Source organism: Equus przewalskii, chromosome 29 (genome assembly GCF_037783145.1).
Source record: "Equus przewalskii isolate Varuska chromosome 29, EquPr2, whole genome shotgun sequence".
NCBI classification, from domain to species: Eukaryota; Metazoa; Chordata; class Mammalia; order Perissodactyla; family Equidae; genus Equus; species Equus przewalskii.
The window spans coordinates 19,599,773-19,843,565 of NC_091859.1; the positions used below are offsets into that span (position 1 = coordinate 19,599,773).

At 41.7% G+C, this 243,793-nt stretch overlaps 1 protein-coding gene and 1 long non-coding RNA gene across 3 annotated transcripts; one reads left to right on the forward strand and one right to left on the reverse strand.

Moving 5' to 3' along the window:
* Positions 1–19,582: 19,582 nt before the first annotated feature.
* Positions 19,583–29,575, reverse strand: LOC139080227 (uncharacterized). Its single transcript, XR_011534552.1, has 2 exons — positions 29,069–29,575; positions 19,583–19,978 (listed from the first exon to the last, which is right to left on the reverse strand). It is a non-coding gene; the product is annotated as an uncharacterized lncRNA (long non-coding RNA).
* CRADD (CASP2 and RIPK1 domain containing adaptor with death domain) lies at positions 28,133–218,869 on the forward strand. 2 transcript variants are annotated; one of them, XM_070599494.1, is made up of 3 exons: positions 28,133–28,285; positions 29,574–29,877; positions 216,704–218,869. In XM_070599494.1, the coding sequence occupies exons 2-3, from the start codon at positions 29,580–29,582 to the stop codon at positions 217,003–217,005; spliced, it is 600 nt and encodes a 199-aa protein (XP_070455595.1). In that variant the 5' UTR covers positions 28,133–28,285; positions 29,574–29,579; the 3' UTR covers positions 217,006–218,869. The 2 variants fall into 2 exon arrangements, with proteins under 2 accessions (XP_070455595.1, XP_070455594.1); XM_070599493.1 differs by having other exon boundaries at positions 28,280–29,018.
* The last annotated feature ends 24,924 nt before the right edge of the window (positions 218,870–243,793 follow it).

Below are 243,793 nucleotides of genomic sequence, written 5' to 3' on the forward strand. Positions count from 1 at the left end.
CCATATGTTGTAGTCCCAAAAATACAATTATATACATAATGTTTTATACAATTGTTTTTTAAATAAATTAAGAGAAGAAATATGCGTTTATCCTCTCTCTTATAATTACCTACATAATTACCTTTCCTGGTGCTCTCTGTTTTTTTTGTGTGTGGAATCAAATTATTCTCTAAGGTCACTTGCTTTCAGCTTGAACAACTTTCTTTAACGTTTCTCGTAAGGTGAGCCTATATTTTTGCATTGAATCTTTGTTGCTGTTGTTTTTACCTGGTAAAGTACCATGTCATTTCCTGTCAACTCCTCTTCAAAAACATGTCTTATTATGTCTCCATGATATTCCATGGTCAACATGTATCTAACTATTCTCTTAAGGGGATATTTTCAAATTTTCATTGTTATAAAGGATGCTATCAAAAACATCTTTGCATATACATCTTTTTTAAAGTATGCAGTTAATTTGAGAATATATTTATATCTAAAATCATTTGGACAATAGAAAGTCCCCCTTCGGAGGCCATCGCCATGCCCTTCTCAAGAACAATCACTCTTATTGGCTTGGTGTGTATACTTTTTCATATATTTGTCTGTGCATTTACACACACAGGGAGGGAGAGGGAGAGAGAGAGAGAAATATGTTTTTTGTTTGTTTTGGTGCTGATTTTAGTTTTTCATCATGGGATTATCATGTACGTCCTGTTTTTCACCTTGTTTTCTTCACTTAACAATATATCCAGGGGGCCTTTCATACCATGATTTGAACTCATTCCTTTTATAACTGCCACGTCGAATTCCAGGCTCATATAACAAAGGTGTGTTGAGTCCCTACTGTGTGGCAGGCCATGGGAATTTAGAGACGATGTTCTCATGGACCTTTACTGTCACAGCATGGAGGTACCAAATTTAGTATTCCCATTTTGAGCAATGTGTAGGTTTTTTCCCAAAGACCAGATGCTCAGAAGAGGAATTACTGAGTCAAAAGATAGAAAATTTAAAAGTCTCTTGACATGTAATGTGAAATTGCTGTCTATTCCCAAGAGGAGTGTATGAGAGTGATAGCTTGCTAATTTGGTAGATGGAAAATTCCAGTTTTTATTTGCATTTTTTTATATTACTACTGAGATTGAATATATTTTTATGTTTATTAGCCAATTGTATTTTCTTCATGGATTGTTAAAAAATTTTTTGCCCAACTTTTAATAAGCTTTATTTTTGTGTTTTCTTATTTATTTGCATGAACATTTAATATATTGGGGATATTTTTCTTTTATACTTTTTGTTGCAAATATTCTTTCCTATTTGCTTTCAGTATCTAATTTTTTTAATGTCTCTCTGATTGACAAAAAGATTTTATTTTTCAAAGTTTTTATTTAAATGAAGTCAAAGCATCCATTTTTTCCCTTTTGTTGTTTCTTTTGCTGTGTTTATGCTTATAATATCCTTCCCAAAATCAAGATAAGATAAATAATCATACGTTTATTTAGTTACTGGTTTCATTTTGAACATCAAACGTTTTGATCCACCTGAAAAAAATTACTTTAGGGGGTGAAGAAGGATTTAACTTTATTATTTTTCCCTCCAAATTGTCCTCAGACAAATTACTGAATGACTCTGCCTTTGCCCATTGTATCTGATGCCACGAGATTCTATCTCCACTTACCCATGCAAAACCCTTCTCTTTATTTATATTTTTTACTTTCATCGCTCAATTCCACTCCCTTTTTTTATGCTCCATAGACACTCACCTTAATATGTTTGATATAGGTCCTTGAAGAGTATATGCATCCTTATAAAATATGTTTTGTTTGTTGTGTGTGTTTAAAACATACAGTCAGTGTAAAATCCCACAGATCATTCTGCTTTTTACTTGACCATTCTTGTTAGAGTTGTCTATTTTCTTCATCTTTTCAAATCATCCGTTGTTGGTTTATCAGTCTTCTCTATTTTATTTCTGTTCCTACATTTTATTTCTTTCCCTTATATTCATTTTTAAAACCACAAACTCTCTTCTTGGTACTACTTTGTATTTCACAATTTTTTTGACATAGTGCTTCCAATGCTATTCAATTCCAAGCATTTTTTAAGGCTCCTTATAATTTCTGCTTTAACCCAAGAATTACGTTAGTAGAACACATTTTAGTTTTCACTTATAAAGAATAATTCTTAATATCCTTTTGTTATTGATTTCTAATTTTACTAGAACATGATGGGTAAGATGTTAACAGTACTTTTTTAAGGTTGCCTTTGTGATAAAGTTTCATGAGTGTTCTGCCTGGAAAGAATATGTTTTCTCTATTTGTTCCATGTTTAAGTTTATTAATTGTTTCTTCAGATGATCCATACATTTGTGTGTGTGTGTGTGTGTGGTTTTTTGGTCTGCTTGACTTAGCAGTTTCTGATGAAGATGTGTGAAATATCCAAAGACAATCGTACCTTCTGTTTCTCCCCCCAGTTCTGCCAGCTGTTGTTTAATTCAGTAGAGAGACGTTTACAGTCATGTTTCATTGAACTCAGTCCCTTTATCTAATGCATAATGTCCCTCTTTGTCCTTTGTGCTTTTTGGTCTTGAATTCCGATTTGTCTGACAACAAATATGTCTAACCAATTTACTTTCCTTTATTTTGCAGCTCCTTCTATATTTCTCTTTTTTCAACAGTTTTTTCAAAAAAAAGATCTTTGTATGATCAACGTTTTTTTTTTTTAAAGATTTTATTTTTCCTTTTTCTCCCTAAAGTCCCCTGGTACATAGTTGTATATTTTTAGTTATGGGTCCTTCTGGTTGTGGCATATGGGATGCCGCCTCAACATGGCCTGACGAGTGGTGCCGTGTCCGCGCCCAGGATCTGAACCAGCGAAACCTTGGGCCGCCGAAGCGGAGCACAGGAACTTAACCACTCGTCCATGGGGCTGGCCCCTGTATGATCAACTTTCTGAATCTTTTTTCCTTTTTATTGTACACTCATATAGAAGAGATACTTTGGCTGTTTATAAATTTCAACATAATGCATCTAGGCGTTGTTTTCCCTTAATCTTGCCTGGCATTCTCTAAGAACTTTCAAACTGAGAAAAATTTCCTTAATCTGGTAAATTCTGTCATCCCTTCAAACATTTCCTGCCTTCTATTCTTTGTTCTCCTTCTGGGATTCCTTTTATAATGCACGTTGACATTTCGATGTCTACCCTCCTTATCTCTTAACTTTTCTTACATATTTTCCATCACTTTATCCCTTCTGGGTATTGACACAGCAGAGTTCTTTAAAATTGATCTCCCAGCTCAGCAATTTGTTCTTCAGGTGTATTTCCTGAATGATTTTGTTTCAACTATCACATTTTTTGTAACCAGGTTTTTCACTTGGTTCCTTATTCTGTTAGTTCTGATGTGTTACCAATATTGTCTCTTATTTTTTGAAGATTTTTATGCTTATTTGGCGTTAGTTATTTATCTACTCCATTAATTCTGTTTCTTTTCTTCTCGTTGTCTTTCTTTTATAGTGAAGCTCTTTCCTCTGGGTTTTCATTCCCCTGGGAGCATCCGTTTCAGTACCTGGCAATATGTATTAGGGAGCTGTCAGGCCTGGGGTTGTGGTGGGGTCAGGTCCTGGGAGGGGGTGGGGCTCCTCCCCCAGCGTGGAGAGCTCCTCCCAACCACCCCCAGTCCTGCAATGTGGGCTTCAGCAACCTTTGCTGTCTCCTGCCCATCATGCACAGAGCAGGTCACCTGTCCCTCCATTACTTCAGCCCTACACTCTAGGCTTCTCCAAGAGTTTTTCTCTCCTGGGGGTGGACAGGAGATCAGGAGGCAGTACCTGGTGCTCGGCCAGTCCACCTGTGCGTGTGGTTTTCTCCTCCTCACCCTGCCAGCTCCACGACCTCCCACCAGCGTGTTACCCTGCCAATCCTGGCACTGTGGGGCTGGTGCCGCTGTTTTTCTGTTTCTCTAGAGGCATTGGGCAGGCAAAAACCTACCTAAGGTATTGTGGAGAGAAAGAACACAACTCTTTAACAATCCCTGGCCAGGAGTCCAGGCCTCCTAGATTGTCTTCTCTTCCCCCAACTGGCCTCAGCCCCCAGGAGTCTCTCACAGTGGTCACGTGGGTTTCACAGAGCTGCAAACACCTCTTGTGTTGGGGCCCAAGACTGCTCGGAGCTCACCCTCTGCTGCTCATGGCCCGGGCCCCTTCCTGTTCCTCAAGGCATCAGACATGCTCCCTCCCAGGGTCTTTGCACTTTTTACTGTTGCTCCTCCGCCTGAAGGACTCTCCCACCTTCAGGGCTCCCTTCCTTGCTTCCTTCATATCTTGCTCAGTGAGGCCTTCCCTGAGCAGGTCCCTGCAGCACAGGCCTGGTAGTGTATCATCCTGCCAGGGCATAACACTCTCCAGATAACATGTAGAGTCATTTTGTTTGTTTGCTGCCTCCCCCAAACCCATTGAGATTTTGATTAGGATAGGGTGGGAGTATTAGGTATTTGATTAGAGTTGCATTAAACATGAATTGGGACATAATTAGCCATTTTACAATAGTGGTCAAGACTCTCTCATTGAATGAACATGCTGGTGTGTTAGTTTCCTGGGGCTGCCAGAGCAAAACACCACAAATCAAGGTGTTGGCAGGGCCATGCTCCCCTTGAAGGCTCTAGGAAAGGATCCTTCTTGCCTCTTCTAGCTTCAGGAGGTTGCCTATAATCCTTAGTGTTCCTTGACTTGTAGCTGCATCACTCCAATCTCTGCCTCCATCATCACATGGCCTTCTGAGCTCTGTGGGTGTCTGTATACAAATTTTCTGCTTACAAAGACACTCATCATGGGGTCAGGGCCCACCTAATCCAGTATGATTTCATTTTAGCAAAGGCCCTAGTTCCAAAGAAAATTACATTCATAGGTTTTGGGTGGACATGAATTTTGGGTGAAAGGCGACACTGTTCAACCCAGGACAGTAAGTCTCTCCCTTTTCATGTCTTTGCGGGCGTTGGGAAGGGCATATATCCATGTTTTTCTTAACCATCATATTTTCGAACTGGTAATTACTATGAAAGGAATGCTTTCTGGATAGTGGAGGTGGAAGACCCCACCAGACTTCTGATGAGCTCTCCTGTTAGTGGCCTTGAAATTCCCACCAGTGGAATCGGTAATAGGTTTTTACTAAAGACGGGGCCATTATCTCTATGTGGCAGGGGAATTGTCCTCTTCTGTTAGTAGATAACTATGTATTATTTGATTGGATAAATTGTCCTCTAGCTTGGCGCACAGAAGTGACTTTCTGGGCTTACCAGAAAGGACAAGGAAATTAGTTTTAATGTGAGCTAATAGGAGAGTTCAGCAGGAGGTAGGGCAGACCCAGGTGTATGGAATCAACATGTTAGGTGGTGAAGCTGGCAAGAGGGAGGAGAGATTCTGGGAGAAGGGACTGTCTTTATTTCAGTTTCTGTAGCCATTCATTCTGCCTCCAGGTAGAGAGGATAATGGGATGTTGAAAGTAGAGGCGAAAACAACTCTGATACTTGGCTATCAAGATCTGGGTAAGCATCATTTGTCATTGAGCCTCAGTGTTCTCATCTGGAAAATGGGAATATTACAGAATACCATAATATCAACCTCAGAATGTTGCTGTAAGAAGTTTATGAGATAATATATAGAGAGAGAGTTTCAAGGACTGTGCCTGGTCAACACAGGTGTTTTATAAATGTTAGCTCCTTCGTCCTGGATCATTTCCCTTTCCATTGGACAGTTAACATAGGGGAAGAGCACGAATGCTGTAATTTTCAGGGCATGTGAATGTCTTGACGTTTCGTTTACAATTCTTTTTCTGCTTATATCGCAACAATGTCTCTTTAAGTTATTGCAAGTCAGGAACACTATTTGCGATTAAATTGGTGCATGGGTATCTGAGATTCAAGGAAAGCCGGCCAAGGAAAATATGTGTCACTCTTTCACTCCCATTCCTCTGCACTTTAGCCCAAGCCTTTTCCTTTCCCAAACTGTCTCATTTGTCACGTGCCCTGGTCCTGGAGTGTACGCAAGTGGCCGGTAGAGGTAGCTCCCTTTGTAGAGAAACGTTTATAGCTTCTATTCCAAGAGTCACATGGTGAATTTTCATTATTTGTTCCTCTTGCTCTTTCATCCTTCTTTTGTACTTTTGCAAAACAGCTGCTCTTGTTAACTTTTCTCAGTACCCTGTGAACATTGGGAACTGTGCTGTTGTCAAAATCTTTGCAGCTGGCTCCTGGCTGGTATTTTGTAATCCATTCTGAAAAATTTAGTAGCCCCTAGTTTTTCATGTCAGTTGTGTTTCCCGTCTTAGAGATGATTGTGAGCGATGGTGGGGGCTTGGCTGGGCCATCTACTCCTTTTTTCACATGTCTTTATGAGGCATGGAATTCAGATGCTAAAGCTGATAGAAACCAACTATTTAATTCTTTTTAATTTGGTGTCATGACTTTCCTCAAAGACGCTATTATTTATTCCACTTCTAAGCATTGATTTGTCCTTGAAATTTGTGTGGTTTCTTCTTCTGATGTGTGTGGGTGTTTTCTAGGTTTTCTTTTTTTTTCTATTTCTTTGTGAATGATTCTTAAAGAGTTTGGACTTTTGAATGGGTACCAGACTTTTCAATTTCATGGACCAATAAAAAAGAAAACCAAAAAGTTGAGAGCTGAAATCACATTGCCAACATTTTATTTTGCCAGGAGTATATATTAAAAAAAATAATGATAATACCACTTTCTCTCATTATCATTTCATGAAAGGACATTTTAGCATCAAAGCAAGCAAGGAGGTAATCTCTCAATAAAGTACAGTCCTTTAAGTGGAATGCATTTAAAAAGAAAAACTTGCAACATTGTCCTTTTTCTCCTTTTGCCTGGGACCTGTGAAAATCTCTATAAAGACACGTGAGAAGCGCGCCCTTGGGGCACTATCCACACCGTCTTGCCAGTTCGCTTTGAGTGCTTTCTGTTATCTTCATTTTGTCCATGTGTTCCTACCTGGCACTTTCCTCTCCTCTAGCTGCATTCAAAAACCTTTCCCTCCCTCAAAGGCTTTACTGCCACACTGGAGAGCCTTGATCATCAATTCTGTTAGGCTGGATGTCAAAGAAGCTGGTGGTAGAGAAAGGCCAGCAGAGGCGGCAGCTGTTGGCTCTGAGGAAACCGAGCAGCTGTTCGCTGTCATTCCAGAGTCATCTCGTCATTTATTGTGCTCCAAAGTGGCTTTACATTTCTCCTCCATCCTGCTCTTCTCACCCACGTTAGGGGAACCCAAAGCCTTTCATCCTGGCGCCATGATTCAAAGTCTTTGCCATTTGTCTTCTTTCCTTCAGGGCTTTCTATAAGATTTTTCTATCATAGTCTGGAGTGTGTCCCAATGTCAAACACAAAATGTAGGCCTCCATAGAGCAAGGATTCCTACCCTTTTGGCTTTGATCTGATTTTCTTTCTGAATTCCGAGCACAGCCTCTGCAAAATTGGGAAGAAGATGAAGTGTCTGGCGTGCCTGGACTTTCCTCTCTGCACCCTTCACTTCATTTCCATCTCCCCTTCCTCCTGAGAGCTGGTGGCTTCCTGCTATCACTCCCTCTTCCTCCAGAGTACAAATAATCTGACAAAACCTCTCAAGTAAGAGGTTAGGAGTGTAATTTTCTCCCTCCCAGAGGTTCTTAGACACAATGAGGTGGAAAGAGAGCTCAGTTTTGGTGTCTGAAGGACATAATTCCAGCCCTAGCTGTACTTGTTGCTATGAGACTTGGGCAATTGATATAATATTTCTGAGACTCTGTTTCTTTATCAGCAAAATGAGAATGATGATCATGTCTATTCTACAGGCTTGATGTAAAAATTAAATGAGATTGTAAGGGGTCAAAATGCTTTGTAATCTGAAAAGTGTTTTGATCATTTATTAGTCTTTTCTTTGGGTTGTAAAAGGTGGAAACCTACGTGAGCTAGCTTGGGTAAGGATATTGGATTTGACCAATGAAGTTTCTTATAAGGCAAGACTGAGGGGTGTGGGAAACCAAGAGGTTCTCTCTCTTCATATAAAGCAGATCCTTCTAGGGTTCACCAATATCTGGTTCTATTCTCCTTTATAGACACAAAGTGAAGTAATATTTCCTAGGCCTCCTTGCATCTAGATGGAACTGTGGACTGAGTTCTGGACAATGGATTGTGGGAAGAAGTGATATATGCCTCTTCTAGGCCTGGTTACAAATGTCCCATGTGATTTTTCCTGCTCTCTCTCTTCAATACTGGGATGGGATGGGATGATGGCAGGGGCATCTTGAAACCACAAAATTGTGGGGCCATGAAATGAGATAAAAGAAGCCTGAGTCCCTGAGTCACCACTCAGAAAGAGCTCCATGGGAAAGTCGCCCAACCAGGAACGTTAGTGTTGGACTTTGTGTGAGCAAGAAATAAACTGGTATTGTGTTAAGCCGGCGAGATTTGGGATTGTTTCTTAGAGTAGTTAGTCTACTCTAGCGTGCCATATCTTGAGTCAGCTGCTCCCTCCCCCCTGCATCATTTATCTCTCTTGCTGCACACCAGCTTTCTCTGCCTTCTTATTCACCATGGTGGAAAATGGCCACCAGCAACAGCAGCCCAGTCAACCTCTCTTCCATTCAAGAGAACAGCTTGATTGCAATTTAAAACACTTAGTTCATATTTCAAATTCCTTTGAGAGAACTGGGTTAAGTCCAGCTGGTATTGGCTACCAATCCCTGAACCAATCAATATGTGATATCTATGAGGATAAGTGTGGGGGGACGCAATTTCCAGACAAGCTTGGCAGCCATTTCAAAATGTATTTACCACAGTGCTCTGTACTTGCTGTTAACATTTTTAAAAAAGGAACAAGGGAAGAGTGGAGACATACTTTCTTCTTATATTTCCCGAAAGGGTGAGTCTCCAAGGATGGCTTTGGCTCTTTAGTTGTCAGCTAACTTCTTGGGGTTGGGTAGCCTTTACCAATTGCTCTCAGACTATGTCGGTTTGATGCAACAGTATTGCCCAGCCAGTGTTGGGAGGCACTGGGTGAGGAGCTATATGTCTGGCCGGAGGCCACACCAGACATGATGACCACACTAATATCTGCAGTAGGTGAAGGGTGAGAATCATTATCTTGTGCGTTGGTACTTCATGAGTGATGCAGGGAAGTCCATAAGTGACCTTGGGATGCTGCTGCAATAGATGATAGAGAAGAATAGGAGTTAGAGTCTCCCAAAAGCACAGACTGAATATCACACAACAAAAAAGTAATCACAGAAATGTCTGCTTTTCCATGTAAGCAATTCTCCATATTACTGTCACATCCCACCACCTGAAAGAGAAAAGTCAAGATTTTGAGCCAGGTGTGCAAGGACCTTTGTGAGAGACTCTCCAGCCTGATCTCCCAGTGGGTCCTCTCACACACTGCATCCACGAGCTTCTAACCAGGTTGAACCATGAGCATCTCCCTGGAAGGACCATGTTCTCTACAGCCGTGGTTCTCAGTGTATGCTTCCCCCATCCCCTCAGCAGAAAGTAATCCCAGCTGATTTCAGCACTCGGCGCCAGCCCAGCTTCCAGGACTAGCACACCCACAGTTAGGGTTAGGCCATCTTTCCTTTGTCCTCTCTTATAACACCTAAATCTACTTTGATTTCTTAAATAGTATTTTTTCCCCTCTAATTGCAAAAATCAAAAAATGTTAATGCTACAAACTGGGAATTCCAAATAAGCACAAAAAAGAAAATAAAAATCTCATGTTATCCTGCCATGCAGAAGGAACAGATGTATAATAGGCACACATACACACAAACACACACACAAAACACACAACACACGTGCAGACACATATAATGTCCTAAAATTTTTTATTTCGTACTTGCTTTTCTTTCTTAACAATATGTCACAAAGGATTTCCTACTCATCTACAAGACAGCTTTTAACAAATATGTGATAGCTTGTGGATGTCCTGTAACTTATTTAACCAAACATTTTTGGATGTTTATGATTGTTTCTAATTTTTCATTGTAGTAAATAATTTTGGGATGAATGGCCTTGGATATAAATCTTTGCATACTTCTCTGATTATTTCTTAGGATAAAGACCTACAAGGGGTATGCAAACAAGATCCAAAGGCAGAAAGCAAAGAGAGTTACTGTCTTGGGTCCCTTTCTCCGAAAGAGAAAAAGCTTCCCAGGAACCCCCCTCCCCAGAAGATTTCCCCTCACGTCTCATGGACAGAATTGCATCACACGCATATGCAGAAAACAGGTACTGCAACGGTAGCGAGACTATGTGATTGGCTTAGACCATCCAGATGTATCTTATTGCATCCAAGACCTCAAAAGCAAATAGCTTTCTGTTACCAAGGAAGATTTGGGAGTAGCCATTTTATAGGCACCAAGTTCCTTCCACATTTGCTACAGGATATTAACATGTTTAAAAGCCTTTTCTAATTTGACAGGTGACAAATAGTTCCTCATGGACATCTTTACTTATATTTCTTTGATTACTGATAAGTATGAACATTTGGTCAAATATTTATTGGTCATTTATTTCTTTTGTGATTTGATGAATTATATTATTTCATGTATCACACAAATATGCAAATTTTTAAAAAACGACCGTTTTATTTTCTGAATCCTACAGAGCCCAAGACAGGGTCTGCCCTATACAGTAGCTGGCCCAAAATAAAGGCTTGAATGCCTATCTATATATGTGCCTATGCATGGTTTAGTGTGTGTTTTGTAGTAATAGTAAGAATAGATGGGGAAATGGTTCATGGAGAAATTAACCTCTAGAGACTAGAAGTTGTGAGGTATAGACTTAAGGCAGCCTGGGAACAGAATAAGAGATTTTTCCGGAAAAAGTCAGGTTGTCATGTCCAAAACTCAGCTTTCTTTTCTATTACTTCAATGTATTTTCCGTTGGCTGGCTTTTGAATCAGTTTTACAAGGACCATTACAATGCCATCCTTGTTCGAGCTGAAAGAGATTTGATGGACGATGGAGAAAAAAAATTCATCACCTGGAGAAAAGAAGTAACCCAGATATTAATTATAGAATTGTTCACCTTGACAAGTGATCCTTATGTTAATAAGTCCTTGTGTAATTATCACCCAGTTTTATGAGAGTGAATTTGCAGTTAGGAGAAATTTTCATGGTCTCGCAGGCTAGAATTACAGAACTCTAGAGAGCAATGGCAAGAAATATCCGTCTATTCCTAAAAAGCTAATATGGTGAGTCATCCATTTGAATCCTTGGGTTTCTGGGGACTGAGTAAGTCAGGATAGGGGGACTCCTGAAAGTTTCTTTTTACAATGGGAGGCTTGAAAGTTTGTCTTACAAACCCAAGAGCTTGAAGTTCTAAATGAAGAAAGTACACAATTTTTTATTTCATGATTAAAAATTTAAAAAGGAATTTTTTGGTGTAGAGGCAAAAAAATAAGAGCCATCTTCAGTGGAGCCTTAAATAAGTGAACCAGATCTCCTTTTTTATGTGGTTATCTCTTGTTTATGTGTCCATCGTCCCAGTGTGAATCAGCATCATCTCCAAGATAATGCATAGTTATGCACCTTTTGGTCCATCAATAACCAACACTTGTTTATGTTGACATAACCAACCTTCATGTGGAAACAGTTATTTAGGTTTGTAATTACCGATAATGCTATTAAATTGATTTTCACAACAATTTATCTAAACCTAACTCTAATAGTTTATGGTTATGGTCAGCATTTTTTTTTTTTAACCATAGGGAATGGAATGCATCAAATCACTCTTTCTTCTTTGCTTTATTGGGATTTTGCAGTAATGGAACACTGAAATGACTTTTGCATGAAGGAGACGTGGACCGTTCAAGGGTTCTGTAATTGATTATGAAATTCTATAATTGATTGCAAAATTCTATAATCCTTTGTCATGTGGATATGAGAGCAATCAGTGACAAACTCATGAGAATTGAATGACAAAGTGTTCAATCACTTTATTTCCCCTGGAACTCAGATGCGTGAAGAGACATGGAAATGTGCTTGTAAGAACAAGGCCATACAATTCTGGCACCATTGCCCTCTCCCTGCCTCACCTAGACATGAGTCTCTGAGCATGAGTGGTGGTCCCCAGAGCCCTAGCCCCACCTTCCCACTTTGTAATAATGTTCAGAGGGAGAGCAATAAGCTTGGATTGATCTTATGGACTGAATGTTTGTGTCCCGGCAAATTCATATGTTGAAGCCCTAACTCCCAAGCGTGATGGTATTTGGAGAAGGGGCCTTTGGGAAGTAACTAAGGTTCCATTAGGCCATGAAGGTAGGGCCCTCGTAATGGAATTAGTCCCTTATAAGAAGAGGAGGAGGCATCGGAACTCTGTCTCTGCCACATGAAGAGGCAGCGAGAAGGCGGCCAGGAGACAGAGTTCTCACCAGCAACCAAATGGACCAGCCCCTCAATCTTGGACTTCCCAAACTCCAGAGCTGTGTGAAATAAATGTCTGTTGTTTAAGGCACCCGATCTATGATGTCTTGTTGTCTCAGCACAAGCTGACTGAGACAGCCTGAGATCTAGGCTCCCAAGGATTTGATAAACAAGTAGGATTTCTCAGGTGTATGGTCCCATGACTATACCTCTCTTCCAATTAATTTGTTTCCTCAGTTTTATTAACAACCATATCACACTTCATCAGCAATTATGCAATATGCAATTTGGCTTCATTATTTTATTGAATAAGTATTTATTAAGCATATGCTAACGTAGCCACTGTGGCTTAAGCTTTGAATAGGCTACAAAGACGATTAAGTGCCAGTCACAGCAATTTGAGAATCTAATAGTTTACACCTGAGATATAAATAAATCCCTTACCATAGGGAACTGAACTAGGCACTGTGGGAACCCAGGGAGTGAGACTTCCAGGGGATTCCAGGAAGGTTGCCAAGAGGGGTGACGTTTGCATTTTACTAAGTAATAAAAATGCATGTAAAAATTAATATTAACACTTTACTCTTACAGATTGTAAATTATGAAGCATATTAAACATACACAAAACACAGAAACTACTATAACAGACTTCTGCATATCCACTACACAAATGTAATACAAGTAAGCTTTGTTTTAAATATCTCCCCTCATTCTTTTTTTTAATTTTTGGAACTAAAATGCAAGAGTTACAGCTTAAGTTCCACCCTTCATCCTTTTATTTTTTCCTTATCTGTAAGTAACATCTATCCTGAAATTGATGAGTATCGCCATACATGTGTTGGAATGCTTACTGCATAGGTAAGCATGTATCTATTGAATTGTTATATGTATATTTAAAATGTACATCATAGTATACTTCTAAGATTTGCCATCTTCATGTAATGATGTGTTTTTGAGATTTATTCACATGTAGATAGGTTGTTCTCCATCTTTCTCTGGAGGGGCTATGAATCAGTAATGTAATCGACTTTCTTATATATACCTCGTGTGCACTTGAAAGAGTATTCTCTAGATGTCTAGAAATGGAGCTTTTAAATACCATTTTAAAGATACTCTCAGACTACATTTTAATCATTTCAAGAAAGTGTTGTTCCAACCTAGGAAATTGCTTCATCACTTGAACACGAGCTACATTATGTATCTTGCCAGTAACAAAATAAAATAAAATAACACAATCTTTTATCGGGGCTTCCTATGTGCCAGGCACTGTTATATGTGGTTTCCGTGAATTATTTCTTTCACCATAGAGAGTTTCACCTGTTCTTTGTTCTTTAATTTCAATTTGACTTGTATAACAAAAAGCTTTACCTCCAGTCAAAGGATTTTTAATTTTAATGAAGTCCAACTTATCAATTTTTCTTTCATGGATTGTGCTCTTTAAATTATTATTGCAGTAAAAAATACATAACATAAAATTTACTATCGTAACCATTTTTAAATGTACAGTAGAGTAGTGTTAAGTATATGCATGTTGTTGTACCACAGATCTCTAGAATTTTTTCATCTTGCAAAACTGAAACTCTATACCAATTGAAGAATAACTCCCTATTGCCCCCTCCCCAGCAACCCCTGATACCCACCATTCTACTTTCTGTTTCTATGCCTTTGACTACTTTAGATAACTCATATAAGCGGAATCCATGCAGTATTGTCCTTCTGTGACTGGCTTATTTCGCTTAGCACAATGTCCTCAAAGTTCATCCATGTTGTAGTATATGACAGGATTTCCTTCTTTTTTAAGGTTGAATAATATGACATTGTATGTAAATACCACATTTTGTTTATCCGTTCATCTGTCGGACATTTGGGTTGCTTCCACCTCTTGGCTATTGTGAATAGTGCTGCAATGAACATGGGTGTGCACGTATCTCTTCGAGATCCTGTTTTCTATTCTTTCAGACAAATACCCAGATGTGGAATTGCTGGATCATATGGTAATTCTATTTTTAATTTTCTGAGGAACCTCCATACTGTTTTTTATAGCAGCTGAACTATTTTACATTCTCATCAACAGCGCACAATGGTTCCAATTTCTCCATGTCCTCGTCAACACGTGTTATTTTCTGTTTTTTTTGATTGTTGCCATCCTAATAGGTGTGAGGTGATATCCTATTGTGGTTTTGTTTTGTGTTTTCCTCATGATTACTGACCTTGAGCATTTTTTGTATGCTTGTTGCGAATTTGTATATCTTCTTTGGAGAAATGTCTGTTCAATTCCTTCGCCCATTTCTTAATTGGGCTATGTGTTTATTTTGTTGTTGAGTTTTAGGAGTTCTTTACACATTTTGGACATAAACCCCTTATCAGGTAGATAGTTTGCAAATATTTTCTCCCATTCTGTAGGTTGCCTTTTCACTCTGTTGATTGTTTCCTTTCTGCATAGAAGAAACCCACTGGGTCTGTAGGAGAGTTCTCACGTCATTGTATCCTAGACGGTGCTGGATAGTCAGACTTTCATTCTTGTTGCTCACATTTCATAGACTCTAAAAGCCTTAGGACTTGGGCAAAAACAGTTCTAGAACCCCGGACTTCTCATTCCCAGCCCAGGGCTCAGGAGTTGGTTTAGGTATTAACCATTTATGCCCTTTTACCTGTACTTTCTACAAAATTTTCAGAAATATGTTGACAAAATTGTGGTCCTGGAGTTTGGGGTTTGCCCTGACAATCAACCTCGTCCCTAGTTTGGTAGGGAGGAGATGTAACCCGTCTTCTCTGTCATTTCAAAAACCTCCTGAAAAACATGATTTCTTATCTTGTTTTGTTTTTCCAAGTGAGTACGGGGAATGGGGGCAGAATGTCAGGGGTGAAATTATACACCATTATTTGGAGAGTCTGGCGAACTTTAAGACAGGGCTGGAGATAAAATTCAAGACATATTTGAATCAAAAATGGTTCATCAAAATAGGCCCAGGGTGTTATTAATGCAATCAAGAGGAAAGGTTCTCTGGACAGAGATGCTGAACAATTCAAATCTGGAAGGTCGATGTGATTCTGCTGTTATGAAAACACAGGGTGTGCTTTTGTAGGTCAAAATATTTACTTCTGTGCAAATCATGCATCTTTCTACGGAACTCATTGTTCAAAGATAACATAATCCTCCTTCCTTTATTTTTGTCCCAGAGGACTTCCTGTTGGCTGAAAGGATAGGTATTCACAAAGGCTTAAAGGCATGAATTAAAGCTGAAGCCTTTTCCCTGAGGAACACTAGGCCTGGAATTTAGGTGCTGCATTTATGAATAATGCAGAGAGACGCCAGGGAAAAGGGCAGCATCATGGGTGGGTCTCTATCTTGCTGTATTCCAGGAAGCTCTCCTTTCCTTAACCTACACCTGGGTTTGTTTACTCGTAAGCTAATTAAACTTTAAGTCTTAGAGTCCTCCTCTCAAAATGAGGATAATAATAATTCTGACTTCCCAGGACTATTGTGACAATTAAAAGAGATAATGCATGCGAAGAGTCTAGCATATAGGAAGCACTTGATAAATGCCAGCTCTTCTTCTTATTAGTTTCTACCCTCTCTGAATTCTGAAAAGGCTTTTGGTGGCATGCCTCATAATTTAGTAGCTAATTGCATACTGTCTTATATAGTTTGCTACTATTTCTTCCAAATTAATTGTATCTTTCTTATGCATCATAGATCTTATGAAGCAGACGCTGCCTCAATAATATCTAACGCTGCTCCTTTATAGTGTACGAAATGTGTCCACAGATATTCTTTTACACATCTTTTGAATGTCCCACTTGCCCAGTCCATAGCTGGACATGGACGAGGCACTCTACAATCTATATTAACTGATTGACGGCTCTTTGTCAGAAAGATTAATCCTTTCAGACCGATTCAATGATGGTGAATGATAGAGCTTCACTTTGAAGAAAGAGCACACTGCATTTAAAAACATCCTAAAAGAAAGCTTCTCACCTTGAGACTTAGTCTGCTAGATTGAATACAAAATGATATTAATCCTTTTTCCTGGGAGCACTCTGGTAAAGTTAAAAAAAGCACCTGGGCACACTGTCCCTTCTTTGAAGAGGAAAGCACAATACTGTAATGGAACGTGGAGCGCATTGCTAAGCAACAGAGCCAGGTCTGGACTGCACAGGGGTGAAAATTCTTCTTTGTTTGGTATGATGAAGAATTATTAAATGGAAAATGCTTAATAGAATCTTACCTGCAACAATAACACTCATTATTTTTCAAAGCACTAATCAGCAGGTGATAACTAATTTTCATGGGAGTCTCTGACAACAGCTCACGGTGCTGTTCTCTGAATCAAAGAGTTCAACAAGAAGCTTTCAGATGTTCATTTTGATGGGAGGCATGGATTTGACATCTGGATTAAGTCACCAATCCTGGTGTTCTAGGTGTAATCCAGGATTATAAAAATCCATCTCAAGTAATTTCAATACCCGTTAATCCGGATGGAAATGTAGAATAACATATATGTAGAATAACATAATTTGAAACATAAAATACATGTAGAATAACATAATTTAAAACAATGGTCTCCAGATAGTGTCACCTGGGAACCCGTTAGAAATGCAAATTCCTGAGCCCCGCCCCAAGCCTACTGAATCAGAAACTCTGGGGGCGGGGCCCAATCTTGGGGATTCTGATGCTCTTTAAAGTTTGAGAAGCACTGACTTAAAGGATTGGGGTCACTGTGTGAGACACACAAAAGTAGACAGTGAAGAGTTCAGTTCGGTTTGGTACTGGTGGATCATCCTGAACCGCTGTTGAACTGTTCAACCATTTTGAACTAGGGAAGAAACGGATAGTTGTAATTCTGAAAGTAACCACAGAGGAAAAAGCACGCGTAATGAAGGAAATTCTTCCAGGTAGCCTTCGGTTACTTCCTCCTGAAACTAGAGCCATCCATAATCACTTTCCACCAGCTGCATTTGCGACAATTTTCGAACAGATCATTTATCAAGAATACATAGTAATTTCTTTGTTTTTTTCTTTCCTCCAGAGACATCAAGGTGAAACGATGTCCATTGCTTATTATAAGGGAGATTGATAACATGCAAAGGTTTAAGTAAAATAAAATATGAAGTCTAGAAAATAATATGTGACATCAATAACATAAACTTGGCATCATTTTGAAAGTTTGAAATCATGTATATTAACTCAGCAAAATGACTGAGAAGGCCATTGCTCAGTTACGTATTGAGAATTAAATTTGATAAACGATGTAACTTCACTCTATCAGCTACTAGCCTTGCAGCCATAAGTCAGTCACTTTACCTCTCTTGCCTCCATTTTTACTTTTGTGAAATAGGGAGCCATTTCTTAGTTCCTCTCTATTTCCAGAATTCTGTGATTGTATGATACTGCACATTCTGGAAAATATCTCATATTTTTTTCAAAGGGATACCATATGCAGTAGCTCGCTTGACCTTTGCAAGAACCCAATCCTGCTGTGCAGTAAAAGAAAGTTTAACTTTGGAGACTCGAATCTTAGGAAGCATGTAATAATCATTGTATAGGTTTGGCAGAAAGTTCAGATATCTAATAGTTAACTAACTTGGGAAATGCTGTTTTGAAGAATATCTTGCTATGCTTGCAGGATGTGTATCATAGGAAGAATGTTCTTGGATAGCCAAGCCCTGATCTCCACGTGTTCCCAAAGGGAACATTGTCACTGCTGCCTTCTAGGAGAGATCCATGAGCCCTAAGTTGAGGCTAAGCTGCCCTGACCTTGCTCTTCCTGGGCGAATGTTCCCGGGGAACCTGGCCAATCTGCAGGGAGCGTAGTATCAACAGGGCAGTAACTAGGACTCAGGACTTTGGGATAAGACTGACTTGAATTTGGAACCCGCCTCTGACACTTAGCTAGTTGCACCAACTTCATAAGGCTGTGCAAGGACTGAATAAAACTAAATGAGATGATATGTGTAAAGAACATTCACAGTTCCTGGGATGTAGTAAATGTTCAATAATTTTTAGCTTGAAAAATTAAGATTACAACTGTTGAGGGAAATTGAATAATTTAAATCGGGTCTCAATGAATATGTTACTGTACATAAAACCCTCTGTTATTCTGCATTCTGCTTATTCTTCATATGCAAATGTATCTTAGGCTTATTCGCTAATTGATTCATTGACCTCTTAATTCAAGAACTATTTATTGAGCACCTATTATGTGAAAGACTCTCCTGCAGACATTGGAAATGTAACAGCAAACAAGACAGCAAAGGTCCCTGCTCTGATGGACGTGCATTTTAATAGGGAGAGACAGAAAATACTCCCCTTCCCAATAAACAAACAAACAGATAAGAAAATTAACTAGTAGTGATAAACGCTAAGGAAAAAAAATGAAACAAGATGATATAATAGAGTCTGAGGGGCAATTTTAGATCAGGTGTTCAGGGAAGGCCTCTCTAGGGAGGTGAGATTTAAGATGTCACTTGAATAACAAGATGGAGCAAAGTTCTAAGGAGCCTGAGCAAGAAATGATAGTGATTTAGATGAGGGTAGTGGTGGTTAGAATGGAGAGACGTGATTGGGTCAGGAGATGTAGCCGTAGAATCAAGAGGATTTATAGATGGATTGGATGGAAGGTATGAGGAAAAGAGAGGATTCAAGGATGACTCCTACAGTCTTTGGCTTAACAGAATGGTAGTACCATTTACAGAAGTGGAGCAGGTTGGGGAGGAGTAGGTTGGGGGTATGAAGAATCAGGAGTCTAAATTTGGAAAGATTAAGTCTGAGTTGCCTATCGAATTCCAAGTGGAGATGTCAAGTAGACAACTGGATACATGAGGTCAGAGCTAAACATTTGGGAAATTTTTTGCCTTTAGATAACATTTAATGGAATGGGTTGGATGAGAGCACTTAGGGAAAAGAGTACAGTTAGAAAAGAGAAGAGGTTCTTGGAGTATTCTTAAAGTTTCAGGTACTTCTGACTCATAACAAAACCTTGCAGTAATATACAACCCTTGTAGGATTAGCCACATAAAAATGAATTGACAGGAATTTTTTACTTTCTCACATTCTTTAGTATACATAAATGCGGACCAAAAAGAAGTCTGGTTGTAATACACTGGGCTTATATGCATTCATTGACCCATATTTTTGAGTGCCTCCTGCAAGGCACTGTATTGGGCACTATAGGAAAATGAAATCAATAGGACAGTCATGTTGTTGGTCCAACATTTTTACTGAGCACAAGCTAGGTGCAAAATATTAGACGATTTGAGTAGAAATCACAAAAATGGAAAGTCGATTCTGTGTCCTCAAGAGAAGACAGTCTAAAACTGCTACTCAGAAGGAGAACAGCCACTCAAAAATCGCAAGGCTGGTGTGTTTCCTTTTCCTTCTACACGTCTGATGTTCCAAGGCTATTAGGAGAAATCTACACGGGCCAAAGGCATTTGGTGAGGTAGGCCGCAGTCATAACTCATTTCGTCTTTTCCCCTGCCTTCTTCTTCTGGTCAACGGGAGGGTTTCCCTGGGTGGAAAGAAATTTGTTTCAGCCCATCTCATACTTCAGGTTGACTGGTACTCCAAGCATCTCATCTTTCATATTCTCATTATCTGGGGAGAAGAGACATAAAGAATCCATTAGCACTTTTAATAGCTAATTTCTTTGCCCTGTTAAATCAAATACGGTCTCCCTGAAGAAGCGTTCTACCGCTTCAATACTAATATCCACTATTTGTTCAAAATTCTATACTTCCTCTATAGCTAGGAGATGGACTGGGTGCCTGCCCACTGATCTGTGCAAATGGGAAGGAAGGGAAGTACCTCTTCTGGGCTAATGGCTGGGTTTGCTTTATTAAGCTGCAGCTGAACCTCTCAGTGGATTGTTGTCGCATCAATTATGCTGAAACAAAAATCATTATATTTAGCAGTCATTGTCTAATTTTTAAATGGATTTTATTAAATAAGCCCAGATAAAAGCTTACTTCATTCAACTACTTGGTGCACTTGCTGATAAATCACTCTGGCAGACCCGTGGATGATGTAGTTCTGCTTGGAAAGAAACTCTCAATAAAAGTCCAGGTGAAGTTTTTTTGTGGTTAATGTGGCCAATTATTAATGGAAATACTTAGGGTTTATTTTGGAGAGGGGGTAAAAATAATTTCTTTGGGCTCTATCATGTCAAATTCTACGGTCTTAGCCAAATACTTGGCCATAAGCTTAAGCAGGCTCAAACTTTTTTTGTTGTTCATTGAGAAACATCTTGGCCTTTTTCGCTGAGACCAAGTGGAGCTTGCTTCTATGTCACTCTACTCGAACAAGGATGAAAGGTTAGCTACGAAATTGTTCCTCACAAAACGTTAAGTCAATCCCTTTATGTCTGCTCTCCGAACTGCATGAATTTCTTTTCAATCAATGATACATGATGTCAGCCCAGTGGATATTCAGCAGAGAATTTAGCTATTAAATTTTGCCATTCGCAATACCTAGGTTCAATTGTTAGCGAGTAGCTGAGAGAGTCTAAATGGCATCCATTTACTAGTTTCTTTCAGTCACTGCATTTATATCACCAGAAACTCAGCACCTGGGCTGTATTATCTTGTGCTTTCTATTGGGTTAATACTAGGAATGTACATTTGAAGAACATTTTGGTATCTTATACAAAATAATACAGGAAAATTATAGTTTATTAATCTGATATTCCTTATACAAAGAATCCTATGATAAATTCTTGCTTGAAAGCAGAGTCGGAGAAATATTAGTCTCTTTAGATGACTCCCTATGTTTTCTTTCTTTGAGAGATGGGAACTATACAACACAAATGATTTTCTCTTTTTATCATGAATGCCGGGAAACTAAGAATTCACTTTAGCATGTCCTAATATCTTTAGGTGTCCTAATATCTAAAATTATTAATTGGCTTCTTATCCATCTTTTAAATGTGTGTAGTACAGTTTTATAATGACTGCAAGTCTTTTTGAAGAAATAGGACAGGTCACTTCCCCAAAGAAGTTTTCTCTGAAGACACAACTGAAATCAGTTCCCCTGCCCTAGCCCCTGAATAGTTTTTCTTATCAAAGCACTCTTCCTTCATTTTACCTATAATAATTTGTAATTATTAATTTTTATTTGTTTTGTTGTTTATGTTTGTCTCCTTCTCTAGACTCTAAGTCCATAAAGACAGAGACCATATCTCTCTTTCAGGATGTTAGCCCTAGCTGACCCAGCACATAATAAATTCTCAATAAAAACTTACTGCCTCACTTTGTGAATAAATTGTAATAATTTCAGTACTATCAATCGCTGAAGTCTTATAGCATAATCCTTCAAGCATCTTGCAGTGTTGTTGGGGTATTGAATTAGTACACGATAATTTGCTTAATAATGTATTTGGTTCTTTTAAAAGGTTTGCAATTTAAGTTTTTGTGAACTATCTCAGGATTTTGACAATAAGCGATAATTAACCCAAGATCAAAATGAACTATCAGAGAACTAAAGGAATAATTAGAATTCATAACTTAGGAAAAGAACAATTAATTAGTGTACATGATTCAGGTAATGTTATCTCCAGCATAATACCTTTATCAAGATTTATACAGGAAGAGGAGACAGCACGGCTGCCTGTTTCAAGAGTAGGTTTAGGATTTACAGTTATGGGGATGGGTGCCTGTATTTCCTTTGACAAATTCTGTTTTGTTTTTTTTCAGGGGGCGGAGCAGTACGGCAAAGGGAGGCTACATGGGATTCCTGTTGCATGTCAAGAAAATAGCAGAGATGAAATGGGGGCTAAGAATTTAAGTCCAGTCTTCACGTCTTCACACGACAATGGGCAAGTCCTTCACCATCTTCTTTCTGTACTTCTTTCCTCCTTCACTCCTTTCCTTCCCTTGTTGTCAGGTCTTCTCAGTCTCCTCCAGTCTGTGACAGTCTCTCAGTCTTTCCTGGTCTTTCATGACCTTGACAGTTTTGAACAGTAATTGTCAGATAGTTTGTCGAAAATCTCTCAATTTGGGTTTGTCTGATGTTTTCTCCTGAGAAGACTGAGATTATGAATTTGGGGGAAGAATACCACAGAGGTGATATGCCCCTCTTGTCACATCGTATTGAGCCATGTGATATCAACATGACTTATTTCTGGTGATGTTAATCTTGATCACTTGTTTTGGGCTGTGTCTGCCAGGTTTCTCTGCTATGTAAGTTTTTCTTTCTATACTCTGTTGGTTAGAAGCGTGTGCCTTTTAGTGCCCAGGTGTATTGAGATATAATTGACAATGACAATTGTATACATTTGTGGTGTACAACGTGATATTTTGATATACATATACATTGTGAAATGATTACCACAATCAAGCTTATCCATCACCTCACATAGCTATCATTTGTGTGTGTGTGTGTGTGTGTGTGTGGTGAGAACATTTAAGATCTACTCTTTTAGCAAATTTCAAGTATATGATGCAGTATTATTAACTACAGTTACCATGCTGCACACTGATCTCCAGAACTTATTCACGCCTCATAACTCAAACTTTGTACCCTATGACCAACGTCTCCCCATTTCCCCCACCCTCCCACCCCTGGCAACCACCATTATACTCTCTGCTTCTGAGAGTTTGACTTTTTTAGGTTTCACACGTAAGTGAAATCAGGCAGTACTTGTCTTTCTGTGTCTGGTTTATTTCATTTAGAATAATGTCCTCTATGTTCATCAACGTTGGAGTGTATGACAGGATTTCCTTCATTTTTCATTTTTTTTTCCAGTTAAGACATTTTTAGAGCAGTTTAAGGTTCACAGCAAAATTGGGGGGAAGGTACAGAAATTTCCCATGTACTCCCTGCCCTCATACATGCACAGCCTCTCCCATTACCAACATCCCCCATCAGAGTGGCATATTTGTTACAACTGATGAACCTATGTCGACACACCATAATCACCCGGAGTCCATAGTTTACCTTAGGGTTCACTCTTGGTGTTGTATGTTCTATGGATTTGGACAAATGTATAACGACATGTATCCATCATTATGGTATCATACAGAGTATTTTAACTACCTTAAAAACCCTCTGTGCCCAGCCTATTCATCTCCCCCTGACCCAACCCCCTGGCAACCACTGGTCTTTTTACTATCTCCATAGTTTTGTCTTCTCTAGAATGTCATATGGTCAGGATCATACCATTTGTAGCCACTTCAGATTGACTTCTTTCACTTAGTAATATGCATTTAAGCTTCCTCCATATATTTTCATGCTTGACAGCTTCTTTCTTTTGTTTTCCTCCCCAAAGCCCCAGTACATAGTTGGATATCCTAGTTGCAGGTCATTCTGGTTCTTCTGTGTGGGATGCCACCACAGCATGGCTTGATGAACAGTGCGTAGGTCCACACCCAGGATCTAAACTGGCGAACCCCAGGCCACCGAAGTGGAGCACATAAACTTAACCACTCAGCCACGGGGCCAGCCCTGATAGCTTCTTTCTTTTTAGGGCTGAATGATAGTCCATTGTCCGGATGTATCACAGTGTATTTATCTACTCACCTACTGAAGGACATTTTGGTTGCTTCCAAGATTTGGCAATTATGAATAAAGCTGCTATAAACATCCATGTGCAGGTTTTCGTGTGGATGTAAGTTTTCAACTCCCCTGGGTAAATACCAAGGAGCATAATTGCTGGGTCATATAAGAGTATATTTAGTTTTGTAAGAAACTGCCAAACTGTCTTCCAAAGTGGCTGTACCATTTTGCATTCTCCAGCAATGAATGAGAGTTCCTTTTGCTCAACATCCTCGTCAGGATTTGGCATCGTCAGAGTTCTGGATTTTGGCCATTATAATAGGTGTGACTTCCTCCTTTCTTAAGGCTGAATTTTATACACACACACACACACACACACATCCATATATCGCATTTTCTTTATTCATTTGTTGATGTACACTTCAGTTGATTCCATATCTCAGCTGTTGTATATAATGCTGCAAGGAAAATGGGAGTGCAGATGTCTCTTCAAGATACTGATTTCATTTCCTATGGATATATACCCAGAAGTGGGATTGCTGGATCATATGATGGTTCTATTTTTAAGTTTTTAAGGAATCTCCATACTGTTTTCCTTATGGCTGTACCAATAGAAATGTGTCACTTTTTTTAACTCAAGATTTTAAGAGTTGTTTTATTTCATTTCCAAACTTATGAGATTTATGGAAGCTATCCTTTTGTTTAAATTTCCATTTTTATTGTATACATTGTATGCTATTGATTTTTTGGAATTTATTGAGGTGCCTTCATGACTTAATTCATGACCTATTTCTGTAACCGTTTCGAGTTTGAGAAAAATCTGTTTTCTCCATGGCTTACTTTCTACATCTATAAAACAGGAAGAGCCAAAAATATCCAACTCCTCTGATTTTTGTTTTGAAGTTTGCAAAACCAAAGACAAAACCGAAAGAAAAATACTACACTTGTTCTTTTTCACTCTTTCTTTTGCAGACTCACAATGGTACATCTGGACACAAGTAAACACGATTGTGGAGAGAGAAAAAGGAAAATATTTGTTCTTCCTAAAAATGGATTTGTTACCACTGGGTAACAGGTGCTTAATCCTCTGTGGGGGCACAATTCCAACCTACAGAGAGCGCCTGGACAGAGCGGAGGCGTGACCACCTGTGAGAGTGATTCCGATCTGTGTTTGATTCCTTCGGGCCCGCTGGCCTTAGATATTTATATAAATGAGGCTGGATCTTTGATGTGCTGCTCAGAAGTATCACTGAACGCTAGGATGGGGTGGTGGTCCTCCAGTCTGCCTAGCAGTTGCCCAGTCAGACAGCCAGCCTGGTTGCTTAGAAGGCAGTGTGGACGTTCATCTAAATTTGCCATAAGAAGAATTTCATGGTCAAGAACTTCACACACAGATTTAAGTCAGATCCTTAACAGCCAATCTCTCAGGTTGTTCATCGTTAGAACCCCATGCCTCTCAGCTCCTGCACTAACTCGTCCCATGCTGTCTCTCACTCTCTTTTCTTCTCTTCTGTGACCTGTCATGGAACACACTGTTGGCTACCCACCTCCCCCTGGACATCATCAATGTCTCCTTGTAGTTCCTGGATTTCAAGCCTTTCTAGATACAGCGAGTCATCAAGAAGCGGTTTGAATTAGGTGGTTTTACATGGCTGTTTTTTGGGCTCTTTGTTTCAATTTCACTATACGTTTAAGAATTCTCAAAGTTTACAGTTGGAAAACATACACTTGCTTTTCCTCCCCAAAACTCAGCTATTGGTAGTATCGCAAGAAGTCTGCACTTTATCCGGATGAAGACAGAGAATGCTGTCCACGTACGGAAGGGCAATCTTGCCAGGAGGGGACAGCAGTTCCAGAACAAAAGAAGAGGGAGAGAGTGAAGAGAGTACCTGGAACGCAAGAGTATCAAGAGTGAGAGGCGGCACCAGAATGATTTGCCAATATTTTGGCTGTCATTAGAACCACAGATTACCATACAGGGCTGTGTGGTGTACTGTGTACTGGAAAGAGCATGACATCAGAGGAAGCTGGCTAGAATTCAGGTTTACTGTGTAGTAGCTGTGAGATTTTGGCTAAGGCACTCGAGCACTTTGATTCCCAGTTTTGACATATGTAAAATGCTAATCATCATAATCATCATAATAATCCTTGCCACCCATGTAAAAATATTGTCACTGCTGGTATAGTAAAACGGTATACTGGTATAGTAACACTTTAAACTGGTTACAAAAATTAGAAGGTTGTGATCAGGGAGGTCCAGAATTGCTCTCCATCGATTTGCTAACAAAGATATTTTCATCTTCCGCGAGAGGTGTTGGTTATGAAAACCTCTATAGAAATAATGATATGAGATTTTTTTCTGTTGCTGTCAACCTATTTTTACCAGGTGTACGGCTTTCTGTATGTGTCACCCAGTTGATTTAAAAGTGAATCAGTGAGTGTATTTATAGATTGCCTCATTTCAGAAAGGAATTTGAGGAAGGATCCTCAATTTGACATTCTTTTATCTCTCTATATTTGGATTTTGCATTCGTCTTGCCTTCCAAATTAAAAATGTGGTGAACTCAGCAGACTGGCCTCCAGTATTAGCCACCCCCTCTCTTTTTTTATTTTTTTAAAGATTTTATTTTTTTCCTTTTTCTCCCTAAAGCCCCCCCGGTACATAGTTGTATATTCTTCATTGTGGGTCCTTCTAGTTGTGGCATGTGGGACGCTGCCTCAGCGTGGTTTGATGAGCAGTGCCATGTCCGCGCCCAGGACTCGAACCAACGAAATACTGGGCCGCCTGCAGCGGAGCGCACGAACTTAACCACTCGGCCACAGGGCCAGCCCCAGCCACCCCCTCTCTTTTTATCATGTCTTTCTGTGCTTCAGAAGCTGGAAAACTCCAAACAACACGCCTCATACACCTTTGCTGCTAATGTTCTGTGTGGGAATTCAGTTTCACCAACTGCATGCATTCAAGTAAGATTCACAGGTGCTCTTTTGATGCTGCTGGCAGATACAGCTGCAGAGACCTTGGTTGTCCTGCAGAACTTTGTTAATTCTGTGCAAGCGGTCAAGTGCAACGATAGGTCAACTGCTGTACCAATTGTGTTCTTAATTGTTTTACTTTTTGTTGCGTAACCCCGCTACTGAAAAAAAATGTTCTGAAAAGAGTTTGATTTGCATATGTCTCTGTATACTTTCCACAGTGACAATTACATAAACTCACTTTTTAAATAGTTTTTGTTAATTATTGAATATTTTAAGTAAAATTACAAACTGTAAGTAAAGTATGGAGCGTTCCAAAGGCCAGTCACTTGCTCTGTCAGTGTTGAGAAGAGGCTGGGACTGTGGCATGGTGGCTCCATCTTCCCGATTGTGGCCAGGATCCCGTTTGGCAGTGTTGTTTAGGGAGTCATCCTTGGATGCCCAGACGTTCTCCAGCCTTTCCAAGGATCGTGAATGTCCTCAATTCCCCGTGGCAAATCCCTTTCTGTCTAGACTGGCTAGCTGATTGTTGCAACTGAATCCTGACTGAATCTTGACTTGTAAACTATTTGTGGGCAGGAACCCTGTGATATAAAGAAATTACCTTGCATTTTAGTGGAGAGAAATGGATGATAAACAAATGATTGATAAACAAATGATTAAGTAAAAGTTTTAGTTAGATGGTGATATGTACTATAGATTTTTTAAAAAGCTGGAAAAGGGGATGAGGACTACAGGAAATGAATGTGGGTGTGTTACAATTTTAGAGTGACCCTGGAAAGCTTCACTAATTAAGATTACTTTTTTTTTTTTTTTGCTTAGGAAGATTTGCCCTAAGTAAACATTTGTTGCCAATTTTCCTCTTGTTTTTCTGCTTGAGAAAGATTCGCCCTGAGCTAATATCATGCCAATCTTCCTCTGTTTTATACATGGGTCACTGCCACAGCATGGCCACCCAGGAGTGATGTAGGTCCCTGCCCAAGAATCAGGCGGGCCACAGTAGCAGAGCACCCCCAAATTAACCACTAGGCCACAGACCGGCCCCTTAAGGTGACTTTCAAGACCTTCTTATTTATTATGCTAATTGCGTGCAAGATACTGGTGGAGTTACTGTGTTAAAATGCAATTATCCAATTACTCCTTTGCTTAGATAACCCCTTAAGTGACGTAATTATTTTCCATCTCCAGGCGGCTATATTGTTTACCCACAGCAAACATGGCGGAAAAGGCTTCAGTCTGACACCGGGGGTGGGGGGGCCCCCAATAAAGATGGCTACAGCACTTCCTGCGTTTGCCCTCAACAAAGATGGCGACAGTACTTCCTGTTCAGGGCTCTCGCCTTCAACAAAGATGGTGCTTACGGTACAGGTTCCCTAACACTTGGGATTCCGGTTGCAGTTTTTTTTTTTTTTTTTTTTTTTAAGATTCGTGTTTGCAGACGTAAGTAACAGCAAACCAGAAGCCCCGTATCCATCTTTTCTCGAAGGCCCCGCGCCTGGCGTCTACGGCCTGGGCCCTGCGGGGCTCCCCCGCCCCCTAACTTGCTGGCGGCGTTCTAGAGCCCGGCGGGGCTGGGGTGGCGGTGGGGATGCCGGGGGCCTGCTCTCCCCTCGGTCCGCTCTGGATATCAGTCTCAGCATCCCCCTTTTAGCGGGTCAACTTGCCCCGAAAATCTCTCCTCGTTCTTCCTGTTCGTCACACAGCAGGGCTCCAGCTGGCGAGGCAGGGAATAAAGAGAAGTTCCAGGCGGGCGCTGGCGGCCCAGCGTGCACCCCCTCCTCCTCCCTGCCGCCTCCCGGGCTTCACAGAGAGTGCCAGGAGCAGCGGCGGGGGTCGCCGCCCGTCGTGGTGCTTTGGGGGCGTCTGGAAGGCTCCTGTGTCGCCCCTGCCTCCCCTCGTTTCTCTCTCAACCACCACGCCGCCGCCCCTCAGCTCCCTGGCGCAGTGGTCTTGGAAATACGCCTTCCAATCCCGCGTGGCTACTGACCAGGACTGGCGTGGGGACATTTTTTTTTAAAGAAAAAAAATCCCATTCAGTGTCCCAAGCGTGTGTAGCCACGGCAGTGTTGTGATGGCGACTCTGAGTTCCTAGAGGGAAGGGATGGAGTCTGTGACTACGTCTAAGGTTTACTGCAGACTGGGGACGAACACTTAGTAAATGTTTTTCTTGAAGGTGATGCTGTCTAGGTCTTTTCTCTTAGGGGAAAAGAGCCTTAAACTTACCTGTAGCTGCAGGTTTCTGGCCCCACTCCCATTGCTGGTCAGGTTCTGCAAATGCCCAGGGTCCAAGGGGGCACCTGCATGGGTATTGGCAGTTTCTGTGGTGGTGGGGTATCTCTGATGAAGGCAACGTTGAAATAAAAGCAGTTTCTTCTCAAGCATGTTAAGATGAAATGCTGCTCTGTAATCCTCAGATAGAAGTTGTTTCATAAGCTGGGTCTCTGACCCACTTTTTTCCAAATCTGTTTATTGAACAAGGAATTGAGCTAGGACCCATTGTATGGAAAGCAAACCCAGAAATGATTCATGTTCAGTGTTGTTCATTATGTTTAGAAACGTTCCAAATTAATTTGGCTTGGCTCGGCAGCCATATCTGAAACACCATGGCCTGGCACTCTGCTAAGCTTCAAAGATGTCCATGACCTTAAGGAGGGTACTGCGCAGGACACTATCTTTAGGGGCTCAAGGGCATTGCTGTAATCTGAGCTGCGATTTTGTCTCTTCCCAGGAGGAAATGGATGCTAGAGACAAGCAAGTGCTTCGCTCCCATCGCCTGGAGCTGGGTGCCGAGGTACTGGTGGAGGGACTGGTTCTTCAGTATCTTTACCAGGAAGGGGTCTTGACGGAAAACCATGTTCAAGAAATCAAAGCTCAAGCCACAGGCCTCCGGAAAACAATGCTGTTGCTGGATATCCTACCTTCCAGAGGTCCCAAAGCATTCGATGCATTCCTAGATTCCCTGCAGGAGTTTCCCTGGGTAAGGGAGAAGCTGGAGAAGGCAAGGGAAGAAGCTGTAGTTGAGCTGCCTGCAGGTAGGCCTCAGAAAGAGCGCTTCAAAGCAGCTCTAAAATTGTTGGAAGTATGCCCTTTGGATTTGAAGTTGGGGTTTTAGGCTGGGAGGGGGATGGCGGTTCCTGAGAGTGGGTAAGGAGTTTGGACTGAAAGCACTTGGCATTGGAGGGACAGGATGAGGAGGTGGATTTAGGAAGTTCAGGGAAGGAAGGATGAACCATGATTGAGAGGGTGAAGAGAGCGCTCAGAGAATACATTCAGAAATGCTTCCAGGGAAACTTGGCCAGTTACTTGGGAGGCATGTTCTCATCCAAGAGCCAGGTCATTGGCATCGGTAGCCATTTGGAAAGTACAGATGGGAAAGCAGGCATTAGGCCTCCTGATAGCTGGTTCGTGGGGTGCCAGAGCTGCGGGCAGGAAAAGGTCAGCTTCATGGAGGAGGAGGCAGCTTCTAGGAAGGCACACCTTCCACCTGTTCCCTGGGCTGTCCTCCATGGCCATTTGGAAGCCTGGCTTAGTTTGCTTTTAAAGGTTGTAATTTCAAGTCGTCCTTCTTAGTTTGGCTGTCTTCAGACACCTGGAGTATTTAATTTTGTAAGGATAGTAGTTTGGCGAGGGTCTCATTTGATTTTAAGGAAAATTGGAAGCTACAGAAAAGAGAAACACTTCTGATGCTGTTAGCCTGGCTTGTAGCTGGAAGAAGATGTAATATGAGACACTTGTTCCCTCTTAACACCTCCCGCGGCATCTACTTTTTACAAAGATTAAGGAGCAGAGACCTAAATTGGCAGGAAAAAAAATTGAAAATTGACTTGCAAATTTTTAACAGATTTAGGAAATCGACTTTCTCTGGAGTTTTTTATAGCAGTGGTCGAACTACTCCAAGTCAGTGGTGTCCAGACTTGGCTGTTGCTGTTTTTGAAATACCAATGTAACTGGTTAAAAAACAAATACCAGTAATCAGAGACCCCTTTTATTGTTTTTGCCCCATGGACCTCATATTTTGAATGATTTTGCAGACCACATGTATTAGGTAATCAGGGTTAAGTCTTCTGCTTTTGTTAATGACAGGTCTGAATCTCTGATCAGCGTGAGATAACTAGTTAATGTAGGAAGGCCTGGTAAAATCCCGGTGGAAAAAGCAAAAATGTTTTCATTTCCTAGCATGGCCAAGTTACAGGGAAATGTATATTTTAGGCTTTTTTTGGAGTACTGAAAATAGCTGGCCTTTGAGGACCACAGGAATGCTCAGGTGGGATTGTCCTTACAGAATTAAATACTCCACATGCGTGAATAAAGCCAAGCTAGAGTATCTAAGACTTGCCCGCCAGTTTATTGAAAGTGGAATAGATAGCATCGAATTGGGGAGCTGTTAAAAGAAATATTAGGATGTCCAGTGTCTTTTCCTGGTATTTGACTTAGAGGGTCCTCTTGGCAGCACACAGTTGGAAACAACACAACAGGCAAACTGAAAACCTGTTTCTACCAAAATATTTAATGTAATTTTATAATCATTTGGGGTGATGTAAATAGTACTGTTGTATGCTGTTCATAGAGGCGTGACCCCATTTTCATTTTTTCAGCTTCATTTAGAGAACAAGAAAAAAATTAAGATGTTTTTCACCAATGGTGAAAGTGACAGAGAAATTGAGGGAGAAATATTTTTTTTTTAAAGCAAGCAGAACGAAACAGTATAGAGTGGGGAAAAAATTGAGCGTATTTGTGTTGAAGTTTAGAAAAATAACGTTTGTTAATTCTGTGCAAGTGGTCAAGTGGAACGATGGGTCAACTGGAACGATGGGTCAACTGCTGTACAAATTAAGTGTTCTTAATTGTTTTACTTTGTGTTGTGTGTAACCCTGCTACTGGAAACAATGTTCTGAAGAGAGAGCTTGATTTACATATGTCTCTATATACTTTCTACAGTGACAATTGCATAAACTCACTTTTTAAATAGTTTTTGTTAATTATTGAATATTTTAAGTAAGATTACAAAGTGTAAGTAAAGTATGGAGAATAATGGTGCAATGAATACCTGTCTCCCCATCGCTCAGTTGAAAAACATATTACCATTGTGTTTGAGGACCCTGGTGCTCCTCCCCAGCTCTCGCTCATGCCCCGCCCCACTCACTGATAAACCCTGAATTTGGAGTCTGTCACTCACTTCTTCACTTCGTGGTTTTCCGTCTCAAAAAAATCACTTGTAAAATTCACATATTTTGCAGAAAATCCAATATCCCATAATTTTTATCGATATATATATATATATATATATGGGGGTAAGAGATGGAGGAAATGATATATTTTAAAGTTGTTGGTAGTTAACAGCCTTCTCTTTTTTGAGACCTTAAACTTTATTTAGGTGTTTAAATTAATTAATTTGATGGCAGTATTTTAATTCTAAAATTGAATTGGGACTTAATTAATTGGAAGCCTAATTTTCTTTTTGGGAAAGCCTGGAAAGAGTATCAAAATTGAAATGCCTTCAGTTTAATGTCCCTGTAAAAAATGAGAACAGACCCAGAGGCGTATTTCCCGGGACCCCAGGGCTTCTCCAGAGTTGTAATAGAGTAATTTTAATAAGCTTTTAAATAGTCCATTTAAATTTTTGTGAAGGCATTTTCGAATTTTGAGGAACTGGCCTGTGGGAAAATGTGGTGCTTATATATGTCTATGTATATGTTAACCTCTTCTGACCTTTTCCTCCTTTTGGTTGTAATTATTAAATAATTTCTCTAGATTTGGTGGTCTCCTCTTGGGAGGCCTTGAGAACGAATGGAGAGGGATGGCTTTCCCTTTGGCCAAGAAGTCGATGCTTCTCCAAGAATGAACTGCTTTTATTTTATTACAAAGTTTTCTTGTTTTGGTTGTCTCGGAGGTTCTTGATTTCCCTTTTGTTTGCTTGTTTAATTTTTGTGTTTCACTTGTAAATTTTGAGCTTCCTCAAAGGCCTTATTTAGTGACTGATCCTACTTAGTTGCTTTTTATTTGTCTTCTGGATGTAATTTTTAGAGAAGAATCGAGTTATCTGTTGATCCCCTCTACTCTTCTAAACTCCACCCCCAGCCAATCCTCAAACACAGAAACCACCTTAAACCTTTGATTCTCTCAGAATCTGCCTAGATGACTTGTCTCCCTATCACTATGAAAAAATAAAAGTCTAAGATGTTTAATGGATAAGAGATTTTCTGTTCTTCTCACCCTATAAGAACTCATGTTTTGAAAGAGGAATTCTGGCGATAAAATGACTTAATCCTGCTTGGCACTGTGGAAGGAACACTTCTTGGTGTGTCCCTTACTGGCCAAGGTCACATAGTAGACAGTAGGTGAGCTGGAGATCCTCTCTGGGCTCTGGCAGGTCATTTAGGAGATGAGGACAGTGCTGAATCTGGGAGAAGGCAGCATGTGCCTGCCCGCTGGCTTCCCACTGCTCGTGGGCCCTGTCAGCACTGACGGGCTCACTCACAGCTGGTAGGACTTAGCCTAAGTCATGCTGGGAGTGACTCCTGCACCCCAGGACTCCCTGTTCCACTGTGTTGGCCATGGCTGTGGAACTGGATCTCTGCCATGACTCTCACTTAGCAGTCAGCCTGGTGACCCTGCCTTTGACACCAGTCTTCCTTTAGCCTGGGGGTTGTTTTTTGCCTTTTGTTTTTCCTCCTTTCTAAGCTAGCTTCCTGCTTTCTGTTCTTTTTGCCACCGGTAGGGATGAAGGATAGATATCTTGGGACACAGCTCACTGCCTCATATGTTAGCATCAGATGCCTCAATTCTTTAGCCTGCTGGAGTGGCTGTCCTGGAGCTGGCATTTGCTTCAGCCTTGCCTGAGCTTGCACTGGGCCTCATCATGGACTCTGTGCCCTGGACTCCATGGCTGCCCTCACTGGAGCAGGATGCAGGCTGGCCTGTTTTCCCTCTACCCATCGGCCTCAGAGCTCAGCCTGTCCCTTTTGGAGCTGGCTTTTCCTGACCATGCCAAGCCACATTTGTCACTATCTCAAGATACACTCGGACTCTCAGATGTAAACTTGGATGCACCTGAAGTTACTGGGCAATTTGTGGTTGTCAGTGCTGACTCCTAGCGCCCCTGTGGACAGTAGAGCAGAAGCCTGCCCGGTCTTTTTGCACCATCCTCTCACCTTCTGGTGCTCTATCAGACAATGCTGCAGTGCTATTCATAGGGTTTTCATGGCCAGTTTTTTGGAAGTGGGTGCCCAGGTCTTTCTTCTTAGTCTGTCTTAGTCTGGAAGCTCTGCTGCAACCTGTCCACCACGGGTGACCCTGCTGGTATTTGAAATACTGGTGGCATAGCTTTCAGCGTCACAGCAGCATACAGTGGCCACAGTATGACAACTGACAGAGGGGTGGCGTGGTTCCCTGACCAGGAAATGAATCCAGGCCGGGCAGTGAGAGTGCCAAATCTTAACCACTAGACCACCAGGGCTGGCCTACTGACCAATAATGGCAAAAATTTTAGGTATTGTAACAGGTTTATTAGAGAGATTTCTAGGCTGGGATTTCCCAGTCATACCTTGTAATTGACCCTCCTCTGCATATGATGAGTTCAGTGTTGATCTCAGTTTATCTAGCTTCTGGTCTGTCCAGGCACTTCCACTGTGGCTGAGTAGAGTTCACTTCGTGGCATCCTGTGTACTAGAAAGGGAATGGTGGGTCCGCATCCACAGCCAGACCCCTCCTTGTGGTAAGGGCAGAGTGTACGGAGAGCCCAGATTTCTGTGGATCCCCAGCATGATTATCATATACTTCCTGAGGACCAACTAGAGGCCAGGCACTAGGTAATAAAGACATACGAAGGTCCTCCAGACCAACTGAGGAGGTTCATTCGTTCATTCAACAAATATTGAGTATTGACCATGTGCCAGGCATCAGGTGCTAGGGATATTATAGTAAACGAAGCCCCTGCTCTTCTGAGCTCACTGTATTCTGTATCTGGTGGGGACAGGCAGCAAGCGAATGAATAAACAGGACATTGGGTGGTGATAGTGCTGTGAAGACAAACAGTGCATGCGGTGGTAAGGAAGGGCTTACATGTTACGCAGGGCGGTCAGAGAAGGCTGCTCGGATGAGGGCACGCTGAGCAGATACCTGAGTTCTGCAACAGGGTTGATCATGGAGGAAGAGCGTTTCAGGTAGAGGGGACCACACTGCAAAGGAATGCAAGTGGAGCCCCCAGTGACAGTGGCCAGAGGTCAGGCCCGTCTAGGAAAGGAACCTTCCTCACAGAGAGCTGAGTCTCAGTGCACGCGAGCACAGGCACAATTGTGACCATTTGTTGTCGCTACAGCTGTGACCTTGGGTGGTGCTTCACATGATTTTTGATGACGTGCAGACGGAGGATTGAATCACATGATGAGGGAGTTATTTCCTTTTTCTTTCTGTTTCAGTCCTGATAACATCTAGGTGAAAGCTTCTGTTTGGTACAAGTATTTCTGTAACATCTCTTTGGCACTTGCCAATTTTTTCTTTTTAACAGACAGAAAAAGATCCTCACGCTTAAAGCCTTCTGTGGACAGCAGTGTTTAGCTAGAGTTTAGCTGTTTTGCTTTTTTTCCCCTTGAATCAATTTAACAGTTTCCTTCTATTTATGCAAGTAAAATTGTTTTTTATTTATGAAGTTCCTTTAAAAGACACAGTGCTTTTATTTAAGTAAAAATGAGTCAACATAAAGATAAATGTGAAGAAGATAATGGTATGAGGATATGGCAAAAAGTCTGAGGATGCTTTTTCTAAGTTTTCTCATTTAAAAAGAGTGGCAGGAGTCTGGGGGCAGGAACCATCGCCTGGCTGGCGTAGCTGGCGACGGAGGGCTCCAGCTGTGGTTCAGATAGAAGATGGGGCCATAGTCAAGGTAATTTACTGGTTTCCTCATTCAGCTTACGCACAGTGGCTGGGAACTGGTTAAATTTATTAGTAGAGTTGACAGAATGACTTAATTTTAAATTGTCTAAATCGTAAATACATTCATTTGCTAATGTAACAAAGTCAGCAAGATGGAGACATAGCCTGGTATTCCAGACTTCTGGACTGGGAGGGACTCACAGATCCTCTAATTTTTCTCTGAGAAAACCGAGTCCTGGGGAGATTAAGTCAACTTGCTCATGATCGCACAGCTAGTTAATGTAATTTATTGCCGGGACTGAAATCCAGGCCTCCCAACCCGTGATTTAGGACTTTCTCTGCTGTGCAATCTTGGCTCCCCAGTGGGTTTGAAATGGAATTGTATTATGTTGTAGTGTTAATAATTGAAAAATTATACTAATGTGCCTTTTTTTTTTCATTTTAAGGGAAAATATTCAGGGGCTTTTAGAGGTATACTGGGATGAGATTTTACTAAAATATTTTATTTTTATTAATGCTAATTTTAATCATTTAAAAGAGTTTAATAGTTCTGTACTGCATTTTGTCAGAAGTTCCCACCCTGCACCCCCCACTTGTGCAAGGCTGACATAAAGGAAGAGTGGAAGACTTTTATCGAGTATTTATGGGACTGATGAAATAATGCATCTGTTGGCAGCTAATTGCAGCTCTTTCTAGGAATGGGAAGCCATGTGACAGGTCTCTCCCCACAGGGATGCCTCCATTTCACTTTAAAAAATGGATTTAATGTTCTTTTCCCTTAGAAATTCTTACTGTGATTTTTTTCTCGCTCCGGTGAATGTGCGGGTCACTTTGCTACATCAGTCACCCAATTGGCTGTCAGGGCTGATTTAACTCAGTGTTTCTCAACTCTGGCTTTTAAAAAAATTACTGATCCCCAGGCTTTGCCCCAGGCCAATTTGTGCGAAAATCTGTGGAGATGGGGTCTGGGCAGTGATATTAAAAACACAGATACACACACACACACTCACACACAGCCCCACAGATGTATGCACATGCACACACACCCATGCACATGCGCAAACGCCTTACTAGGTTATTTTAGGTGTAGCCAGGGTTGAGAACCTTGAGATCTAACCAGCTGATTAGGTGCATGGCACATTTCTCATGTTTGCTCCCCAAGTATGGGCCTCCCAAAGCTGTGCACTTGCTTGAAGATTTGTTCTTGTTTTTGGGTGGGTGGAAATGGAAGGGTGATAGGAATGGAGGTGTAGAAGGGTATATAGTTTTGTTTTAAATCTGCAGTCACAAATTTTTTTAATCTTTTTTTTTTTTTTTAATTTCTTCTTCCCAAAGCCCCTCAGTACATAGTTGTATATTCTAGTTGTGAGTGCCTCTGGTTGTGCTATGTGGGATGCCGCCTCAGCATGGCCTGATGAACAGTGCCATGTGTGCGCACAGGATCCGAACCAGCAAAACCCTGGGCCGCCGAAGCGGAGCGTGCAAACTTAACCACTCTGCCACGGGGCTGGCCCCACGCAAATGTTTTTAATTCTTTGAATTTCTTGAACATTGTTGCCTAAGAATGTTCCAGAATCTCAGCCCCTATACAGTTATGACTCTACCACCAACACTAAAATCCATTAGAGCTCTACGGGGACACAAAGGCTAGTGTACATAGAATAAAATTGTGTGGATGGTTCTGAACTAGCTGACGATTGGGGTTTGGGGCAATTTTTGCCTGTTCACATTGTTGGGTCATTACAAGCCATCCGCAGTAACTTTGTGCTCTGTAGGTCAAGCTATGTCCAAATGCAGACAGAACCTGCCAGTGAAGAATGAGTCGTAGTATGCTGCCCTGAGATATGAAGTAAGCTGAAGATGGCTTTAGGATGGACAAACCTGGAACTGGCTTAGACTGTCTGTCAGTGGGTTGGTCAGACAAATCTGTCTGTTTGCCTATAGTTTTTGTTTGTCATTAAAAATGAATTTTAGTCTTTTCTGTATTTCACAAAGAGCCTCAAGTCGTGTCAGTGAAATGATAGTCATAATATTTATTGGGGGCTTACTGTGTGCCAGGCTCTGTTCCAGGTCCTTTGTGCTTATTAATTCATTTAATCCTGACAATAACTTGAGAAGGCAAGTGGTATGATGACCCTCACTATACAGATGGGAAAATGGAGGCACAGAGATGTTCAGTCACTTGCTCCAGGTCATACACTGTAGTAGAGCCAAATTTGGCATCCAGTCTCTTTGCCTTCAAAGCCTCCTCATTCATGTCCTATAAAAACATTTTCTCAGAATTTGCTTTTCTCCCTAATTCTGATAACCTGTGATGGCTCCAGTGCCCATCATTTACCAGCCTCCATTCTTCTTCCCACCTCCTACTCCGGTCTCTCCCAGACGTGCAGCCCCAGGGGCTTTTCTGTCTGTCCCTCTCCTGCCTGTCGTCAGAAGACTAATTCCTGGTTGGTGTCTCTCTCTCCCCCATCTCCCATTTTATCCTTTTTTTGGAAGGTAAGGTCTAATGTGAGGTCATGGGGTCAAGAACAGAGCCCCTGGGTTGCTCCCATCCCAACTTGCTACCTTGAGAGTAAAAAAAGACTCAGTCTTCTTGGCTGTGATCAGGAGATGGTCAGTGTGTTGGCTCTCCTGATGCTGAAATCAGGTCCCACTTTTGCAGCTCTTAAATCATGCTATCTAAAGCCCTCAGGCCAGATAACCAGCTGCTCTGGTGCCGCGGCCTCAGAGTTTAACCATACTCTTAGCAAGGTAGCTTTCTCTTTTTATGGGAATAGTTCAGACTTGTAGGCTGCTGTTGTAGCTAGCTGCAGGAATGTTTGCCTTTACTTAATTTTAATAGGCAGCTGTGTTTATACTTGTTCCTCAGTTTGAGCAGTAAGGAGTGTATGTCTCTAATTCTTTGGAGGACTTTTCCCCCAGAGAAAAAAAGGGGTACATGTGCTTTTCCAAACAATAAATTTTAGTTGAGAAGGAAATGTAATCTCTAGAAGAAGTTTGGGGCAGGTTTTAGTCCCAGGCTTTATTTTTGTTAATGTTATAAAGGAAATCTTAACTCCTTGTAAGAAGTGCCAAGTTGACAATTCCTGGAAATGTTCGTGTTCTATTTATGCTCAGCACCATAGCAGGGAGAGTGGCGACGCTGTTACCAAAATAATACTGCTGAGATGTTGTAAGTGGCAAACGAGAGGCTTGTGGTTTTATAACCTAAATATAAGACTTTTAAAGCATCTCTCAGTTCTACCATTTGTATGTGAGGCATATGGGTGCTGGGTGGTAATGATGAAGTTGTTATGGAGAATTACAGAGCAAGCAGAGCCCATCTGCTAGGACTCATCCTGCTGTTAGAACTGTGGAAGGTTAGAGCTCAAGGGACCTCAGAGACCCCCACTTTACAGCGGTGGAAACTAAGGGGTGTCAGGCAGTCTAACAGCGTGTATGTGGGCTCTTTGGCTCTGGTAGTAGACTTGCTAACATAAGCAAAAATAGGAATTTCTCTAACATATTCTGGGTAGTTCACAACTTTGAAAGATTTGCTAAAATTCCAGGGCTCAGTAAGGGCAGGAATGAGGCAACCCTGGGATCTCTGGCCGTTGATGACCGTCTCCAGCTGAGTTCCTCCACGTTGCCTTCTCTCAAGATTCGGTGTCTGACTGGCGTAGGTTGAGTCGGAGCCCTTCCCTTAGGACATCAGAGTCACTGGGAATGGGGAAGGGATAGTTCCATTAGGAAGAGGTGAAAGCTGGTTAAGAGATGTCCGCTAGACTGTATCACTCCCGTTCGTTTTATATTGAACAGGTTCCATACTTGTGGGCCTGGAAGGAAGTGATAGCCCTTTAAGGAAAGAGAATATTCTCCATCTTAATATAGCAAGGCCCAAGTTGAAGGCCAGAGGTGGTAGGAAAAGTACAGGAGAGCAGTTTTTGGAGCAAGATAGATCTTCTCAGACCTTTTAAAAATCAGAATATATCGTGGTGGGGGGAGGACGAGGGAAGTGGATTGAGAATGTTGAAGTAGAGAGGAGATTAGAAAGAGAATTTGCGTTGGGTTCTGGCCTGAGGGCTTTCCATGTATAAACTCACTTTATCCTCATAGACCTTTGTGGTAGGTGCTGTTATTATTTACATTTTACAAATGAAGGTATTGGATAAATTACCCGAGTCACACGGCTCAGTAATAGCCGAGTGAGACTCGAGCACCAAGGACAGGCTGGTCCTCCAGTCCGTGCTGTTAATTGCTAGGTTGCTCTCTCTCTCGTACCATTTTTGGTTCTGTTGGAGCCCCATGTCGTAGATTACCTGACCTGAGCCAGCTACAGCTTCTTCATTTTCTGGCTCTTTCTTGTCTTGGGTCTCACAAGTAGCCAACATTTTCATCGTGTTTTTTAACCAAATGGGAGGTTAAAGAAAAAAATGCCAAAGAAGATAAAAAATGTTTTCTAAGAAATGTGATTAGGCAAAATAAAGATTTTGAATGAGATTGACATGGCAATTTTGGTTCGTTGGGTCTTTAAACTTATCTCTTCCCTTTCAATTTCTTTTTATTCTTAATCAGTCATTTGATGGTGCTCTGGGCACATGTGCTTTCTCAGGCGTCTCATGTCTGTTCCAGCCCTTTTATTCCTTCACATGCCAGTCAGGATCCGTTCAGGAGACAAAAACTGCACAGTAATTTGAACAAGGAAAATTTAATATGAAGAGTTATTAACAAGTAAAAAGTTAACTATGGTTAACGACTAAATGAGTAAAAGAGGTCTCTAAGGAATACAGAAATAGCAAATGGAAGAAGCTGCTTTTTCTAGAGCTGAAGGAGAGTACAGGATGCGCCACCAAGAGCTTGCAGGAGGCCGCTCCCGACCCCCAGGGCTGAGAGTCAGACCTCATTGGACATGGGTGACGGCCACATGAATATACAGCCTACTGGTGGCCAGTGAACTACCCTGAGGGTACGGGCTGGAGCTGGTCTGTAAGAGCAGCCCACCAGGTTGAGAAACTTGGTAGAGAATGTGAGTGGACCACAGTGAATCCTCAGAAAGCAGTTTGCTGAGTGGCAGAGAAATTCCCTGGAGAGTGAGCTTCACTGGGTTTCCCAGATGCCACGGGCAGTACACTTGAGAGGTGTTAAAGCATCCCAAACCAGAATGAAAAGCCCCTTCCTCCACTATGACCTTGCAGTGTCTGTCCGGTGCCCTCTGTTGATGAGAACTAGCACTGCGCATCCAGTAAAGGAGAAATGTTTCCAGGGTCCAGCCCCAGCATCCCAAAGCAGGGCAAAGAGGGTGAGGTTAGAGCCAAGAAGTAATACATTGCTCATTGGCGCACCTCATCTGTAAGACGATGATTGTACATAATTCTCGCAGTAGTTCTGAGAACCTGACTTATTCATTCATTCATTTAGCCGCATTTATTATCTACCATTGCTGGCTATTCTGCTAAGGTTCTGAGGTTATGGTTGACCTTGTCCATTCTTTTGTTTGTCTCTGCACACTGACGGTCATTTTCTCTAAGGCAGAGACTGTTTTTATCTCTGTAGCTGCAGAACCTATCTACAGTAGCGCTAGATATACGTTAGTCCTCACATGTTTGCTGGATAACTGAAGGAGTGACCATAAAGATGACCGTAAAGACAGAGTCATACCCTCAGAGAGTTTCCGTTGTAACTGGGGAAAGGTAGAGGCAAATAAATAAAATATAATATGGTATCTTTTGTTGTATAACAAGCTACTCCAAAACTTAGTGGCTTAAAATAACAGTCATTTATTTTACTCATGAATGCGTAATTTGGGCAGGGCTCAGAAGGGACACCTCATTTTTGTTCCACATGGTGTCCGTGGGGGTGGCTCCACTGGGGCTGGAGTGTCCGTTTCCCAGATGAGTCACTCACATTTCTGGTAAACTGGTGCTGCTTGTTGGTTCCTCTCCACACTGGCCTTTCTACACGTGGCTGGGATTTCCTCACAGTATGGTGGTTGAGTGTCAAGAGGCAGGAAGTGGAAGCTGCCAGTTTCTTAAGGCTGGGCCTGGGCGCTGGCGTAGTTTAACTTTCACTGTGTTCTTTCGGTGAGGCTGTCCCAAAGCCCGGATTCAAAGAGAGGAGACAGACCTCACGTTTCTTGGAAGGTGTGTCAGATCAGTATGGGGCCTCACAGCACTTATCAGATGCAGTGGTTTAAAATGTCTTTATTTGTTATCATATTGGGAAATTAGCTGTCATACATGAAAGTGACTCGTAAATTAATAACAAATGTTTGTTATTAGTTTAACAAAAAATACGTTTTTTTAAAGGGAAAATAGCTTTTTTTCCTGAATATAAAAGCAACACATATTTGTTGTTTAAAAAAAAGGTTCTAGAAAGGTATCGAGAAAATGGAAATCACCCATAATCTTATTGCCCAGAGATAACCATGGTTTATAATAAATGAGTAGTGAAATGCAATATTTGGCTTCTTATCATAGGAAATTCTGTTTTAGAAGTTCTCTCTTTTCTGAACTCTGCTCATTTCCAGAAAGTTATTATTTACTTGATAGTAACACTTAAATCGAGAGTTTCTTGTGTGATGCCAAGCCAAGAGTAAAACTCAGAAGATTATACATGTGTGTGTAAATACATATTCGAATTTTTTTTTCTTCAGAGAATAAAACTTTCTGAATCAACTTAAAGTAGTCTTTTCACATTATTAGTAAGGCTAGTTGCCATTTCAGTTAGCAGAGGTTGGGGGTGGGGCGCACTGGACTTAAATGACCTTCTCCAGTGACTCTTAAGGAACTGCGACGAAAAGTTTTCACTCTGCTATTTAAAGTATTTTTCTGTTTATCTTTCTATGAGTATTGTATTTCAAAGTGTTTCACTAGATTATTATATAACCTGATTTTTTCAAAGCCTCCTGTTTGTATGCTTTTAAATATTATGTTTCTAAACCTTTTCTCTTCATCGTTTTTCCCAAACTATTAGACTATAGGTGATTAAGTCTTTGCCGGTGTCGTTTTAAGATATGTTTGAGTCCTTCAGATTGCCTAGATTTGTAAATATGTGAGTGTTCTGGATAGTAGGTTAGATTTTTTTCCTTCTTGCACTGGGAAAGGCATTCCTAATGGCTTTTTTCACTAAATCATAGAGTGTATTTCAAAGTCACTGTTAAAACCTTTGCAGAATAATCACATCCCATCCCCCTCCTCATCACCAGGGTAAACACCATAAACTGTTGTTGGAGGGAGCGTATAAGTCCGGAGGGTGCGAGAAACTCCAAAACTTGGCTTCCTGCATTATCTCAGCAAGCATTTATTGAATGCCTACTGTGGGCCAGCAGTTAAACAGGTACAGAAATTAATAAGGTATAATCCTTGTCCTCGAGCACGCCAAATAAATGAGATGATACCTGTAAAGTGCTTAGAGCAGATCCTGGCCCATGTTAAACTTGCAGTGAATGTTAGTTGTTATTACTCTCATTAGAGGTAACTGAAGAGTTGTGACACAGAGATGTGAAAGGGACAGTGACGGCTCCAGTTAGTCTGTGGTAGGACAGAATTGGGGAAGGCTTTAAAAAGCATGTGTTGGGGCTGGCCCAGTGGTGTAGTAGTTGTTTGTGCACTTTGGTGGCCCAGGGTTCATGGGTTCAGTTCCTGGGTGTGGATGTACACACTGCTCATCAAGCCATGCTGTGGCAGCATCCCACATACAAAATGGAGGAAGATTGCCACAGATGTTAGGTCAGGGCCAATCTTCCTCACCAAAATAAATAAATAAATAAATTAGTGTGTTTACCTTATGTGGAGTGTTGAAGGGTAAGAAGAAATTCACTAGGAAGGTAAAGGGGAAGAGTATTGTAGGCAGAGGGAGGAGAAAGTGCCGAGGCATGGAGGTGATGGTGCCTGGTGGAGTGAGGTGTGTGGGGGCAGCTAAGGCTCGGGGTTCAGGCCCAGGACTCCTCAGCAGGGGTCTCGAGTCCCATGTAAAATTCCAATAGCTGATGGAGCACAAGTGACAAATTTTGAGAAAGGGAGGACGTGAACAGACTTGCATTTGGAACGCTAACACTGGTGACATATGGATAGAAAGCTGGCTGAAATGGGCGCAAAGAGCCCAGTTAGGAAGCTGTTGGAATAACACAGATGAAACGTTGTGAGGACAAGGCACTGGCATTGAGGATAGGGAAAAGGGGAATGGACTTGAGAGAGCTGTGGGAGGAGGGTTAGCACCTGTGTTCTCAGTGGGAGGTGTGGCCCCAAGGGGCGAAAATTCGTTCTGGTGGAGGTGGTGTAGAAAAAATATTTGAAATAAAATGGTTTGTGGCCTTCCAAAGGGCCACGGTACATAAACAGATATGCAGATATCCATGGTTTAAAATTTTATGGGAAGAAGTACAATTAGGGCAAAAACGTCTAAAAAGTCTTCTTGGGGAGACAGTACTGAAGATAAAGCTGAGCAGCCCTGGATTAGAAGAACTCGTTCCGGGGCTGAGGGAGAAGGAGGGTTCTAGGATGGCACCCTGATTTCTGGTTTGGACAGCTATTCAGTTCACCAAGACAGGATACACAGGGCTTATGGTTGGTCTACAGCTTATGCTCCTTGCATTTAAGCTAACAGGGGCTCCAATTTATTGAGCACTTATTGTGAGCCAGCCCCTTGAAGTGCTTTACATCTGTCAGTAGTGTGAGATAGACACTGTTATTGTTCCCATTTTTCTGATGAGGGAGCTGAGACCCAGCCTAGAGCCATACAGCATTTCCTTCTATGGAAATGCTCAGTAAGCATTTCGAGATATGGGTGTAGGCTCAGGATGAAGCCCTGCTTCTACCTTTCTCTGCTGTGTGACCTCAGGTGGATTACTTGTTTTTTCCTTTCTATATATTCTTTCCTTTTTTTTTTTGAGGAAGATTAGCCCTGAGCTAACATCTGCTGCCAATCCTCCTCTGTTTGCTGAGGAAGACTGGCCCTGAGCTAACTTCTCTGCCCATCTTCCTCTCCTTTATATGTGGGACGCCTACCACAGCATGCCTTGCCAAGCGGTGCCATGTCCACACCTGGGATCTGAACCGGCCAACCCCAGGCGGCCAAAGTGTAGCGTGCGCACGTAACCGCTGCACCACCGGGCCGGCCCCCTTTCTATATTTTAATTTCTTTGTGTGTAAAACAGGGCTGCCACTTAATCGTCTCCAAGAGTAGTTGTTAAGGTTAAGTGAGAGGATATATAAACAACTCTTTTAAAACTTAAAGCGCTGTGTAAATGTAGGTAGTATTTTTAATGTTAGCTGGTACCCCATAGGTAGTCAATAAATGCCATTTTTCTCCCTTGCCTCACCTCTTACTTTTTCCGTCTGTGTTCAGGCAGCTCCAAGAGGATTGGAAGAACAGAATAAGAGCCCCCTGCCTACCCACTGGCCGCCATGTTATCTGACTCTTCACCTCTCTTGAATCCCAAAAGATGACTCAGGCAGCTTTTATTTCCTTGGTTTTTATGAATGTCCTCCCATCCAAACACAATGATTCACTTCTCAAGCTGTGGTCATTTGACTTCTGCCCTTGCAGCTGTTTGTACAGAGGTCATCAGTGACCTTTGTTTAAGTCCATGGGCATTTCTCAGGTCGCCACTTGCTGTGTTGGCAGCATCTGGCACTGGGGGCCACTCTCTTTTGTATTCTTGATGTTGCCTCTTTTGTTGGTCGTCTTTTTCCTCCTACCTTTCCATCTGCTATTTCTCAGCTTTTTCATACTCTGCTGGTCTCTTAAATGCTTGTCTCCTCTCAAGTTCTGTTAAATCCTTCTTGTCCTCTCACTGACCCCATCCCCCCTGGGCAAAGCTCATCGGCGCCCCTGACTTGATGACCACCTTGACGTTCACCACTTCTGGAGCCCCGTCTCCAGTCCAAATAGATAACCGTGCTGTGGGCCTCAGTCCCGTAACTCTGCATGGCCAAAGAAAAACCTCTCATCTCTCACATCACACCTTCTCCTCCTCAGTGAGATTTATTTTCTCCAGTTCAAATAACTTATTTCTGTATATTCTACTCAAATAATCAGAAGAAAGTGGGTTTTTTTTAAAGCACTTAGCCCAGATTGCCTCTTTCTCAAAGCTTTGTGCAACCCCTTCATGGCTGACTGAGAACCTCCTCTTCTGTGTTTGCAAAGCACCTGGGGCATATTTCTGTTACGGCACGTTTATACTGTGTTAGAGTTTTGTCCTCAAATAGACTGTGAGTTCGTTGAGGGCAAGAACTTAGTTTTTCATTGTTATATACTCAGAACCTAGCACGTTGCCAGACACCTGGAGGGGCCAATACATGTTGGTTGAACGAACGAATCTGTGGTGGCCTTATTTCCCCTCACCATCCTCTTAATCTCCAAGCATCTTAACTATGGTACTTTGCTAAGGTTGCTATAATTAAGTACCACCCACTAGGTAGCTTAAACAACAGATATTTATTTTCTCGTAGCTTTGGAGGGCAGAAGTCCACGGTCAAGGTGTCAGCAGGTTTGGTTTCTTCCGAGGCCTCCATGGCTTGCGGATGGCCGCCCTCCTGCTGCCTCTTGACGTGGTCATCCCTCTGTGGGTGCATTCCTGGCGGCTCACCTGCGTCCTGATCTCCTCTTCTCATAAGGACACCAGTTAGATTGGATTAAGGCCACCCTATGTCCTTTGGGCTTAATTACTTCTTTAAAGACTCCAAAGACAGTCACATTCTAAGGTTTTGGGGGTCAGGGCCTCAACATGTGAATTTTGGGGAGGCACAATTCAGCCCATGACACCATGATTGCTATTTTTTAGCTTTCTCTTATTTTGCGGCTTCTCTTGCAGAGCCAGGAGTTAATAATTCTTTAGTTTTAGGCCTTCCCTGAAAGTAATTCTTTGGCATTTCTTCGTGGTTGCTGTTTAGTGTTTTCTGAATGCCAGCTATTAGTCACTCATTTAACCAAACTTAAAACAATTCGTTCTGGTCTCTGTGCAAGGCGATTTCCAACCTGTCTGGTTATTAATCCACTTTATCAGCTTTATTAGTAACTGTTAGAATCATGAAATCTCACAGGGGAGGGCGTGCCTTACCTTCCTTATTTCTGAACATTCCAGCCACGGAGGTTAGGGTTAGGTATAGGGTCTGGTGTAGGATTTGGTTCGAGGGTTCAGAACCTTGAAGTCTGGCTCTGCCTGGGACCATATCATTTTAAAGATGAGGGAAATTCTAAGACTGAAGATTTGAAGCTTTCAGGATTGACCCCTCCCAACTGATTTTCCTGGGAACCCTGCACAAAACAAAATGAAATCACCCCCCAACACGCACATACCCCAACAGACTTTTAACACCTGAACTGCCCTTGCCTGCTAAGAGAATAATTTTGTGCACATGGTGGGCTTGGTTCTTAAATTCTGGCTCCTCCATGAATCTGTATTTTTATGACGGTCACCTTTCGTACAGTTTAATCCACAGCCCATCCCGTGGGCTGGTCATTAGCTGACTTCCCTTGCTTTCCCACAGATGCCCTAGAGATTTGGTCTCCTGTTTCTTTTTCTTTACCCACCACCCCCCAAGCTTTCACCTCTTTTGCTAGGGTTTCTTTCCCTCAGGCTGTAGTTTTCTAATTTCTCATGGGCATCCCTTCTTCCTCTTTTATTCACCTGTTCCTTTCTGCTTTCCTTCCCCAGCAGCCATTTCCTTTTGGAAACAAGCTGAAAAGTTTCTAAGCCAATTTTGACTTTTTGTTGCCACCTTGCCTTTGATGTAAAGCAGGGGTTGGCAAACTATGGCCAAACCCTTGTGGGCCAAGTCCAATCCCCTCCTGTTTTTGTATGGCATGTGAGCTAGGAATGGTTTTTACTTTTTAAAGGGTTGAAATAAAAACAAAACAAAAGAAACATAATATTTCATGGCATATGAAAATTCAATGAAATTCAAATTTCCACGCCTACAAATAAAGTTTTATTGGAACCCAGCTCTGCTTATTGGTTGACATGTTGTCTCTGGCTGCTTTCCCACTTTACCGGCAGAGTTGAGTAGTTGCAATGGAGACCTTATGGCCTACAAAGCCTAAAAAATACGTACTCTGGCCCGTTACAGAGAAAGACTGCCCACTCCTCGTATAAAGAGTGAGAAGGGCGGAAAATAGCTTTGCATGACAGGAGCCAGCGCTGTGTACCTTTCTTTTCTTCGTGCTTCGCGGAGTGCTGGATTAAAGCTAATGCTTGTTCCAAAATTGCTTTGAGAGTCAAAACTGGAGAGGCCTTTCTTCGGGGCAAACTTTTTGTGTGAAAGTATGTCATTATCTTTGCCATTTCTTTTGAATTACACTTTGCCAGAAGAGATTTGTCATACCAGGGCCATTGAACCTTTTCTTTCATTTCTAAGTGTACATAAGAGAGAAAGAATTAGGTAAACCAAACAGATAAAACTCCTTTGTACTCGGCGCATTCACACGAGGATTTAATTTCGGTTTATCCTGTATACTTACTCAGGCTTTAGTCTCCAGATTTTTAAGTACTGGGGCCATGAGATAATGTTAGCATTTGAGTACTAACCACAAAAATAGTTAAGCAAGGTTTGCAGTTGTGAGCATTTGTCTTGTGTTCCCATCCATTAGGTATTTTGTGTATTTTTACACCCCTCCCCCATCTTGTCTTCGTTTTCACCACCTTGAAGGAAGTCACTTATCATTGAAACTCAAACCTTCTGACAAGCGGTGCTAGGCCAGGGTAAGTCCTCCCCATTCCCTCAGGCAGCCACTGTGTTGTTTCAGTCTATTCAGAAGTGTGGTTGTGTTAGGTTTCTCAATCCCTTAAGGCATTTGTTAACAATACATTTTGAGTGTTCCCAGAGTGCTGTGGTCTCTAAAAGGCAACAAAAGGATTACGTGAGAAATGGAAAGGTAGAACCTTGTCATTCAAGGAGTTTGTAATCTATAGGGCAGGAAAGGGGTGACATGCGTGTGAATTTCTGAACTTTTAACCGCAGCCTACAAAGAAATACCAGTGAATGGAGTTCCCCCAGAGCATGCAGCTTGAAGAAGTGATGGGGGAGTGCTTCTAGGGTGGCTGGGCTTTTGAGGAAGGCAGCCATCGATTACTAGGGAGGAGGCGGTCCAGACAGAGTGGATGCTGAGTACCTTCTCCTAGACGTCTTCTCAGGATGCCTTGCTGGAACATTAAACCCACCGTGGAGAATAGAATGAGTCTTTCCCTCTAAATCCAGCTCCCCATCCTGCCTTCTGTATTCTCATCAAAGTCATTTTGTTTTCTGAGTTGTGCACCTGCCTTTTACAAAGTAGGTTCTTGACTGGGGGGTTCTGTGAGGGGAAGGACAGCAAATAGATTGTTTGGCTCAAATGAGAAATTGATGTGTTTAAAAAAGAGAGAGAGAGACAGGTAAGAGAGAGGAGAGTTGATGGAAGATCTTGATGTCTAGTCGTTGGATTTGGGCTCCATAGGGTAGGGGAGTGAGCCTTGAGTGTGAAGAGACTGGCCTAGTGAGAGAGAAAAATATCACTCCAACCCCCGCCTTCCAGGGCTGACTTCATTAACGGCTCTGTAGCTTCCAGATTTCCCCCATGTTTAGTTAGAATGGAGACTGTCATTCCGTTTCTTAAGTAAGCAAATCCATCCTGAGTTGTCTTCAGGTGGGTGCTGCTCTGAGGTCTGACGGTGATAGCCTTTGGGGGGAACTGAGAATCCCGTATCCCAGGTGGGATCTGTCTGTGCCTCCACGTGACATGCTGCTCCACTTGGCAGTTTCCCTGGTGAGAGGGAAATATCTCAGCCTGTTCTTTACTCATTTTCAGGGTCTTCTTCCTTCCAGGCTTCTTAGAACCTTGTTGTTCCTACTGTCCCATCACCCCAAATCTGTATCTCCATTCCTTCCACCCTACAAAACAAACAAGCAAAGAAAAAAGCCACACCTCTTTTCAGGCAAGCACACTTTGTAGGTGCTGTGGGGGGGCCTGTAAGTGGGACCGTGGCTGTGGGTCTTTTGGCGTTATTGCTAGTTCCCGGCAGGGCCCTGAGAGCGGGCCCTGGATAAATGTATAAAATCACCCACCCAAGGCCACTGTGTTTCTGCCCTCTGGGCTGCTCAGATTTGGTGAGCCCCATTCTGAGTCGTTTCAGGGATGGCTTAAATCATTTACATTGTTTGGGTCAGTCCACTCAGGAAATGAAAGCATAGACATTTTAATTGTTTTAGAACAGTGTTTCACACCTGCTACAGACTCCCAGAGCTGGCCAAATGCAGACTGTGGCTGGAGGTTGCTGACTGCCTGCTGATCGTGTTCTTGAGGGCAGGAAAAGTGAATCCAGCCAAGGATTCCTACTACCTTCAAAGGGACAAAAACTCAGACGCTCTTTGTTCACTAAAGAAAACAGGTGCAGATGGGGTGGTGCTTTTTTTTTTAAGGTCCTTTTAATTTGGAGAACATTTGAGTAAAAATTGTGGTATAGTCAAAAGAACTAGAAATCAGTTGACCTAGGCTCACATATTGGCTGTTTCCCACTGGTTGTCTGTCCTTGGGCAAATTTTCTTGTTTTGTTTTTAAATAACTTTTTACTTTGAAATAACTTAAGAAGTTAAAAAAAATAGTACAGGGTTCCCAGGTACCTTCACTCCGCTCCCCCAATGATAATATCTTATATAACCATAGTACCTTGTCAAAACCAGGAAACTGATGTTGTTCTCATACTATTAACTCAAGTACAGACCTTGTTGGGGTATTTTTTACATGTACTCTGCGTATGTGTGTGTAGTTCTTTGAAATTCTATCACGTGTGAATTCACATATACTTTTGATTTTTAATGCACACTTATTTTCAAATTATTTTGAGCCCTTGTGTAAATAATTAGTAATAGCAAAATAGCAAAACTGTGAATTATTTATTCTGGAGATCTGAATTTAATGCTTGTAATTAAAAGACTTCTGGATTAGGAAGTAGAAGGTCAGATTCTAATGCCAGCTCTCGAACTGGAGAAGAAATGAAGGAGCTAAACCAAAGAGAAATCTTGATTTCCTGTTACTCTAGCCCCAAACCTAGGAATCCTTGCTTTCATCTTTTGCCACACCAGCCCTCCTCCCCAGTGTCTAATCCATTAGCAAGCTTCTAAAGTATGCCCCAGATCTGTCTACTTGTCTCCATCCCTTGCCACAATTACTGGAATAGCCTCCCCATCTACTCCCTCTACAATCCATTTTCTTTTTTTCCTTCGTCTCCCTAAAGCCCCCCAGTACATAGTTGTATATTCTAGTTGTAGGTCCTTCTGGCTCTGCTATGTGGGACGCCACCTCAGCATGGCTTGATAAGCGGTGCCATGTCCACACCCAGGACCTGAACTGGTGTAACCCTGGGCCGCTGATGTGGAGTGCATGAACTTAACCACTTGGCCATGGGGCTGGGCCCTATAATCCATTTTCTACAGAGAAGCCAGAACCATTGTTTAAAAATACAAACCAGGTTATGTTATTCCTCTGCTTCACCCCTCCTCCGGTGGCTTCCCATCGCACTGAGAATAAACTCGGAACTCCTCCCGAGAGCCCACGAGGCCCCTGTGATCTGACAGCTCCTGTGGCTGCTCCAGTCACATTTACCATTCTCCCTCCTCCTGGCTTCAGCCACACAGGCCTCCTCTGTCTCTCCGTGGCCAGTGAGTTCCTGCCTGGCCTTTGTTCCAGCTGTTCCCTCTCTCTGGTGTGCCCTCTCAAGTTTTGCTCTGTAATTAGCCCCTTCTGGTAATTTAGGTGTCAGGCCTCTTGAGTGAGGCCTACCCCGTCAGTCCAAGTTAGACACCTCCCAGGTCACTTTCTTTCATGCTCTCCTGGTCTGTTTCCTCTGTAGCATTTCCCAGTTTGAAACTATCCTCTGCGCTTGATTGGGCTTGTTTGTTGCTTGATCAGGGAGTTACCCTCCTTAGACTGGAGAAGTGGGGCTGCCTTAACTGCCCGGTTTGCCCTGTATCCTTGGACAGTGACTGCCCCATAGAAGACATCAGTAATTATTTATTGAGTGGATACATTTACGGAGCAGATAAACACTCTTGAAACTGAAAAAAGTATTTAATTAAATGAAATAATTTGATGTTTAAAATTATTTAATTCTTTTCATATTTGGGGCTCAGAGGAGAACATTATGATTAAATTCCCATATAACAGGTTCCCTTTTATGTAGCCATGTATTAAGAAAAGGCCTTTTTCTGAGGCAGGACCATTTCAAATGGGAAAGGTAAGTCCTCTGTGCCCTGGTAACAGGCTCCTGTCTGTCTGAACATGTCACACAGACCACCTTAGTGGTTTGAAATACATTCATTTCCCCCATTAACTGCTTTTGCATTAGAGAAAACCGCTGAGCAGGGTTTGACTTTCTTGGTCATACAGAAGGTGCAAGAAACTTAGTACCATGTGGTTTGACATTTAGCCAAACTAGCTTTCATTATTATCCTAAACACATTCCTTTTCTTTTGAATTTAACATGTTAAGTAATGGCTCCCAGAGCTGGAAGACAGGGAGCTGCGAATGTTCTCACTTACATGAAAAGAACACGATTTATGTCCTCTGCTTCATTTCTTAAGTTCCCATTAACTTTCATTTTATTGATTGTCAGAGCCACGTAACCAAAATGTCACTATATTTACTTTTAATGGTGTTAGCAGCTACTTGTGCCTTTTAGGCAGTTTTAGAAATGTGACGCAGCATAGGAATATAAATACTTATGTTTTTAGACATGGGTTATGCTGAGTTAATGATTTACTGCCGTTTAAGAAATGCTTTCTGTGTGAACAAATTGTTAGTCTTTCATTAAATGTTATCATCAGAGGTTAATACATTTTCTCTTCTCTAATTAAGTTCTAAAGTTCTCTTTTGAAAAATACATGTACCCGTATAGCTTCCAGCAATGTAAATGTTGACATTTGGTTCCTTTTGTTATGATTTTATTGTCGTTATTACTAATGAATTAATTTTCAAGCAAATAAGTACTTATAAATCTGGAAGATGATATTTTCTCTTAAAAGCATTTTGCCATTTTCACATTGTTATGCCTCTAGCTTTTAAAATGTTTTCTTGAGAAGTTTTCTTTGCTTTTTTTTAAATGGTGTACCAATGGTGTGAATTCATATTATGAAAAATGTGAGGAATGGAATTTGATTAGATAAGCTTCAAGGTAGTAGTTTATGTGAAAAATTGATGCGTTAAAGCATTTACTACCAAAATTTGTTCATTTTGTATTACCCCCTCCCCATGTCCTCTGGTCCACTAAATGGTTCTGTATTTTTTTGAAGAGCCAAACATGACATGAAGAAGGTAGTGGGGGAGGGGGGGTACAACAATGAGCAGACTGCTTTCCCAGAAGCCTCTCACTGGCAGTGTCTGAAATGACTGTTGTTGGGGAGAAGTGATATTAATACTCATGGGGGTAAAAATGCCTGCCCATTTCGGGGAGCTTTGGTTTTCGTAAGGGAACTTCTTTGTACAAGAGGATGTTCTAAAGGAGAGGACTGTTTGCAATTAAGTGGTATCTGACTGAGAATAATTTCAGAAATTCCTAGTATGGCATGCAATCACTGCTTAGCAGTTAGATCTTTTTATCTTTACGATAAAATTGGACATTTCGTTTCTGTTTAAGTCCCACCCGTGTTTTTAAAGTAGTGTAATAAATTGTTTTGTTGCCTGCAGGGTGACTGAGTGAAATATGTGTAATTTACCCAATAGCATAATTCTGTAACCTGTATAATCCAAATGGATGCTGTGGCTTTTGCATTGGATAAATTTCAGGTGACTTTTGTTGGCCTGCAATTTTATCAGTAAGATTGATTCAGGGTACTCATTCAAAGTCACCTGTCTGTCTTCCTCATGTCCTGTGAATCAAATCTCTGGGCAGAGCAGTCACTGGACATGAGACAAACCTTGGACTGTGTGTATCTGTCACTTTTATAAGTGACTGGGGGAGAGGCAGTCTTGTGTGTTGTGATGTTGCTTGATGATTTTTTTTTTTAATTAAAAAAATCTAGTCCTGTATAACAAACTACCCCCAAACTTGGCAGACTAAAACAAATGTTTTATTTTGCTCATGATTTTGTGGGTTAGGAATTCAGGAAGGGCTCAGCTGGGTGGTTTGTCTCTGATCCATGTGGTGTCAACTGAGGCAGTTGGAGCAGGAGGGTCCACCTATAAGATGGCTTCCTCACTCCTGTGTCTGGTTCCTGGGCTGGTTCGGCTGGCAGTTGAAACTGGCTCTTGGCAAGGTGCTCGACTGGGGCTGTTGGTCTGAGCACCGATACGTCGTCTCTGCATGTGCTTTGGCTACTCACAGCATGGCAGCTGGTTTTCCAGAGGAAGTATTCCCAAAAGATGTAGATAGAAACTGTAAGGTTCAAGGCTTCTTATGACATAGCCCCATAAGTCCCAGAACACCACTTCTCAAGTAAGTCACTAAGACTAACCCAGTCTCAAGGGGAGGGGAATTGATCTTTACCTGTCACAAGGAGAAGCAGCAAAGAATTTCAGGGCATATTTAATGCCTGGTGTTGGGGTCACATCTGGATAGCATTTATTTAATAGCAATTTATGCCTCTCCTGAGGTTCAAGTGTCTTAAAGTACGAATACTAATAAGTAGTTCCATGTAAGGAGACCCCATTCCAAGAGTGCAGCCTTCATTTAAACAAAAACTCTGATGTAATTCATCCCAGTCATTTGATGGATAGAAAGCCTGAAAGTGGCATGACTCTAATCTCGAAATATGTAAAAAGATGTCAGTCCTCTGAGTCATCGTGCAAACTAGTTTGTCGGAAGAGTTCAAAGGAATCATAGCTCTTACAGCTGGAAGGGACTCTAAGGGATTACATCATCATTATCACCTTCCAACAAGATTTATTGAGTACCACTAAGGTGCCAGGCCCTGGGTATGCAGAGGAGAATATGACATAATGCTTGCCCTTGAGGCATAGAGGAGGAGATAGGACTGATACATAAGAGATGAACACAAATCCATGGAGTATAGACTAACTGGCAAATAAAAGTACAGGTGGTATGTACAAGAAGAGAAATGATCAGTAGAGGCTGTTGTGACTGGGTTGGGGGCTGGGAAAGGGTGAAAGGAGATAGGCTTTGTCACTCTGAAAACATAAAATCCAAAGTGTTGGCCATTACCTACAACTTCCCGTGTGACCTGGATTCCTGCTTCCTCTCTGATCTCCTCTTCTGCCTCTCTTTCCTCACTCACTGGCCTCCTTTCCTTGAATATGTAGGCATTTCAGGACTTTTGCACTTGCTCATTCCTCTGCCTGGATATTCCCATGGTTTACTTTCTCACATCCCTCAGATCTCTGATCAAATGTGCCCTCCTCAAGCCTTCTCTGACCACCCCTCCTACTTCCTACCCCTCACCACTGTTTATCTCCATGAAGGCAGGGCCATTGTCTGCCTTCTTCATTGTATCCTCAGCACCTAGAACAGTGCCTGGCAAATAGCTGGTGCCCAATAAAAGATGGTTGAATGAATAAATGAGTTACTGAATGTAGAACCTTGAAACAGGGGAAGGATTTAGCAAAGTAGAGAACAGGCTGCCTGCAAGGTAGAGTGAAAGAGAAGTAAAAGTGTATAATTCATAGATCATCTATTTCAACACCCTGATGTCAAGGTCCTTATTTTATAGCCCTGGGTCCTTCAAACCACCCTCTTTGTAGCTCCATGTGATAATGATAAGCACTGTAATAGGGCTTGCACAGGGAGTGAGTCATTTGGACTAGATGGGTCGTGCCTAGGTCATGCTTGATCTCAGCTGTCGGAGAACTTGCCATTCCTGAAAAATTCTCTGTACTATACTACTTATTTGTCTTTGCTCCTCTTCGTATTTCTACCTGGAACATTCTGCTTTTTGTCTTGACCTATTGAAATTCCACACAAATGATCCCTTTCATCCATTGTACTTAATATTTGAATGATTTGATTATCACATAAGCACATTCTGCTTCAACTGGAAGTATTTGTGTACATGTGTTTGTTTTTTTATACCTTTTTTTAATTGCAGTAACATTGGTGTCTAACATCATATAAATTTCAGGTGTACATCGTTATATTTTGATTTCTGTGTAGATTACATCATTCACCACGCAAAGACTAATCACAATCCATCACCACACGCATGTGCCTAATCACCCCTTTTGCCCTCCTGCCTCCCCTCTTCCCCTCTGGTAACCACCAATCCAATCTCTGTCTCTATGTGTTTGTTTGTTTTTAAGATTGGTACCTGAGCTAACAACTGTTGCCAATCTTCTTCTTTTTTTTTCTTCTTCTTCTCCCCAAACCCCCCAGTACATAGTTGTATATTCTAGTTGTAGGTCCTTCTGGTTGTGCTATGTGGGATGCCACCTCAGCATGGCCTGATGAGCAGTGCCATGTCTGTGCCTAGGATCTGAACCAGTGAAACCCTGAGCTGCCAAAGTGGAGCGTGCATACTTCACCACTTGGCCATGGGCCCCCTGCTTGTTGTTGTTTTTATCTTCTGTTTATTAGTGAGATCATACTGTATTTGGCTTTCTCCATCTGACTTATTTCACTTAGCATAATGCCCTCAAGGTCCATCCATGTTGTCACAAATGGCAAAATTTCATAATTTTTTATGGCTGAATAGTATTCCATTGTGTATATATACCACATCTTCTTTATCCATTTGTCCCTTGATGGGCACCTAGGTTGCTTCTAAGACTTGTCTATTGTGAATAATGCTGCAGTGAACATAGGGGTGCATATATCTATATGCATTTGGGTTTTCATGTTCTTTGGATAAATACCCAGCAATGAAATAGCTGGATCATATGGTAGTTCTATTCTTAATTTTTTGAGGAATCTCTGTACTGTTTTCCATAGAAGCTGCACCAGTTTTCATTCCCACCAGCAGTGTATGAGAGTTCCCTTTTCTCCACATCCTCTCCAATACTTATTTCCTGTCTTGTTAATTATAGCCGTTCTAATGGGCATGAAGTGATATCTCATTGTAGTTTTGATTTGCATTTCCCTGGTAATTAGTGATGTTGAAGATTTTTTTCCTGTGCCTATAGGCCATCTATATATCTTCTTTGGAGAAATATCTTTTCATATCTTTTGCTCATTTTTTGATTGGGTTGTTACTTTTTTTTGTCATTGAGATATATGACTTCTCTATATATTTTGATATTAACCCCTTATCAGATATATGGTTTGCAAATATCTTCTCCCAATTGTTAGGTTGTCTTTTTGTTTTGTTGATGGTTTCCTTTGCTGTGCAGAAGCTTTTTAGTTTGATGTAGTCCCATTTGTTTATTCTTTCTATTGTTCCCCTTGCCCTGTCAGACATAGTACTTGAAAATATGCTGCTAAGACTGATGTTGAAGAATGTACTGCCTATGTTTTCTTCTAGAATTTTTGTGGTTTCAGGTCTTACATTCAAGTCTTTAATCCATTTTGAGTTAATTTTTGTGTATGTTATAAGATCATGGTCTACTTTCATTGTTTTGCATGTGGCTGTCCAGTTTTCCTAATGCCATTTATTGAAAAGACTTCCTTTCTCCATTGTATGTTCTTGACTCCGTTCTCAAAAATTAGCTGTCCAGAGATGTGTGGTTTTGTTTCTTGGCTTTCAGTTCTGTCTATTGATTTATGTGTCTGTTTTTGTGACTGTACGATGCTGTTTTGGTTACTATGGCTTTGTAGTATATTTTGAAATCACTGAGTGTGATACCTCTAGCTTTGTTCTTTTTTCTCAGGATTCCTTTGGCTATTCGGGGTCTTTTGTTGTTCCATATAAATTTTAGGATTCTTCGTTCTATATCTGTGAAAAATGTCATTGGAACTTTGACAGGGATTGCATTAAATCTGTAGATTGCTTTAAGAAAGATGGACATTTTAACTATGTTAATTCTTCCACTCCAAGAGCATGGGATATCTTTTTCTTTGTGTCTTCTTCAGTTTCTTTCAACGTTTTATAGTTTTCAGTATACAGGTCTTTCATCTCCTTGGTTAAATTTATTCCTAGGTATTTTATTCTTTTTGTTGCAATTGTAAATGGGATTGTATTCATTTTTCTTCTCCCCAAAGGCCCCTAGTACATAGTTGTGTATTCTCGTTGTAGATCCTTCTAGTTCTGCTATGTGGGACGCTGCCTCAGCACAGCTTGATCTGCAATGCTAGGTCTGCACCCAGGATCTGAACCAGCGAAACCCTGGGCTGCTGAAGTGGAGCGTGTGAACTTAACCACTCAGCCACAGAGCCGGCCCTGGGATTGTATTCTTAATTTCTCTTTCTGCTCCTTCATTGTTGACTTTTAGAAACGCAACTGATTTTTATATGTTGATTTTGTATCCTGCAACTTTACCGTATTCATTTATTATTTCTAAAGGGTTTTGGTGGATTCTTTAGGTTTTTCTCTGTATAAAATCATGTCATCTGCAAATAGTGACACTTTTACTTCTTGCTTTCCAATTTGGATCCCATTTATTTCTTTTTCTTCCCTGATTGCTCTGGCCAGGACTTCCAATACTGTGTTAAATAAGAGTGGTGACAGTGGGCACCCTTGTCTAGTTCCTGTTCTTAGAGGGATAGCTTTCAGTTTTTCTCCATTGAGAATGATATTAGCTCTGGGTTTGTCATATATGGCCTTTATTATGTTGAGGTACTTTCCTTCTATACCCGTTTATTCAGAGTTTTTATCATAAATGGATGCTGTATCTTGTCAGATGCTTTCTCTGCATCTATTGAGATGATTGTGTGATTTTTATTCTTCGTTTTGTCAACACAGATGTTGAACCATTGCTGCACCCCTGGAATAAATCCCACTTGATCATGGTGTATGATCTTTTTAATGTATTGCTGTCTTCAACTTGCTAGTATTTTGTTGAGGATTTTTGCATCGATGTTCATCAGTGATATTGGCCTGTAATTTTCTTTTTTTGTGTTGTCCTTATCTGGTTTTGGTATCAGGGTAATGTTGGCTTTGTAGAATGAGTTAGGAAGATTCCCCTCCTCTTCAATTTTTTGGAAGAGTTTGAGAAGGATAGATATTAAGTCTGAATGTTTGGTAGAATTCACCAAGGAAGCCATCTGGTCCTGGACTTTTAATTTTGGGGAAGTTTTTGATTACTGTTTTGATCTTCTTACTGGTGATTGGTCTATTCAGATCTCTGTTTCTTCTTGATTCAGTTTTGGAAGGTTGTATGATTCTAAGAATTTATCCATTTCTTCTAGATTATCCAGTATGCTGGCATATAGCTTTTTGTAGTATTCTCTTATAATCTTTTGTATTTCTGAGGTGTCCATTGTAATTTCTCCTCTTCCATTTCTGATTTTATTTATTTGAGCCTTCTCTCTTTTTTTCTTAGTGAGTCTAGCTAAATATTTGTCAATGTTGTTTATCTTTTCAAGAACCAGCTCTTGGTTTCCTTGCTTTTTTCTATTGTTTACTTTAGTCTCTATTTCATTATTTCTGCTCTGATTTTTATTTCCTTCCTTCTACTGATTTTGGGCTTTGTTTGTTCTTCTTTTTCCAGTTACTTTAGCTACACTGTTACATTGTTTATTTGAGATTTTTCTTGTTTGTTGAGGTAGGCCTGCATTGCTATAAACTTCCCTCTTAGAGCCGCTTTTGCTGTATCCCATAAATTTTGGCATGTCGTATTTTCATTTTCATTTGTCTCCAGGTATTTTTTGATTTCTCCTTTGATTTCTTCATTGACCCAATTGTTGTTCAGTAGCATTTTGTTTAATCTCCACATATTTCTGGCATCTCCAATTTTCTTCCTGTAGTTGATTTCTAGTTTCATACCAATGTGGTCAGAAAAGATGCTTGGTATTATTTCATCTTCTTAAATTTATTGAGACTTTTTTTGTGGCCTAATATGTGATCTGTCCTGGAGAATGTTCCATGTGTGTTTAAAAAGCATGTGTATTCTGCAGTTTTTGGATGGAATGTTCTGTATATATCTACTAAATGCATCTGGTCTAATGTGTCATTTAAAGCCAATGTTTCCTTATTGATGTTCTGTTTGGATGATCTGTCAATTGATGTAAGTGGAGTGTTAAAGTCCCCTACTATTATTGTGTTGCTATCTATCTCTCCTATGTCTGTTAATAATTGCTTTAAATATTTAGGTGCTCCTATGTTTGGTGCAAAGATATTTACAAGTGTTATATCCTCTTGTTGAATTGTTCCCTTTATCATTATGTAGTGCCCTTCTTTGTCTCTTGTTACAGTTTTTGTTTTAAAGTCTATTTTGTCTAACGTAAGTAATGCTACCCCAGCTTTCTTTTCATTGCCATTTGCATGGGGGTATCTTTTTTCATCTCTTCACTTTCAGTTTGTGAGTGTCTTTGGTGTGTATGCAGCATATATATGGGTCTTCTTTTTTTATCCAGTTAGCCACCCTGTGTCTTCTTATTGGAGCATTTAATCTACTGATTAAAGTAGCTAGTGATAAGAATGTACTTATTGCCATTTTGTTACTTTTTTCTGGGCATTTTAGTAGTTTTTCTCTGTTCCTTTCTTCTTCTCTTGCTCTCTTCTCTTGTGGCTTTCTGCAGTATTATGTTTGGGTTCCTTTCTCTTAATTTCTTGTGTATCTATTATAGGGTTCTGGTTTGTGATTACCAGAGGTTCATATATAATAACCTATGTTTTAGCAATCTGTATTAAGTTGATGGTTTCTTTAGTTTGACCTCTTGCTGAAAGCTGTACTCTTACTCCCCTCCTCCCACATTTTATGTTTTTGATATCATATCTAACCTCTTTTTTGTGCATTTTTATCCATTACCTTCTCATCACGGAAATAGAGAATTTTAGTAGTTTTGTCTTTTGACCTTCATATTTGCTTCATAGGTGATTGATCTGCTACATTTCTGTTTATTTACCTTTACCAGTGATTTTATTGTTTATTTTTCTTTGATGATTTTCTTATTCCTGTTTGTGGTCTTTTATTTCCCACTTAAATAAGTCCCTTCAGCATTTCTTGTAAGGTTGGTTTCTTTGTGATAAACTCCCTTAGTTTTTCCTTCTCTGGGAAGTTCTTTTTTTCTCCTTCCATTCTGAATGATAACCTTGCCAGGTTGAGTATTCTTGGCTGTAGGTTTTTCCCTTTCAGCACTTTAAATATATTGTACCACTCCCTTCTATCCTGTAAGGTTTACTCTGAGAAGTCAGCTGATAGCCTTCTGGGATTTCCTTTGTATGTAACTTGTTGCTTTTTTCTTGCTTGGCTTTTAGGATTCCCTTTTTAATCTTTTATTTTTGACATTTTAATTATAATGTGTCTTGGTTTGGGCCTCTTTGGGTTTATCTTGTTTGGTGCTCTCTATGCTTCCTCTACCTGGATGTCCATTTCCTTCTTTAGGTTGGGAAAGTTTTCAGCTATTATTTCTTCAAATACATTTTCTGCCCCTTTGTCTCTGTCTTCTCCTTGTGGGACACCTATAATATGGATATTAGTTGCACTTGATGTTGTCCTAGAGGTCCCTTAGACTGTCCTTGTTCTTTTAAATTCTTTTTTCTTTTATCTGTTCAGCATGACTTATTTCCTCTAGTCTTTTGTCAAGCTGGCTGATCTGTTCTTCTGTATCATCCATTCTGCTATTGAGTGCCTCTAGTGAATTTTTCATTTCCAGTGTTGTATTCATTTTTGATTGTTCTTGTTATATTTTCCAATTCTCTGTTGAAGTTCTCACTGAATTCATCCATTCTTCTCCCAAGATCAGTGAGCATCCTGATGACTGTTAGTTTGTACTCTTTGTTGGGTAGGTTATTTATCTCTGTTTTGTTTAGTTCTTTTTCTGTGATTTTGTCCTGTTCCCTTACTTGGAACATATTCTTTTGTCTCCTCATTTTGGCTTTTTCTCTGTGCTTATATCTGTGTATTAGGTAAGTCAGCTATGTCTCTCAATCTTGGAAGGTGGCCTTATGTAAGAGATGCCTTATGAGGCTCAGCAGTGTGCTTCCCTCTCATCCCAAGTTCCAAATATTCCTGGAGTGTCCCCTGTGTGGGTTGCATGTGTTCTTCTGTTGTGGCAGGGTTGCTCTTGCTGCAGGTGCCTGGGGAGGCTGGGCTGCCCCCCTTGTCAGCTGGTTGTAATGCTCAGCTGTGTGTGGCCGCTGTGGTTCTTTCAGTCACTTTATCAGGCATGGGGAGCCCCAGCACTGTTGGCTGTAAGGTCTAATAGCACATTCCTGTTGCAGTTTTCCTGTTAAGTGAGTAGGCTCCCAGCATGGCTGGTTGCTAGGCTCAGAGGCTTACAATTGCTGTAGGCCTCCAGCCTGCAAGGCTGTTGTCAGCTTTCTCAGGATTGCAGTTGATTGGAGCCAGCTCCAGGCATGGGAACACCCAGTTGTTTCAGCCTTTCAAAGGTGGGGCTTATCCCTATGTGGCTGTTTGAGAAGCACAAATCTGCTGCAGCTGACAAGTCCCACCACCCACAGGGCCACACACCCCATAACACAGTTTTGCCCTGTGCGCACACCCTGACCCACTGAAGCAGAGCCACTAGCCCCACTGCAGAGGCCCCACACACTCTCCGCAACGTAGGCCTGCCCCTTGCACACTCCCTGCCCTGCAGAGTTGGACTCACTCACCTGGCTGCAGAGGTTCCAGGCACTCCACCTGTTTGGTCCTACAAGTTTCCCAAGTGCTTGCTGTTGGGTGGGGCCAGTCTCTAGGGAAGGCTGCCTGCCCTGGCTGAGCTGAATTAAATCGGTGCTCTAGTGGCTGGGGCAGACTCCTGGGCTAACAGGCTAGAGGAAAAACTCACAGTGGCATCTGCCAGCATCTTTGTCAGCATGCCTGAACTAGATTGCAATAATGGCTGCCACCAATGTCTCAGTGCCTGTGGAGGTGGTCCCTGCCTGGGAGGTCTCACCTCTCACTGAGATGCGCCCAGAGCCTATCAAGTGAGTCTCTTTTCACCAAAGGAGTGTGCGCTTTTCTTCCTGGTGACTTTAGGTTGCTTTCCAAAATGAGTGAATTTGCGCATGGGCCCTTTAAGAGCAGGCTTTTTTCTCCTTCTCTCTTTTCTGGGTGTATTCCCTGCTGTAGTTAATAGCCAGCAAAGCCAGATATTATGACACTCATCTCGGTTGTGATGAGTCCAAAAGCTGCTTGTTGTGGTAATGCTCCACTACTCAGATCCCCCACCCCTCCAGGGAAGGCTTCATACCGTAGGATTGCTCCTAGCTGGCCATGAAGTGCCGCGGCTAAAAGGTGGTGTTTTTCTCTCCAGAAAGGAATTTCTGCCTCTTCCACCTCAGTCAGGACTGTCCCTTGTTGCAGGGGTTCTTTTTATCCAGTTTTCAGTTCTCTCTTGGGGGTAATTGTTCCAAGAGTAGTTGTAAGTTTGTTATGTCCATGGGAAGAGGTGAGTTCAGAGTCTGCCTATGCCACCATCTTTTTTTTTTTGGCACCTAAGCTAACAACTGTTGCCAATCTTCCTTTTTTTTTTTTTTTTAAGGATTGGCACCTGGGCTAACAACTCTTGCCAATCTTTTTTTTTTTTTTCCTGCTTTATTTCCCAAATCCCCCCTTCTTCCCCATCCAGTACATAGTTGTATATCTTAGTTGCAGGTCCTTCTAGTTGTGGGATGTGGGATGCTGCCTCAACGTGGTCTGACAGGCAGTGCCATGTCCGCGCCCGGAATCCGAACCCTGGGCCGCTGCAGCGAAGTGTGTGAACTTAACCACTTGGCCACGGAGCTGGCCCCTATGCCACCATCTTGACACCGGATCTGTACCTTTAGAATTTGTCCTTTGTGCATGATTATCGACTTAAGTAATAAAATTTAGAAAAATGAAAAGATGCAAGTGAGGTTGACAAGTGTGTTTTTGTGTTTGGAGATGAGGCAGACAGATGGAAGAATCTGTACATGTATTTCTTTCACTTGGATATATACCCCTGGAGGGCAGAGCCTGGGTCTGGTTCGTATTTTATTTACCTATATGGTACATAAGAGATTCTTTCTAAAAATGTGTTAAATTTCATTGAATTCGAGAAATCAGAGTACTTCAGTTTCTAGTGTAAAGTGAATACATATGCCTAGAAATCAAAAGAGGTGATGTGAAATTCCCAGTGAAACTAGACAATAATAGATTATCTTCATTAATGGGTTTTTCTGGTTGGTTTGATCTGTTTAGCTTCCTCAAATTACAGTCATGATTTACAAAGGACCTGTGGAATCAACAACTCACACATTTTTATTTGTTATTTATTGCAGCATAACATACTACCCCAAAACTTAGTGGCTTAAAACAATAGCAATTTATTATTTCTCACAATTTTGTGAGTTTTCTTGGATCAGCTAAGTGGTTCTTCTCTTCCACGTGGTGTCAGCTAACATCACTAATACAGGAGATGTTTTCCGTTTCAGAGCTTGGCTGGGACTGGAATGTCCAAGAAAACTCACATGTCTCATGTTGGCTGTAGGCTGGACCACCTTTTTCCCTCTTCATAAGGCCTCATTTCCTCCAATATTTAGACCAGCCTCTTTCTAGCATGGTGGCTAAATTCCAAGTGTGTGAATATGGAAGCTGCCATTTCTCTTGAGGCCTAGATCTGGAACTGACACAGCATAACTTCTCCCACATTCTGTTGGTCAGAGGGAGTCACAAGGCCAACCCAAATTCAAAGGGAGGGGAAGTAAACTCATTTCCTAATGGGATAGGTGGCAGGTCCGTGAAGGGATGGGAGCAGTCATGAGTGGCAATGTTTGCAGACACTGCCCCTCAGAGAGCTTAGATATTCATTAGTATTATCTTCCTAGTGAGAAGTAGAGCATTTTTAATAAAGTCCCAGGCATTTGAATATTATTTGAACCTTTTGATTTTGAATTGTGAGTTATTTATAGAGAGAAGTGCTGTGAACATTTTGGGCTTAATTGAGCAGCTTCTGAAGATGATCATTGACTGTGTTGCCCTTGTTCTCTGCTTGACTTGCCATTTATATTGTTTTACGCATTCCCGGTTTGAGTGGAGGCTGGAATCAGAAGCCAGAGGATCTGAAGGGTGGTCCTGGCCTCTTCTCTGGTTCTCAGTGTAACCTAGAGCAAGTGACTCCGTCAGCAGGGCAGGTAAGCACAGGCCAAGAAGCGAAAGGAAGCAGGCCTGGGCTAAGATGATAATGTTAACAGATGGCAAAAGGAAGCTAGAACTCCTCCACTGCTATTTGGTTTCCATCTTCTCTGTCCTGACTGGTTTCTCTGATTCCATTATTGCCTTCTGAATTCTTGCCTTCCCCTGTAGCAACCACAGGGATCTTTTAAAAATATAACTCAGAGCATGTCATTCCCCAGCTTAAAATTCCCCAATGGGTTTCCATCGTACTTGTAATAAAATACAGACTCCTTATCATAAACTGGCTCCTGCTCTCATCTCTCCAACTTCTCCTCCTACTACTGTCCCCTCCCTCTTTGTGTTTCAGCCACATTTTCTTTCCTTCCGTTCCTGGAGCCCCGCAGGTTCATCCTGCTGCGTTCATCCCGTCTTAGGGCCTTCACACATGCCATTCTCTCTCCCTGGAACGCTCTGCCCTAGATCTGTGTGTGGCTGGCTCCTCGTTCAAGGCCCAGCCCACACGACCTCAGAGAGACCTTTCCTGACCTCCCAGACTGCAGTAGTGCACCAGGCATTCTCTCTCACAGCTTCTCTGTTCTGTCCTTTCTAGCACTGAACCTCTCTGTTTCTCAGTTTTCTCATGTATAAAAAGGGGTTGATAATAGTTCGTATTTCATAGAGTTATGAGGATTAAATTCGTCAATATTTAGAAGGGTATCTGGCATATGACATGCTCTCCAATGTTAGCTGTATTATTATATCACTCTTTACTACCTGAAATTGTCCTGCTTATTTATTTGCATGTTCGTTGTTTTCATCCATCAATAGAGCGTCAGCGCTTTGCGAGCAGGGACTGCCTTTGCCTGTCTTGTTCACGTCTCTTCTGTGTTCCCATTGTGTTGGCATGTGCAGTAGATCCTCAACAAGTACTTGTAACATGAATAAATGAAAGGCAAGAATGGTTATCCTGAACAGTCCAGAAAAATCATTGGTAACATGAAACTAAAGCTTGAGAGAGCTGAGTGGATTATCTGAGATTGTTTAGTTGCTCAAAAGGAGTTTCAGATTTTTGTTCCAGAAGAATTCTGTTCTAGAACACTGAAACAACTTGGGCATAATGTGTTGTTAAGTTTTATTTTTACGGAATTTTGAAGAGTGGAAAAATGTTGGAATTATGAAGGTAGGTAAATGCAGTTTTGGTTTTCAATAGTGAGGAACATGGGTTCAAAAACTATAGACCAGGTGGGAGCTTTATGCTACTTGTGGGCAGAGTTCTAGAATGGATTATTAAAAAGATGGTTGTGAAAGCTTACAACGGTGTTGTTTCGTGGGAAATTGGGGCACCCATAGAGAAAAGAGGCCTGGAGAAATAAATTGTTTGTTTTCAGGTCACCACTTAGTTTGGTGAGAGAATAAAGACCTGATTCTGCCCCAACAGTGTTTTCACACTGAGGTCTTAGAGCTCCTCAAATTCTGTACGAAACAGAATCTTTTTCATAAGAATGTTTTTTGTATGTTTTTATTTGGAGGATAAGCTAAAAAAAAAAAGAAAAAGCTACTTTTGAAGACAGTTTCTCAGGTGGGGAACATTGACCCCTGGAAGTTCAAGGGCATATAGTCTCAGAGGTCCACAAGATAATGCCCCCTTGGGCCCCTTTAAAAGAGGTCTGTGTGGTACTCTAGGTGGAGAAACGCGGCACTCTGATGTGTTGCCAATTTATCTGATTAACCAGACGCTCCCTGTTGTCCGTCTACAGAAAACAGCGTGTGTTCCTCTGTTAGACCAGTGCAAGCCAGTACAGAGTCTCTCTCACGTGGGGCTGTTGAGCAGCGAAAATGTGGCTACTCTGCATTGATGTGTCCTGAGTTGGGAGATGCATAGTGGATTTCAAATACTTGGTACAAAAAAAAGTAAGATATCTCACCATTAGTTATTTTATTTTGAGTATCTGTTGAAATGATATTTTTTGTATGTTAGGTTATATAAAATATGTTATTAAACTGAATTTCACCTTTTAAAAAAATACGGCGGGGCTGGCCCTGTGGCTGAGTGGTTAAGTTCGTGCGCTCTGCTGCGGTGGCCCACGGTTTCACTGCTTCGGATCCTGGGAGCAGATATGGCACCGCTTGTCAGGCCACGTTGAGGCAGCGTCCCACATGCCACAACTAGAAGGACCTGCAACTAAAATATACACAACTATGTACCAGGGGGCTTTAGGGAGAAAAAGAAAAAGAAAATCTTAAAAAAAAAATATGGCTGCTAGGCCACTAGAAACTTTAAAATGACACATGTGGCTTGCAGTATTGGATGGCGCTGCGTTAGGACCTGCTGCCTCTCTCAGGAGGAAAGGTTGAAGAAATTGGTGAGTGTTGGTGTGTGGACAACGTGATACAACAGCTGCCGTCAACTGTTTGCGTGACTCTCATTCATAAAAGAGCTTCTCTCTGTTCCGTATTTCTTAGAAGGTAGAAGGAAGACAAATGGATAGAAATGTTAGGTTATTATAAGAAATATCTTTCTAAAACAGTTGTCTGAAGATGGCATGGTCTTCTTCTAGAGGTAGGGCGTTCCTCATCACTATAGATAATTCAAGAAGAGGTTAGTTGCCTGCTTAGTAGGGTTGTTTAGAGAGGGTTCAGATGTCTAAGATTAATTCTCCTTCAAATCTTGAGATTCTGATCCTGAAATGAAAACAGGCGGAGGACTGATTTTATAGAAGCACGAACTAAACGGATTCTGCGGACTGGAGAAGAAAACAAAGTTTACTTACTCTTTATCTCCTTTTCCTTTAAACTTTCACATGAATATTGTTTAGTTGAGGAGCTTTGCATTCTTGGTTTGGTTCTCTAAGCCTGGTGAATCTGGTGAAAAGTGTATCAGGAGTGTGCTTGGCAACAAGTGGAGAAAACAAACAAACAAACAAAAACGTAAAAACACAAACTGATAATGGCAAAATAAGTAGAGATTTATTTTAATCATATAGCAAGAAGTCTGGAGGCCAGCTGCTTCTGGCATTGGTTCATTGGCCCAAAGGCATCAGGGTGAGTGTCTCTTCAGTTCTCTTGGCTTTTCTTTTCCTTGTAGTAGCAGGATGGCTGCAACTACCCACAGTGCATCTGTGCAGCTGGAAGATAAGGAGGAAGAGGCTATCACTTTTATCAGAGAAAGCTGTAGTCTTTCCAGAAATCCCCAGCACACATACTCTGTTGTTTCGTTGGCCGGAACTGTCACATGGCCCCTCCTTGCTACAAGGGAAGCTGCAAAGTGAATGCTCTTCTGGCCTCCGGAATGGAGCCAGTACAGGAGCAGGCTGGGAATGGTGGTTGTCTCAGCCCAAAGAATGGGGTCTGCCACAGGTAGTCTCAGGTGTGGCTGAGGGTGCTGCTGCCAAATCAGATTCAAGTGCTTTGGGGTCAAGAAGAACATCATCCAATCCCTTCTTTTTGTTTTAAAAAATTCTTTCACTGAGTGTTTTTGGCTGTTACTGATGATTATTGCCTGCGCTGAGTTTTGTTAAACAACGCCTTCTTTTAGAGATGAGAAACCGAGGACCAAGTTCATGCCTTTGTTTCTTGTTTTTATTTTTTTTGAGGAAGATTAGCCCTGAGCTAACTGCTGCCAATCCTCCTCTTTTTGCTGAGGAAGACTGGCCCTGAGCTAACATCCGTGCCCATCTTCCTCTACTTTATATGTGGGACGCCTACCACAGCATGGCTTGCCAAGTGGTGCCATGTCCTCACCCGGGATCCGAACTGGCGAACCCTGGGCTGCTGAAGCGGAACGTGCGAACTTAACCGCTGCTCCACCGGGCCGGTCCCCCTTTGTTTCTTAAATAAATTTCTTGTAGGGTAGGAGTAAGGCTTCTCACTTTACCCCCTTCCACCTCTCTTACTTCGTTAGCAAAGAGAGCATAGCCCCCAAAAATGATAAGGCACATTGGATATGATTGTTACCATCTTGCATCTTTTTAACTTAGATTTGAACATTTGCTTTACTACAAGGGAATTTTGAGTAGATGAATGTAACCTGTATCTGGTAAGGAACAGACTTACTATTTTTGTGTTCGTCTCCCTGTTAACTTACTGTATTCCCCTATGGGTATCAGTGGGACACTTTATGTCTGAGAATAAAACTGTTTCAAACCACCATGATTACTGGCAGTATTCGGCTGAGTTTCTGATTGTCATCGGCTGCTGCACATCCTCCTTAGAGATGCAGTGGCATGTTCTCAAGCTGTTCTCTTTTGAAGTAAAATATATTGATTGATTAAAAAAAAGAAGAAATTGAACCAGATGCTACTACTGCCTTTAAAGACTCAAGGCCCCCACCCCACCATAGCCCACCTCGCTCCTCCCACCAAATCCCTTGTGAGCTACTTTGGGAAATGATGATAGTTTTCCTAAGAGCGTGAAAATGAAAGGCTGGGAATACATAAGAAATTCAGATTGTGCTGAGGAGAAGAATTGACTTGTGGAGTATTGTAATGCAAAATGAGTTTGGTGTGTTGTAACGGAAAGAATTTGATATATTAAACAGTAAGGGTCCATTGTGGGTTGAGAAGCTGGGGACATTTCTTTTCACTATATGGTGAGCAGAGAATTTGAATAGGAAACTAGGTGGGTGTGGAGTGCTTCGTCTCTCCTACCCATTGTTGGGCTTTATATATACCCACCTCTCTTAGCTCAAAAACCTCTCCCTGGGAGGTAGATATTTTCCCAATTTTGCAGAGAAGGAAGTTCAGAGAGGTGAACTTTTCCAGGGTCTCAAAGCTAATACGTCCTGGTGCTGTTATCTAACCCACGGCTGACTCCAGGACCCATGATTCTCCTGCCGAGTTAGTCTGAATGTTTGCAAAGTCTGCAGCTCGAATTGTTTTTGTGGTTAATGTTCTTGAACTGGCAGCGGGTACATAGTTTAGCCATTTAATGACTCTCTCAACTTTGTTGGGCTTATTTATTTGAGACCATGTATTATTTATTTGGGAGAAGAAATGTATTTTTACATTTAACTATGTAGGGGAGGAAGACATATCTTCTACCCTCTGGGTCCTTCTGGCTGTGCCATGAATTGAATTCACATGAGACAGAATAACAGGAGAAAATCAAGCAAACTTTTATAACGTATACACATGGGAGAGGCTCAGGAAGACTAGAGCAACTTGCCAAAATGGTGGAGGCTCTCATCTTAAATACCATCTTCAGCTAAAGACAAAGGAGGATGTTGGGGATAGTGGTTTGGGGCTTCAAGGGGGTGGAAGGCAATTTACATGGAGATGGAAATGTAAATGGGCCAATTACATACAAAGTGACCCGAGAGACACATTTTATAGTACATCACGGTTATCTTATGGTATTAGCTCCTTCCTGGAACAGGCCTTTTTATTTTAAATTCTTTTAGGCAGTTGGGGTGGGGGTCAGGAGGCTTGGGGTTGGAGGGAGGTCAAAGTTTCTTTCAGAGTCTTTTGGTCTTTTGTTCTTAAAAATAATCAAGCCAAAGAGAAACATTTTGGGGTGGCCAATTCTGATCCTCTACAACTACATATTTGATTTTTCTCAGGTCTTGATTTTGTATTAGAGAACCAGGCCTTCCTAGTATTCTTTTTGGAGGGGTACGTGTCTTATCAGGCAAAAATCTTATTCAGATAAATACATGCCATGACAAGTGAAGCATAAAGCACTACAAGTTATTATTTTTTCCTTCTTCTTTTCTGCTGTGAATCTTACCAGGTAGAAGTTTGGTTTTCATAGCAGGAAGGAACAAGTAGCAGCTTTGTGAATGGTGGAATTTGAGATTAGACTGATAAAGAAGACAGTGTACAACAGCGCCCTAGTTAACAGAAAGGAAGAGAGCTGTTGCCACAGACATAGGAAGGTCTCTTGTAACTGAAAGAGGACTCTGGCACTGGGCCATCTCAGTTTCATGATAACATGAAAAAGCAGGAACCTTGGATTTGCTCTTTATTATATTCCGTTCCTGTATAATTACCAACTCTACTCAGATTTTGAAAGGTCCTTTTATTTTGTGATTGCGTCTTTCAGCAACAACCTTATTATCCTGTTATGCAATTTGTCTCATTTATGATGCTTAGGTGGGAAACCCTTCAGCCTCGGCAGTGGAAAAGATCACTATGAGCATTTTGTGGTGCTTTCGCTTGTTTTGCTGTTGAGCAAGCAGGATTCAAGACAGGTGAATTCTTTCCAGATGTGCTTTTGAACAACCTGAGAGTCCCTGGGGTCTCTTCAGGAATAACACAAGTGACTGTCTTCTCGTCCCTTTCCTCCTCTTCCTGTGGTCACTCTGCAGAGGGCTATGTAGTTGTGACATGATTCCATAGTGAATTCTGAACGGAGGAGGAGGGGTCATTGGTTCACCCAAGCAGCAACTCTTGAAGCTTTGATGGGTCTGCTTATTTGGGTACCAGAACCCGTCATTCTGCAGGAGACACACAGCAGTTTTTTGTTTTGTTTGTTGTTAGTGAGGAAGGTTGTCCCTGAGCTGACATCTGTGCCAGTCTTCCTCTAGTTTGTATGTGGGACACCGCGACAGCATGGCTTGATGAGTGGTGCATAGGTCTGCACCCAGGATCCGAAGGTGTGAACCCTGGGCTGCCAAAGTGGAGCACGAACTTAACCACTGTTCCGCTGGGCTGGCCCAAAGACACACAGCAGTTTTGCTTTCATTTCTTTTGTTACAATTTTAGGCAAGAAATGGAACCGTTTGCTCCCAGGACACAATGTCCCTGTGTAGAAGTCAGTGATAACAATTTATGGGCTTTAAGGAGTCTACAGCCAGGCCTGTTAGTAACTGAAGCTCTAATCACTTGACACTGATGACCTTTTCCTGACGTTTTTGAGGAGAGGGGGAATATGGGAAGTGTGGCTGCTTGACCCACAGTTCCCAGTTCCCAGCTCAGCGACAGGCAGACAGGATAGCTGAGCCAGACGGAGGAGCCAGCAAGTCAAAGAGATTTGCTGCTGTGTTCAGACATGGAAGACAAGGCACCCTCAGGTCCGTGGTAATGGCATTCCTTCAGTCTGGAGGACTTAGTGCAGCTTCTCTGTGTGCCTACTCATTGCCAGGTGTGTTCAAAGGAGAGACTGGGACCCACCTTAGGGCTCAAGGCTCAGCTCTTTAGGAAGGTTTTCCTGATAAGATTCACTGTTCCTGGTGGAGGACTTGGTGGTGGTCTGCTGGGCTCTCTAACACAGAACTTACGTTGTCGCATTATGCTTGTCTGTTTCCTTGTGTATCTCCCAGTCTAGACTGTGAACCCTTGAGGACAGGATAGTGTCTTACCACTGTTTGAATACTCAATGCCTAGTACACGTTACATGTTCAATAACTGTTTGTTAAATAAATGAAATAGTGATGTTTGGCTCCTGTCTTCCACATGATATTCCATCCCTTCCAAGGAAAAAATTATACCAGAAATTGTACTAGTTATCCACAACTGGTAATCAGAACTAATGAAACATAGTAGCATAGACATGCATAGAGTTGAAGAATAAAGGTGATGATAAAATACATAGGAATTGGGCAGGACATATATGAAGAATACTTCCAAACTTAACTGAGGTCCATAAAGGAACAGTTGAATAAATAGAGGAAAATACTATGTTCATTGGTGAGAAGCGTCAATATAGTAAATACATCAGTATCACTGTTCACATTAATCTAAAATTTGATGCAGTTCCAACGAAAATTGAAATGGGATTAGTCCTCTATGGAATCTGATAGAATTTCTAAAGTTCAGAAAAATATTTTTTGAGAATAGTGAAGAATGAAAAGGGGGAGATTTTTATCTCATCAAATATTAAAACGTTATAAAATATAGTAAAGAAAAACTGAATAGTATAGGAACTCAGAAAACAGAGGCCAGTATAACCTGAATGCTAAAACTTGACAAAGACATTATAAGAAAAAAATTATAGACTTCATTAACATAGATGCAAAAATCCTTAACAAAATATTAACTAGTCTACCAAAAAATTAGAAAGGATAATACAGCATTACCAAATGGAGTTTGTCCCAGAAATTCATGATGGATTTAGCATTCGAAAGTCAATGTAATTTATCTTATTAACAGAATAAAAGAGAAATTAGAATGGCATAGCTACAATAGGAAGTCTAAAAGCAGGCTTGAGTATATATGGAAACCCAGTACAGGTCCACAATCCCTTATTTGAAATGTTTGAGGTCAGCCATGTTTCAGGATTCAGGGTTTTTAGCAACATCTCATAGTCAAAGTCATGTTTATTTCTACAGCAAAACAGATTAATAATGACACTAAATGGGACAAATAAAGACTAGAATAGCCTCCACGTTAGCTCAGGTCAGGCTTTCCCACCAACTGAATTTTGGCACCAAAATTTTTAAAAAAAAAACCAAAATTCTCCGTTTTCAGAATTTTATGCTTTCAGAATCTTAGGTAAGGAATTACCAACTTTTGGCCCTGAGCTAGCATTCGTTGCCAATCCTCTTTTTGCTTGAGGAAGATTGTCCCTGAGCTAACACCTGATGCCAGTCTTCCTCTATTTTGTATGTGGGATGCTGCCACAGTATAGCTTGATGAGAGGTGTGTAGGTCCACGCCCGGGATCTGAACCCGAGAACCCCACGCTGCCAAAGCAGAGTGTGTGAACTTAACCACACACCACTGGGCTGGCCCCAGGAATTATCAACTTTTTTATATCAAGGTGGCATTTCAAATCAGTGATGAAAGGATTTCTGAAAGGTGTTGGGCTTACGTACTAGTCACTTAGGAGAAAAAAGATAACGTTAAATCCTTACTTCATAGTGAAATTATTTATGATGAAAGATTTTACTGTTACAAAATTAAAGAATCTATAAAAGTCATAGAAGAGAATATATACTCAGTCTTCATAATCTTATAGTAGTGAAGATCTTTGTAAGCATTACACCAATGACAGAAACTAAAGAATTAAAAAAGAAAGAAAAAGAAGCGAGATTAAGCTATGTAAAAATTAACCTCTATATAACAAAGAACACCATAAAGTTAAAAACTAATACCACTGTGGGAAAAATGTTGGCAACATATATAGGACGCAAAGAATTATTGCCCATAATTTATAACGAGCTCTTACAGATTAATAAACAAAAGATGAATTCTCCAGCACAGAAAGGGACCATGGATATGAAAAGGCAGTCTGTAAGAGAAGAAATACAAATGGCTGCCAATACTCCACTACAGACGACAATTGTGACTACTACAACCAGCAGCTACTGTTTACTGAGTGTTTATTGTGTGCTAGGTACTGGGCTAAGGGCTTTACATTTAGTGCTTAAGAAAATACTGAGGGGCCGGCCCGGTGGCACAGAGGTTAAGTGTGCATTTTCCGCTTTGGTGGCCCGGGGTTCGCCAGTTCAGATCCCAGATGCGGACATGGCACCGCTTGGCACGCCATGCTGTGATAGGTGTCCCACATATAAAGTAGAGGAAGATGGGCACGGATGTTAGCTCAGGGCCAGTCTTCCTCAGCAAAAAGAGGAGGATTGGCAGCAGTTAGCTCAGGGCTAATCTTCTTCTTCAAAAAAAAACCAAAAAGAAAATACTGAGACAGGTGCAAATATTTACATTTTGCAATGAGGAGAGTCCAATTCAGGGAGTTAAGGCAGCTTGTCCTAGGTCACACATTTAGCAGGGCCTTTGTAACCCAGGATCGTTTGCCTCCAAAGCTCTTGCTCGCCAGTAGACACTGACATCCTGCCTATGTATATCAATATACTTATGAAAGGAAAACGCAAATGAAAGCAAGCTGAAGTTACGGGTTTGTTTTGTTTATCAGATTGGCAATGATTTAAAAAGAATACTCGTTGCCAGGGAAGGTCAGGGTGTGGAGAAGCCTGCTCTCTCTTCTATTGCTGGTGGGAGTGTCAATTGGCATGATCATTCTGGAAGGCAATTTGGCAATATGTATCAAAAGCCACATCCTTTGACATAGTATTTCTACTTCTAGGAATTTGTCTGAAAGGATTGATTTGACAAGTCCTGGTATGTACAAGGATGTTCAATTCAGTATTGTTTATAGAAGCATAAGGGTGAAAGATACTTGTCCATCAATGAAAGATTGGTTAAGTCAGTTATGGGAGAATTGAAGATGTGGAGCTTTATTTATTAATTTTTGAATATTGTCCCTGATTCACTATTGGATGGAAAAATAAAACAAAACAAAGTAGGTTGCAAAACAGTACATGTGGCGCAACCCCATGTTTGAGAAACTCAAAGTGTTTGTATACCCGTATATGCCAAGAAAAAAGTCTGGGTCGTGGTGTTGACAACGGCTTAATTGTAAGTGATTTATTTTCTTCTTTATATTTTTCTGCAGTATTTATTGATTTATTTTTGCTGTACACATATACTCTGGTTTTTACGAAGTATTTAAGAATAAATATTATAGTTTTCCCATAGTGACGGAACATCCCATCTTGAAGATTACGCACAAAATTTGGCGATTTCATCCAGGCCTGTATATTTACTTTGCTTTTGTTATGGAGTATTTAGGTACTTCCTGTACTTACATTTCACTCTTGGAAAGTTGACATAGGCATGAGTTCGCACATGCACGTGACTTCCCACATGTTTTTCCAAGAATTGCCAGGCTTCTTTTTTCACTGATTGTGTTTAAAGTAATCGTTTGCCAGCTGTTTGGTTTACAAATCGAGTCAGTGTGAAATTGACGTGAGTAAACTTCTCAATAGTTACAAGGAAGTCCTATTCCTATTTGCCCCATCAGTAGATCAACGAGGTCTGGTTTCCTTATTGGGCTGACACCTGCCTAATAACAGATGGCATTTTTAAAAGTGGCCTTACAGACATAGCTGAGGAGTCCTGCCCGAGGAATCTCCTAGTTTAGAAAAGTAGTATTTCTGATAGGGAGACAGTCACGTTGGGAATATCTTAACTGTGAAAACTAGTATTTTATATAGCCCATGAGCAATTTGCACAGTGACTTTGAACATCTTCCTAACCATTGTCTAATGACGAGAATTGTGGACGAAGTAACTAATGTACACTTCGGTGTTGTCTGACGATTTGGATGCAGAGACACGAGTTCCATTTGATTCAACTGGTAGTTTAAGAAATAGATTTTCAAATTGCTTACCAAATGAGAAAGGAAAACACTTGCGAAAATGCTGGTTGCAGATAGTTCTAAAGACCATTTGGGGCAACAGAACAAGATGACAACTGCCGAGAAAATGCTTAGAAATGGGCTCTTAGAGACACGTCTTAATGCAGTAGTTCTGAATTATCTTTCAAATGGTTTATTGACCCTGTTCTCCTGTTTTGACATTCTCTTTCAAATGCGTACAAGTTACACTGATAGTATTTGAATAGTGGAAGTCTTATGTAGCAGTAAAGAGGGTACATTTTGGATTCAGGCAGACCTGGGTTAAAATCCAGGCTCTACTATGCAGTTTTTTGACCTTTGGCAAGTTACCCAGTCTCTCAAAACTTCAGTCTTTTTGTCTCAAAAGTACCAAACTTACAGGGTTGTTGAGAGGACTAAATGAGATAATTTTTGTAAAGAGCTTAATAGCATCTGGCGTGTAGTAAATACTCCGGTTGCTCTCATCATCATAGATAGTTCAATCTCTTAGAGAATATTTTTATAGTAATATGTGGTATGATTGAAAGAATTTGTGCTGCATTGTCTAACAGATCCAGATTTGAACCCTGGCTTTGCCCCTTAAAAACCCCATAATCTTGGGGGCCAGCCCAGTGACGCAGTGGTCAGGTTTGCACGCTCCTCTTCAGCGGCCAGGGGTTTGCAGGTTCACATCCGGGGTGTGGACTTACATGCTGCTCGTCAAGCCATGCTGTGGTGGCATTGCACATACAAAATAGAGGAAGATTGGCACACATGTTAGCTCAGGGACAACCTTCCTCAAGCAAAAAGAGGAAGATTGGCAATGGATGTCAGCTCACGGCCAATCTTCCTCACCAAAACAAAACAAAAAACCCCCCATAATCTTGGGCATGTATGTCACTTATGCTCTGAGCTTTAATGTTCTCCATGAAATGGCATCAGTGTCGCTTACCTTGTCAAATGTGAGGATTAGAGATAAAAGGTCAAGTGTCAAACTCTATTTTAGACCAAAGTAGATATTCAATAAATGGTTACTATTATCATTGCTATGAAGCTAATAAATATCAAAGAACATCTTAAGGCTTTTTATACTTTTTCTCTTATCTTTTTTTTTTTTATCTTTAGTTGTAATTTAAGAAATGGGTACATATAGCCGAGACTATGCAATATAAGAAAAGTTTAAGGGCCGGCCCCGTGGCCAAGTGGTTAAGTTCCCATGCTCTGCTTCAGTGGCCCAGGGTTTCGCTGGTTCGGATCCCAGGCACGGACGTGGCACCGCTCGTCAGGCCATGCTGAGGCGGCATCCCACATGCCACAACTGGAAGGACCCACAACTAAAAATACGCAACTATGTACCGGGGGGGCTTTGGGGAAAAAAAGGAAAAATAAAATCTTTTTTTTTTTAAAAAAGAAAAGTTTAAGAAGTTATATAAAAATTTATCGTAATACTACATTTGGTCAACAAAAAGAATAATCTGAAGTGATGGATTGTGTCAGGAGAGAAACGTGCGTACACAGGGCCTGGCTTTGGGGTGCTTGTCAGGGACTAGTCTCTCAGGAAGAATTGTGAGGGGCAGTGGTTTCATTTCTCACGATCACCTCCTCTCCCTAACTACAGTGGAGACGTGGACGTCATGGGCCTCTGATCCTGGGCTGCCTGGCCACTTGGCCAGTCTGCTATCGCTGCTGGAGGCGCCAGGTGCACCGGCATTGAGGGAAGGCCTGGCTGGCTGGCAGGCATTGGTGATGTTGTGCTATTGAGTTCCCCTGTGGAGGCTGCCCTCCCAGGTGGGCTTCATCCACACACTGTACATCTTGCTTCCTATTTGCAAAGTATGGTGCTTAATGTGATCCATTCGTCCATCTGTCCTCCCTCTCTCCTTTCCTCCCTTCCTTCCATCCATCTTCTGGGTGCTAGGTGTAGCAGTGAACAAAACAGATAATGTCTTTGCCTCAAGGAGCTTATATTTTAGAAATTCAAAGCATTTTCAAATGTATTATCTCATTTGCTTTTTACAACAAGTATGTGAATTTTGAAGTTTTCAGTACTTTCATTTGATAGGTGAGGAAATGTTTTTTTTGTTTTTTTGTTTTTTTGTGAGGAAGATTGGCCCTGAGCTAACATCTGTTACCAGTCTTCCTCTTTATGCTTGAGGAAGATTGTCACTGAGCTAACATCTGTCCCAATCTTTCACTACTTTGTATGTTGGATGCTGCCACAGCATGGCTTGATGAATGGTGTGTAGGTCCGCACCCAGGATCCAAACCTGCAACCCTGGGCTGTTGAAGTGGAGTGTGGGAACTTAACTACTACACCACTAGGCTGGCCCCAGGAAATGGGGATATTTTGAGATTAAAACCTACCCAGGATAATAGTACTACAAATAGAACCCATTATTTTTCATTCTTACTTTAGCATCCTTTCTTTCTTTTCTTTTTTTTTTAAGGAAGATTAGCCCTGAGCTAACATCTGCTGCCAAGCCTTCTCTTTTTTGCTGAGGAAGCCTGGCCCTGAGCTAACATCTGTGCCCATCTTCCTCCACTTTATACGTGGGACACCTACCACAGCATGGCTTGCCAAGTGGTACCATGTCCGCACCTGGGATCCAAACCGGCAAACCCTAGGCCACCGAAGCGCGTGTGCAAACTTAACCGCTACGCCACTGGGCTGGCCTCCAGCACCCTTTCTTTGATGACACACTGCTTTCTATTCTAAATATGTTTCCCATCATCAAAGCACTTCTTCACGGTGTTTTTTGCTTAATACATCAATCACAGGTAGCCAAATGAATTTGAAAGAACATTAAATGAATTCAGTGGACCTGCTTTAATTAACGTTTCAATGTGTTCCCATTGCTCTTAGGTGAGATTTGAAATCCAAAGTGTGGGCTACAGGGCCCTGTGCCATCTGGCTGTGCCACCTTCCCAGCTTTCTCTCGAGACGCTCTCCCTCTTGTTACTTGTCTTCCAGACACATTGGCTTTCTTTCCTCCCCTCAGAAGCATCTGTTCGTTCCACCTTCAGGCCTTTGCATGTGCTATTCCCTCTGCTTGGAATGCTCCTCTCTGTTCTTCTTCCTGTCCCTCCACCCCTGCCTTCGTCAAGCTTCACTCAATTCATAGATCTCAGCTTCAGTGCCTCTTCTGAGGGGAGGCCTTCCTCATCCCCCAGCCACAGTCAGGTCCCTGTGCCGTCTTGCATTCTCGCAGCGCCTGTGGTTTTCCCTCATAGCATGCCTGTCACCATCCATGATTTGTTTGCTGCCGTCCTCCCCTCTTGGAATGTTCAGAAGATCAGCTCCATGAGGGCAGGAACTGGTTATCTCATTTCCACTACTGTCTCCCCAGATGGCATTGGGACTTATATTCGATGCTGCCAAAATATGTGAGCGGCACGAAACTGAGAGCGGCACAAGTAAATTTAAATGCTTAGGCTTTGTTCATTTTCACTTCCCTCCAGAATGTGATTCTAGCAATAAAGGCAGTTTATGAAATGATTTCTCATGTTTTGCTAATATTTAAATAAAGAATTGGAAAGCAACTAGTAAGATTTGGAAACGTAAGGTGGCAGCAAAAAGTGACAAAGGGGAAAAACAAAACCTAATATAGAGCCTGGGGGAAAAGAATAAACCAAGTTAGGGGGCTGGCCCCGTGACAGAGTGGTTAAGTTTGCACGTTCTGCTTCGGTGGCCCAGGGTTTCACTGGTTCGCATCCCGGGCGCGGACATGGCACCGCTCATCAAGCCATGCTGAGGCAGCGTCCCACGTGCCACAACTAGAAGGACCCGCAACTAAAAATACACAACTATGTACCGGTGGGCTTTGGGGAGAAAAAGGAAAAAATTAACTCTTTTAAAAAAAAAAAAGAATAAACCAAGTTATTTGTTTTTATTCTTTTTCCCACTAAACTGTGATCAGTTTGAAGTCAAGTACCAGAACTTATTTGTGTTTATATTTTCAAAGAGAGTACAGTGCCTGTCTCATAGTGGCTGTTGAATAAATGTTGAATGAATGATACACCTTTACCTTTGAAACTGACTTCTTGTGTTCTTAATTCTGATTTAAGAAATAGAAATTGTATGATTATGGAAAGAATACTGGATTTAGAATCAGAGAGACCTAGGTTGAAGACTGCATTGAAATGAGAATCCTTATGCCTACCAAGTGGGCTTGTTGGCAAGGTGGTATATAGATGGCATATATAAAGTGTGTAGCAAGCACCAGGCACATGTAATAAGTCCTCAGTAGACTTTAGCTCCCCTTTTCTGCCTCTCTCCCATTGATCTAGTCCCAGAAAGACGTCTGAGGAATGTGGTACTGCAGGGGAGGAAGAAATTTTCCTCTGCCTTTCTAGGTTCTTCCAACTGGTCTAAGAATTAAATTGACACGAGACAGAATAACAGGAGAAAATCGAACAAAGCTTAGTAACAGGTATACATGAGGGAAACCCAGGAAAACTGAGTAACTCTCCAAAGTGGTCAAAGCCATCACCTTAATTAAGTACCATCTTCGGCTAGAGACAAAAGAGGACAGACGTTGGGGGTAGTGGTTTGAGACTTCAAAGGGGAGGAAGGCAATTCACATGGAGATGGAAGAGCAAGTGTTTGGTAAACAAATGTTTGCTGGGTGACCAGAGACAATGGGACATGGAGAGGACTTTGATCAAATGGGCCTTGCCAGGTTCCACCTGGTCCACCACACCTAGTTCCTGTTACACTATAGTTATCGGTGGTGATAGCTCCTTCCTGGAACAGACCTTTCATCTTAAATTCTTTTAGGCAGTTAGGGGAAGGTCAAAATTTCTTCCTGAGTCTTTTGTTCTGAAAAATAATCAAGCCAAAGAGACACATTTTGGGGTAGCAAATTCTGCTCCCCCACAGTATATATATTGTTAAAAAAGAGAAAGAGAACCTCAAAGCAGAATCATGGCGACAGCTCTGATGGGAATTAGTACATGGCACTCGTATTTATCAAAGTATTCATGAGCCTGGGGTGCTTGAACAGCAGTGCAGCACCTTGTGTAGGAAGTGGAAATAATGTTCCTATTATTCTTGTCTACAGTCAGCCTATTACAAGGAAAATTTAGAGACCAAACTGATTTCTGAAGTCCTTAGATTCCAAACTTTCTGTTTTGACCTTCATGATTTATACTTTTCCCATCTTTACTTACAAATAGCACCTAACCCCAGCTCTGCCTCAGATTATTTCTTCTACTAGTTTTATTCTGTTCTCCACAGTAAATTCTCTCTTCTGCTTCTGCCATCACTGCCAATTCAAGTAATTTTGATGGGTGAATGGAGGGTGTGTTAAATTTTGCTAGATCCTCTGATTTCTTTGAGTTCCACACTGATTTCTTTTAGGATGTGACCGGGTAGGCCAATAACTCTCCAGTCCCCCAGCTTCCACCCCCATCTAATTATGATACAGAGGACAGAATTGTGACCAGTTTTTCCTCTGAGGGTAGAGCAAGAGCAATGGTTTCAGAATATAGTGTGACAGCCGTAGGACCAACCATCAGGATCTCTATGAGCCTTGCACTAGGCTCCTTATGGTTAAAAGCTTGAAGTCATTATACAGCCACATCAATTTAGTTCTCTTGTATAACACTTTTCTGGTGCAAAATATGCAAAGCCCTGGAGATACAAATACAATTAGTTCCTCAAGGAATTTGAGTCCAGCAGGAGAGACAGACACATGAACAAATGTGGTGCTGTCTGACTGGGGTAGTATAGGTAAATGTACAAGTGACAAAGGAGGCAGCGATGACTCGGGTGTGGGACAGCTGAGGGAAGGTGGCATAGGCCACCTACTGAAGATTAAGTTGGAGTTTGCTCTGTGGACGCGGTTGGAGAGGGTATTCTAAGTAGAGGAAACAGCACGTGGAGACAGGGAGACACGGACTAGCATGGTGTGTGCAGGGGACCCCTGCACAATCTAGATATTGCTAGATTGTTAAGTATGAAGGCTGCTGTGAAGTCTGGCAATGCCAAGATAGGTTATGGAATCTCTTTCTTTGGACTCGTAATATCAGAGCATTCACCTCTGCTGAGGATCGTTGGGTCGTAGTTTTGCCAGAGGTAGAGGCATATACTTTATGTGTCAGGTAAAAGTCAATGACTATTCTATAAACATTGAAACTGTGTTAATTAATTTAAAAGAAAGGACTCAAACTTCGGACTTCATGTGCTATTCCGGTATGTGTAGTTTTCAAGTCACCTAATTAAGGCAGAACTCTGCTCCCTCTCAGTGAAACAAATGCATTCATAAAAACAGTACAAATTCAGTGTCACCCTTTCTCCATTGGAGGGGGGACTTCTTCTGGAGCAAAGGTAGTTCTAAGGGAATCAGTGTAATAGGACGAAAAATGGAAGGTGTCTTCTCCTTGTCCACTCTTGTCTGCCCAGGAGTGAAATGGCGCCTAGGGTACTGTATACCTTTAAATCGGCCATGTTGCCTGTTTCTCGGCCTTCCCGGGCCAAGGAACCGGGTAGTGAGTTTATAGTTGTAAGAGCTGGAGCGGGACTGCTGTGCTTGCAGTTGCATGCTTTTTATGGAACAGGGAATGTTGTTTAGGGAATTTAGGCAGCTGGAACCTGCCGCATTAGCAATTTGGACTAAGGAAGAATTTTAGAGTGAGAGAATAAAGCTCATTATATAATTTCATTTGGGTATTCAGGAGGCCGAGAGGGGAGGGGATGAGAGTATTATGAAGGCAAGCAGGAGCATTTCATAAACAGCTCCCTCTCTATTCATTTTTACTGTAAGAGCTGGATTTAAATTGGGTGATCACGTGGCCCATTTTGAAAAGGGCAGTCATGTTCTTCTGCTGTTTCTTAGCTGTTTTGTCAGTTGGAGCAAAACAACAGCGCTGCTCATTTTTTGCAGGGTTAGAGGAAAAAGGAAGGGCTGGCAGAAGAATGGGGTGGGAAGTGGGAGCAGAGAGGAGAGGCCAGAAGTGTCAGACTGTGGGGACAAGGACCTGAAGGAGGCTCGTTTGGCTTCAGGGATGGAGCCTGGAACTCTGCCTTTTTGAAGCCTGTTGACAATCTCATCCTAATTTAGCCTTTTGTGGAATCTTCCATGAGGAAGCAGTTGCCAACTTCAGTCTTCCTAGAGAATAGAGCCTGCCGACTCTGTTATGAAGTCTACCCAGGAGAACTGGCAAAGCAGGCCCCCTCCTTAGAACCGGGATAACGCTGCCATGAAGTGAAACTCCTCTCCTCCTTTGAGGAAACACACTCAATTCCTCACACCTGCCTCACCCCCACTCCTCCTCCGCCCCCCCCCCCAAAAAAAACACCAGCCCTCAGCAAAAACTAAAATTCACGTCGCTGTAACCTTTGGTTATTCTTTTTTGTGCATAAAGTGTCAACCTCCTGTTTTATCTTCATGAACAAGGGAAATCTTATTTCTTTCCAGAAGATCACAAAAGATAACAGGGACCAGATTCAAACAGAATAAAAATCGTTAGTAAGTCAGAGTTGGGCTTAAAAAAAGACAGAAAAAAGAATGTGTTCTCTCGTTGGCCTTAAAATGAGTCCTAAGGGGAAATCATTTAGGTTGCTGGTGGCTTCTTTCTTCATCATTCTAACTTAACGTTAGTAAAGTGTGATTTGAAAGGATCCAGGGAATTTGGGAATAGAGAGTTTTATATATCTTTTTCCCCTTCTTCTCACAGCAAAATACTCAGGTATCTGACTGTTGACACTTGAACTGAACTATGCCAGTTGACCTTTGACATGGTAGGAAGTGCCCTGGATGAACAGCGGCCCCGCTAAAGGACCGCGCCAGCTGTGTACTTTCTCTCCGGCACCCGAAAGTGGGGACTTGGAACAGTGGCTAATGTAGCCTCCTCTTCTTTTAAAAAGTGTTGTGTATCCTGCTCATTTCCGATACAGATTTGAGGTTGGTACCCACTAATCTTAACAGGACATTTATATTATTATTTAAAATCGAATATAATGTGTTATTTAGGTTTTATGAAATTATCCTGTTTTTAGGGTATGCTAATGGGCTAAATTTGCCTGAAATACTGAGATTTAGATTATCCAACTTTTATTGGCATTGGAGGATTTCTCTAAAAAAAGCTATGAAGATTAAATATCAATATCATATAAATCTTTCTAGGAAAATATAATCGAAAGCATCAAGGCTGTCTCCTACAGTTGGTGGTTTCTGTTATCTTAGTTCTCAGAGCTATGAAAATATCATTGAGTTTCGAGAATTCAAAAGGATAAATAAAAATAAAACTCGAAGTTTTGAAATGGGAAGAGGGAAGGATGCTGGAAGTTGTCTTCTGTTTCTAAAATAGCCATTCAGATCTTAAAAATAGAAAAAACCAGAAAATTATTTTTCATTTATTAACCAAAAAACCCAGCTTGTACTTTTGAATTAATGCAAAGACCAGTGTAAATCCTAATAATCGTTGTGGAGGCTACCAATTACTCCTCTGCTTCTGATCTATTGTAGACATGCCTTCACTTTTCCTCCTCATTACCAATCACTTTCTTTAATTTTAAGAAGGCTTTCATTAAAACATTGGAATCATTTATTTTGAAGCATGTAACTTTAGAAGAAGTTTACTGATTTTTATGGCATAAAATACAAACGTTTTTATTTTAGGATACAAATCATAAACTAAAAGTTTACTAGGGGATTTTGGCAAAAGATATAAAAATATGTGGAAGGAAAAGTATATTTAACTAATACTGTGCACATTTTTGCAACAGCGTATGACATTTGGATTCAGAGTTTTAACTAGTTAGTAATGATTTTTTTAAATGGGAAAAAAAAATATCTGTCGAAGCAGACTAGGCACTTACTAGATATTTAACTTTGATGAGCTGAAATTAGATAGTGAAGCAGGGTAAGTAGAATAACTTCTTTTTATCAACATCTAAATATTTCTTCTTTTCTTTAACATTTCAGTCAAGTTTGAAGAAATCCCAGAAATGAGATACCCATTAGCTGCGTGGAAGGAATTCTCAGGATTATGAACTGTCTCCATTTTTCTATGGCATGAAGACTCTTATTTTCAAAACATAATTTGGAGGGAGATTTTTAAATTTGTTAATTTTCCCTAATGTGTGGTTTGCCAAAGGTTTTATTTTTAATCAAAAAAAATTGTTTTAAGAAGCTGTCCGAGTCAATTCGTTTTTGTTTGTAGTTTTCTTGTTTGATTGTTACTGTGATTAATACATGAAAATAAGTTAGAATGGAATCTATTTCTGTGAAAGCCATATTCTTAACATCAGTATCTACCTAGAAAATATAGGAGTCACTCTTGATCATTCATAATCATTTGGAAATTCTCTGGTCTTTTTTTTTTTAAACCAGCATTGACTAATAATATTGTGTGGTTGGTTTTTATTCTTGTCACAGCAGTTTAGTTATTTTTGTATAACTAGAGTTTTTTCCTAATAGTCAGAAATAAGTCTATTTGTGATATCAAAAAAACTATATACATTTGATAATTTTGTTGTATAAAATGCTTAATACCTGTTAAAAGCTGTTGACTTTCGGTTTTAAAACAGCTCTGTAATTTGGTGAGTGAGTCCTGCAAAGATTCCGGCTTTCTCTGTGGCCTGCTTGCCAAATAATTTTTGCAGCATTTTTCTTTGCTTTCTTATAAACACTTAAAAATTTTACTTGCTTTTCCGTAAGTCCAACCGTTAAGTTAGAAAGCACCGAAGTTACTATGAAATTACCCTTTATTTTTTCATGCATCAGGGAGGAAAGATAGATTTTGTGTATCCCCTGTGAGCTGTTAACACAGAAATGCTTAGGACTGCTGTTCTCATGGAGCTGTGTGCTGCCTTATTACAGATGAAATGATTCTGTCTGACTGCCCTGCTTTGAAACGAGTTTTGTTGCTTTCATGCTTAGGCAAAGATATTTAATTTTATTTTTGTTGAGAATATCTTGTAATATACTTCTCCCCCATCTCATGCTCCCAAGTTTGGGATAAGTATAGAATCTTTTAAGACTGCAGGTTACTTCTGATTTACTAGAAAGCATGACATGTGAAAAAGTGGCTGAGGATTATAGAGTCCTGCCTTAAAAGTTAGCAAGGAAAAAAGCTAAAATATCAAGGAAGGTGCTACTACAGTAAAAACTTTATTTCTTCCGTAAAACTCTATCTCATAGAAACTTTCGCCTTGGATGTTATTCTCAGCTATCAGAAATGTTTAAATATGAAAGTAAAGATGGCATGAAAATGTAATAACTTCTGCACTTAAGCCCCACTGTTCTCAAGGTGTGTGGTTATTAATCTTGGTTTGAATTTAAAAATTATATAGTTTGAGATTAGTTTGCAGATAGGGTCGACGGAGGTTAGCACATGAGGTTTGGAACGAGGAGGCTGATAAAATATTACTCATAAGCCTTTCTGCTCCTGTTTTTGACTCTGGAAATGCTGTTAGATAGTTTTACTCTTTTATGGTCTTATAGCTGTGATCAAAGTAAATAGGTTTAGAAATAAAACGTCTATTATTTTCTCCTTTGTAAAATAAGGGAGCTGGACCCTGTTTTTTTCTAGGCTGTTTCCAGGGGCAGGAATCTCCGGTTCTGAACTCTTATTACTCATTCTATGCTCCACCTTTCTACTCCGAATGCCTTGCTTTTGTTATCTGATTTGCAAGTCAATGTTATGGAAAGTTCTCTATTGTAATGCAAAAAGCTTTAGCTTCAGGTCTTAGCTGATATCAACCCAAAAGCGCCATTCAAACCACCTTGGAAAGAAAGATCTTTGAAAAAGATGGCAAACTTTGCTTTCATGTGAGCCCAAAATGAAGTTCTCGAGTAGCATCTGGCTGTGCAGGGTAATCCAATCTATTTTAATGCAAAGATTTTCCAAGAAGGCAGGAAACAGTCAAGGGGAAGGCTTTCAGGCATCTGCTGTTTCGTTTCCAGATCCCTTGTGTTAATTTAATGTTTCTAGGGAACGGGCTCTTTCTTTTTTCTGAGAATCCCTCCTCTAGGAACTGGTGAGTGCGGTGGCGCTGTGCGAACAGCAGATAAGCAGAGAGCTTGGCGCGGGGCGCTCGGCGGTCCTCATTTGGGAGGCGGCACGTCGCCCGCCGCCCCGAGAGCGCCCCTGGGTGTGATCTGCGGGTGACGGGGCAGTTTCCCTTCGTTCCCTGCGTGGTACGCAAAGGCGGCGCCCGAGTGACAGAGGTATACTTGAAAGACGTGTTTATTTGCATTGGTGCAATTTGGCCTTAGTGAAAGGTAAATATGAAATGAATGGCTCGTCCTCACTCCACCAAAACCAGGGAAACTCAGCCAATCTCAAGGAAACAAACCAAACCAAACACGAACCTGAGTGAAATGTGAATCTTGCAGAAACACTTCCATTTGTGTTGCGAAAACGGGGGAAATCGGCATTCCTTACGACAGCCTGCTGCCCATCTTCGGTCAATTAGCAATCAGAGGTTGCCGGGAAGTTTCTTGTGTCCCGCAGCAAGTTCGGCAGATTTTGTTTTCAAGGGGCTAACTGTGCTAATAGAGTCAGGTGCCTGGGCGACTCCAGAACGTTAACACGTTGTGTTCTGGGTCCTTTCTCAGGTTAGTTAGGTCTGTCTCCCATTCTCATCTTCCACCTCAGAACCAGAGGACACCTCCAGACTTCACTTTTGAAAAGGAATTCTGCAGAGTCAAAAATAAAAGGCTGCCCTTTAAAACAGTTTCGTTTTTGTACCTTCGTGTCTGTTATTCCTGTTTAGAAATTTAGAATGCTAATAATTTATGTTGCTGTGAGAATTGCCCTGTGTACCTAATGTTGCAGTTTGAGTTCACATGGCCTATAGAATAATAGTAACTTATCTAGTACTCTGATAATGCCAATATCCTTGTAGCAGCCAATGTAACTCTGTTACTAAGTTGATGGAATCACACAATTTTGGAGTTAGAATAGACTGTAGAGGTCATTTAGGCCAATTTTTTTATGGAATTGTAGGAATCCCTTTTATAACATTTCTGAGTGGTTTTTGAGGCAGTCCATTCCCCATTGCTGGAGAGTTCTAATTATTAGAATGTTATTCATTATATTAAATCGAATTCTCTCTGTGTAATTGTCACCCTTGGTTTTTGTTCTCCCTTAAATCAAAAAATCCTACAATTCTTCATATATTTTAGCGAGTGTGGTGTGTACTTGAAGACCACGGTAAGAGATTAGATTCGTAGTATTGATAACCACATTTTGGGCTCCAAATCCTTGCTTTATGCCTTATGAATCTTCTTTTGAGCTGTTTAGAAACAATGGCAGAATTGCCCGTTTCAAGGTAGTACTTGAGATTGAGCAATAAAATGTTATATTGGCAACATATTTGTTACTTAAAAAATTCCTTTGATGATTTCAGACTGATATCCTTACTTTCTGTTGTGAGAGTTTTTTGGTTTCTACATAATGTTCTGTGCTTTAGCTGAAATCGTTTAAATAAAGCTAAATGAGTTTAACAGACTCAGAAGTGCTCATCTTCTGGTTCCTTTTTGCTTTGCCTCCGTATTAGTTTTCTATTGCTGCTGTAACAAATTACCACAAAGTTAGTGGCTTACAGTAACATCCATTGATTACCTCACCGTTTCTGTGGGCCAGAAGTTTGGGCACAGGATAGTTCTTCTGGGTTCTCTGCCCGGGGCCTCACAAGCTATCAGCAGGCCTGGACTCCTATCTGGAGGTCCTGGGAAAGAATTCACTTCCAAGCTCATTGGCAGAATTCAGCTCCATGTCCTGTTTCCTTGCTAGCTGTTAACTGGGGTCTTTCTCAGCTCCACCTTCCTTAACTCACGGCCTCCTTCCGTCTTTGAAGACAGCGATGGTGTATGGGAGTCTCGTGCTTCAATCTCCCTGCCTTCCCCTTCAGTTTGCCTCTGCTTTGAAAGGACTCATGAGATTACATTGGCCCCACCTGGATAATCCAGGCTACTCTCACTAAAGTCGACTGATTAGTCACTTTAATTACATGGCAAAGTCCCTTCATAGCAGTACCTAGTTTAGTGCTTGACTGAATAATCAGGGGTGGGAATCTTGGGGGAACATCTTTAGAATTCTGCTTACCTACCCTTCTAGATACAGCTTTCCTATGATGGTAATAGTCATAATGCTTCATTTTAAAGAGATTTAAGCATCTTTAATCTCAAAATTTGGCAAGGTAAAATTAAAATGAAAAGTCTGGGTAACATCAAATATTACTTTTAAGAATTTTTAGGTGTTTAATAAACAAGAAACATTCACCTGTAAGTTGTTTTTTTGTTTCAAAAAAGATCTCAAACTTCTATGTTGCAAAATCTTTCCTAATCTTGTTTTGTTTTGTTTTGAGCCTCGTAACAGGATAGCATCAGATAGAAGTCAATTTATAGTACCAATGCTGTATCTACTAGCAATAATTGCATTTTAAAAGAATGATTTCTGTCTGCAGTCTGATTTCAGCCTTGGAGAGTTTTTGATGTATTCAAATGGAATTCTACTAGAATCCAATTTTGGATAAGAAACCAGGTCCTCTGACTAGCTGCCACTTCCTCATACTTAAAATCTACTTGAATATGCAGCTTCCTAGTAGTATAAACCGCATCTTCACTTCTTGTAGAGCTGCATGCTTCTTACTAGCTTGGGGCAGGGGGAGGGCAGGCTTGCATTATGTGTCTTAATTTACTTTTTATGAATCTTGATTATCACTTGTTACTTAAAGTCTAATTTTTTCTTCGGAAATTTTAACCAGACGCCTATTCAGAAGTATGGATTATACGTGGGACAATCCCAGTGCTTTGGAACTACTGAAAAGAAAATAAAAGGATGATGACCAGATGCAGCAGTAGAACAGAAAGTGTTTGGCTCATAGGGGAGTTTGATGCACACTTTTTAGGACTTCCCCATCTTTTTCCAGTAACTCCAGAAGTAGGGGGCCTGGTTCGGGAAGTGGGGTTCTCACAATCTCAGGCTCCGATGTAGTGCTGTGGGGAAGTAACCGGTGGTCTGGAGATCTGGGCTGGAGGCATAGGCAGCATGGATCTAGCATGGACCGAAACTCGTGCCTCTGCAGCCCTCAGGGTAATGTGGGGATGAGCAAATCTTAACCACACATCTTGAGTGACTGTGTATATTTGGAACATGCAACATAGCTAAGGTGCTGCTTTTGCTTTCCCTAATTTATGATTATTTTCATGTAATGAATGATGGTCATGGGCATTTTGGTGTAGAAACTTTTAGTTATGGCTTAGTATCTGTGCAATTAATCAAGTAGAATGTTTTGGAATTTTGTTATTACTGAAGTCTTTACAGCCGGAAGTAAATGGATCCATGCCAGTACATTATTAAGGATACAATTACTTATTTGTTTATTTATCCATACTCCACTTTATTACAAAAAGATTTTGAGGAAATTTACACATACATACACACCCACCGCCACCATCACCACCACTACCTAAAATAAATAGAAGAAGAAATTGGGCAAAAGAAAAATAGGGTTAGGAGAAAAATAACAAGGCTGGTATGGGTAGGGTTTGTGCAAAGAACAGACAGCATAAAATTCTATACGGGTGGTAGAGCTAGGCTATACATTTAGCTCTGGTTTTTCTAGCAGTTAAAATCAAATGGGAGAAAAATAACCAGCTACAGGATTCATCATGTTCATAATATGATTATAAGAAGATTGGGATTTTCCTTTGAACTCATCTTGTGTTGAAAGGGGCAGTTGAGGTTTTCCTTCTGCTAGAAAGGTTAACTTTGAATTGCAATAAAAGTCATAAAAATGTAATTTTGGCAGAAATATAAATGAACAGAATGACAGAATGGAAGCAATTAACAGGACATCTAGTATTAGCTCTCTTTTCCTTGGTCCATGTTCTGATATTTGGTACGCTCCTCAGTGCACGGAAGATTGGCCCTTCTTCTCAGAAGCTGAAGACTTACCTGAAGCTTCTGTGGGAATGGGAAACAGAAACTGATCATTTTTCTGCAGAATGAAAACCTCTTCTCATGAAGAATTTTTCTTTATTGTATACTTTTATGTAGTTTCCAACCCATGAATTAGTGGTGTTCCAAAAGTTCATTTTTAAGTTGCTTGTTTGAAATTAAGAATATATTTCCCCCCCAAAATGGTGTTGTCTGTAACCTAATTTCAGACTTGTGATGAACCCAAGGTCCAGAGAGGTTAAATATGAATAAATACAGGTCTTCAATTCTATATTCAAAACCCTTGAGGCCAGATTTTGCTGATTTTTGTTTTGTTTTTTTTTTGAGGAAGGATAATATTGTGTATATACCAGTTATTACATAGCACTGCAGTGTGGTCTGGAGCAGGATCCTATAATCAAATACATTAATACTTCTGAAGTAAAACTGATGAATATTCACACTCGGTGGGATAAATAAAAACTATAAATAGCCTCATGTCAGTTCAGGTCGAATTTTGTTGCTAAAGGAATTCACGCCAAATGAGTTCAGGTCAGGTCAGGTTTTGCTGCCAAATGAGTTATGAAAAAACTTCTGGTTTTTGGAGTGTTTTGGATTTCAGATTAGTGGATCTCTATTAAGCTTTTTTTTTTTTTTAAATAAAAAAGCCACTGGTATTATAAACCGTAACCACAATGTAATGTTATTTTATGGAAAAATGTGTTGAATTCCAATTAGGGAAGCCAATAAGCCATCACTCTATTGCGGCCCTGCCCCGAGAGTGAAGTGTTTCCATCAGGCTGGAGTCAGAGCAGAATTGCCTCCAGTGTAACCCAGGAGAGGGCTCTGGTCAGGCAGGTGCTGGTGAAGTGCCTGGAAGCCAAGAGTGGGAGACTGGTAAGAAGCATAGGGGTTGGGTGGAGAGCAGAGCTGGGGGGCTTGCTTTCCCTTCTCCTATTATTCATTTCTCTACTCCCCCTACCCTCCTTAATTTTTCCTTTCCTTCTGATTTTAGGGCCTAGAGCATGGCAGTGATGTCAAGGTGGCATTTTCTCTGTAGTCTACTCCCACCCTTTCCCCAAAAACTGCCTGTAAAGATACCAGATGGTGCCAGAAGCAGTCTAGTTTTCAAAGCTAGTTAAGCCTGATTCTACGTCTTGCTTCTGCTAGCTGTGTGACATTAGGTGGTTTGCTCAACTTGTAAAATGGAAAAAAAATAAAAATCTGATCTGCTTCCTATGGTGACTGAGAGGACTTGAGGTTCTGAAGTCAGTGTGATGCCTTGTGAAAGTGCTCACATGGAACGGGCGTTCAGTGAATGGCAGTATCCTTCAGCATTCTTGTCCCCTCTCATACCTTCCAGTGCTTCTTTCCTTCTCACCCTGAACATCGGCTGAGAAGCAGGGAGCCAGCACCCGGTGGAGATGCAGTGTATCTGGAAGCAGGGAGGGGAGAAGCTTCATCTGGTGATGAGCATGGCAGCTGTGTTGGATCAGTGGTCTGCAAAAGCACGAAGGCCCCAAAGTATGGGCATTTGTATATGGCCTGGTCGAGGCCTCCAATCCCTCTTTAGGGCCTGATCTCAGACTTGGAAGTTTCTGGAAGAAAGAATAATCTGCAGGCTCTTCTGGGAGTTAGGCTGGAGCCAGATACCTTTGGGGCTTACCTGAAGCTGTTTGCAGCCATGAGGGCTGATATTGCCCCTTGGGCCAGGGCCTAACAGGAGTAGCAGTAAAACTTACAAGAAGCCACTAGAAGTTGCACAGCTATTCTAGGGCTTTGACATGGGCCCTGTTTGGTGGCACTCTAGTTCTTTATATTGACTGCATGCATTCTCTCAATAATATTAAGTGCTTAGTTTATGCCAGGCACTGTTCTGGGGATATAATGGCTAATAACATAGACAAGATACCTGCTGTCATGGAAACAAATGATACTATGTTAGAAAATAAGATGCAAGTTGGTGGGTGGGTGAGGGCTCCTTGAGATGGGGTAGTCAGGGAAGTTCTGTCTGAGGTGCCACTGAAGCTGAGAACTGAAGGATGGATAGTAGAGCCATGCCAGGAGCATTCTAGATAGAGGACCAGCAAGTCCAAAGGACCTAAGATGGAGAGGAGACTGGATGACCTAGGACCTGTCTGAAGCCGTGTTGTTGGAGTTTCCTGAGCAAAGGGGAGAGGGTTGGGGGTGGAGGGAAGGGCAGGCTGGGGCCAGAGCTTGCTGAGCCTTGTAAGCCCTGGCAGGAGAACGGGTTCATTCAAAGAACAAGAACACCCTAAGAATTTTTAAACAAGGAGGGACATGGTTTGCAAAAGAGTCCTTTGCCTCTCAAGTGGACATCATGCAATATTAAAAACTGGCAGGGTGCTAGGCTCCTTTGGTAATATTCCAATGTTTCCCTTGTTTTGAACTCAAATGTAAATAATTTGAAGTCACTTCTCCCTTTTTATTTTTTAGATTTTCTCTTCAAATCCAATTAGCTGTCATCACTAATTTAGCTTCTTGGTGAAGGAATGCATGAGCAGTCGTCTGTAATACCGAGCAGTTCTCTTATTACCTGTTTTTTACTTCCTACTATGGATTTTGTCTGTTGATCTTCCAGCACGCCCATCCTTTGCTGCCAGCATTGACATGCTTTTTCTTTTAATCCTTTCTCTTTTCCTCCCTCTCTTTTGCAATTGGGATAGACTTTTTGTTTGTTCATTTCTTTCATGACCTTTGGGGCATTCTTTCTTGGCTATGCTGATTTCCTTTATAGAACTTAGTTCAATATAGCAAACCTAACACAGCTCCTTGTACGTAGTAGGTACTCAGTCAAGTTTTGTTATGTGAATGAATAAACAGCAAGATCTGCTGGGCTTTTATCATAAACGTGAAGGTGAATATGTCAGGTTTATTCCCTTAAGCAGACTATTGTCTAAGTAGGGCCACTTCAGAACCTCAAGTCAGTGTCTGCATAGGACCCTAATAAAGGGAGGTGAGTACAATGTGGAAAGGAACTTTGAGAGTATAAATGTGGCATCTAAACCTCAAATCTAGCCGCTGTTTTTTCTTTTTAATTAAGTGGATTTTTCAGAGGAAGGGAAGGGTAGTTATCATTATGGACAACTGAATCAGGATTTTATTCCCATTAAGAAAGATGATCTGAAACTTAGTTTGTAAAACAACAAGATAAAGATGTAATCTTTCAAAGTCACAGGAGAGCATTGTCTAACAAGACCTGAGGGTCATCTGATGTTCTAGAGAATGTAACCTCATTTTGCTTACTTATTTGCTTTTAATTAGTACTTAGACTTGTGATAGTTAGAAGTTAACTTATAGAAAGTTGTAATGCAAATGATTTCTGGCAGATAGAAAAGATAACCCGAAAGGTTATGTTTTATTGGCCTATAGAATATTAACTGGTTTTGTATGTAATCTGAGTTCCGTAAGTCTTTGACATGTCTCACTATGTATTTGTATGTGAATTATGTTTTTAACCTTTTAAAAATTGTATTTTGACATTTATATTTAGTAAAGTCCTTCGACATGAATGTGCATGTCGCTATCCAAATTACCTAATTATATGCTACTGTGTAATGTCTGAATGGAAACATAAATGTCACAATAAGGGGAATTATGGTATGATACAGAGGTAGAAATTTCACTTACAGAAAACCTGTCCTTTAAGAGGTTCTCTGAGGGCGGCTGTCCCTGTCCAGGTTCAATATAAATAGTCTTAATGAATTTTGGGCCAGTCTCGGGGCAAGTTTTCATTGAACTGACCTGGGAACGGGCCTGTATTTACCATACTCTTTCTTGTATGGCAGGGGAAAAAAATAAGTACGTAAGCTTGAGAGATATGCACAAACACAAATCTTGATCCTTTTGCTTTAAAAAAAAGCAAGAACACGATTATAGGAAAAAGTCGATTCTGAATTGTTTATCATAGAGAATTACTAGACTAATGGCATAGGAAGTCACTAAGTACAGGTCACAAAGATTTCTTCCATCACATTTGCTAGTTTAGCACCGGGTGGTGTGTATTTCCTCAAAGAGACGTTACCTCTGATGAGGGCGGGCTGTCACCAGCCGATGCCTTGTGCTCAGCCTCTGGGTCTAAACGGAAAATTCTCTTAAGTCACTACTGTATTAACTGAAGTCTACGTTAGTGTGTCTTCTGTCCCATTAAAAACTGTTGAGAAAGGGAAGGTTGCTACTGTACTTGAACAGAGGACACAGTAAGAGCAAAACTAAGGAAATAAAACATCCATTTAGTACGTTTTGGTAAATTGTTAACTAATTGATCACTGCTTAAAGGAATCCAAGTACTGACCTCAATCAGGGTTTTAGTATAATGCTTTAAATACTTGACTCTACATCCTTATCTTTGCCTGGTTCTCTCAGGAAAGCTCTGGAATTTGAATCTCCTTTCTGGAGCTTTATTCTCAACTTCAAGTTTTTTTCATACAACAGTCTCTTAAGGGCGCATGTATGCCTGGTGTGGTAGGGACGGGCCTGTTTTATGCCTGTTTCTCAACACTATTCTTAATAGGGCTCCTTTTCACTCTCAGAAGTATCCCTGTTTTTGTAATAAATTATATAGTCACCCTGCTTTACCCTGGCCAGATGTGGTTAAGGCTTATTAATCCAAATCTTGTCTGTCTTCTTTGGTCTCTCTGCCCCTTTTTTCCCTTCCTTGCATGTGGCGGAAGCCAAGTGCAGAGTCAACTGCCAAATTAGTGTGTTTTCCCAATCAATTCTACTGTCATTTTTCCCTTTTATGAAGTGTAGCCTCATTCGTTTATCCATACATCACAATAGGTAGCATTTATTGAGCGCTTACTGTGTTCCTGACATTGCTGTTTACTGGGATTAACTCAGTTCTCATAGCAACCTTATGGCACGGACTAGTATCATCTGCACTTCACAAGACTGGATAGATGAATAACTTGTCTGGGGTCACACTGTATGAAGCACACCTTTGACTCCAGTCAGTCTGACTTAGAGTCCATGCTGTTGACTGCCAGTTTATATGTATTGTTTATGCGAATGTGTGTAGTAGCTGGACCTCCTTGACGTGAATTGATAGTTAACATCTAATGACTCATTTGTCAGCTAGCAACTTAACAGTATAAATTTTATATTATTTATCTATTGCTGCGTAACAAATTACCCCATAATCGAGCAGCTTAAGACAGTAAGCATTTATTATCTCACACAGTTTCTCTTGGTCAGGGATCTGGAAGTGCCTTAGCCGAATAGCTCTGCTTGGGGTCTCTCATGACGCCTCAAGATGTCACCTGGGACTGGAGTCATCTGACTGCTGGCATGGAGCTGGAGGATCTGCTTCCAAGATGGCACACACAGAGGATAAGCCCCTGGCAAGATGGTACACACAGAGTATAAGCCCCTGGCAAGATGGTACACACAGAGGATAAGCCCCTGGCAAGATGGTACACACAGAGGATAAGCCCCTGGCAAGATGGCACACACAGAGTATAAGCCCCTGGCAAGATGGTACACACAGAGGATAAGCCCCTGGCAAGATGGTACACACAGAGGATAAGCCCCTGGCAAGATGGCACACACAGAGTATAAGCCCCTGGCAAGATGGCACACACAGAGTATAAGCCCCTGGCAAGATGGTACACACAGAGGATAAGCCCCTGGCAAGATGGTACACACAGAGGATAAGCCCCTGGCAAGATGGCACACACAGAGTATAAGCCCCTGGCAAGATGGTACACACAGAGGATAAGCCCCTGGCAAGATGGTACACACAGAGTATAAGCCCCTGGCAAGATGGTACACACAGAGTATAAGCCCCTGGCAAGATGGTACACACAGAGTATAAGCCCCTGGCAAGATGGCACACACAGAGTATAAGCCCCTGGCAAGATGGTACACACAGAGTATAAGCCCCTGGCAAGATGGCACACACAGAGGATAAGCCCCTGGCAAGATGGCACACACAGAGTATAAGCCCCTGGCAAGATGGCACACACAGAGTATAAGCCCCTGGCAAGATGGTACACACAGAGGATAAGCCCCTGGCAAGATGGCACACACAGAGGATAAGCCCCTGGCAAGATGGTACACACAGAGTATAAGCCCCTGGCAAGATGGTACACACAGAGGATAAGCCCCTGGCAAGATGGCACACACAGAGTATAAGCCCCTGGCAAGATGGCACACACAGAGTATAAGCCCCTGGCAAGATGGCACACACAGAGTATAAGCCCCTGGCAAGATGGCACACACAGAGTATAAGCCCCTGGCAAGATGGCACACACAGAGTATAAGCCCCTGGCAAGATGGCACACACAGAGTATAAGCCCCTGGCAAGATGGCACACACAGAGTATAAGCCCCTGGCAAGATGGCACACACAGAGTATAAGCCCCTGGCAAGATGGCACACACAGAGTATAAGCCCCTGGCAAGATGGCACACACAGAGTATAAGCCCCTGGCAAGATGGCACACACAGAGTATAAGCCCCTGGCAAGATGGCACACACAGAGTATAAGCCCCTGGCAAGATGGCACACACAGAGTATAAGCCCCTGGCAAGATGGCACACACAGAGTATAAGCCCCTGGCAAGATGGTACACACAGAGGATAAGCCCCTGGCAAGATGGTACACACAGAGTATAAGCCCCTGGCAAGATGGTACACACAGAGTATAAGCCCCTGGCAAGATGGTACACACAGAGTATAAGCCCCTGGCAAGATGGTACACACAGAGTATAAGCCCCTGGCAAGATGGTACACACAGAGGATAAGCCCCTGGCAAGATGGTACACACAGAGTATAAGCCCCTGGCAAGATGGCACACACAGAGTATAAGCCCCTGGCAAGATGGTACACACAGAGTATAAGCCCCTGGCAAGATGGTACACACAGAGTATAAGCCCCTGGCAAGATGGTACACACAGAGTATAAGCCCCTGGCAAGATGGTACACACAGAGGATAAGCCCCTGGCAAGATGGTACACACAGAGTATAAGCCCCTGGCAAGATGGTACACACAGAGGATAAGCCCCTGGCAAGATGGCACACACAGAGTATAAGCCCCTGGCAAGATGGTACACACAGAGGATAAGCCCCTGGCAAGATGGTACACACAGAGGATAAGCCCCTGGCAAGATGGTACACACAGAGTATAAGCCCCTGGCAAGATGGCACACACAGAGGATAAGCCCCTGGCAAGATGGCACACACAGAGTATAAGCCCCTGGCAAGATGGCACACACAGAGTATAAGCCCCTGGCAAGATGGCACACACAGAGTATAAGCCCCTGGCAAGATGGCACACACAGAGTATAAGCCCCTGGCAAGATGGCACACACAGAGTATAAGCCCCTGGCAAGATGGCACACACAGAGTATAAGCCCCTGGCAAGATGGCACACACAGAGTATAAGCCCCTGGCAAGATGGCACACACAGAGTATAAGCCCCTGGCAAGATGGCACACACAGAGTATAAGCCCCTGGCAAGATGGTACACACAGAGGATAAGCCCCTGGCAAGATGGTACACACAGAGTATAAGCCCCTGGCAAGATGGTACACACAGAGTATAAGCCCCTGGCAAGATGGTACACACAGAGTATAAGCCCCTGGCAAGATGGTACACACAGAGTATAAGCCCCTGGCAAGATGGTACACACAGAGTATAAGCCCCTGGCAAGATGGTACACACAGAGTATAAGCCCCTGGCAAGATGGTACACACAGAGGATAAGCCCCTGGCAAGATGGTACACACAGAGGATAAGCCCCTGGCAAGATGGTACACACAGAGGATAAGCCCCTGGCAAGATGGCACACACAGAGTATAAGCCCCTGGCAAGATGGTACACACAGAGGATAAGCCCCTGGCAAGATGGTACACACAGAGGATAAGCCCCTGGCAAGATGGTACACACAGAGTATAAGCCCCTGGCAAGATGGTACACACAGAGGATAAGCCCCTGGCAAGATGGCACACACAGAGTATAAGCCCCTGGCAAGATGGTACACACAGAGGATAAGCCCCTGGCAAGATGGTACACACAGAGGATAAGCCCCTGGCAAGATGGCACACACAGAGTATAAGCCCCTGGCAAGATGGCACACACAGAGTATAAGCCCCTGGCAAGATGGTACACACAGAGGATAAGCCCCTGGCAAGATGGTACACACAGAGGATAAGCCCCTGGCAAGATGGCACACACAGAGTATAAGCCCCTGGCAAGATGGTACACACAGAGGATAAGCCCCTGGCAAGATGGTACACACAGAGTATAAGCCCCTGGCAAGATGGTACACACAGAGTATAAGCCCCTGGCAAGATGGTACACACAGAGTATAAGCCCCTGGCAAGATGGCACACACAGAGTATAAGCCCCTGGCAAGATGGTACACACAGAGTATAAGCCCCTGGCAAGATGGCACACACAGAGGATAAGCCCCTGGCAAGATGGCACACACAGAGTATAAGCCCCTGGCAAGATGGCACACACAGAGTATAAGCCCCTGGCAAGATGGTACACACAGAGGATAAGCCCCTGGCAAGATGGCACACACAGAGGATAAGCCCCTGGCAAGATGGTACACACAGAGTATAAGCCCCTGGCAAGATGGTACACACAGAGGATAAGCCCCTGGCAAGATGGCACACACAGAGTATAAGCCCCTGGCAAGATGGCACACACAGAGTATAAGCCCCTGGCAAGATGGCACACACAGAGTATAAGCCCCTGGCAAGATGGCACACACAGAGTATAAGCCCCTGGCAAGATGGCACACACAGAGTATAAGCCCCTGGCAAGATGGCACACACAGAGTATAAGCCCCTGGCAAGATGGCACACACAGAGTATAAGCCCCTGGCAAGATGGCACACACAGAGTATAAGCCCCTGGCAAGATGGCACACACAGAGTATAAGCCCCTGGCAAGATGGCACACACAGAGTATAAGCCCCTGGCAAGATGGCACACACAGAGTATAAGCCCCTGGCAAGATGGCACACACAGAGTATAAGCCCCTGGCAAGATGGCACACACAGAGTATAAGCCCCTGGCAAGATGGCACACACAGAGTATAAGCCCCTGGCAAGATGGTACACACAGAGGATAAGCCCCTGGCAAGATGGTACACACAGAGTATAAGCCCCTGGCAAGATGGTACACACAGAGTATAAGCCCCTGGCAAGATGGTACACACAGAGTATAAGCCCCTGGCAAGATGGTACACACAGAGTATAAGCCCCTGGCAAGATGGTACACACAGAGGATAAGCCCCTGGCAAGATGGTACACACAGAGTATAAGCCCCTGGCAAGATGGCACACACAGAGTATAAGCCCCTGGCAAGATGGTACACACAGAGTATAAGCCCCTGGCAAGATGGTACACACAGAGGATAAGCCCCTGGCAAGATGGTACACACAGAGTATAAGCCCCTGGCAAGATGGTACACACAGAGGATAAGCCCCTGGCAAGATGGTACACACAGAGTATAAGCCCCTGGCAAGATGGTACACACAGAGGATAAGCCCCTGGCAAGATGGCACACACAGAGTATAAGCCCCTGGCAAGATGGTACACACAGAGGATAAGCCCCTGGCAAGATGGTACACACAGAGGATAAGCCCCTGGCAAGATGGTACACACAGAGTATAAGCCCCTGGCAAGATGGCACACACAGAGGATAAGCCCCTGGCAAGATGGCACACACAGAGTATAAGCCCCTGGCAAGATGGCACACACAGAGTATAAGCCCCTGGCAAGATGGCACACACAGAGTATAAGCCCCTGGCAAGATGGCACACACAGAGTATAAGCCCCTGGCAAGATGGCACACACAGAGTATAAGCCCCTGGCAAGATGGCACACACAGAGTATAAGCCCCTGGCAAGATGGCACACACAGAGTATAAGCCCCTGGCAAGATGGCACACACAGAGTATAAGCCCCTGGCAAGATGGCACACACAGAGTATAAGCCCCTGGCAAGATGGTACACACAGAGGATAAGCCCCTGGCAAGATGGTACACACAGAGTATAAGCCCCTGGCAAGATGGTACACACAGAGTATAAGCCCCTGGCAAGATGGTACACACAGAGTATAAGCCCCTGGCAAGATGGTACACACAGAGTATAAGCCCCTGGCAAGATGGTACACACAGAGGATAAGCCCCTGGCAAGATGGTACACACAGAGTATAAGCCCCTGGCAAGATGGCACACACAGAGTATAAGCCCCTGGCAAGATGGTACACACAGAGTATAAGCCCCTGGCAAGATGGTACACACAGAGTATAAGCCCCTGGCAAGATGGTACACACAGAGTATAAGCCCCTGGCAAGATGGTACACACAGAGGATAAGCCCCTGGCAAGATGGTACACACAGAGGATAAGCCCCTGGCAAGATGGTACACACAGAGGATAAGCCCCTGGCAAGATGGCACACACAGAGTATAAGCCCCTGGCAAGATGGTACACACAGAGGATAAGCCCCTGGCAAGATGGTACACACAGAGGATAAGCCCCTGGCAAGATGGTACACACAGAGTATAAGCCCCTGGCAAGATGGTACACACAGAGGATAAGCCCCTGGCAAGATGGTACACACAGAGGATAAGCCCCTGGCAAGATGGTGCACACAGAGGATAAGCCCCTGGCAAGATGGTACACACAGAGGATAAGCCCCTGGCAAGATGGTACACACAGAGGATAAGCCCCTGGCAAGATGGTACACACAGAGGATAAGCCCCTGGCAAGATGGTGCACACAGAGGATAAGCCCCTGGCAAGATGGTACACACAGAGGATAAGCCCCTGGCAAGATGGTACACACAGAGGATAAGCCCCTGGCAAGATGGTACACACAGAGGATAAGCCCCTGGCAAGATGGTACACACAGAGGATAAGCCCCTGGCAAGATGGTACACACAGAGTATAAGCCCCTGGCAAGATGGTACACACAGAGTATAAGCCCCTGGCAAGATGGTACACACAGAGTATAAGCCCCTGGCAAGATGGTACACACAGAGTATAAGCCCCTGGCAAGATGGTACACACAGAGGATAAGCCCCTGGCAAGATGGTACACACAGAGTATAAGCCCCTGGCAAGATGGCACACACAGAGTATAAGCCCCTGGCAAGATGGTACACACAGAGTATAAGCCCCTGGCAAGATGGTACACACAGAGTATAAGCCCCTGGCAAGATGGTACACACAGAGTATAAGCCCCTGGCAAGATGGTACACACAGAGGATAAGCCCCTGGCAAGATGGTACACACAGAGTATAAGCCCCTGGCAAGATGGTACACACAGAGGATAAGCCCCTGGCAAGATGGCACACACAGAGTATAAGCCCCTGGCAAGATGGTACACACAGAGTATAAGCCCCTGGCAAGATGGTACACACAGAGGATAAGCCCCTGGCAAGATGGTACACACAGAGTATAAGCCCCTGGCAAGATGGCACACACAGAGGATAAGCCCCTGGCAAGATGGCACACACAGAGTATAAGCCCCTGGCAAGATGGCACACACAGAGTATAAGCCCCTGGCAAGATGGCACACACAGAGTATAAGCCCCTGGCAAGATGGCACACACAGAGGATAAGCCCCTGGCAAGATGGCACACACAGAGTATAAGCCCCTGGCAAGATGGCACACACAGAGTATAAGCCCCTGGCAAGATGGCACACACAGAGTATAAGCCCCTGGCAAGATGGCACACACAGAGTATAAGCCCCTGGCAAGATGGCACACACAGAGTATAAGCCCCTGGCAAGATGGTACACACAGAGGATAAGCCCCTGGCAAGATGGTACACACAGAGTATAAGCCCCTGGCAAGATGGTACACACAGAGTATAAGCCCCTGGCAAGATGGTACACACAGAGTATAAGCCCCTGGCAAGATGGTACACACAGAGGATAAGCCCCTGGCAAGATGGTACACACAGAGGATAAGCCCCTGGCAAGATGGTACACACAGAGTATAAGCCCCTGGCAAGATGGCACACACAGAGTATAAGCCCCTGGCAAGATGGTACACACAGAGTATAAGCCCCTGGCAAGATGGTACACACAGAGTATAAGCCCCTGGCAAGATGGTACACACAGAGTATAAGCCCCTGGCAAGATGGTACACACAGAGGATAAGCCCCTGGCAAGATGGTACACACAGAGGATAAGCCCCTGGCAAGATGGTACACACAGAGGATAAGCCCCTGGCAAGATGGCACACACAGAGTATAAGCCCCTGGCAAGATGGTACACACAGAGGATAAGCCCCTGGCAAGATGGTACACACAGAGGATAAGCCCCTGGCAAGATGGTACACACAGAGTATAAGCCCCTGGCAAGATGGTACACACAGAGGATAAGCCCCTGGCAAGATGGTACACACAGAGGATAAGCCCCTGGCAAGATGGTGCACACAGAGGATAAGCCCCTGGCAAGATGGTACACACAGAGGATAAGCCCCTGGCAAGATGGTACACACAGAGGATAAGCCCCTGGCAAGATGGTACACACAGAGGATAAGCCCCTGGCAAGATGGTGCACACAGAGGATAAGCCCCTGGCAAGATGGTACACACAGAGGATAAGCCCCTGGCAAGATGGTACACACAGAGGATAAGCCCCTGGCAAGATGGTACACACAGAGGATAAGCCCCTGGCAAGATGGTACACACAGAGGATAAGCCCCTGGCAAGATGGTACACACAGAGGATAAGCCCCTGGCAAGATGGTACACACAGAGTATAAGCCCCTGGCAAGATGGTACACACAGAGTATAAGCCCCTGGCATTAGGCTTTTGGTTGCTGAGGCATCCATTTCAAAGACATCCATCCCGAATAACGATATTGCCTGCTACATAACACAGCTACTAGCGAAACAACTAGATAAGGAACCAGGCCGCCCATTTCCCTGAATTTCCCCTTTTAGGAAGCCCTGGGTAACTGGGATAACTGACCACTTGAGTGGCCCTACCTCTCCCTTCCCACACCCTAATCCCACTCTTATGCTTTAAATTAGCCAACAAAGAGTGAACCTATGAAACTCGAGGTACCCCACCCTCAGACTCTAACAAAGGCAGAGCCCCAGGTCCTTACTTCCTCCCTCTCCCTCTACCTGAGACCTTGCTGTGTGGCCCTCTGCATGCTGTGTACCTTCCAGGACTTGTGAGTAGTAACTCTTGTTCTCCAAAGTTCCCTGATGGCTTTTGCTGAGGTGTGTCTTGCAATCATAATAAGAACCACAAGGGCTGGTCCAGCCACAACATTGGCTTTGGTGGGGAAAATGTCCTTGGGGGCTTGCCACAAGTTGTATGGGCCCAAGTGAGTGCCTGGGGCATTTATAGATGGCATCACTATCAATAGGCTGAGACTGATGCTGCACCTGACGTGGTGCTGGTTGTTGGCAGGTCTCACTTCTGTCTCGCATTGGTCCTTCCATGAGCTGCTTGAGTGTCCTCATAGCATGGAGGCTAGCGTCCCCCAGAGCTAACAGTCCTAGAGAGCAATGTGGAAGCCACAGTGTGTTTTACGACTTAGTCTTGGAAGTCACACTTCTCCGTCATTTCAGTAGTATCCTATTGGTTACATAGGTACCCCAGGTGGGGTGGGGTGGGGTGGGAGGGCTACACAGGGGTGTGAATACTAGGAGGCCAGAATCACTGGGTCATTTCACAGGCTGGCTGTCACAAAAGGACTAATATGTTTTAGAGCAAACAATTTATGTTTTGGTGAGGCAGATTGGCCCTGAGCTAACATCTGTGCCAGTCTTCCTCTTTTTGTTTGAGGAAGATTGTCCCTGAGCTAACATCTGTGCCAATCTTCCTCTGTTTTGTATGTGGGATGCCACCACAGTGTGGCTTGGTGAGTGGTGTGTAGGTCTGCACCTGGGATCTAAATCCGGGAACCCCCTGGCCTCCAAAGTAGAGCGCACAAACTTAACCACTACACCCCCAAGCTGGCCCAACAAACAGTTTTTTGAGGCTTAAAATTGAAAACCTAAAACTTAGATTCTTTTACCCACAAATTAACAATAATTTTTTTAAGTATACTCACATCTAGTTGCTTTTCTTAATTTCCACTGATAACAGAATATTTTTGTATTTGCATAAAAACTACAGTTATTATTAATCTTCTGGTACAGACTGAACTCAGAAGTTCTGTCTAAAAATGTGCGGCAACAGAACAGCAGCTTCTGAATACCCGACAACAATGCACAGAGTGCCCAGAGGCACCTGCCTCTGAAGAAAGTGGTGAGGAAACAGAAAACGGTGGCTTTGCCTTCCCAGGCTTGAGGTCGAGGGGGAGGCAGGTAACGCCTGCAGTGTCCTTGAGAACCCTCAAAAGCATCTTCACTTGCCAAGTGTGGGCCAGGACTGTTTTCTTGGGTCCTCATCCCACTGCAGTCTAGTGGAGGGTAAAGCAGAGCTTTTGCTGAAGGTTTCCAGAGAGATTGCAAAGTACAGTCAGCAGTAAGGCTGGGGATGCTGACCATCTAGCTAACTCAGAATCTGGAGGCTCTTTGGGTCCACTGAGGAGGCCTGTCTACCTAGGCCTTCTAAGGATGTCGGCCATGTTAATATTAAAGGCAGGGATTTTAGGTTTCGATAGTGATCAATGAGGAATTTTAATATCTTATTTTTCCAACTACGGAGACCACAGCCCGTGTTAAGTATTCAGAAGAAACAGACCAGTCAAATTAACACCGTGTGCTCAGGCTGTGAGAGCCCGTGACCCCTGTGGATCAGTGGGTTACTTGAGGCACTTGGACACATACGATACTGAGGGCTGTGACTCTTACTTATCGTGGGTAAAAGCTATACTCCAACCAGTTAGGACAAGGGCTGTATCTGATGGTAAAACGGGTACAGCTCCTGAGTGTTGCCTTATCCCTCACAAAGGAGTGGGGGGCTTGTGAGGCCACATGTCTGAGGAGTCCTGCATCTCCTCTGTACAGGCTTTTAACCTCCTTCTGGTCTGGAAGGTCCTTCACCGGGGTCCTAGCTTCATCCTATACCCTACACAACAGTGAAGCCCTAGGGCAGAGCTGCGTAAGCTACTTAGTCCAGGGCCTTTCTTGTTCACTGCTGTGTCCTAAACATCTAGAACGGGGCCTGATATGTAGTAGACGGTGAGTAAATATCTTTAATGAATAAGGGCAAAGTCTTCCCAAGTAGTAGTCAGCCTTTGTGTACATGAATAGAAGACGGAGGAACAATCCAAAGAGGAAATGGGGCCAAAGGGAAAAAGCTGAGGAGATAGTGCCATACGGGCATATAACCTTAACCTCTTAGCTTGTCAGGTATCCAGGGAACTTCCCAGGAGTGAGGACAGTAGCCTCCTTGCCTTCATCCAAGCCGGTAGGTCTCCCACCTCATGACACACCTGCAGGTGCGAAGACTTGAGCTCCCTCTTGAGAGTGAACATGCCTCTGACAGAAGTAATTCAACTTAGAAGGTTAATTTCTTTGCCAGTCAGTGTGTTTGCTCACTGTATTACTGTTGTCCTGGAGGAATGAATTTTTCATCTCGGGGTGAATGAATTGTAAACTTTTGAGCACCATCACTTAAAACTATTCCAACCATTTTGTTGGAAAATTTACTGAAACATATTGTGCACTTATCTCCCCAGCTTCTTAATAAAGCATGTGGAATATCGCCTAATATTCTCCTACTATTTCAGGATCATTTTAGAAATATTGTGCTGTAACACCGTGATACAGTTAAGGTCTGCTCTAGCTGGAGTTTTTCTATTACACTGAAGACCATATATGTATTTTTTGAATTTTCATGCCTGTTTTTCATAGTTTTGCTGTCTCCTCCTGTCTGGTAGGTGATTAGTGTTCACTTTCTGATGCTGCCCGCATGCCTGCCTCAAGAGCTCCCAGGCCTCAACGATGTATCTCTCTGGTTATATGTAGAGAAATAGATGACTGAGTTTATTAGGTTTGTCTAAAATCCAAGCGAACTTTAATGTATGAACTTTGCGATATTTGTGGGTCTCCTTTCCATTTCTCCTATCTCTGGTTCTTCTCAGCAGTGTTCCGGAAGGCTGGGCTCATCAGACATGTGGCTTTTTTTTTTTTTTCATTTTTTATTTTTATTTTTCTTGAGAAAGATTAGCCCTGAGCTAACTACTGCCAGTCCTCCTCTTTTTGCTGAGGAAGCCTGGCCATGAGCTAACATCCGTGCCCATCTTCCTCCACTTTATATGTGGGACGCCCACCACAGCATGGCTTGCCAAGCGGTGCCATGTCCGCACCCGGGATCCGAACCTGCGAACCCCGGGCCGCCGAGAAGCGGAACGTGCGAACTTAACCACTGCACCACCGGGCCAGCCCCGGACATGTGGCTTTTTGATAAGTGAGGTTTTAGTGACTCATAATTTTTCTGTTCCAAATTTTGAAAGTGGTAGGATATTGCTACTAAAAATGTGCTAATTTTGGGGACCACTTTTCTTAACCCTGTTCTTGTCAGAGCTTGAGAAGAAGAGAAGAAAAATAGGATGTTGTTTATGTAGCCTCTCTATTTCTGCTGGAAAAGAAGGGTAAGAAGGAGGACGAAGAGAAAGGAAAAATGTGCAGGGAGGTGTCATGTTCTGTAGATAGTTTTGAAAGATTCCTCTGGCTTTGGAGTGGAAAATGGATTGTAGAGGATCAAGGAGGGAGCAGAAAGGCCAGTCAAGAAGCCATGGCAGTTGTCCAAGTGAGGGATGCTGGTGGCTTGGATGAGGGCAGAAATGGTACAGATGGTAAAGGGTGGTTGACTCGGCATATGCAATGCAGATAGAGACCACAGGGCCAGGTGTTGGGCCTGAGCAGATAATATGGTACATTGCTCCTGTTATTAGAGTTTAGTAATGTGTATTTACGCCCTACATTTGTTTTTGGTAAGGAATTAAGTGTATCAGTTAATCCTCATTGCTCTTGTTATTACCATGGTTGGATTTGCTCTAAAAAGTACATCACCAAATAGAGAATGAAGTCCAGTCCACACCTGTGGGCAAGTGATCCAAATGTTTGCAATTAGAGTCTAAAATCTGGCTCTGAAGATTTATCAGAACATATTTTTAGCCATGAACATGGGATTTTCCCTCTTGCAATTCTTATCATAGAATTTATCAAAAAAAGGTAATTTGGGGGTTTGTGTAGTTAATTCCACAATTTTTAAGGAAGTAAAGACAAATCTCCAAATCAATAACTAAAGTTTTCTCATAAGATACTAAGAAATATAACTTATAATTTGACTCATTTCTTTTAGTTAAAAATTTTGTGGTTCTTTATAGTTCATGGCAGCTTTAAATGAAGTAAGATCATCTCAGTGTTTCAGAGTTTTAGACGCAGTAGAAGGTTTTACGTTCGGTATTATTAAAATTGTTTGATTTGTTATTAATTTGATTGACATGAAAATTTTATCATTAATTTTAGATTTGGTAGATTTCAATCTGATGCCACTTTCTATCTATTTACGGTCGAAGGCTTCATTGAGATCCTGGGTACAGTTTAACCTCAAGTGCCCAATCTTACATTATTTTTTAAGAAAGAAAAATATGGACCCTGGAGGCTGGGACTGTTCATGGCTAACTCCTATGAAATTAAGCCAGTTCTCATAATCATTTTGCATCCATTATTTGTCATGCTTTTGCGATAGCCTGTTTCTCCTCAGCTATCCTTACACGTTTCCAGGAATTCAAGGCCTAAGAAACATTCTACTACGAATTTGAAATATCAAGCCTTTTAATTTTGTGGGAGTGTAGAGTGTTTATTACTTTTTAAGTTTTAGGGCCAGCAGAACGGAGACGGAGACGTGAATTGTGTTACACAACATGCCATGTTCTAAATGTGTTTACTTTTATGGCACATGATGTAACCAGAATGGAAAAAAACACGGAAGTAATAACTGTTAATATAATTTGCCTCAGAGGTGGGAGGAGGGCATGGGGAGTGGGGAGTATGGCACAGGAAGAGAAAAGAAATCTGTTACCAATTACAGTAAAATTATTACAGTTAAAAAGAGTTGCGTAGATGAATGCATAATAATAAAAGCTTCACCTAGTTTTCCTGAAAATTTACAAACTTTTTCTATCTTTCTTTGCTTAGCTACTTGAAGGAAAAAAACTCTGGTTCTTTGGATGAAAAACTAATTCCATTATTTTGCTCTCTGAAGCTCTTCATCTTTCATTTTCGTCACCAGAGGATACTGTTCGGCTATTTTGAAATCATTTCTGTTGTCAGCTTAGCTGCGCTTTGCCCCTCCAGAGCCTTCCCTATCTCATTCTCCCTTTTCCTTGGCTCCAGTGTTCCCTTCACTCCCGCTTCTTTTCCTTTCCAAGGAAGGAACTTGTTAACCACACTTTCTCTTTTATGAACCGACTGAAAAATCCCTCTGGTCGGATACATTCACAGACATCCTACCTCAGTCTGATCCCAGAGAAACAAGCAACAGGAAATACAAGAAAACACGCAGCTCCACTCCACACAGATAGACAGAAGTGGCCAAAGGAAAATGCGAGAACAGCAAAGACTGTTCATTTGATTTCCAGGAATGGAAAGTATTGGTAGTCTACTCTTTTCAAAATAAACTTTGATCCAGAGCTGACTGCCTTGTTAGTTGCTCCCTTCTGAGGCTGAGGAGGGGCAGCTACCCTTCTTGGGTTTTCAAGGTCAGTCTGCTAATTGTTGAAATAATGGACTAACCCATTCTCAAGAGAAGTGGAGAATACTAGTCACTTGTCAGACTGGTCCCCAAGGTAAAAACAGCACAGGGGTAGGGGAGGATATTCAGTTGAAATGGAAAGAAGATGGAAAAGAGGATAGGGGAAAATACTGAAATGTTGGCCCAAAAATTACAGTTAGGAGAAAATCATTACCTTACTAAACTGTGTGTTATTAATCAGTTATAAAGGAGTTTTCTCTAATATTCATGCTCCCTGTATAGACTCACTCTTTCCTTTATCTTTTTCTTATGATTTCCTTCCCTTTTCCTTCGTCCCTTGATTTCTTTCTTCCTTCCTTTCTCCTGATCCTCCTTTCTTTTGTTGTTCTTTCTGGAGCTTACTATGGTGCTGAGGTGAAAATAAAGATCATTAAGAACAAATCTAGCTTGGTTGACAACAGATCCACACACAAATAACTGTAATACAAGGTGTTACTGAACTAGGCTCGTTTTGCCTGCTGCATAGTATGCCAATCATCAAGATGATGAGTTTGCAGCAGAGAAAGGGTTTATTTACAAGGCAGCCAAGTGAGGAGATGGGAGAACAAGTCTCAAATCCACCTCTCCCAAAACGGGGATTAGGGATATTTATGGGATAAAGGGGCAGGGTTGTCTGAAGTGTGGGGGGTAGATGATTGGAGGTAAGAATAAGTAGGGGGTAATAGATGCTCTACTCAAGCATACTCAAGCTTTGTGGCTCTTCATAGGACGTGTGTTCACAAACTGGTGTTACCATGATCTGAGGGTGGAGTTTTTGGCTCCCCCCTCCCGCACCCCCTCCCCCCCCCCCCAACCCCGACTCAAAGCGTTGCTCATCAGGCATTCGTGAATGCTTGGTTGATGGGTTGGTGGTCTCAACTGGCCTGAACTGGACAATGGGTTGACTTTCACTTCCTGAAAAACAACTTAAGTACCAGTTGCCATGGTGATCCAAGCATCAGAGATGTTATCTATAAGGAACCTAGTGGAGGTCTGATAAAATACTGCTTATCTACATGACTTTTCAGAATAATCATTAATGGCTATCTGGCCACTGGTTTCAATACAAGGCAGTCCATGAGAATACTGCTAGAGAGGTAGAAAACAAAGTTGTGTGGAGGTCCTGAGAAAAATGACTTCGTCTACTTGTGGAGACTAAGAATTAGACAAGACTTTTTGCGTTCATTTGTTCATTCATTCATTCCCCCATTTGCCAGGCGTTCTGCCAGGAACTGATGGGACAGTGTAACAATGTTGACAATGCTGGTATGGTCACTGCCTCCCAGGAACTTATATGCTAATGGAGAGACAGGAAACAAGCCTATGAATGGTAGTCGCAAGCTGTAAAAAGAGCTATAAAGGAAACAGTTACTCTTTGCAGTGGCAGAGAGTGAAGGGGGAAGCTACCTTGCTAGAGTAGGCTGGGAGGGCTCCCTGAGGAGGGCTATTTCAGGAGACTTCTGAAGGATGAGAGGAAGCCAGTCTTGGGGAGAGCCAAGAGATGAAGGTCCTGATCAGAGGGAAGCGTAAGAGTGAGGCCCTGAGGGGAAGAGTGACCCGCTCTGCAGAACTGGAGGTCAGGATGGCAAGAGTGGGCAAGGTGGGGGTGTCCCAGATGAGATCCACGAAGGAGGTGGGCCTGGAACCATAAGGAGTAGAGATTGTGTTCTAGGTGCAGTGGGAAGCCACTGGAAGTGAGCGTCTTGCTGGGACTTTGTTTTTAAAAGTCCAGTCTTATTGATGTATGGAGAATAAATTTTAGGGGGCCAGAGTGGAAGCATGGAAGACACAATAACATTTCTATTCAAGAGGCAAGATCTCTGGATGATCTCTCACTCTCATCGTATGGAAGGTGAGAGGCACAAGGCAAATTTGGAAAAGGGCCACCTCACTTGGTTTGACTGGAGGGGAGAGTGTATGGAAGGGGAGGAAAGGGTCTTTTTCTGCCTAATAACGTAAGGTCTTGAATGCCAGGCCACACTTTTAGGAGTTTGGCCAATGTATATAGAAGGTTAATTATTTTATTTAGGTATGTTTTATTTGCTATGAGAAATCTTCCTAGTTCTTGCTTTTCTTTTGTAGAAAGATTAGCTAGATTAACAGTTCCCATTGTCTGTTTTTAGAAATTAAGATGTTTGGGATGTTAGATTCTTCATATAATTTGCCCTACCCCATAGCCACTGGCATTTAATATCTCACTGTTCACAATGTACCAAACCAGAATCTGGATATATAATGGTGGCCCCTTGATAGGAGCTTACTTTGAAGGGTTCATGTCTTCATTGGTTCTTTGCTCATTCATTCATTCAACAAACATCCACCGAGCACCGGCACCGTTGTAGGTACAGTTTATCCTAGATGAGTGTGAGGGGCTCTCTACTCTCCATGTGCCTCACTTTCTTTAGTGACCATTTAGGGATACTTAGACACAGTTGTAGCCAGCTTTCAACAAGACTGGGACACCCTCCCCTTGGAGGTGACATCTGAGCTGAAACCCAAGTGAAGATCAAGGGGAAGATTGGTTCAAACAAATTGGCTTGCAGAGCAAGGGCTATAAGGTAGGCATGAGCTTGGGGCACATGAGGAAGGGAGACAAGGCTGCCATGGTGGGGGCCCAGTGAACCAGGTGAGGAGTGGCGGGAGATGAGATGGGACAGGTTGGTGGTGTTCTCAGCCCTGGCTGTACACTGCAGTCCTCCAGCTGGCTCAGGCCAGACCCCAAACCAGTTAAGTCGGAATCTCTTGTGGGATCCAGGCATCAGCATTTTTACAAAGCTCCCTAGGCTTCTCTAACATTAGTTGGAATTTACAGTCACGTGCTACAGAACGACAGACCGCATATATGACAGTGGTCCCATAAGATTAGTACCATGTAGCCTAGGTATGTTGTAGGCTATACCATCTAGGTTTGTGTATCTACACTCTCTGATGTTCGCACAACGAAGAAATCGCCTAATGAGGCATCTCAGAACATATCCCGTCATTAATCAAAGCATGACTGTATTCTGATTGTCCTGGGAAACTTCTGGAGGGGGGTGATATCATCAGATTGTCATTCTTTAAAAGATCACTTTGAGGCTGTGTGTAGTGTGAAGGTTAAATGGGAGGAGAAAGGTAAAGGATGTCATCAGGACGACCAGTTAGGAGGTTGTAGTAAGTAGTCTGCTCAAGAGATGGTGGTGGCATAAACTAAGGTGGCCATGGGGGAGGCTTTCAGGAAGTGGGGAGTGAGGCTAAGAGAGAAATCAAGGACAACTCCTAGTTTTGGGGTCTGAACAGTTGGGTTGGTGGAGTGGCCTTTAATGGAGATAGGGACAACTGAAGGACTGGCAGGTTTAGGGGTGCAGGGAGAAGGGAGGGCAATCAGTTGGCCTGGGTTTTCATCCCTTTCCAGTCCCCTAGCAAACTCAGACTGCTCCTGTAAGACAGAGGCCACGTGCCACGCCGTGACTTCCTACGCTCTTTAAGCTCATGCCTCTATTAGAGCACCGGTGGGTCGTGTTGCCTAGTATGGCCTCTCATATTTTCAGCAAAATTCACGATGTGACCAAATTGGTTTTGTGAGCACTAGTTTCATTTTGTGACAAATAGGAACGGAGGGAAAATTCTAAGTAATTTTTCCCATTTTATTTCTCTATTGCTCAGCATGCTTTAGCCCCTGATGGATTTCTTGCTGATTTTCAGAAAAATTCTGTCCACGCTTTACTATAAAGGAGGGCAGATGAATACCATGAATTCAGAAAATTGCGGTGTCTTCTTGGAGGCTGAGCTTTGCTTCCTGCCATCTTCTGTGCTGTGTTTCTTCCCAGCAGTAAAGGAAGCACTAGCTACTGCCATAAAACCTAAAACGAAGCTCCAACTCAGCAGAAAGGAAAAGCCCAAAGAGCTGAAAGTAGATTTGAAAAGGTTAATAACTTGAAACCTTTTTTTAAGCTCAAGAAAGGATTCATTGTCTTTAAAGTGATCGTCTCCCTCTTCTGGGTTCCATGGTGATGTATTCTGAATAAAGGAAACCTGCAGATGGTGTGATCAGTTGCAGCTCCTACCCTGGGTCCTGGCAGGCGTGATTAATCAATAAGTACTTATTGCCTCCATTTCTGGGGTGTGAGGCTGAGGGCAATAAAGAATCGGAAGACTGTTCCTTGCGTTCAAGGGATTTGCAGTCTGTTGGGAAGATATGCCTGACTGTCTTGAACTAGTTACCACTTACATTAGATGTAACTGGCAGCTAAATTATGGCGATGAGAGCAGTGGACATTCAGAGAAAGGGGAGGTCGGCCAGGAAGGCCATGAGGTCAGTAAAGGCCTTTGGGCTGTAGGGCTTGCCTCTCAAATGTCTAGTTTGAGTCAAGGTGGAAGTTGAGCTGGACCTTATATGATATATAGATTCCTTATTTAATGTTATATGTTAATATTAAAATTTTACTTATTTTGAACCACTAACATATGCCAAGTGACAGATGCTGAAGGTCTCCTTTCTACTCCTGTCCCCAGTCCCTCGGTTCCCCTTTCCAGAGGCAGTGCTGGCTCGTTTCTTACAGTGCCTTCCCGATATAATGTCCTCCTTTTCCACGTAGATAGCTTTTCTTATTTTAATTGATGAAATATTTTCATTTTTTAAATTTCGCCCTTCCAAAGTGCTAAAATACATGTAAGCTAAAAAAACAAAAACAAAACCCCAGTAAATCGCTTTCCTGTTGGGAGGCCACAGCTGTGCTGGTCTGATTTATTGTGGGAGCAGCACACGAGCGAGCTTGGCTTTCCCTGCGAGAGTTGCTTTCCCACCAACTGGAACATCAGTAGCTAGAAAATGAGTGACTGTGTACCCTCCCTGCATGGAGAGCGGTGGTGGTATTATCTTGAGCGCTGTGCTGCGCTAGAACTTGACCATTATTTTCTCTGATCTCCACAACAGCTGCACAAGGTGGGCCTTTCCTCCTTTCACAGATGACGAAGCTGAGCCTCCGGCTGAGTAAACTTCTCTTGGGCCACACGGCAAACAGGAGGTGCAGTCGAGGTCTGAGCCGACTTCGGAACCCAACCCTTTTCTGCGCTGCCACGCTGCCTCTCTGCATGGGAAGGTCTTGGTTCCGGATTTCTGGAATCACTGCTGCCATTCGTATTTTCTCCTGTGGCTTTAAGTTCTGAGACACTGATGTGAACTCGTGGTGACCCAAGAGAAAAAAATGAGCAGAAGCTTTCTTCCTCTCTATTTAAAAAAACAACTTCTGACAGGAAAAGGGCAAATTCACAGCTCAGTTACAGGGGGCTGTAAGTCAAGGCAGTGTATTTTTTTTCTTATTGTGGATAAACTGCCCCTCTCATTTTGGGTTTTTGAACCTGAAGTGATGAGTCTCATGAATAACAAATATATACTTCTAATTCTAATTAGCATCTTGATTCAAGTTTAGAAATTCTTTTTATTTTTTTCTTTTTGCCCAGCATCTCCTTTGAATGAAGATTGTTGTCCACTTTTAAAGGCAAAAAAAAAAAATTGGGAGGATGTCGCCGTTTTGCTTTGTTTGCACAGGCCACATTTTTATGATGTGCATATGAGTAACTGTGGTCCCAGGCTGCGCTCACGGTGCCCAGGTCCTGTGGCAGAAGGGGACTCCAGCTCCCCCTGCAGCGGCTCAGTCATGACACAGGGATCACTATAGTGTCATGATGGTGAGGGCTCCCATTTAGCAGATGCATGACGGGCCATTTTTGTTTGTTTGGGGGAGGCCGAGTAGGTCTGGTGAAAGAGCATGGACTCTGGGTTTCAATCTTAGATCTTTCACTTACTACTCATGGGACGTTGGGCAAGTTAACTCACAAAATGAGGAATAGCATAGAATGTCTATCTCAAAGCTTTAAATGAATTAAATGAGTATAAAGCACTTAGAACAGTGTTTAGCCCAAGGTAAACATACTCTTGGCTATTGTTATTATTTTTCTTAGTCCCACCCCATTTTCCAGTTTCTCTTCCTACTTCCTGCCTAGAGTATGAATGCAGCATCTATGGTTCCATCTGGGACCTCGAGGGAGAGGCCGAAAGAATGGCTCTGAAACCATGGAGATATTCACCAGGGTCTCCTGCTGCTTCCTTGTTAAAGGAGAGAAATAAACCCTATTTCTTTAGGGTGCTCTGAATTCCTACGGCCCAGAAGCAGAGAGAAAGTATGACCCGTTCAGGGAATTTTAAGGAGTCTAGTGTGGTTGGTGGGCAGCGTGTGAGGTGTCAACTAGAGTTGAGAGATGACAATGGGAGCCGTTTGTGTGGCTCAGAGCTTGAAGGGTCTTATAAACCCCATTACGCATTTAGGACTTTTTTCCCGGTGAGTTATTTTAATCAGAGGATCAGACATGATCAGGTTTTTGGCTTAAGAAAGATCACTCTGGCTGTTCTTTGAGCGATGAGTTTGAAGTGACAAGATTGGAAGTGCGGACACCTGTTTGAAGGCTATTACAGTAACCCCAGTGAGTGGCGATCCTGGCAATGGGATGGAGGGAAGGGAGAGAATTCTAGAAATGTTTAGGGGTAGAAGAGGACAGGCTTGATGTAGGGGAGAGGGAGAAGGAGGACTGAAGAGTGACTTCGACGTTTCTGGTTTGTTAACTGGGTGGACGGTGGCGTTCTTAGCTGACACAGGGCTGACAGAGGAGGCGTTTCTTAGTCTGTCTTTCATTGATGGATTTTAATAAAATAAAGTCATCTCAGAGTTTCAGATATCACATTTCTTCATACCCTTTCCTGTGGTTTTTTTTCTCCTTTTTTTCTTTCTTTTTAATTTTTCATGGAGAAGGGTTTAAGGGTCTCAGTTGCTCAGGACGTTTACCTTCCTGCTAGGAAAGAGACTGTGGTATCTTTAGAACAATTTTCTTCCTAACTGTAGAATTCTTTGTAGTATTTAGTAATTGCTATTATTTTTTTATCTACAGGGAGCAGAATGGAGATCATTATAATATGTAAAAATTCCTTTTATGTGTCCTAATAATATATATATATTTTTGTGTGTGTGTGTGTGAGGAAGACTGGCCCTGAACTAACATTTGTGCCAATCTTCCTCTACTTTATGTGGGATGCCACCACAGCATGGCTTGACGAGTGGTGCTAGGTGCATGCCCTGCATCCGAACCTGCGAACCCTGGGCTGCTGAAGCAGAGCATAGGAAGTTAACCACTATGTCACTGGGCCGGCCCCCTGTCCTAATAATTTTTTTGATGCAGTTTTATGTACAAGGAAATTATCTTTATGGGATTCGGTTTTCTCTGATTGTGGTAAAGAGGATAAATACCTCATATAAATGAAAGGCATCTATCCAATTTTGAATTATTTGGGAAAGAAATCTCCATGGGGAGGTGAACTTAAGGGATCAACAAATTTCTTCAGTTCAGAAATTGAGATATGGCTGAATGGATATTTTAAATCTTCAGTGTGGTTATAAATTGGAAATGTAAGACGTAGTCTAGGTCCAATCCAGAAAGCAAAAAAAAGCTCAATATTTTGAATTTGTTAATGATTAGTTTGTGAGATAAAACATCATTATAGCACGATCTGCCTACTGCTTAGGGAGTCAAGGGCTTTTTTGTTTTTTATGAAGGTTTTAATTAATAATCATAGTAATAATACCAATGCCTTATATTTGTGTAGCACTTTCTAGTTTACACTGCTCTTTAAAATGCATGATCCATTTACCCCCTGTGAAGTAGGCGGGGCAAATGTTCTATCTCCATTTTAGAGACAAGGAAACTGAGATCCAAGAAGTTGACTTCAGGTCATCAGATTCCTGGAGCAGAACTTTGTCCGGTGAACACCAGTATTGCCTGCCCCTTACAGTGTATCCTCAGTGCAGCTGTGTGGCGGAGAAGGGCAGCCTCTCTCCAGAGGGTGAGAGAATGAGTGGTCCCTGAGTGTGCTCTCCTGGGACTGCGTTAGAGCTTTGCGGTATAAAAAGCACAACCCCGATCACAAGTGTGAATGGAAACAAAAAGGATGTTGGACTAAGCGTGATCAGCTATTTCTCTTTTCTTTCCCCATAAAATTTCTTCGTTCTTTGTTTCCTTATCTTTCTCTAGCATAATCTTTAGGAAAAAGCATTAATTATTTCCATAGGTTTAAGGAAAAAAACATGAAAAATACACTGAGAATGTGTTATTTATCAAGTTCTTTTCTGTGTATTAGTAAAAGACTGCTCTGTATGGTCTTAGCAGAGTATCTTGGTCCGGGTGGAGGAGCTCCAACCAGTAATCCTTGGAAGCATAGTTTGAGAACCACTAACAAACGTTTTGAAAGTGATTGAAATGGACATTCCTTAAAAAGGTAGTTTATTGCCTTCTGAGGAACATTTGTATCAATTTTTAAATTATTCATATTTGACAGAATAGCATTATAGGTACAGGAAACCTTATTTTTAAGATAGAGCTGGGAGATATCTTTCGGAAAACTCCAAAAGCCTGCCCGTTCCACTTGTCATCCTTCATCTTCTGACAGCTTACAGTAGCCAAGTTAAGTCTCTGGTTACTCCTGGGACTTTTTACCCCAGGCCTTTCTTAGTGAGTCTGGATTCTGGGGCCAAGCTCAGTGGATAGACTGTGCTGTGCTGTCTCCCCTGGCCCCGCCCCTTTACAGTGTCTTTTGCTACACACAATTTAGTGAAAAATGTGCAGTCTTTTAATGATGGGGATGTATTTAGTAAGGGAATACTCGATGTAATTAAAGATATTGCTTTTGCTGATTAAAACAAAAGCTAAAAGACTCCCAACTGTTACCTATAACAATATACTTTTTGTGGAGTTGCCCATTGGGCTGTATTGTCTGACTTGAATGGTCAACCGCCTCTGGCCTCTTGGGGAATTTTTTCTGGCTGCTGTCCTGCAGTCCCTTTATTGAATTGGCAAAGCTGCTGATGCTTCTTTCGAGTTGTCATTCTACATTTGGTCAAGGTTACAGCTAACCCCAAGGTGTGGCTGGTCCTGGTGAAGGCAGTTGTGCCTCTCTCTTTAAGTATTCCCCCTTCTCAGAAGACAGCTATTTTAAGTGTTCATGGCATCAGCTGTCCTTTGCTGGGTGGTGGAGAGTCAAACCTTCTAGAATAGGAGCTCCATGAGGGCAGTGAAGTTGTTCTGTTCATCCGTCTCTTCCTAGTGCCCAGAATAGTGCCTGGAACATTGTAGAGGAAGATTTGTTGATTAAAGGAATGACACTTCCTGTGGGGACTCTGCAGACAGCTGGCTCACCATAGAGGTCTGGGCCTCAGGGTTCATGATCGCAAGTGACAGATAGAGAGTGGGCTTGGGCACATTTCCATGATTCTCTCCCCCTCACTTATACCCAGTCAGAGACAAGGGTCTTTTCCTTTCTGTCTAGTCCTGGGCAGAAAGCCCATTGCTTATGCTCTCCAAAATATTAAAGCTCACATTCACGAAGAATCTGGTTTCTTTGGATTTATCTATATGTTCCAAGCTCTAGCCGTATGCAAATGGTCTCAACAAAATTTATTTATAGTTCTTCATATCCTTTTTGCTCCAGAGACTGGGTAAAATGTAAACTGTTGGTTTCCATTCTTCACTTCCCTTAAGCCTTAACTGGAGCCCCTTCTTATATAAGAAACCTTCCCTGACTAGCCTCCTCTCCCTGAGATCCCTCACACCTCCCTTGGTGTTTCCCTAGCATATTACCAGTAGGTTGTGCTGTGTTGCCTTGCATTTATTTTGTTATATCGTGTATACATTTGCTCTGTTTCCCCTGTTTTCATTTTTTAATAATTCATTTGCTTTATTCTACAACATACACACAATAGTCGCAATGTAATAATGCTAACACTACCACCAACAAAATGATTACTGAGAAGATTTTTAATTTTTTTCAATTTTATTGTTTTTCTTTTTCTTTTTTGGTGAGAATACTTAAGTTATACTCTCTTAGCAAATTTCAGTTGTATAATACAGTATTATTGACTATAGTTACCGTGTTCTACATTAGATCCTCAGACCTTATTCGTCTTATAACTGAGTTTCTACCCTTTTACCAACCTCTCACCTTTCCTTCCACCCCCTAGCCGCTGGCAGTCACTATCCTACTCTTGGTGTCCATGAGTTCAACTTTTTTTTTTAGATTCCATATAAGTGATACCATGCAGTATTTGTCTTTCTCTGTCTGGCTTATTTCACTTAGCAGAATGCCCTTCAGGTTCATCTATGTTGTTGCGCATGGCGGGATGTCCTTCTTTTTTAAGGCTGAATAATATCCCATTGTATATATACATACGTATATATATATACACATATATACTGCATTTTATTTATCCACTCATCCAGCAACAGGCACTTAGGTTGTTCCTGTACCTTCACTATTGTGAGTAATGCTGCAATAAACTTGGGAGTGCAGATGTCTCTTCAAGATAGTGATTTCATTTCCTTTGGATCTATATCCAGAGGATTTCTGGATCATATGATATTTCTATCTTTAATTTTTTGAGGAAACTCCATACTGTTTTCCACAGTGGCTGTACCAGTTTGCATTCCTACCTGCAGTGTACAAGGGTTCCCTTTCCTTGCCAGCATTTGTTATCTCTCATGTTTTTGATAATAGACATCCTAAAAGGTATAAGGTGATATCTTCTTCTTCTTTTTTTTTTTTATGAGGCAGATTGGCCCTGATCTAACAGCTGTTGCCAGTCTTCCTCTTTTTTGCTTCAGGAAGATTGTCGCTGATCTAACATCTGTGTCGATCTTCCTCTATTTTATGTCGGATGCTGCCATAGCGTGGCTTGATGAGTGGTGCTAGGTCCATTCCCCATATCCGAACCTGCGAACCCTGGGCCGTCAAGGCAGAGTGCAGGAACTTAACCACTACACCACCAGGCTGGTCTCTAAGGTGATGTCTTATTGTGGTTTTGATTTGCATTTTGCTGATGACTAGTGATGTTGAGCACCTTTTCATGCAACCTGTTGTCCATTTGCATGTCTTCTTTGGAAAACTGTCTATTCAGGTCCTTTGCCCAGTTTTTAATTGGGTTATTTTGTGGGTTTGTTTTTTTTTCTATTGAGTTGTACGAGTTCCTTGTATATTTTGGATGTTAACTCCTTATTGGCTTTGCAAATATTTTCTAAATGTTGCCTTTTCATTTTGGTGATGGTTTCCTTTGCTGTGCAGAAGCTTTTTAGTTTGATGTAGTCTCACTTGTTTATTTTTGCTTTTGTTGCCTTTGGTTTTTTCGTCTAATCCAGAAACTTATTGCCAAGACCAATGTCAAGGAGCTTATTGCCTGTGTTTTCTTCTAAGTATTTTGGGTCTTATGTTCAAGTCTCTAATCCATTTTGAGTTGATTGTTGTGTATTGTATAAGACAGGAGTCCAGTTTCATTCTTTTGCATGTGGCTCTCCAGTTTTCCCAACATCATTTACTGAAGAGGCTATCCTTTCCTCATTGTATATTCTTGGCTTCTTTGTCAATAATTAATTGACCAGGGCCCGCCCCCTGGCCAAGTGGTTGAGTTCATGTGCTCTGCTCTGGCGGCCCAAGGTTTCACAGATTCAGGTCCAGGGCACAGACCTAGCACCGCTCATCAAGCCATGTTGAGGCAGTGTCCCACATAGCAGAACTAGAGTGCATACAACTCTGTATTGGGGGACTTTGGGGAGAAGAAAAAAAAAGATTGGAAATAGATGTTAGTTTAAAAAAATAGCGGTCTTAAAAAAATAATAATAATAGTAATTAATTGACCATAGATGCATGGGTTTAGTTCTGGGGTCTCTTTTCTCTATAAACAGATCTATGTGTCTGTTTTTATGCCAGTTCCATACTGTTTCAATTACTGTAGTTTTGTAATGTAGTTTGAAATCAGGAAGTGTGATGCCTCCAGCTTTGTTGTTCTTTCTCAAAATTGCTTTGGGTAATAGGGGTCTTTTGTGGTTCTATACAAATTTTAGGATTGTTTTTTCTATTTATGTGAAAAATGCCCTTAGAATTTTGATAGGGATTGCATTGAATCTGTAGATTGCTTTGGTAGTATGGACATTTCAACAATATTAATTCTTCCAATCCATGACATAATATATTTCATTTATTTGTGTCTTTATCAATTTCTCTCATCAAAGTCTTATAGTTTTCAGTGTACAGATCCTTCATCTCCTTGGTTAAATTTATTCCTATCTATTTTATTCTTTTTGATGCTGTTGTAAATGGGATCGTTTTCTTAATTTCTCTTTCTAGTAATTCCTTGTTAGTGTATAGAAATGCAACTGATTTTTGTATATTGAAATTGGAAATGTTTGTATATTGAAAGTTGTATCCTGCAACTTTATGGTATTCATTTATTAGTTCTAACTTTTTTTTGGTTGAGGCTTTCAAGTTTTCTATATATAATATCATGTCACCTGTAAACAGACAATTTTGCATCTTCTTTTCTGATTTGTATGCCTTTTGTTTCTTTTTCTTTCCTAATTTCTCTGGCTAGAACTTCCATTCCTATGTTGAATAAAGGCGATGAGAGTGGGCATCCTTGCTTGTTCCTGATCTTAAAGAGAAAGCTTTCAGCTTTTCACCACTGAGTATGATGTTAGCTGTGGGCTTGTCATAAATGACCTTTATTATGTTCAGGTAAATTCCTTCTATATCCAGTTTGTTGAGGGTTTTTATCGTAAAAGGGTGTTGAATTTTGTCAAATGCTTTTTCTGTATCACATTTATTGATTTGCATATATTGAACCATCCTTGCATTCTAGGAATAAATCTCACTTGACAGTGGTGTATGATCCTTTATATGTATTGTTGAATTCAGTTTGCTAATATTTTGCTGAGTATTTTTTTCATTGTACATCAAGGATATTGGCTTGTGATTTTCATTTTTTGTGGTGTCCTTGTCTGATTCTGGTATCGGGGTGAGGCTTGCCTCATTACATGAGTTTGGAAGTGTTCCCTCTCCTCCATTTTTTGGAAGAGTTTGAGAAGGATTAGCATTAACTCTTCTTTAAATGTTTGGTAGAATTCACCAGTGAAACCATCTGGTCCTGGACTTTTCTTTGTTGGGAGGTTTTTGATTACTGATTCAATCGCCTTACTAGTAATTGGTCTGTTCAGTTTTTCTATTTCTTCATGATTCAGCTTGGTAGATTGTATGTTTTTAGCAATTTATCCGTTTCTTCCAGGTACTCTAATTTGTTGGTGTATAATTGTTCATAGTAGTTTCTTATGATCCTTAGTATTTTTTTTTTTCCATGAGGAAGATTGGCACTGAGCTAATATCTGTTGCCAATCTTCCTCTCTTTTTGTTTCTCCCCAAGGCCCCAATACATAGTTGACTATCCTAGTTGTAGGTCATTCTAGCTCTTCTATGTGGGATGCTGCCACAGCATGGCTTGATGAGTGGTGCCTAGGTTTGCACCCAGGATCTGACCCCGTGAACCCCAGGCTGCTAAAGCAGAGCCCGCATACTTAAGCCACGGGATCATTCCCTGATCCTTAGTATTTTTATGTTATCAGTTGTAATGTCTCCCCTTTCATTTCTGATTTTATTCATTTGAGTCTTCTGTTTTTTTCTTAGGTAATCTAGCTGAAGACTTCTCAATCTTGTTTATCTTTTCAAAAAACCAGGCTTGTCAATTTTCTTTATCTTTTTAAAAGAATCAGCTCTTAGTCCATTGATTGTTTTCCTTTTGTCTCTTTAGTCTCTATTTCATTTATTTCTGCTCTGATCTTTGTTATTTTTTAAATTCTCTTCTGATTTCTTCTTGACCCATTGATTGTTCAGGAGCATGTTGTTTAATCTCTACATATTTGTGAATTTTCCAGTTTTCTTCTTATAATTGATGTCTAATTTCATACCATTGTGGTCAGAAAAGATGCTTGATATGATTTCAGTCTTTTTAATTTATTAAGACTTGTTTTGTAGCCTAACATGTGATCTATCCTAGAGAACGTTCCGTGTGTGCTTGAGAAGAATGTGTATTCTGCTCTGTTGGATGGAATGTTCTCCATATGTCTGCTAGGTCCACCTGGTCTAACATGTAGTTGAAGTCCAATGTTTGCTTGTTGATTTTCTCTCTGGATGTTCTATCCATTGTTGAAAATGGGGGATTGAGTTCCCCTACCATTACTATATTGCTGTCTATTTCTCCCTTTAGATATGTTAATATTTGCTTTAATATATTTAGGTGCTTCAATGTTGGGTGCATAAATACTTACAATTGTTATATCCTCTTAATGAATTGACCCCTTTATCATTATATGTTGACCTTCTTGGTCTTTGTTACAGTTTTTGGCTTAAAGTCTATTTTGTCTGATATAAATATAGCTACCCCTACTTTCTTTTGTTTTCCATTTGCATGGCATATCTTTTCCTATCCCTTCACTTTCTGAATATGTGTGTCCTTAAAGCTGATATGATTCTCTTTTAGGCAGCATATGGTTGAATCTTGTTTTTTGTTTTTTAAAGCTAAAGTTTTTTTTTTTTTAGATTGGCACCTGAGCTAACATCAGTTGCCAATCTTTTTTTTTCTTCTTCTTCTTCCCCCCAAAGTCCCCCAGTACGTAGTTGTATATTCTAGTTGTAGGTCGTTCTGGTTCTGCTGTGTAGGGTGCCGCCTCAGCATGGCTTGATGAGTCGTGCTATGTCTGCATCTAGGATCTGAACCAGTGAAACCTTGGGCCACTGAAGCAGAGTGCATGAACTTAACCACTTGGCCACGGGGCCGGCACCCTGAGTCTTGTTTTTTAATCCATTCAGCCACTTTATATCTTTTGACTGGATAATTTAGTCCATTTACATTTAAACTAATTATTGATAGGTATGGACTTACTATTGCCATTTTTTAAATTGTTTTTTGGCTGTTTTGCAGTTCATTTCTTCCTCTCTTGCTTTCTTCCTTTGTGATTTGATGATTTTCTGTAGTGGTATGCTTAGATTCCTTTCTCTTTATCATTTGTGTATCTACTATCGGTTTTGCTTTGTAGTTACTATGAGGCTTACATAAAACATCTTATATTTATAACCATCTATTTTAAGCTGATAACTTTGAATACTTATAAAAGCTCTACAATTTTACATTACCCCTCCTCCCACATTTTATGTCTTTGATGTCACAATTTACATCTTTTTTTTCTTTTTAAAGATTTTATTTTTCCTTTTTGTCCCCAAAGTCCCCACTACATAGCTGTGTATTCTTCTTCGTTGTGGGTCCTTCTAGTTGTGGCATGTGGGATGCTGCCTCAGCATGGCTTAGATGAGTGGTGCCATGTCCACGCCCAGGATTCGAACTGGCAAAACCCTGATCTGCCAACAGAGCACATGAACTTAACCACTTGGCTACAGGGCCCGCCCCTACATCTTTTTATATTGTGTATCCATGAGCAAATTACTGTAGTTATAGTTAATTTTAATAATTTTGTCTGTGAACTTTATACTAGAGTTATATATGATTTACCCACCACCATTACAACATTAGAGTATTCTGGAAATTTAACTATATATTTACCTTTACCAGCTTTGTACTTTCATACATGTCCCTGTACTAATTAGCATCCTTTCATTTTAGCTTCAAGAACTCCTTTTAACATTTCTTGTAAGGCCAGTCTATTAGCGATGAACTCCTTTAGCTTTTGTCTGAAAAACTCTTTCTCTCTCCTTCAATTCTGAAGGAAAACTTTGCTGGGTAGAGTACTCTTGGTTGGCAGTTTTTGTCTTTCAGCACTTTGAATATACCATCCCATTCCCTTCTGGCCTGCAAAGTTTCTGCTTAAAAATCTGCTGATAGTCTTATGGGAGTTCTCCTGTGTGTAATAAGTTGTGCTTCTCTTGCTGCTTTTAAGATTCTCTCTTTGTCTTTAATTTTTGACAATTTAGTTATGTGTTTCTATCATTGGTCTCTTTAGATTCATCTTATTTGGTACTTTTTTGGCTTCCTACACCTGGGTGTCTGTTTTTTCCCCAGGTGAGGGAAGTTTTCAGCCATTATTTCTTCACATAAGCTTTCTACCCCTTTCTCTCTTTCTTCTTCTTCTGGAACCCCTATAACGTGAATGTCAGTCTGCTTGATGGTGTCCAACAGTCCCTTAAGCTATCTTCATTCTTTTTCACTCTTTTTTATTTTTTTTACTCCTCTCTCTGTTTGGATGAATTCCACTGCCCTGTCTTTGAATTTGCTGATCCTTTCTTCTACTTGATCTAGTCTACTGTGGAACCCCTCTACTGAATTTTTCAGTTCAATTATTGTATTCTTCAGCTCTATGATTTCTATTTGGTACTTTTTATTGTTTTCTGTCTCTGTTGAAATTCTCACTTTGTTCATACCTTGCTCTCATGACCTCAGTGAGCATCTTTAGGAGTGTTATTTTGAACTCTCTGTAGGCTAAATCACTTATCTCCATTTCATTGAGATTGGTTTCTAGAGATTTATTTTGTCCTTTTGTTTGGAACGTATTTTCTTGTTTCTTCATCCTCCTTGACTCTCTGTATTGGTTTCTGTGATTAGGTGAAACAGCCACCGCTCCTATTCTTGACAGACTGGTTTCATGTGGGAGATGAAACTTGTTGATCAGCCTAGCCTGAGCTCCTGGTTGTCTCTCACAGTTTTGTGATAGTCCGAGCTGCCATCTTTGTTCTTAGTGGCTCCCAGTAGTTGAGTGTTTGTCAGGACTGGTAAGTGTTCTAAAGGGGAGGATCATAGTCAGCATCTAGATGCAGGCTGATTAGAAGTTAGACCCTTAGGCAGCAGCTTGTAAAATATGCAGTCAAACCCATTCCAGGGAAAGACTGGGAGGTGGGAGTTTTCGTCTGCTCCCCCTGTGCTGAGTCCTTGGGGGATAGCCTTGACAAGTGCTCACATGTCCATTAAGAACTGCTTCTTGTTTGCTATAGTCTTGTGGGTCTCATGGACACAAGCCCCATTGGCTTTCAGAGCTAAGTGTTTTTGGGGCCTGTTGCTTGGGTGGGAGGGACTTTTAAGAAGTTGGGGTGATAGATATGTCATCCAAACCCTTTGCTCCTCAGGGAGCAGCTGGGGGTTGAAAGTTCCTTCCTTATTATATGCATATATCTGAATCACTAGATCATTACTCTTGCACTTTGAGGCCATTATTAAGTAGAATAAGGGTTACTTGAACACGAGCACTACAATGCTACAACAGTTGATCTGATGACCGAGAAGGCTACTAAGTGACTAATGGGTGGGTAGCATGTGCAGTGTGGATATGCTGGACAAAAGGGATGCTTCACATCCAGGGTGGAGATTTCATCATGCTACTCAGAATGCTGTGCCATTTAAAATTTATGAATTGTTTATTTCTGGAATTACAATCTACAACGGTATCTACCAAGTAGGCTTACTCTGTATGAGACATGGTGCTGGATAAATCCCTTTGACTTCAGTTTGTGACTCTTTTAAAAATTAAATATCATCACTGTGCTACCAAATGTGGTTCTCAGCTGACATTAAAAGCATATTGTATTAAGACATATATCATAGTCGACTGCTGTTTTTCTTAGGATTAGTATTTCAGGGAAAAATTATGCTTCGATCTATGTGAATTCTTGGGGAAGAAAGATAACACACTTGGCTTAGGAAAGAGTCAACAGCCATGGAATATCAAAGAAAAGGGTACAATTAGGGGGTAAAGGCAATCTCATATGTTGCAATTTAAAGAATGCTTGAAGCTATAAAGATTTGTTTATGAAGTTTGAAACTCAGAAACCCAAACAAGTATGCTCCTGTTTTCATTTTTTAAGCTAGCATTTATTGCGACTTACTATGTTTGAGACACTGTGTCTAGGCTTTAGATTATCATTGCTTACATTATCACATTATCATTAATTCTCATAGCAATTGTTTGCAGTGTGTGGTATTATCCCCATTTTACAGAAAAGAAACCTGAATTTTACAGGAGACATGCCCAAGGATGTACAGCTAGTATATGACAGAGCTAGAGTTTCTGTCTTGCTCTGTTTGATTTAAAAGCCTCAATCACATTTCATGCTCTCTTAGAGGAGGACAGGGTTCATGTCGTCTACTTCCGCCAACTCTCACCATTCCCACTGTCACAAAGTGGTCTTGTAACAAGCTTCTTATGACTTGAAAAAATGTATGCATACAAGTCCTCTGAAGAAATACACACAAGCAAGTTGAATTAAGCATTACCAGAAACCCCTTCAATCAAGATAAACCAATGGTAACATTTTGGAGTATATCATTCCATATTTCTTATGCAAAGAATTAAGTGTATATATTAGAAATGCTCTTAAGACTAAAGGCATTCTGCTAACAAATTTCTGTTTAGTATACCCAAAATTGTGTGCTTATTAAAAGCCATTTGTGTTTTTTCTTAGCCCTATTTATGCCAGTTGAACTTATTATTGCAATTCTGTAATCTAATTAAATATTACATAAACCAGTGAAATATGAGTATAAAAATAGAGCTGTTTTCTTCACTAAAATTAGTTTGAATGCTTTAGCAAAATGCAATCGGAGATAAATCTCTAAAACAATTGCTCTGGAATTTAGAGTGGGTGGAATAACTGTGAAAGATTTGAAAGAAATGTTAAAAGTCATGAAGGATTCCACATTCATATTGCTTTACAAGTGTATTTAAATTTTTGTTCCATGTTAACAAAACTAAAACTGAAAATAGAGAAGAAGATGGATTATGGACGTGATTTATGAAGGAAAGATGATATGAAATTCTAGTAAGCAAATATTCAAGTCCATAGTGTTAAGTAAAAAATAAATTTAGGCAGCAGTTGTTATTTTTAATGAATCCTCACTTTTACTAGCTTTCAAAATTAAGCAATTAACTTCTGGTCCTAGATGCATTACATAAGAATGCTTCTACTCTTTAGATCTCAAAAGGAGAATTATATAATTTGCTAAGCTACTTTTTTCACTTAATGCATCATGTACGTATTTCCAAGCCAATAAATACAGATTAAGATATTTTATGACGATATAACGTATGTTCAGAAAAGTGCACAAATCCTAAGCGTACAACTCAATGAATGATCACAAAGCACACATGTCCATGTGAGCCACCCAGGTCAAGAAACATTTCTAGTACACTCGAAGCCCTGAATGGCCTCTTCTTCCCCACCAGAAATAACTCCTATTTTGACCTCTAGCACCACAGGGTCTGTTTTTAAACATAAAAGAAACGTATATAGTTTTTTGTTTTTGACTTCTTTACTCAACATTTATGAGATTCATCCGTGTTTTTAACATGTATTATTTTTTCATTCATTGTCACTGCTGAATATTTTTCATGCCATAACATTTACTCATTCTGTTGTTGATGGCCATTGGGGTTGTTTTCAGTTGGGGCTGTTATGAAATGTTGCTGTGAACATTCTTGGACATGGCTTTTGGTATACGTGAGCAGGTTTTAATTCTTTTTGTTTGTTTATATGCCTGGGAGTGGAACTGGTGGGTTGTAGGATATGTTTTTGTCCAGCTTTAGGGGGTACTGCTAAAGTGGTTGCACCAGTTTACACCCCATCATCATTGTATGAGAGTTTCTGTTGCTCCACATCCTTGACAACACTTGGTATTGTCAGTTTTATTGGTTTTATCCAATCTGGTAGGTGTGATTTTAATTTGCATTTTCCTCATGACTAAGGAGGTTCAACACTCTTTTCATATATTTATTGGCCATTGGCATATCTTTGGTGGTGTGGGAGGGTTGAAGTTCTTGTTTAAGTCTCTATAGAATTGTCAGACTTTTTCTTATTTATTTGTACTTCGTATATTCTAGATATAAGCTCCTTTGTTCGTTATATGTGTTAAAAATATCTTCTCCCGCTCTGTGGCTTGCTTTTGTTACTTTTTTATTAGAGGTTAATAGAAGTTCCTAATTTTAATGTAATCCAGTTTACCATTTTTTCCCTTTATTATGAGTGCTTTTTGAGTTCTGTTTAAGAAATCTTTGCTTACTCGCAATCCCGAGGTAATGAAGATATCCTCCTGTGTTATCTTCCATCAACTCTATTGTTTTACCTTTCACAGTTAGATGTACGGTTCACGTGGAGTTAATTTATGTGTATGCTGAGAAGTTAGGGTTAAGTTTCATTTTATTCCACATTGGTATCCAGTTGATCAAGCAGCATTTATCAAAAGGACTTCTGTTCCCCATGGCTCTTCCATGCCACGTTTTTTGTAAAGCAAGTGTCTGTATGTGCACAGGTCCAGTCTGGACTCTCTGTTCTCTTCCACTGGTATATTTCCTTTGTGCTAGTGTATGCTTTGATTACTGTAACTTAATAAACAAAAGACTATGTTTTCTTTGTACCGATTCCTGATGATATTCTTTGACCCTTTGCATTTCCCAAAAAAGCTTAGAACCAGCTTGTGAATTTCCACAAACATACGCAGAGACACACTCAGACTTGCATGGGATTTTCATCAAGATTGCTTTGGGTCTATAGATCAATTGCTTTGACAATCAAATCTATAGAATTGACCTCTTTGCAGCATTAAGTGTTTCAGTTCACATGCCTGGAATATCTTCCCATTTGGATCTTCTTTAATTTGTTCAGTGTTTTGTATTTTAATTATTTGCTTTTAATGTAATTCTTTTCAACGGCTATAGAATTTCATGGGTAACATATCAGAATTTATTTAATCATTACCCTTATGTTGTTTCTATTTTTTTCATGTTTTAAACAGTATGAACATGAACATTCACATATATACCTTTTTTAGTACCTTTCTGTCTCCTTAGAATTAACTCCTGAAACTAGAATTTCTGGGTCATATAGCATGCACATTTATCGTCCCTTGCGAATTTTCTCATTTTAAACTCTTACCCACAGTTATAATAGGTTCCACTCTTGCCAACCTAGAGAGTTGGTGATTTTTTTCAGTGTTTTTCTATTTGATAGGAAAAAATAATAACTCATTGTTCTTTCAATTTGCATTTTTATTACTAGTGAGAGTGAGCAAGGTTTCATTTGGCCGTTTGTAGTTCTTTTGTGAATAATTTGTTCATGGCTTTTGCTTATTTTCTGTCAATGTTTTTATCTTATTAATTAGTAAGTGCTGTTTATCACTGATAAAAATGCTTTGTCACATATATTTACAAAATATAAATTTGTACAATAAATGAATTAATCAGTAAATTTTTGTTAGTATAGTGACCCTTTGCAGAAGAGAAAAAAAAGAGAACCCTGTTTAGGCTATTCAAATTGTGATTATTCCCCAAATATTCATGTTCTTCACATACTTAGTAATATCATAGCAATAATGTGCTTGATAGCAGGCACTATGAGCAACTAGATAAAACAGAAGAAAGATAATATAGAGAGCGGGAGGACCATTGAAATTAGAGCCAAAAGCCTGGGTTCTAGACCTGGCCCTGCTACTCTTTACCTCTATGATCTTGGTTAATCCACATACTCTCTCTGAGCCTTAATTTCCTCATCTGTCTAGTGGGCACATTTATATTATATATCTCACAGGGCTAAGACGAGATCATATATAAAAAAGAAGTGCAAATGGTAAAAGTTACACAATCTAAATTATAATGCTATTAAGTGTGGTATAAGTGCAGCAATTTGAATGTATACTTTATTAAAATTGTCAGCTTTCTAGGTAACCTAATTTATAAAATATTTAGCCTAACATCTTTCTGAGTCTGTGGTTTCTGGGTTTGTACTAATTTGCATGACTCCTCTAAAAAGAAATGGTCTGTCAAAAAATTCAAGTTGATGTTCCTTGTGACAATTCAGGGTGCGTTTTTGGTATATTGGCTTCTCGGGCACTCGGCTTCTGTCTCCACTGTTGACAGCCTTTGTGAGCTCTTTAGCCACCATTCTGGTAAAAGCCGTTTTGATCTGTAATGAGGGCACTGCATTAAAAGGGCATTGATGTTGGAAATCTATATTTTGGTCCTTTTCTTAAAATGCACTCTTCACAAAAGAGGCTGTATTAATTTGCATTGCAAAGGATAGCGTATTTCTTTTGAAAACTCTTGAAACCAGGTAATTTAATTATGTCTCTGCCACAGCCTTTTATCTTCCTTTGCAAAGGAACTCTATCTCCTTTTGACACCTCATATTGGAAGCTGGTCTTCTTATCTTCAGAATTAATTAACATGCAAATACTTGGCTAGAGACATGGGAACACTGCTTTTTCGATTAGCATTTAAATGTCACTCTTAATGATGTCAGATTGACTCTTTTAAGGGAAAATTAAAATGGTATAGTCATCTCCTGACTATTTCCTAGAGCATGTTATTGGTATTTCTGATGATCTGGTCTTAGTGGTAGCTTTAATCTTCTCCTGTTCATGGCTAATTAAGTAAGATCCAAGAGCATACTTGGTTGCAGCAAAGCCTGGTTCTGGCCTTCCCTTGCCTGTGGTTTCTAGATAGGACTGCTTGCCATACCTTGCAGTGCTTCTCAGAAACAAGTTTATGTAGAAGCAGAACTTGCAGGAACTGTTAGCAACAAGTAAAGGTACTCAAGAACAAGGAGAGAGGTGTGGAGGGGCTTTGCTAGTGACCGTGTGGTAAAGAATAAAGCAGATGAACTTTGGAGTTAGAGATTCATAGGTTGAGATCTTGCCTGTGCCACTTTGAAGCTGTGTGACCTTAAGCAAATTACTTCCCCTCTCTGAGACTCAATTCCCTCATCAGTAAAATATAAATGGTAATATCTACCACTCAGGTTGTTGGGAGGGTTAAAGATGATCATGTATATAAAGCATTAATACTCAGAGTAAGCTCCATGCTGTAACCAAGAACCCCCAAATCCCAGTGGTTTAGTTTAGGTTATTTCCTGCGGAGGGGAAGGAGGGCTCTGCTGCATGGAGACATTCAGTGACCCAGACTTCTTTCATCCAGTGGCCCTGCCATTCCCTAAGGCCGTGGATCATCTGTCTCTGATAGGCGGGTGAGGGTAGAGCGTGAGCATCTGGATTGGGCAGGAGGCTTAATGGGCCAGGCTGGAGATGGTGTGCATCACTTCCACTCATATCCCATTGGTCAGGACTCAGTTCCATAGGTGCACCTACTTTCAGGTGAGCCTGGGAAATATGTACCTCAGGAGGAAAACAAAACGAGTTTGTTTGGTGAATAGTCCTTCCCTATGTGGGGGCCTGGAATTGGCCACCCCAAGACTTTTCTCTTTGGCATGAGGATGATTTGGGGCTGGTTACTTTTAATACACTGCAGACAGGAAAGCAACTAAAAAGTAGAATTCACTTACCCTTTTGTTAAGAGACATTTACATTTGTAAGGGAAATCTCCATCTTTAAAGTTGTCTGCCTCTCTGTACCAGGAAGAAGGGGGATGACCTTATCTCTAGAAACTCCTATCAATACAGAATGCAAGGACTTAAATCTGCATAATAATCTTATTCCTGTTTATTGTGCTTGTCTGGTAACCTCTTGTAACTGACTCCCCCCACCCCCAACATCCTCCTTTGTCTTTAGCTGAAGGTGATATTTAAGGTGGTGGCTTCAGCCATTTTGGCGAGTTGCTCAGCTTGCCTGAGCCTCCCATGTATACATGTTATAAAACTTTGTTTAATTTTTTCCTGCTATTCTGTCTCATGTGAATTTAATTCATTCCCCAGCCAGAAGAACCCAGAGAGGGTAGAGGAAATGTCTTCCTCCCCTACATCTACAGGCATCCAGTAATATTTGATGAGTAAATGAAAGCAAGCAAAAACGAATGGATTCTGTGTTTATTTTCCTTTCCGTGGACTCCTAGAGCATTCAAACTGAGAAGGGGCCTTAGAAGGGATCAGGTTTTACCCTCTCTTTTTATAGATGAGGAGCTCAAGGGTCTGGGGAATTTAGTGACCTGTACGCGATCTTCCGGCTGTGAGTAGGACTAGAGAACCTGAATCTGCTTCTCCCACAGGCTGCTATTTGTTCTGTGTCAGTTATTTGAGACATCACTCTTTGTCTTCTGCCATAGGGTTACCCTTGCCTTTTGACCTGTGAAGATGGGGAGTTTTAAAATATGTTCTTCTGGTTATTATAGGTAGATTTCAGTTTTCTTTGGAAGGAAGGAAGAATTTGGTATTTTGGGGTAATGGGAGAGAGAGCCCCTGGCTGCAGGCTCCAGAGCCTCTCATTAGGTTGTACTGACTCACTCCTGTGTTTCAGCAACCTTTCTTTAGCCCCCTTCTATGTGTAACGAATTACACAAGGCAATGTGGATGCAGCAGTGATTAAGACAGAAACATTCACAGCCTAAGGAAGGTGGCAAATATTTAAACAATAAATACTACTTCAAGTGAGAGAGCAGTGGAAACTGTGAGGTGGATGTGACCAGCTGCTGGGGTGTGGAGGGAGAGGCAGGAAGGGGAGCTTCATGGGGGAAGCGGGTCTTTGGACTGGATCTTCAAGAATGGGTTGGCGTTTACTGGGAATTGGATCTGCTCTGAAACATACACATTTGTGTATGTATTTGTGTAATTGGTATAATCTTGGCTGGTTATGGCTGTGCATTGAGAAAAATGGGGGGAGAAAACCAAACAGACAAAAATCTAAAACCATGATCAAGTCTCCTATGTCAAATTAGCACTTAGCACTCACGTTTACCATTCATCTATCATTTTATTGAGTTTTTACCAGTAAGTACTTACATAAAATAAGCTTTTGGTTACAGATCAATAATCATCAACAAATATTTTATTGTGAACCAGCAAGTTCTTGACACCATCCTTCTAGGCCCAATGGGCTTTGCATAAATTGTGGTTAGGTACAGATCCTTAAAAGAATTTGTAGAGGCAGGAGTAAGATGCATGAAATAGCAGAAAACCGTGAGTCAGTGTGAAGTGGGGGGCATACCCATTCTGCAGAGGATGTGCAAACATATCTGCAGGTTTGAAGTAAGGGGCTTGATTTTCAGAAAACTTTCTCGGAGAGGTACTAGTTAGAGCCTAGTTTTGTAAGGCTGTTAGAAATGCTTGGGGGTTGGCATCTCAGGTATAGCTATTAAGTGATGGTGAAAGAGCATGGGCTATTCTGTGGTCTGGCAAAGAGGATTTCGGGGGAGGAGAGGTCAAAGGAAAACTTCACAGGAAGTGGCAGAGCCTGGCTTAGAATTCAGGCTTGTCTAACATCTGTTCTTCTCCCATGGTGCCATGCTGCCTCTCTGAGAACACAGGTAGGAGTCAGAATCCTCTGATGCTTTCCCTTTTGGAGGTTAGAATCAGGGTTGCCCAGCATGAGTTAGGAAGCAGAGGTGTTTGTGTTCATCATCCCAGCTCCTCTTTGGTGTGTCTCTGTGTCTCTTCTCCCCTTCGCGTTCATTTTCTCACACGCTCCCGTAACGTGTTCATAGTAGAGTGTCAGGAGAATTTGTATTTTGTTAAAAATATACGTTTGAAATTCTGAAAGCATTCTTATAATAACAATTCAGGTTGTACAAAAAGGATGTAAAATGCAAAGTTATTGTCCCTCTTCTCCCAAACCTTTAATCTTCATTTAAAAAAAGGTATCTTTCTAGACATTTAATGTGGACATATAAGCACACACAGATATAGCCTTTTTCGTATAAGTGGATTCACGTAATATATGCATTTTTCTGTAGCTTGCTTTCTTTAATTAATATGTGGGATAGATTTATAAACTACTACATAGTTCTACCTTATTTTTCTTTAGTCAACAAAGTCGTTGTCCCTGTACTGCTTCTACATGATTCTTATTGAGCAATCTGTTAGTTTGTTTTCTGAATCCTTTGCTATTTATTACACACTCTGCTGCAGAGAACATCCTTGTTGCTATCTGCAAACTTGTAGGGGGATTTTTTTGTAGGTTCTTGCAAAGGAGTTCCTAGGTCAAAGAGTACGTGTATTTAAAAGTTCGATAGATATTGGTGAATTGTCCTCCAGAAAGGCTGTGCTTATTTTTATTCTATCCACGGTGCATGTGAACTCCTTTTTCCAAATATTTTCTTTTTAAAGAGGATCCTAGAGCCAGAGAAGAAGCAGCAAAGAGGAGAGAGCCTGCTGAAAACAAGTGGTGCCAAGAGAAATGAAAACATACGTTTCAAACTTGTACATAACGACATTATTCATAGCAGCCAGAAAGTGAAAACAACCCAAATGTTCATCAGCTGTTGAATGGATAAACAAGATGTGGTATATCCATACAATGGACTATTATTCAGCAATGAAAGGAATGAAGTACTAATACATTGTATAATGTGGATGAACCTTGAAAGCATCATGCTGAGTGAAAGAAGCCAGTCACAAACACCCCACGTATTTATATGAAATGTCCAGAAAAGGCAAATCCATAAAGACAGAAAGTAGATTAGTGGTTGCTTACGGCTGGGGAGGTGAGGGGGCACGTAGGATTTGGGAAGTGATTGCTAAAAGTTCAGGGTTTCTTTTGGAGGTTATGAAAACGTTCTAAAATTAGATTGTGATGATGGTTGCACAACTCTGTGTGTACACGAAAAACCATTGAATTGCACGGTTTAAATGGGTGAATTTTATGGTATGTGAATTATATGTCAATAAAGCTGTTGGAAAAAATGAGTGGTGGCCGAATGCATGGAATTCCCGGGAGGGAAAGGATGAGGATGTGGCCATTATCATGGGCTTGTGAGACAGGCAGGAAGACAAGGTTACAGCAATGTGGCGGGGAAAGCATTCCTCTGGGTGACACGGAGCTGAGTGTTCAGGTGGCTGATGGTAGCCAGCTACAGAGGTGGTTTTTGGGTGCCCCCCCCGACCCGGCACAAGAGGCGGTTAATGCTATGCCCTAGTCAGGGTGAGAATGGGGGTTAGTACACTGAATTACTGACTCCTTGTCCTCGTCCAGTCCTTCGAATACACAGAAGATACTGTTCTCCTGGAAGGCAGTAATAGTTTCCTTTGACCTAGAAATGCCTGCTGTGCTCCAGCTTTTGGAAAAGGAAGGTCAGAGAGAGGAAGCTGAGCTCAGCTGCTGAGTCAAGGAGAAGGGGAGGGTGGCCCAGGGTCACAGAGGACAATGAGGCTCTCGTCTGTGAATAGGAGCAAGTAGTCAGTTTTCAATTCAGCAATTAAGCTTGTTGTACATAGTGGAAGTGACTGATCTTTTGGAGTGTGTTTGCTAGCAAATATGATGATAAGAATATTTAAAAGGAAGTTATGATTTTAAGTGGCCTCTGATTGATAAAATTTAGCTCAAGGGAAAGAGGGTTATCTTGCAGTAAACACTGAAAGTTAAAGGAAAATCAACACACTTTTCTGCAGAAGCCCAGTTTTCCTTGTGATTGTGGCTTTTTGAACACACTATCATTGTGATTCTGTAGCACGGATTCGATCAGACTGTAACATCCAAAACCTTTTTAATTACTTTCAGGTCTGAGGTTTTCGCTTCAGAAAGAGCTGAGGTAGGTCTTCATGGTTCTGTTTTGAAAGCTAATTGTTTTTAGGTGGCTACTGCTGTTTTACCAACACTTTGCTTTTAGAAACCTAGGACGCGTGTCGATCGGTATTGACCTAAATTATTGTGTAGCAGGCTGAAGTCTTTTTCTTTGTCACCGTGTTTAATTCACTACCCTGGATATGCTTTCTTCTTCAAAAACTTCATCTAAGAATATAGTCGTGGATATTAAACGATTAGTCCTTGTGCTTGATTAGGATGTAAACAGGAATCTCACCCACTTTTAAACCTTTCCAAGAAGTAACTTTTCCTCTAATTTTATTTTGACTTGCTCAAGAACCTTTAGCGCTGAGAGAAAATTTGGTCGATGATTCAGAGCGTGAGGGAAAGGAAGGGAGCAATTCTGGCACATATGCACCAGTTGAATAACAACTGGTGGATATTTTTATATTTATTGCTATTCTAGTCTAAGGCCTATAGTTAACTAGGGAGTAACCAAACTCAGTTATACTTACCAGACTTAGAGATTTTACTTTGAATATGTCAGTATTTAGGCCTTTGAGAAAACGTCAGTGTGTTTAGGTGATTGTTGAAATGCAAACCCTCTCTTGTGGAATTCCCTCTCGTTCAATAAATGAAGAATAAAATTTCAACAGATTAAACTGCGAGATAGTTAAAATTGCTCTTTGTTTCTGGCTATTAGCTAAATTGTAACCACTCCACATGGCCACACGGGTTTTGTTCGGTTCTGGCTTGTTTTACTTTTTAGTTTGTTTCTCTCAAGTACATTTTAAAGGTAATCAGTTATGGCCTGTATTAGAATTCCTTCTAGTGTTCTCGTGTTAGGATTCTGGAAGTAGCAAGGAATTCATGGGAAGACTCAAGAATGTAAGAGATATGTCAGTTATCTCTCAATTAAAAAAATAAAGAAAAACCCCCCAAAGTAAGTAAAGCAAAACAAAAAAGAATGTAGGAGCAAGGTGTTTCCCCCACTTACTGGGGTGGGTGTGTAAACTTTCATCGTTTGCCAGCCTCTTAGAAGCTGTGACTGTGAACTGTCATGACAACTTCAAAGCGCCGCTTGTTCTCTTGGCAGTGGAGCCAAAACGTTTTAATTAGCTGAGCAACTATCATAGGTTAGTGTAGACAGGTGAGTGAGAGTCTTTCTTTGCTGGTTGATGATATTGCCTAGACTTAGACTCAGCTAAATGTCAAAATTGCCACAAGCCCAAGACAGTACACATCATTGATGAGGACTTTAACTTTCTCAGTGTCCGATAAACGTTTCAATCCGTGGAGAGCAAAAGGCTTTCTGTTGTTTTCTTTGTTTAAAGCACAGATGGAGGAAGCGATGAGATGGAAATTCTACTCTGAATTCAGTTCTAACCAAGTAGAAGAACTGTTTGTTGAAGTAGAATTGACTAAAACCTTGGGAAGGAGCAACCGTGATAGTGTTGTTTTGTAACTGTAAGAGAGGAAAGTTGGGCATAACCAAATGGTAACGATGACTTTAGGAACATATGTTTTAGAGAAAGGATAGGTGTTTTGCAGTGTCCAGAGACTTGAAAAGAGAAGACAGTACAAAAAGAGAGAAAGAGAGAAAGAAAGAAAGAAAAATTTTGACAGCAAAATTATAATTTTTTTGGATGAGGAAGAAAAAAGGGAGGTAACCATTTGGAGAACAAGGACGTTTTGGATGGGCTTGTGTTAAGAGAACACGTACAGAAGCCTGAAAGACGAGCACATGCTCAAGGACAAATTCAGAAGAATGGCATCAAACCAGTGAGAAAGTATCTGCAAAGATCAAGTTCAGACTGAGCTGAGGTTGGAGAGAATGCTAAAGACAACAGAAAAGGGCTCTTTAAAGCTATGCTCAAACCAAGAGAACAAGTAAAGGCTAAGCTCATTGCTTGGGGCAGATGGAATAATGTTAACATGACGAAAAGCAGACCTGCTCAACTATTTGGTTTCTCTCTTTCTCTATCAAAGAAAGTGATCTTCAAAGTGGAATGTGTAACATAAACACGGTTAAGAATAAATGGAAGCACACAAGAGTGGTGATGAGAATAATGGTTGTGACTTCAATTTGTGGAGTTTCTAGTCAGGACTGAGTACTAGGAAAGAGCATTTAGTTAGATTTTTTTCTGGTGCTTACAGCATCTGTGCATGGTAGGTATTATTGTCAGCCCCATTTTCCAGGTGGGAAGCACTGAGGCTCAGGAGATATAAGAACAAGCTTGAAGTTACATAGCTAGTAAGTGGTGGACTAGGATTCAGATCCAGATCTGACTAGCTGAGTCTGGCTCTTTTGATTGGACACCCTGACTCCCATGCCTATCAGCACTGTTTTAAATAGGATTGTGTCTTTCAGCTTAAATTATGTGGTCAGACACACAAACAAACAAATAAAAACCCAGTGGATTTTATTGAAGAGCCACAGTGTGTAATCGCAGGGGAAACAAGGAAGATGGAATATCAAAATGATAAAAAACAGACAAAAGGAGTCTAGATTTCTTTCTTAAAGGTTCATCTTGGACTATCCAGAGCAAAGAGCTTGATATTGAACCTTGGCACATTTGAGATTGTGTTATGCGAGTGAACAATTGTAAATGAGAGTAAGGATCCTTAGGAGGCAGCATGGGTTCACAAAGCATCCCAAATCAGACTCTTCCCTTCCTTCCTAGTTACTTAACTGGCAACCCTGTCATTTGACGGAAGATCCCAGAGACCTTATAAGCAAGTGGAATTAAGCGAGGCTCAGTTGGGTAGATTCAGATTTGTTTGAACCTACTACTTTATACAGATTATTGACTTTAGACGGACAGGCTTTATTGAAATCAAAATACCACGATTATGGCATTTCCCCTCTGTATCCATACAGCAACTCTATCAAAAAAGGAAATGAACTTTTTTGGCCCGAATTGTACTTGGTAAACCCCTGGTGGTTCCTGGTATTTATTGCCTTCTAAGTGCTTATGTATTGTGTATGTCAGCATTCCTCAAGCTGTTTTCTGAAGAACTCTAAAGATGCTGGAAAAGTTAATAGGTGTCATCTCATGAGAGCACAGTTTGGGGAAGACTGATCTGTATTATAATTTCTTCTCAAATTTTGCCAGGGATAGACATCAAGTTCATTGATCTATGATTTAGAGAATCAAATGCTTCTATCCTTTTCAAAATCTGGACTGGATCATTTGATTCCTCAGAATGTTCCACATCTTTATACATATCTCTCAGTTCATTTAGCATCCTAGAATAGAATTCACCTTGGCTTGGCAACTTGGACTCCTTTAAAGGAGTTAGGTATATTCTTACTTGTTTTGGGCTTTAAGCCCTATTTATGTCTTACCTTTTGAGGTTTGAGGAGGAATTAGACATAGCATGTGCTTAACATTGGAGCAGTAATTTGAAGTTACAAATAGATTTCACATTGATATAATGAAATGCTTTCTAATAATTTCTAAAATTTAAGCAGAGATTATATTATATCTGCTAGAGATATAAAGAGGAGATTCATACATTGGATGGAATATTACAGAAGATGACCTTTTGACTCCAAGATTCTAAGATTACAGACATTTCTGTTTCGCACATAGTCAAAAATAGGATCCCCCTTGGGTACTGTCAGAATCTTGGAAATCAAAGACTATTTTGTCATGGTACCATTTTTATCCAAGAAAAGCATGTGCGAGTTCTGAAGAGTAATTGCTGCCTTGGTTATTCAAGGGGATGGGTCGTTGGGCAACGGATCTATTTTAGGGGCCCTTCAGTTCATTGCAGGGAAATGATTGGTTATCTCACCGCCTGCTCTTCCAAGATCACTATTCTAAGTGGTTTTCTTTTTATTAATCTTCAAAGAAGAGAAATCAAGTTTTGGTTGGGAATCTGTTTGCATATAACATCACTGTGTTGAGATTAAAACTTTGTAGAAGTTTGAAATAAAATGGAATTAATCTTGCCCTGAAGGTAGGTTGGACGCAATGCTTGTGAGATTTTCCCCAGGACAAAGAGCCGCAGTTAGCATTCACTTTTTCAAAACAAGTGGTGGTTCTTTGAAAATACCGCACTTGCCCACAGTAATGAATAAATTATCTAAAGTAATGGCATTAACAGGATTTATTTTATTATTGAAACAAAACATTGCCAGGAGTTATAGCTGGTATTCAGGACCAGACTTTGGGTGAATTCCATGGCAACTTCCACATTTGAAGAATATAACAAGGAATCGTTTAATGATGTTCAGGGCACACTTGGTGCTTAACCATATGAAATGAACAAAGGACGGATAAAATAGGACTGTTGAATAAATTGCATGAAGAGTAACCATATGTGGCCTTGCCTCACTCTAAGAATTGTGTCACATTGATTATGATGGGACAGACAGTTATCAAATCTTTTATAAGATTTTGCTACTTATGCTTCCCTGTTCCCAAGCACTTCATGGCAGTGATCCTACTGTGTTGTAAAAATGTATTCAAGTGTCTCTTTCCTTGTAGATTGTAAGCTCATCGAGGGCAACTGTGGAATGTGTCTTAGTCATCATTGTACTGTACTTAGATCCTGACTGCTACAGGTGGCCACTAGGCTGGTGATCACAAAGCTCCAGGGGGCCATTACATGATGATCGTCTCCCTCCCCACATCTCCTTGATTGTAGTCTTCCTCACCAAGCTCTGTGGCTGTAACTAATGTTTGTTGAATGAAAAAGGGAGGAATGAATGAACAGGCAGCCTATTTTTGCTGTGTACTGGCAGACCTTTCTGGAAAGAGGACTGGCCAATACAGACTTGGGGTATACTACTGTGTACGTGGCAAATGTGGCATGCAGGCACTGTTTCATGTAGTTGTGATTTTGCTGCAGTCATGCCTCCCTTTCCTGCCATTTTTGGAGATCTTCCTGCCAGTCTCCCCATCCTAAGAAGCAGCAGCTGGTGCATGGTTTTCATTCTTTTCTTTCTTTTTTCTTTCTTTATTTTTTTGGAGTCTCGATATTTTTGGAATACCTCATACATGCCAAGCACTTGCTAGTGCTTTTGGATATATTAAATCATATATAATGCTTTCAGTTCAAAAACTTTTTTATTTTACTGGTATGGAAACGAAGACACAGAGCTCCCTTGCACATGGTCCCACGGAAATAAACTGAAAGTGCCGCTTCAACCCAAGTGTCCCTGGTTCCAAACTCATGTTCCTTCCATGACACCATGCAGCCTCCCTGGATTGTGTCTCATCTTTACTTTTGTATTTCAGTCTGTCTGTCATCCCTGTCCTCGCTCACCTGCTGTTCCCTCACCCAAAACACAGATTGGGGTGGATCCTTGGCCTACCATTTTCGAAGGATACAGAAATTGTGCTCAGCTTATGTAATGTCCCCAGTGTTCAGCCCTGTTTAACCCTTTGGTCAAAACTAGACCATTTCCCACTTCGCTTATCATAACTTAGTCTTTGTCTTTCCTGTTTCTTTCTAGAACAGATCTGAACTCTATGGAAGAATTCGTCTTTCAGCCAGGCCAACCGTGCTGTTCTCCTCCAGTATGTCCTGTAGTGACTCTCCCTCTTTTCTCCCAGAGAGGCAGCACTGAAGGTGGTTGAGGTCTGGGCTCTGCAGTTAGAATACCAGGGTTCAAATGCTGACTTTTGCCACTTCCTAGCTGTATGACCTTGAATAAGTTACGTCTGCGTCTCAGTGTCCTCACCTGAAAAATGAAGATGTCGATAGTACCACCATCACAAGATTGTTGACTTAATCCACATAAAGGCCCTTAAATTAAAAGCCCATAGTAAAACCCTCAATAGATATTAAGTATTATTTGAATAAAGGCCAAGAGCCTCACTCTAGTTTAAGACCCTTCCACGCACCGCTTGGTTTCCTGATCTGCCTCCCACGTGTTGCTCCTTTCCCTCAGGCCTCCCGTCTTCTGCCTGTCCCTCCAGTCTGTGCCAGCAAATCCACTGTCCATCTCCAAGCCCGGACCTCATCTTGCACCTCCATCCTGCTCTCTGGGCTGGCCTGATCCTCCCTGTCTGCTTGCCTCCCTTACAGAGCTTTAAGGACCTTCAAAAACTCCTTTTTCCTGATGAAACCTTCTTTCTAAGAGGGAGAGATGTCACTTCCCTGCTTGTATCTTTTCTGAACATACAACTTCAAAACACAGTGGTATTAAGGTATGAATGTGAACAGAAATCATTTGATTTCCGTGTTTGCTCTATACTTGAATGTGTGTTTAGAAGATCAACATTCATTTAGAAAAGGGTACTCTTTTCTCTTGGTGCTTGTCCTGAACCCACAGCTCATGGAGAATAGAAGCTCTGACTTCACGGGCCCCTATCCCAGTGGCCCCAGCCATCTGTGAGTAGTAAATTCTTCATTCAGAGAAGAGACTATTTAAATTCCATCATCCACCAAAAACCTAACCCCTAAAATGCACCCTGAAAATGGATGTTTAATGCTTTACTCAGATCCAACAGTTGAAGGGTCGTCTAAAGCTTTCTCGTCTTATATCAGGGGTATTTTAATTTCTTTGAACCCTTGATAATTGTTGACTGAAGGTGTTTTCCCCAGAGTAGACATAGAAAATATCCATGCCTCTTCCCACCCATTCAGCCATCCCCCTCTCCTTCTGAAGGCTTTTATATTTGCCCCTGTGTATTGTTTGGCCATACCCTGTGCTTCAAGCCCTGTGTTGGAGGAATGACTTTCATAATCAGGTGGTAGGAACTGTTCCGGATCCTTAAGAAAAAACTGCCACTGAATAGTGCATAGTCTTCTACTTTGGAAAGATGACAAAAATTATAGTGGTTTTGCTTGTCATTTCAAAGATAAACAGACTCTGAACCTGTCTGGATTTATTGGCTTTGCAGAACTAGACTGAAAGTACACCATGCACCAAATTATGGCAGAACAAATTCTTCTTCAGGACATTTATGGTGGGTTGGGCTTTTCTTTCTTTCTTTGTGCGTCTCATTACTGGCAATGATTTCTGAAGCATCAAGCATTTTTCACCTTTGTATAAAACTGATCCAAGGCAGACTCTTAGTGGCCTTGAGCTATTTTCCCTCTCTATGTTGGACCGAATCCTTGTCGTGACTGCCTCCTGCTGTCCTAGGCAGAGGTGGATATTCCTGAAGAGCAGTGTGTATTCTATAAAGAATGTCTTTTGGATGCTGACGGGCCAGGTTCTTGTACATGAAACTTCAAAAATGAATCAGTGAAGGAAAAAAGAAAGGCCCTTATTTTTGTCTTTGAGATGGAATGTGGAAGTAGGATATTTGTTAATGAAGAGGATGGGGATATTGCTTGAGCAGGTGCCCTTTCTATTGCTAGATGTTAACATTTTAATTTTACTTTAGTTTCTCAACTGCTCTTTTTTTGTTTTTTTGAGGAAGATTGGCCCTGAGCTAACATCCCTGCCCATCTTCCTCTACTTTATATGTGGGACGCCTGCCACAGCATGGCTTGATAAGCCATCTGTATTTCCACACCCAGGATCTGAACCCTGGGCTGCCAAAGCAGAATGCGCGAACTAAACTGCTATGCCACCAGACTCTCTTATACATGATTGAATTGGAACTTCACAGCAATTCTGTGAAGTTGGTGAGAAAGTTATTTATTATCCTTAACATACAAGAAATCATTCCTAAAGAAACCAAGGCTGATCAAGTTGGCTCAGATCTCATGACTGAACCCAGATGTCAGTCTCCTGATTCTACGAACAGTGCTTTCTCCACTAGACCCGGGACTCTCGCATTTGACTGTTTGGAAGTACTGGGGTGGGGCTTAGAAATTTACATTTTTGTCACACACCTCAGGAGACTGTGATGCAAGTGTTTATTGGACCACACTTTAAAAAAACCCACTCTACACCATGTTGTACCTTGGGTTTCAAATTCTATTTTATTAAGTGTAAGGTATTGGAAATATCATTTTTAAAATGGCATGTTTAAGAGAGGACTGAAAAGTTCATTTAAATGTTGTGCCCAAAATCCAAAATAAGACAGACACAAGTTTGTTTATTACAACATTACTTGTAATAGCTAAAGACTAGAAACCTCTCAAATATCCATCAATAGAGGAATTATTGAATAACCAAATGGTACATTCATAAAGAAGAAGAATACATAGTTATAAGAATAAGAAAAATTTGAAGAAAGTTACAAGAATGAGGAAAATCTCTACATTTTACCATGAAGTGATCTTTAGGATCTATTGTTAAGTGATAAAGTGGAAAAAAGTGTTTATATAGTATGCTGCCTTTGGCATAAGAAAGAAGGGAAAATACAAAGATATTTATGTATAAATATGTGTATGTACTTCAGGGTAAGTACAGCTAATAAATACAGAAGGATGCTAGAAATAGAAAACCACTATTTTGCAACATCTAATAAAATAATTGAACTAGCCAATAATCATTAATGGATGCTGAAATCATTAGGTGAAATAGGAGCTTTATAATGGAGAATCAGCTTGACAACACTTGAACCTACTGGTCAAGCTCAACATCACTAAAAGTCGGACAACCGGACATCGTACTCCTCCTGACGTGATCTGATAGAAAAGGAACAGCACCACCTGTGAAGTATTCTTGCCCATACTCCATTCATACAAATCTGAACCAGAATCTCATTAAGCTTCTATATCTAACTACCAGTTTACAGGAAATACAGGAGACAGAGCGTGTTAAATACCACCACAAGAGTACAAATCAGCCAAGTTCAGAATGTGGGAAGTTCTACAAAACAAATGACCCAATTTCTTCAGCAAATAAATGTTATGGGAAAAAAGTAGGGCGAGGGAACTGTTTTAAGTTAAAAGACTTAAGAGACCAATAAACCAAATGCAGCATATGAACCTCATTTGGAACGTGATTTGAACAAACGAACTATAAAAATACCTTTCTTTTTTTAAACAACAGGAGAAAATGAAATAAGCTCTGTTTATTATATGTTATTAAGAAATTATTGACAGAGCCAGCCCCGAAGGCCTAGTGATTAAAGTTCAGGGCTCTCACTGCTTTGGCAGCCCAGGTTAGCTTCCTGGTTGCAGAACCACACCACCCGTCTGTCAGTTGCCATGCTGTGGTGGTGGCTCACATAGAAGAACTAGAAGGACTTACAACTAAGATATGCAGCCATGCACTGGGGCTTTGGGAGGGAGAAAAAAAAGAGGAAGATTGGCAACAGATGTTAACTCAGGGCAAATCTTTCCCTGAGAAAAAAGAAATTATTGATAGTCTTTTTTATTCTGATAGTGGCATTATGATTATTTTTATAAAAAGTCCTTATTTATTAGAAGCACTTACTGTTGAATTGATATGATGCCTGAGATTTTCTTTGAAAATACTTTTTCTAAAGAAAAAAAACTGTGTTTAGGGAAATACATGAGATCAGAATGGTAGAATGTCATCGTTGAGTCTTGGTGATATGTTCATAGGGGTTGTTTACACTTTTCTCTCTACTTTGTTGCAGATGGAAAATTTACATCCTAAAAAAGATCAAGTTGTGCTATTTTAGAGGCAGAATCCTGGCAAAAGGCTTGGATAATAGCCACTATTTGTATAACTCAGGGAGAGTCACGACTATTCACTCCTTTTTCTCCCCTCTCTGTCCCTGTTTACATTCCTTCTGTTCCTTCTATTTCTTCAAAAATTGTTTACTGAGCCGCATTTTGCACCAGGCACTATTCGGTTCCACCTGCCTTACAAGCGGTGGATACTATTATCATTCCCACTTTACAAATGAGGGAACTGAAGCTCAGCGGGATGAAGTGTCTTGCCCACACACCCAAGTCATCCTATCACCACAATCTGAGCTCTTACACGTTATTTTGTGCTGCTTCCCAGGAATAGTCCTTTCATTTTATAGTTTTTTAATTTTAATTTTATTTATGGATAAATGTCAAACAATGAGTAAATAAGGATAAATCAAGTGGACTAGCATCTATCTGTTCCTTGGGTATGAGAAAGATGCAAGGTATCTTTCTTATCATAATAATTACAGAGATCTAATCAAAGGCAGAATGGTAATGAGAATGAAATGTGTATCAACTTTCTTCATATTCATAAAAAATTAAAACTATATAAATTGTAACTTTAAGTCAAAAAATAAGGTTTATTTATGCTTGTGCTTCAACAGTGTATATTTGATTATCTTTTTACTAGAAATGGAGGCCAGAGAAAAATGGCTGATTTCGCTTCTCATGTTTTAGTAAAATACTTCTAAGACTATAGCAATAAAGAAATCCAGGAGACCCAGGAAAAAAACAAATAAAATCCTCAACTTCCCCCAGGCCACTATTTGCTTTACTTTCTTGCAAAATTATTTTGGCATTTGTAAAACCCAGGTGTGCCTGTGGGCCAGTGCGGCCATGTCACTGTCATCAGTCACGTGTGATGCTCTGGATGTAAGAAATGGCAGTCGTCAGTCAGGGAATGACAGCAAGCCACCTCCCTGAATTCCTCCTCTCTGAATTCCTGCTGCAGGGCACGCATGAATCACTCCCTCTGCTTTGCGAGATTTACTGTGACTTTCCACAGTATCTGCAGTGCGGTACCTCATGGCTGGTCCCACGGAATGATTTATGCCCCAGAGAGGTCTCACTGGGGTCTTAGAAAATTATACTAATGGGTCTGACATTGATGTTCCCTTCAAGAATCAAGGCACTAAATATATTCAAGCTGAATGACAAAATTTTATTCATACCCGGGGCATGCCAGTGAGAGCATCAAAAATGAACAAATAATAAATATTGTTAATATTTATTGAGTCTTACTGTATGCCAGAGGCTGTGATAAACCCTTTAAATACCTAATTGTGTTTAACCTTCTCAACAATTCCATTTTATGGCTGAGGTGGCTGAAGCACAGAGAGGTTAAGTGATTTGCCCAAGGTTGCACAGCTAGTAAGTGGCAGAGCTGGGCTCTAAACCCAGGCATTCTGATTCCAAAGCCTTTGCTCTCTAACCACTGCGCAGTCTCAGAGCACCAGCAGAAAGATGTGAGCAGTCGGTAATCCACACTGCCACGTTATGTCCCTCTGCGGACTTTCAGAGCACCTCAGAAACCTTTGTTATGTGCCAAAGCTCCATTCACAGCTTTGCAGATGTCTGGAGCCAAGCAGAAAGACATGAAGAGATTGATAAAGCACATGTGGCCAATCTTTGGTATTTAATATTAGATACACAGAATTGATATTACAAAACAGAGTCCCTGAGTGATTTATTGCCCAGTGGGAAACCCAGTTGGCCTGGCTACCTTGCGAGACAGTTAAAGGACATAAGAATAGATATTCGTTCAAGACTGTCAGAAAGAAATTAGGTCAGAAATGAAATGAAAACAAATGGCAAAGATGTATCATTTTGGTATAAATGAAAAAATCTATCCTGCTTAATAAAGGGGGGTATCAATTCCTTATCGATTTCTTAGCAAAGCACAGAGCCTGCTTACTTTGAAATCCTAAAACCTCTTCAGGCACAACTCATTATTAACGTGGTGTACTTTCCTCAAAGGAATATTTTCACAAGTGCTATTTCTGGCTTCAGTCACATATAGAAATATTGGAATGAGTGTAACATGGCATTGTGCTTTCTTCTTCTTTGGAGCTATATTTGATAATGCATATGCCATAAACACCTCTAAAAATGATTTGCAATTGGCAAGCTGTTTCTTCAGTACCTTTTCCTGGTCCAGGAGAGGAAGTTTTAAAATTTAAATTTGACAAACTTAGTACCTTTGGGAGGAAGGAGGAGAAACCCTGCCAGCTGATATGATTGGAATGTGCTTTAGCATATGGGAAAGACTCAAACTTATTTTCTCTGACCAACATCAGAAGGAGAAATAAAAATCGTGTCTCCTCCAGAGGGGGGTAGGCTTGCGTTACCCGCTGCTGTGCATGACCTATGAGTCCCTCACTGGAATCATCGCCCTCATCTTCCTAATCTCTGACCTGCGGGTTAGAAGTCCAGGATGCTTCTTTGGGGCTTCCTTCTGAGCTTCTTCCACCCTTCAGTATTCAACCTCAACTGCTGCTGGCAGCTCCTGGCAGAATCGGAAAGAGAGGCCAAGGAGTGAATCTGTAAAAGCAGAGAGATTTGTTCATGGAAGATCTTTGGTGAATGAAAGCAAACAGATTTGAAGTCTTGGCGGTACTAGCAGTGTTTATTGGAAATGCAAGCTCATGATAATAATTTCAAAGGAAATTTGGGAAGAATAGTGATACCCCACTTCACAGGTCATTAACTCGGACAGATGTTTGGCTACAAGGGAGAAGTTGGGTAGCAGAGTAGACAAGAATAAGAACATTCGAGATCTAATCGTGTAGCTTGTGATGATAAACCAGTCACTAACTCTTGGGCTTTTGAGTATCTCTAAAGGGCTTATAGTTGATCTCAATGATTATGTTCTACTTCATCAAATGGTGTGATCTAAGTTCCTGTGGGATATCCAGGTAGGACGGGACAGGTAGAACATTAGCTTTGTTTTTTTGCCTTAAAAGAAAGTATTGGGGAGGCGGCAGGAATCAGCGGAGGCCGCAGGCTCAAATGCATTACTCGCCTCGCCTGTGTAGGCAAGTGAGTGAAGTGAGTTTGGTGTAGGGGAGTTACAAATTCATATTTTGTGTAAAACCCATATTTTTAAACATTGGCAAGTCATTTCGTTTTTATCAAATCATTGCTGTAGAGCAATACAGCTGGCCGTTGGGCCTTCTGCCTTGACCACTGGGATCTACCCCACATTTGAGAGGTGAGGGACAGTGTTTTGGATCCTGACAAGCCTGAGTTTGAGCTTTGGCTCTCCCCTCGAATAAATATGTAACCTTGAACGTCTGTATTTCACTTCTCAAAGTTTCAAGTTTCTTTATCAGTAGAAATGAGAAGGGTAGTACCTCTTTCATTGGATTTCCTAAAGGTTACATGTAACAGGATATTGAGTACATGGTAGGTACATTCTAAATATTAATTCCATTACCTTTGTGTGGTGGTGGGTCTTCTATAAGAAGGGCCGGTTGCTCAAAATTTAGAAAAGAATGGTAGATGCCAGTGCTTTTTCGTGAATTCTGAAATCTCATCAACTTACATTTCAGTTGTTTTAAAAATAAAGATTTCATCTTGAAGAGACACCATTTGGAGGGACAAGTCTTCTATTTGCCAGTGGCTATAGGAGGCAGTAAAACCAAATAGATCTGTCAGTTACTCTCTTGAGGTAGAGCCTTAAAGCAGCAAAAACCGCCTTTGACCGTGAAGAAACACGGGACCACATTTCCTCCTCAGAAGGAAAGTCTGGTGGATAAATGCCCTGCTGTGGCTGATGGTAATTCCATAGCTTGATTATTCCCAAAGGAAAGCTGCTTGGAAGACCATTTGCTATGTGCCCTAGTACATGCAGGGTGCTATGCTAGGGGGACAATGTAAAGATGACTAAGACGTAATGGAATTGTTCCCTCCAAGACTGTTACGGCTCTTGCGAGATTTCGAATACAGCTTGTGCAGAATTGCGTTTGAGTTCAACTTCAGAGGCTGCATCCTTCTTCCAATAATGTTGCGGTTGCTCAGGATATCTTTGAAATCTCTCTTTGGAATTTGCCTTTAGAGCCCTTGGCACATTTTGCTGAAGATTTTTTACACTGATGGTATTCATTCTTAGAAGGTGGGTGTGATTTAGCGCACTTGCCAAGAGCTGCTCACCACTAAGCCTGCCACATAAGTGGTGATCAAACTGGCTAGAGTAATTTTTGGTTAAAAATGAGCCACGACCATAAAGTAATATGACAGGTTTTCTTGTATGTCACATAAATTGATTGTAGAGATAAAGGCAGTTCCCAAAGAGCCATTCTGCAAGTTTTTTGTTCAAAACCAGTGTCACTGGAATATATTTGTAGCTTCCCAATAGCGTTGCTTTGAAAGAGGTGGTGCTCATCTCTCTGTGTGTTATGTACGTCCTCTTAAAGAGCCTCGTACTTCCCTCTTAGTAATCCAGTTTGTTTTTTCCTTTTACATGTTATGGTATTCCATCAAGCTCAGAGAGAGATTTCCTCCAAGAAAATGAAACAAATTAGATCCACTCTCAGAAGACTTTAATGGAAAGAAATACGTATTTACAGCAAGTTCTTTAAAACTATCTAAACTGGAAAGGATTGCCTCATTGTTCGCTGTGATTATTCTACCGTGACTTAAGGACAGATAAATTTCCCATCTGAGTATTTGACATTAAAAGTAAAGAGTTCTTGGCATGGCCGGTTGACCTTATTTATTCATTCCACAAATATCTTTCAAGGCCAGGCATTATCAAGCACTTGTAATGATGATGGTGATGGGACAAACTTGCTTCCCCTCCAGGAAGCCTGATATGCAGGAATACAAATTCACTCAGCAAGTGACTCGAGTGTAATTAATAGTAATATAGTCAATTGTCCTCCCCTTTCCTTAAAGGGTAATTTGGCGTTCCAGGAACCGTCAGGCCTCTCTAGTGCGTGTGAAATGTAGTTCATCTTAGTAACATTGGAATGTGTAGACATTCTTGAGGCAACACATCTCTGCCACGGCGCCTGATCACCGTGTGTGTGGTGCCAAAGTCCAAGGACTGATCTCAGAGCACCTCTTTACCAAATGCGTTGCTGAGCCTTTGTTAGAATGATATTCTTGATTCTAGAGGGAGGCTCTGAGGTGATTGTCACCTTCATCACCTCTTGAGGATGCTGTCTGGGGGAAGTAGGAACAGCAATGGCACTGGAATCAGAAGATGCTCTTTCCGGTCCCAGCTCTGCTCTCCTTAGTGGTCACTTGACCTATCTAAGCCTCAGTTTTCGTACCTTCCAAGGGAGACCAATAAGTGTTATATTCACAGCGTTGTTGTGGGGGATGCAGAAGACTGGATACGTGAAAGCATTTTGGGACCTGTGGATGTTAGTCCCTGTTGCCTTTCTTGTCCTTCTGATGATGAAGCTTGGCTGCACTGAGATGGAAGGAGCTGCCTTTCCCTTGGAGTCCTGTAGCACTTTGTTTCCCAGCTCTTAGCTCTTATCTCTTCTTCCTCCTGTGGGTTATTTGTGTATCTTATCTTCAGTAGTGAAGCTTGTCAAGGTCAGAGACTGTCAAGGTCACTCCATCTTTCCTAAGCGGGCAGTGCATGGCGCTTTGATATAGCAGGTTCTGTGAGAGCTTGAAGGAACCAGAAGACACGGTATTTGATTTCCAATAGTTTATAATTTTAGAGAGAGAGACCATAGGGTGATTGGCTGGTTTAGAAGATATAGGAAATAACTAAGTACAGATTTTAGTTTTTGATTTTTTAAAAAATTTTCATATAGCTTGGGGCCAGCCCAATGGCATAGTGGTTGAGTTTGGTACACTCCACTTCAGTGGCCCAGGTTCATGGATTTGGATCACAGACGTGGACCTCTACCGCTTGTTGGGTGTGCTGTGGCAGTGACCCATATATAAAAAATGGAGGAAGTCTGGCACAGATGTTAGCTCAGGGCTAATCTTCCTCAGCAGGGGAAAAAAAGGGGAGAAAAAAATCATCTAGCTTAAAAATGGAAAGATCAGTGGTTGCCTGGGATGAGAGGGTAGGGCATGGTGGGAGAGAGGGATGACAAAGGGGCAGGCAGAAACTTTGGGGGATGATGGATATATGTATTATCTTGGTTATGGTGATCGTTTCATGGATGTATATGTATATCAAATTGTGTCACAAATTGCATATTAATACATGCAATTTATATATAAATTATATATTATATTATATATAATATATATTTTATATATATTATATATAAATATATGCAGTTTATTGTATGTCTATACCTCAATAATGTTATTAAAAGTTATATAGCTTCATTATTATGGAAGGAGGGAAATTTTGGGAAAGAAATGTTTGCTGTAGGGAATAGCATTCTAGAAAGAAAAACCAAACACAGTCCAAGTTATTCTGTGGTTTTTTTTCCCTCCTTCACAAATCCTCTGTTTTGGACCTTCTAATTGGAGATCTCACAATATGTAAAAGTAGTCTGAACTCTTTAGAAGTTCTTTTAAAGTTGTAATCTAGGCAGTAGATGTGGTTTCAGCAAATTGTGTGCATATGTTGTTTCTGTAAATTGAAAACAAGCCCATCTACCACCCCTCCGGGGGAGCTTGTCACTTAATGGAATTTTGTGGGAACTCCTAAACAGTGTGGGCTCTGGCCCAGTTGAGAATATTGTTGACTCTGTTACTCAAGGCCACACAGTTATAGTCCGTTTGAAAACCATCTTGTGGAACCCAGCTGCAGGAAGAGCTTGCTTTTCTGATAACTGTAACAGATGCTGTTCCTTTCTTCCTTTTAGCCCCCAAGAAACTCAGAAGTAAACTTGATGCTGAACTGGAACGGCCATGGTCTGCATAGTTGTGTTTACATTTTCACTGGTCTTGAATTTCTACTTTGTTTATGTTTTTTTCCTTGCTTACACTGTCAATTTTTTAAATATTGATGGTTTTATATGTTCTTGATGGAAATCACCTAAAATATTTTTTATAGTGATTTAGAGAATCAAATCTGTGGTTTAATCTACTGACTTTTCTTTGGGTGAGGGATACTTGTGCTAGAAAAATCAAAGATTATAGTAAATTTGAAAAACCAATATGGTTCTTTAGGTTTAAGCATGGTCAGTCCTCAAGTTTGCCCTGACCTTAGGAATTGACTCTCTAAGTCCCAAATTTTTACTAAATGTCAATTTCTTTTGAACGATAATTATATTTAAACCCTTCCCCCAAAAGAAAAGAAAGAAATCACTTAATTAACAGTGATTATTGAGTTATCAGCATCTCCTCTAAGAACTAAAACATTATACACACACACACACACACACACACACATACTCTTTCTAGTCGTACAACTGGCAAATTTCACCCCCCTTCTCCCCACTTTCTTCCCTCAGACATTGGGGTCTCTGCTACGGAGGAGCTGTGGTAGAAAAAAAAGTTAGATTAAACAAAATGCTGCATTGTTTCAAAATAGTGAGAAGAAACCATGAAAATAGTGCACATGGATTTTTTTTTTTTATCTCAAGGCCAGCTTCCAGAATAGGGTCTATGGTGTCCCAGACTGCTTGAATCTTTTTTCTTAGCTTTGTTACCCTGCTTAAATTTCCAGGGATTAGTATTTTGATAAGAACTTTCTTTTAAGAATAAATGTACTTCTGAGACTCTTAAGATGTCAATAGCTATATACAAGTAATTGTAAATTTTTTAAAAGCATGTTTTTCCTCACACCTAGCTGGGGGTGGAAGGTCCTAGAGAAAGAATTCACTTTTGAAGAAGAGAACATTTGAGGGGAGAATTGCCCTGGTAAGTATTACAACAAAGGACTCAGCACAAAATAAGAGTAGTTAGGGGCTTAGAAAGCGTGGAGTTAGAAAGTAGGACAGGCTTGCAGAAGGGTGATGAGAAGATGCCGAAGATCCTCCTCCAGCTATTTGAGAATGTTCTCTATGTCTGGCCTGGTATTCACGAAATGGTTCATATCTTCTCACTGCTTTCTGCTCCAAACAGTTCCAAGATCCAGAATTCAGGCTAGTACTTTTAGTGAATAGTTTGGTTATATTATGGATTAAATAGATTTGGGTATAAAGCTAGCCACCATTTATCTATTGATTTCATGTTATACTTGAGTGATTTTCAAAGTGCCCTCTCTTCGAACCCTGGTGTCACAAACTATTAAAGTAGTAGCAATTGTTGTTGTAGTAGGTGTAGTAGGAATATTTTCTATGGAAAAATATAGACGTTAATATGTGCCAGGTACTGTTCCAGTTACAGATATTCACTCGTTTAGAGAGGTGAGGCAGGTACTAATTTTACAGATGATGAAACAGGATAGAAAAGTTAAGTAACTTAGCTTCCCAAGGTCACACAGCTACTAAGTAGCAAAGCCCTGATTTGAACCTAGACTCTCTAGACCCAGTTTGTGCTCATGACTGTTATACTGTCTCATTGGGATTGACGTTTTCCACAGCTAAAATGAAATTATAAAGTCCCCGTCAATCCACGGAAAAAGTTCACATTATATAGAATTTTCTAGGTGTTAAGTTTTTCTTTCTCAACTCTTTGTACCCAGGACCACAGATAACCAATGAATGAACAAGTGGCAAATTAATATTGATGATACAAATGTGCATTATTACATGCTGAGGGTTTAGCCAAACAACCCACAATAAACTACATTGTTGCTTATGAAGCTAAGTAATTCGTAGTCAAAAAGCAAGAATAGGAGAATTGCAACTGAAGTAACTCAAGACATTCATGAGTGATGAGGCTTCCTTCCTCTGATTTAGACTTACAGAAATTCCTACCATCTGTATATGTTTTGCAACAGTGCCAGGCATTGTATGGCAGTCAGAATTCTTAGCATAATTTGGAATGAGAGTCATCTGCAAACTCTAGGAATGTACTAATTTTAGTAATCCTAAATAACTTAATAAGTTATGCTACTTATTCATGCACAACCCCCCCCCCCCCCCCAAAAAAAAAACCAAGCAAAAGACCATGAACTTGGACTTCCTCTTCCTCCGTCCGTTAGAACTGATGGAAGGTCTTGGTCTTTTTGCCATCAGTTTGCTGCTCACCTGGAAATCCCTCATGGCCCATCACTGGGCTGGGGACCATAGTTTGAGACTCCCCGCTTCAAAGGAAAAATAAATTCTATGCCTTTTATTGAAGTTAGTCTGTTAAAGTGGTGGAGCTGGAATTTTTTCTGTGAAAACATTGTTTAACAGGGTTTTCTGTTTTCCTTTTTCATAACAAATAATGTTTCTCTCTTAAAACAAAACAAAAGAAAAACAATCTTTCCCTGAAATAATGTTTGGGATTTGCTTCCAAATAATCCTGTGGTTGGGGAGTTGGGAATGAGTGGGGGGAACAGATGAAAGAAGTGTGATGAGGAGTTGATAAGTGTCAAACCTGGGTGACACAGGGAATTCATTATACTGTTCTCTCTGCTTTTCTATATCCTAGAAAATAAAAGTTCACAGCAACAACAACAACAACAACAAAACATTCCTTGACTCCTGTCCTACCTACTTCATTTCTCTGGTCTTCTTCATAGCAGATGGTCTAGAAAGAACTCTCTGTATACCTTGTTTCTCCTTTCTCTGTTCAACCCCCTTCATTTAGCATTCATTCCCACCAGGCCACTGAAGGTACTTCTGTCAAGGGCACCGTTGACCTCCATCTTGCCATATATGGTGATTAATTCTTTTTTCTCATGTTGCTTGACTTTCAGCAACTTTTGATATAGTAGATGACTTTTTCTTTCTTGGAATATTTTCTTTTCTTGGTTGATGTCAACTCACACTTTCTTGTTTTTCCTACAATTTACCGGTTGTTCCTCTTCCTCCTCCTCTTGACCTCTGGCTATTGGAAAGCCTCCATGGACTTTTCTGTATTCTTTTTCTGGGTAATCTCAGTGGGTCCTATTGCTTTACATGCTTTCTGTTTGCTAACTTACATCTTTAACCTTGGCTTCCAGACTTGAAGTCTGAGAGGTGTCTCAAATTTAATGTATCCAAATCAGAACTCTAATCTCACTCCTGCTCTCTCCATCAGACCTGCCCCTTCCAATTATCCCCATCTCAGTAAATAACCCCATTATATACCCAACTGCTTGAGCCCCAGACCTAGACATCACGTTTGATTGCTGTTTTTCCCTTATCTCCCACATCCAGTCCGTCGGTATGACCTATTGAAATGCCTCCAAATTTACCTAAATCCATTTACTTCTCTCATTTCCTCTGCCACCACCCTAGTCCAAACCTCTGACATCTCTCACTAGATTTCCACATTGCTTCCTAGCCTGTCTCTGCTCTTACGCTTGCCCCCTGCACTCTACCTGAGATAGCAGCCAGAGCAGTCTTTTCAAACATTTTTAAATGTCACTCCCCTACTTAAAATCCTCCGTTGACTTCCCTGTGTACTCAGAAGAAAACCCAGACTCCTTCATGATGTGACTCCTGCCTGCGTCTGTCCCTTATCTCCTGCCACTCGTCCTTCTCTCACTACTGCAGTCATACTGGTCCCTTCTCTGTTCTTCAAATATACCAAGCAGTGTGCTACCTCATGGTCTTTGGAGCTCTCTGCTCTCTCCCTGGTGTGCAGTAGATCCCATGGAAGTCTGGCTTCCTCTCATTATTTAGGTCTGAGCTCGAGTCACCTTCCTGGAGAGATTTTCCCTGACCACCCTATCTGAAGTGCTCACATCCTCCAGCTCCCACCTGAGCCCTCTGCCTGTTTTATTTGAATTTATGGAAAAGCATGCATGTGTTTGCGTATCTGTGTCCTTATTTCTTGCCCCTAGCCTGTAAACTCCAGTAGAGCAGATTCCTTGTTCGTCTTGTGTAGTGTTGTATCTCCGGTACCTACAACAATATCTGGAACAAGTAGGAGGTTGATACTTAATACGTGAATGAACAAACAACTTTTGTTCTTGATTCAAGATCAAAGAACTTTGCTTCAAGATCAAAGAACTGATGTCTACAGTCTTCTCCCCTACTTCTTCCTGAGTCCCCCGTCCCCAGCCCATTTGGACTCTGTGCTTGTGTACCATGTGAAAACTTCTTCCACATTCTTCAATAGGTTAAAAAAATATTGTACTGTGGGTTCTTTATCATTTCCAGTAGTCAGATTCTATCTGGGGCACTATCCAGAGGGGTCTTCTCCAGTTTCTCAGAGAGGCGGTGATATTTCGTGGTTGCTTGCATCTCTTCTTTTCCAGCAGTATCGAACGTCACACCATTCATCCGCAGAGCCAGGACCCTTCCCTAACTCTTCCTGAGCAAAGAGCAACAGAGATCTGCCAGTTCCGTTCGCTCTTTGATCTAAAACACACTTGTGTCTTCTTATCTGTCTCTGCCTGTTTTTAGTTGTCAATTTGCTTCTTGCTTTCCCTTTCTGCTTTTCTTTTCACACGGCAAACAATTCATAAATTTCTAGTTTAGTGAGATCAGCTGCTAGAAAGGCCCCTTCCCAGTCTTATTTATATAACTAAAAGCTATGCTTACATCCTAATTTTAATGTGATAATTGAGCAGCCTCCTGTAAAATTGCAATAATCTATTTGTTATCCATTTGTTAGTGCAAGGTTATTCATTTGTTAAACTGAGACAGGCCAGGTCTGACTCAGGGATTTGAACAAATTTTCGTCTTCTCAGGAGAGGGCGTGAGGAAATTCCTGACCAATGTGAAATCCTTTGTCACCTCCCGGAGTAGATCAATACGTCAAGAATCTTCTAGACTGGGGATAAGATGGAACCACCACATTTTATCTATTTATCTGATGGGTGTAATAATAGCTCTCTGTGTCTACTTGATAGAGTCATTGGGAGAATAAATTTGCTTTTTTTTTCCCAAGGACTTTTGGGCTCTTTCTCAAAGAATTATATCTTAAGGAAAAACTTTATATAAAGCTAAGCCATTGGGATTTTTCTTTTGTCAAGGTATCCTTTTATTTTTTGATAAGGAAGATTGGCCCTGAGGTAACATCTGTTGCCAATCTTACTTTTGTTTTTTTCCTCCCCAAGCCCCAGTGCATATTCTAGTTGTGAGTCCTTCTAGTTCTTCTGTGTGGGACGCCACCACAGCATGGCTTGATGAGCATCCAGGATCCAAACCAGCAAACCCCGGTCCACCGAGGTGGAGTGTGTGAACTTAACCACTATTGGAATTTTTTTTCTGCCACAGCCAGCAGTTTTGCTATTGACATTCTTTTGCATGGTATAAGCAGAAATCTGTTCTTTTGTCAAGATCATTCTTTATGAACTACCATCTAAAAGTCATCTGAATAATACTTCTTCCTGATAAGTAGTGTTTACTTTTAGATCAGTGAAAACGTTTCTGTGGGGCTATACCTTCCCCTGTCAAGATTATAATTTTTCTTGGGAGTTTTTACCTGAAGCCCCTGTTTCCTAAAGCCCTAGGGTTAATCGGTCTCTGACATTAGTAATTTTCATTTTTCTGGTTCTTATTCCCCTTTGCAAATCTCTCTCCCCGCCTTGAGCGTAGGTCTGAGGTCACGTGACATGTCCTGGTTCCACCTCTGCTCTTTGCACTGGCCACCGCTGTATCTGCTTGGCACAGCTGCTGCTTCCGCTGGATCAGCCCCTTGTCTAAAATACAAACGTTAGGAGCTGGGGAAAATGGAAATGCTATTATCTGAACATCTGGCAACAGAATTTGCTTTATGAAGGAAATGATCTTGGGAAAAACACCTTGATGAGTGCTTGAGGAAGAATATGAGGCCCCAAGGGCCTGCACACTGGCAGAGCGACTCCATGTAAGTCAGGGGGAAGCATTGATTGGTTTTTGAGAGAGCGAGGGGGATACGTGCAAGAACAAAAGAGAGGGGAGCTTCGGGGCTGGCCCCGTGGCCGAGTGGTTAGGTTCGCGTGCTCCGCTGCAGGCGGCCCAGTGTTTCATTGGTTCGAATCCTGGGTGCGGATATGGCACTGCTCATCAAACCACGCTGAGGCAGCGTCCCACATGCCACAACTAGAAGGACCCACAACGAAGAATACACAACTATGTACCGGGGGCGGGGGGTGGGGGGGCTTTGGGGAGAAAAAGGAAAAAAATAAAATCTTTAAAAAAAAAAAAAAAGAGAGGGGAGCTTAGAGGGGGCACTGTTGAGTACAGCAGATGGCGGGGAGGACCGTGATGCCACTGTCCCTTGTGGTCCTGAGACTTTTCTGTGAAGTCTCTGCTCGTGACTGCCTGGCATAGAGCGGATTTTAGGGGTGAACTTGGAGACACAGAGATTCTCGTCACAGCTGATGCAGGACAGTGTGGAGATAACACTCGTGCAATAGGAGCCTGGGCAGCAAGGAAGGCCCTGAGAAGTACTCTCACCAAATGCTGAGAAGGGCCTTGGGTTTCCAGAGGCCTTAGAGTTGGAGGGGGTGTCAAGCCAGTCTTTGCTGCATCTTGAAGGTCTGTGAGAGCCCCAGCTAACATCTTGGCTACATCTGGGTTGTACCTGGTATCATTTGTCCAAAGAACTTTGACACCACTGCAATAGGTAGCTTAGCTGCTAATAGTGTATTTTATGTGTGCTTGGTGTGTGGTATATGTCTGTAATTTTATTAAAAATGACTTTATCACCCAAAAGCATTCTAACAATACATAACTGTGGACCAAGAGCAATGTTAAAAACCAAGACAAAGGAACGCAGTCAGCCGAACGTGTCTTGACTGTCTGGCAGACAGGTGGTCGGGGCGGAGCTGTGTGAATGATCAGAAGGTCCATCGGGAGGCCAGGCCTGTCTGTAAGATGCTTTCAGGACCGTGTCCACAATCCTAGCACCCGTGAATCAGCTGCTTTTGTTTCTCCGTCCTAGGAGCATCTTTCAGGCTTTGGGCAATTTATTAAGGGAACCAGTAAAGTTTTACTCATGGCCAGAAGCAGTCTCTTCCCACATCATTGAAGCCTCAGCCCCCTCTCCTCTCTCCTTAAGGTTGGCCTGAGACCCTCCTAGGAGACCCCTCCGTTGCCCTCTCCTCCCTGGTCCTGTAGCATTTTGCACATTTCTCAGTTTTTGCACCTGACACACTCTCTGTGATTGGTTGTATTTTGTTTTGTGTCCCAGGCGATTTATACCTTTCTTGAAAGCAGAAAGTGTGTCTTCACTGTGTTCTGTGGTGCCCCACAAATATTTGCTGAGGGAGTGTTGTTGGGGACATGAGTGAAGACATATTAGAAACAGACGTGTTTTCTTTTTTTGGTTTTTTTTCCCTGGAATGAAGGGTAAATGAAGAGGCAGAGTCAGAAATAAGATTGATGGAGTAAAACAGCAGCTATGTCAGTCACTCTTCTAGGCATTTTACATATATTGACTCATTCAATGCTTATAACAACCCTATGAGATAGCAGTTATTATTATCATTCCTCCCCCTTTTATAGGGGACACAGAGAGGTCAAGTGACTTGCTCAAAGTCACACAGCTAGTAGGTGTCAGATGGGATCTGAACTCCACAGGCTGGGCTCTTAACCATCATCATTCCTCCCTAAGGTTGGAAGAGACCGAGAGAGCACAGAGATCCTGAACATGTGATGTCTGCCAGGTCACGACTGTTTCTATTGCTGTAACATTTCTGAAGAGCTGAACTGAACCACGTGGCTGACTCCTTTTGCAAGCCCTTCCCATCTCGATGTGCCCCTACTTAACTCTCAGTGGCGAGGACAGGTGGTGGAAAGCAGGCCGAGCAGTGCTGAGGAATTCTCTCTGCAGCCCTGGGAAAACTGTCCACGCAGCCCGCAGCCCCCAGCTCTTGTCACCTGGCTCTCCAGCCATAGGACCCCTGCCCTCTTACAGCCTGTGGAAGAGAGAGGGGCTCCAGGAACAGAGTTCGGGGAGCATAGGGGAGGGACCGGCGAGAGATGGAGAAAGGGCATGCCTTCGTACCTGTCTGCAATTTGGTTTCCTAATCTTAAAACGAGGGACTCGAACTATATTATTCTTTCTCTAAGTGGGGTCTAAGGACCCAGGGGACCCAAAAGTTCTCTGAGAACCAGGTATTTTGTTTAAACATTAAGTAAAAAATTAACAGAACCTTATTTGGGATCATCCTCTGTCGGACTCCTGCCTCTTGATTTCCGTTTCTGAAGTTGTGTTTGTGATTGTGACTGCGAAGGGAGCGAGTATTAGTCACCTAAAGTGGCCATGGTCAGACTTTCTGAAATAATGCTTTACATTATAAGCCAGCACACACATCCATGTGAATATAAACACAAGAAAATGTACCCTTTCTACATAGGAAGTGCCCTGTTGTCCCACAACCCCCAGCTAGTCGTGACCCACAGTCTTCAGGCAGAATGATCACAGAGAGCATTTAACAGGGAGCATGTCTAGGCTGCTGTTTTCTTTTGCAGTGGAAAATTTCCTTTGGAAGACATTTTATGGAATAAATCTTCAGCTTCTTAAGTTACTTAATGAATTGAATCTTTGACTTGAGATCATGAGAACAAAAGAAAGGGATGAAATGATGACTGTTTTGTTCTGGATTACTGAGAAAAATGTGCAGGTGGTTTCATCTGTGTAAGTCTATGCGTCAGAATTATGCACCAAGAAAAGGCCAAATCAGAGTCTCCGTGCTGTGGGAACAGAGGTCTTGCAGGAGGTCAATAAACAGTTGCATCAACACAACCTGTGCCACAGCCCCCAGGGCCACATTATTTACTTTGTGAGCCCATGTTGTGCCTGGATCCCACCTTTGAACATACCAGCTTGCAACAATTCTTTAGGGCAAAATGTGGTCACACTAGACAATTCTATTTTCATTAATTTTAAACTTTTTATTTTATATATTTTGGGATGCACGATTAAGGTGGCTGGATCATTTATCTTGTAGATTTTCGCACATTCTGGATTTGGGCGATTTTATTCTTGTGGTGGTGTTTAATATGTTTTTCTGTCCCCTGTGTTTCCTGTAAGCTGGTAGTTGGCTCTAGAGGCCTGATGAAATTTAGGCTAAGTATTTCAGGCAAGAATACTTCATAAGTGGTGCTCTCAAGTGTATCCTGTCAGGAGGGGCATAAAGCGTGGCAGTCCCATTTGTAATGCACGGAAGAGGAATTCACCTCTCCAACCTGTTTACCTGCCCAGCACTGTTTGTGAGCAAGAAAAGAAATGTCTGCTATATTTGCGCCTACCTTAACAAATACGGGTGCTCTCTTAAAGCCATTCCACATCCACCTTTTGGCATGAAGCATCTAAAACCAACCAAAAAAACTATAAGTGCCTTGCCTTGCCAATAAGCTGTTAGCAAGTCTTAACTGAGGAGGTCTGTCTCTCCTGGCTTTCTGAGAAGCAGAAGTCTCAAATTACTACCAGCTGAAATGGAAAATAAACAAAACAAAACAGAAACTCATCTGTGGTAGGCAGAATAGTGCCTGGGAATATGTTACCTTATATGGCAAAAGGGACTTTGCAAGTGAGATTAAGGGTACTAATTTTGAGGTGAAGGGATTATCCTGGATTATCTAGATGGAGCCAATCTAATCACATGAAAAGAGTGGAAAAGGGAGGCAGAAGATTGGGTCAGAGAGATGTGGCATGAGGACTTGACCCACTGTTGCCATCTTTGAAGATGGAGGAAGGGGCCATGAGCCAAGGAATGCAGGCAGTCTGTAGGAGCTAGAAAAGGCAAGGGAACAGAACCTCTCCTAGAGTTCCCCAAAAGGAACACAGCCTTGCTTTGATGCCTTGATTTGAGCCCAGTGAGACCTGTGTCAAACTTTGACCTATATAACTGTAGGATAATAAGCAATAAATAAATAAATGTTTTAAATGATTAAGCTTGTGGTCATTTGCCTTGGCAGCAATAGAAAACTAATATGCCATCCCACAAAAAGCCCTTAAATTTAAATATATATATATATATCTGTACAGTAGGCACATTTAAAATTTCTTCATGCCTAGTATTTATCTCTGGAAACTTCGGCACTTAATTAATGTATTTTGACAAGGGTGATGTCAGTGCGGATGTTCCTCAGCTGAAACCTATCCAGGCTGTTGAAATGATGTCAGACATTCAAGGGAAAATGTGAACATTTAGTCAGTCATATGTATGATTCCAAACACCTGAATGTTGGAATCGTAGAGCTAGGTGTAGCCCAGCTACATCTGAGGGGAACTTCGCCGTTTTCATCTGGACGTCTGGCAAGCGTTGACATATCCAGATGATGTGAGATCCGGCTGGGAACTAAAGTGCCTGCGTCTCAGGAGAATAACGAAATGCGGTCCTGGATGTCTGCTGGAGTCATGGTGCATTCATCAGGATGAGCGCTGAATGCTGTGGTCAGGCCCTTGGGCAAGCAACACAATTGAGATTTTGTTTCCTTCTAAATCACCACCCCTCCTCTACTGTTGAAATGTGGCGAGCTGCTTCATCTCTCAATTAGGGTGTCACCGTTCTAATTCTCACCAAGCAAAACAGCTGGAAAGTAAAACCTCATGGCCGGGCGGAGGGGAGGGGGGGAATGGGAGGAGGGGAGAGAGGAAAGACAGAACTAGGAAGAAAAGCTGAATGAAAGATTCATAGATTCAGATTTCGTCCCAGTCCAGCCATGGACTCAGTGTTTGACCTCGCCTTAACCTCCCTGATCCTTAACTTCCCAGAACTCTAAAAGGTGACTAATAAGCTGGTGAGAACTAATAAATGGTAGTTAAGGATAATGAGTAAGCCAAGCATAAGAGTTGCTGCTTTTAAGATTTCTCAGAATAGACTTAAGTTGCTTTTGTGTTAAGGTCTGTGATGAGTTCAGTTAAGTCATTTCTGAGTTGGGCATCAGTTAGGTATCTTTGGGTGCTAACTATTCTGAAAGCAGCAGTTGTTGCCTTGCTGTAGCTCTGCTGCACTTCTGAAGATCAACTCATGTTGTCTTTGTGCACAGCCATTGGAGGTTTCTCTCTCTTACCACACGCAGAATCCTGTAAGACAGATGTCAGCCTTACACTGGAGTCAGTTGGGGTCCAAAAGATATTTCTAAGTCTTTTCTTCGTAACGTGTATGTTATATAACTAAAGTAACAAATGGGAAATCATTAAAGTATAGAAATTACTTTGAAGGGGTGTATACGGTCTCATTCATTTATTTTTACTAAAAATTTTTAGTTATTTTAATAAATTCATTTATATTTATTAAAAAGATTTCATATTATACTTTATAGTCAATTTTCTTTTTTCTCTTTTTGAGCGCGTCTTCAGAGCCTGTTTGCCCTTTTTTCCTACCCAGTGCATTGAGACTTTCAGTGAAAAGAAAGTGTTTGTATATATATATTAAAAAACAAAAACAGAAAACAAAACCCGGCTAACTAATGTAGGACCCCCCCCACACACACACACACAAATTCCCTGAGGAAATATAGATTAGCAAGACTGTTAGAAATCCACATTCATGTGTTATTTGAAATTAGGCCATTAAAATCATAGCCAAGTGCTTGCTGCCTATACCTTGCACCCAGGGTTTCAGCCTGCTTCTTGGCCATGGAACAGTGTGTAGCAGGTACCTTTGTAATAATATGTGTGTCAGAGGGAAAGAGGAGAACACAGGTCATCATAATGCTGCGTAGGACTCAGCTCCTCCAGAAATTACGCAGAGGTGCTTGGCTGGGAAAAGTACAGTAAGACCCTGAGGGATCTGTGGCTTCTGGGGCCTGATGAAGGCGGGAACACTGTGTGAGTTACTGTGTCCTTAGACATTGGCAGTGGCAGCACCCAGGTAATGAGCTGATTAGCTATTTCAACATATTTTCTTGCCTCCGGCAATTTTCCAGGTACTCCTCTGTTTTCTTTCAGCAGTGAAAATGTCAGTTACCATCAGACAAGTGTAGCTGGCCATTTTAAGAAACAAAAGAGGTGGACTGATACACTATCATTCTTTGTTCCTCTGGTGGTTTGGAAACTAACAAAATATCTTCCTCCAACGCCTTGTCTATTGCCAGGAAATGCTGTGAGTGCAAAGAATAGTAGTTGCCTTCTCACAGGGTATGAGATACAATGCTTATAAGATTATGTTACATTACAGGTGAGACTTTTGGGTTGCTGACAATTTCACCATCAAGGCCGGATCATTTTTTAAATAGTGGCTAGTACCTGAAGGTAGTTATTTGACATTCTCTCCCATCCTAAATGCAATGTAAAATAAGAAATATTTTGCTTAAGTGCTGAAAGTCAGATAAGGGTGCTGTCCACATGTGAGAAACTTGAAGGCATTTCTATTAGATGTAGTACAGCTGTTGCAGAGAATTCATTTTAACTCAACTTTACAAAACAGAAGCATTGCCGTGAGAGAAGTAAGTGTAGATCAGTGGTCTTCAAATGTTTTTGCTAGATACCCTCTAAAAGGATTTTTTTTAGTGATGTATTGTCTCGTGTTTTTGACTTGACATCTAAATGTTTTCATCATTTTTTTTTTTGCATCATAGATCAGAATTTTATTTATTTATTTTAAACTTTTTTCCTCCTGAGGCCGATTCACCCTGAGCTAACATCTGTTGCCAGTCCTCCTCTGTTTTTTTATTATTTTAATTTTATTGAGGTCATAATAGTTTAAAACATTGTGACATTTCAGTTGTACATTATTATTTGTCAGTCACCATATGTATGTGCCCCTTTATTCATTAAGCCCATCCCCCCAACCCCATTCCCCTCTGGTAACCACTAATCTGTTCTCTTTGTCCATGTATTTGTTTATCTTCCACACATGAGTGAAATCATATGGCGTTTATCTTTCTCTGTCTGGTTTATTTCACTTAACATAATTCTCTCAAGTTCCATCTGTGTTGTTGCAAATGGAACAATTTTGTCTTTTTTTGTGGCTGAGTAGTATTCCATTGTGTGTGTGTATATATATATATATATATATATATATATATACCACTTCTTTATCCATTTATCTGTTGATGGGTACTTGGGTTGCTTCCATGTCTTAGCTATTGTGAATAATGCTGCAGTGAACATAGGGGTGCATAAGTCTCTTTGAATCGTTGATTGCAAGTTCTTTGGATAAATGCTGAGTAGTGGAATAGCTAGGTCATATGGTATTTCTATTTTTAATTTTTTGAGAAATCTCCATACTGCTTTCCATAGTTGCTGCACCAGTTTGCATTGCCACCAGCAGTGTATGAGGGTTCCCTTTTCTCCGCATGCTCTCCAACATTTGTTATTTTTTGTCTGGGTGATTATAGCCATTCTAATGGATGTAAGGTGATATCTCACTGTAGTTTTGATTTGCATTTTCCTGATAATTAGTGATGTTGAACATCTTTTCATGCGTCTGTTGGTCATCCATATATCTTCTTTGGAAAAATGTCTGTTCAGTCCTCTGATGTTTTTTATTGAGTTGTTTGGCTTTTTATTGTTGAGTTGTATGAGTTCTTTATATATTTTGGAGATTAACCCCTTGTAGGATATATGATTTGCAAATATTTTCTCCCAGTTGGTGGGTTGTCTTTTCATTTTGCTTATGGTTTCCTTTGCCTTGCAGAAGCTCATTAGTCTGATGAAGTCCCATTTGTTTATTTTTTCTTTTGTTTCCCTTGTCCGAGTACATACGGTGTTTGAAAAGATCCTTCTAAGGCTTATGTCAAAGAGAATGTACTGCCTATATTTTCTTCCAGGAGTTTTATGGTTTCACATCTTACCTTCAAGTCTTTAATCTATTTTGAGTTAATTTTTTTGTATGGTGAAAGATATTGGTCTACTTTCATTCTTTTGCATGTGGCTGTCCAGTTTTCCCAGCACCATTTGTTGAAGAATCTTTCCTTTCTCCATTGTATGTTCTTAGCTCCTTTGTTCAAGGTTAGCTGTCTGTAGATGTGTGGTTTTATTTCTGGGCTTTCAATTCTGTTCCATTGATCTGTGTGCCTGTTTTTGTACCAGTACCATGCTGTTTTCATTACTGTAGCTTTGTAGTATATTATGAAGTCAGGGATGGTGATGCCTCCAGCTTTGTTCTTTTCTCTCAGGATTGCTTTAGCTATTTGGGGTCTTTTGTTCCCCTATATGAATTTTAGGATTCTTTGTTCTATCTCTGTGAAGAATGTCATTGGGATTCTGATTGGGATTGCATTGAATCTTTATATTGTTTTAGGTAGTATGGACATTTTAACTATGTTTATTCTTCCAATCCATGTGCATGGAATATCTTTCTGTTTCTTTATGTCATCATGAATTTCTTTCAGTAGTGTCTTATAGTTTTCATTGTATAGGTCTTTCACCTCCTAGGTTAAATTTACTGTTAGATATTTTATTCTTTTTGTTGTGATTGTAAATGGGATTGTATTCTCGAGTTCTCTTTCTATTGGTTTGTTATTAGAGTATAGAAATGCAACTGATTTTTGTAAGTTGATTTTGTACCCTGCAACTTTGCTGTAGTTGTTGATTACTTCTAATAGTTTTCCAATGGATTCTTTAGTGTTTTCTGTATATAAAATCATGTCGTCTGCAAACAGCAAGAGTTTCACTTCTTCCTTGCCAATTTGGATACGTTTTATTTCTTTTTCTTGCAATTGCTCTGGCTAAAACCTCTAGTCCTATGCTGAATAAGAGTGGCAAGAGTGGGCACCCTTGTCTTATTCCTGTTCTCAGAGGGATGGCTTTCAGTTTTTCCCCATTGAGTATGATGTTGGCTGTGGGTTTTTCATATGTGGCCTTTATTATGTTGAATTACTTTCCTTCTATACCCATTTTATTGAGAGTTTTTATCATAAATGGATGTTGGATCTTGTCAATGCTTTCTCTGCATCTATTGAGATGATCATGTGGTTTTTACTCCTCCCTTTGTTAATGTGGTATATCACATTGATTGATTTGCAGATGTTGAACCATCCCTGTGTCCCTGGTATAAATCCTACTTGATCATGGTGTATGCTCTTTTTGATGTATTGCTGTATTTGGTTTGCCAATATTTTGTTGAGGATTTTTGTATCTATGTTTATCAGTGATATTGGCCTGTAATTTTCCTTCTTTGTGTTGTCCTTGTCTGGCCTTGGGATCAGGGTTATGTTGGCCTCATAGGATGAGTTAGGAAGTATTCTGTCTTCTTCAGTTTCTGGAATATTTTGAGAAGGATAGGTACTAAATCTTCTTTGAATCTTAAAAGAAGAATTATCCAGAGAAGCCATCTGGTCCTGGACTTTTATTTTTTGGGAAGTTTTTGATTACTGTTTCAGTCTCTACTTGTGATTGGTCTATTTAGATTCTCTATTTCTTATTGGTTCAGTTTTGGGAGGTTATATGAGTCCAAGAATTTATCCATTTCTTCTAAATTGTCCAATTTGTTGACATATAGTTTTTCATAGTATTCTCTTGTAATCCTTTGTATTTCTGTGGTATCTGTTGTAATTTCTTCTCTTTCATTTCTAATCTTATTTATTTGAGCTTTCTCTCTTTTTTCTTAGTGAATCTGGCTAAAGGTTTGTCAATTTTATTTATCTTCTCAAAGAACCAGCTCTTGGTTTCATTGATCTTTTCTACTGGTTTCTTTTGGTTTCTATTTCATGTATTTCTGCTCTTGTTTTTATTATTTCCCTCCTTCTGCTGACTTTAAGCTTCATGTGTTCTTCTTTTTCTAGTTCTGTTACATGTAGTTTAAGGTTGCTTATTTGAGATTTTTTTCTTGTTTGTTAAGGGGGGGGGGGGTGCTGAATTGCTATGAATTTCCCTCTTAGGACCACTTTTGCTGCATCCAATATGAGTTGGTATGGTATATTTTCATTTTCATTGGTCTGCAGATAGTTTTTGATTTGTCCTTTAATTTTTTCAATGATCCGTTGGTTTTTCAGTAGCATGTTGTCTAGTTGCCACAGGTTTGTCATTTTCCTAGCTTTTTTCTTGTAAGTGATTTCTAGTTTCATAGCATTATGGTCAGAAAAGATGCTTGATATGATTTTAGTCTTCTTAAATTTACTGAGCCTTGCCTTGTTTCCCAACATATGGTCTATCTTTCAGAATGTTCCTTGTGTGCTTGAAAAGAAGGTGTATTCTGCTGATTTTGGATGGAGTTTTCCGTATACATCTATTAAGTCCATCTGGTCTAGTTTTTCATTTAGTTCCACTATTTCCTTGTTGAATTTCTGTCTGGTTGATCTATCCATTGATGAAAGTGGGGTGTTAAGGTCCCCTACTATTATTGTGTTGCTGTTAAGATCTCCTTTGAGATCAGTTAATAGTTGCTTTGTGTACTTTGGTGCTCCTGTGTTAGGTGCATATATATAAGTATTATGTCCCCTTGGTGGACTGTCCCTTTTATCGTGTATACTTCCCCTTTTTGTCTCTCATTGTCTTTTTTATATTGAAGTCTACTTTGTCTGATATAAGGATGACAACACCTGCTTTCTTTTGTTTTTCTCATTAGCTTGAATTATCATCTTCTGTCCCTTCACTCTAAGACTGTGTTTGTCTTTAGAACTGAGATGTTTTCCCTGGAGGCAGCATGTTGTCAGGTCTTGTTTTTTAATCCATCCAGCCACTCTGTGCCTTTTGATTGGGGAATTCAATCCATTTACATTTAGAGTTATTTTTTATATATGAGGGCTTAGTACTGCCATTTTATCACATGTTTTCTGGTTGTTCTGTATTTCCCTTCTTTCTTGTCCTGTGTCTTTTGGACTGCCAGTTCAGTTTGGTGGCTCTCTATGTTGGTTTTCTCAGTTTTCTCTTTATTTATCATTTGTATCTCTGTTCTGAATTTTTGTTTCGAGGTTACTGTGAGGATTGTATAAAAGATCTTGTAGATGAGATAGTCCATTTCTGATAGCCTCTTATTCCCTTAGTCTAAGCAGGTTCCATTCCTCTCCTCTTCCCCTTCTAAGTTATTGTTGTCACAACTTATTCTATTTTGTGTTGTGAGGTTGTGGTTAAAATGAAGTGATTATATTTATTCTTGATGTTTTCCTTCCCTTTATCTTTAATGTTATAATTAAATGTTTGCTAATCTGTTCTGATAGAGAGTTACAGTTTTCTGATTTTGCCCACCTATTTATCTCCTTGCCCAAGGCTTTATAAACGCTTTTTTTTTTCTTCCAGATATTAGGGCCTTCTTGATCATATCTTGTAGGGGGTTCTTGTGGAGATGAACTCTGTCAGCTTTTGTTTTTCTGGGAAAGTTTTTATTTCTCCATCATATCTGGAGGATATTTTTGCTGGGATAGAGTATTCTTGGCTGAAAGTTTTTGTCTTTCAGAACTTTGAATATATCATTCCACTCTCTCCTAGCCTGTAAAGTTTCTGCTAAGAAATCTGAAAGCCTGATACAGGTTCCTTTCTAGGTTATTTTCTTCTGCCTTGCTGCCCTTAATATTTTTTATTTGTCATTGACTTTTGCCAGTTTTACTAACATATGCTTTGGAGAGGGTCTTTTTACATTGATGTAATTAGGAGTTCTATTAGCTTCTTTTACTTATAGTTCCAGCTCCTACTCCAGGTTTGGGAAGTTCTCAGGTATTATTTCTTTGAACAAGCTCTCTGCTCCTTTCTCTCTCTCTTCTTCCTCTGGAATACCTATAATCCTTATGTTGCATTTCCTAATTGAGTCAAATATTTCTCAGAGAATTTCTTCATTCCTTTTGAGTCTTAGTTCTCTCTCCTCCATCTGAAGCATTTCTATATTCCTATCCTCTAAATTGCTCATTCTATCCTCCATAATATCAGCTCTGTTATTTAAGGACTCAGATTTTTCTTTATCTCATTCATTGTGTTTTTCATCTCTAACATTTCTGATTGGTTTTTCTCTATCGTTTCAATCACTTTTATAAAGAATTCCTTCTGTTCATTAATTGTTCCTGATTTCATTGAACTGTCTTTCTGAGTTCTCTTATAAGTCTTTAAGTATTTTGGGGGCCTTTTTTTTTTTTGGTGAGGAAGACTGGCCCTGAGCTAACATCCAGTGCCAATCTTCTCTTTTTGCTTGAGGAAGATTGTCACTGAGCTAATATCTGTGCCAGTCCTTCTCTATTTTGTATGTGGGATGCTGCCACAGCATGGCTTGATGAGCAATGTGCAGGCCTGTGCCTGGGATCCAAACCCGTGAACCCTGGGCCACTGAAGCGGAGCACGTGAATTTAACCACTATGCCACCAGGCTGGCCCCATCGTTGTTTTTTTTTTTGTGAAAGCTGTTTTGGCTTCTCTCATTTAGACTGTAGATTTCTGTGCCTTCAGAATTTATTTCTGGGTGTTTATCTTTTTCCTTCTGGTCTGGAGTGTTAATATACTTCTTCATACTATTTCCTGGGGTGGATTTGTGCCTTTGCGTACTGATAGTATCTTATTGCAGAATCTACCTTCCACTGCTGGGTGGGTGCTGGAGCTGTGTATTCTGAGCCTACTGTGATCCCTGTCAGCTGTGCTGTCTGAGCCTGAGTCACTCCTTGGTACCATAGTGGGCCTGTGGGCTCTCCCACCAAATGGGAAAGCAATCACACGGGGGTTCAGTGCTGCCACAGCCTGCTCCCACAGCCCCACTGAGACATGCTCCCCACTTCAGGGCTGCAGTGGTACTATGGGCATTCACAACAGCCAGGAACTTGTTTGCCTGGGCCTGCAGAGCTGCCACCATCTCCTCTCAGGTTGCACCAGCCATTGGGCTTGGTGGGCGGGACCTCCCCACTGGGTCCGTGCCTGAGCTACTCTATGTGGACCATACAGCTCTGTGGGCTCTCCCACCAGACAAGACAGTGATCACATGGGGCTCAGGGCTGCTGTCACCTGTTTCTGCAGTTATGCCAAGGTGTGTTCCCACCCTCTGGGCTACTGCAGTGCTATGGGTGCTCCAGCCGGGAGAACAGTCATACATGTGTACAGGGCTGCCATCTCCCTGGGGGTAGTCCATCCACCTTCAGAGGTAGAGCTGCGTGGGTCTCTTAGGCATCCTAATGTGCTGTGTGGGTATCCTCCACTGATCAATGAATGTCCATTTAGTTGTAGTTTGAAAGAGGATAGACAAAGGGAACAGCTCACTCTGCCATGTTGCTCATGTCACTGTCTCATCATTTTTTAAATAGGAGGAAGAAAATATTAGATATTTCATAAGTTGAAAGAAGGTGAGGATTGATCGTGTGTGGAATAAATTATTTCATGACATGATAAAATAGGTTTTAATGACTTTACTGAATAACATATCAAATCTGAAAGGAATCAATAAAAAACTTATATTTAGAACTTATCTAACATATGAAAAGCTGATGGTTCCAGATTTTTTTTTAACATTGTAGTTACTTTAAAAATAATCTGTATCACTAATGTGTTACTTTATTCTGAATTCTGAACTTCACAATGCTGACCAACCTCACCTCTGCAGACCTGTTTACAGGACAGGGAGTGAAAGAAAAGCCCGAGGTTTCCCCAAACCAATATTTTTAATCATTTAGAGCAGTGCACCATAGAGCAGAAATTTGAGATAGATGAACAGTATGACTTTCTTTTGTAGAGTGGGAGAAAGAATATTGTTAATGCCAGAAAGCTGTTAGGCAGTTTTAGAAAAGAGTAGTTGGAAGTTGAGCATATAGGAACTCACTTCTGTAAACCTATGGCTTTGGAAAGTCCATTTGAAAGTCCACTTGAAGGAATAGAGACTGCTAGAATAGGTCACAGACTCAATGAATACCTTCTAGTAGGAGGAACATGGAAGAGGCAGATAAGAGAGACTCAGGGAAAGCATGAGGACGCTCGATTTAGATCACTTTAGATGCTGTGGGTCAGGTCCATTTGAATGTAGGCTGAGGCTCATTCTGGGCACGGGTAGTCACCTCTAACAGAAGGTGACAGAAGAGGTGGAGGAGCTCCCCCCAAAGTAGCAGGCTCAGATTACTCATGGCCTCAGCCCCTCATTTCCTTCAGGCCGCTAGGTGAAGAAACAGCCCTCTAGTTTATGATCTGAGGCATTTATTGAAGCTACTCTGTGCTAGGCATTGTCCTAGGTACCAGAGATACTCTGGCAATCAGGACAGATAAAGTCCTGCATTTGCAAAGTTGGGGGCAAGAAGATAGAGAGATAGAGAAAGTAAACAAATCTATGAGAACACGTGAGATAGATATAATGCCGTCATGTAAATCACCTGAGTGATATGACTGGAATGGCTATTCTAGTTTGGCTAATCAGAAATATCTTCTCAGAGGAAATGGCATTTAAATTGAGGCCTAAAGTCATCTACATAAAAATCAATCAATACATCCAAAATTAGCCAATATTTATTGGGTGCCTGCCTGCTACATGCCAGCCACTGTTTAGGTACTCGGTTTACATTGGAAAACTTTAAACTTAAAGTTACTAAAATCGGTAGGGAAAAACAATACTACTGTAAGATTTAACTACTGGCTTCCTGGAATATATCAAACTTGGATAGGATAAACAAGTTTGACCACTATCAATTAGTTTATACACCTGCTTTCCCAGTGAACAATTCTACAAGGACCCAAGATAAAAACAAAACCATGAAAGTGCTAAGAAGAAAATGTAAAGAAATATATTTATAGTTCTGGTAAGAGAAAGGCCTTTTTAAGCATGGCACAAAACCTAGGAGTCATAAAGGAAAAAAATTAATTTACTTATATAAATATTTAAACCTTCTGTTCAGCAAAGCAATTATAAGCAAGGTAAAAATAAACAAGAAGTATCTGTAACCCAAATGACAAAGAGCTAATATACTTAACATAAGTGCTAATTTAACAATATCCTGAAGAACGTACAATTTAAATTAGAGTAGTGGTGGCCTAGATGGCGAAGTATAGTTGGATCACTGTGTTTCAGAGTAGATCCAGCAGGTCTTTCTGACTGATTAGAAATGAGGGGAGGGGCCGGCCCGGTGGCGCAGCAGTAAAGTTTGCATGTTCTGCTTCGGTGGCCCAGGGTCCGCCGGTTCAGATCCTGGGTGTGGACATGGTCTCACTTATCCAGCCATGCTGTGGTAGGCATCCCACATATAAAGTAGAGGAAGATGGGCACAGATGTTAGCTCAGGGCCAGTCTTCCTCAGCAAAAAGAGGAGCACTGGCAGCAGATGTTAGCACAGGGCTGATCTTCCTCAAAAAAAAAAAAGAAAGAAAGAAATGAGGGGAAAATGGGACAGCTACATGCAAAAGAACGATGGACCACCTTCTTACACCATGTACAGAAACAAACTCAAAATGGATTAAAGACTTGAATGTAAGCCCTGAAACCATAAAACTCCTGGAAGAAAACATAGGCAGTAAACTCTTTGACATCAGTTTTAGCAATACGTTTTTGGATCTGTCTCCTCAGGCAAGGGTAACAAAAACAAAAATAAACAAATGGGACTACATCAAACTAAAAAGCTTTTGCACAACAAAGGAAACTTGTCAATAAACGAAAAGGCAACCTACTGAATGGGAGGAGATATTTGCAAATGATATGTACAATAAGGGGTTATTATCCAAATATATAAAGAACTCATACAACTCATCAATAAAAAAACAAACAACTCAATTAAAAAATGGGCAGAGGACCTGAATAGACATTTTTCCGAAGAAGACATACAGATGGCCAAAAGACACATGAAAAAATGTCCAACATCAGTAATCATCAGGAAAATGCAAATCAAACCACAATGAAGTATCACCCTACACCTTTCAGAATGGCTATTATCAAAAAGACAAGAAATAACAAGTGTTGGCAAGAATGTGGCAAAAAGGGAACCCTTGTGCACTGTTGGTGGGAATGTAAATTGGTGCAGCCACTATGGAAAACAGTATGGAGGTTCCTCAAAAAATTACAAATGAAACTACCATATGATCTAGCAATTCCGCTTCTGCATATCTATCTGTAGAAAATGCAAACAATAATTCAAAAGGATACGTGCACTCATATGATCATTGCGGCAGTATTTACCATTGCCAAGATATGGAAACAACCTAAATGTCCATTGATAGATGAATGAATAAAGAAGATGTGGCATATATATATATATATATATACATACACAGTGGAATATTACTCAGCCATAAAAAAGAATGAAATCTTGCCATTTGCAACAACATGGATGGACTTAGAGGGTATTATGCTAAGTGAAATAAGTCAGACAGAGGAAGACAAATACCGTATGATTTCACTTATATGTGGAAACTTAAGAACAAAACAAACAGAACAAAGCAGAAACAGACTCATAGATACAGAGAATAAACTGGTGGTTGTCAGAGGGAAGGAGGCTGGGGATATGGGCAAAAAAGATGAAGGAGATTAAGAGGTACAAACTTCCAGTCATAAAATAAATAAGTCATGGGGACATAATGTACATCATAGGGAATATAATTAATAATATTGTCATAACTTTGTATGGTGACAGATGGTAACTAGACATATCATGGTGATCATTTCGTAATGTATAAAAATACTGAATCACTATGTTGTACACCAGAAATTAATATAATATTGTATGTCAATTACATGTCAAGAAAAAAACAGATGGGTAAATTAGGAATCAAAGATGTCTTAGTCTGAAAAAATATGTGGAGGGTAATACCATTTACTGTTGTGCAGAAGGCTGGGCAGAGGAGTTTGTGTTAGGAAGTAGATTTGGAGTAGAGAATAGAGAGAAAGAAATATGGAATGGTCATGTTAAATCTAAGATTGCTGTTTGACATCCCACTGGGAATGTCAGATATATAGTTAAATACGTGTCTGAAACTCAGGTAAGAGGTCTTGGCTGGAGATTTGTATTCAACAGTCATTAGCAAATGAGTGAGTGGTATTTGAAGCCATGGGCATGGATGATGATGATGATAATGATGATATAATAATAATAATGATAATAGCTAACATTTGTTGAGCGCTTAGTAAAAGTCAAAGCTTTGTGGAAGCTGATCTCACATGCTGTTGGAGGGGTTGTGGCACTGGGAATTCTGGGAAGTTGATATCTTGATACAGTTGGTCTTGCTTTTGGGAAGAGGGAGGTAGGGGCCGGGGCTCATGGTGATGAGAGATCTCAGGGCAGCCTTTCTCTCCTGTAAGTCTGGATGTGTCCAGGCAGAGAGGCCTCAGTACCTGATGGGGCTCTTTAATCTGAAGACTCGTGACTTTCTTCTAAGTCAAGAATTTTAAAATTAGGGTTTCTTTGACTATTTCCTGTCTTCTCTTCTTTCTTTCCTCTTCTAACTTGTTAGGTGGATATTAGTACTTCTGAATCTATTCTCCATGTCTCTCAACTTTTCTTTCATATCATCTATCTGTCTTTGTCACGTTTGAGCTACATTCTTCTAGAATGGAACAAGAATCCAGTTCTCAATTTTTGAGCTTCAACTGTGTCTGTTCTTCTATTTGTTTTCTTTCAATAATTGTATATTTTCATTCTCAAGATTTCTAATCAGTTCATCTTTTTTACAAATCTCATATCTTCTTGAGTCTCTGATAACAATTTATACTCGTTTTAACTTAGAGATGCTAAGTATACTAAACATATTAAATGTTTTAGTTTTTTGTTTGTGTTCAAGGCTATTTAGCAATTAATTTGAAAGCTGTGGAGACTGCATTATAGTGACAAGATATAAAAGCAAGTAGTGCAACTATTTCAATTGTAGAATTTGATTCAGATTTTATAGTAATTTTGTTTGTAGAACTCAGGAAGAAATGGTAAAAGATATATCTCTTTATTTCATAGACTGGATTAAATATAGTGAAATTCTGTTTTCTTATCTCTGGCAGCAAGAATAAAATTAAAGCTTAAGTTATACCAAAGAGTCCTGACAAATACAGGGAACCATGAGATTAAGTCATGGTATAACAAGTAAATGGCCTTGAAAATGTTTTTGCCCTTGGGAAAGTAGGTGTATAAACCAACTGATAGTGATCAAACTTGTTTTTCCCATCCAAGTTTGATATATTCCAGGAAGGCAGTAATTAAATTTTACAGTAGTATTGTTTTTCCCTACTGATTTTAGTAACTTTAATGTTTAGAATTTAATGGTGAAAATTTTAGAAACTTTAATGTTTCTCTGAAATATTTGTGTTTGAGTCATAAAAGTTAGATTTTACAACTTCAGTTTTTACTATAAGGCCTTTCAGCATAAATTTGATACTTCCCATCATCTTAAAAAATATTACTAGTCTTTGATTAGGACCAAAAAAAAAAATTTAATGAGGCTCTCTGATTTGTGTCAGTGTGGAAGAAATGTAATTTCAGAGGCCTGCATTCTTCCTTAGAAGAAGCTGGATTTCGAGTTGGTTGGGTCTTAGGTAATCCATCCAAGCGGCTTGGAGCCCAAAGAGCCCCAGGGTTGAACACAGCCGTGGTCTTGTAGAGGGCACGGGGCGTCAAGAGAGGGAAACCACGATCATTCAAAAGCACAAAGTCTGGGCCTGGTGAAAACTGGAATGGAATACGCTGATCTAGGGGGAGGGCTGGGGGTGCTCTGACAACCAGACCTATTCCTGCCGTTAGTGACCTCGGAGCATGGATGCGTGAGCTGGTCATCATGGCTTACTAGTGCAGATGTGTGGTGTAAAAAATGAGGAATTAAGACATAGACACAGGAGCTGTTTATTCCTATTCTATATAAAGAGAACACTCTCCCTAGATGGTTTCAGTTTTATTAACAGAATAGGACCCAGAAACTTTTGTAGTCTGTTGTTTTTCAAGAATGAAGATGAAATAAGGAAGTACATATTTACTGTCTTAAAATATTTTATGAATTTGATAGAATGCAGTGTGTAGTCTTTAGGGCAAAGCATTTCATCTCTTCAGTATCTAGAATCTAGACAGGCTATAGCCCCGTAATTTGGAAACAAAGTTTTAAAAGCTCAGTGTTACCAATGACACTTGGCGATTTTCCAAATTTCATCATGGAACCAGGTTGGTTCACAAAACTCAGAAAGGTATTTGAAATATATCTAGTATTAATTAAAGTTATCTTATTTATAAATTTATAAATTAGTTTTGCCATTTTATCATTCATTCATTTCTGTAATAGGTTCATGAGGGAGGGGAGGGAAAAACTTGAAATTGTCAATTTAGATAAATTATTGAAGAAGTTTTATCATAAAGGGAAGGAAGAGGGTATCCCGATCGGCCAAGATTAGTATTCAGTTTCTTGAGGGAGTCATGCCCCTGTAGTAGATGTGTTTGATTTTATTATCTCTTGGATATCCGGCTCCCCTTTACTCCCACCCTGTTCCGACCCAGTTTCTCAAGGGGGCCAGTGAGACTAGAAGGGCTTGGTAAGTGGCGGTATTTTGGACTACTCTGCATTGTATCTTATCACTCCAGCTCTTTGTGACTTTAGTTAACACATTTCCAGTCCCTGCTCACCTCTGAGTGAACCAATGCCGTTGAGTGGCTGCACACCGTGAGCTCTCCAATGGTTCTCCAGGTCTTCCCTGAAGAACCCCGGCCTCTGATTGACCGTGTTCCTAGGAGGGTCTGGCAAGGTAAACGTCTCATCTCAAGCACAAAGACTTTGTGAAACCTTTTTATCTTAAACATTTTTGCAAACTTTGACTTATATTCCATAATGTGTTCATATTTGTTTTAATGCAAAAATATTTATCATTTAATAAGATCAACCCTCCAGGAAAATGCACCATATTTATCCTGTTGGCTTACACACTGCTTGTGCCCAGGGAGTGGTTCTGCCTCAGTTTGAGGAACATGGATGTACTGGAAAGACTACTGAATTGGGGGTGGAGATAATTTGGGTTCTAGCCCCATCTTTGCCATAAATGTGTGACCTTCGGAAAATCATTTAAATCTCTTATTTTCCATTTTCCTTTGTATTAACTGGGGGGAGGTGAGCAGTCGCACTGGGTAATCACAAATTCCCATCCTCCTGTCATTCCATAATGACATAGAATCGTGAATGCCAGACCTGCGACTTCCTGGGGCCCAAATGGTTACACTTTATAGACCATAAGGTTCAGTTTGTACAGCTTGCTGCCCTTACCCTCTTTACCACCTCATAATTACAGTAATGATTTTAATTATTGAATGAACAAAGAATGAGTGGGCATCTTGGCATAGCTGTGTACACATTTCTCTTTCCCTTTCATACCTAGATGAAAATATAAATTTAATATGAATTAAATCTATAGCCTTCCTTTGTCAATTAAAGACACGGGCCTAAGGTTTCCATAAATGTAGCCTGTTTTCATATTTACCAATCTCATCCCTTCCCTTCAACTTGTGTCCTCCCTGATAGAAATCTAGCCACTTCTACAAGCGGCAGCCAGAGGAATATTCTCCTATAAACCTCAACCAACAGCTGAAGAGTTACATAAACTTTTTAAAGAAATTACTGTCAGCAAAGGGCGGTGCTTCCAGGCTCATCCAAATTGCTGTGTAAAGCACACTCCCTAAATTAACCAGATCATATTATCCATGAGAACAAGCATCGCTCTTCTTAGGCTCCTCAAGCTATTCTCCAGTGGGTACCAAATTGTGCTTCCTGTTGAAGTAGGATGTTCTGTGCCTTGTTTGAAAGCTGATGTGACTATCATAGCTGGAACTGCCCAAAGGGGAAGAGAGAAAGAGAAAGAACTGACATGCTGTAAGAAGAGGGAATTTCACTAGCCCCTTTGCAGCATACAATAGAGCTGATATATGTATGATTATGTGGCAAATATTATTTCCCACCTTCCAGTTGGTGGAATGGTCTCCATATCATGCCTCAAGGTCATACTAAGTAAGTGACAGGGCTGGGCCTCACATTCACTCCTAAGAGTGAATCTAAACTGGCCACGTCCCCTGCTCCCCCGAGTCGTCACTGCCTCTCCAACACTTACACTGTATGTTGTGATGATCAAGTACAAGTGTAGCATTTGGTTTTTGTCCCTGGTTGAGAATATGAACTATCTCAGATCACACCTCAGGAGTGCAATGCAAAACTCTCCTGTCTTCTATTAAACTCTACAAACACTTTTGAGTGACAAAATCTCTTAGTTAGCTTCCAGGTGTGAGTCTATGATAGTCATCTTAAGTTGTTTCTGGCAAAACAACTAATAGGTGGCAGCCAGTGACATTTTCCCCAGCCTCCTATTCTAGAACAGCCAGCTGCTGGTGTTCTGGTTCTTTGAAAGAAGCCCTGAATTCAGAAACCTGATGCTGGGGCTTTTGGTTAGTATTTGCATCACTGAAAGGGCTTTTGTGGAGTGATAATGCAAAGTTTAATGATAGCGAACTGTCTTTGCCTATAGCTAGAGTTAAATCAAGGTGGCTACTTCTCTCTAGTGCCTGCGCCCTGCCATATCCACGGGGCCTCACAGCCCCGCCCTGGAGCTGTGGCAGAGGAGGAGGGGAGAGTGACTCTTGTTCAGGGGAAGGACGACAGTTATAGGGCTTTTGCGGTGGGATATTTCCCTGACATCTGGCTTTAGACTCAGGACAGAGACATTAATACACACAGTGGAGACTGGCTACATACACATACAGCGTTGAAGGACCCTGCCCTGGCTGAGAGTTGGTTTGCTCCAAGGTGCAGGGTAGTGCAGTAGAAAGATCACCAGCTTTAAGGCCAGACCATCCCAAATGTGAATCCCAGCATGGCCCTTACTCTGCTGTGTGACTTTGGCCAAATTATTTAACCTCTTGGAATCTCAGTTTTCTCATCTGAGTAACAGGTGTAAAGTACATACATTGGAGGGCTGCTAAAAGATTAAGCAATGAGAAAGCAAAATAGTACAGCCACTTCGGGAGACAGTTTGGCAGTTTTCTTAAAAAGCTAAACATACTCTTACCACCTGATCCGGAAGTCCTGCTCCTTGGTGTTTACCCAAATGAGTTGAAAACTTATGTCCACACAAAAACCTGCACACGAATGTTTATAGCAACTTTATTCATAATTGCCCCAAATTGGAAGCAACCAAGATACCCTTCAATAACTGAGTGGATAAATAAACTGTGGTACATCCATATGATGTACTGTTATTCAGCAATAAAAATAAATGAGCAATCCAATCCTGAAAAGTCATGGAGGAACCTCAATGCCTATTGCCAAGTGAAGGAAGCCAGTCTGAAAAGGCTACATACTGTGTGATTCCAACTCTCTGACATACTGGAAAAGGCAAAAGTATGGAGACAGTAAAAAAGATTAGTGGTTGCCAGGGGTTTAGGGTGAGGGACTGAGGGATGAATAGGGAAAGCACAAGGGATTTTTAGGCCAGTGTAACTATTTTGTATGATACTGTAATGGTGGACACATGGCGCTATGCATATAGCAAAACCTATAGAATGTATAATGCGAAGAGTGAACCCCAGTGGAAACTATGGACTTCAATATAGAACAAAGTTTTCTGAACAGATCAAACAAGACGATGTATATAAACTACACAGTCTATTAACTAGTACATTCTGGGCTGTAATAAATGATAGCTATTACTTCTATATTCTTACTCTAAATTCCAATAACATCATTTAGACATAGTTTCTGTTTGAGTTAAATTCATCAATTGTAATTAAAAGTGACATTATTATTTAAAAATCTAACTGGTTACCAAATGAGAATTAGCTGTTCTTTATAACCATCAATTGGTTTAGAGAAATTTAATATTTTCTCCCCTGCTGTCCTATTCAAAGTTAATAATAATTTGTTCCCAAATCCAAGACAAGCTAACTGGCTCAGGCTTGAGTTTCATTTCGGTCCATGATTTACAGTTGGTATAAAATTTGGGTCTGGATTTGGTTAGTTATAATGCCATTGCAATATAAGGCGCCTTGAGTTGATTTTTGCCATATCCTGTATTCTTGTCAAAGGCTAACTTTACTCAAGAATTGCCCTAATACAATATCCTTATTTGTCCTGCTTGAAGTTTCTCCTCTTTTGTATTTTTTTTTTGTATGGTTCAAATTAGTGTGGGAAGAATAGGCCGGAAACATAAATTTAAGTGGCATAAATTTTATGTTAAATCATAAAAAAATTACATCACAAAGCACTGAAATGGTGTACGGAAAACTTTGCCAGCATCCGAGAGAGTAGAAGGGCTCGTGTAACTAAATAAGAACTAATGCCTTTTCTGTAAGTGAAAATTGAGTGTGTCAGAGTCCCTTTCCTGTTTTTGCTAGACACTAAGAATTTAGCCATGCAAAAATGCCCAAAGTGACCAAATCCCACAGAACTCGAATCCAGTGCAGCAACACAGGAGTTGTTGAGAACATTCACTAAATAGTTTTGGGCTTTTACAAAGCACTAAACTTTTAGTCTTTAAATGTTACATTGATGTCCTTATCCTCTACCTCTTGCCTGACAGCCTTTCGTGGCTCATTTCAGAAACATGGAATTACAAGTGATCAGGGGAAGCTGGGACAGAACCCTTACTGTCTTCTCTTCTTCTCTTCTTTCCTTTTCTTCTTTCTTTTCTTTTCTTTCCCTTTTCCTTCATGTGTCTGGACCTATAGACTTTCTCTCACATTTGCTCCATCTGCGCATGTTGGAGAAATCTTAATGACCAGTCTAGTTGGTCTCTTTGGTCTCACTTCTGTAACTATTTTAGGTAGAGTCCTCTGTCTCTTATAATGAGGTCTGTATGACAGATTATCTCAGAGCCATGGAGACCTCAGTTGTGCAAGTGCCAGCAACAAAGTGCACTTGCTGGCATGCCATGGGCTTGACCTGGGTTCTCTGGACATTGGGGAACCACTGGCCTGAGGAAGGATATGGAACTGAGCCAGGGAAGGGGGCATGATGAGCTTAGAGCTACCCAGGAAAGAGGAAGAATATGTTTGGGGAAAAAAGGTGTTTCTGGGGAATCTTGGAGCAGATTGGAGTCCAGGGTAAGCCAGAGCGACCCTTGACCCCACCTGCTGAGGGTGTCACAGAAAAGATGTTGACCTGGAGCCAGAGAATATTGCCTGCAGACCAAATGCTCAAATTGGGGGGTGTAGACAGGTAGGAGAAAGCAAGGGCAGTGGCGAGTTGGTTGTCAGAGCCTGGTGGGCAGGCAGGGTCTCTCAGCTGCCTGCTGATTCTCTGCTGGGGCGATGCCAGCCACAAAGTACAAACCATACTCTGGGGCTGGCAGTGGACATATTGTTTTCCCATAACTACTGTCATTCAAATGGGATATACTTTCCTGGCATGAGCAAATTGTTCCCACGGAGTACACACACTCTGCTGTGAGCAGGGCAGGGCGAGTTGTCCCAGGACCTGGATGGATTCCCTATTCCGAGATGAGCACTTGCGGTGGCGGAGATGGAGAGGCACTGACTTCACCTTCTGTTTACGCAGATTTTGAATGAAATGAGTAGAGTCCACATTCCCCCCAAAGTAAACAAGGGTCAAGTGGGATTACCCAGCAGGAATCCAGTCCGCTTGTAATTTAACTTGTTTGAGGCCTCTAAATATTTAATCTGCCCTCATCAAGAATCCTAGAATTGTGTGTAAGCAGCAAGGACTGAAGCTTGAAAGTAAACACTGCAGTTGGAGTCAGAAGTGTCGCAACAAGTAAAATTTCTGCTGTGACGTCCTAGAAACTTCTGAGCACACCAGAGGAAACAAGCCTGAAAACGTGGAACTGGCACCAGGAGGCCCGGGTTCTCCAGCCTAGCCTGCCACTAACTCTCTGAGCCGCCAGGCCTCCTTTGTCAAGTAAGGACACGGGCAAAGCATCTCAGAGGACAAGTCATTTTTATAACTTGAAACATGATGGAACCAACAGGGATGCAGTGAAATCAGCCCCATGAATTGTGAAACCTAAGTTCATGGTTCCATTCATTCTGTGACCGTGTATATACACAACTGTTTCTTCAAAACAGAAAATCAGGACTTAACATTACTATCTCTTATATCTGTGCCCCCCTATTTTATTCAAATTATGCCAGTGATTAAAAGATTTGGCCCATCAGGTGTTCTCTACAGAGGTTGGAATCATGCCCTTGGGTACTTTTAGCAATCTGGGGGTGTGTTTTTTAGATGTTACAATTACTCGGGGTGAGGTGCTGGTGATATTTGAAGGGCACGGCCAGAGTTGCTAAATAATACTCTGCACAGGCCTGTAAAGCAAAGAGTTGTCCCACAACCTCCATGGCTTCCTTATGTCCTGCCGGATGTTAACAGAATCCAACTTGATTTACATATGCGTGTAGAGTATTTTTCACATTTGAAAATATACACTGAATATTCCAGGAATGTATGTAACTGGAGGTAAGATTGTACTTTGTTTTGTTCAGAACTTTACCAAGAGTTATTCGTCGTTTCAGAAAAATCGGATCCCCAGTAGCCAACACTGATGATGTTGGAGTCCCCAGCACCACACACCCGGACAGTCTGTGTGGCAGCTGCCACGTTCGTGGTGATTCTATAGGGGTGTGAATCTGAGCCTCTGCTGCCTGTTAGAATGGTCGTGCATTGTTTATGGGATTTTATAGAAGTTACTTGCTTTTCATTTCCCCTTGTATTACAATTTGCACATATTAATTTAAAAAATATGTGATAGGTAGGATATATTATTTTATATCAGCTTAGTAAATATGGTACTAGCAAATTATATAAAAAATACACTGTATCTGATTGGTTTGAAAAACACTGGGCCAGAGGATCCTAAGGTCCCTTTAGCTTTAAAATTCCGTGTGCTGATGAGATGATTTAGTCCAACGCCTTCATTTTTCCAGGTGAGTAAACTGAAGCCTGCTAAGTCTTTCATGCATTGCATTCAGCAAATATTTATTGACTGTCTCCTAGGGGTTTGGGTACATAGCTGGGTGCTATGGACAAAAAGATAATTCCTGTTTTCAAAGAGCCTTCCGTCTGGCAGCCTGGATGAGAGAGGTGTCAAGAAATGAAAAACAGAAAACCCCATAGCTGGTTAGTAGCTCGGCTGCGTCTAGAACCCACTGTCCCTCTGAGGACCATTCACTTTCTCGCTGGCGCTCCCGGGGCCTGCGGGAGGGGCCTGGCTTTCTAAGGCCAGAAGGGCTTCTGGCTGTGATCTTTGGGTGGATGGGCACATGAACCATGATTTTAGTTTAGTCTCTACTTTGTTTTTCAGGTGACAGAGGCCCAGGAGGCGCTAGTTAGCTGCCCACCTGTATTACCGCTCGCTAGTGTGAGGGGTAGGAGTTGACTGAGGATGGCAATGTGACAGGAAAAAGAGCACAAAACGCTGGTTCTGTAGCAGTGTCAGCTAAGAGAAATATGATGCTAGCCGCAATGTGAGCCGCATATGTAATTTTAAATTTTCTAGTAGCGACATTTAAAAAAGTGAAAAGGACATGTAAAATTAGCCTGAATCATGTATTTTATTTAACCCAATGATATATCCAAAGTATTATTATTTCAACATGAAAGGAATAGCAAACAATTATTAATGAGGTATTTTACACTTTTTTTTTCACACTGGGCCTTCGAACTCCACCGTGTTCTTCACACTTACACTTCACTAGGTCGAGGCCCCACTCACACGTGGCTGGTGGCTCCCGCATCCGACAGTGCAGCTCTAGCAAACGGCTTTCAGCCCTTCTTCTGCCCTGGCCTGGTTCATCCACCCCGGCACTGCCATCCACAGCTTCTCCCACTACACGCAGTGATTCTCAATCTAGAGGATGCCCCCTCTCTGTGAATGACAATGGATGGGGGTGGGGGTGCAGCAGGCGGCATTTATCATTACCCACCTGTTCCCTGCACTGGAGTCAAAGGCTTTAAAAGTATGGGAGGGGACCCGCCTGGTGGCATAGTGGTTAGGACCCTGCACTCCACTTTGCCGGCCTGGTGTTCACAGGTTTGGATCCCAGGCGCGGACCTACACACCACTCATCAGGCCGTGCTGTGGTGGTGTCACACATGCAAAACAGAGGAAGATGGGCACAGATGTTAGCTCAGGGCCAGTCTTCCTCACACACACACACATAAAATACAGGAGGGTTCCTGGTAAGTGTTGCTCGCACACTTTAGTGAGCTAGGGCGCCGGCGCCAGCGCCAGAGGGAGGACCAATGATCTGGGATGGAAGGTCTGGATCTGGAGAAGTGGTTGAGTGCCAGGAATTCAAGGGCTCAGTACTACAGAATTTCACAAACTTACTCTTTTTTAATTACTTCCTTTTTCCACTCATTTTATCTTCCTCTTCTCATTTAGCTCATAGATGGAATGCACATACAAAGGGAATTGGACCAGATGATGTTCTGCGCTCCTTCCCTGGCCGTGTTCTGTCTTCTGATTTGGCAGGAGCTCCATCAGAGCCTCTGACCTGGTCCTTCAGGGGCTGCAACTTCCAGCCAGGCTCTGTTCAGGAATGTGTGTGTGTGTGTGTGTGTGTGCGCGCGTGTGTCTATGTGGTATGTAGAGGGTGGGTGGGGGCAGAGAATGTGGAGCCTGGCTGGGCAAAGTGCCTTATGCATACTGTGCTGCTGGATCGTGGAGCAGCCATTTGAGGTAGATGCTATGGTTACCCTGATTTTCCACAAGAGGAAATGGAGGAAAAGAGGTTAAGTATCTGCCCCAGGTCCCAGGAGCTGTCATCATTCCATTCCTTAGGGTTGCCGGGCAGGATTTTCTTTCTCGGCAGTAACCCGCCTGCCCCTTCTCCTTCGTCCTTCTTTTCTGTGACATCCTCGTCTTCCCATCTTCCTCATCGCTCTACCACAGATGTGCTTCAGGTGTGGAGCAGCTCATCATGAAATCAGCTGGGGCTTCTAGTCCGCCTTCTGTGGCCCTCAGGCTTCTAAAGTGGTTTTTCCATTTAATGGCTCAATTCCTTCTTGGGGAAGCTTAAACTTGGAATGTGTGACATTCAGTTTTCGTCAGCTCATTATTCAGCCAATCACGGATCTAGTTTGCCTGTCATCTCCTGGGGATCTAGAATTGAGGGCTGCTGTTGCTGCTGCTGGGATCTTAGCCTTTCATAGGAAGAAAAACTGATTCCCAAGACCAGAAGGGGGCTATCTGGCCACTCAGGCAGGGCCTTGCAGATGGGCAGTGCCTTGCCAGGATCCTCCCTCTCCAGGTCTGTTCCTCAGCTTTGCAGGCCAAAGAATTCTCAGATCCAGAGCAGAGCAGAGCAGACACTTGGGAGAGGGGATGGGAGGAACTGATTCATGATAACGAATCTTATAAGAGACTGATGTATAAATCAGAATACTTGTTCATTAATGTGTTGAAAGAAAAATTCCTCCTAAGAGGACACAAATATTTATGTTTGCAGGTTAGCATAGTTTTCTCCCCACAGAAAACCTTGTGTGAGGAGTCAGACTTTCATCGGAAGGTTGTTTAACACAACTAGAATCAGAACTGGAGGAGTTAGATTATTGTTGAAAAATTAAGTATTTGTAGTTGAAGAGGACATGACACAAAAAGGGAACCTAGTGAAAAAGGTCAATCTCCCTTCTAGGCCTTCTGCTGTCCTTGCTCCTTAGCGCCTTCCCCAGAGACAACCTGTATTCCCAATTTCTTCCACAGTTAGATTGTCTGAGGCCTCCATTTCCCGAACAGGGACATACCTGCCGCGCAGGCCAGGTGATTGATATCTTCTGCTTAGGCTCCCTTCCTGGACCAATTTTTTCCTGACACATTAGAGGGTAGAAGGTGGGGACAAACACATCAGTGGGAATGATAGAGGCCAGATGGGAGGAGAGGCGTGCCCGGGTGTGCAGAGTTAGAAAGATCTGCACTCTCCCGGGGTAGTGGGGGGTGGTACGCGGGGGGAGGCAGCAGTACCTAGTGACAGCAGAAAAGAGTGTTCCCAGGCCCCTGGCAGTGAGCAGATGGTCGGTGTTCTCTGACCCTCGCAGCCCCTGGGGAACAGGGCAGGCAGGAGAACCGCAGAGGGAGAGACGAAGGGTCACTGTCTTGACCGGGGCAGCAACCCTGCCCCAGAGAGACAGGGCAGGACCAAAGACACTGTGAGAGGTGGCCCGGCCCCAGGGCAGCCGTGCCGTACACGCGGTCACTAATGTCGTGTGGTGCCGCCAAGTAAGGTGCCTTCCGGCTCGGTGCCGTGACCTGGACGCAGCACCGGCAATGCTCTGCAGCAAGAACAATCGCCAGTTCATTATGTTGACGTTTCTAGCCACCAGAGCAGGCCTTTTCCCTCAGTTCGGGCTGTGACAGATCATGGCGTATTCCCAGTGGGCTCCTGCCGTCCCCGTGGGCAGCCCTGTTCCCCCGACATGGTCTGGCCGCGTCTGCATGTGAGGGCTGCCCTGTGTGCGCGCTCTTGGCAGCTTTGTAAAGGACCCAGGAGGAGTAAACACGGGCTGTTTCCTGCCCTTCGTCCAGAAGAGAAGACTCATTCATACACGTGGTCCAAGCCGGCAAACCTCGGTGGTTCAAGAGCAGGAAAATAAGGCTGATGAGGGGAGGGGGTCTGGAAACCAGTCCATGTCAGGAAAGTAAAGCCAAGGAGGGACCTAGAAGCCAGTTCACGTGAGGGACTGAGGGCTTTAGTGTGGAAGAGGGGGAATTAGAGAAGCCATGAACGCCGTCTCAGAAGTTTGAGGAGGCAGTGGAATTAATGTGGTGGCTAAAAGCCAGACTGCCTGAGTTCAAGTTCTGGTTAAGCCACTTATGACCTGTGTGTGTGACCTTGGGCAAGTTATTCCACCTCTCTGGGCCTGTTTCCTCATTTAAGAGAGTAAGGGTAATATGATATGTATCTCATAGGGCTATTGTGAGAAGTGAGCGGGTTAATACGTGGTAAGCACTTTATAAGTATTTGCTACTGTGCGTAAGAAGACAGGGAGCAGATAGGCAGTTGCACCAGATAAAAATCAGTGATGGAAAACCTACCTCAATATACAGATTAACTTCTTTCAGTATTAGAGTTGCCCAACAGGGGACCTTGAAAAATAACGAGCCAAGAAAACTCTAGAGTCCGAATGGATTTATTCTCAAACGCAAATACATCTGAGTTCTGCCAATCCAGTTATCTACTTGCCACTTGGGTATCTCCCGGGCATCTCACACTTCTGTTCAACACTCACCTCCGGATGCCGCTTCTCCCTGCTCCTCTTTCAGCCTCCTGCCTTTCAGTACCAGCAGGGGCGATACCAGCCACTCGGTTCCTCAAGACGGAAACTTGACAGTCAGTGTCTTTGATGCCTCCCTTTACCTTCTCCCCATATTTCATCAATCAGCAACAGATGTCCATTCTACCGGTTCAATATCTTTGAAGGCCATCTACTTTTCTCCATAGCCACTGCGTCTGTTCTCGTTCAAGGAATCCTCATCTCTCCCCTTCAGGAACTTTCTAACTGGCCTTCCTGTCTTACTTCTGCCCCAAGGCCAGGAAGCCTACAGGGCAGCTCGGGGTGGAAGCAGGACACTGCCCATGTGCGAAGATGCGGCCCTGGGCCAGGCCTTCATGCTCACCTGGCTGGCGCCCTTGTGCTTCAGCACCTGCTTTGCTCTGTGCAGTGGCCCTTCTTCCAGTTCATTCTTCCAACAGCAGTCAGAGTCATTTTACTAAAATGTAAATTGGGTCATGCCACACTTCTCTCCAATATTGCCCCCACCCCCATCTTTTATGACTTCCTTTTGTCCTTGACCTCCGAATCAAATCTGAGCTCCATCCTGTTGTCCACAGTGATATATTACTATCCATCATATTAATATATTAATTATATTTATAGCTATTAATCAGGTAGGAGCTTTTGCTGTGGAAACTAGCTCTGGGGTAGAGCATAGAATATGAGCCCTTAAAGAGAGCTGCAGGACACCCTGCCTAGTGCAGAGGCCACAGACGGAACACTTGGGGCTGTGGCAGCCTGCGGACACGTTTTGTTTGTGTTTAGAATTTTTTTTAATTAATTGACATTATTTAAAATCAAGATTTTGGGGCCGGCCTGGTGGCGCAGCAGTCAAGTGCGCGCATTCCGCTTCAGCGGCCCGGGGTTCACCGGTTCGGATCCCGGGTGCAGACATGGCACTGTTAGGCATGCCACGCTGTGGTAGGCATCCCACATATAAAGCAGAGGAAGATGGGCACGGATGTTAACTCAGGGCCAGTCTTCCTCAGCAAAAGAGGAGGATTGGCAGATGTTGGCTCAGGGCTAATCTTCCTCCAAAAAAATAAAAAATAAAAAAAATAAAATCAAGATTTCACCTAAATATATAGATTCGTGGCTTTTCCTCAAAGATTAGAGGATGTAGTGATGTGGGACCCGCCTCCTCCCAGGTGACAGTGGGCTGGCGCTGAGCCACAGCGGCGCCCGTTAGCGGGAGCATGCGCACTCCAGTTCTCCCCAGCCCCTGCTGCTCCATAGTGTATCCTCATTTATGGTCCCCACCAGGCCCTAGTAGACATTAGCGTTTGCGGCCCCTAAGCTCGTTCAGCCCCTTCACTTTACAAGTGAGGAAGCTGAGGCCAGAAAGGTGGCACGTCAGTCTCCAGGTCTTCATAAACCATCTCATGGCTTCTGCTTTCTCTACTGACTCACAGCTGTCTCCCAGTTGAGGACTGAAAGGAAACACACTATGCAACTTGGTTAATTATTCTTCCTGCTGTGGTTGCTACCAACGTGCCCTTTAGTTGTTTTGCTTATGTCTGTGGCCCCACGAAAATTAGAACATATGGTCTGGGGGACCAAGATGGTGTTCTATGAATGTCCCCTACTCTGCGTGAGACTCTAGCTCAAATAAGAAAAGTGGAGAAACAGACAAGATGGAAAGTGACAGGGCAAATAAAATCTGGACAACTTTCAAAAGGGCACAGCCTCTTCCTTGTGTCAGGGAAAGACGGGCAGCCAGCTGGGTTGCCACCTTTTCGGGGATGTGGAAATCAGGATGTGGACAGCAATGAGTTAGTGGCAGGAAAAGCACTGGAGAGCAACTCTTTGGGCTCAGTGCCCCATACCACTGTGTCACACCCTGAGAATTACTATGGACAGATCAATCACTGCAAAAAGGGAAGTTTGCAGTTTACCTTGGCAAACAATGGCTTTGACTAATCAAGAGGAACTGGACTAAAACACAGCCCTAGAGTCTTGAGCCTTGAGTCAGATGGGAAAAGTCTTCTCGTGCTCTTTAGAGAAGGAGGCCACATCATGCCCCAGCGAAGTTAGCCCTGACAACTCCCAGGACCCCCCCGGATGCCGTCCCCTCTTTGTACCACAGTGAATCATTGCCGTGACGCTGAGAGGCAAGACTGCTCTGAGTTGTGAGCGACTTTAGACCTCATCCTCAGGGCACCTCTGGGCTCCTTCTTCATAAGCGGTAGAAAGGCAGGTGCTTAGGAGGAGGAAGAAGGAGTGACTGGACAGGTTCCCAAAGGAAAGCCCTGGGAGGGAGCTGGGTGTGACATTCACCTTTTGGGCTTTGTCTCTATTGTATTATTCTCTTTTTTGATTCCCACTGGAATCCAAAAATGTTTAATGATTCCGAATAGTACTTTTAAAAATCTGTATTCAAGTGTATCTAAGAACTTGTGCATATATTAACAGTCTTTTATGATTAAACTAATGTAATTAGAATATTTTATCAGTAAGAAAAATATTTTCCTCTAGCCATAGATGGAGAAATCAAATTCTCTCTTTCAAATCTCTGAGTCTTTGCTCAACAATGGAAATCAGACTTCTGATTTCACAGATTTTCATCCCCTTATGATGGCAGACTAATGAATATGGTGATTTATGCAAATGAAATGTACTCATTTAAGAAGAGGCTCACATTGTTGATTTCATTTCTAGAATCCCTGCGGCTTTTATCTGTTTCCCCCTCCTTAAAGAATCCGCCAAAAGAGTGAGTAATGGGTCCATAACTGACACCATCCCCTCCATTCTCCCCTTACACAAAAGTAATTTTCAAAATCCTGACAAAAATTACTTCAACTAATGATGCATATCCATTAATTGGTTGGGTCAACAGGAATAGATAGCTTTTTTTTCTTTTTCTTTTAAGAATTCTCTGCCACCAAGTTCTTTCAGCCAAAGAATGTTCCTTCGTTATAATACCACTCCAGTTCAGGCATTTACTTTATTCATTTGAAGTGTGAATCCATGGCTATTCTCATTTTTGTCTAACTTTGTCTTTTTAAAAGGGAGGTCTTTTTCCTTGCCTGTGGCTCATGCAGAAGTGGAGATAATGATTGTGTTGCGGGTGCAGGCAGAGTTGAAGCAGATAATGGAGGTGGGGTGTGGAGTCGGGAATTGTCGAGGAAGAATGAGGACTCTTGGAGTGGAGTGGTCCAAAGAGACTGGGCTCCCATCATAAAAACCCTGCACACAAGTCTGGGAAATTATCAAATAGCAGAGTCTACAGTCGAAGCAGTTTCGGAGCAACTGCCCTCTGCAGTAAAAATACTGAGTCGTGGAGAACACAGTGACCCACACCGACAAAACAATGAAATAGATGGCGTTTCCCCAGGGAATGGAAGTTTGCCTTTTTACCATGTTCCAAAACGCTGGCTCCAGTTCGGTGCATGTTGTGTTTTCATTTGTAATGCCCTGCGTTGATGGCTCCTGGACACTCTCCTGTGAGCCTATGAGTTTGGTGCAGGCTCTATGGTGACATGACACTCACCTCTGGGTCTCTGTTATGACACACCCCGTCTCTCGTTTTCAGTGTCTCGGCATACTTTCCAATGCTTCCAGTAATTGATTGTGCAAAACACCAAACCAAAAGCAGATGGGACATATGTAGATAAGCTGTTTTGTTTTTCATCCCTATAATTTCCTAGGTTGGATGGCATTTCAATTTTCTAACCATAAAAGCTGCTTCTAGGCTCGTTGGAACACACACACACACAAAATACTGCCAGTAAGTAGGCTAAAAGAATATTACATGCGGTTTTCTGTTGTTTTGGGGTTTTTTCTTCTTTCTTTTTTAAAGAAGTACCTTGCTGCTGGAAAAGGAAATTCAAAAAAATTACTTTGAATATATTTGTCAGAGATCAGATTACTCATGGAACTATTGTGTTAACACCAGAGAATACTTTAGAACGACGTATTATAGCTGAGGCTAAAACCTAGCCTTCTGCTGAGTGGTATTCCTGAAGGCACTCACTCTGGGAAGTCACAATATTCATTTATCAAAATGTTCGGTGCTGGTCGTGGTGTCTGCATCTCCTGCACTGGCAGAGAATGACTCTTCTAGTCACAGAATGCGACTGACCGCAGGGGGTAAACGCTGCCACTGCACAGAGTAGAGCATGTCGGGCAGGTGGGAGCACATTACAGGAGGTGTCCCTTTGGATCCATCCATCTTTTTGTCCATTAAATGCTCTCATTATCTTTTCAGTCAGATACACATTACAGGTGTGGATTTACAACGGGCTTGTTTTAAATCAATCGTGAAAATAAGGTTTTGTTGTTTCTGTCGTTGGTATTATTTATTAAAGTGCACCTAATCCCAAAGCTGTTTGACCAGAGTTATTTCCCTCCAGGATCCTCAGGCTGTAAAGTGAATAAATCCTTCTCTGCAGGCATCCTCGTTCCACGCTGGCCCCAGGTTCAACCGTTTAGTAGGCGTCTCTGGGTATCTGCGCAGCTGGGGAGCTATATTTGAACCAGCATGAAATTACTGTCCAGTAATCCTCCTTCCCTCTCAAGGGGCTTGCCAACATTCATCTAATCATTCGCAGAGAGAGACTCATCGGACGAGCACAGACTCGGGGGCCAGACAGCCCTGGGCCTGAAACCAGGCTGTCGCTTCTCAGGCTGAGTAATTTGGGGCGTCATTCAGTTCTTCTAATATTAATGTCCTCTTTATGGGAAGACATGATGATAATACCCGTCTCATGGTGATGGCTTGAAGAGTAAAAGTATTTCCTTTGTTTTCCCTTCTCCTTGTTTTCAAATGATACATGGAGGGAACACACTTCTATGAGGACTCTCTGAGACCAGACAGGGCTGTGTGTGAAACAATTTGTAAGCTTGGAGCAGGGCATTTGTCATATTAGCCATACTGTGGAGAAGGATGTGACTTATCTTGCTTCACCCCTCTGTTATCCACCACGTAGCTAGGACAGACGGGCTGGCTAAGGTAAGGATGAGGAACAACCGTGGGAGGCCAGGAGGACCTCTTCTGTGCAGCCTCTTCTCAACCCCTTCCTGCTAAAGAAAGAGCCACCGCAGCGAGGTGGGGTAAACAAGAGGTCCAGAGCATCTCTTCCTACCTCTCAGACCCTCTATCTCCTGAAACCCCACCTGTGCAGGAGGGCGGGCATGTCCGCAATACGACATGGCCCCTCTCTCTCTCCTCCTCAAATCTGCTGGATGGTATTGTTTTTCCCATTAATAAAAGTACAGTTCCTTTTAAATGAACGAAAAGTGAGGTGAATACGTCCCCAGAATCTGACAAGTATTTCTGGAGCTCTGTGCTTTTATTTTCCGTTCTGCCTATGAAGTGCATAAATGGGAGGGCTCAACTGTCTTCAGGAAAATCTGAAAGCCGGGAACTTATTAACAGGCTTGACACCTGCGTCTGTGAGGAGCTTCTGAAGCCAGAGAGATTCTTTGTAACTGAGGTCCATCTGTTGCACAGATTTTTAATTCAGATATTCTTCCTTCTCAAGCCAAGGCTGAGAGAGCGGCCAATTTTGTGGAAAGATCTCTTTAATAAGAAACGAATAAAACTATCAGTGCTAAATAAAATAGACCACTGTGAAACTTGGGTTAACTCCCATAGGGCAGAGCATGTGAGATTAACTGCATTATATAACAAGACTGCCTGTAATAGCTGGCACCGTTCTCTTTGTTGTTCCAGGGGAGAAGCAGCCAAGGCCAGGGCCGAAGCACATGATGTTATGTACAGTCCTGCAGACTCTGGAATTTTTCCTCGGAGACATGTCAGGAATCAGAGTTTTACTTTGATTTATGGTTGCTTCAAATGTTTAACACTTTTTACATTTTCAAAGCTATATCCTCTGCTTCCAGCAGCCTAGGGGGGTGTTTCTGTTGCTTTGAAGGATCATTTTCAAATGGGAAGTTTTACAATTATGCAAAAAGGGTGTTTTACAGAAAAGGGTGTTCTAGTGACTTTAAATGGATAAAAGGGATGAGGCCGTGAAGGCAGGGCCCTGGAGCCTTCTTCCCAGCTGCCTGTGATGACCCAACAGAGAGGGAGGAGCTGGAGAGAAAAGGATTTTCAAAGTGGCAGCACATTTCCCCCAGCAAACATCATTGGGCCAGACACTCCTGGGACCTTAGAGAGCTCACAGGCAGGTATGGCTGCCGAGCAAGCATTTCGGTTGAGCCGTGTAAAGTTGCCATTTTTTAGATGAGAAATGGTAGAACATTGGCAGTTTCATATTCAATTTAATAATTAGATGAATACTATCCACAGTGATAAGGATTGCAATGGGGCCAGCATGCAGTGCTACGGGAAAGGCTAGAAAAGAGCACCTAACTCAGTGATATGGGGTCAGGGGACAAGAAGGGGGCAGTGTGGCTGAGTGTTGTCTTATTTTGTTTGTTCATTTTGTTTTTTTTAAAACAAACTACATTATTTAGGTATAATGCACGTATTCTTAGTGTACAGTTTGATAAGTTTTGACACACGTATACACCCATGAAAGTGTCTCTGCCATCAAAATAATGAGCACATCTCACCCCCAAAAGTTTCCTCATAGCCCTTGGTAATTCCTTCTTCCCGTCGCCCCCACCCCTAGGCAAGCTTTGATCTGCTTTCTGTCATTATACGTTAGTTTCATTTCCTAGAATTTTATATAAATGGATTTATACTGTACTCCTTTTTGTCTGGCTTCTTGCACTCTGCATAATTATTTTTAGGTTCATTGATGCTGAAGTGTGTATCAATATTTCATTCGTTTATATTACACAACAGGATTTCATTGTACAGACACACCACAGTTTGTTTTTCCGTTTACCCGCTGACGGACACTTGTGTTGGCTATGAATAAAGCTGCTGTGAACACTCTTGTACAAGTCTTTGTGTGGACATAGACCTCCTTTTCTCTTTGGTATACAACTAGGAGTAGAATGGGTGGCTTCTTTGGTCGGTGTCTGTTTAACTTTTTAAGAGACTGCTCTACTGTTTTCTGAAGTGGTGGTCCCACTTGATGTTCCCACCAGCAGTGTATGAGTTCCACTTCCTCCACATCTTCTCCAACATTGTATATCAGTCTTCTTCATCTTTACCTTCATAATAGGTGTGTAGTGGTATCTCATTGTGGTTTCAATTTGCGTTTCTCTAATGATTAATGATGTTGGGCATCTCTTCATGTATTTATTTGCCATCTATATATTTTCTTAGCTGAAGTGTTTGTTCAAATCTTTGCCACTTCTAAATTCTGTTGTTTTCTCATTAAGCTTATAGAACTCGCTGTATATACTGCATCTAAGTCCTTCTCAAGATATATGATTTGCAAATATTTTCTTCTGGTCTGTAGTTTGTCTTTTCATCCTCTTAATAGTGTCTTTCAAAGAGAAGTTTTACGTTTTGATAACATCTTGTTCTTTTATGGATCATGCTTTTGGTGTCATTTCTAAGAAATCTTTGCCTAATCTGAGGTTGCAAATGTTCTTTGCCTATGTTTTCTTCTAGAAGTTATATAGTTTTAGTTTTTCCTTTGGATCTATGATCCATTTTGAGTTAATTTTTGTATGTGGTTTGGGTATGGATTGAAGTTCTCTCTTTTTTGTGGGTACATTTGGACAGCCAATTATTTAAGCATCATTTGTTGAAAAGGCTTTCTTTTCTTCACTGAATTACCTCTGCACCTTTGTCAAAAATCCGTTGTCCTTATAGGTATGGATCTATTTCTGGACTTTAGTCTGTTCCATTGATCTATTTCTCTATTTGTGTGTGTGTGTGAGGAAGATTGGCCCTCAGCTAACATCTGTTGCCAATCCTCCTCTTTTTGTTTGAGGAAAATTGTCCCTGAATTAACATCTGTGCCAATCTTCCTCTACTTTGTATGTGGGATGCTGCCACAGCATGGCTTGACAAGCGGTGGGTATGTCCATGCCCAGGATCTGAACCTGCAAACCCCAGGCTCCTGAAGCAGAGCATGCGAACTTAACCACTACACCACCGGGCCGTCCCTATTTCTCTATTTTTTTCATTAATATCACACTGCCTTCATTTCTGTAGCTCTAGCATAAGTCTTGAATCAAGTAGTGTAATTTCTCCAACTTTGTTCTTTTTGAAAATTATTTTGGCCGTTCCATTTCCTTCACATCTTGTTGTAAGTTTTAGAAGCAGCCTGTCAATTTTTATTTTAAAATTTGCTGGGATTTTGATTGAGAGTGACCTTGATTGGGAGTGATCGGGCTTTCATGGGGATGTGTCCATGGGAGGAAGGTATTCAGACATCACTTTTATATCTGAATAACTGGAATTGTGAGACCAATACATTATTTAAAAAATTTTCCACAGCCTCACTTCCAAGTTTATTGAAAACCCACCTGTGCAAAATGGTGTCATTCAGGGCCAACGGATAGAAGGAAAAATAAAATGTTCTGATTCTGGTCCTTATTCCCTGTGAATCCACCCTTTTTTTCATCTCTTCCCAGAGACAGAAAGAGAATCAGACAGTTATCTCAGGCAGCCTTCCCCTCTGGGAAAGATCGCAGAGACTTGGGAGGGTCTGTGCTTTCTCGAGTGAGAAGGGTCCTTTTGCTGTGCTCTCTCTTCCCCCGGATGGCTGGCGGCTCAGGCACCAAGCATGAGGCTATTGCATTCCACACGATGTTCTCCCGTCGCGTGGTACAGGAGTCACAAATCAGACACCTGTAGGGCCTGAAAGGTCCTGGACATCGGACAGCATCCTGGCAGCTGGGCTTTCACATGCACTGTGGGAGAGAGTGGATGTTGGGGGTCCCCAGCATGAGGATGACTCTGGTGAGCTGACAAGCAAAGCCACAAATCTGGAATTTTGTGAAACCTCCGAATTTTCAAATGCCGTCTCTGTAGTTTTTTGAACAGCACAAGCCAAACGAAACACATCTGTGGGCCAAATCCAGTCCATTGGCTACCAGTGTGCAGCCTCTGATGGACGGGCTCTTTTATTGCTTTCAGGGTCAGCTCTTTCGTCAGCTCCCTAAAGGGTTTACTTCAGCAATTGCTTCCTGAGCATTCGTGATGTGCCAGGAAAGTGCTCGGTAGCCGGGAAATCCATCCATTGGGAATGGAAGGGACCCTCTCTGCCCCTTGCTCAAGGGGCTCCTGCTGCAGTGAGGGGGTTGGGTGTGGCACAGGGAGGCATTCCAGGGCTGCCTTCCGTTCTCTCCCACATCGACCCCCTCCCTGTCTCCTCGCTGTCACTCATTTCCAGCTTAAAGAAGGGCAAGGTTGATTATACCTGGCGGGGCCTTGGAAGGCTTCTTCAAGGAAGTAACATGTGAGCTGCTGATTAAATGTAGAGTAGAAATTAGTCAGCTGAACGTACACTACAACAGTCAACATCAAACTTCTGGTTGCTATCTATTAGTGGAACATGAAGTCGATCTAGTGGTTGCTAATCAGGATTAAAATAAAATAAAATGGGAGAGCATATAAGTACTTTGTGTTTTAAACTTTTCGTTTCACACACACATGCACGTGCTTCTAATACATGTATATTTTTTAAAGAAAGTTTTGGTTAAAAAATAGAAAAACATAGTTTGTAAAAATTTACGTTTTTCAGAATATTAACAAGGAGATTAAAAGAATATGTATTAATGATGACTCTGTTGCTTCTGAGATTCTTTCCTAAATGTACCCCCAAATTGTTAACCTCAGCTGCTTACTGGCAATGATAAGCAGGTGCCGGATACTAGGTAGGCGTCTGTGGGTCACCGTCTGCCAGGCTCCATCACCAGTTAATTGTGAGAGTGAGCGAGTGACTTTAATTCCTTTGATTTTATTTGATTAGAAAGATCGTTTTCAAGTCCTAAGTCCCAGAGGGGTACTTTAGACAAACTGCAGACAATTTACGTAAATAGTTAAATTTGCCCACTGCTGTATCATTAGCACTAAAAAATGCCCAGCAACATAGTAGGTCTCAATATTTGCTGAATTAATGTATCTCTCCTCAGAGTGCCACTGCATTCTATGTGAAATTATTACTGAAGTCTCACTTTAGGCACAAAATTTGAAATAATACAAATCCTAGAAAATTAAGGTTTTGTCGAGAATCATAAAATTTCGAAGCCTCAGGGAGTTCTCTGCTGTGCCCAGCTCTGGTGACACGGCAGCGCTCCTGCGCTTTGCCAGGTTAGTTTCACATTACGGGAAATCTGCAGACTGCCTCCCCTGTGTAAAATGCACCTGCTCCATCCGTTTTCTTAAAGTAAAATCTTAAAAGATATTTCCTGGGAGCTGCTCCATACCAGACATTGTGCTGGTCCTCGCCAGGAACAAGACAGACACAGTTCCTATCTTGTTAGAGCTCGTAGTTCACCGTGGTAGATGCCAAATGCTTTCACACTGAGTTCCTCTGTGCTTGCGGGTTAGGGTCCTTGGGTAGGCCCAGCATGCAGGCTTTTCCTGCATCACTGTCCATGTAACATGCAGTCAGGTCATTGATTTGGAAGTGGTCTGTCTGATTAATGCTAATTCTGTGAGACTGTCATCTCCGTTGTTCCTGATTCCAAACTTATGTGTTTGGAGCAAAGATTGCACTCATTTTTCGTTTTTGTTTTTTTTTTCCCCAGGATCATATTGCGTTTGTAATCATTTAAAACATCTGAACCTTCTCTTCTGAACTGCATTTAAGGCAGGCTGAAAACATTCTGAATCTTTATGATTGATTTTTTTAGGGCAGATAGGATGTCACATTTGTCCCCAAACAAATTAAATCTTGTTGGCATCATTCCATCAATCTATTGAAATTATTTTGATTCTTGATTATGTTAAGCACCATCCATATTCATTGTCCCTTCTAGTTTAGGGAAGGCAGCAAATTAAAAAGTCTGCCTTCTCTCTCCCTGTTTCTGCCTAGGTTGCCGATAAGAGGTCTGAAAGTCTCATTTTTAAGGTTATTGTTGTGTCATAGCTTTGGAAGATTTTGCTTGGCAAATTTATGTGACCTTCGCCCTTTTTTATTTCTTTGGTCTTATGAGCAAGCCACTCAACCCAGCTGAACTCCATCAGAGGCATGTGCGTTGATGCCTTCAGTCAGCTGCCTGTAATCACTTATTAATGACGATCTGATCCTTCCAGGTGGGTTTAGAACTGATAAGGAAAACTTAAATCTATCAGAGGTGTTGTTTGATAATTTATAATGTGCACCTGAAGCTTCTTAAACTCTTTTTTTCTCCTTACTGCACAGGAAGCACAGAAAAGATGATTCAAGGGACCAGCTTATTTTCTTTCTTTTGGGTATCAGTTTAAATATTTACATATTTGATCTTGAAGACTAAAATAAAGTTACAAATATTCTTAAACAGTTTTGAAAATGTTGGAGAACAGTCATCTGTGGGAAATAATTAAGGAGTTCATTTTCCCTGTTTGGAAAAGGGGAAAAACTCAAAGTTTAATGTTCATATAATGGAACTTCCGTATAAAGGAATCTTTAACGTCCTTTGCTGACAGCCTGTGGACAAGCAGTGTTGTCATTCATGTTGAGCATTTCCAGTAGTTATCTGTGCACCCTGGGTCACTGACCAGGCCTTCTGGAATTTTCTTTCTCAATTACCCTCTGTTTTTAATTTCAAATGGTAGTTTCTAAGTACATGTTTCAATAAACCAGGTAATTTTTGCAATAGGTCAATGAATTTATGCTTACAAATATTAGAAACAGGGCCACCTTATGACTTTCATGTGCCGGGGGCACTGTTGCCCTTGCGGACCCCTTCCTCTATTAAAAAAACATTAAAAATTACATTAACTATTGGTATAAAGATGAATATATTCATACTACATATTCAAATATTTTCTTTGACCTAAACTTTATTTTTTCTTCTGATTTTAAAAGAAATTAAAACATTTCATGGGCCCCAAAAAGTATCGTGAGCTCTCCGCACTGTTCCCACTGTGCCTAATGGATATTGCTCTGATTAGAAGTTATTTTTTCCTCTCCAGCTTATTAACTGTACTTTTGTATTGAACGTCCATTTTTTTAATGGGAAAAACCAACTCCATTTCCATAGAGCACCTCTATTAAACTCAGTAAGCAACTGCATATTTGGTATATTTGGTAGGAGTGATCTTATTGGCCCTGACCTATATCAACAACTATTCTGAATGAGACATAAAAAGACTTTTAAATTTTTGGCAAAATAGAAATGTGTGCCCTTTACAAGAAACGTAACTGTTTGAAGCCATCTACATGGCCTGAAGCTATTAGCATTTACCCATTTTGTAATTTCAAACTGTATATAATGATCGTGAAATATCATATTTTGTCCTCCTTTAATCCCCCTTCCTTTCCTAAAGCAATGTGAAATCTTCTCTCTTTTTTACCATCCAGTGATTTTAAGGCTTAATAATAGGAGGTCAAGTGTTATTTCTCATTTGTTCATCCAAGGTTCAATATTCTAACAATGACTCTACTGTATTTATAAAAATGATACATGGTCACTATAAAGAATCCAAGGAACGCAGAAGAATAAAAATAAAAAGAAGACAAAACCTATCGCTGAGAAATAAGCCTCATTAACAGTAAGTGAACATCCTGTTGGACATCCCTAAGCGTGTTTGTAGACGGGAAGATGGATGGAGGATAGATAGGTAGGTAGGTAGGTAGATAGATAGATAGATAGAAATGCTTTCATAAAAGTGGAATCATATGATGCATGCTAATTTTTAAATTTAAAAACGGTTACATTTGATTTTATTTGAATTTAACTGGAGAAAAAGAAACTAAGTGAAAATTAAGAAATTACTGAACTTTGAAAAAAAACATTTTTTTCACAGTAAGAAATGTTGGGTTTTTTCCCTTCTGACATTAAGAAAAGAGATGATGAAGAACTTGATGTTTTTGTTTTTTCTTTTCCCCCAATCATGTTTTTTGGTAGATCTTATTGCTATTCACCCAATTCTTGTCCTGTCTGGGATTTGGGAGAATTGTACTTCCTCACGCCCTTCAAGTTAGGTGTGACCTTGTGACTTGCTTTAGATAGAAAATGTGAGCGAAGTGACCAGTGTCACTTAGTGATGGATACATTTAATTGCCAGATCTCCAGTCTCCCACCCTTTCTTTCCCTGCCTTAGTGAACATGGATGCTCAAGTGACTGTGGAGGGCCGTAACATCAGTGTGGCGTAGAATGCAGAACCAGCACATGGGAGTGCTGCCCTGAAGAGACATGTGGGCCTGCTGCAGAGGGTGTGTGAGTGAGGAATGAGCTGCTGTTCTGTTTAAGTCACTGAGATTTAGAGCTTGTTTCCTACCGTAGATAACTTAGCCTCTCCCGACTGCCGCCATCTCCATTTCAGACAGTATTATATTTCTTCCCTACCGAGATAAACGAGAGCATAGGCATCTCACTCTCTTTCCCCTCTTCTCTTCTAGATTTTGGTGAGTTACAGTGTTATTTTCACACAGTCAAGGTATATAATATTTACATTCTATTCTATAATCTAGCCTTGATTTTGATTAGTTATATTACTGTGTAGGGGATCAGAATTGCCCCCACCCCAAAATATGTCTCTTTGGCATGAGGATTATTTGGGGCTGGTTACTTTTAAAAACTGCAGACGTGGGAGAAGCTCTGAGAAGTAGAATTTATCCTTTGTAAGAGACATTTACATTTATAAGGGAAATCTCCATCTGTAAGGGTATCTCCCTCTCTGCACCAGGAAGAAGGGGGGATGACCTTATCTCTAGAAACTCTTATCAATTTGGAAGGCAAGGACTTAAATCTGCATAATAACCTGACTCTTGTTTACTGGTAATCTCCTATAACTGACTCACCCCACCCCCAACATCCTCCTTTGTCTCTAGCTGAAGATAGTATTTAAGATGAGAACCTCTGCCATTTGGGCAATTTGCTCAGTTTTCCCGGGTCTCTCACAGGTATACATGTAATAAAGTTTTGTTTGCTTTTCTCCTGTTATTCTGTCTCATGTCAATGTAATTCTCAGACCAGCCAGAAGGACTGAGAAGGTAGAGGATTTGTTTTCCTCCCCCACAACTGTTTTCATATAATCAAGATATATAACATGTTCTAGTCCATTGTTTAAAATTAGTTTTATATTTAAATGAATTCAGTGTCCAGTAGTGATCTTTTTACTGGGGCTTTCCTATTACTGATATCAGGGAGCAGGTCAAGGGTCTTAGGGGAGACTGTCTGGGGGGGATCATTCCACTCCAGAGAGGAGGGATATTTTATCATTTGCGTTGTTTAGAATTGTTGGCACATGGAGATATGAAAAGCAGACTGATTTTTAGTGGTTTTGTTACTGTTTTTAAATCCTCTATAAACTATGCATCCTTTGTTGCCTGCATCTGAAGCAAACCATTTCTACCTGCCCCCCCTTGCTATGCCCATGCTGATATCTTTATTCCATTCATTGCACTGACTAGATTGTCAAGACTTTTAAAGGAGGGCCCAGAATGGTGAATTCTTGAGTTGTTTTCGTGTTCAAGAATATCTGCTGATTGCCTTTACATTTGAAAATCATCTTGGCTAGGAATAATCTTCAGAAACTATGCTTCATTCCCGTGAGAATTTTAGAGGAACTGCTTCAGTGCCTCTTGCATTTAAAGTACTGTTGAAAATTTGATTTTCTCTTCCTTCTAGGCAACTTGTTTTTTCTGCTTGGAAAACTATTTTTTGGTACTGGAAATTCAATTATTTAGCCAGAATATGTCTCATAATTGATTATTCTATATCAATTTTTCCTGAAACAGGATATGCTCTTTCAATGTAGAAATTCTGTTGCTTATTCATTTTTGGGATATTTTCTTGTATTAGATCTTTGAATACTTTGGGCTGGGTTTTCTACTTCAGGGATGCTCATTAACCTTTTAATGGATTATATTTTTCTCTCTTCCGTATCTGTCATTTTTCTCTAATTACTTTAAGTTCTGCTTTTTATCTCTGATTATCTCAAGCCTTTCCTGAATATAAATAATTTTATTCCGAGTCATGATAATTCTATTCCTTGGTATTTCTAGTTTATTTATTAGTTTCATGATGCTGCTGCTTTGATCCTCTGTTTATCATTTTAGTATGACAAGCTTCTTTTTAAATCTCATTTTGTTATTTGATTACCTCATTGTTAAGCTCTTGTTTTACCATATTCATGTTTCTATTATGCTCTTATAGGTTGCTCTATGACAAAATGCTTTTTCTTATTCGTAGGGGATTGTGGGATTTTTTGTAAGTGTTTTTTCCACATAGTGTTCCCTTTTTAAACCACTTGTTACTATAGTGTGTTACTCAGTTGCCATTTCATCCGATCTTGCTCAAGTTTGAGCAGCTGTGTTCAGTCTTTGGTGAGACACACTGGGGTGATTTCTCCTTGACACACTTCTGGCTCACAATTTGTTTCCCCTTGAGGACTGGGTAGTTGTTCTTCTGTCTACTTTTTTTAGCTTAAGGACACATGTCTGCAGAGGAGTCAGGGCAGAGGACTGAGTTCAGCTGAGTTGTCAATGGGTGGGCCATGTTGTAACACCTGTGCCCTGCAGTCTCTCCTGAGACCGTGTGAAAGGTCTTGAAATGGATGCCTTGTCAGGAGACTTTTGGACTCCACCCAAGGTTGCCGGGAGAGCCAGCCATGTGAGCAGAGGATTGGAACTTTCAGTCTCACCTCCTGATTTCTAGGCGGGGGTAGGGGTCTTGAGGTTGAATCATTTGCCAATGGCCAATGACTTGGTCAATCATGACTGTGTAATGAAGCCTTCATAAAAACCCAAAAGGACGGCACCTCACCTCTTTTTTGGAGAGTTTCCATGTTAGGGAAGCAGAACTTGTTACTTCTACCAGGAACAGTCAGTCCTTGTTCATGTTTCTGATCTCCCCATGCCTCCATGTAGCAGTTACCATCCCCACGCAACTGAAGTCAGAGAGAAAAAATGATATGAAAACCCGCTTAATTCATCCTCTCCCGATTTGGGGATATTAGAGCAAATCTCTTAAAGATGACTTTTGTTGAATAATTGATACAGCTTCAGGGAGATAGGAACTGGCAAGTGGTTCTGCCATCTTTTTTGGTTGGCTTGTTTTTCTTACCTTTTGTTCATTTCCACAGGTATCAGAGGAGATGAAGACTCTGGAATCAGGCCTTACTCTGCCATATTTACCCAGAAACCATCTTGGAGTCTGTCTGTCTTTCTCTCTCTCTTCAAGTTAAACATGGATGTGGGAGGAACAAGTTTACTGTGGCCCAGTTTCATATAGAAAGTCGGGAACCACCTACCCTTAGCCCTGACCATATTTTACTGTTACGGAGTCACCCCCTTTTTAAATCTTCTCTTCGCTCCCAGATTATGCAATATAATTTCTTTGGTTTCTAAGTGCTAAGTAAACTAAAGGAGCACTTGGTAACACTGTGGCCATAGAGAGCAGATCTAAACGAATATGTTGTCATTGTAATGGATCATTCTTTTTAACGCGTTCATTTATTCAACAGCATCCGTTTATGTAGTGACTGTCTACTGTGGGCTCAGCACTGTTCTTGGTGCCTGGGACACATCACTGATCAAAACCCACAAAGCTCCCTTCCTGTGAGGAGCTTACGTTCCAGCAGGGGTGGGACGAGTGTGTGGGGTGGGGCAGTCAGCCACAACAAATAAAGCACAACCATCAGATATCTAACACATTAGAAGGTGATGTGTGGGTCAGGGGGATCACAGAGTGCAGTGAGAGTTGCGATTGAGACTAAGGTGGTCAGCCTGGGCTCCACTGAGAAGTCACATTTGATGGAGGGAGTCAGCGGAAGAAGATTCGAGGGGGAGGGACCAGCTGGTGCAAGGCCCTAAGGTCCCAGGCTGGCTGGTGTGTTCAAGGAGCAGGATGAGTGACAAAGTGATGGAGCTGAGTCAGGTCTGTGCAAGCACATGAGAAAAATGAGTGGCCCAGCAACTTGTAACATGAACTTTTAAAGTTTTTAATACTTTTTGGAAAAAACTTACTATACCAATATTCAGTTAACTGTTTTTTGCTATGGACAGATAAGTTTCCAGGAGTGATCTTTAAAAAGCAGAAACAAGAGGGGCCAGCCCCGTGGCCAAGTGGTTAAGTTCACGCACCCCGCTTTGGGGGCCCAGGGTTTCACTGGTTCGAATCCTGGGCGCAGACATAGCACTGCTTGTTGGACCATGCTGAGGTGGTGTCCCACATGCCGCAACTAGAAGGACCCACAACTAAAAATACACAACTATGTACCAGGGGGCTTTGGAGAGAAAAAGGAAAAGTAAAATATTAAAAAAAAAAAAACAGAAACAAGCAAAAAAAAAAAAGTTATTAAAACCACCAAAGTCCTGGTTATGTCTTAGAAGACATGTAGGGAAAAGTGATGCAACAGTAAATGAATAATTGTTGGTTAATGAGAAGTCAAAAAACATGCAATCTGTAAAAAATCAAATTGCTTTTAAAAAAGATAGTATAACATTGTATCTAGATAAGGCCTTGGGAGTAATCTGGTTTAAACTTTTACAAATGAGAAAACAATCTGAGAGAAGCTGCATGACTTATCAAGTTTTATGGCTAGTTGGGGACAGATTCAAATTTAGGTAGTACCCAGGCCTGCTAATTCTTAGCCCGGAGCTGTGTCCACCCTACCTCCCACCTTTTAATTCAGTGAGAACCCAATTATTGCTAACAATTTGTTCTTGACCTTCCATGGACTTGATAGTCAAATCAAGTTTTCCATTACAATAAGTATGATTTACTTGTATTTTGCAACCCGGCCTTGTTATTTGAAGTAGGCTGTCACTTCATCATCCTGGAAATTGGTTTTAGAAAGACCAAACAGTTTACCTCTCTGTGAGGACCAGATTGTTCTCTGTGATTATCTGTCAGAACAAGGGGTTCTAATTAGTTTTCTTTTCAAGGTGCTTTTCTTTCATTTCCAGGCAGCCAGTCGCTGGGCCAAAGGGATTTCTCTGCAGAGCCATTGCAGTCAGGGACCAAGGTTAACATGTGGGCCCGGGGAGGTGACTGTCAGGTCATCTCCCCCTCCCCCACCCCCGCCCCATTCCCTGCCTCCTATCCTAGCTATTCTGTCTGATGGATGTTCTTTTATTTGTATGTGTTTTTGTAAATGGGGTTGTTTTGAACATGTTTTAAATTTGCATTATTATAGATTTCTTGCTTTTTCGTACATTTTTGCTTTAGTCCATCCTTACTGCCCAGTATTCCCTATGTGCTCCCTCATATTTATTTATCTGTTCCCCTGGTAATGAACTCTTAGACTGCTTCCAACTCCTTCCTTCCCAAAGTGTTACTTGATATAAACAACCTCATACATAACCCCTTATGGATCTGTATGAGGATTTTTCTGGGATATATAAACTCCAAAACAGCATTGCTAGGTTATAAGGTATCTGTATATTTGCTAGCATAAATAATGCAACTTTACACAAACAACCTTATGCGTGTCACTTATGGGTCTTTTTCAGGGTTTTTCTTGGGTACATAGACCTAGAAACAAGATTGTATACTCTATTCAGTTTTACCCACACTGCCTGCTTGTTCATCTTGGAATGGCTGCCCTGTCTTCATCCCCTCCAGCAATGAATACAGTTCCCTACATTGCCACATCCCCGCCCAAACTTGCTATTGTCTAAATTTCTATGCACATGAAGTGATTCATCATTGCTGAGTCCATTGTTATTCCTTAAATTTCTGTGTTTGAGCATCTCTTCATATACTTGCTTTTGCGTTTCCTCTAATTTGAATTGCCTGGTCATATCTTTGCCCTTTCTCCTGTGGAGGTCTTACCGCTCTCCTACTGGTTTCAGGAGTACCTTCTACACTGTAGGTGGCATTCCTTCTTTGGGTTTAGACATTAACAAGTATTTTTTCCCATTCTGCTTTGTTAGCTTAGATCATGGTCTCCTTTATTGAGCAGAAATCTTTAATTTTGACATAAAAAAGTCATCTTCTTGGAATTCGTTCAAAAAGTCACTTCCCACCACAGGTCATAAAGATAGTCCTACATTATTTTCCATTAACTTTATAATTTTGCCTTTTATGTTTGGGCCTTTATCCACATGGAATCCGTCGCTATTTATGGTGTGATGTTAAAGTCCAGTTTTATTTTTCTCTATATAATTAGCTGGTTTTCCCCAGTTTGGAGAAAGCCTCTCTTTTCCCCATTATGAAATTTTAATTGTCATTATGACAATTGTCATCTTTCTGTTATCATAATGTCATCCCACTGAGCACATGAATGTCTCTCCATTTGTTCCAATCTTGTTTTATGTCTTTTAATAAAGGCTTAAAATTTTCCCCACAGAGGTCTGATGTGATCTTTGCTAATTTAATTTCTCGATCCTTTATAGTTTTCATTGCTTATTTTACTTTTTATTATATTTGATTATTGCTGGGATGGAGAAATGCAGTTTTGTTGATTTTGGTTTTAAGTTGATCTTGTATCTGGCAATGTTGCTCAACTCTCTGATTTGTTCTATTGGATTGTCTATTGTTTCTGGCCTTTTTCTACATATTAGATCATATAGTCTGAAAATAATGGTAGTTTTGTCTCTTCCCTTCCAGTGCTTATATCTAATTTCTTTTTCATTCCTTGTAGCATTGGTCAGACCCTCCACTACTGTATTCAACAGTAACGGAAATAGTGGGCATCCTGGTCTTGTTCCCTTTCTTGAAGGGAATACATTGTAACATTCTCCATTAAATCAGTTGCTTATTGAAGGCTTTTACAATCTGTACCAGGTTAAAATAGTTCACCATATTTCTAATTTTTAAAGAAATCCTTTAAAAAAGCATAAATAGGTGTCAAATTTTATCAAAGGCTTTTTTTGCATCTATTAAGATAATAATGACTTTTCTCTGTAAACTATGTTGAGTTAATTGATAGATTTTATGAGGTTGAAATTATTGTAATCCTGGGATAAATTCTACTTGATCACGATTTATTATTTTAAGTAGATGTTTTTATTCAATTAGTTAATGTTTAGGATTTTTGCTTCAAAAATCATAACTGAAATGAGCCTATGATTTTTCTTTTCTTGTGTTCTCCTTGTCCTGTTTGGAATAAAAAGTAGAGTAGCCTAATAAAATGGGCCACGTAGCTTTTGTTCTTTTTCTGTTTCCTGAAACAGCTTACAGAAGATGGTAAATTAAATGTTCCGTGAACATTTGATCGAGCTCATGCGTAAGACCATCTGGGCCTGGGGCTCTTTACCAGGGGAGGACTTTGATTGCTATTTCAACAATTTAATACTTTGGTCTGTTCAAGTTTTCTATTTTTTCCTGTGCCAGTTTGGCATTAAATATATTCCCAGTAATGTATCACTTCATCTACACTTTTTAAATGTATTAGTATACTTGTGAGTGTTTATGGATTATTGCTCAGCAAATTTTCACCCCTCCTACCCCGTGAGAAGATGTCATCCTCTGTCTTATTGGTCTTGGACGTGGCCACATGTCTTGCTTTGGTCAATGGAACATTGGTGGACTTGACCCGAGCCGTGGCCGTCAATGTCCTCGAGCAGGGGTTAACCTTTTACTCCTAAAAAGTAGCTGCACCAGAAGGGGATGGTCTCTTAACTCAACCTTTTTTCTGGTCCAGCAAACCTAAAGCATATGATACTTCGGTGACAGTGACTGGCCCACTGCAGCAGTGAGTTGGGGAGGCTGGCACATTACCAGACTCTCCAAAGGAATGTGTATAGTTTTTCAAAATGCTGTCTCATACCCGACTGAGTCACTGTTACAGAGAACTCAAATGTGCTTAAATCTCCACTTATATCACAAAATAACTGAAGTTTAAAAAGGAGTGTTACAGTTAAACACCTTTCTGTTATTCTCCATCCCCGAGCACAGCTTTACCTGGCTTTCTAGTAGCTGTTTACATGTCTGCTGTGCCTCTCCTCTACACCGTGGCCTTCAGTCTCTGAACTGTGCTTTTGAACCCTTTGTAGTTCCTCTTCTGGGGTCACCATTAAGGCGGCCACATATATAGGATGTAGGATGAAAAGGGGAGGATGACCAGACTGGACATTGGCCTGTGGACTCTCCTTCACTCGGAGAACCCACACCAGCCAAGATAGGCCGGGGAGTGCTGCCTGCACAGAAATTTGTTGGAAGGGTTGACTTGTTTTTCAAGAACAAATAAACAAAGTCAGAAACACATAGTTAGTGGAGATGGTGAGCCGGACGCGTAACTTGGAGGAACTTTTTGTTTAGGAATATGATCAGTTACTGAAAACACGTACATTAAGTTTCATTTTGTGCTCAGCAAGGAGCTAAAGGACAGAGAAGGAGGACAGAAGTAGAAGGTGTGGTCTCTACCCACAGTGAGCTTGGGAGACAGCAATGTCATATAAGAAACATAGTGAAGTTGTGTGTGAATCTTTTAGACCTGACTCTAAATGCAGTAGGAATTGGAAAAGAAACAGGTTTGAGGCCAGAGCAGAGAGGGAAACACTGCTGCTTTCATTCCTGTAATGACTACAAAGATGGGGTGGAGGGGCGGGAGGGTCAGTAGGGAGATGGGGATATGGGGAGTAGGGGACATTCATCCCTTTAAATGGATCCTTGGCTTCATCGTGGTAGATGGATTTGTCAGAGAGTGTTGTTCCTTTGGAATACAGGCTTGTTTTAGCTTCACTGAGAATGAGATTAAAGGATTGCCTGAAAGATTTCGGATCTGTATATGGGGGAACATTTTGTCAGTGTAAAAGGAGTTAAATCCCTGTTCAGGGTTTTTAAAACTAGGATGGATATTCATATGTCACTGTATCTCAACCAGGGGTGATACGGCCTCACCTCAGGGTATGTGGCCATGTGTGCTCAGGCTGGGGGAGGGGGTGTTATTAGCACTAAGTGGGTGTGTGGTGGTGTGATTTATTATAAGAAATATAAACATTTGGTCATTCCAATGATATATTTGGTTTTCATCCACAGTTCCTGGCTCACAACTCCCCAAGCCCTTGGAATTTCCTGAGCAGTAAGACCAAAGGGAACATCTTTTGTTATAACATTTGGTGTCTTGTCCTCAGTTGCTAAAAATACTTCAGGGCCCTAAAGGTGAAATGGATGTCTTGTTAGGTGACTTTTGGACTCCACTCAAGGTTGCCAGGAGAGCCAGCCCTGTGAGGAGCCGATTGGAATTTTCAGTCCCACCCCCTATTTCCGGGGAGGGGCAAGGGTCTTGAGGTTGAATCAGTTGCTGATGGCCCATGACTTGGTCAATCATGACCGTGTAATGAAGCCTTCATAAAAACCCAAAAGGACGGCTCCTCCCCTCTTTTTGGCAGAGTTTCCACTTTGGGGAAGCAGAAAGCTTCCACGTGCCACCGTGCCAGGCCCCAAGCTCCACAAGGACAAAAGCTCCTTTGTTTGGGACCTTACCCTCTGTATCTCTTCATCTGGCTGTTGATTCAGATCCTTTACTATCCTTTGTAATAAATCAGTAATCTAGAGAGTAAATGAGTTTTCTTGAGTTCTGGGAGCCATTCTAACAAATTAATTGAACCTGAGAAAGGGGGGCAAGGGAACCTCTGATTTATATCCAGTCTGTCAGAAGCACAGGTGATAACCTGGACTTGTGGCTGGCATCTGGAGTGGAGGGCGGTCTTGAGAGACTGAGCCCTTTACCGGTGGAATCTGCTTCTGTCTCCGGGTAGATAGTGTCAGAATAGAGCTGACTTCTCAGACACCCTGCTGGTATCGGAGAATGGCTTGTTGGTGTGGCGAAGCCTCCATCATTTGGAAGATTGGAATTGGGTCCAGGAACCCTTTGCAGATGCTAAAAATCCTGCGATGCACTGGGGACTGCCCTGCACAATGGATTGTCCTGCCTGAAATGCCAACAGTGCACTTGTTGAGAAATACTGGCCTTCCCAAACTTCAGTCCTTTGGGTTCTCCTTGTACAGTTTTTGCCATATCTTCATATTACCTGTCCCACTAATTTAATGCTTTTATTGAAATTTACTTTTTATTTTAAAACTTACTTTTCTTTTTTGTCATTTTATATCTGTTTTTTAATTTACTTATCTTAATCCTTGCAATCATGGGTTTGAAATGCTATTTATGCTTTTCTAATCGTGTTAAAATAGATACATGACTGTTCTAATACAGAATGTTCACCCAGGTCCCACCTGACATCATCTTGCACGCCACTAGTGGTATGCACATCAGTCTTTGAGAAGCAGTGGCCAGATGGTCACAGTGGGTTAATTTATAGCTTGACCTGATTTTATGCAGTATGCCCTTGGGAGCTGACACTAAAGCCTGAGGACTCTCATTTTTAAGTAACTTCATATTCAGCAGAATTCACAAGCTGAAAGGGCCTCGTGAGGATTCTTTTCCAGTTAGAAGTCAGACGGCACAAACAGCTGTTATTGTCTCTTTACGTGTGTACAGATCACCCTGAAAGAGGTGGGTTTGCTCTTGGCTGGGTAGTACTTACATGCCAGTTATCTTTGCTCCAGTCTGTGTCCTAAGACTGGTGGCCATCACCCAGTTATGTGGCAGTCTTCACAAGGGAAATGTGACCCTGTAATGTGGTAGAATGAGAGCAAATACTGTCCTCACTTCCAAACAATTGGCTCAAAGCATGTATTGCATTAATAGTTGGCCAGGAGTTAGAATGATGACAGAGTGTAGCAGGATCACAGATGCGTGCTCCCCACCACCCGATGAACTGAACCAAAAAGCAGTTACAAACAAGACATTCGCCAGCAGCAACCAAACAAACAAAAAAACTGATCACAACTTTATGCCATGCACTTTGAAAAGTGGCAGACAAGGTAGAGACACCCGACTCTGACCCCTCAGAAGCAATACTGGGACAGGAAGGGGAGGGGACAGAATCCTGAGGCTTCCTCCTAATGTAGGTCAGTATGGAGAGAAGCTGGTTGAGGAGGTGAGTAGACAGGCTTGGTCAATGTCAGGAAGCACGCTTAGCAGAGGCAGGAAGGCAGCCCGGAGCTGTGCTGAGTTACGGAGAAAGGAACCAGAGGAGTGAGTGCGCCCTGGCTTGGCAGAGCGGGATCTGGTATGACATTTAATTAGCTTCCAAAAGAGAGGGCAGCACATAGGACCCCAGCAGGGGCAGGCCAAGTGAGTCCTACTGCTCCTCCACGGCAGAATACTGCGGGGAAAGCAGCAGCCAGCCTCCAATTGGGGCTGAGAGGGAGAAAGACCACTGGTCCCCTCCAAAGTGAGCCGAATGTCAAGGCTACATCAACTTACTTAGAGAGTGAAGAGAAGTTCTGGATGGAGATACTCGTGTTAAGTATGAGCAAGACGAAGACAAGCGTCATCACAGCTGGGCACAACCGCTACGGCAGAGGAATGAAAGAAAGGAACATGCTTGCAAAAAGTAAACGTACAGCCCATGTGGTCTGAGAGAAAACCCAATCCACGAAAACTCGACCTCACAAGTTTTTCATGCTGTAGAAGAGGTCAGCAGCAATTCAGTAGAAACAAAAACTCAATGTAGTTATGATAAAACACCGAGATTCTTTTTAATTTTTTTTTCCCAAAAGTGTACTGTTCAGTAGTGTTAAGTACTTTCACATTGTTGTGCAACCGACCTCCAGAGCACTTTTCATCTTGTGAAACTGAAACTTTGTACCCGTTAAAGAACCACTCCCCCTGCCCCCCTCCCACAGCCCCTGGCAGCCATCATTCTTCTTTCCGTCTCAATGAATTTGACTACTCGAGGTACCTCATGAGTGGAATCATAGAGTATTTGTCCTTTTGTGACTGGCTTATTTCCCTTAGCGTAGTGTCCCCAAGGTTCATCCATGTTGTAGCATGGGGCAGAATTTTTTTCCTTTTTAAGGCTGAGTAGTATTCTAGTGTATCATATACCACATTTTGTTTATTCATTCATCCCTTGCTAGACACTTGGGTTGCTTCCACTTTTTGACGATTGTGAACAATGCAGCTAAGAACATGGATGTACAGATATCTCTTTGAGTCATTGGTTTTAATTCTTTTGGATATATAACTCAGAAGTAGAACTGCTGGATCATATGGTAGTTCTATTTTTAATTTTTTGAGGAACCGCCATCCTGTTTTCCATAGTAGCTGTACCATTTTACATTCCCGCCAACAGTGCACAGGGCTTCCAGTTTCTCCACATCCTCACCAATACTCGTTATTTTCTATTTTTTTGATGGTAGTCATCCTAATGGATGTGAGGTAGAATGGGATTTTTAAAAGATAGATTAAAGAGCCAAGAAAAGAGATTGAGAACAAAAACACGATACAAGATTTGAACCAGAAAAAAACCAAAACAGGGGCCGGCCCAGTGGTGCAGCGGTTAAGTTCGCACGTTCCACTTTGGCGGCCTGGGGTTCGCAGGTTCGGATCCCAGGTGCGGACATGGCACTGCTTGGCAAGCCATCCTGTGGCAGGCATCCCACATATAAAGTAGAGGAAGATGGGCACGGATGTTAGCTCAGGGCCAGTCTTCCTCAGCAAAAAGAGGAGGATTGGCAACAGATGTTAGCTTAGGGCTAATCTTCCTCAAAAAAACAAACATACAAACAAACAAAATAGAGGAAGATTGGCACAGACTTTAACCCAGAGACAGTCTTCCACACACGTGCGCGCGTGCGTGCACACACACACACACACAAGTAACAACAAAACAACACCGGTGAACCTTCAAACAGTTACAATGTAGTTTTAAGACTAAACAACTGGGTGGAGCAGGGATTATTGTTACAGACGCATATAAAGGTTATGCCCCCTCCAAAATGCAAATGATATAAGCAACGAAAATCAAGGAGTGTGAAGAAAGAGAGGAGAAATATAAAGTGCTAATTAGAGCATTAATGTGAAAACATGTCATTTACCTCTTAAATTTTCATAAACTTTTCCTCAGTGTTAAATCCTTCGTGTTGGAATGTGTTTGGGTTTTTTTTTAAGTATTTAAGTGCATGTCAGAAAGCCATTTAGTTTCACTTCTGCTTCTTTTTCTTCTGTTATATTCAAGCAAATTTAAATAATTCTTATTAGAAAAAAGCTATTATATTATCCTTCTACCAGGATATGTGCATAAAGAGATGCCCAGAACAAAAGTCACCAACTGTAAATGCAGTGGTGGGATATTGGATGATTTTTTTCTTCTTTGTACTTTTTTGCATCTTTTGAATTTTTTTAATGAGTCCATATTTTTATAAAAGCCATAAAATCATTATTGTTAATATAAAATATTGGTCAGAAGTATTATCATTATTTTAATTGCTTCTTAGTCATTTTTAAAAAATTGCAGTCTTGACAAACACCAGAAAGAGTCCTTGACAATATTTTTCCTACTCACGCCTAAAGTATTGGCCACTGCCTGCAGGCCAAAGGCACGTGCAGTGGAAAATATCAGCTCTTCTAATAAGATGCCTTTCGCCTTCTTATTAAATTCATAAATCAAAACAGTGGGCTGGTGAGTGTGAAGTGGGATTGACCCAAATTCCTGTGATGCTAGTGACAGAAAGTGTAGTACAATCTGCTATCAAACAGACGTCTGAACCAGGAGTGTGAAACCTCATTCTAGTCCTGGCCTAACCAATAACCAGCACCATAATTTTGGATGTTGGGAGTCCTTCTCAATATCTACACTTTGCTATGGTGAACTATTTTCACTTCCTTGAACGTGCCATGTTCTCCTGCCTCAGGACCTTTACACATGCAGTTCCTTCTACACAGGGCATACTTTCTTTGCTTTGCCTTCACTGGGCTCCTTCTTCCCATGGTCAGGGCTTACTCTTTGCTCTGGAAGGCCTTCTGTGTGATCAGTGGCACTTCTCATTGGATATGCTTGGCACATCTATAGTCACTCACTCAATGTCAGACTTCCTCAGCAGACTGGCCCTGGGGAGACTGGAATCTGGTTTAGGAAGTGCAAGGTCAGGTTCTCTCATCACCCCTCCACAGCACATGCTTTCTCTTCCTCCTCTGGGCTCTGCCAGGAGCCATAACTCTCCTCCTGTGGCCTGTGCTGAACAATGAACTCAGGCTTTCCTCTCTTCCTGCTACCTCATGGCCTCTGAGTTTTATTTTCTCTCAGCGGGCCTCTTGGCTCCTGCTTCTGTGAGAAACTGCAACTTTTCTTGGGAAGGTTCAAGTTTATCAGGAGGGAGTAGCTGTTCTGTTTGGCCCGTTACCCTCTAGCCCTAGGCATTCCTGCAGGAGAGGGCATCACCCTGCGCCCACAGGCCAGTGCCGAGGGAAATGGGGCCCACACAGGCATCCTTCAGCTCCCCCAGAACCCCGCTGGGCCTCTCTGGTAGAAGAGAGGAAGGGAAAAAAGCATGTCGCAAAGCAGTATGCACAATCTAATCCTAAATGTTTTATATGTCAACGACTGAGAGGAAATGGATCAGATTACTAGCAATGGGTTTATCTAATGGGATTTCTAGTTATTTTTATGTTCTTCTGTAATGAACATTTTCATAGATGCTAAATGGTATTTTTAAGTCCCTATATATGACTTTGTACTGAGCAGCCCCGAAGAAGTCTAAGAAAAGCTGGCCCCTGCCATTTGGAAGTGCTGGATCATTCTCCCCATGTTTTTCATTTCTGTCCCCATCTGATGTGCTCGCTGGCTCTTTTCACATCCGTGTCCTTCTCCTCCCCAGATGACCAGATGACTGGAATCCCCCCGCACGTCCTCAACAGCTCCCCGTCGGACCGGCAGATTAACCAGCTGGCCCAGAGGCTGGGCCCTGAGTGGGAGCCCGTGGTGCTGTCTCTGGGTCTGTCACAGACGGACATCTACCGCTGTAAGGCCAACCACCCCCACAACGTGCAGTCGCAGATGGTGGAGGCCTTCGTCCGCTGGAGGCAGCGGTACGGGAAGCAGGCCACCTTCCGGAGCTTGCACAGGGCCCTCCAAGCCGTGGAGGTGGACCCTTCCGTGCTCCGGTACATGTTGGAATGATGGTGCCTCCGTGGATCCACTGGGGTGTGGCTCCCCGAGTCCGGTGTGCCGAATTCTGCCTTTCACCGGGGCAGGTAGTTTCGGGGGAGGGGAGTTTGCGCTTTTCTTTTTAATGATTCTTAAATGAAAGGAGAAAATAGGATTTCCACTTGACATTACTTGAAAGATCACATTTCTCAGTAGATCTCCTACATTGGCTTGACAACTCGTTGTTTTTAATTGCTCGAAGATTGCATTATTTTAATTGTGCCGATTTTAATTGTGTGGTTGCCTTTTAATAGACTGATAAATCATAGTGGCTCAAAAAAAAAGTTCCGCGTTATCACATTACATGCAGGTCTCCTATATATAAAACATCCACTTTTAGGTTTCCTGGGAATTGAACTGTAGACTTTGCTATTAATAATGATGATGATAATAAAAGGTGAATTACTATATATAATGTGGCCCTTTCATGAGAAAGTATTGTTTGTTTGTTTTTTCTCATTTTTGTATGGCACAGATTAAGGGTGTAAAATTACAGTAGTCATTTCTTGGGAACAGAATTGATAGTCACAGCGAAATGGTTACTTTCTCCAGTTAAAAGAATAGCACAGGCAGGGTGTCTGCATTAAATTTAAGATACTAAAGCTTCCTACAAAGGCCAGTTCAAGTACCAGCATGCATACCTGAGCCCTTCATCTTTAAAAGATTGCTTAAGAAAATCCTGTGTTTGTATAAAGGATTTACTCGGGGACAAAAGGGGGTGTGGTCTCTCTGTTGGAACCTCGATGACTGAGGTATGTGCTCCTAAGAAGTATGATTTAGTCTCCTGTCTTTGTGTTAAGAGCACATGGTATTTGTCAAATGCTTTACTGTTTTCAAGGCTTTCCATATAAGTGATCTCATCTGGACCTCACAAAAGTCCTATAAAGTAGTTGGGCCAGAGAGGTGAGCCTCCTTCTGTGGAGAGGTTAAGTAATTTGCTTGGGGCGAATGAGCCAGAATGTGTGTCTTGGGCGCACTGCTCCTGTGTGTGCTTTCCAATGCTCCATGCTGCTTCCCTTCCTCTCTCTTCCGTGCTGGTGCCAGAAGCTCGAGTCCTGCTCTTCTCCTGCGGGCAGCATCCCCTCGGACGAGTTACTTCACTTCTCTAAGCCTCAGTTTCCTCATTTGTAGAATGAGGAAATGATTGTCCCCACCGCCAAGATTTTTGATGACTAAGGGAGGAACGTCTGCCAAGGGCCTCCTGGTGCCTAGCCCGTGCTCAGCTCTTGGGAAATGGCAGCTGTAAATTTGCTGCGGCTGCTGAACGTGGATGCAGTTCACAGACACAGCTGAGGAGTGGCTGAAGCTGAGGCGCTGTAGGAGGAGGTGCTGTTACCAGGTTACCTGCTACACTTAAACGTGATGCGATTTATTAGCTCTGCAATGGGTCCAATCAAGAGGGGCAGGTGAACATTCCCAATCTATGATCTGTCTGTCTGAATAATTGGAGAGTCTATTTCCTAATCCTAACCTAACTCAGGATTTCTCAAAGGGAAAGAGTTATGCTTTTTACCTCTCTCCATTCCGAGGAGAAGTATATAGAGTGGTAGCGTTGAACATGAAGTGGGTGCTCAAAAAGATGACAGTGGTGTGTTGACAACATCCTTTCAGATGTCTGGTAACCATATTCCCTTTACTGAAAAAGATCAGTTATTTCATGGTTCAGCAAACCGTTCAGAAGGATGGTCTACTGGCCTCATCTGTTTCAATTTTCCATTTTGCAGCCCAGCCATTAATTCCTTATCCTGTAAAGTTCTCATATTCTTGGCCCTGTCACTGTGCCCAGTGACAGACTGTACTTCTACAGCATCTTCAATAAACTGCCTGTCATTTTGAACCTTGGACTTGTCACATTGCTATTCATCCCCCTGGGTTTGCTAACAGACAGTTGCTTTGGCTTTTGTTCTCGTTTATGGATGAGTGAGTGTAGCTGGGCTCTGCTGCGTCTGACTAGGTGGCATTAGAAGTGGGTCTGATGATTAGCTGGGTCATCTTCCCGCCATTTGGAAAGAATCGGTCATGCACGAAGAGACTTCTGTGCTCTGTCAGCAGTGAAGGACAATTCGTGACAAACTGGCCCATGATGGGCTGCGGGGGCCGTTAGAGAGCTCTGACTTGCCACCCTTAATGAGCAGGGTGTCTCCACCATCAAATGGCAGCCGCACCTGCTTGGACCCGCTCACATCCTTACAGAAGATTTGCAGAACGGAAGAACAGGGCATCCAAATCACTGCCTCATTTCTACCTCTGGCTCTGAAGAGTGATGCTACCTGGCGTCTGCCTCCCTCCCGAGAGAATCTGCCGGGTGATGTGCCTTCAAGGAGTCTGTGTGTTTTTGCATGGGAGAAGATTCCAGAGATTGCCTACCTCCAATAAAATTCTGAATCAGTGCAACGAGATGGCATTTGCAAGCAGTGACGAAAAACAAAAAGGATAAACAGTCTTGCTCCACTTTGGTTTGGGGGGTGTGTGTGTGTATGTGTGTGCATTCATGCACATGCATAGATAAGAACCCTAACTTTTTAAAAACTATAACTTTTATTTTATCAGTACAACAATAGTACATGTTTGTTATAGCAGTTTGAAAAAAATCCTAATAAGAAGAAAAAAATAAGAAGTCCCCCTATTGCAATTTTTTAAAGATAATCACTGGTGCACCCCAGTTTTGGTCTCTGTCGTCCAGTTACTTTCCTCTGGCTGCATATTCTCTTCATAACAAAAGTGGGATTGTATCATGCATGCTGTTTTACAATTGGCTTCTTTTATTTAACATGTAACTATCTTTCTATGTCATTAAATATTTTTCTATACTAGTGATTTTCAATGTCTTTTGTGTTTGGAGCACAATTTCAAGTCCTTTAATTTTTGGCAGCACATTTGAAGAAATTAAAAGACACTAACTGCTAAGTGTAACAATGTCTTTAGTTGTCAAAACATCCACGGTTATCCCACTGTTTGCTCATTCCCCCTTAGAGCCATGTCGTTACTTGAGTTGAGCTGTTTACCGCCCCCACTGTGCGCTCTTAGATCCTCAAAAAGCAAAGTTGAGCACATTCCCTTAAACGTGCTGGGCTTTATTCTGAGCTTTTTGTGTCTTCCTTTCAGCAAGATGCCCTCTCCACTGACTGTGTGATCCACTCAGCTCAGTGTTCCATTTCTAAAGGCTGTGTGTGCTGGGGGGGGGCGGGGGGGGGGGCAGTAATTGTACTTGTTGATCTAAACTTGGTAGCATCACACCGCATTTGACGGATCTGTGTGTGGCTGCTGACCTATGCCGTCGTTTTCAGTGGTGGCGCACCTTTCTGTATATGCATGTGCTATTACTTGTTAGCGCTTGCCTGGTACACTGAGTGGATCTTTGTGTGGTTTTGGCTTTTTCACTATTATAAACAGTGATGCAAGAAAGGTCCTTTTTGTTAAATCTTTATATTCACCAGAGGTCGTAATGAACTGGATCCCTCTTTTGTTCAGCTCCAAACATATTTAAATTTTGTTGTCAATTAACTTTTATTATACAGCAAACCACCTCAAAATGTATTGGCTTAAAACTTAGCTCACAATTCCAGAAGCCAACTAGATTGTTCTTTTGGTCCAAGCCGACTCAGCTGATCTCAGCTGGGCTCTTGTGCATCTGTGGTCAGCTGGTGGGCTGGCTGAGGCTGCATGATCTAGGATGGCCTCTCTCACACATCTGGCAAGTGGCATGCTGTTGCCTGGGGCAACAGAGGTGTCTAGGTCACACGCCTCTACCCGTCAGGTTTGCCCAGCTCTCTTCAGTTAGCAGTGGTAGCAGGGACCCAAGAGCAGCAAGAGGGCAAGTCTCAGTATGCAAACACTTTTCTGGCCTTGGTTTGTATCCCTTTTGCTAATATCCTGTTGGCCAAAGCGACTCCCAAGGCTAGCCCAGAGGCACTGTGCGGGAAGCTCTACCCAAGGGCATGGAAAAAGGGAGGGGAATGATTTGGGTTCATTTCTTGCAATCTACCATAGCTAATATTTTAAATTTGAGATTTCTGAGCCGCATTGAAAAATGAAGTTTAGCTGCTCTGGATCTCGGTTGTCGCATTGTAGTAGTGGGCAGGCCCATTCCAGCCTGCCACCATCCCCACCACGGACAGGCGCACCTTACCAGGCGTACCCCTCACCCGGCTCCTCTGCCTGCTGCATTACCTGCTCAGCCCCCACACAGATTTACGTTTGTGGCCTCCAGGCACATAGCCATGAAGATTCTTAGGATAAACTCCTGGAAGCGGAATTGCCTGGTTTAAAGTTGCACTCGTTTTTCAAAACTTTGACTTCCTAAGACTTTTTAAAAATTATTTTAAAAACTACTTTCACTCAAGCAAAATATAGGGGATTGGTTTCAAATGCCAGTTAGGCCCCATGACTCAATGGCCCACCATGAAAGTTGTTGCTGGGGCACGTACACACAAAAGCACCTGAGGCAGCGGGATGAGTCCATCTTCATCCTTTCTCTGGGGTACCACCACTACCCAGGAGTACTAGTTTTGGACAGAGACTCCCCTCACTCAATTATTGAGCAGACACTTATTGAGGAGCTACTGTAAACCAGGGGAAAAGATGACCAATAAATCCACAATTGCTGTCCTCCAGGAATTCACTGTTGGGCCAAAAAGTCAGAACTCTAACCACAATGTGATGCCCGAGGTCCATGCCTAAACACTGAATCTATGAGAACACAGAAGAGAAATGACTCACTCCCCCTTCTTCAGAGGTGGGAGACATGGGGATGCTCAGCTGAGGCCCCCTCACTTGGATGAGTTCCTCCACCTTTCCGTGCCAGTTTCCTCATATGTAAAATGTGTACAATAACAGTACCCACCTTAGCTTACAGTGAGGATCCCACGAGATAAAAGATATAACCTGCGTAGAACAGTGCCTGGCACAGAAAAAATGTTTTGCTAAATCATTGAGCTGAATTATTCTAGCTATGAGGATTTTTCTGACATTCTTCACCCCAGCAGGGCCCTGAGAAGTGTAAGCATCAGAATCACCTCCTCCTGTTGTGATGTGTGGTTTGGAAATAGAAAGTGCATGGTATGAAACTGGTAGGCACACTTAAGAGCATGTTCAGAATTGGGATGAGATTCTGATCTAACACTTGGCCATCATTAAATTAATCCCTGCAGTCATCGAACAAATTCTTGCTGATTGCACAACAATCAGCGAGCAACCAATTTGTGCAAGCTACCAGAGATACAAGAGAGACAGGACGTAGTCCCTGCCCTGTAGGACCTCAGCCTCTTGGGGAGATAGACATAACAGCCACTATTACGATACTCTTTGACCAACACGGAAGAGGGAGCAGTTAAGTTGGCCACAGAGGAGGTGACACCTCAGCTGAGGTTTTGTAAGTTCTACCCAAGTTAGTCCATTGGTCTTTTTGGGGGACATTAATGCATATGGACACCAGAATTCCACTTAATTTATTTTACATCCCATTTGCCAAATGGCGCTTCTTGCTGTGGATCTACAAGATGTCTCCAAGATGCTATCTCAAAGCAATTTAGAAACTAAGAGAATCGTGTTGATAAACCAAGTGGCCAATTTTATCCCTTTGTATATGTCAAGACATGGGTGACACTGAGAAGTGTGTGGTTTATTTATCCACAGTGAAGTCAGATCAGGCTTCAGATTTTAGATATCAGGCATATTTTGAGATTCTTCTTTGTGCCATCTCTAGCCCTCAGTTCCTCCTCTAAAAGCCCCACAGATTAAAATTAGATGTGCTGGCATGCAGGGAATGTTTTTAATGTCATAACTGCCTGTTTACTTCTCAGAACTGTAAACAGAGCTTAGAAGAACAGGGACGTCTATCTTGTTGGCATTTACTGTTTTTATAGGAAAATTACAGTCTCACAAAGACACAGTTCAGTGAGCCAATTAAGCCTTGTCTGTTAAAATTATGCAAAATATATGGCAATAATTCTGAAAGCTATTGTTATTTCAAGACATAGACCGTGAAATCTAGGTTTGAGTACTCAAAAAAACGGACCCAACGTCTTGTTAATACTCATACATTTCCATTTCATTTTCACATTCTATCTCTAGCCAGTGCTGTTTTTGGTGTCAAATTATGTTCTTAAAGGATAATATTTGTGGAAAATATCTGCTATGGTCTGAATGTTTGTGTCCCTCCAAAATTCATATGTTGAAATCCTAACCCCCAAAGGTGAGGGTGTAAGGAGATGGGGCCTTTGGGAGATGATTAGGTCATAAGGGTGGAGCCCCCATAAGAGACCCCACAGGGCTCCCTATCCCCTTCCACAATGTGAGGCCGCAGCGAGAAGGCTCCAGCTATGAACCAGAAGAGGGCCTTCACCAGAACGTGACCATGCGGGTGCCTTGATCTTGAACTTCCCAGCCTCCAGAACCGTGAGCATTAAGTTTTTGTTGTCTATAAGACACCTAGGCTTGTTAGAGCAGCCCAAACAGACTAAGACAATATCAAATGGGTTGGATTTGATCAAATAATGACTAGTCTTTCCCTTGGTGGCATATAACTTCCCTTTTGTCAACTTCTAGGAGATGAGTTTATTTAATCCAGGACTTTGCTGATACCAGGGTCTTTGGCATGCCTTATCAGCTCATTGCTAATCCCAGGAGAACACTGAGTGCCTACAAATGAAGTAAGTAAGCCCATTCATGGACTGGTGGTGAACTTGGTGCTCCTAGTAGTGTCATGGCCAAGGATGAGGGGGATCTGTCTAGGGAATATTTGTTGGAAGCTCCAGAATATCTGTAATATACAGTGCTGCTTGTCCATTGAGGGTCACAGATCCCTCTAAGAATGTGAAAAGGAGGTGGAAGCATTCTTTAGAAAAATGCACATGTGCACACACACACGCCCATACAACATTTGGCACTTAATTTTTAGGGGATCCCCCTATACCTGAATCCAATTCACTCACCCTAAGAATTGTAAGTCTCTAGGTCATAGATGGGCCCCTGACACCAGACTTCATCAGCATCTAGGCCTGTATTGTATTTGTGGAGTATTTTGAGTCCTTGTGTCCAAGAGGATGGAGCTAAGAGCTTCTGTTGCATTGCGCTAGGACATACATCCTGGTATGAAGAGCTGACCAAGGTGTTGGAATAAAGGTGAAGCCATTTGTCTAAATGCTGATCTTTATCCATCTGATCACAGATCTTCTGCCCTATGAGAAGGCAAGCTGGTCACCCTCTTGGACCCACCTCTTAGAAAGATAAGAGCTTACAGACCTGCAATCTACAGCAATCTCTAGCTTCTAGGAGCTTCCTGCCTCCAACCTATCTCTTTAGAACCAGGGATTCTAGACGAGGAAGAACTGAGACTTTTGTGCCCAGCACATTAGGGATAGTTGATTTCAAGGGGGAAATTATACAGAGAGCCACTTCTACTTTATGTACTGGGAAATTGTTTCCAACAATATCTTTTTTGTCCAACCATCTGCTTGAATCTAGTTTCTGTCAGCCTCTGGAAGTAGTAATTATTCCCTGCTCTGAAGCTGAGCTCTCTGCTGAGAGAGCGGACCCTTTGGTTGTCTGTTTTCTATTGTCAAGAGTTCTTTTGTCACTTACTATTGTCAGCTGCAGATTTTCCAACAACACTATCTTTGAGGCTAAAAATAAACCCTCCCAACACAAATCCACTCTTTATGAAAGAGTGAAAGACAAGATACACCAGTCAATTATGGATATAATTTTATTCAGGCCATTGCAATTGGGAGAACATTTATCGGTGAAGAATGTCTCAAGGGAAAGGATGACCCTTGGGTTTTATCGAGACAAGTAAACAAGGGAGTCATCCACAGGTCCTGTGGGGCTCAAGAGGAAGGGTGGAGCTGAGTCTTATGTCAGAATACGGGGAGTCTGGGTTGTCCTTTGTGATGGTTAGCTGTTTCTTGGAACACAAAAGGGTGCGAGGATTTCTTAACCATCACTGCTTCCAGGGAGCCCAGGGCTCAGTTAAAGTTTAACAGTGTCAAAAGTCATGTCTTCTTCACTTTTAAGAGCCTAAAGCAAATTTGAAAGAAAAAATTGTTTTTGTAAGGTTTGAGTATGAGATAAAATCAGAATTCTGGCATCTTGACTGCCTATTCTGTAAAAGACACTTAGGCTACCTCCTCATTTGATTTGGGTAAAGAAGAACAAATGGCCTTCATGACCAAAGTTTAACAGAGGGAAAGGAAACAAAGCTATTATGACTTTCCTAGAGACCTAGAGAACCCATGTAACAATTTTCAGTTTGGGCCAATCATGGAAACTTTCTCTGTAACTTACAGAAATTCACTCAACATGGCTGTGTTGTGTGAGCACCGGCTGTGGCCAGCCATGGACATAGGTGCTGGGATTACAGCAGTCAATGCAGGAGTCCAAAATTTCTCCTCTCGTGGCACTCCCTGCTATGGAGAAAAAGAACACAGCAAACGGACAGGGAGAGCCAGGGGAAGGAGCTGTGCAATATTGAGGTCAGTCGGGGAAGCTTCAATAAGAAGGTGACAGGAGTAAAAAGCTGAAGAAGACGGAGGGAGGCATGCTGAGGCCCGAGAGAACATTTTGGGTGGATGGAAGAGTAAATTGTGAAGGCTTGAGAGGGGAAGTTGCCAAGCATTTTCAAGGAATAGCAAGGAGGTCGGAGTGGCTAGAGTGCCGGGGGTGAGAGGGCAAGTTGGAGGGGCTGAGGTCGGAGGGCCGTGGGGAGCAGAGGGTAGAGGGTCTGACAGGCCACCCTCAGCACTTTGGCTTTTCCTTGGGGTGAGATGGGAAACTACTGGATGGATTTCAGCAGAGGCATGACGTCATCTCACTTAGATTTCCAAAGCATCCTCCAGCTAACATTTTCAGAGGACCGAAGCAGGGACACAGTGAGGAGGCCACTGCACTAATCTTGAGAAGATGGGGGCCTGATCAAGATGGGCAGAGAGAAGTGTAGTGGATGTGTGATATGCTGCTCAGCTTCCCTTCAGGAATGAGAGATTTATCCCTCCAGCACTGGGAGGGCTCTAGCTAAGGGCCTTTGGCTGTCAGCCCTTTGGAGAGTTGCCTTCCCTGAAGAGAGCCATCTTGCGCCGTGGCCTTCCCGCTTCCCGGGGCAGCCTGCTCCAGTGACTTGTTGGTAAGGGGTTGAAAGGCCTGGCCCCTCTCCTCAAGTCACGACTACTCCTAATTGCCATCCCAGCTCAGAGCTCCTCATGGAGTCAGCTCAGGCTTTGCCTTGTGACTGCATCACAGCCCAACTTCTCCCTCTGCCCAAGCCTGCTTTCTTCCTTTCCACAGGCATCAATCCCACGAGTGCTCCCTAATAACCTTCCTGCCCGCTTAGTTTCATCCCAGCATCATCAGCTTCTAGGGAAATGCAACCTGTGATGTGGGGTGGCAAGCAGTGGTCAGGTTCTAAATAAATATATATATATAGGTGAGGAAGACGGTCCCTGAGCTAACATCTGTGCCAATCTTTTTCTATTTTGTAGGTGGGATGCTGCCACAGTGTGGCTTGATGAGTGGTGTTTAGGTCCACGCCCAGGATCAGAACCTGCGAACCCTGTGCTGCAAAAGCAGAGCACGCAAACCTAACTACTACACCACCGGGCCAGCCCCTAAATATATTTTGAAAGTAGAACCAAATGGGTTTGCTGATAGATTGGATGTGATGTTAAAAAGAAAAAAATCAATGACAAAACACCAAGATTTTTGTCCTAAACAAATGGAAGGATGGAATCACTATTAACTGATAGGAGAAAGACCGTGGGAAAGGCAGGTTTTTGGCGGGTGGAAGGGGGAGGTAGGGAATATGTCAGAAATAAAAATAAACTCAATATTCCTGCAGGTAAAAGGTCAAATTCCATTTCCAGGAGCACATTCTTAATTTTGACTTTGAATACACTGAACATTATACAGTTTTAGTTAGAATCTGTTACAGCAGACATTTCATTTAATTTGAGGAATGTCCGACTAATTAAACATAGAAAATGTGAGTAGTACGTATGGTCAACCATTACCCGATGGTTGCTCATTCATAGAGACACGGAGAATTTAAGTGTTTCCAAAGGAACAAAGCCAGCCATTGGCACATCCACCAGGGTGTATATCAAGCAGTGTTTTTTCTACCAGGCCTTTATAATCCATAGGACAGTAACAGGCTCCCATGAGAAGCTGAAAAGAAGCAAAGATGCTTACAAACGGCATGTGTCCCACACCCAGACAATATTCCAGGCAACATGGAAGCAACCACAATGATGTGACACCACCTTGTACAGATACAGTTCTGAGAAAACTCACAGCGAAGAGAAAGTTCACCATGGGGAACAGTAGTTAGGAGATGAATCTTGAGCTGGGGTGTGACAGAAGTACAGAGTAAGTAGAAAGGCTGGGAAAGGGCGTTTCTAGAGGAAGGAGGAATTTGAGAGAAGGCCCAGCAGTGAGGATGGGAAAGATATTTATAGGAACCGTTGTGATGAGACTGCCTCCCAAGAAAATGACACGGATGAGCGCAAGTGCGGCAGGTCATTTGACTCACCTTTTAGATTACCAAGGGGATAGAAGAAATCTTCCCAATCCTTTAAGGTGCCAGTGGGCATTGTGAATCTCCAAAATGGAAATGTGCAGCATTTCCCAAACTGATTTGACGTTGGAAGATTTTTCCATGACACCGCCTATTAACGTCTTTGGAAAGATTTGTCCTACAGACACGTTGAGGCAGAAGACACTCAACCTTGGAGTGTGCTGGGAAAACTGGGCTCAAAGGTACCAAAAATAACCAAGATTTCTTAAAGGGTGTGAACAGTATCTTGGGTGGTGTACAAACAGCATTAGTTTATTCCCATCCTAGCACAGTGCATCCCCACTGTTAGCAGCACATTATGGGTCACTTGGTAAGAGACTTGTGGCTTTCTGGAATCTCCTCTGGCTTCTTTAATGACTGGTAAACCTGTCACATTTTCATCATTTGATTCTTGTATCCTTGCCAAGTATCTTCCCGGCTTGGCGGCATACTGCATTTAGTTCAAGCAGTAGGTTATATGGCCTGTTCTTCAGCAGGCAGTGGGCACTCTCTCTAGTCATTGTCAGATGCCAAGTGGCGCCTGTAAGACAAGCAGGAAGGAACTGGTCTTGCCCCATAACGGCAGCCCAAGCCAGGAAGGCTCTGTCTGCCAGGCCTTCTCTGTCTGTCCTCACTCTTGCCAGAACTTGCTGTCTTTTCTGTCTTCTCATTTGGGTTCTCATTTGCTTACTCTGGTGCCTCCCTGACTAAGCCACTTGGTAATTGAACTTGACTTTTATCTTCCCCTCATTCGATTTAAAAAATATCTGAAAACAGCTTGTTTGTTTTTCTGGGGGCGCCTCCAGCAAGCCTCTCGCAATAGTTCCCAACCGGAAGTGGCACCACCTCCCCCAGCGCTCAACCATGTGGCATTTTGGAAATGTTTGGAGGGGTTTTTTTGGGGGGGGGGGGGTGTTGTCACCATGCATTACAGGGGGAGGAAGTGGCAACATTGCCATATGGGGGCAGGAGCTGGGGATATTAGGCATTCAGCGTTGTGGGGGATGGCCCTACACAAGCAAGAGCTGCCCCACCCAAAATACTGAACATGCTTCACACGCTCCAGTCACTGGAGTACCATTGGATAATTGTCAATATCTAATATACCACCCGAGCCATTATTAGTTTAATATTTTTCTTAAACTCACTTTTTAAAAAAATTTCCTTTAAGCAGCAGTAAGTTTGAAATAATGGGTCAGTGTTGTTATTTATATGTTTTACAGTACACATAAACATAAATACTGGGGACGGCCCAGCAGCGCAGCGAGTAAGTTCGCACGTTCCGCTTCCGCGGCCCGGGGTTCACCTGTTCGGATCTGGGGTGCGGATCTATGCACCGCTTCTCATGCCATGCTGTGGCAGATGTCTCACATATAAACTGGAGGAAGATGAGCACAGATGTTAGCTCAGGGCCAGTCTTCCTCAGCAAAAAGAGGAGGATTGGCAGCGGATGTTAGGTCAGGGCTAATCTTCCTAAAAAAACACCCCCAAAAACCATAAATACCTGACACCTCATACAAAATGTTCTTCATTAGTGATACACATATGAAGTTTGGGAACACTGGGCCCTTCTTATGGCCACATACCCTCTTGGGTTTTTGATGGGGGCATCAGGGTTGCACACGTTTTTTCTTTGGACCCATGAAGGTCTAAGCAAGTGCTCCTGATAGACTCCTTAGTGTGGGCCTTCCAAGGGCAAAGGCCACATGTTTAATGTCCCATAAGGTCATTTATTTTATATAAAGAAGAAGTCTGCTGCACTGGCGATGACAGCATCCTTGACCCAAACCAACTGTCTATTTGCTAGTTCCAAAGTAGAAGGGTAAAAGTGAGGCCCCCTGGCGTTTGCCTCCTTGGATCGTAGGCTTTGTGAGGGCAGACCTGCATCTTGTGCCCCGCCTCTCCTAACGCACCGTCTGGCTCAGGCTTCGTAGTTAGTGAAAGTTTCAGTGAATGAATGAAGGCATGGACAAATGAATGTATGCTGCCCCTCACCACGAGACACTCAATGGAGTACTATAAACGCTACTGTCTCTGGGTCAAAAAGGTCTTGCACACGTGTTTCTTGGGCAAGTTCTGTATCTTCTCTGTGCTTTAGTTTCATTGACTCTGAAATAGGGACAATAGTACCCACCTCATAGCACTGTTATGAGGAGTCATTGAGATAGAGTTTATAAAGTGCTTAAAACAGCATCAAGCAGAGAATAAATATTACAGAAAGACTTGATGATGAATGAATGAACGAATGTATGAATGAATGGTGTCTGTCTGGTACTTAGGTTTTCAAAATTTGTTGAAAGAGTCAATCATCAAATGCCGGGCCACAATGTTCCTACTCTTGACCACCTTGACGCTCAGCTGTTCCCAGGGGCAGCATAAGATGCTGAAGCAGAACATCTCAGGCTCCAATGAGGGGGTCCTGCTATAGTCCTCAGCACAGAACTCTTCCAGAACAGGTAACCTAGGGTGATGCCCTGCCCCACCCCCTATTACAGGCTGCACAAGAACTGCACCCTGGTATTTATTTCGGACGGTGCTAGAACACATCCAATTAACTGAATTCCTGCTCCGTCTTGACTGACTCATTCTGCAGGAACACCACCTTCACAGGAAAGGAGCAGAGAGAGCGGGAAGGGGAGAAAGGGGAGGAAGCAGGCCTGATGGAGCTTCTATTATGAGCCAGGCACGTGGAAGGTGATTTGAAGTGTGTTCTATCATTTAATCCTCTGACAACCTTAGCAGGCAGGGTTTTAGCCATACTTTACAGGTCAGAAAACTGATGCTCAGGAAATTAATTAACCCAGCCAAGGTCCTTCACTAAAATACACAGCAGTGCCGAAATCTGGACTCAGGCCCATCTGAGTTGTTTGTTTATAAACCCCCGAGGGCCTCCCCATGGCTGTGTCAGCTTCACACCAAAATGCTTCCAGCCCACCTGCTGGATTTTCGGTGTCAGCACCTCTCTTGCCTTGTTATGACAGAGAATGAGTGAGTGACGTTCATAAAATAAATGATCTCGAAGAGCTCCTGCCTGCTCGCAGCCATCAAGTCACGTGAAACAGCACAGCAAAGCAAGGTTGCAGTTGCTGCCTGTGGGATTTCAGGATTTCATCAAAAGCCAAGATAATCTGGGCTGAGACAGTCTGTGGGCACGGGTTTTTGAATAGGGTATTTGTCTCATTGGCTGCAGGAAAAGAGCTCTATTCATAACCTTTTCCCGATAGCCTTTTGCATGAGAAAGTGTAGGAAAAGCCCAATTCTCGGTGAGAAAGGGCCTGTTCCCTTTCTCTGAGCAGGAGCCCAAGTCCCATCCCGGCAACACTGATTTTACATAAATGGTTTACCTTTTAAATTTCTCCCACAATTGTGAAGGCAGTACTAAGAAGTTGTCTTAGTATCTGAGAGTTCTGGAGAGCATTCTGACTTTGTTAGCCAAACAAAATCTGAGCTCCTTCTTGACTTCACTAAAGAATCCTTGTTTTGCTCTCTATCCCCACCCCAAAGCCTTCCTTCTGCCCCCAGGGAGCACACTCCAAAACTATTTTCAAAGTGAAATGTCGTTAGCCTACTCTGCCCTCTGAGGAATAATCCTCCTGCCCTTTAGACATGCCTGTGACTGCAGCCGGCCTTCCAAACAGCTAATTTTCTTAAATCATCCCTGGGATTGAGAAATGGCCGACCATCTGAAACTGTTAATTCCAGCAAAGATTATGTGAGGTTGCTGTTGGTGAACCTGTTTTGTTTGGATGTTTTGGCTTCTAAGTAAAAATCGGAGGAATTCCCTTCCCAGCCCCCTTGTCTGTGAACTAAACAGATCTCCAACCATAGTGGCCTCCCCCGCAAGGCAGGGCTTGCTGGGGCAGTAATGGCCCCAGTATTCAAGATTCGCAGTGAGTGCTTCAGGCACAAACCCACGTGTGAGTATCTTCACTGCTGGACCGAACTATAAGAAGCTCTTCCCTCCCATGTCCGGGCTACTGGTGTCCCACATCGAGCCACCATGGGGTCCTCTTCTTTCTTCAGGCTCTACATCTCACTTGACACCTCAAACTTTCCTGCTCTTGCCTGGTTCATTTATTCATTCACTTAAAAAACAAGTTTTTGTGGTACCTCCTATGCGCCAAGCACTGGTGAGGGATACCACAGTGAACAAAACAAGCCTAGATCCCAACCTCATGGATTTTACTATCTAGTGAAAAGTTATGAGCTACGAGAAGCAATAACAAAGAAAAGATCAATGAGCTGAGAGAGCACACTGAAAGGAGGCCTAATGTCACGAGCGGGTGGAAAGGTTCCTGTCAGGACGCTCTGGTGCCCCACTCTGCCTCACGCCTGGTCCTGGAGTTCTCGCACCTCTTAGCCTTTGTTTTGGTGGCTCAGTTGGACTGTCTATTTGGCTTTTGGGCTCTTCTCTCCAAGATGCCACTTCTTAGTAATGCCCCTTGGTTCTATGAACTACATACAGCCAAAGGCTATCAGAGATTCTCTCTTTGTCAAATGCTAGTCAGTGACTGTGGAAACAGGGAGAAAGAGGCTGGCATGATACACACCCAGCTTGTAACCTGGAAACGTTACCATAAGTTTGATGTGCTGATTCTGCAGTGCTGGCGATGAGGCGCCATTTCTGGTGCCCTGGTCCTCCCCAACGCTCAGGCAGTGTGTACTGTGCTGGGCCCTGTGTCCCAGGACCCCAATATTCAAAGAGGTGGATGACATAGTCTTGTTTCATTTGCCTCTAGTTTGCCTGCAGGACTTAGTTTAAGAATGTTGTTTCATTTATTCACTAATTCAAAAAACATTTAAGCCAACGTGTCAGGTGCTGTGCAAGGCAACGAGGGGGCTGTGGTGACAAGACACAAACAGCATCTTGCTCAATGCGGCTTGTGCCTATTGTCGCCAAGTTAAATGAACACATCAGGACACCCCTGGAGGAACTGCCACACTGAAGGGGCAACAATCATGTTGAGCCCAACGCACATGGTCCAGACTTTACAAAAGCCACAGTCAGTGCTGCCAGCTTAGGGTATTGGCGGGAACTTCCAGATCTTTCCACCTGGTCTTCAGTCACTTGTTCTTTAATTTTGCTTTCATTGAAGTAATGCAATCCTATAAAGGATCAAACAGTCTTGCAAGACTGATTAGAAAGAATGTCAGTCCTGTGACCATCCACTCCCCTCGTTTAAAAACCACTTTAATTTATTTAGCTGTTTCCTTTGAGATCCACCATATCTCTTAATAGCTGCCACCCCTTGATTATTTTTATAACAGTTATATTGAGATGTAATTCATGTACCATAAAATATACCCTTTTAACTAACTGTACAAGTCAGTGATCTTTTTATTGTATTCATAGAGTTCAGCAGCCATCACCACTATCTAATTTTAGGACATTTTCATCACCCCAAAAGAAACCCCATACACATTAGCAGTCACTCCACATTCCCTCTCCCCTCTGTCCCGAAAACCATGAATCTTCTTACTGTCTCTGTGGATTTGCCTATAATAGACATTTCATACAATGGAATAGTGCAATATGTGGCCTTTTGTGGCTGGCTTGTTTCACTTAGAATAGTGTTTTCAGAGTTCTGCCATGTTGGAGCACGTGTCAGTACTTCCACTCCTTCTTAGAGTTGAATGATGTTCCGTTGTATGGATAGACCGTATTTTGTGTATCCATTCAACACTCGATGACAGTTGGATTGATTCGAGTTTTGGCCGTTATGAAGAAAGCTGCTACAAACAATCATGTGCACTGTGTGGACGTATGTTTTCAGTTCTCATGGGTATATATCTAAGGGTGGAATTGCTGACTCACTGATTTTTCAAGATTTGGGCCTTATCTACTGCCTTCTCAGCGTGGAGTCACTATGGCGCCATCTCACCTTCCTTTACTCCCCTCTCCCCACATACACACTTCCTATCCTTCATTCTCCCAGTGTTTATACCATAATTTTGGTTGGATCAGTACTGATATGGTAATATTAATGTTGAACTGTGATTACTTTTCTGTCCAGAGCTTTTGGTTTTACCCCGAGCTAGTTGTCTTGTTTGTCTGTTGTCTATATATTTACCACTAATCCATCCTTAAACTCTTGCTTCGGAGTTTAGTATCTTCTCAAGATGTTCATACACTTTAGGCATTCTCCCAATTCTGTCATCTTAGATTCCTCTCAGTGTCTTCTGACTTGCTGCGCTACAGCCTCGCTGTCCTCTAGACCTGCTGCATGGCTGTTGTCCCGAGATCTCCCTTCAACCACACGCGGGGGATTTCTTCCACCTCTCTCTGGTGTTGGAGCCCCTTTGGCCTGGATCCCATGTCTTTCTCTGTTTTGTTTCATTCTCCTATTTTGGTGGAGCAGCTCCTCCAGTTGCATCCTGAGAACAGTGCTGAGTAGGTATGTTTTTTGAGAACTAGCATGTCTGAAAAAGTCTTTATGTATATTATTTAATTTTTACTAATTTTAATTTTTAAATTTAATATTTATCTAATCTAATAGATTAAATTTAATATTTATCTAATCTAATAGATATCTAATATATAATTTAAAATTTACTAATTTATTTTTATTAATTTTAATTTTTTCTAGTTTCACTAGGTATAAAATTCATTTTCTGCAGAATTTTTTTCTACTTTCCAAGGTTTTTGTTGAGAAGATTGGTCCATTCTGACTTTTTTTGTCAGAATCTAATCAGTTTTTCACTCTCTAGAAGCTTTTAGTGTTTTCCCTTTGACTTTAATATTCTTAAATTGAAAATAATGATATGTTTTGACTAATATATTTTATTCATTTTGCTAGACAATCAATGGGCCCTTTTTAACCGACAATGGTCTTCAATTCTCAGAATTTTTCGTGAATTTGTTCTTTCGTGATTTCATTTCCTTCATTTTCTTATTTCTTTCCCCTCTTTTTTTTTTTTTTTTTTGAGGAAGATTAGCCCTGAGCTAACATCTGCTGCCAATCCTCCTCTTTTTGCTGAGGAAGACTGGCTCTGAGCTGACATCTGTGCCTATCTTCCTCTACGTTATATGTGGGATGCCTACCACAGCATGGCGTGCCAAGCGGTGCCATGTCCGCACCCGGGATCTGAACTGGTGAACCCTGGGCCACCGAATCGGAATGTGAGAACTTAACGGCTGCACCAATGGGCCGGCCCCCTCTCTTTCTATGACTCATTGTTTGGATGTTGGAATTTCTGGCTTAGTCCTCAAATATTCTTATCTTTCTCTGTTATCTATTTTCTGTCATTTTATTATCATTTGGAAGGTTTTATCAAATTTTTCTTTCAATCTTTCAAGTGGATTTTTAATTTATGCATTTTTTAATTTCTAAGCCTTTTTTGTTTTATGAATGCTCCTTTTAAACTAGCATCCTATTGCTTCATGTTTGCAATTTATTCTCCTAGCTCTCTGATAGTTTTCATCTTCTTATCTGATTTCTAATTTCTCCAAATTACTTTCATCTTTTTTTAATTTCTGTCTTTCATGTTTGAGGCTTTCTTCAAATATCTGGTAATCCTTGACTATTCGTTTATATTTAAAATTGGGGCACTGAAAATCTTCATAGCAGCTCTGTATTGTGGGTGAAGCTTGAAGTCCACTGGATCAGGCTGGGCTGTTTCATGGGATGACCCTGATGTCAGTATCTTAAGGTCTTTTCTTTGGCTTGTCAAATGTTATTCAGAGAAGAATCTTCTAATATCCTGTACAGTATTCTGGGAACCAAGTGATGGAAAAGGGCCAGGAGCTTTTGGGGAAGGTCTCAATATTTAGTATTTAATCTTCCTGTTTTCAAAATGGTTACTGCCCTCAGCTGTGCCACGTGTCCCCCATCTCAGAGACCTTCTATTTGTACTCTTTCCAGAGTATAAACCCCCATTTTCTGCTGAGGTAGAAGGAGAGTTAGTCACTTGTCACATAAAGGAAGGAAGAGGATTGTGGGGGAGTGTCTAGCTGCCCCTTAGACTTCCGTCCTCCCCTTCATCCCCAAATCACACCCCCCCAATGCTTCTAATTCTGGAGACTTTGGGTTCTATGTTGGAAAGTGGGCTGCTTCTTAGCTTGCTCACTTAGAACGTAGATTTCCGGGGTCTGCTAGGTCAGTTGTCCTTCCTCCTTTTCTGTCCAACTTGTAACGTTTTGGAGCTATCATTTCCTCTCCAATTCTCTTTTCCCTCTTGGGTTTATGGCTTTTAAAAAATCCCTTTATGTCAGTTAGTGGGGGTCCAGAGAAAATACAGGAAAATGTGTTTGTTTAGTCTTTTCTCTTTAAAGTGGCTTTGACTCTTCCGTTGCATATATTTTACTGAGAGAATGTCCCAGCAGGTAATTTTCTCTCTTAATGATCACTTTTTAAAAGTAAGGAAGCTACAGCAATAATTTTGGAGGCATATCAGAGCCTTCCTTACTGACAAAGTCCCTTGAACCAATTGTTGCAGATAATACGGTTCAAATGAAATTGCAGTGACCTTAATTCACAGAGACAAAGCTGTTTTAAATGTGGGGGAATGGGTAAATTGTGAAGATAAATGAGGGAATACGAAGGGAGTGAGGTAAATTGTGACTACTCATGGTGGAGCGACACTCGGGGAGAAAGCTCTGGGCGGGTTGAGCTAGAGATGACCTTTCACAGTAGTCAGAGGAAGCATGCTTGGAGAATCCGAATTGTTTCTGAGGGGAGCTCAGAAGACAGCCTTGACTGTCCTATTCAAAGGGGAAGACTGAGACGCGATAGCTCAGAATCAAGACTGAGAACACAAAAGAAACCGGAGAGTCCCCTTTTATGAGGTGCCATGTAGGGGGTTTACGCTTATGGGAAAGATTTAAAAGATTAATAATATCCAGTTTTGTTAAAATTGTGAAGAAATAGGCATTCCCATATACTGCTGGACAATATGTATTTGTACAACTTTGGTATGTGTAGTAGAGTAATTGGTAATTACATATTAAAGTTTTAAATGTAGATTTATTTTGATTCAGCAATTCCACTCCTAGGATAATGATTCTACAGAAAAGATCAAAAAATTAATGTACGATGTTTATTACAACATTGTTTGTAATAGGGAAAACTGGAAATATCCAAAATGCATGTTAATAGAGGATTGTTTGAATTTATGATGGCACAGACCCAAATATAACTAGTCTGTTGTGGTCCGTCCTTCGTAAGGAATTGCGTTCAAAAGAAAATAATTTAGTATCTTACAAAGAACATTGAAAGAGGTCTAATTCATAACCCATAACTCTATTCAACAGTTTATCCTTGTTATATAGCCTTATAGCTGAATACTTGGAGCGCTATATATCAGGCAAAAGAAATAAGGTCAGTTAATACACATTGACACGGAACAAGATCTAAAATGTGTTGTTTAATTAAAAAATGTTATAAAACAGGATATATCACATGATCTCAATTATTGTTAATAATATATAAAGGGTTTAAGTAATAGCTGAGTCATTTGTGTCAAACAAAACCTCTTGCTGATAATAATTATAAGCTGTGCTTATTTATCTGCTTCAAGGCACTAGAGAAGGACCAAAAGCAGCCACAAATGGGAGGAGATATAATCTACATTTAACTGGCTTTTCCCCTGCAGACATTCACCAGTCTGCAGACCACAGACTTATTGGACTAAAGAGTTAGAGGTCAGAGTACAATGCTGTCAGAGCAATTGGAAATTGAAGGGGGCAGGGAAGTCCCAAAAGGTTAGAAGTAACAGGGGGGGAGCCCCCAGATCTGTGTACAAAGTCTTCTCAAAACGTTGGCTATTCTTCAACTGCAAATGCACAGGGCAAGGCTCCAAGAAGAATAGCAGAAAACAACAGCTGGACAGCTGAAAGAGCTGAGCAGAGGTTTCAGCCTGGTGCTGTGGAGATAGAGTTTGAAGTGAAAATCTACCAAATTAAAGGGGCTTGATAAACATCTCTTGCATTCCTACGATGTGCCGGAAGCATCATGCCTTAGATGTAAGGACCACATCCCAGGACTATTGGCTATATCCTAGGACTAAGAGCAAAAAATAAAATATAAGTTGCCTAACAAAACCTAGAAACAAGGCTGCAAAGGATTATGATTATCCACAAGAAATTTACTTGCCTTCTGGAGCAAAATCCAATGCTCATCGGAAAAAGATAACAGAATGTATCATTTACAATGTCCAGTATACAAAAAAATTACCAGACACACAAAGAAGCAGAAAAATGTGACCCACAATAAAGAGACCAAAAACCCCCAGAAAATAAAAGGAGATCCACAGACAAAGCAGATGTTGTAATTAGCATCTAAGGACTTTTAAATTCCCATTATAAACATGTTAAAGAATTTACAGGAAAAAATGGATATCATGTGTGAAGACATAAGGATTTCAGGAAAGATGAAAACACTAAAAAAGAACCATATGGAAATCATAGAACTGAAAAATACAATATCTGAAGTGCAAAATACAATACCTGAAAAAAATATTGGATGGGATTAACATTATCAGTTTGGAAATGGCAGAAGAAAAGATCAAGGAACTTGAAGAAAAGTCAACAAAAGTCAGTAAACTGAAGAGAAGAATATTGAAAAAAAATGAACAGAACTTCAATTATCTATAGGAAAATAAGCAATCTAACATAGTGTCATCAGAAGGAGGAGAGAATTAAGGGAGCAGAGAATATTTAAGGATGTTTTGGCTGAAATTTTTCCAAACTTGATTAATAATATCAATCCATAAATCTAAGAAGCCTAGTAAACTCCAAGCAGAAAAAACAGAAAGAAATCCGTATGAAGGCACATCATTGTTGAATGGTTGAAAACTGAGGATAAAGAAAAAGATCCTAAAAATGGGATAAAAGACACATCACATACACGAAAATAAAGAGAAGAATGACTTAAGATTGCTCATCAGACGTGACGAATGGGGTAGAAGGGTGCAGGCATTCCCAGACCCTCTCCCCAGCAAGACAATTTAACTCTTGAAAAATACCTTGTTTAATTAAATCATTTAAAGTCAGTGGAAACTGTCCTCAAGACCGATAGCATTCAGCAAATGGAGAAATATTTATTCAAGAAAATCTACTAAATCTCGGCAGGAACAAATGGGGTCTGTGGCACTGGAGCCACCACTGTTCCATTACTCCAGCTCTGCGTATGGAAGCGTGTGTCACCAAGACAGGAGGACTCCCTCTCCCCCGAGCTCCCAGCCTGGGGCTGCAGTTTCGCCCTCAGAGGAGCAAACTGCTGGCTTCTTGTTGTCTCCCCCAGCCCCATGTCACAGGACCTCTATCGCAGAGAGGCATGGCGGAGAGGGCCAGGTCTCGCTTCCCCTACCCAGATGCCGACTGGCAGGGTGGAAGCTCTACCCTGGGTACACCCCATCTCAATAGACGTGTTGTTTTTACAGCTGTATGCATTTGTCAAAACTCATTAAGCTGTAACAATTTTGATCTGTGTATTTCACTGTATCAAGTTTTACCTCAATTTTTAAAATTAGAAAGGAAAGGATCCAGCCCAGTGGCATAGTGATTAGGTTTGCACTGTCTGTTTCAGAGGCCTGGGGTTTGTGGGTTCAGATCCTGGGCACAGACCTACACATCGCTCATCAAGCCATGCTGTGGTGGCATCCCACATACAAAATAGAAGAAGTTGGCACAGATGTTAGCTCAGGGCCAATCTTCATCACCAAAAAAAAAAAAAATTCAAAAGGAAAAAAGTCATTGGAATTGTCTTGAATATGTAAATTAACCTGAGGAAATCTGAATTCTTTGCAAAACTGAATCTTTCTAATCAGAAAACAAACTGGTATTCTGTGTAGACACTGCTAGTGGCCTCCCAGTATCTACTCTTCCCTTCTTCCTTTGAAAATGAGCTTAATTTTCAGCTGAGCATATATTGCCACATGGAATAAAAGACTAAATTTCCAGCCTCTCTTGCCCTAAGTATGAACGTGTGACAAAGTTCTGATTAATGAGATGTAAGTAGAAATGTTAAATGGGATCTGGGGATTCTTTTTAAAAGATGCCACCTCAGTTGTGAATGCCCATTTGGCCTTCCTACTATTTGGAATGTGGATATGATGGGTGGAATTCTAGCAGCCTTTTTGGACTATCAGTTTAACCCTATTTCTTTAGGGGACGCTGTTTCCACCCTACCCCACCACCAAGATGATTAGGATTTTCTCTTTAATTTTTGCATTCAGAAATATCATAGAATATGTCTGCGTACCTCTCCTTTCAACAGTCTTGCTTGGCACATAGCAGGCCCAGAAGTGTTGGTTTTTAAACTTTAACCTACAGACTTAAGTGCTTATTTAGCCTGGGAGAATATTTTTCTATTAACAGCATCATGTCATTCCATTCATGATATTCTATAATTCCTATTAAACAGATTTTTTTTTCTTCAAAATCTTCTATATATTTTTTTCTCATAATTTCCTTTTTTCTCTGACTTTTTGTTCTATATTCACGGAAAAATACCTTGATTTGGTCTTCCAAATCACTAGTTCTCTTCAATTGCATCTATTCTGCAATTCATCCCTGGCATTGAGTTTTATAATTTGTTAATCATATTTTAACTTTTAAGGTATCTTTCTTTTTCTCTGATTGCTGCTTTTTCTACAGTAGCTTCCTCTTGTTTTGTTGACGAATATCCATTGTATCTCAGGTACTAAGTAGAACATCTTCAAAGTCCTCTTTGGCATCTTGCATCTGCTCTTTCCTAGAATCCAGTTCTCTACTGCATCAGCTTTTAAGCTATGAGTTTGGTTTAAGGATCTGATGATTCTGGATGGTTCATTTTCATATATAAATTGATCAGTAGTGGCAACTGGTATCATTTCCTGAGCAATTAAGGTTCCCTTCCAACATCTCTTGCCAGTCCTTCCCTCTCAATGTGATGACTGACTGTGACAGATGTGTTGTGCTCCAAGGTACATAGGCAGGGGGCTAGATTAGAAGTACTCCTTAAACACACACGTAGGGAAAGCTACCTACCCCCTTGGAGCACCTCAGAGGATTTCGTGCCTGTTCCAAGTTGCCTCTCCTTAATCAACAATTCAGTAATATAGAGCCATGCCCTACTGTTCTCTCGGGCCCTGGTCCTCAATCTAGGAGTCCCCCATGGCTTGTCCTTTACTCAGAGGGCTTGGAGGGAAACACCATAACTAGCTCTTCAGTGTGCAAGAAGTACCAGCCAGGCAGTACTTCAGCTCCCCAGTCCAGCATCTCACAATACATTTGTATCCCCACTGCTGACCTCGGAAAATCAATAGATTCGTACTTAACAATAACTATTGAACACCTACTCCGTGCCAGGAGCTATGCAAGGCAGAGAGGATACAGTAATAAATAAGGCAGACAATGGCTTGTCCTGGTGAAGCTTACAGGCTAGAGAATTATTTATCCAGCAGCCCTCCCTCAGTGCTGTCCTCAGCTCTTTGGTATTTCTGTCAGTCCGCTACCCCCCAGAAATTCTTCAGTTTCTACTTAGCTGGGTTTTTCTAGGTAATGCCTAGGACTTAGTCTTATTTTATGTATCCCATTTCCCTGGGCTTTGGGAGGGAGAGAACTAACCATGTTTGAGGGAGGAGAAGCAGCCATGTTGGCTCAGCCCACCATCTTGAACTAACCACCTTTTTCTTTCTTCAAGTGGAAGAGGGATGGCTACTGGGGTTCAGATGTACTCCGTGACCCAGAAGCAAAACAGGTAGTTTCCACACCCCAAAGGAGGGCTTTGATACAATGATTCTTACACTGGCTCTGGCTCTGGTGTTGGAGTCTTTCTGGAGACCGGGGCAAGAAATTACAGAGTTCTAGTCAGATTCTAACAGGGCACATGGCTAGGGGTGAGGCTCTGCAGCTCGCCAGCTCACTTTTTCATTCTGCCTCTTCTAACATCCTCCACTATCACCTTAACAACTGTTAACTTTAAAATATGGTTGAGAAAGTGCCACTTGCAGAGAATAAGAGCAGAAGAGCATTTGGTCCCCTCACTACCCCCATACACTCCCAACCCCCAACTCAAGCTATGCTTCTAAACGAGCTTTTGCTGACAGTCTATACAAATTTTGCTTCACTCCCTGATGTCTGGAAACCAGACAGGGGGAGTCTTCAGATGTCCTTTGGAACCAAAAGATCTCTTTATGCCTTTCAATTGCTCTTGTAGCTTTGACAGAAAATCCTATTTTTAGAATCGGTGTTGAATCCAGTTGACCTGTGTTGGTAAGTCCTCTCTCTCAACCTGGTTTAAGCAGATTTGTTTTTGTTAGAACCAAACTGAGGGATCAGCTTCCTTCTCAGAAATTGTCCTTAATTTCTTGTCCTCAGTGAGGACAAGCGCCTCACTAGGCAACTTGTTTATCTACCCTGAGGCAAACACCAAATTGAATACTTAGCAATTTCTTTTTTGAAGCTGGAAGGAGGGGAAGAGGGTCCCCGGAAGTCAACTTCCAGTTCCGAGAAAGGAGAGACACTATTTGTTTACTTTTCTTTAGATGATTATCAGTTTTAACCAATAGCTGCATGGTCAACGTCAGATACCTCTCTGACCACAACCAGGTGACAAAGTCAATCAAACTTTTGTTGGCCTGTCGGCCCCAAAGCAACACAGATCTTGTCTTCTGGTGATGATTTAATGAAGCCCACGTCATCCTTGCAAGGAGGAAGTGAAAAAGGATTCAGACAGCACTTTTTTGGCAGTAAAAATATTTCTGTGGCTGGTCTCTTTTAACACAAAAAAGATCGTGGCTAATAGATATGTCACAGCCTCTTAGAGACATGTCCTGTTTTACGTGCATTCTGCAGCACTCAGAAAAAAAGGAAATCAGTCTTTTGTGGCTTCCAAGAAAAAGCGTTTCTCTCCTCTTCTTTTTGTTTGTCGCACGTCTAAATCCCGGAATCATCTCGGCAGAGGGAGGGGATGAAGATTTTCAGGAGAATTGGCTCCCTCGCTACCAAAGGAGAATTCGACCCCAACAAATGCAGACACTCGCATGTGCAGAAGACGAGGTGCTGTCTGTCTTGCTGGATCGCAATTCGGACATTTGATTTAGATAGAGAAGCCTTGTATTAGAGCCAATACGTGTTACATAAAGTTGCCCCTGAGACTAAGCTTCAGAAACTGGGTAAATAGAACTGTGTTCTCTGATAAAATGGCTCCCTGGGAGATTATCCTAGGAAGGCATGAGAACACCGTACCCTATACCAAAGAAGTGGATGATTTAAAAATATATGCATATATAATAATTGTGTGTATATATACACCCCTACACATACCCCTACATTTGTATGTAGAGGTTTGACTGTTTTCAGAACTTTCTTAGATACGTATTGAATATAGTGTCAATTTATACTTCTTCCTTCTGATAACTCCATTTTTCTTGTTAGTCATCTTTAAAATGAATTTGACCTTTTTCTAAGCTAAGGATTTTGCACCCTTCAGTACCTACATATAAATCAACTGATCAACCCCTGAAGACTGCTTTGTCTTCAAGAGAAGGAGAGGGGACGCACAGAAAGATGGGAGCAGATTTCCTGGGGCCTTTGGCTCAATGTTAGCTCAATTCTGAGAATCTAGACTTAAGAGACAAAGAAAATGTCAGACTTGTCTCTGTGGTTTCCCCTCCATTCTCTTGCTTCTTAGAGGTCCACTCAATCTCTGGAATTAACATCTGCCCATCTCAGGGGACTGTGTAATTAAGTAAAAAGAATTAGATCCTAAGTCGCAACAGTAAGAGACTTGGAATTAATACATCTTTGGGGCCAAAATATTCGGTTTAGTTAAGTATAATTTGATAAATCCTGGATATAACTTAGTTAGACATATGGACAAAGAAGGGAAAAAATAAAGTTCTCCTTTATGAGGAAGGGATTTACTCTATGGTATACACTGGAACTAAAACTATGAGGGCCAATTTAGAGACGGAATAGAAACCCCTATTTAAGTTCAAGAGATTCTTTAGACTTGTCTTATTTCCATACACGGACTTATTCAGTGATCTTAAATGTCTACGAAATTTAGTATAGTTTGCTATATTTCACTTCTACTGAAAAAATTGAAAACCCTACACTTTTGACATTTAAAATGTGAATATGATTCAGCCTTAATGAAGAAGGAAATACTGCCATTTGCAACAACATGGATGAAACTGGAGGACATTATGCCAAGTGTGATAAGCCAGTTACCGAAGGACAAATGCTGAATGATTCCACTTATATAAGGTATTTAAAATAGTCAAACTCATAGA

What these genes read in the sequence shown, in the direction of transcription:
- CRADD (XM_070599493.1), top strand. An exon ending in TGTAGTTGAGCTGCCTGCAG is followed by an intron (nt 29,878 to 216,703) that starts GTAGGCCTCAGA and finishes TCTCCTCCCCAG; the next exon opens with ATGACCAGATGACTGGAATC.